The 288,358-nt window shown below is 39.3% G+C and overlaps 7 protein-coding genes across 16 annotated transcripts; 4 read left to right on the top strand and 3 right to left on the bottom strand.

Moving 5' to 3' along the window:
• Positions 1 to 3,145: 3,145 nt before the first annotated feature.
• On the bottom strand, positions 3,146 to 44,681 carry camk1a (calcium/calmodulin-dependent protein kinase Ia). Its single transcript, XM_036151690.1, has 12 exons — positions 44,462 to 44,681; positions 41,572 to 41,690; positions 31,014 to 31,145; positions 30,068 to 30,142; positions 14,359 to 14,497; positions 14,147 to 14,273; positions 13,806 to 13,881; positions 13,608 to 13,720; positions 13,441 to 13,519; positions 12,252 to 12,339; positions 8,136 to 8,307; positions 3,146 to 4,301 (listed from the first exon to the last, which is right to left on the bottom strand). The coding sequence occupies exons 2-12, from the start codon at positions 41,655 to 41,657 to the stop codon at positions 4,198 to 4,200; spliced, it is 1,191 nt and encodes a 396-aa protein (XP_036007583.1). The 5' UTR covers positions 41,658 to 41,690; positions 44,462 to 44,681; the 3' UTR covers positions 3,146 to 4,197.
• Positions 44,682 to 46,869: 2,188 nt separating this feature from the next.
• pbrm1l (polybromo 1, like) lies at positions 46,870 to 66,959 on the top strand. The gene is made up of 30 exons (XM_021321573.2): positions 46,870 to 46,994; positions 47,288 to 47,466; positions 47,581 to 47,678; positions 49,305 to 49,452; positions 50,469 to 50,618; positions 51,441 to 51,557; positions 51,738 to 51,806; positions 51,920 to 52,018; positions 52,099 to 52,184; positions 52,285 to 52,376; positions 52,458 to 52,674; positions 52,771 to 52,912; positions 53,003 to 53,088; positions 53,171 to 53,450; positions 53,557 to 53,662; positions 56,015 to 56,654; positions 57,994 to 58,208; positions 58,602 to 58,793; positions 58,933 to 59,090; positions 59,180 to 59,422; positions 59,855 to 60,000; positions 60,128 to 60,285; positions 61,648 to 61,831; positions 61,933 to 62,140; positions 62,253 to 62,451; positions 62,546 to 62,698; positions 64,508 to 64,669; positions 65,020 to 65,084; positions 65,394 to 65,598; positions 66,525 to 66,959. Exons 2-30 carry the CDS (start codon positions 47,323 to 47,325, stop codon positions 66,686 to 66,688), a joined length of 4,926 nt encoding a protein of 1,641 aa, XP_021177248.2. The 5' UTR covers positions 46,870 to 46,994; positions 47,288 to 47,322; the 3' UTR covers positions 66,689 to 66,959.
• Positions 66,960 to 67,074: 115 nt separating this feature from the next.
• On the top strand, positions 67,075 to 82,858 carry stau1 (staufen double-stranded RNA binding protein 1). 3 transcript variants are annotated; one of them, XM_021321575.2, is made up of 15 exons: positions 67,075 to 67,266; positions 71,480 to 71,762; positions 74,442 to 74,563; positions 74,662 to 74,818; positions 74,933 to 75,086; positions 75,497 to 75,668; positions 75,760 to 75,855; positions 76,447 to 76,659; positions 76,748 to 76,891; positions 77,536 to 77,682; positions 79,331 to 79,406; positions 79,491 to 79,810; positions 79,899 to 80,021; positions 81,543 to 81,622; positions 82,139 to 82,858. In XM_021321575.2, exons 2-15 carry the CDS (start codon positions 71,570 to 71,572, stop codon positions 82,224 to 82,226), a joined length of 2,085 nt encoding a protein of 694 aa, XP_021177250.2. In that variant the 5' UTR covers positions 67,075 to 67,266; positions 71,480 to 71,569; the 3' UTR covers positions 82,227 to 82,858. The 3 variants fall into 3 exon arrangements, with proteins under 3 accessions (XP_021177250.2, XP_021177249.2, XP_021177251.2); XM_021321574.2 differs by having other exon boundaries at positions 74,930 to 75,086; XM_021321576.2 differs by lacking the exon at positions 75,760 to 75,855 and having other exon boundaries at positions 74,930 to 75,086.
• Positions 82,859 to 102,288: 19,430 nt separating this feature from the next.
• Positions 102,289 to 156,000, bottom strand: kcnb1 (potassium voltage-gated channel, Shab-related subfamily, member 1). 5 transcript variants are annotated; one of them, XM_012872724.3, is made up of 3 exons: positions 155,872 to 156,000; positions 151,422 to 152,073; positions 102,289 to 110,970 (listed from the first exon to the last, which is right to left on the bottom strand). In XM_012872724.3, exons 2-3 carry the CDS (start codon positions 151,992 to 151,994, stop codon positions 109,057 to 109,059), a joined length of 2,487 nt encoding a protein of 828 aa, XP_012728178.2. In that variant the 5' UTR covers positions 151,995 to 152,073; positions 155,872 to 156,000; the 3' UTR covers positions 102,289 to 109,056. The 5 variants fall into 5 exon arrangements, with proteins under 5 accessions (XP_012728178.2, XP_036007880.1, XP_036007879.1 ...); XM_036151987.1 differs by lacking the exon at positions 155,872 to 156,000 and adding an exon at positions 155,537 to 155,865; XM_036151986.1 differs by lacking the exon at positions 155,872 to 156,000 and adding an exon at positions 155,583 to 155,865.
• A 3,393-nt stretch (positions 156,001 to 159,393) lies between these two features.
• ptgis (prostaglandin I2 (prostacyclin) synthase) lies at positions 159,394 to 169,147 on the bottom strand. The gene is made up of 10 exons (XM_012872665.3): positions 168,873 to 169,147; positions 168,287 to 168,410; positions 167,971 to 168,149; positions 167,723 to 167,869; positions 167,516 to 167,628; positions 165,499 to 165,680; positions 162,171 to 162,336; positions 161,736 to 161,917; positions 159,974 to 160,125; positions 159,394 to 159,714 (listed from the first exon to the last, which is right to left on the bottom strand). Exons 1-10 carry the CDS (start codon positions 168,941 to 168,943, stop codon positions 159,555 to 159,557), a joined length of 1,476 nt encoding a protein of 491 aa, XP_012728119.2. The 5' UTR covers positions 168,944 to 169,147; the 3' UTR covers positions 159,394 to 159,554.
• Positions 169,148 to 175,905: 6,758 nt separating this feature from the next.
• LOC105933279 (SLIT-ROBO Rho GTPase-activating protein 3) lies at positions 175,906 to 227,521 on the top strand. Of its 4 annotated transcripts, none has more exons than XM_021321565.2 (22): positions 175,906 to 176,398; positions 188,051 to 188,246; positions 195,319 to 195,481; positions 200,771 to 200,833; positions 207,148 to 207,339; positions 207,648 to 207,776; positions 207,881 to 208,102; positions 208,689 to 208,790; positions 210,824 to 211,021; positions 211,134 to 211,218; positions 212,086 to 212,113; positions 214,236 to 214,338; positions 216,097 to 216,157; positions 216,732 to 216,809; positions 217,134 to 217,268; positions 217,373 to 217,478; positions 217,554 to 217,781; positions 220,580 to 220,653; positions 220,759 to 220,939; positions 222,748 to 222,894; positions 223,541 to 223,886; positions 225,452 to 227,521. In XM_021321565.2, exons 1-22 carry the CDS (start codon positions 176,332 to 176,334, stop codon positions 225,914 to 225,916), a joined length of 3,369 nt encoding a protein of 1,122 aa, XP_021177240.2. In that variant the 5' UTR covers positions 175,906 to 176,331; the 3' UTR covers positions 225,917 to 227,521. The 4 variants fall into 4 exon arrangements, with proteins under 4 accessions (XP_021177240.2, XP_021177241.2, XP_012728202.2 ...); XM_021321566.2 differs by lacking the exon at positions 214,236 to 214,338 and adding an exon at positions 215,768 to 215,798 and having other exon boundaries at positions 175,907 to 176,398; XM_012872748.3 differs by having other exon boundaries at positions 175,907 to 176,398; positions 223,541 to 223,859.
• A 40,544-nt stretch (positions 227,522 to 268,065) lies between these two features.
• On the top strand, positions 268,066 to 287,867 carry LOC105933263 (isotocin receptor-like). The gene is made up of 3 exons (XM_012872718.3): positions 268,066 to 268,153; positions 268,275 to 269,367; positions 286,765 to 287,867. The coding sequence occupies exons 2-3, from the start codon at positions 268,443 to 268,445 to the stop codon at positions 287,025 to 287,027; spliced, it is 1,188 nt and encodes a 395-aa protein (XP_012728172.2). The 5' UTR covers positions 268,066 to 268,153; positions 268,275 to 268,442; the 3' UTR covers positions 287,028 to 287,867.
• Positions 287,868 to 288,358: the final 491 nt, after the last annotated feature.

The raw sequence follows: 288,358 nt of genomic DNA, 5'->3' as shown, positions 1-288,358 counted from the left end.
ACTCAACATGAGCCGGGTCTGGGCCAGGACCAGAGACCAACAGCCTCTGGGTTACTTGGTGTTTTTTTTTTTTTTTTTTGTTTGTTTTTTTTTACTGTCAAAAACAAAATGCTGAAAATAAGCATGGTGTTTTTATATCCGTCATGGCATAATAAGAGTGCATGGATATAAAGACCTAACCGGGATCTCAGTTTGAGCCTCTGATAACAAAACAACCATAAAACAAACAACGCCCCCAAAAAAGGGAAGAAAAAAAAGTCTCCTTTTGGATATTCATACATTTTTAATTGTTTTTTTTTTTCCCCCTCCGACAGGAAGCATGCAGACACTTCAGGTCAAAACCACCCAACACAAACCCAGTCTGAGCCAGAATATAGAGTCCAAAACCCCCAGGTTATATTGTTACTTTCAAGTATCTCCATAATAATTCCATAAAGTATCTAAACAAGGTGGCATTTACTCACAGGGGAAAAAAATAAAGTAATATTTAACAAAAATAAGATTTAATAACAGTAAAAAACACTCAGTTTGACCATGGGCAGCTACAATTGAATGTAATGTGAAATGATTCACCTGATCTGGACTCTTGACATTTACAAGGCTTTTTCTCCCTTCTGTTTTTAGTGTTTTGTATTTTATTTATGACAACAATATCCAGTCCCTTGTAGCCACTATCTATTTAATAAATGTAAACTTTATCCAATAAAGAAAAAAACATTTTTTATAATTGTTTTAACTAAAATGGGCTTGAATCAATTGAATCACAGTTAAAACAAACTGGGTTTATTACTTGATTATATTTAGCTGGATAGAACTGAAGCCAATTGAGTTAATTTTGAATTAAAGTGTATTCCATTCAGATGAAAGGGATTTTATTTCATTGCAATATATTTGGATAGATTGAGATTATTGTGGTGAACTGGGTTGCAATGGACCGACCTGGATCATGTTCAGTTGTAAGGAACTGGAAAAGGTTAATTAATGAGTTGGCTTGATTATAATTGGACTGAAATGGGTTGTATTTAACTGAGAATTATCAATTTGAACCTGGTGGCACTTGACCGAACTAACTGGGCAACAAGAAACAATTGCAAAAGATTTGATCCAAAAATATTGCAACCCCACTCAACTGGTCTGTACTAATTTAAAGGAATATGATTCAGAAAAAGGGAACTGGACTACATTGAAATATTTTACTGAATTGGAAAGAGCTTGAGCAATCCAGATTTATGATTGGACGGAACCTGGCCAAGGTTCAGTAAGGAGGAACTGGATCGAACTGAAGTCAGCTGAGTTCAATTTAGACTGAGGTATTAAACTAGTAGGAACAGAATAAATTTTAATCAACTGGACTATAATAGGACTAACTAAGATTCAGAGTCAGGTATAATTAAACTGAGTCGGCTGTATTCTGTGCTGGAGCTGAATGGAAAGAGTCATTTGGACTGTTATTAAAACAAAGTGTACTGCATCCAGTTGATAAAAATGGGGGGAAAAAATTGGATCAAACTATTTTATAAAATAACTACGCTCAGCTTTAACTGAATCGTCTTTATTCAGATTCCCGTTAACTTGCTTACTTCATCTAAAAGGTTCCCTGAGTTGAATTTAGTTCCGCAGAGGTTCCACACAAACTGAATTGCTAACCAGGCATTAAAACATAACTTGAGGCAGCAGTAATGTTCAGCTACTTGACTAGCGTCACTTCTTGGCTGGTGTCTTGGCATCGCATTAACGGGTAAAGAGTGGAAGGGCCCGCAGGACCCGTTTTAAGTGCTGCTTCCCTTTTAAATGGTATTTTCCTTGTAACATGTCTGGCCGGATATTTCAGGGATTGCAGAGCGCGTGGGCCAGATGGGTGCAGACACACAGAAACCACGATTAGAGGTAGATGTGGCATATAATGAGATAACAATTGTGATAAAGGACACAGCTCTTAGAACTCATCTTTGATTTAAACATCCTCCGAAGCTAACACGCTGAGCCATTTGTGAAAGGCCATGCTCCGCTACAGCTGCACAAAACCACTGATTATTTCATTAGCAGGGTGGGTTGCTGAGTTAGACCTTTCTGAAATGAAAGACCCTTTAGCCTTCTCAACGCAGCCTCGTGTCCCCTTCTGCAACCCACGGTGCTGTGAAATAGCGTTCACCTCCCTGCAGATTTCTTCGGTTTTTGCTTTTTTTTGCCCCCCAACATTTTATCAAATCTTTTCACAATATAACAAAATAGAAAGAAAGAAAAAAAACATGCCTTGACCAGACATGCTCCCCACGATTAGTTTATAATTTTCATTTCAGTTAATTTTTCTCTATTAAGCACTGCCGGTGGCTATTGTCTACGTGTCTCCGGGCACTCCCATCGTATATATATATATATATAACCTCTGTCTCTTTTATGTTGTAAATGAAGGCGTCTGAAATCTGCTGGAACTCATATTCTTGATGTTTTATTATGTCAGTAATTTTCTCTGAAGGAACAGTTGAAGATCGCTCTGAAACCCATCATCTTTTTTTGTCTTCCATATATTTCTATGAAAAGGTTAATACTCAAATAATATCCCTAAATCTATCAGTATTTTCTGTTGGTTCTTTTTTATCCATTTATTCTGGATTTTCTTAAATATTTTGAATGGATAGTTTCACTTCTTGTCAAATTTTTTTTTATTATTTTAATCAGTTTTTCCTCTTTTGTTTTTTGTTTCAGATCATCAAACTAATTTTGACGTGGGACAAAGATTACTTGAGTAAATACAAAATGCAGTTTTCAAATGATGCTTTCATTTATGAGGGGGTGAAAAGCTATCCGAACTAACCTATCTCTATGTGGAAAAGTGTTTGGTCGCTCAATATAACAATCCTAACCCTAACACAAATGCTACCACCAAGCTCTTGGGGTAACTTGCAATGAGCCTTTTTATATCTCTGTGGAAGAATGTTGTTTCATACTTCCATCCATCCTTCCATCTTCTAACACATCTATCCCTGGTGGGGTCGTGCTGGTGTCTATCTCCAGCTGTCAATGGGCGAGAGGCGGGGTACACCCAGCAGTGTTTCATACTTATTTAATGAATTTTAATTCAGTCAAATTGATTTAGATTTAGGTCCAGACTTTTTATCTGAGCCATTCCTGATTTGATTTTTGATTTTTTTTTAAAGTTATTCAAAGGTGGATTCTCCCATGTCGTTCTTTCTTTGTCCTGCTCTATAACCCAAGTGCACATGACCTTAAAGTCACAAACTGATGGCCAGAGATTTTCCTTCAGCATTTTCTGCTAAGGAGCTGAATCCATGCCCCCCTAAATTATGGCAGGTCATCCAGGTCCAGAAGCAGCAAAGTTGCCAATCAATCAAACCACCACCACCATGCTTGACTGTCATGATCTTCCTTTTCTTCTGCTTTTTCACATTAGATTTTTCCCATTGAGGTCATTTTTGTCCAGTTTCTTTCTTTTTGTTCAGTCAGGTACACTGAACCTCACTGAGACATGTGAGTCCTGCAGTGCTTCAGACATTGTTCTGGTTTCTTGTGTGAACTTCTGCGTGGGTCGCTATTGCAGTCCTGTGATAGTTTTTATTGGCCGGACAATCCTCTCTTTTTTTCTTTTTTTTTATTTGTGGATAAAGGCTCTCGATGTGATGCGCTGGAGTTGCAATGGCTTAAATGTAACTTTTCAGCCCTTCATAAAGTTACATATAATTGTCACTTTGGTTTCTCTAATGCTGTTGAATTCCTGTGAGATCTTTTAACCTACTTCATGTTGTCAGCCTGGCTCTGTTTAAGTGACTTCCTGAAATTCACAGGGGTGATTATCTTTCACGTAGAACCCGTTTTCTTTGGATAGTTTACATTTGAAAACTGCTTCTTGTATTTACCCTGGTTATTTTGATTGATATTAGAATCTACGTTTAACCGTGGCAAAGAAAAATAGAAAGGCAAAAACAAGAAATCTTGAGGATGGATATACTTTTTTTGTCCCCAGCACTGAAGTTATAACCTATTGATATACAAAAATAATATAACAAAAAAAAAACGTACAATATATTTCTTTAACCACAAAATAGAGGGGAACTCTTGTTTGGGTATGTGCTCTGGCGGACATTGACTAATATCTACTCTGCCTTACTGGCCAGACTGGGTGGGCGGGTTCTGGGTGCTCCAAAGACACTTCATCATCATGACACCAGGAGGCTGTGCTCAGATTCGACTGGTTGGCCTGCAGCAGTAGGTACAGCTTCTCAGGCTGTCCCGATCTGTGCTACCCTCGTTACTTCCACGACGACCATCCTCGTAGTGCGACACTGGGTGACGAAGAGCAAAGCAGCAACAGAATTAGAGGAGAACCCAAAGGTTAGTCATCAAGAGTACGGCCAACAACACTGTGACCAGAGAGCACGATCAAAGTCAACAGCCTGAGTTTTCAGGATATTTACCATGAGAGCCACCTGTTTATTTTTGACAGTGCTGCATAGCTCAATAAGTCGTCAAACTTGTCTTACTAAAAAAATACACAATGTATACAATTCAAACAGAGCTGAATTGATACAATACCAATCCAAGCCAAATGACAGCCCAGGGGTAATACAAGCTTTTTTCTATGTGGGGCAAAAGGACCTTTTTTAAAGTCATTACCTTTAGTTTAATGTTGTGCTCACTTCACATATTTCTGTGACACTAGAATGAGTTGTAAACACAAAACAACTACCCGTTATATGTTTAAATATCCACTTATCCTGTGTATCATCCCAAATTAGCATCATGCACAATCACACAATTTTAACAACACAGAAAGAAGCTCACGGCAGACTTAGACTCAGAGTCATCAAGCCTCATACAAATAAGAGCTGCAAACAAATTTGTGTAATAAATTACGCTAACATTAACACTAGATACTACCTGTAACCAATGTACCTGTGTGTGTTGTATACACACAGGGTACTTCGCAACTGCAAGTGTTAAAAGAGATGGCTGTCCACATAACTTGACAAGAGATTATTAATTAGACCCATGGTAACTCTGGAAGAGCTACAGAGAGCCACAGCTCAGGTGGGGGAATCTCTCAACAGTACAACTATTAGCTGGGCCTCCTAAAACCTGGCATTTACGGAAGAGTGATAGAAAAAAAATTACTGCAGGAAAAAAAGACATCAGATGTTCAATTTCCAGTATGCCACAACCCTTGTAAGGACACACTTGGAAGAAGGTCCTTTGGTCGAATGAGACCAAAATCCATGTTTCTGGTCTACATGTAAAACTCTATAAGGGTGAAATAATTTACACACCTTCCTTAGACCAAAACGTGGTGGTGGCATCATCATGGTGTATGGATGCTACTCTTGCAGGAACAGGGAAACTATTAGAGTTGATGAAAAGGCGAGTGGAACTAAATTCAACACAATCCTGGAAGATTGTCCAGCAGGACAGTCACTTGTCTTCAGTCTCGTAAAGACATATATTCCCTAAAAGTCTTGCAAACATAGGAAAGGTTTGTTCTGCAAGATATTGACTTAGAAGTGTTCCTTGAGCAGAACTTTATAAATTATGCATCATTTCCTTCTACTCCACAAATTGACCCTTCTTTGTGTTGGTCTGTTTAGTAAAATTCCATAAAACACATGAAAGATTGTGGTAGTAATTAAAAAAAAACAAGTAAAAGGTAAAAAAAATATATACTTTTTGAGCACACCACTATAATCTGTAGTGATTTTAATATAGGCTCTACGGGCAGTTGCTCGGTGTGGCATCACAAAGGGGAGTTGTGTCCTGAACTAGCCTTCTTTGCTTTAAACATGTGCAGTCAATGGAGAGTTTGTATCAACGTGTTTTGTGTAGACATCCTTTACTTATTATCATGTAAGTAATTTCATTGGGTGCACCGACACCTATGTATTTCTAAACAACTAATTAGTTTCTAAGTTATGAGAACACATACATTTTTGATGGTGATGTTATTAGACTTTCCAGAATACGTATTTATAAAAACAATACTTGATTTTTGCTTATTAAACACCAAATTAATTGCACACTGTCCCTTTAAGAATAGGAAGATTAGATTTCTTGCTTTGTGTAAGACTGCATTCTGCATTCCAAGAATCTCATGTCTAATTTTAATGGACTGTGCAACATTTATGTGAGAACTCCTGCCAACCACGATGGATTAAGGTTTGTCCTACCCGTGAAGGATAATATAGCTACCTATGACTGAATCACCTTCCTTACGAAAGAACAGTATATCGCAATATACTAGATTTTATACGGCAATAACGTTAGCAAATATGTTTGAATATATGAGAGATACATTTGAAAATATATATTAATATACGGATCAACAACTTCCTGCCATATATTGATTATTATATCTTAAAATTAATGTGCAAACAAAACTGGATTATATTATTGCATGTATGTTTATTACAACTAAGCCTTTTTATGAGTCAAGCTCCAAATCACATTTATTATGATTATATGGCCACGTGGATGGACCATATATGACTATGTATTAATTTATATATTGTAAAAAGTGCATGTAGCTGAGCATTATGAATTATATCATCATTAACTGCAGTGGGGGGTTTTCCCCTTATATTCCCATATAAATTTAATTATATTATACTGAACATTAAGGTATATTATAAGGTATACTATTCACAATGCTGCTTCCAGTATATGATCTCATATGATTTGGGCATATTTAAAATATATCTAATAATATATTAAATGATGAGAATATATTTAATATTATATCATTATATAGTATATTTTATTATATTAATATTTAAATTTCACAATATATGAATACATGTGAAATATACTTTCACATAATATATTGAAATACATTTTTGTAGCGTAAGGGTTTGTTTGAATCATTACTTCAAAAGTAGCAAAAAGTAAGGGTTAAACTGTGTATGTATAACACAGTAGCTTAGCTTACTAATTACATATATTCATCCACAAGGTCTAATCAATGTTTTCAGTTTCCTTTTCAGAGTCTTAACTGGATAAAAGGCCTATTTATTATGGAAAATACGGTACTTCTTAAGAGATACTGGGTATTGTGAAAGCAAACATACAAACTGTCCCATCTGCACTAAAATTTATATAATTGCTTTTGGTACTTTTTTGTCATGATTATTCACCAGGCTGGGCTGAGTCACAACCAGATTGTCTCTCAGAAGTACGGCAGACGGGGTGTCCTGGCAGCTAAAGGGGTTTTAAATGGAAAAGATGATTCCTTTATTTCTAAGTGTTACTTTGCCCTATTAGTTAGATGAGTTCTGTGAGCAACAACAATCCACAGATTTATCCATATTTATGGCCAACGTTGTAGAATTACAAGATGAAATGTATCTTCTTCTAAAGACACCATGCTGTTCAAATCTCCAAGACAATTGTTGGAGAATGCTTTGTGACTGCAATGACTTTTCCCAATAAACACCATTGCAGTCATGCGCTGGGGTTACTTGTTTGTAGCTGGAACTGAGGTTTTATTTCAAGGTGGAATTTGTGAGCCGTTCTAAATAGCGGTCAGTTTTGACCCAAAACACTCTGGTGTCTGTTAAAAAGCCAAATGTGAAGAGGAGTTTCCTTTTTCAGTTTCACACTAAGTCCAATCAGGCACCCAAATTATCAAAATAAATCAGAATAAAATTAAATCTCACAGATCTGAGAAACTTTGAAAAGTAGAGTCGGTAAATATTGCCAACTCAAGATGTGGGATTAAAATTGATTCACAGCCAAATTAACTAAACATGTTCAAATTAAATAAAAAGTATTTCAACAAAGTATAAGGCTGTGCAAACTTATGCAACCAGATTATTACACGTTTGTCATTTAATATAGTTTTCCTCAAAACATGTCTGTTTTTTTAATTAAATTACACAAAATATACGTTACTTTAAAAGTGGAAAAATATGGAAATAATTTAATTTAAATGTCAAACAAATGGAGTTCTAACAGGGGTTTGTACTCCACTGTGAAAAACCAATGAAATTAAATTCCAAGCGTGAAAATGCACTAAAATCTTCTTAAAGGTAACTAAACAGAGCACCTGTTTTGCAGGATTCGTCTATTAACCACCTACAGCACTGACAGGTTTGAAGTTGTATTCGTTCGTTCGCTGTGAGCTGCTGACTTACAGCTCTCCTCCTCCTCGTTCCCCAGTTCATCCTCCTCTTCCTCCACCTCCTCTTCTGGGAGCAGATGTCCATGGCAGGGACTGGTGGGAGTAATCTGACTCGGTCCCTCGAGACTGGTGCCCAGCTGCAGCCTCCGCATGTGTCGCACCACCGCGGTGGCATTGAACGCTTGCTGCAAGGATGCCAAAAATACAAAAGTATGTATATATATATATATATATATATATATATATATATATATATATATATATATATATATATATATTTTTTTTTATGTGTCAAGAATTAGTTGCATTTCCTTTTGTTGTCTGTTTTCTTGTCTTTCAGAGTTTTATGAAATCAATATTGTAGAAAAAAACATTTTGACTGTATGTTTTTACCACTAAAACATCACGCAAAATACACTACAGAGAGGGAATGTAAAAGAAAATTATGATTTTTAACTTGTGACAATATAGTTGGCCTACCTATCGGCGATAAGTGTTTGTGGAGAAGTAAAAATTTAAATGCATTATACATTTATACAAACATACATTAACAGAGTTATAAATAATATTTTTGACAGATTATATTGCACATATTGCACAAACCAGTTGCCTTATATTACTAAATGTACTTGTGGTACCATTGCTAACATGGTAGTACTGTTTTAAGTATTATTAATGATGTTTATATTTGTGTTCTTTTCTTTCTAAGCTGTAAATTAAACAATATCCAAACACATAAAAACTTTAACAATAAATATGAAAAGACTCTTTTGGCTGAAGAGTGGAGTGTAAATTGCAGATATCACAGATGGCGTAGCCCACTAGAGGCTACATTAAATTATTTATGTCAAACACCCACACAGGCACACTGTGGTGAAACACAGAAAGTTGCTTCCCAACAAATTTACAGAAAATCCAACATCAAGATGTTGTAATTCATACAGAGGGATGCTAGGCAAGCGTACCGGTGACTGCTGTAAAGTTGTCAAGGTTAAAGGTGCATTGCCACGTTATTTGACTTTTTCTTTATTTATACATTAGTAGCTCACTCTGGATGCATACAAAGTTTTAGTTTTAGTATTAGTTGTTATTTTGGTGTTTTATGCTTTGTTTTTGCTCAATTTGTTAGTAAAAAAAGCCCTTCGTTTTTATTTTTAATTACAACAGAAGTACATCACTGCGCATGCGCAGCAGGGGATAAAACAGCTAACGGCTATTAGCATCTCCTAGTAAAACAACGAAGAATGGTCCAAGATCCATGAAGAAAAAAAAAAAAGAAAGAAAAAAAAGCAAAAAAGTTTTATCCCAAGAGGGAAAAGACTGGAATGGCGCTGGGAATGTCGCAGTATGAATGTTGGTGTTCACTTAACCTGCAGAGGCTCAGATGGGACCGCATAGTTGATTGGCATGAGTAAATGTTCTGATGAGGCTCTTAAAGTTGCTGTAAATCAGTTTATTTAACTAATAGTTGTTGGTTTTTGATCATGCAGAGCTGCCGCTTTACTGCAAGGTATTTCAGAGGGTCTGGCTCGGTCTGGCATTATTTACAATTGATTTATTAATTAAGCAAACCGGCATTATGATACTTCTGCGATACTTTTGCTAGATGGCGCCACGTCTGTTTATATCTGTTCATCGCACCCCTTGTGGGGCTATATTTAACCTCAAAAAGGACCATCAAAACACTATTAGGATGGACGTTTGGTGTATTTAACCTTAATTTATTATGGTCAAACTATTTTTAAGCATATAACATGGTTATATACCTTTAAAATATTTGAATTCTCTCAAATTAAAATAAAATAGTTTTATAATGAGGCTCTTTTTATCTGCTCATCAATAGACCAGACATGTTTTAATGAAACAATCCAAATAGTCAGATTTTAAGGGATTTTCAAAAATGGGCGACTTTGTGAAAACTCTTGGTTTACTCAAAAGCTGAGTTGATGCATCCAGGTCAGCAGAAAGTGTGGATGTTTGTGAATCTATTCACAAATAAATTAAAGTGAAAGCAAAAACTATAGATTCACTAAAACAAAATAGTTTGTGTTGTATAAAACGTTTATATTTAAAAAATATTTTATTTGATTGCTGTTGTTTTTTTTTTGTTTTTTTTTAGCAAAAAAAATCTTGCCCTTTGAAAACTTCAAGAAGCATCTATCTCTGCATCAGCCCACAGCTAATTAAAACTGACTGAAGGAGCCTCTGCCACATATAATTATCTGGCGGTATTCTGGTTGGTGGGTATTTTAGATTAAAATGGTGACAGAATAATAAAAAAAAACATGCAAACATTAAGCATGCATTAAGCATTAGCATGTAGCAAAAGTTGGCATCTGTCTCTCAGTTATCTATTGATGATAAACTAGAGGGCTGTTTCACAGTTTTAAATTGGGTCTCTGGGCTGTATTTAATCACCTCTAGTTGAAAATTGCTGAGTATGATCAAATCTGAAGTGAAAAACTCTTCTCCCGACAGAGGTTCGATAAACAGGGGAACACGGGATTTTCAATGATTTTTTTGGCATTAGGAGCAACTCAGAATTTGTCCTGATTAGAAACTTCTTAGTCCGCTCTAGTGTCCAGTCCACTTAATTACACAGCCTTACGTCAGGTGATATATACCAGCCAAATAGATTCCCTAGGTGGCTTTTGTAGATGTTCATGGGACATATTTCTGGGCCCGCCAACAGGAACAACGATACTCTGGGTCAGAACTGGTCAAACACACCGCAGGAACACGGTACAATTTACCATTATTGTTCCACAATGGAGATATTTGGGCCTGACAATGGCAAAAAACAGTGGTTCAGATCATGAGCAGATGAAGAAAGACAATGACAATGCTTGTGTTTTTCAGAAATAAACCAGGACATTGGCATAAAAAAACTATATATATCTGGGTGGAACATGTAGGATAATTTGTAGGAAATTGTAGGAAAAGGGGCTTCTATACAAGAGGTGCGTATAATACACCTGCAGGACACAGATTAGGATATTTTTATTGTGAAACTGAAAATGTAGAAAAGGGATCGGTAAATGATTAAAGGGTCTCAGATTTAGGCCTTGTTAAGAGAAAGACATCTAATTCTTTTTCTTTTTTAATTGGTCTAAAAGAAATCTTCCATCTAAAAATAGGCCACTCATTCTTTGAAAAGTCGCAGCATGTTTGTGGTCCTATTTATTAGTAAATTACAATGTAAGCAAAACAAAACTTGGATAGCAAAGGTTGAATGCTTGGTGTTGTACAGAATGTTTTCCATTTTAAGAAAACCGATTAAAAATTGTTGTCCATCTGCATCCATCTCCATTGCTGACTGGCCCATTTTCTATCGCTTGCAAATTGCATTGTTTGCCACACAAAATCCTTCCCAGAGCTCCAAATGACCCTCAGGCCACACCTTGGACACACCTGGACTAGTCAAACCTGGACAGGATTATTCTAACATAAGATTTTTGAAACAGGATTCAAGCTTTAGTCATAAGTTTATAGATAATGCACTGACTGGCAGAAACATTTAACACCCAGATTCAGATCACTCTTTCTGGTTGCTTTACATTGTTTTGTCAGTGAGTGTATGTGAGCTCTGCTTTTAAATTGATTCTGAAACCAAAATAATTAAACTCAAATATTCAATAATTGCCCTACAGTTTATTCCTTACCCTAACAGTGCCAGTATGAGTCAGTGTGTGTTTAAGTATTTTCATTACGGCACCAGGGGAGGCGTAGATTTTATGCATGCCTGCTTCGCCTTCAGTAGAGCGAGCGAGAGAAAGAACGAGTTATTGCTGCTGCTGCTGCTTCTCATATGCTTGGCTGTGCTGATATATCTTAGTCTTTTTATCATGTTTTTAGCAATAAAAGTCTGATTTTACAAATTTGGGTGATTGTTAGGCCTCTCTAGTTGTAAAATCTGCCAGTTTGTGACATATGTCTATACGTACTTAAAGGAGTTTGTGCAATTATCTACAACAAAAACCCACTAAAAGCCCAAAGCCACAAGGACATTCATGCCCGCGATGAATGCAGGTCTTTGGAAGCATATATCTAAGTAAGGAAAAAAGGCAGAGAAGATAACATGCACTCCTGCTTGTCTAAAATCTGCTCCTCCCAAGGCTTGTTGACTGACCTTCCATTTACTTTTGGCAAAGTTCTTCTTGATCTGAGCACTGACAGATTCGTGGATGTTCTTGTCCAGAGCTGTGTCGCCACATATCCTGCAAAAATAAACATAAAAAGAGGGGGCATTAGAGACACCTCTGCAACATGGAAGCTTGGTGTTAGCTCATCAAAAAAAAAAATTAGTCTTTAACAAAACAGGGTTTGACATATGTAGCAATGATCACTGAATTGTTTCACTTTTGGAGATAAAAAGGCTTTACTAACTATTCTTGAGCCAATCTAAAGGCCACATGGAGTTTGGAGGAAGTTTGCAGAAAGTTGGCGATCTCTATGCATTGTATACCTGAGCATCATATGACCCCATTCTGATATTTTAAATGGCCTACCACATTGTAGCGGAGTTACTGTCATTTCTAATATGGTATAATACTACTAACCATTGTCTGGGGCATATATATTTAAATACAGAAATTCATGAGTGGATTTAACGCACTTGTGGGCACCCCTGCACAGTACCACACTGGAATTTACTGACTTCCTGAGACTCTCTTTCACAGATGTTTGTAAAAGCAGTCTGAATGCCTGGATGCTGGATTTTTTTTTTTCACACCCGTGGATACAAAAGAGTCAATATGGTGACACAGAGATTAACCTTGCAGCTTTCACTACATCAAATAAAAAAAAAAATACAATGACAAAATACTATATTAAGAAATGCTTCAATAATTTGGTCAAGGTATTTACAAATGTGTTTAGCTTGGTTGTTTTATCCCCCCTGCAGGAAGCTTTCTTTCTACTTCTTCACTGTGAATGGCTTTCTTACTTAACTCTGGCAGTTTTACCCAAACAAGCTCATTTCCAGGGTCAGTAATCTGGGATTGACCTACTGAGTTGATAACCAGTTTTTCAACCCCAGTTTGAGCAAGATGCTGTATTTTAAGGTTATTTGAATGGGATATTTCAAAGAAAACCTGTATATGTTTGTGCAAATCTACTCAGGTTAGCTTTCCCACATTGGTCCCCACAGAGACCATTGTGGGAACCCTGAACTGAACCTGAAGTTACCCCAATAGGCCACCATTGTGGTTTAGGCTCCATTAATCTAACTCTCTCCAAAAAGGCTTTTAATTTTACAGTGAAATTAAAAATACATTCCTGTACAGAAAAGTCACAGCATTACTCATAATGTTTCCTACCAAGGATGTTGGAGAGCCTGTTCACAGGTGTACCTCTTCCCAGGGTCCTTTTCCATCATGTGACAGATGAAGTCTTTGGCTGCCAACAGAATTTGGGTTCATGTTATGATAAAAAAAAAGAAAAGTCCTCATTATCATTGTATCTACTGAAGATGTTCTGTCGGTACCTGAATCTGAGATGTCGTCCCAGTATGGAGAGTCGAACTCATACTCAGCTTTCAAAATCTGCTCAAATAGCTTGGCATCATTTTCGTCATAAAACGGAGGATACCCACAGAGCCTGAAGGACCGATAATTAGAACCTGATCATTTTCAAAAAGGAGGCTGATTTTAATAGTTTTTAAAAATGGAGGAGGCCAACTCACAGAATGTAAGAAATAACTCCTATGGACCAACAATCCACAGCTTTGCTGTACGGCTTCTGAGCAAGAACTTCGGGAGCTGTGAAGAGAACACGATGCACGTTTACAGTGTGAAAAATATACAAGACGCAACTAATCCTGACATTTCAGCTAAACTACACGGTCTGGCAGGTATCTCTAAGCAGAAACAGAGCTCTTCTGAAACACTTGGGAATGGCTCAGAAGTGGATAAAGAGCCTCTTACAGTCCATTGAATAATGAGGGGAAGTCAGCAGTAACAGCTCTCATAGAAATGAGAGAGGGAGGTGAAAAGACTCTGAATGACCAGAGAAAGAGTTCCTCACCCACATAACCAGGAGTACCACATGCCGTGGACATGACACTGCCCGCTCCCTCGATCTTGGACAGACCAAAGTCGCTGATCATGATCTTGGAGTCCTCATCCATACTGTAATACAGTAAATTCTCCGGCTGCAAACAAAACACAAGGGAACCAAAGAGGATTGTTTGAAAAATGTGTGACGTTTTGCGTGTATCTTTTTCTGAAAGAAGGTACCTTCAAATCTCTGTGGACGATTCCCATATCGTGGAGATATTTAACAGCGTCCAAGATCTGGTGGATGAGCTGACTGGCATCCCTCTCTGTGTAAAAGCCTTTCTCCACAATTCGATCGAAAAGTTCGCCACCAGACACTCTGTCAAGAAGGAAAAAATGTATTTTAAAAAAAAGGTTAAGGCTTCTCTAAAATTTTCAAGGGAAGATTATGGTGATTATGTAAAATTAAGAGACACACTTATTAATGTTTTTTTTTTAGGGTTAGGGTTAGAAATTTACACATATCAATGTATAATATTTTCCTGTTTATCCCTGAAAAACAAAGTGATTTAGTTACAATCCTAGGGGTGGGCAATATGGACTTTAAATTGTATCACAATATATTGTGGTAATGTTGGGATAATGATAAAAGTGATGAAAAAAGACTATTTAAAGCTTCTTGCAGTCTTTTTTGGGTAACTGTGTGGCAGACTGCATGTCACTTATAGCCCAAAAACCACAAATGTTGTCCTTAAAAACATTTAAAAATATAACATATTGAAACAAAATTCTAAATATGTTTCATCTAGACTAGTTACATAAAAAAAAATAGTGTAATTTTTGTTACCAAACTGCACTCAGTAACTGCATTTAATTATAATTGAGAATGTATTAATATTCATTGACGCTCTAAATAAACCAACAGTGGAGAAAATAGCAAAAATAACAATCCTGATAATACTGACAGTTTTGGAGGTTTCAGACAGCACTAGTTGGAATTTATCGTCGCCAAGATGAATCTAAATTCTAATTGTTGTTATGATATATTTTTCTGGGATGAACCCGGACACAGCACGCACACACAGAGTCAGTTCTTATGAGTGAGTTTTTATTGAATAGTTTGGAAGATGGATGATTAGACCAGAGTCTTTCAACGGACGGAGGTGAAGGGTGTAGAAGCTGGCTGGCAGGAGGAGTGTGGAGAGACTGACCGGGAGGAACTCTGGAGCCGAGCACTGGAGAGCAGGACATCTGAGCAGAGCCGTGGAGCGCAGAACATCAGAGCCGAGCAGAGCATCAGAGCCGAGCAGTGGCGAGCAGAACGTCAGAGCCGAGCAGAGGCGAGCAGAGCATCAGAGCCGAGCAGAACATCAGAGCCGAGCAGTGGCGAGCAGAACGTCAGAGCCGAGCAGAGGCGAGCAGAGCATCAGAGCCGAGCAGAGGCGAGCAGAACGTCAGAGCCGAGCAGAGGCGAGCAGAGCATCAGAGCCGAGCAGAGGCGAGCAGAACGTCAGAGCCGAGCTGAGGCGAGCAGAGCATCAGAGCCGAGCAGAGGCGAGCAGAACGTCAGAGCCGAGCTGAGGCGAGCAGAGCATCAGAGCCGAGCAGAGGCGAGCAGAACGTCAGAGCCAAGCAGTGGCGAGCAGAGCATCAGAGCTGAGCAGAGGCGAGCAGAACCTCAGAGCCGAGTAGTGGAGCACAGGACGTCCGAGCCGTGCAGTGGAGGGCTGAACGTCCGAGCCGAGCGGTAGAGGTCTGAACGTCTGAGCCGAGCGGTGGAGGTCTGAACGTCTGAGCCGAACGGTGGAGGTCTGAGCGTCTGAGCCGAGCGGTGAAGGTCTGAACGTCTGAGCCGAGCGGTGGAGGTCTGAACGTCTGAGCTGAATACTGGAGAAAACAAACTGTCGGAAAGTCTTTGGGCTGACTGAAACAAGACCAGGAGAAAGGAGTCTTCAGGCTGACGGGTACAAACGGAGCTGACAAGAAAAACTGGCAGGGACTGAGCGGGAGTGAACGCTATGGACCGGCGACGGGAACAGAAAGAGGTGAGTCTGATAAAGCGGTGGGAACAGGTGGAAGCAGTTGTGGGTTAATTGCAGCCTGCCAGGTGAAACTGATCAGGCTGCGCAGGAACAAGAGAGAGGGAGAGAGGCTCAGCATGCAGCCAATAAGCTGCATCCTGACAGTACCCCCCCCCCCAAGGCCGGACACCGGACGGCCCAGAATCCCCACGCCGGGCGGGTGGAGGGGGCCCAGGAAGGCGGGCAAGAGTCGAAACCGAACACTGAGGGACCAAAGAGCCTGCAAACACAAAAGGGGCCAGAGAATACGGGGAACCAAAGGGGCCAGAGAACACGGGGAACCAAGGAGCAAGAGAACACTGATGTGCCAAAGCACAATCAGGGGGCGGCACATCAGGGAAAGGCACGAACGCTTGACTGCGCCGGGGGAAAAAGCGAGTGCTTGACAGCGCTGGGGAAAGAGCGAGCGCAACACAGCGCCAAAGGGAAGGAACGGGCGCAACACAGCGCCAAAGGGAAGGAACGGGCGCAACACAGCGCCAAAGGGAAGGAACGGGCGCAACACAGCGCCAAAAGGGAAAGAACGGGCGTACACAACGCCAAAAGGGAAGGATCGGGCGTATGGAAACGCCAAAAAGGGAAGGATCGGGCGTATGGAAACGCCAAGGGGAAGGAACGGGCGTATGGAAACGCCAAGGGCAAGGAACGGGCGTGTGGAAACGCCAAGGAGAAACAACGCCGAAGCGTGAGAGGAGCGCTGGGGCCCAAGGAGCGAGATCGCCGGGGCGTAAGGGAAACGCCGAGGCGAAACGGACGCATGACAGCGTCAAGGGGAAAATATAGGCGTACGAAAACGCCAAGAGGGAAGAACGGACGTACTTAACGCCAAAGGAAAAGAACGGGCGTACAAAACGCCAAGGGGAAAGAACGGGCGTACTTAACGCCAAAGGGAAGGAACGGGCGTACTTAACGCCAAAGGGAAGGAACGGGCGTACTTAACGCCAAAGGGAAGGAACAAGCGTACTTAACGCCAAAGGGAAGGAACGGGCGTACTTAACGCCAAAGGGAAGGAACGGGCGTACTTAACGCCAAAGGGAAGGAACGGGCGTACTTAACGCCAAAGGGAAGGAACGGGCGTACTTAACGCCAAAGGGAAGGAACGGGCGTACTTAACGCCAAAGGGAAGGAACGGGCGTACTTAACGCCAAAGGGAAGGAACGGGCGTACTTAACGCCAAGGGGAAGGAACGGGCGTACTTAACGCCTAAGGGAAGGAACGGGCGTACTTAACGCCTAAGGGAAGGAACGGGCGTACTTAACGCCAAAGGGAAGGAACGGGCGTACTTAACGCCAAAGGGAAGGAACGGGCGTACTTAACGCCAAGGGGAAGGAACGGGCGTACTTAACGCCAAAGGGAAGGAACGGGCGTACTTAACGCCAAAGGGAAGGAACAGGCGTACTTAACGCCAAAGGGAAGGATAAGCGTACGACAACGCCAGAGGGAAGAACAAGCGTACGACAACGCCAGAGGGAAGAACAGGCGTACGACAACGCCAGAGGGAAGAACAAGCGTACGACAACGCCAGAGGGAAGAGCAAGCGTACGACAACGCCAGAGGGAAGAGCAAGCGTACGACAACGCCAAAGGGAAGAGCAAGCGTACGACAACGCCAGAGGGAAGAACAAGCGTACGACAACGCCAGAGGGAAGAACAGGCGTACGAAAACACCAAGGCTCAACAACTCCTGCTGGAACACGACTGGTGTACAGAAACGCCAGGGGAAAACCCGCCGGGGCGTGAGGGAAACACCGGGGCTTGGGGAAGAGAACGCCGGGGCGTGGGGAGAACGCCGGGGCGCGAGGAAAGAAAACACCGGGACACGAGGAAAGAAAACACCGGGACGCAAGGAAGAAGAATGCCGGGGCGCAAAGGGAACGCCGGGGCACAAGGGAAACAGGAATATCTAAAACACCAGGGAACAAGAACGGAGGGCGTACTAACACGCCGAGGAACCGAGAAAAGAGGGCGTCCTAACACGCCGGGGAACCACGAATTAGAGGGCGTCCTAACACGCCGGGAAACCGAGAATCAGAGGGCGTCCTAACACGCTGGGGAACACTAAATCTAAACGCCAGGAAAACAAGACCTAAACACCAGGGAACTAGAGGGTGAGCTAGGCAGCAACAGGCCAAGCGCGCCAGAGGGCACAGACAGCGACTTAAGCACCGGAGGGCTCTGGCGGCGACCTGCGTGCGCTGGGCAGCGACAGGTTGGCGCACCAGAGGGCTCAGCCGGCGACATAGGGGCGCCGGAGGGCTCTGGCAGCGCCTAAACAAGGGAACAACAACAAGAGGGTGAGCTAGGCAGTAACAGGCCAGGCGCGCCAGAGGGCACAGACAGCGACTTAAGCACCGGAGGGCTCTGGCGGCGACCTGCGTGCACTGGGTAGCGACAGGCTGGCGCACCAGAGGGCTCAGCCGGCGACATAGGAGCGCCGGAGGGCTCTGGCGGCAACCTGCATGCGCAGGGCAGCGACAGTCTGGCCCACCAGAGGGCTCAGCCGGCGACATGGGTGCGCCGGAGGACTCTGGCAGCGACCTGCACGCGCCTAAACAGGGGAACAACACAGAGACACTAGGGCAAGACAGAACAAAACAACTACGGAAGGGAACTAAACTAACCTAAACAGGGCAAAACCTACAACGAAAACAGGAGAAGGGTGTAGGGACCTAGAAAGCGCAGGGACCTAGAGAACGCAGGGACCTTTAAGAGCGCTGGACTCCATCCAACGCAGGAACCCATACAGCGCAGGAACCCAGATGGCGCAGGAACCCTGACACCTAAATACTAAAGGGGGAAAAATAAAGACAAAACAAAACTAAAATAAAGAAAAAAAACAAGTACAGAACAAGACTAGAACTACAGGGCTAGGACAGAAACTACAGAGGCTAGACTGGATTTACAGGGGCTAGACTGAAACTACAGGGGCTAGACAGGGACTACAGAGCTAACGAAACTACAGGGCTGACGAAACTACAGGATCTCAAACTGAAAAATCAAAACAAGACTGGTAAACTAGGAAAGGAACCAAAAGCTAAGGCAAAACTATGAAACGAAACAGAACAGGGAGGTGAGGGCGAGTACGACTAACTAATGAAAAACTAGATAACTGGAGCTAGAAATCTGTACAGAAGCAAGCAAGAAGTCTAAAATAAAAACTGGAACTCAAAAACAAAACTCAGAAGACTAAGGCGAACCTAGAACACTAAATCAGGGCTATAGCTAAAACAAGAAGACGGAGAACAAAACCCGAACTAGCTGACTAAGAAAACCAAAAACTAGACTACTAAAAAAAACCCCGAACGACTAGAGTAAACCTGGGACACAAAAACCCGGACAAAACCAACAAAATAAATACTCAAAAGCAACATAAATCTCAAAAAATCCTAAGTAAAGCAAAAACTAAGGTCGAGCCAAAACAAAGAACAGAAGGCGGAAATAAATCTTCTAAAACAATAAAAAAATATACAAAAAGACTAGAAACTAAAGCAGATCTAGAACACAACACCAAAAAATAACTCTAAACAAAAACCAGAAGGCGCTGGGCAGCAAAGTCTGAATATGCTGGGCAGCAGCAAAAGTTAGCGCTGGGCAGCGACGACGAGGAGCGCCGTCCTTAGTGCTGAGCAGCGGGGAAGGCGGACCAGGAAAACAGAGTCAGAGGCGGGGCGTCGCAACTCTGCGACCCAGGCGAGACGAGACAGAAACGTGGCGTCGCAACACAGCGACCCAGGCAAGATGAATCCAGAAGCGTGGCGTCGCAACTCTGCGACCCAGGCGAGACGAACCGGAGGCGAGGCAGATCCTACCAGCTTCTACACCAGGCTCTGTGCGTGCTCGGGTTCATCCCTTGGCCGGTCCATAATGTTATGATATATTTTTCTGGGATGAACCCGGACACAGCACGCACACACAGAGTCAGTTCTTATGAGTGAGTTTTTATTGAATAGTTTGGAAGATGGATGATTAGACCAGAGTCTTTCAACGGACGGAGGTGAAGGGTGTAGAAGCTGGCTGGCAGGAGGAGTGTGGAGAGACTGACCGGGAGGAACTCTGGAGCCGAGCACTGGAGAGCAGGACATCTGAGCAGAGCCGTGGAGCGCAGAACATCAGAGCCGAGCAGAGCATCAGAGCCGAGCAGTGGCGAGCAGAACGTCAGAGCCGAGCAGAGGCGAGCAGAGCATCAGAGCCGAGCAGAACATCAGAGCCGAGCAGTGGCGAGCAGAACGTCAGAGCCGAGCAGAGGCGAGCAGAGCATCAGAGCCGAGCAGAGGCGAGCAGAACGTCAGAGCCGAGCAGAGGCGAGCAGAGCATCAGAGCCGAGCAGAGGCGAGCAGAACGTCAGAGCCGAGCTGAGGCGAGCAGAGCATCAGAGCCGAGCAGAGGCGAGCAGAACGTCAGAGCCGAGCTGAGGCGAGCAGAGCATCAGAGCCGAGCAGAGGCGAGCAGAACGTCAGAGCCAAGCAGTGGCGAGCAGAGCATCAGAGCTGAGCAGAGGCGAGCAGAACCTCAGAGCCGAGTAGTGGAGCACAGGACGTCCGAGCCGTGCAGTGGAGGGCTGAACGTCCGAGCCGAGCGGTAGAGGTCTGAACGTCTGAGCCGAGCGGTGGAGGTCTGAACGTCTGAGCCGAACGGTGGAGGTCTGAGCGTCTGAGCCGAGCGGTGAAGGTCTGAACGTCTGAGCCGAGCGGTGGAGGTCTGAACGTCTGAGCTGAATACTGGAGAAAACAAACTGTCGGAAAGTCTTTGGGCTGACTGAAACAAGACCAGGAGAAAGGAGTCTTCAGGCTGACGGGTACAAACGGAGCTGACAAGAAAAACTGGCAGGGACTGAGCGGGAGTGAACGCTATGGACCGGCGACGGGAACAGAAAGAGGTGAGTCTGATAAAGCGGTGGGAACAGGTGGAAGCAGTTGTGGGTTAATTGCAGCCTGCCAGGTGAAACTGATCAGGCTGCGCAGGAACAAGAGAGAGGGAGAGAGGCTCAGCATGCAGCCAATAAGCTGCATCCTGACAATTGTGATGAGAAATTTTTCAGGATAACGATAAAACGATACCATAAAGGCCCAACCCTACACAATCCTATCTTTATGGAGACCAAATATTGATCAAATGCATCCATTTCCAGTCTTTTTAATCTTACTAAATGATAAGGCAGCATCTCTGAGCAATCAAAAGTGAAAGCATACTGTATGGGGATTTGTGCCTCAACGACCTGTTCTGCATGTGCCCACAGAAAAGATTCCAGCTTGCAGAGGAAAACAAAGGAGCTTTTTTATACTGTGACTTTTCTCCTATGTCCATAATACTGGTGACTATAGCTAAATTAATGGGGCAGACGTCTTCAGATTATGTAAGTGAAGGATTAGTGAGCTGATCTGGTGCGTAAATGAAATCAGGGTTTTAAATCAGCTTGTAGGGCTTTGAGAGCGACTGCAATCAAAAATGTGATCTGAGTGGGGCACTCTTTAGTTTGAATTGCAGACTTTATTTGCAATCTGACAGCAGAAAAAATAAATAAAATAATGTATATATATATATATATATATATATGTTTGTGTGTGTGTGTGAATGAGAGCGGCTTTATTAGTAATATGGCCAAATGCACTATATGTGAACACAGATAATAACGAAGAATGGAGCAGTTGGAATAAGCTGAAACAGACCAGATGTGACATAATTGATATGCAAACTATCTAAATAATCCACAAACTATAAACTACTGAGCAAAAGTAATGTTTATTCATATACAGATTTCTTATGTATTTGCTTTTCTTGACACCTAAATGTCTTCGATCAGCAACATTTTTTTTATTTGAGACAAAGACAAACACAGTCGAACCAAAAACAAATCAAATGTGGAGTTAATTTATTAACCCCCCCCCCCCCCCCACAAAATAAAATAAAATAAATAAATAAATTTTTAAAACCAACATTGTCCTCATAGAAACATAAGAAACATAACTTGTGGCTGTTTAGCGAGCGCTGACTTCAGGGAGCATTATTGTCATTTTTCATGACTGGAAACTCGCAAACTCTTTTTTCTGAATAGAAAGGGAATGCACCATTAACCTGCTTCATGTTGTCAGTTCTCCATGATTTCTTGATTCTACACATCTGGCAGTAATCAGATCTGGATGTCGCTGGTGAAGCTGAACTTGGCTTTCCAGGACCTTTGGGCAATCACTGTTAATTACTAATTTAACAAAGGTCACTTTATCACATAGTCAGCATGGTTTGGAGAGACTTTAACCCCCTAATAAAATAATTCATCTAAATACAGCTTTTTCTATTTTATTTTTCAGGTGGTTATTTTTTTAATCTAATATATTTAAGTTTGGCAACAGAAAAAAGCCAAACCATAAGAAATCTGTAAGGGAGCAAATACTTTCCATAGGTCGGTACAACATTCAACATGTCTTTATTTAATTTTTTAGAATAATTCATCCCTTATGGACTTCTCCATGCAGATGACCTGGAGAGCCTTCAACATTGATTTTTTTTTTTTTTTCTTTTAAAGAGCCTCGGCAGAACATCTTTTAATCTCTGCCAGCTTTGAAATTTATAACTACCTTGTATTGTTTTGGACTCCTTGTTCTTGATATATTGTACAACCTGAGACATGGTATCTTCGACAACCTTAACTTAGCAAAGTTTAGCCGTTCTTAAGCCTTCCACAGTTCTCAGTTTAATTTTATAACAGTATGTCAATCTCCATGTGACAACTTAGATATTTCATTTTTTTAATTTTGCCATACCTCGGTTGTCAAAAACCCCGCTGGAATCCTTCACATTTCCCCGACTTAAACTATAAGAATTAATTCTGTTTAAAGGCAAAACAGGGTGAAACGGCAATAGTTTTGATAGTCTAGAATCCGCTCTGTCGCCTCTCAGCCACAGAAACCAACCAATTAGCTCAGTCCACTCCTCAGTCACCAATCATCAGCCCAGACCAGATCCACCTGCTGCCACTAATCAGTTCCTACTCTACTCACTTGTTCCCCAGCCTTCATATACCTGCCTCCTTCGCCCACTCACTGTCAGATCGTCTCGTCACCTCACTTGTGCTCTGCTGCCGGCAGGCTCTCAGTTCTTGTGTGCTCAGTCTGCATCTGGTCAAGTCTGGTTCTGCAAGCAACTCCTGGTCTTTCTGCATTGAACATTTCCAATAAACCCTCAATCTTAGCTAATTTTGGGCTCACAACCCCATATGTGACATTTGCTTGATTACATTTGTTTACTTTTTACACCTGCCCAGAACTTTTACACCGTAATGTCTTGTATAAACTTGTTAAATTGTCTCTGTTAGTTCAGCAACTAACTAAAGCTCTGCTAATGCTAAGACTGTAGCCACCATTAGCTCTGCTGTAGTTATTACAGAGCTCGCTGTATTCATGATGCGATCTGCCGTAGCACACCGCCATCTTGGTGGTCCATCCCTCCATTCAATCTGCCACCTGATAGCTAGTTAACGCAACAGTAAGAATCAAATTGTCTTTGTTGATTTCTAATTCAGCAAATAATTTTTTAAACTATTTCCAGAGTTTATTTTTATAAAATAGAATATGACCTGGTTGTTTGAATACCCAGGCACTTCTGTTCTTTGTTGGCTTTCAGACCTCAAAACAAACCTTGGTTTTTAAACATGCATGTTCAAACTGAACAGTGATATCACTGCGCCGTTTTATCCGTTATTGGTTTGTTTTATTCTCATTTGTTCCGTAGTAAGTAGTTTAGTTGAAAGTTACTAGTCTCTTTGAGGAGTTTATGGACTAAAGTATCTTCCCTGGAAGCTGAAGTGTTTTAATAAATTGTTATATTTTGGAAAGATATTGATTGGGTTTGCAAATTCACTCCATCTGTTTTCTCTATAACACCTCACCAGGCAGGTATACATAAAACAATAACTGACAGAGACTGAGAGCTGCTTGCTTTCATTCCCTGATATTCAGCTGGTTCCCCGACTTGATAATTTTGTTAATATTTGCCTTTGGCTCTTATTAGTAGTTAATCTTTGCCAAACCAAACCTATTGTTGAACAACAGTCTTCATACTGTTTTGGCTGCGTTTAGTTTCTATTTCTCACATGTGTGGGTGTTTCTATGATGGCTAAATGCCTGGGTTCTACCGTGTATGTTTTCTCACCGGGACAAGTTTTATCTATTTTTTCTGGCACTGGTGGCCTTAATTTGACAATGAGCTGACAGGAAATTGGAATTGAGAGTGAGGGGGAGGACACACGGCAAAGGACTTTCTCTCATCAGACAGAGAAGTAACTGTAGGCCGATCTTGGTCGTTGGGAACCTCTAGGTTCTGTTTTAGGCCCTATTCTGTTTCTACATAAAATGGTTCTCTTGGGATATCTTCAGAAAGCAGAACTTCTCTTTTCGCTGATGATTGATATTCTGTCTGTTCCAGATAATAGCTATACCATTATGGGCCTTACTGAACTCTTTCATAGCTGTGTAAATGCTGCTGAAGATGAGCATGCTCTACTTACAGAAAACAGACAATCAAGATAACACTTGATGGCCTACTAACCTCTTATTATCAGTAAATAACTAAGTAACTTAAGTTAAGGTCTTAATTCCAATCAATCAGTCTGAGAAAAGTTTTGCCTTTAATAATACATTTCATTTATAAGGGCATTTCATAAAACTCAAGGTCCCTGACCCAATAAAATCTAAGAAAAATGAAAATAAAACCAGATTTTTAAAAAAACATCAACTAAATTATATGTTGTACTGCAATCGCAAGGAGTAAGCATTCTTGAAGAGGAGGGTTTTAAGTCTGGTGCAGAGGCAAACAGAGAGAACAATGAGGTAGATAGAGGAGGACGATCTAAAGAAATGGGAGGATGTGGCGACATGAACGAGATCAGATAATTAAGGAGAGACGCAAGGTTTTGGGAGATCTTGAATTTAAAGAGAATGATTTTGACTTTGGTTCTGAATTTGACTGGAGGACATAGAGCAGCTGCAGAACTGGAGTGATGTGGTGGAATGAAGAATTTATGGTGATGATATAAGCAGCTGAGTTCTGGACTATTTGGAGCCTATGGAGGGATTTTTAAAGGAGACAAAACAGAAGATCGTGGCAACAGTCAATACTGGACATGACGAGGCTGTGAACAAGAACAGAGCGGGAGGCGGGGGGATAGGCAGGGGCTTACGAACAGAAACGATTAATGTGGCATAGATGATCATTTGCAGACCGGGTGAAGTTATTAATGTGAGAGGTGAAAGATGGGGATCTATCAAGGGAGACACTGAGCCTCTTAACCTGAGGCGAGGGGCTATGGAGCTGTCAGTAGAGAGAGAAAAACTGCCTATTTTGCATAATACTGATTTTTATTACAGTTGCACTGTTGGCTTGGAAGGTCCTGGGTTCAAATTGCAGGACTGCAACTTTGCAAGTTTTGTGCCTGTGTGGGTACTCTGTGAGAACTCAGGCTTCCTCCCACAGTCCAAAAAACATGACTTTTATGTTAATTAGTCTTTACAAATTGCTAATTGTGTGTGTGTGTGTGTGTGTGTGTGTGTGTGTGTGTGTGTGTGTGTGTGTGTGTGTGTGTGTGTGTGTGTGTGTGTGTGTGTGTGTGTGTTTCTGTGTTGCCCTGTGATGGACCGACGACCTGTCAGGGTGTACCCCACCTCCCACCCAATGACCGCTGAACAAAGGCACCAGCAACCCTGCTCGGATAAGCGGGTATAGACGATGAATGGATGATTTGTCTTACATCTTTATTGGACAACTGTAGCTGTTTGTATTTAGGCCTCGACCCCTTTCATTAGCACACCTCCACGATGACAGAGCAGACATTCAACCCCATTAGATCTTTCAGACAGGTTTTCAAATCAGTTTAAAATGTATTTGTCTAAATAGTATGACACCATCATATCATCACTGTCCACAAATCAGTAGCAATGAGTCATTCGAAGATCCACATTTGAACATGAGGTGGCAGATTTATTATTATAATTATTATTATTATTTATTTATTAGCTTGGGGGGAGGTTGGTTGTGGCTCCAACTTTATGACCCTTACAGTAAGAAAAAGATTGAGAACGTGCTGCTAAGACAATTTAGTATTTAAATAAAATGCGGAAAACTCGGGTGGGATACTTTGAAGACCTCCTTAATCCCACCAACACGTCTTCCATTGAGGAAGCAGAGCCTGAGAACTCCGGGTCGGGTTCTCCCATCTCTGGTGCTGAGGTCACCAAGGTGGTTAAAAAGCTCCTCGGTGGCAAGGCCCCGGGGGTGGATGAGATTTGCCCTGAGTACCTTAAGGCTCTGGATTTTGTGGGGCTGTGTTGGTTAACGTGGCTCTGCAGCGTTGCGTGGACATCGGGGGCAGTTCCCCTGGATTGGCAGACTGGGGTGGTGGTACCCCTATTTAAAAAGGGGGACCGGAGAGTGTGTTCCAACTACAGGGGAATCACACTCTTAAGCCTCCCTGGTAAGGTCTATTCAGGGGTTCTGGAAAGGAGGGTCCATCGGATAGTCGAATCTCCGATTCAGGAAGAGCAGTGTGTTTTTTTCTCCTGGCTGTGGAACACTGGATCAGCTCTACAGCAGGATCCTGGAGGGGGCATGGGAGTTTGCCCAACCAGTCTATATGTGCTTTGTGGATCTCGAGAAGGCATTCGACTGTGTTCATTGAGGAGTCCTGTGGTGGGTACCAGGCCCTCTAATAAGGGCTGTTAGGTCTCTGTATGACCGGTGTCAGAGCTTCGTCTGCATTGCCGACAGTAAGTCGGACTAGTTTCCGGTGAGAGTTGGACTCCGCCAAGGCTGCCCTTTGTCACCGATTCTGTTCATAACTTTAATGGAAAATAATTTCTAGGCACAGCCAAGGTGTTGAGGGGATCCGTTTTGGTGGCCTTAGGATTGCGTCTCTGCTATTCTTGGATGACGTGGTCCTATTGGCTTTATCAGGTCGTGATCTACAGCTCTCACTAGAGCGATTCGCAGCCGAGTGCGAAGCGGCCGGGATGAAAATCAGTGCCTCCAAATCCGAGACCATGGTCTTGAACCGGGAAAGGGTAGTGCCGGGTCACCGGGTCATTCTCGGTGAGCCGGGAAGTGTGTTCTCCGGGTTGGGGAGGATGTGCTGCCCCTAGTGGAGGAGTTCAAGTATCTTGGGGTCTTGTTCACGAATGAGGTGAGGATGGAGCGGGAGATCGACAGGCGGATTGGTGCAGCGTCTGCTGTGAGGCGGGTGCTGTACCAATCCGTTGTGGTGAAGAGAGAGCTGAGCCAAAAGGAAAAGCTCTCGATTTACCGGTCGATCTACGTTCCTACCTTCATCTATGGTCACGAGCTTTGGGTCGTGACCGAAAGAACGAGATCCCTGATACAAGCGGCTGAAATGAGTTTTCTCCGTAGTGTGTCTGGGCTCTCCCTTAGAGATAGGGTGAGGAGCTCAGTCATCCGGGGAGGACTCAGAGTAGAGCCTCTGCTCCTCCACGTCGAGAGGAGCCAGTTGAGGTGGCTCGGGCATCTGGTCAGGATGCCTCCTGGACGCCTCCCTGGAGAGGTGTTCCGGGCACGTCCCACCGGGAGGAGGCCCAGGGGAAGACCCAGGACACGCTGGAGGGACTATGTCTCCCAGCTGGCCTGGGAACGCCTTGGGATTCCCCCGGAGGAGCTGGAAGTAGTGGCTGGGGAGAGGAACGTCTGGGCCTCCCTACTGAAGCTGCTACCCCCGCGATTCAACCTCAGACAAGCGTAAGAAAATGGATGGATGGGTGGGCTGAAAACTCATTTATTTTCACTGGATTTTAGTTCCTGTTGAGCACAATATCTTGTTTTTACTGCACAAGCAAACTGGCTAAATTATTTGCTATTTTATTTATTTACTGGTCTTTTTTGTTGTTTTTGTTTCTTCAGTTTTTTAGCAGTTTTTACTGATCGTTTACCTTTTGTCTCTATGACATCAAAACATGGCTATCACTAAACTTTCTCCGTTTGAATGAGTCCAAAACAGAGTTTTATGTTATTTTCTCCTTCAAGTCAACCAAAGTTAGCTTTGAAGCTCACACCTCTGGACTCACACCTCAGCCTATCCATCAAAAATATTGGAGCAACCTTTGACAACAACTTAAAATTCAATAAACAAACGGATTTGGTAGTAAAGACACGCTTTTTTCAGCTTCACCCATTAGCTGAAATTAAATCTTTTCTCGCTTGTTGGGATCTTGAAAAAATAACATACCCTGCACGTTTATCATCTCATGTTTGGACTCTTGCAACGCCTTGTATGCTGGACTTAGCCAATCCTCTATACAATGTTTACAGCTTGTGCAGAATGCAGCTGCTCGGCTCCTCACCAACACCCCCAAGTATGACCACATCACTCCTGTCCTTCACTTTCTCTATAGACCAGTTCACGCGTGATGTCACAAGCTACATCCGCGCTACATCCGGGTCCCGTCTACTACCATGACAAAACGGGTGAATTAGAGCGTGCTTTTAGTTTTTTTTTTTTTTGGAATCTAAACAATGCCTATGACTTGTTGTGCTCCCAGTTGCACACAAAGGCATTCCAAATCATCGGATGTACGTTTCTTTCATTTAGCCAAGGACGATTTGTAGCCGTCCAGTGGTTTCATGGCTTTCATGCTCTCTCGTCTGCATTGGCCTGCCGTGTTTATAAGGCAGCTGTATATGTTGCCGTACGGAACACTTGGCCAGCATTTCACAGACTCGCTCCGTCCCTTCAGGCTTTTGCTGTGTGGATCTGGCAATCTGATACCATCAACCATCAACTTACTCTTAAAGCGATCTTGTGATACGTTATCTAAAGAAGAAAAATATGTCGAGAACTCGTTGTTTCCTTTGTTTGCGTCCTCCATTGTGTTCGCCTTTTGCCTACCAGTCCGGCGCGCATGCGCAAAAACCCCAGATCAAAACTATAACAATGAACTGGTCTATTGGCTTCTGGTTGGGTTCAGAATCTAGTACAAAATCCTGTTTTTCAGTCCAATCCATTGCCTTGCGCCGTCTTACCTCAGTGACATTCTGACTCTTCACCAGCCCAGTAGAGCCTTACGTTCTTCTGAACAGCATCTGCTGCTGGTCCCAGGGTCGAGGTACAAACAGTGGGGGGGATCGTGCCTTTGCAGTGGCAGAGCCCAAACTCTGGAACCCCCTGGAGTTACGCTCCATCACAACCCTGCCCCTGTTCAAGGCCAGGCTAAAAACCTATTTGTTTGCCCTTTAATACATGAGAGTTATGACTCCTTTTAAAATGTTAACTGAATTATAGTTATATGGACAGCTGATTGATATATTTTTACTATTTTTTTATTTGTGTTTTTAATTCTGTACAGCATTATGGTCAATCTGTGGTTGTTGTAAAGCAGTTTAGAAATTAAATTTGATTGATTGATTGATTGCTTGATCAGATTTATTGGTATAAAATATGCTAAAATAATAAAGTGTGACTTGACTTCAGTGTTTGCTAGGACACAGACATAAATAAGGCTTTATTAGTTCTGGATGCTCGGATTTATTGCCACAATGTGTTAATCTAGTTATCACAGCTGCCTACTTACAGATGGACAGGCAGCACTTGTAGTTCAAGCTGCTCGAGATTGACCAAGGCATGTTCAAAGTATTTTATGTATTAAATATCTGTAAATTCCCCCTGAAAAAAAAAACACATTTCCACAGTTTTCGCCTCTGTGTAAATGTTTCCTCTGTTACAGCATAAGCAGATACGAAAAAGGTTTTTCTGAGTAATTTTTAAGTAGCAGGATCAAATTTAGTTTACGTTGCTTAGGCAGTCATACATGTGCAGAGCAGCGTAGATGTTCTATGATTTAGTGCATAGCTGGATGGAATAAAGGAAGGGCTACTCACAGTTGCATGACAAGATATAGATGAGATGTACTCTCAAAGATGTCTTCCAGCGAAACAATGTTTGGGTGCTTGATTCTGGGGAAAACACATGACATTAAATCACTCTGAAACTATCCACATCTCTCAAGTTGGTCAACAAGTGGCACGTGTGAAGAACTGATCACATAAAGAAAAGTCTGCTCTCTCATTTTTATGGAAGAAAACTTTTGATTAAGTTACAGAGAAAACCAAACTCCTTCACTGAAACATGACCAAAGTTAAGAAGGGCTTCAGAATGACAGCCGGAAACACTATTGAAGAAATGAATGTAAATCTCATCTCACTCATGGAAGAAAATTGATCAGGACTAGGCGGCCAGCAGACGGATGAGCATCTTTCTTTGCTTTTGAGTCAAGTGGAGAGCACATGAGCCTCCACCAACAGCACAGCGGCAGAAAACGGCAAAACAAATAGGCCTTTTGGAAGACTGATTCAATCCCGTCTGCCTGTCTCACATATTTCGTCGGACACCCCGTCGCCTCCTTTTATCTTATTTTATTGCTTTAAATATGTCCCAAACTCCACTGTCCCTGCTCTCCCAAACAGATCTCCCTTCTTCCATCATTCCCTCCCCCCTATGCAACCCCCACCCCTCCCCACTCCCCCACCCTCCCTGCGTCTCCTTTTCTTTCTTCAGTACACTGCTGCGGGGAACTCCACACCATCTCCGCCTCTGTGTGCTGTTGCCCTAGAAACAGGGACACTAAAAATAGGCCTATCTTCCTTACTCCTGACATTTCCGGCGCACAATCCTACTGTTTCTTCTGACACCATACATTTAGTCATCTTTTTTGTTGTTGTTGTTGTTGCTGTTGACCCCTACGTTGCATCTGCACATGCACGTGTTGCGAGACGCCGCCCTGACTAATTCCTGAGCCTACGGCGGATGCATGGCGGCTAAGCTCACCTGTGCAGAACTGCGATCTCATTTTCGATGTTGTTCTCCTTCCCTTCCAGGGCTTTCTTCGGGATGCACTTGATGGCCACTAGCCTCTGAGTCCTCTTCTCCTCTGCGAGAACCACCTCGGAGAAAGCGCCCCTGCGACACGTGGGCACACATATGATGAATATTAGAAATTTAATAGAGAGCATGCCGAGATTGATTTTTGAGCAGGCTTCTAGTAAGACATTATTTTTCTAAAAAATGTCATGTCTGCTGATATTTCATGGAGCAATTTCATTTGTGTGCTTGCAAGTGTGCACTGTCAGATGAAAAATTCAAAACGGTGACAATGCTAAGTGGTTTGGAATGGGCTGGCGAAAAGCTCCAGAGGTGGAGCAACAGAGATGTTTGCTGGAACAAAAAAAAAAAACAGCTGCTCTTTAAAAAAAAAACTATTTTTAATCCATTCAATAATAGATAGTGTAAATGTAGTGGAGCTGCATCCGAGGGAGACCAGACTGCATTATGGATTAGGGTCTGGTAATGATGAGAGGGAGAATTGTGTGTATTTACACAGTCTGCCCACAGGAGCGTGGGAGGAGGCTCGGTGGGAGGCCTAAATGCCTGAACATTGTAAGTAACCACAGGGATCCGGTCCATGTGTGCGAAACAGCACCGACGATCCGGACGTAATAGATGATCAACGCTCAAGAACCTGTTTCCCTGAGTGTCAGGAAGAAGCGTCTAAATAGAGATGCTTCTTAATTCTCTGCCAATAATTTGCAGCCTACTTAAAATGAAAAGCCAACAAACAACAATTTTCATGTTAGCTTCCTTTATGTGCTCGTTTGTTTCCGGTGCGTCTCTCTTGATGTGAATTTCTCCTCCCATCTTCCCAACGCACAGAGCGAATGCGTGCCTTGCTCCGTTACTATCCTGCGCTCGTGGATCTAGCACGGCAGCAGTCTAAAGCTGCCAAGAAACAAACCACTTTTCACACCCGTCTCCGTTTTCATTTTTAAACCGTCCGAAAATAATCCTCTCAGCTCATAAGGCTCCTGTTCTCATCGACCCATAAAAGCATTTTAATGTGTTTATGTCTGCAGGACCTTTAGCCGTTGACTCAGAGACCAGAACTCTGAGCCTCAATTATCTGCCGATACAAAGTTTTGTGTTCAGGGAGGTAAAAAGAAAACCACAGGAAAGAAATATAAATGGGGCTGAAACCACATATTTGCATACACTTTTTTTTTCTTACTCACATTACATCAGACTTTTTACATTTAGGTCAGTTGGGATTACCAAAATTCTTTCTAGCTCTAAATCTCATAATAATGGGAGAGATTTGAACATTTTAATTAAAAAAAATTCAAATTCTTCTCAAAGTTTCTTTCCTTATTATATGGTAGAATTGATTTTTAAACTGTATCAATTTGGTTAAATATTTATAGTAGATTCCTGGAATTTTGGCCCATGAGACTGAGGTCAAGGCCTTGTGATGATCACTCCACTATGTTGACTTTGCTGTTGTCAAACCCCTTTTAAACTAATTTGGTGGTGTGCTTGGAGTAATTTAGCCTCGTGAGACCATCCTGATCTCGCGAGCTTTCAAGGTTTCACTCGCAAATCAGTCTGGCTACTTTCCGTTAAAGAAAATTTGGAGCAGTTCACCAAACGAACGTCCAATCAGCGTTGGCTTTGAGGCGGGTTGAGGTGTGACGCAACAAGAAGCGCGACAGTTCAGTCTAAAGAACATGGCGGCTTCAGCCGATGAAACTAGCGTTAGCGTGGCTATCGAGCAAGTTTTATCGGAATTACAGAGTATTTCTTCACTGAAAGAAGAGCAAAACACTGCTCTGGAGGCTTTTCTCAGAGGAAAAAATGTTTTTGCTCTTCTCCCGACTGGGGCAAGAGCTTGTGGTTGTGTTTTCGTCGTCGCTGTTAGTACGTCATATGCTTCGTTGATCTGATTGGTTTATTTGGCTTGTCTATCACCAACATAGGCCAATCAGCTAACCAGTATTTTCGCCCCTTCCCAAAATTACTTCAACGAAAGGTTTCCAGATGGATATGTGGAGCAAATCCATCTGGCGAAGTCAGGTTAGGAGCAATTTGCCATTTAGAAGACTCAGTTGTGGTCAATCTTCACCTTACTGGTTGATGTCATTTTGAGATGTTGCTTCAGTATGTCCACATAATGTTCCTCCCTCATGATGCATCTGTCCGTTCTGCAGCAAACACCCATCCAACAAGATGCTGCCACCATCGTACGTCACAGTTTGGATTATATTCTCAGGCTTGCAACATTCCTCTTTTTTTCTTCCAAATTCATGGTCATTTGGGACAGACTATTAAATTTCCCTTTTGTCAGACTCCAGAGCACGTCTCCGAATATATCTTTGAAAAGATATTTGAGTCTGAAGTCATTTGGAAAGTGAAGTCAATCTTTTTATGAAGCTTTTGGTGCAGTGGATTTATAAATATTAGTAGAATTGTTTGAACGTGGTACCTTCAGGCCTCCGGAAATCGTGCCCAAGGATGAATCAAACATTTGTAGGATCCACTATATCTTGGCTAATTACTTTTGATTATCCCATGATGTCACACAAGGAAACACTGTTTGAGGTGCTGCCTTAAAATATATGAACAGATGACCCCAGTTAAGGCCACAAGCCAAAATACGTTGCTCAATCAAGATTTTAGAAAACTGCTCGTGTTTTAGACGCTTACAAGAGAACTGTTATTGTTTCCGTATGAAATATTCTGAGATGGATGTAAAGCTTGAAAGCTTTAATCTGATTTCATCCAAGAACACCGCAGCACTGGTATGATCACAGTAACGCAAATCTCAATATACAAGGTGCCATAAACTTGTCAGATTTTCTTTTGAAATGCTATCACTGCTCATTTGTAGATTTTTATGATAGCAAAAAAAAAAAAAAAAAAAATAGACACATATACACATTTGTATCATTGTAAGACCGGGAGGGTTCATTGCCATGTTTAACTCCACCTACACAATAAAGTCTGGACTCAATTTAAAACATAAAACACTTTAAAATCTATTTTCTTTTATCTTTCTAACGAACAGTATATTTCTGGAAAAAAAAAAACATATCAAAGCTGTTCTGTGACATTTTTATTCATGGTCACATAAACAGTCGATCTGACAGATGCATCAACTATGAGTCTTGAGACCAGTGAGTCATGTAAAACATTTTTTTTTTTATGTAACAGGGAGTTATTAAAGTGAGGGCCAGAAATTGCCACTAGCTTTAAATTAGTTTCTGTTGTGCCATGGTGTAACTGCATTATTTAAATATTTAAATAATCGAGGCTTGACTGTAGCACAAACCTCCCCATTTATCTATTTTTATGTCTATCAGGCGTTACTGTACGAAGTGCACATTAAGTCTTCGCAAAATCTCATTAGTTGAGAGCAGCAGCTACAGTAGCTTCCTCTCCTCCTTCGCGTTTCTCTCTCCCAAATCCGCCGAGAGCCCACCCCTACTATGTCTCCAAGGAGAAATGAGCAAGTGGATGGTTAATTACACAGTGTCTAATGGCAACAGAAGAAACGTGTGTGTATGTGTGAACACATCCATGAACAACCGGCTTCCTGATTTAGTGTCAGGCTTTTTGACTCTCGCAAGGATTTCGGAGAATGATGCTGGTAAATATACCCAGTTTGGTTTACTCAGCAACACAAACAAAGTTACTATATTTATTATCCAATGTGTATTGTTTTTTTTTTTATTTATAATCTAGCTTGCAACTAAATATTAATTTACCTAGAAACAGTATAAATTTGTGCTCCGAGCAACCTTTCATTTCAAAGAAAGATTCATTTTCTTTCCAAAAGAAATGTTCACCTATGGATTTTGTTTTTAAATCTTGTTTAATTACCCCTGGAAATCAAAACTTAATCAAAATGTACCCAAGGAAAAAAGTTAAGAAACCCTAAACCCTAAAAGCTAGTCTTATCCCCTTTTGCTGAAATAACTTCAGAGAAATGCATGTTGTAACCATCTGTCAGGGTCTGCCGTCAGTCTGAGGAACGTTTTTTCCACTCCTCACTTGCCGCTCTGAGATGTCTCTTGTACGTACGTCCCGTTTAAAGTCACCTCGCAGCATCTCACTAAGAGCAAGATCTGGGCTTTGACTCAACCCTGGACTTTCCATTTCTTATATTTTCTTAACTACCAGCCAGTTTTTGTTGGATTTGCTGGTGTGTTTGGAGTCATTGTCATGCTGCCAGGTCCAGATCTGTTTTGCCTTTTTGACCAATGGTCTCACTTATTCCTCGTGTACTCCGCATGACGGACGGACGGACGGACAGACACCATCGGCCCCATGGCCATCGGCACACCATGAACACATGCAGCACAGCATGAGTCCCTGTCTGACACACACTCACACTCACACACACCCACAACCAGGCACACACAACTTGGTGAAGACGCTGTAATCCCAGCTGCCTATATGGGCAAATATTGATTCACACATTCTCAATTTGCTATGACTGTCACACAGTGTTCGAGGTACGATTGCAGAGCTGCTGAACTGTTTGTGTGTCTTCGAGAGTTCCCCGGTGGGTGCTTTACTTATATTAAATTGACACTAACACATAAGGTGACAATTACTGTGTCAATTGTTTTGGCTAAATGAGTATGCTTTTAACTTTGGTTCTATGGCCCGTCTTAAAGCATCAGAATGATCAGCAGGTACAACGTTATTTGTTTTCAATCCAATAGCTCATGAGATATTGGAGCCAAATCACTGAAATGGAGTCCAACCACAATTTGTCCACATCAAAACCCCTGACTGTGAGTAAAAGGTGGACACGCTCATTGATATTACCTTCTGTAAAATTCAGTATAAAGCATTTGTATTTGGGTCTTTAGCCAGCATATTCACAGGGTCCTTTGTTTTTCCTTCAATAGTTGATAAGGACATTTTTCATCAAAATATCTTCCTCAATGGCACCAAAAACCAGTTTTCTTCCTAAATGGCATGACTTGTAGACATTCCCATGTTGTTTATATTTGCGTATTGGTTTGAAATGATAAACGTGGCACTTCTGCGAGTTAGGGAGTTTGTCTTTCAAACCCAGGACCTTCTTGATTCAAAGCAACATTGCTGCCACTGTGCGACCCTCTGTTATTTGTCTGTGATGGAGCTGTGGTCTCTGTGATTTTGAATGAATTAGAAACTGAAATATGAAATTAAATTCCTTTAAAGATTTACCATTTTTATTTATTATAAGTAAAACCATGTCAGAACCTGGGGTATGTGGTTTTGCCATTACTAAATTTTAGAGCCTAGTTAAGACCAAATCATTTCTAGATTAAAACACTATAGCTACCAGGCGATTGACTTTCTTTTTAGCATCACTCAAACAGACAAAAATGGAAACGAGGTTTGAAAATAGCGAGAACTCCGCTTGAAATTAACATCTGCATGATTTAAACTTTGACATCAATGCCTGTTGGCGAGAGTCTGCTGTGGGTACCTGACGACAACGCATTGACGGTGATAAAACACACAGGTGACAGATATTTTGAGTCAAACCACAAGTAGAGGAAGGAAATAGTACAACAAAGTACAAAGACAAGTGCATGTGTAACTTGGCAAGGCTCTAACAGCTTATACAAAGGGGGATTGAAAAGCATAAAGTGGTCTTAAGTTAATAAAGTTTCCAGTCAATACTGACAATCATCTAGCACCTACTGAATTATTTATCCATCCATCAATTGTCTATACTCTATGCTTATCCTTGCAAGGTAGGAGGGGTGCCTATCTCCAGTGATCGGTGGAGTACACCCTGGACAGGTTGCCAGTCCATCAGAGTCTACTAAAAACTTTACATCTTATCTCCAACTCTTTTTGGAAATTTCCCTCTCCTAACAATTGTCCAATTTGTCCTCTAACTCCTCTTAAATCATGAATTGCCAAAGCCTCTTACCTCCGCAGACAAACCAACAAGCACAAGTGCTTTCCAGCAAGCGTTCAGAAGTACACAGGCACAGAGTTGAAGCTCTTACTGGTTATCCACCTGAAGAGTTCAGGTAGCTCTTAAAACCGACCCGTTCCGTAATTTACACCTCTGTACCTTTTTAAAAAAGGCTGTGAAATGAAACCCGGTGTCTGAAAACATGGTCCCTGCACTCGTACCACACTTTTACTCCGAATATTTACATCCAACAATAAACATCTAACGTTACAACCAAAAGGAAAAGTTAATTTAATTCAGAACACAGTCGTATTCCTTTGTTTCTCTAATTTACGAATATGTCTGTACGACATAAATGTTTTATTTTAAAAGGAAAAATAACATTTAAAGGATGAATCTAGATGAAAACACTTAACAGTCCCTCCAGGAAGTTGGAATGTTTTTTTTTGTGATTGTTGCGACCTAAAATCATTTTAAGCTTTATTTTTGCATTGCATGATCTTACAAGAAAGTTGAAATTGCAGTGCCTTCTTGAAATAGCATCTTAAAAAAAGTCACTGTGCCTGATGAAATGTGTGTATATATAAAAAGTTACTTTTATGTAGGGAAGAAGAAAGCGAGTGAGTTGTGCGAGTTTTTGGGGGAAGATGGAGGATAGTACTCCCCCACCACTCCGCCACCCATTTCTTGCGACTGGGATGGTATGAAGGAAATTTATTTTGTAGTTAATTCTTAAAGCTACAGTTGCACTTCATAAACATTAGCTGCAATGCTAATGCTAAGGTTGTGTTCATTCTACCTGCGAGCATCTCCACTCTACCCACCCCTCCACACAGTTTGCCACCGTTCGTGAATTAGTTTGGGCTTTGAACCAGTTGACAACTGATCGCAGTTCTAGTATTTTGGTGAGGTTTGTTCTGGCCTCGAGAAAGTTTTGGGGGGAGAAAAAAATCTGGGAACGACACCCATTGTTTTTTTTCCCATAATAATCATCACCGTAATAGTATGATGATGTTGTGGGCCCTACTGTAGCCCTTGATCCCAATCATTTTAAATGTAACTTTAACAAAAACAACAACAAAGTCGAGAGGCATGCTAAAGCAGATGCTACTGAACTTACTGGCACTAAAACTGCAAACCCCTTTGGACACCTTTACACGCTGTGTTACTGCAATAAACAATGAGTAATGCAAAAATATTTTAGCGCCACCACGGTGGGTGTTGTGTTAACATTTCTTTCAGATCATTCGCAGCTTGCAGGCTTTGATGCTCTAAACTTCTTTCTCTGTTTTTGATGTGTTATAGCGCCACATACAGGCCTTGGTTTGTTAGAGAGAGCATTATTTGGGTAGTTTTCTGGGTTTTTGAATGGATGATAAAAATGTTAGAAAATATGCTGATTCAACAAGAACTATTCCGAAAAGAAAATTAGAAAAGAAAAAGGACAAGGGCTTAAAAATATTTCTTTTCAATAGTTCAAAAACAGTCACAATTTTTATATAAATGGTTTTAAGATTTGTGATGTGCTAAAGAACTGCATACTATGAACATTTTTTTTTAAAGAATTTACAAAACATTTCTGTCTGCTGACAGGTCCAACCTTTAATTTTTGTCTTTGTGTTTATTCTGTTTAAATATGATAAATGCTCTGACATTATAGGGATATCATCCCTATACAGATGATAAAATTCCCCAGATTTATTTATCAAAAGTTATCTCTCTTTCTGAAACACAAATTGTACAACATTAACTGGTCCTGCATGAAATTTGATCAAGAATAAAGCACAGTGATTTTATTCATTGGTGAACAATTTACTGATCATATTTCCTGCAACAGGCCAAACCTTTGGAGAAAGAAGTCATCAAAGCAAGAAAAGCATTTAATTGCTTGACACCTTAAATGGTTACTTGGCTTCTTCTTGGGGTGATTCAATTCAATCTAACGCTAAAACAAATCGCTGATGTTTGAGTTATTGTATGAAGGCAGTAACTAAGCAATGGAAATATGTAACATACAGGTCCACCTTTTCACATCTACATCTCACAGACTAAGGCTGAATATTTGAGCAGGACAGATTATCTTCGTTGAATTGGAGCTTCCATCATTTCAGTTTGAACAAACCATAATGTTAACAACTGTTCACTAGGATAACAAAAGAAAAGTGGAAAAACTGCCTCTACACTGAGACGTAACTGAATAAAGTGGGTACCCCCCCCCCTCCCCATCTGCTAACCCTTCTATGAGGACAGTTTGTCCTAAACTGGATTTCAAACAGAGGTAGAACTGTGGGGATTAGCCGGATCTGAAAATAATATTTCAACATAAATCAATTAACTTTACACACTGAGTTCCTGGATAAAGCCCCTCTATAATCTTTTTTCTCTGAGCATAAGGAGCTTTCCATCAATGCATTTAATTCTGCCCTCTGCCAGGTCCAAACGCAGCGACAGGAGCGGAAAAAATATTTATGCAGCTTTTTCTAATCTTTTTTCCTATTTAAATAAGGAAACAGGGTATCCTGGCAATTCACTTATTCAACCCTTGTTATATAACCTCTGAATTCTAATTTAAATGACACTCATTACTTTAAAGTTTCCCTAAAAAAAAAATTTTTTTTGTTGAATCTTGGAACAAATGAACATAAATTATCCACTCTACAGCTTGTTAAAACGAATAGATAGATGACTGGAGTCTCGTTTGCTGTTCTCTTTCAGCATGGGAGACATCAGGCTCATTTGATCCACTGCTTTTTCCCTTTCCTGGACCTGGACCAGTGTTTTGCAGAAATTAATGTGTGATTCTGTCCAGCCTCTCCAGGGGAAGCAGGTGTGATTCCAAAATGAGATAAAAACGGTCTCACCACATATGGCGGCATCGTGTCATGACAGGTGGGCATGCGCTAGGGTCACCTGTACACAGATTGGGAGTGGGGAGTTGCTCCCTGGCCATCTGGACTCAGTCCCGTCCCTCTTGGGAAGCGAAAATCAAGAGTCTTTACTTTACTTTATGCCACTGATTTTTGATTAATACAGCAGTTCGTAAAAATTGGGAAGCTTAAATCGAGGCTTATTCTGAATTTCAGAAAAACTGACCAGGTGGCAAAAACATAATCTTGCCAGGGTCGGTGTAAGAGCAGTGGGAAGTAAAGTTCAGCAGCAGATTATGTGACTGAAATGTTGTTTTTTTTGCGGGTTAATTGCAGCAGTTTCATTAATGTCATCCATTGGTCTTTATTACTCTAAAGAGCTTCTGCGTCTATCTGTCACACTCAGCGAGGCCTTCTATACGAGATGGAGCACAAACACAAAATTACGGATTGCATCATGCAGCATGCTCCAAAATCTAACACGTTTACTTATTGTTTTATTTTATTATTTTTTTACTTCATAAATTGATACGCCACTGAAAACAGAGCCAAGTCTTATCGATGAATCTGAGCTTTGGCAGCAAGTCAGAATGCAAGAAAATTAAAAGCCGACTACTCTTTCCAAGGAACTAAAAATGTCTACATAGTGGAAAGATACAAAACGATTTTAAAAAGTAAATTGAGTTTTTGCAACAGCATGGCTAGGGCAGCAACAATCAACAAACACATGAACGAAGGTCCTTGGGCCAGGTGCAACCCAACGTGAAAAATACTCCGTATTTGGCCAAAAACTGACCCTGCACGTCACGCTGGACGTGGCGGGAACACATAGTGGCTCACATTGCGATGCATAGTCATGCTGAGGGGACGATTTTTTTCAGCAGGTACAGGAAAGCCGGTCAGAATTGATGGGGAGATGGAGGGAGCTAAATACAGGAGAATACTGGAAAAAAGCTTGTTAAAAGCTGCAAAAGACTAGGACTTTGAATCGTCTTGTTACTGAAAAGTGTTATATAAATAAACCTACCTCACCATACCTTACCAGCAGGACAGTGACCTTAAACATACAGCAGTGCAATGATTTAAATCAAAGTGTGTCTTTATGTGTTAAAGTCCAGGCATTAACCCAGATTCTTAGTTTAAACTACTTTCTTCACACTATTCAAACTATAAAAGTTAACCATTCATCGGGTAATAAAAACAGTTTTGTGTGAGGGGTGAGAGTGATGTGTGAGTTTATATGGGAAACAGCGGGGTCAGTTTTAGGCTGGAGCCTAGAGCAAGATGTTTGACCCGAAATCTCCAGAGTCCCGGCTCAAATCCTACAGCCCTGACAGCAAAGATTGACGGGATGAAAACATCCTCTTTGTCCCTTCATCTGTGTGTCTGTGTGCGAGTTGCATATACACTTATTTTGGTATCCAGCTATGAATATCATTTAGGATTAGTTTTGGAAATGCTTTGAGCGAATCTCTGCAGAGGCCTCTGCAGAAATGGTCCAATAAAGATAAATGATGCCAATGTCATATTTTCATAGCATTACTTTCTCCCTGGACAGCAGATACACTGGTTCACAGTCTGTTCATCTGCATCGTTGCGCCTTTCCATGCTGATGGATGGATGCATGTACGCTAGAACCGGTTCTTGAGCCCAATAAGCATATATTACACATTTAAACGGCTGAAATCAAAAGGTGCTTTTTTTGTCAGGGTGGTCATCCAGGTTAAGTATGAAAACTTAACTAAACAGTTATGTTACTTACGTTCCCAGCACTTCTTTGAAGTCATAATGTTCTTTGATGTCTGATGTCTTCTTCTTCCATCCATTTCCATCCTCTCCAAGAGGCATCCTACAACGCTGATCGGATTCGCCACACTAAAGCTAAAAGGGCAGAAAGAACAGGTTCGGATTGTTTACAGTGAGGTTTTAAATAGCCACGTGTACGAGCGGATCAATTTTACATCCAGAAGCTAGTGCTAAATGTAACCCGTAATCAACTCAAACTGAGTGGAGATTTCTCTCAAAGTTTTTATTTAAAGGTTTATTTGGAAAAAAAAAAGTGTATATTTTGTGCCCAATTATCGCAACTTCTTATGATTTTGCTTTTTCAAAGGACATAGTTTCGTATCTGTACACATTATTCCTCATGTTCAAGATCGTAACTCACTATACTTGTTTTAATTTCTATGTCTAAACATTAAAAATATGTTGGAAAAGTCTTTCAAGAAGAGAATAAAAATTATGGAGCATCGTATTTGTGCTCTGAAGTCGGATGTTGTGATTTCCCATTCAGAAACAGGGCAGGAACTCCCCCTGAAGCTTGAAATGGTAACTGGCAAAGTCTGCATCCAATGTGGCTGTGTCTTAACAGTGGCACACATGCGTCTTCTATTTATGGGCATGTTCCTTCAGTGCTTGCATGCTTCAAATGGGTCGAAAAATGTTGTTATTGGAGCATTGTATTAATAGTACTGTAGTTAGTACGACAACAGCTAGCAAATCCCCTTTCCCCAGAACGCGCTCAAATCAGGTGAGACGTCATTCTCTGAACCAGACTCTGACTTTAAAGACAAACTGAGTGCAACAAGAATTCTCCAATAACAATAGGAGCTCATACAATGAAGCTTTACACACTATTGCTATGTAATGCAAGAACAGGGATAGTTGTGTGCCACAGAGAAGTTAGACTATAAAAACAATTTTGTGACTTTTAGAAGGTTTCTTGGCAGAATGTTATGACAGAAACATATGCCTGTAAATCCTTTAACATTACCTTTTCACTCGTTTAACAGAACAACTTTCACAGCATCCTCTGACCTGACTCTTATCTGTGCTGTTTTTAGGTGTGGTAACCATATTTATATCTATTGCATACACCGATTTATATTTCCAAATCTACGAGACTCACGATTCTTGGATGAATGTTGCCAGGGTGGCCCTTCCTTATGGACCCTGCATATAAACTCATGCTTATCTTAATCTAAGGTTGACTTGATACCAAAAAAAAAAGCATTGCAACGCTTTTTGTGATTTAACAAATAAAGAGGCTTACATTCCGCCGCTACTTTTCTCAGATCCTCTGCTTCACTGGTCCGAAAGCTCATCTGATATCTTGTGCAAACCAAACAAATGAACACAGGTCCACTTCAAAACATCATTGGTTCACTTAAAAGTGATCCTTTTTGCGTGGTTTGCTTACAGTGAGAAACCAAACGGACTATCTAGCAAACCAGAGGGAGAAAGGGATTCCCTTGCCTGTGACGGGTGATACAATTAGCTTTGTCTGCTTTTTGAAAAGCGCAGAAAGAGAGTGAACCAAACGAACTGAAGGTGTGACATTATTCGCCCCTTCCCCAGCCAGACTAAATTATTTCTACAAATTTTATAAATCGCATTCTCTATAATAAAGAATGTACAGTTAGGGTGTGATTTTGTGTCAAAAGTGTCAAATACAGTCAAGATTTCTTATTAAAAAAAAGAAACAAGAAGCTACAAATGAGATTGCAACTTGCTGTTAGTCAACTGTAAGATATGGCTACATTTTCTTATGGTGTTTACACTGTGCACGACACAAGAGGGTCCTCACCCCCTACTGAAGGAATGTAAAAATAAATAATAGAAAACTTGGTGCAACTACAGTGTTTTTTTTAATGTGTTTTTTTTTTTTGTGCAGCTTGTGCAACTGTTTAACTGTGTATTTGGTTTAGGGCACATAATTTAAACATTTGGTTAATAACCATATAATGCTTTCTTTGAAGATGTATGTGTAAAACAAACACTGGCTCATTATCTGTCTTATTTTTTTATTTGACACTGTGCCTGTGGGAAAAACCCACTAAAGGTTAACAAACATGAAGACCAGCGCTAGTAAAAAAAAAAAAAAAAAAAAAAAAAAACGCGCACAGTGCTCAATTAGTGACGCCTCAAAGTGGCACACAATAACTGCAGATCTTTCTGCTGACAGCCCCGCTTTCATCAATAAATAGCAACTAATAATAGCTTCTAAAGTATAGGGCAATGGAGGAGCAGGCAGGCTCGCACGAAAGGGACCGTATACCGTCGCAAAAACAAACGCATGGTCAGTAGAGGCGGGCACAAGCTGGAGGACCTGTGCTATATTTAACATCTAAAGCTTCAAACAGTTCCCCTGGCCTGAGGGAGGAGAAAAAAAAACATTATATAAAAACATGAGGGAAAAATGAGATACGGGAGACTTGCATTCCAGGAGCTCTCATCAAGTGGAAACGGAATTCCTCTGAGTAACATTTACCAACCTGTTCTGCATTAGGGCTGCAGGGCGTGAATGACATGCAAGTAAAGGGAGTTTGCGTGCAATGAACTGAAGCCATTGGCTGGTGCCATACCCAATACTTAAATATGTCTGTTTTTCTTTCTTTCTTTTTTTTTAGGATGGTGATCATGAAATCCATTCTCGTTATGTGGAAAGAATAGGCGGCGTGGGAGTGCAGCCTGCATATACTGCAGCGCTCAAGGGTATGGCAGTCAAATGTAAGCATCTTTAGGTTAAATCGGGATGCTGCGGGCACGGAGGCGCACCAAATGATGCGCTTAAAAAAAAGAAGAAAGAAACAAAAAACAAAAGTATACACGATAGTGCATTTGATTAAAGCTGCAGCTGGAAAGGAACGTACCTAAATGGCGATCTGTGGCTGTGCGGTGCCCTGCTTTCCTCTGGGAGAGATGTGGTTGCTGAGCTTATGCGCAGCGCTGGATGCGCTCAGACTTTTCTCCTGACGTCAAGAAATCCAGACGTCTGCGGACGTAGTGTACCATGAAAATCACTAACTGTTCTCTCAACAACACGGATCTGCAAAATTTAGCTTCTGGTCGTCGAGCCACCCCTCTCTTAAAATGGGAGGTGCTTTTTTTTTTTTTTTTTTTTTTTCTTCGACAGCAAAGTGCTGGGTAGGTTCTACAGTTTTAGGGGCATTTCAAAAACAGGCACAGCGTGTCACTGATTCATCCATCAAACAGCAACGAGCACCAGCTGCTTCTCAGCAGAGAAAGTTTTATAGTCTTTCTTTTTGCAGAACAAAAATGTTCTAGAATAAATCCGGAAACAACATAATAATCCGTTATTAAACATAATTTAAACCCCAATCACAAGGTAACGCCTCTGCCTGTTTTTTAACAGCTTCTAATACTCCCACTCATTTGTCTGGGCACACGGTCAAAGATAACGTTGGTTAAAGGGTGTGGACAGCCAAAGCGTGTGTTTGAAGAAGCCAGTGAATGGATAAATAAAACGATGAATCATAAAAAATAATAATTAGTGGGTTAACAAATGTATTTTTATAAAGAGGACTAAAGTATAAAGAAGAAAAACCAAGAAAAAAAAAGGGGATTGATAAATTCTTCAATAAATGACTGGCCACTTTACTGCTACTATAGTTATTTTGAGTCGTGTTGTTTTATTATTGTCACGTTTTGTTGCAAATTTAGTTTTACACACATTTGTCAATGTGTGTTGGGGTCTTTTAACAGCTTGAAAGTAAAAGTCCTGGACAAATAAACAATCAAAAACAATCCAAAGCTCAGAAATTTTAATCGCAAAATCCTCAAAAAATACAAAAAGCTTTAGACTAGGTATAAGAGTGACTTGCACCACTGCTGGCTACTGTCTAGAATCCTTTTAGATAAATAGGATTATTATTGCAGCAACATAATATTACACTGTCTATTCAATGTGGGGGGACAAGAAGCAAAGAACAAATGTTTGCTTGTAAGGTAGGTTCAGAAGGACTCTTTAAAAAAAAGGTTATAGTCCCAGCCTGTTTTTGTGTGTGTGTGTGTGTGTGTGTGTGTGTGTGTGTGTGTGTGTGTGTGTGTGTGTGTGTGTGTGTGTGTGTGTGTGTGTGTGTGTGTGTGTGTGGAGGTTACTATTTCTCTTCTGGTTGCTGCTCCAGCTGTCTGTTAGGTTAATGGGTCTCTCTAAATTGGCCTTAAGGATGAGTGTGAGTTTGCATGGTTGTCCTCTGCTCTGTGCTGCCCTTTTCCCCTTCAAGGGGTGTGTGCTCTCCCCACTGCCCATCTCCCTTTGCACCAAGGATTGCATCTCAGGGGACCCATCTGTCAGAGTCCTGATGTTTGCTGATCACACAACGGTCATCGGCCTCATCTGGGATAGTGATGAGTCGGCCTTCAGATGGGAGGTGGAGCAGCTGACTTTCTGGTGCAGCCAGAACAACCTGGAGCTTAACACACTCAAAAATGTGGAGATAATCATGGACTTCCCGAAAGAGCTCCCTCAGTCTGCCCCCCAGCCAAGAAACATCACTGCAGATCCATTTCACCCTGGTCATGTTCCAACTTCTCTCCTCTGGTAGGCTCTACAGAAATCTGTACGCCAAAACCAACAGACTTGGGAACAGTTACTTCCCACAAGCCATTGGCCTAATGAACAGCTGACTTAGATAACATACGGTTCATATTGACACTGTATACAAAAATCCACCTACCTCATAACACTGTATATCGTTTTCAAATATTCCAGCATTTCCGTTCTCTGCACTCATCACATTGTGGACACGTATGTTTGCATGCAGAAGTGCACCTGTACATCACTTCCACCTCCAACATGTACATAATAACACCAACAATTGAAATAATATTTACTCCCGCATCCACTGCGCTCTGCTCATTGCACCGTTGCATTAACGTCATGCCTCAATTTTCCCGCTTATTTATTGCATGTTCATCTGTGTACAAACTGTGTTTGATTTTTACCATAACCTTATTATGTGACTGTATGATAAGTAAGCACATCGTGAGCACCGTGCAATCCATAATTAAAATTGTTGTATGTTTATATATACCTGGCATTAAAGCTTGTTTGTATATATATATATATATATATATATATATATATATATATATATATATATATATATATATATTATATAATTAAATTATATATATATATTATAATTATTATAATTATATAATTATATATATATATATATATATCGTACGGACATTAACAGGGAAATCCTAATCTTATGCGTGCAATACCACCTCTAGACTCGAGGGGGCAGCGCTTCCCACTGACAAATACGTTACATTTCCAACTTCCGGGCAGGAGTTTTCAAAGCTAGCAACCCAGCTAGCTTTGACTGTCTTATTTTTCTTTGCTCAGGGAACTAAAGTAAGATTTGCCGAAAGTCGGTAAGATATGTGTCTGAAACGTCACATTTTCTGCATGTCGTCCGTATCTCTTGATCTGTTGTGGAACTTTAACATTCATTTTTTTCACGAAAGGCGCAAGTCAACTAGAACGGGATGCTAGTAGCCGCTCGTCAGATCGCTTTGTTTCATTCTAGCCGTGGTAACCCGTTGAGTTGTAGCTTATTGTTGCGGGGGGGGGCGTTAACAACTGACGGTCTCCGTCTTGAACTGATTTCGCCAGCGTTAAACGGCTGTTTCCCCTGTTTATCCCTATTGGTGTTGTTGCCTTTTAGCTAGCGGGCTGGTTCTATTGTTAAAGCAGTCGGCGATGTCAGCGAACTCCAAGAGGAGACGAGCCACCTCTCCCTGCAGCAGTGTCAGCGGAGGGGCAGATCCCGAAGATGCCTCTTCCTCAACTCCTGGAAGCGGCAGGAAAAGAAGGAAGATCACCAATGTCCCCCCTGTTGATACGGTGAGTGCGTTTTTTTATTTTAATTTTATTTTTTTATAGATCCGACGGGTTTAGTTTCATCGTCAGGATCTGTAACGGTCCTAACGGCCTGATTTGCTTCCTCTTGTCCTCTAGATCGCTGTCTGCCACGAGCTGTTCAATGCTGTTAAAGACTACAAAGATAGCCAAGGGAGGCAACTTTGTGAAGTGTTCCTTAGGGTACCAAAGAGGAGGTAATGTTTTTGGAGTCATCGCAGACGAACAGAGCCTGTTACTGTGAACTTGCTCTGATCTGAGCTGCTCATGAAAATGTACCTTGATGAGCTGTGTAGCCCCTTTTTAGGTCATACTTACAAAATGACAGGGTTAAATAAAGTACCGTCCCGAGTCCTGACAAACAGAATATTAATGTATGTTAGTGGCATTTTTCAATGTGCCAAAACTAAATGATGTCGTCTGAAAGGCCATTTAAAATTTAAATGATACAAACTACGTCGTTTGGTATTTATGCTAAAAAATTAAGACATTTGCATTGTTTGAAAAGTTGGCATTCTGGAGTAATTGTAGGGCTGGGTGATAATTCAATAACAATATATGTGGATTGATAGACGTGTGGTTTGATATATATAAAAAAAGGGGTCAATAAAAAGTTCAGTAAAACAACTGTGCATTCCAGCCCATAATGTAGGTTAATATTACAGTCCTTACATCCTCCCAACCAATTACCAACGCAGACACAGAAAAGCTCCTTCCCCAAACTTCAGAGTTCAGAGAGCGCGGATTATTTTTTTCTTCTGTTTTTTAAGATTTACAGTTTTTGTAAAAAGTTGGTGGAGTAAAGGGTTGTGTTTGAATTCATTTGTTTAAAAATAGGTAATTAAGCAACAGCATAAAATGGCCAGGGCTGCACTTATATAATGTAGGTTCTGTATTTTTTGATAATTATCGCTATCGATCAATATGATTTCTGTGTCTGCTTATTTTCTATATCGTCCAACTCTAAGTAATTATGTAGCTGGATTTACCATAAAAAAGTTCTGACTAAAAACAAAAAAAAGAATAACTTGATTTTATGTGCTTATGTAGGACGTTTGTAGATATTTTTCAGTATGTAGACACTTAACAGAAATAAGTAGCAGACTTTTTGGTTGGTTGAAAATAAAATCTACCCACCTTTAAGTGGATTAGACACAATTTTTTCAAACCAAAACTTCTACATTGTGCCTTGGCTATGTTGCTTGCAGGAATGGAAAAAAACAACATGATAACTTGATATGTTTCCCTTAGGTTATCAACCAGGTTTCTTGAAACTTTGACCTGCATTAGCAAAAACAAACTGTTTTGGAGGGCATTGCACATCCAGTATTGTTAATACCAAATAAGTGATTAAGCCAAAAGCACCGGTCACAGTCTCATTAATAGCAACATATTTAGAACCATATATTCTAACACTGAAAGACTGTCCCCTCTCAATTAACGAGAGAAAAACAGTCTGAGGATTGGGAATATTTTAAATAGCATTTAAAACATTTAGAGAATAAAGCAATAAAACAGGATGTCCCAGTTCTGACTTTACTCAAAACAGGAATAATTCCAATACTTTCTGGTCCAACTGTCCTATTATAACATAAGAGAAAGCTTGAAATATAAGTAGACATACCTAATATTTATATAACATTTTTAATACGATTGTGAGTTCCTTATAGTCTCTTAAATGTAGTGAGAGACAATAAGGAACATTTTACGCCACTTACACAATGTGTGTTTTTTTATGTTGCAAGTCAATAGATAAGAAGGTATTAAACACAATGTAATGGAAAAAATATGCTAACAGCTGATTTTCTTTTTGTCTTTTCCAGGAATCAGCCTGATTATTATGAAGTAGTCTCCCAGCCAATTGATATGACAAAAATCCAGTACAAACTGAAGTCGGAGGAATACAGCGAAGTGGAGCAGCTCACTGCCGATTTTCAGCTCATGTTTAAAAATGCCAGAAATTTCTACAAGGTAGATTTGGCTTCTGGTTCTTGTTAGCAGTAAATCTGAACCAGGGACCCGTGCTGCTACATAGTCAGTAAACAGCATTTGCTGTGGATGGGAGCATTCATTTAGTTTTTAATTTTCGTTAAATGTTTAGAAGGAATTACATTTCAGACGAAGACTATGTCAAACTCCTCTGCTTTGCATCAACCCCAGCTTTACTGGTACATCCGAACTTAGACTGGCAACGTTCATTTTGTCAACAAAATGTGCTTTATCCTATAGAGGCAATTTAAATTCGATAGGCTTTTTGGGAAAAGAGGAAACAGCATTTTGGGTTGAGGGACGTAGCTATGGATAGGAATGTAAAAGGAAAGCTTAGTGTGGCCACAGACGTGGTTACATGCGGCATGAATTATCATCACCCGGCTCTGTGACCAATAGTTAATAGGAGGGAAATATCTGGTGTGTAGTCGAAAAGCATGAAGTAGAATAGCCTTAACTGTTAAATATAACAAATGTATAAAGAACTTAGCAGACAGGCTGTGGTGTACAGCTATTTTACCTTTATAAATAGACCATTCTATAAATAAAAGACATGAAATAAGATAAATTCTCATGTCAGCAGGCATTTATCTGTTCCTGGTGAAGCCTCTGGTCTTGTTATATATTTAGTAGAGCTGTACTACCTGGCAGAAGGAGGCAGGGAGGGAGGTTTAAGGGATACTGTCCAGGATAAGAGGAGTCAGAGGATATTTTCCTGAGTAACTGGGAGCTGGCAACATAATCCAAAAAAGGGAGAGGACTCTTTTACCATTTGTTGATGTGCTGGGCAGTTTTCATCAACCCTCTGCGGTGGCTTCTGGTCAGTGGCTGAGCAGCTACCGTGCCACACTCCCAGTATTGGCGTGCGTGGGAGCTCGCCAGTAAACGCAGCGTGTGAAAAACAATTTTGACAGTTGATCTCTGGTTAATCTCTCATTTTAAGCGTGACTAGTGTTGCCGCACATCTGATGTCCCGCCTTATGTTTGTGTTGAATCAGAGCGACAGCGAGGAGTATCAGGCGGCGTGCAAGCTGTGGGAAGTGTACTTGCAAACGAGGAATGAGTTTGTGCAGCCGGGCGACGGGGACGAGGAAGATGAAGAAGGTGACGACATGATGGCCAATCCAGGGATGTCAAATGAATACGAGGTAGGTGTTTGTGATACAAGTTGCTTATATTTATGTGATTGGGACACAGTGGCCTGTGTGAAAGACAAAGACGGGGATAGAAATGCATTATTTGCATTTTTAAACCTTGAACTAGGGCTGAACAATTAATCGCATTTTCAATATAATCGCGATTTAAAAAAATGCAATTTCCAAATCACAGAGTCTGCAATTTTTGCCTATGTAACAATTAGGGAATTAGACACGTCCTTTAGGTGTCGGTAAAATGTTTAAAGTGGGTTTGCCTCCACATGGAAGGGAAGACAGTTGCAGCAGTGAGATAATTTAATTTTATTACTTGTTTTAGAGTTTATATAATCATACATAGCATTAAGTACAGGTCAATCAGTTTAATACATTGACTTGCTTGTTGGTTGCACTTTATGTTCAACAAGGATTGATGTCCAAATCAACTAAAAGCTGTTCTCTTGAATAATATTCTGATTAATAGAAACATTAAAAGTTCTTGTTTTAAATAGTCCTTGTTTACAAATGTCTTTTTTTAGAGGCCATTTTTGTTGCTTGTGGTTAACGCAGAGAAAAGTCAAAATTGCAATTTTGGTTGAAATATATCGTAGGCAGAACGCAATCATTTCTGCTCTGTGTTTAGATGCTGCGGGTCTTTTAGCAACTAATCTGCACAGCGAGGAAACAAAATGATTTGTTGTTTGTATATGTTTAAAAAGACATGATAAATTAAACTGGAAAAAAATCGCATTAAATCGCAATATTAAGAAAAAAAATCGCAATTAGATTTTCCAAAATCGTTCAGCCCTACCTTGAACTTGCATATTTGTGTTTAAGGCATCAGGCAGCAATCTGAAAGAAGTGCTGGAGCAACTCTTGGAGGCTATAGTGTCACACACCGACCCCTCAGGCCACCTCGTCAGTGAACTGTTCCAAAAACTGCCTTCCAAAGTGGTGAGTCTTCAGTATGTCCAATAGCAGCATAACATGCATGGGCTGACACATTAAGCAGTTTTTATTCAGCTGAGTAGACTTGATTCTTAATTAAAGCCCCAAAGTATGGGCCCTTATTCCATTTGTTTCTGGTAATACTGACTTATTTCATTTGTTTTCATTTCACCTCGCCCTTTACAGCAATACCCAGACTACTATGCTATTATAAAAGAGCCAATCGATCTCAGAACGATTGCTCAGAGGATACAGGTAACCAGTTTGCTCCTTTTTATTTTCCTGTTGCGCAATGGTCTGCAGCCAAAAAAGTTATTTCCCAATTTTTGCAGCTTCGTAACTGGCACCGTTTTATTTTATGTCAACAGATTGGCTACTATAAAAGTGTCAATGCTATGGCCAAGGACGTTGACCTGATGACCAAAAATGCCAAAACCTACAATGAACCAGGATCTCAGGTTTTCAAGGTAGAGTGTTTTCTTTTCTGTTTTTAGATATTTTTTTTCTTGTGCGTCAAACAGCCTAATGCTGCTCTCCCATTTTCCAGGATGCCAACTCCATAAAAAAGGTCTTCATCCAACGCAAGACTGAACTCGAACACGCAGAGCCTACTAAATCTAGCATTCGCATTAGGTATTTAAAAAGTCGCGCGACTTTACCGTATTCTGGAAATCACCAAATTATTCCCAGCAAAATTTTCTTTTTTTAAATATATGTTTTTTTAATCCTGCAGAAACCGCAAATCAGGACAAACCGATCGTTTTTCCGGTGTCAGCGTTGCTCTTCAGTACGGTTCGGAGAGCGAAGACGACCCTGTGCTTTCAGGTAAATTTCACTGATTCATTTTGCTAAAGAGAAATAATAGCATGTTACAGAAATACCAGTTCAAGCCATAAATGCTCGCAGGCTCTGTGTGCTATGATGAGGGAGAATCGGAAGCGGAGAGCCAGAGTTCAAGCATGGAGATGAGCAACCCGATCTTCCAGCTGTACGAAGCCGTGAGGGGCGCCAGGAACAACCAGGGACAGGTCTTCTCCGAACCGTTCCAGCAGCTGCCGTCCCGCCGGGAGTATCCCGACTACTATCAGCAGATAAAACAGCCCATCTCGCTGCAACAAATAAGGTTTTTTCACGGCTCAAGATGGACCTTGTCCCCCCTAAACGATTGTCCCACGGGACGCTTCCATGTCAAAAGCAAAGTTCTCCGTTTGCTCTCCAGGGCAAAGATGAAGAACGGCGAGTACGAAAGCGTGGAGCAGATGGATGCCGAGCTCAATTTGATGTTTGAGAATGCGAAGCGCTACAACATGCCCAACTCCAGCATATACAAGCGGGCCTTCAGGCTACAGCAGATCATGCAGGTGATGGTTTGTCCTGAAACGGGTCGCCGGGCTGAAATAGACAAAAGGTGTTGATTGGATTAGCTTCACGTCGCGTTTCTGTGTGTTCAGGCGAAGAAGAGGGAGCTTCTAAGGAAAGACGAGGAAGACGGAGACAGCATTTTGTCGTCGGACGCAGGGAGCGTGAAGAGGAAAAGGTTGTAGGATCATAATCGTTATGCGAGTTGTGTGCGCATCCCTGCGGATTCTTACTCTTTTGTGTATTTTTTTTTTCCCCAGCCACAAGAAAAACGTCAAAAAGAACCGCATGAAGGCGTTGTACGCGGCAGTGAGCGACGCCAGGGAGGCCGCCACCAACAGACGCCTGTGCGATCTTTTCATGGTCAAACCGTCCAAGAAGGACTACCCCGACTACTACAACGTCATCCTGGAACCGATGGACCTGAAAACCATCGAGCACAAGATTAAAATCGAACGCTACGCCACCGAGGAGGAGCTGATGGAGGACATGAAGCTGATGTTTCGTAATGCTCGGCATTATAACGAGGAGGGGTCTCAGGTCTGCGGCGCTGCTCCTGTTCTAAAACATAAAGCTTTATTTTTTCTACATCTCCGCAGACTTTTATTTTTTTTTATCTGACGTACTACTCATTGGTTTTATGCAGGTGTATAACGATGCAGACGTTTTGGAGAAGATACTAAAAGATAAGCGGAAGGAGTTGGGCCCGCCACCGGAGGAGGAGGACGTGGGATCACCTAAATTAAAATTAAGTAGGTGCTGTCGGCGTTCGGCATGTTTTAGTTGACCCACTGGGGACTGGGTGTCCTTAAATCAAATGAACTACATGGATACCCCTCAATATATTTTACAGATACAAAATCAGCTTTAAAAACGTTTTCATTGAAAATATATTTTTTTTCTCTTTAGTCTTCTGCATCGAATTAGAGCTGTTAAGAGTTACTGTATTTGCTTGCAGCATTCACACATTCCGGGGGTAGAAGACATTGTTTAGTCTTCTGTTTAAAATGTGATTGGCTTTAGTCAATAAAATGACAAGTCTGAAAATGGAGGCCAGCTGGTTGACGCTTAGTCAGCAGTTTGGGCTGCTTACTTTAGTCAGTGAATCCGCCCAGATAATTCTCTACCTACTAGAACTTCCTAGACCAAGAGCTCTTGGTCTCCTTTTTTTTAATTTTCAGTTTGTCTTGTTTGACATTGTGCAGAGATTCTGAAAAAAATTGTTGGCTGTAAAGAACTGGTGAAATGTCTTTTTATAACGTTTAAAAAAAAAAAAGTCCAAGAACATTTGTTTTGTGGGAAAAAAACATTATCACTGAAATTATTTTGTTACCCTATTGAGTGTCCCAACAATCCCTTTAAATGTAACTTCTAATTAGTAATTCACTTGAACTGAAAGGGTGTTTGGTAGTCAGAAGTAGGTCTGGGTGATATGGCTTAAAAATAAAATCTGATTGTTGTTGGGGTTTCTTTTACCGAATTTGATTAATCGATTTTCTTCCCCTTTTCTTTCATAAAAACAAATTATGATGATGAAGGAATTTATTTCAGACAATTTACAAATTTACCACATTTAACAAATATTAAATAAATTTCAGAAATTAATAAATAATAATAATACAAAAAAATAATCAATTTAAGAAATTCTACCAAGTTCCACATAAAAAAGTAATTGATAAACATTAAATTAAAATTTCTGTTCCAATTCAGTTATATAATTTGAACATAAATAGAAATAAACAAAATTTTCCTCTAAATAAAATATATCAGGTATATTTACCCTGATATTTGACATTGATTAATGATTAAAGAAAGTTGTCTGAAAAGGGGTATGAAGAAGTAAAACTTATTTTCATACCCATTCTCCCTCTAATTGCACTTAAAGTACCTTCCTGTTAAACAACAATTTTATTATTACTGAAAACGTACATTTGTTTCAATAGTCTCATCTGGGAGTTGACCTGAATTCCAAGTGCAACCCTATTAGGAGCTTTAAAAGGTGCTCATAAAACAAGATGGCAGGCCCCGCCGTAGTAAATGATGAAAATATAACACAAAATGTTTGCTGTTAGTTGGATTACACATCTAAGAACAGGCCTTACTTCACTTATGTAACTTCACACCAACCTAAAAATAAGTAAATGAATAAATACAAGTGCCTCACAGAAAAAGTTTTCCTCTTTGGAGTATTTTGACAATATAATTTCCTAAACATATGTTCATGATCGCATGCTATTACCAAAACAATTTCCTCTTTCAGGACTGATTTAGTGCAAAGTTTCATGGAAGCCCAGGAGAGTGCATTGGCAAAAAAAAAAAAAAAATCTTGATTTTGCTAAATTAAGTCTTCAGGAGTAGCAATTTTAAATAATCAATAAAATCGATTTATTGCACAACCCCTAGTCAGAAGTAAACTCCAGGATGGTTTGCCGTGAAACAAAGTATAACTTCCCTCTTTTAAGCCTGGTGGAGAAACTCTCCTCTAAATCCTTGGGACCCTTGTTAGAGAACTTGATTCAATGAACTCTTTAAAATACCAGGACATTAATAACAATCTTGGGTTTTTGCCATTAAACTAAACATGAGTCGTCTTTAGGTCCTTTTAAACATGATAACGATTCAAAACATTTGGCCAAATAAATCCAGAATGGTTTACCAGACATCAAATCCGCCCTCTGCCACCGTCATCATAGCGTCCAGATCTAAACTGTTCAGGAAAACTGGGGTGAGGGGAAGAGAAGACAGGAATCTGCAGAATATATAGAGATATTTTAAGTAAAAACGGTCCCAGCTGTTTCTCTGTGAAAGCTCTAACATCTGTAAACCGTTCATGTTGGCACCAGCAATTAAAAAATATTTTTAAACATAGTTTTTCTCCACTGAATAAATATACTCAAATAAAAAAATATTTTTTTTTTTTTTTTTTACGGTGTGATAGTGCCGCTGCAACAAAGAGGAAGTTGTTTAAGGGCTTTTTACATATCTTGACTGGTCTGTTTGTGGGAGTTTTCATATCACTTTTCCTGACTTTTCTTAGTCTGTATGTGTTTTTATAATTCTTCATCACGATTCTAATACAGTTGAATTTATTTTTTTTGTCCTAGGAAAAAGTGGCGTTTCTCCAAAGAAGTCCAAATACCTCACCCCTCTCCAGCAGAAATTGAACGAGCTCTACGACGCCGTGCGTAACTTCACCGACCGCCGCGGCCGCCGCCTGAGCACGATCTTCCTCCGGCTGCCGTCTCGCTCCGAGTTGCCCGACTACTACGCGACGATCAAGAGGCCCATCGACATGGAGCGCATCCGGAGCCACATGGTGACAGGCCGCTACCAGGATGTGGAGGCTCTGTTCGAGGATTTTGCTCTCATGTTCAACAACGCCTGCATCTACAACGAGCCGGAGTCGCTGATCTACCGGGACGCCCTGGTGTTGCACCGGGTGCTGCTGGAGACGCGGAAGCAGCAGGAGCGGGGCGACGACTCCGGCCCCCCTGCCGTGGGGCCTCTGGTGCGAGAGCTGATCCGGAATCTGTTCGTGTCGCTGATGGGCCACCAGGACGAAGAGGGCCGGTGTTACAGCGACTCGCTGGCTGAGGTGTCCGCCGTAGATCCGAACGCCCCGGAGACGCCAGCGCTCAACTTCGACATCATCAGGATGAACGTGGAGCGGGGTCTTTATCGGAGACTGGACGTCTTCCAGGAGCACGTGTTCGAGGTGTTGGAGAAGGCAAGAAGGCTGAACAGGTATTTGAACTTGCCCCTCTGAAATCCATTTTATTGTTTTTTTTTTTTGTTGTTGTTGTTTTTTTACATCCAGTTTTATTCGCCCCATAGATCTTGTTTCTGTTTTTATTATTTGAGTTTAAGTTGAGAGAACAAAATGGAAAAACTCCAAAAATGTTTTACAAAATTTGAGACTTCAGGTTATTTGAATAAAATTGATTAATAGATACCGTATTTTTCGGACTATAAGGCGCACTTAAAACTCAAAAATTGATGGTGCATTTTAAAATCCGGTGGGCCTTATATATGATTACCGTTGTTCTTGCTGACCGATTTTTATGTGGTATGATGCGCTCAAAAATCTGTAAAAATGTGTAAGTACGATGGTTAGCAACGAAGCCGCTCCGCTCAGTGGATATTCAGAGTGTTACGGTACACTGTGTCACTGCCTGATCAGACCCCTGAGCTGTCTACAGACTGCCTGACTGTAATGTCTAAACTAGAAGTCGGTTCATGTCAGGCAGTTCACGCCCAGAGTATGTGCTAGCAGCAATAAACCAAGTAAGTTAATTCATTATAAATGTTACGTTTACTTTAACCTTATGTCAGAAACAGAGCAGTGTCGTCCAACTACTCTGTCCTCCGGGCAGAGACGGATCGCTCTCCCTCTCAGATATTATGTGTGTATGCGGAGGGGAGGAATGATATTACACACTTGGGAAGAATAGTTGATGCACTTTACAATCCGGTGCGGCTTATGTGTGGACAAAGACACACATAGACCCATTAATTCACGCTGCGCCTTGTGGTCCGAATAATCCGGTATTGTGTTTTTCTTTTTTCTTTTTCAAATAAATGTTTAGAGTTTTTACAAAAATACACGAATCAACTCTTTATAGTACTGCAACTACTACAAAGCGCACGTACAGCTGCTGTACGTGTGCTTTGTGGTTTAAGTAAAACATGTTTGGTGCAGACGTGCTTGTAATTGGGTCAAGCGTCGACATTTACTCTGATATGAACCACTTTAATTACAATTTAAAACATTTGTTCTGTTGTTGCTTTGATTGTTTTTGTAAACATCTTAGTAAAATGTTATTAATATCTTTATTTACTTTATTATAAGCATTTTAGTTGGAAATATAGATTCATTTTTACATTAAAATCACCACACTTCCTTGGATTTTTAAACCAAAGTTAGAAAACGCAGCTTTTACATTTTATTTTTTTTCAAATAGGTCAACATCTGATTATTTGTTTAATGTATCTTACTGCTGTGAGCTATAATTTTTTTTTCTTGCTTTGCAGTAATTCTGTAAACTGTATCCTGCTGTAAAAGCTGCTGTTTTTCACCTTACAGGACCGACTCTGAGGTGTTTGAGGATGCCGTTGAGCTTCAGCAGTTTTTTATTAAGATCAGGGACGAGCTATGCAAGAATGGAGAGATTTTACTCTCCACTGCTCTCAATTACACGTTAAAGCACCTGCACAACGACGTGGAGCAGGATAAGAGGGAGAAGATTCCTAAAGAGATTGAGGAGGATAAGCAGAAAATGGAGGAGGAGGAAAAACAAGGTTTGTAAACTGTTGTCTCAAAATAGTAGAGATGCTCAAATCAGGTTTTCTTTGAGGTCTGAACTGCAAATTCAGTCGTTTTTTTTCCCTTTTTGAAACGAACTGCAACACATTAAAGAGACAAAATGTCCTGCAGGTTCTTTGATAACGGTAGTGGTTTTCAATCCAACAGAAAATAGAGGAATTACAAGAATGTATCTAGTTTTAAGAAACTTTTAAAAAATGCAAACTTGTATCAAGGATACTGTTGGGTGTTGCCTTTGTAGAAAATTGTGTGAGTTCTTACATTTGATGGCTCTAATGAATAGAGGGGGGGAAATGCAGTTTTTCGTTTTTCGAAAATGTCCCATTCTGATGTTTCCAACAATAAAACCTTCTGTTGCTCATTTGCAGAGAAGAAGAAAGCAGAGGACTTGCAGAAAGAGGCATGGCAGTCGGAATCAGAGTCACAGCGCGTTTACAGTCAGAACTGCAGCTTTGAGAACAGAACGTACAACGTAGGCGAGTTTGTTTACGTGGAGCCATCAGAACCAAACCTGAAGCCTCACATTGTCTGCATCGAACGTTTGTGGGAGGATGAATCGGGTAAAACTTTTTTACTTTCTACCTTTTTTTTTCATTTACTGTCGTGAAGTAACACATTGAGATCTTCGTTTACATCCGCGTCTGTCCTTATTCTTTCTTTACGTGTGCATCAATTTTTTGTTTGCTTCTGTGTCTGAAGGTGGGAAGTGGCTCGACGGCTGCTGGTTTTACAGACCACCCGAAACTTTTCACGTGGCCACACGCAAGTTCCTGGAAAAAGAGGTCTTCAAGAGCGACTACTACAACAAAGTATCCATTAGTAATGTTCTTGGCAAATGTATGGTCATTTTTGTGAAGGTGAGATCTCCTTTGAAACGAAAATCAACAAAGTTTTTGATTCAAAAGCAGAAACTCTTTATATATCATCAACCCTCTGCTTTGTTTAGGATTATTTCAAGATGCAACCCGAGGGCTTTAGACCAGAGGACGTGTATGTGTGCGAATCACGCTACGCCGCCAGGTACAAGTCCTTCAAGAAGATCAAAGTTTGGGCCATGCCGGACTGTCCTGTGAAACTCGTCCCCCGAGAGGTTCCCCTGCCTGTCGTGCGTGTAGCATCCATGTTTGCCAAGCCTGACCTGGAGAAACTGGCCATGTCATATGCAGGCACTGGCAATTTCATAGAAAAGGTGGGCGGTGTTGTGTTTTCCTGAGTCAAACACTTTACATGGAAGTTTAATGTTTTTTTTAATTTTTTTTTTACAAACATATTAATTAGCAGCAGCAAGATTAGATTAGTTTTTTTAACAGGCTTAAAAAAACAGGATTTTACTGTATCTCAGCATTACAAAAGTGGAACACTAGCTCTGCAGTGAATCTTATTATAAAGTATAATCATGTAGTCCAAGTAATTACAAAAAGGAAAATTGGTTCCCTCGTGAATTGTTGCTGAGCAGAAACATTTATTATTTTCCATGTCCTACAGGGGATTAATTAACTCTTAAGGTGGTTGCACGGCTCCTGACATGGCGCAGGGCGACTTAACGAGTTGTCATTTCTGAGTACAAAACACTGCGAAAGTATAAACACCTTCTTCTGTGTGCGCTTGTGAATTTACTTAGGAGAGAGAAGATGTCCCCATGGAGATGAGTGCGACCGAGCCAGGCTGCCAGTACTATGAGCAGCTACGCTTCAACAAAATGTGGGTTAAAGTGGGAGACTTTGTTTACATCCAGTCACATGGTCTGTCCAAGCCTCGGGTTGCCAGGTTGGTCAAACTGCACCATACAGGAAATTAATGAGGAAATAAGGTCTAAAGTGATGATGGTCCTGTTTCCGGATTATGCGGTTATTGGTTGACCGTAATCTTATCGGCTCCTCTGGTTGCCCTGTAGGTTAGAGAAGCTGTGGGTACAGAATGGAACCGCCTTCTTCTTTGGACCCATCTTCATTCACCCTGAGGAGACGGAGCACGAACCTACAAAGATGTTCTACAAGAGGGAGGTGTTCCTGAGTCACAGAGAGGAAACCCTGCCCATGTCTTGTGTCATAGGTATTGCTTCTGGAATTTCTTTCCTCAACTTTTGTTCACACATGTATAGTCTTAGTTGACGCACACGGGTATAACCCTGTGCCGTGGAGAGTTTGGACAGTTTTAACAGCTGGGTAAACTGCCCAAACTTTCTTATAAAATTCAGAACTATCCGGACAATGCAGTTAACACAGCTGCTCGCTTGAGGCGCTATCACAAGAAGCTACCGTGGATGCTGGGTATGGCAAGTCGACGTATCATTTAATCAAGAAAGGCCTTAATTTCAAACAATAATAATTTTAGATATCTTAAATGAGTTTCTTCTTCTACGAATTCAATGATCATTCTAGTTATGGAGATGGTTTGATGGCTAAAATGTTTGTTTTGGATTTAAGTAGGCCATTCTGGATATCTGAAATCTTTTACTGATATTTTGTTCAAATATCCATCGCAGGTATCTAATGTTGTACTATTTGCCATAAGCTTACGTTCCCATTGTAAGCAAACCATACCAAGGTTCACTTTCCCGAAACCCACATGTTTAGGCGGTCCAGATCCCCCTTGTTTTGTCTGCACCAGAGTTCAAATAAGACTATCCAGGAGGCAAAGTCTGGTACATTGAAAATGAAGCAAACAACTCCAGTGTAAAAGAGCCCTTATAAAAGCAAAGAGGGTGGCTACTTTTTTTTTTTTGCTTAGCACAAAAATCTTAAACAAGAAAAAAGCAAGCTGTATGGCCAAGGTAAAAGGTGGCATTTAAAGAGTTCTTGCATAATCTTGAAAAGCCCGAACATTTTTGGAATTTCATTTGAGTATTTGACAGATCTTAAAAAGTCTGGAAAATGAAAATGATTCCCTGTCCAGTTGTCGCATACTTCCATCTGTCCATCCAGCCATGCAGTTGTCCATGAGTCTATCCATCCTGCAGTGGTCATCATATCTTACATTTATCTCTTCCTTCCTTACAGTCTGTTTTCTGTATGTTAAATAGATTTAAAGCTTGACCACATTACAAATATCAGCAAATTTTCCACTTTAAAAAGGACTGGAGACTGTGAAATCTTAGTTTTTTCCAAAACGTATAGGATTCTGAGAAAGAAACTGAAGGAACTCTGCACCTGCCTTTTCAACATACAGTAATAATTAGTTTACGATTAGTTTACTGACTCTTCAGCAGCTGCTTAGATTACAGAACTGCTCGACTTCTTACACACATTTTTACCGGCACTTGCTTTTTCTTTTCTTTTTTCAAAATAACCAGTTTTGTATTTATTTATTTTTTCACATTTTACTGTGCTAAAAATGCGATCCTCTCAAATAGTGGAGGTAAACTTCAAAGCCAGTTTTATTCAACTGTGTTATCTCTTCCTGTCTGTTCTCCAGGCAAATGCACAGTGTCCTCTTTTAAGGACTACCTGTCCAACAGACCCACCGAGTATCCAGAGGAAGATGTCCTGCTGTGCGAGTGCCGCTACATTGAGACGGAGAAGATAATGAAAAAATTCAAGGGTCTGAAACGCTTCTCGTACTCCTCCAAAGTGGTGGAGGATGAGGTCTATTACTTCAGGTTTGGGAACTAAATGGGACTATTTGATTTCCTAATGGAGCGTTTTGTTCCCTACGGTTTTATTCTTTTTTTTTTTTTTTTTTTTTTCATGTCGTTTGTAGGAAACTGATAGTGCCGCAAAAGGAAGCTTCACCCTTTTTGGACAAAAAGATAGACGAGCTCGAGGTGAAGCTGGCAGACATGGAGGACGGCGATGAAGACATGGAGGACATTGACGAAGATGAAGACACTCCGACGACGCCTTCGCTGCCCCAGATGCAATCCTCTCTTACCAGTGACATGGACATTATGGCCTACACACCTTCTCAGGTATTCCTACACGTCCAAAGACCCTAACCTAACAGAGCCACGCGTTGCCATCTGAAGTTTTTACTGCTGATGTTGTAATGCACTTGATGTTTTTCTTTTATTTATCAATCAGACAACGCCTAAGGTGAAAGGCTTGGCGAAGAAGGAAGGAGCCAAGAGAAAGATCAACATGAGCGGCTATATCCTGTTCAGCAGCGAAGTGCGAGCCATCATCAAAGCTCGACACCCGGATTATTCTTTCGGGGAGCTGAGTCGTCTTGTTGGCACGGAGTGGAGGAACCTTGAAGCTACTAAGAAAGCTGAATATGAAGGTGAGCCAGTAAGACCTGAAAGGACGACCAGGGTTTCTGTTTTAGCAGAAATCAACACAGAAACCATTTTTTTTTTTGTGTGTGTGTGTTTCAGAGCGCGCCGCTAGAATAGTGGAGCAACAGGAGCGTGACAGGCCCTTCAAGCAAGGTTCCCCTAGAGCAGGTACCCCTGTAGGGGCACTGATGGGGGTGGTGCCTTCACCTAGCACTATGGGAATGATAAACCAGTCCATGACACCTGTGTCAGGTAACCCCTCTCAGAGACAGCACGAGTGTTTGACAACAAGGCGGCAGGAAAATGAGGCTGGACTGTTTGAAAACCTTGAACGTCCTTTAACGTTTTTCGGCCCGTTTAACCTGATTCTGGGTGCATTTCATTTCTTCTTTTGCTGCTGTTACATGTTTGATATTTTCATCATCTCCAGCTTCATATGTGATTTATTTATTTATTTATTTTTTTTATTTTTTTTGCACGACAGCGACTGCATGATTTACTTTTTAACCATGAATGCCTTGTTAATACGTTTTTTGTTTCTTTTGTTTTTTTTTTCATTTAATATACATCTTATATACATTCATTCATTTTCAGATATTTGCATTGTCAGCCCCTTTCACACACCGAATCTTCAGCATCACCAGTTTTTGCTAATTGGATGCCATTTGACTCAGAAGTTTTTCTTTATTGCAAAATACCAGTTTCCTCATTCATGCATGTATGCATGTTTTAGTTTTTGGCTGTGTAGACCCAAGGAGACAGAACATTCTTCAGTCCGCTTGAAATAATCAATTTGGTTTAAATGTCAAGGGGAAGAGACGTGTGGAGCCACTAAGAAAGCTGAATGTTGTCGTTTTACAGCTTTTCTTTTTTTTTTTTTTTCGGGTCTGGCTGGTAGGTCACTGGTTGTGTTCATTCCCATGCCTAAATAAAGAAAGGATGTGAGCACAGGGTAGACAAAAGTTGCCAGAGAGTTATAACATTACATCTAGAATACAACAGCTTTAGCTTGGAGGAACCTTTTTAAGAAAACGGTTTTTGATTTAATACAATCGGCATGCATCAGCAGAAGTTACATTTCTAAAAAAAGAAAAGCCACAGTAAAAGAAGGCCTTTTCTTAACTGAGGTATTGCTTTCAAACAATACCCAAGGTCATCTTGATGTTAAATGGCTGTTTACTTCCTGCTTCAGCTACACTGACTGTCCAAAAAAAAAGGAAAATATAAAAGTCTCAGTCGTTTGGATTTGGATCTCTCGGGTTAAGGTCTGGACTCTGATGGCCAGGGCTTGTGTGAAAATTATATCTCCTGGTCCTTTAACTGCTCTCGTGCAATTTGAGCTTGATGAATCCTAGCGTTATCGTGCAGTGTGCCTGTACCATCAGCGAAGAAGAAATTCACTGGTGAAATTTGTTTTTTCCAGGTATTCAGACAACTTTGTTTTTTAATGTAGAAAAAATGGGCGAGTGGAAAGTTGCTTAGTTCTGGAAAAAAGAAAAAAAAACAGCACTCGTTGGTATTTCTAAGATGCAATATGGACAAAAACAGCCACGTTTCTGCTACATGGCATTAATTTTTGCCCATATTAAATCTTAGAAATATCACGGGGGGCTGATTTTCCATGTGTTCAAGTTTTTAAATAATTTCGTACCTTACAGTCACAATTCAAAGTATCTCATAATCATGTAGCTCTACTTGTTTGCAGAAAGAGGCTGTTTTTTTTTTTTTTAATCCTATCTTCCTATTGGCTTTAATGGAGCTGATCCATGTTTCTTGCATAGATGATCAAAAGCGCTCAGCAAATCTGTTTTTGTGTTCTTGGATCAAAAAGTGGCCACACTTCCGTTTGGTTGTCGTTCTTACATCGGGGACAAAGGTTTATTTCCTACTGTAGTTATGACCAAACAACTATTACTTACCTGAAACATGAACGGATGTTCTGAAGGTGCATGTGTGAAAAGGGCAAACGTGTGTGGTAGCGGTAGTGCATGTCGTTTTTAGAGTCAGCTGCATGTAACTTATGCATGAATGTGTTGTGCTCTCCTCGCCCTCTTCCCAAAGGCATGATGGGAGCTTACGGCCCACCTTACATGCCCATGCAGGGCCCCCACGAGGGTTTGCTGAGCGTGGCCCCAATGCCACCTCACCCTGCAGGGGGTCCTAACCTGCCTCCTCACCATCTCCTCCACGGCATGCCGGGGTATCCGGGCATGCCGCATCAGGGTAAGGGCTCTACTGTCCTAGCCACACCTGCTCAGTCACTTGCGGTCGTGTCTCTCCTGCTGGAGGGGTTTACCTGGTTTACAGGCAGCAGAGCCTGAGCGACACACAGAGCCGATGGAGCTCCTTTCTCTCAAACAACCACAAACGCACTCCCTTAACGCACCTAACACACAACATCCATACTCATAGACATATTGCATGCTAGAGCTTATACCAGACGACTAACATTTAATGTTAAAAGCTAACAATTTAAAAAATGTGTTGTAAATCTTGACATAAGGCAAAAAAAACGAAATAAGAACCTACTCACAGACCTTCTGGAATCTAATGTAAGTTATGTCTTAAATTAGGTGCGATGGGAGCCGGTATAAATGGTATGGCAGGAAGTTCTGGCCAGAGCAACTTCATTCAACAGGTGAGTGGTGTTTTTAGTAAATGTGTACATTAAATGTGGTGATATATATATATATATATATATATATATATATATATATATATATATATATATATATATATATATATATATATATATATATATATATAAAAAATATTACGGTATGTTGTAACTGCTCTATAACATGTAGAAATCAGGTCCCGTTTCCAGTTTTATTCTTTATCAATGATTCTAAAGTAGAGAAGCGAGTTAACTATTTAGCGATGCAACCATGTTGTAATTAAATTTTGTTTGAAAATATGTTTTTTTTTTTTTTCTATTTCCTTTAAGCCTGGTATGTTCAGTCCAGGCCAGCATGCTCCTCCACCGTACCCAGGACAGGGCCAGCCATCTCATTTGCAGCCCACCACTCCGATGTTTGTTGCGCCACCACCAAAAACCCAGCGGGTTCTCCACTCAGAGGCCTACCTGAAGTACATAGAGGGATTAAATTCTGAGTCGAACACTGTAAGCAAGTGGGACCAAATGCTGAAAGGTGCTTCTTCCTTCTGCTTTCTGTAGGGCTGTGCATATGTGTTTGTGTAAATACCACGGATTGTGTCTCGAGGCCCCGTGTTGGGTCTTCGTGGAGCCCCCTTTAACTCGGAACGCCAGCTGCAAGCGTTTTGGTGTCTGTAGAGAATAAAATGGCTCCAAGTTAAGAGTCATTGCCCTGCTGGAAAATAAACTTCTCCAGTCTCAAATACGTGGCAGCCTGAAAAAAATTGGCATGAATTTATCTCCATTTAATTTCCCATCAGCTCGAAGCAGCTTTTCTCTCCTTCGTGAAAAAAGCATCATTACACTGATATTTCTGAAATTATGTGAGGTTGTAGGGATGATGTGTTTAGGTTGATGTGCAATGTTAGTTTTCAACGACACATAGTAACTGCAAGTAAGCCAGAAAGTTAAAAAAAATAGTCTCGTCTGACCAGAGCATATTCTTCTAGCTGTTAGTCAGAAACCATGCTGTGGACACAAACTTTAAATTCTTTCCTACTTTATTGTAACAATGGCCTTTTTTTTTTTTTTTGCCATTTTCATAATGACCATATGTGTCAATTTAACAGCTTTAGCCATGCCAGCAAATCCTTCCACCCGAGCTTAAGGTCTCTTCAGCTCTTCTAGAGTTGGCCTTATAAGCTGATGTCCGATTAAGGCTTACCTGTCTGTGTTTAGGTGGGCAGACGTGTCTTAGTAGGTTTGCAATTGTGCCATTCTCTTTCTATTTACAGACGATGGGTTGAACAGGGCTCCATGAGAAGTCCAAAGCTCGGAATATGTGTTTGTTTGTGTTGATCTAGCAAAATCTGTGGGAAATACTCTGAGGACTGTGGTGACGACATAAAATGTGGAGAGGCTGTGACGGTTTGAATATGTTTTCAAAGCACTGTATAAAGCAGCGAATTCTTTCCCTAACAGCTCAAAGACGCGACGCTCACCTGACCAAAGAGCAGGAGAGTCGGCTTCCGGCGCACTGGCTGAAGAGCAAAGGAGCTCACACGACCATGGTGGATGCGTTGTGGCGTTTGCGTGACCTAATGCTGAGAGATTCTCTGAATATCTGCCAGGCCTACAACCTATAACCTCCCAGATAGAACCACTCACCTCAGTAACGACTCTTATCCTCAAGTTTTTAAACTGCTTAGACCATAGAAGCAATATTTTATAGTGAGTGATGACTACTTTTATATTTATCAGCCTAAATAACGAGCTTCATAGTGTGTGTGTGTGTGTGTGTGTTTTTTTTTTTTTTTATTCCATTTGGAGTTATAGCGACGCTAAACATGTGATTTTTATTTGACATTTATTTTTACGTACTTGTGCAACCAAAAATAAAATATTGAACACCTCATTTCTGCTTTGTCTTGTTTTTTTTATTATTATTATTTTTTTTTTTTTTTTACAAGCGTTGCAAAATTATTTTCGGAATTTCTTTGAACTGCTTCCGGTCTCGTGTCGTCACATCCGCGAGAGAATTAAGTCTGTGCCATTCTCTTTAGTGTTTGCCCTGTCCTCCCAATGCTCTCCTCCTCCTCGCCGCCCGCATTTTGACAATAAAACAACACTACAGGACTTTTGAAACTGGAAGCTAGGACCGCCGGTCTCTCTGAAGTCCCGGTTCTTATGGACTAGCTTAAAACCGAAGGGAAGGAGCGTCCAGGTGAGCTTTAGTTTATGCTCCGGAGTTGTCGGCATTAGCTTAGCTAGCGGCTTTAACTCGGCGCTGCATAAAAAGTGCCCGTTAAATCAACAAACGCATCAATAAACATTTACCAGACCTGATTGGTAGACAAGTGTCAAGCATTTTTTTTTTTTGATTGCGTGTTGAGAGTTCATCACCTTAGCTGCACCCTGTTGGAAGCGTTAGCTTTTGTTTCTATGAAGATTAATGCACTAAGGGCTCTGAGGCAGGAGCTGCTTTGCTAACATTGTGTTTTAGTAGCGCTACTAAAAAACTGCGACCTGCTCTATTTGTTTATTTTATTTTATTTTTTTTAGCTGACAGTAGTATCTTTATATGTACAGAGGCCATTGCCATTCAAAGTAATACAAGTCTTGTGTTCAGCGTGACCCTTTTTTTTTTTTTTTTTGGATGTCTGGAAGCATCGGCTAACCGGCTAGCATAGCGCTTAATCTCTCAGGAACACTGAGATTTACGGCGACGTTTCATCTGCAGGTCGGGCAGCTGCATGTGAGGTTCGGCGGACTGAGGTGTTTAAATTAGGGCCTAAAATGTGTCGTGAATCGGCAGCGTTATTGGTACCCAAACAGACATAGGACTCCTCCCGATCACGCATCCGGAGAAGAAGAAAAAAAAAAACAGCAAACAAACAAGAAGGCTTCCTCTTTTTTTCTGACTACAATATGCCAAGCAGTCAGATTCAGTATCTCTTTGTCCTCTGCTGGTCGGCGACTGATAAAGATGCCGATGCATGACAAAAGAAAATGAATGCGTGGAGAATAAACGGAGCAGACGGGTGCAGATAATGATGATGGAGTGCTTTGAAAACCTTATGAGTCCCCTCTTTAGGTTTTAGCATCATTAAGGCAGCAGGAAAGGTTTCCTCCTCTACAAAGGGGCCAATATGGAGAAAGATGGCACAAGACGTGCATTTACAGGTCATCTAGAAAACAAAGCATGTCTGGGTTGGGTAATTTAGGTTCTGTTATTGTAGGGCTATAATCCCTTAACCCCTCATCACAACAATATAGGCATTAATATACCCTGAGGTATAGGGTCAGCCTTACAAATCATTAAATTCAGTTGTTCAGATCACTTCCATGTCCACAAGTGTATAGAGTCCGTCGCCTAGAACAGGGGTGTCCAAACTTCTTGCCATGTGGGACAAAATTGTCAAGTCAAAAGTATTCAAGGGCCGAAACTAGGGTTGGACAATAATTCAATATCAATATATCGCGTGATAACTTGATTCCATAAAGGTGACATTTCCAATATTTCCATATGCATAAGTCTATTATTCCAGCATTTGTCACAGACTGACGTTCCAGGTTTTATGTAGTTTTAAGTTATGCGTTTTATTTCTCAGAGCAAGTATATCTAAAATATTGGGAGCTTTATAAACATGGCAAATTAATAGGCACATGGCATCTGTTATGGGCATTCTTGGCAGTCTTTCTGATGCTTTTATTTTGTTTATGTCAATAGTGTAATTATATTGTATTGACATGTCGTGATACCGTATCGCCTAGCCCTAGCCAAAACGTATAATAAGATACAAATATTACCAAAAATGTGTATATAGTTTTGTTTTACCCGCTCCACAAAACACGACGAAGAATGAAATATTCAAATTAAGAAAAGCAGCCAGATTTTCTGTAGGACGTGGATGTGTAGATTGTTGTGGCTCTAAAACTTAAAAATGGTTTTACACATTTCTGATAAGATAGTTGTCAGGTCTGCTAATCCTTTTGGGCTCCATTGAAAAGAAATGTCCGTTTTCAGCAATAAGAACAGGACTTGGATCTGTCTTTCTTTCAAAACACTTGCTAGCATAGAAAATACAATTTTTTTTTTTAAATTAAAAGCAGATTTTGTTGCACAAAGGCTTCATTTGATTAAGTCACTGGGCAAATCCCAATTACTATCAAACTACAGAGGATGGAAAAGTGTGGTTATTGAAAGAGGAATACTTTGTGTTGTTGTGTTGTACCCAACATTTTCAGTTGAACGATGAAAGATTTGAGCTCGCCTGCGATAATTTTGCCCTAAACAACAATAAAATGTTTCCGTCTGCTTCAACCAGCTGTGCTTGTGCGGCCAAATCATCCCTAAATTGCACGTGGGGGCCACACAAAATCAGTCCAGGGGCCAGAGATGTCCCCCCGGGGCAGAACCGTGCACAGCGAGCTTGGTGAGATGGGTTTCCATGGCTGAGCGGCTGCTTCCAGGACTTGCATCACCGAGTGCAATTTAAAGCGTCGGATGCAGCGATGCACTGGTGACGTGTGGAGAGCTCTGTGGCTGCTGAGGCACAGACACCGCTGGAGTCACTGTACTGTAGATACGAACCCAAAATACATTCTTATATTTACATTTTGACCTTAACTGAAAAATGTAGTTGTTTTAAAAGCTTCTAATTATCCTTTAATCAATAATACTACTGTTCAATAATACTATAGCAAGAAAAACAACATCAATATTTAGCATAAGGTCAAATGTAATCTTTTAAAATGAAAGTTTGTTGGTTGATTTTTGTTAGATAATTGTCTAGGATTTTGCCCTTTATTTGTTTGTCAAGTTTAGGAGCGTGTTCCCTCTGTGGATATCTCCGTCGCTCAGTTGTAAAAAAAAAAAAAAAAAATGACGTTTGTTTGCCTTCATTTTTAAAAGTCTGGCTGCTTCTATGGAAACAGTCACCAAGGAGGAGAGTCATCCTGGACCGGTCCTGATCCGGCTGGATGCTTTCAGTCATTTCAAAGCAGAGAAATCTGAAAATGGAAGGCGTGGAAAGCAGAAAAGGTGTACCCCTCTTCTCCCACTTGTTTGAGCTCCAGGGGTTGGCTGGCCTCTCTAAATAGATAGGATATTTGGGTTTCTTAAGCTGTAAGCCATAATCAGCGATATTAAAACAATAAAAGGCTTGCAATATTTCAGTTGATTTGTAATGAATCCAGAATGTATGACATTTCATGATTTTTAATTGCATTACAGAAAATAAAGAACTTTATCACAATATTCTAATTTTCTGAGACAGTCCTGTATTTTGGGGAAGAGAGGGTTATGGATTTTGTGCTTTTCAGGGTTCGTCTTGTCCTCTTAGTTTCAGTGAAATGAATGCTAAATGCAGAATTGTACAAAAGATTTTGGGCTTTTTTTTCCTTCTTCTTCTTCTCCTGACTCTGTGGAGTCAGTTTGAAGAGGGCCTCTGCAGGTCCAGTAGGTCTGTGCGTTAGTGTAGAAAACAAGGTCTGTAAAGACATGGAACCGTGAGATAGCTTCATTGTCGCGTTTCCTGATAGAAGACCTTCAGGATTGATGGGACATTCCTCAAATGACGTCACGTTTGCCGCGGAGATACCCCGGCTTCCCCTGCTGGTCGGACAAGTAGAGTACAAACTAGAATGGCAACAATCGCAGTATCAATAATTTTGGAAGATGACAACGACCCAGGAGCTTAATTTCTACCTGCTTTAATCGAGAAACCCAGAGCAGAACGGCTTAAGTGTTGGTTAACATGTTGAGGCCTCAAAACAAGCGGAAATAAAGCATTGTTTGTAGAAAGGTAAATGAAATACCCGCTGAATCCATGTAGAAAAATATGTATTATTACAAGCCTACGTTTTACATTATTATAGGGCTTTTTGGAAAAAGTAGACTTAAAACAGCTTCCTTTCTAAACTACACTTTAAGTCAGTACTTTTTTATTGTGCAACATTTGTATCAAACTGTATGTTTGCTGTATTTCGGCAGGGGTTTTGGCACGCTGCTGCGGTTTCTTTACTAAGAAGAGAGACTCATTTAGATTTTTGTTATAAGCGCTTCATAATTTAAACAGTTATCAAGGTTTGTATAATTTTATAGTTTTGTTGTGTAACTACTTTAGTGTGTGTTAACGTCTAGACAATAGTTTTCGCTAAGTGTGGCCTCTGTGTGTCTCGTTCACGTCTTTTCTCCTTTTAATCCCATTATTTTTCAAATAATGGCCTGAATAAATCCAGTTGGATCATCTGGACGTTACATTTTTTTGTTTTAATGAGTGGCGGTCCGCCAGAGTCAGACGTAGAGATGGCGACTCCACTGCTTTTGAAAATTATGGTTTTACTGGAAAATAATAATTTGATCTCAGATGTGCTCTCCATACATACTTGATTGATTATACATTTGTCTCTTTCTCTCTGACTCTCCCTGGCAGAGCTTTTTATCCAGACCTCTTCAGGCCGCAACATTTCCCACCCTGCAGATTTCCCATCGTGACTTCGAGCCTCCCACGTCAGCAGAAAGGATGTCTCAACTCCAGTTTCAGTGTCCACCTAGCTCCATCCCCGCTGCCTCTGCCCCGCTGCAGCTGGGGCAGCCGCAGCCTGGCTACAGCATCCCGTGTGCTGCGGGCGCCCTACCATCAGAGAGCGCCAGCCAGCCCATGAGGAGCTCTGCTCTCCCTGCGGGCTCAGCCACTCCCTATAATATCTCCACAGGTTTGTTTGCTTTTTATTCATTTATATATATTTTTTAGGCTTTTTCCATTTGACTAAAAAATATATTTGTTTGTTTTTATGTAAATTATTCAAATTCCGTCGAAAGGGGAATTTATTTCTCTAGTTCAATTCAAAAAAGTGAAACTCCTATAGATTTATTACACAGTATTTAAAGCTGCATAGCCACGTTATTTGACTTTTTTTTTTATTTATGCATCAGTAGCTCACTCTGGTTGCATACAAAGTTTTTATGAAAGATTTTCACGTTCTGCTGGCGTATTAGTTGTTATTTTGGTGTTTTTTGTTTTGTTTTTGTTCAGTTTGTTAGTAAACAAAACCTTTCCGTGTTTATTTACAATCTTAACGGAAGTACGTACAGCACATGCGCAGCAGGGGTTAAAACAAGGAAGCAGCTAATGGCTGTTAGCATCTACAGGCAAAATAATGAAGAATTGTCTAAGAGCCACTGGGGGGGAAAAGTGCAAAAAAAAAAAAAGAAAACAAGAGGGAAAAGACTGGAATGTCGCTGTATGAACGTTGGTGTTCACTGAAGCAGACGCTAAACCTGCCGAGGCTCAGATGTGACCTCAGAGTTGATTGACATGAGTAAATGTTCTGATACGAGGATCTTAAAGTTGCTGTTAGATCGGTGTATTTAATTAATAACGGCTGGTCTTTGATCACGCTGAGATGCTGCATTATTGTGAGGTATTGCAGAGGGTCAGGCTCGGTCCAGCATTATTTACAATTGATTTATAAATTAAGCAAACTGCCATTATGATAGTTCTGCAATACTTTCGCTACATGACGCCAAGCTGTTTATATTTGCTAATCACGCCTGAAAGCAAATTATCTTTTGGCTCAAAGGGACCATCAAAACGAGATCAAGATCGATGATTGGTGTATAGAACCTTATTTTTATCATGATCAAATTATTTTTGTCCTTTTACTAATAAGGATATTATGTCGCTATATACCTTTTTAAGAAATTTTTTATTTTTCTGTGAATAAAAAAAATCAGTTTCTCAGATGAGAATATTAAATAATAACAATAACACAAAATGACATTAAGTACAGCAATATAAGCCTTCTGAAAAAGTAAGTCCATGCACTGTATGGTAGATGCTTAGTCTGGGCTCCTTTTTGCATTTTAAGTCTGTTGTGCTGCTGAGGTGTTAATAAAGCTCAGGTTAGTCCAGAGATTCTCTATGGGGTTTAGGTCATTAAACCTGCTACTGCTACTCCTGGCAGTGTGTGCAGGTGACCTGTACTGCTGCAAAGTGAAATCAGCATCTATCTGTAGCTCGTTGGCCGAGTGAAGCACAAAGTGCTTTAAAGTTTCCCGTGGCTGTGCTGACTTGAGACGTAATTTGATTTGCAGGAACTGCACCCTGAAGCGGTTTAGCTTCTGTGCCTCTTCCTTCCTTCTCCAGACTCTGGGACAAAATTTACTTTTGCCTTTCAAACTTTTCCCTTCTGATCAGCAGTCCGGTTGTTTTTCTCCTGAGTCCAGATCAGATGCTTCAGACGTTGTCTCTGGTTCAGGAGGCGCTTCAAGCAAGGCATTTCTCAGTTGTACGCCATGTCCAGGGTACGTCCGTGTGTGGTCGCCCTGAAGCGCTGACTGCAGCCGCAGTTCATAGCTTGCAAATCTCCCCTAAGCTCCAGAATAAGCTTTGCTTCACAATCTTCTCAAGTCTGCGGTTATTTCTCCTCTTGTGCACCTTGTTTTTATTTCACTCTTACCATTATATTCCTATATTCACTCTCTAAAATGGCAGTTTCTTTACGTCAGGTTCGCACAGCGCGATTATCAGCTGTCAAGCAAAATCTTTTATTGTGAAAGAAATTCTCTGTTGAGGCAAAATCCATCTGATCTTTATTTCTTCTTCTCATCATCATCTCTCATCATGAGCGCTTCCATCGCTGCCTCCTTTTCCTCATCGTCCTCTTCCTTTGTTTTGGTCTTAGACTCCAATAATCAGGCAGTGATAACGAGCTATAGCGCCTGTGACTCGCTGTCCATATTTGGTTGGATCAGTACTTCTGATGGTCCACAGTCCTCCTGTAGCGACATATGATGCATCTTCCTTTGTGCAGTGTGGGTTGGGTTTCTATAAAGATTTGTTACCAACCACCTCGCACACTATGAAACGTTGAAATTCTGAAATCGCACTGCGTGCCGGGCTTTAGCACTGATTCCTGTGGCATACCGCCCCTGTGGGTGGCGGCAGTGACGGTCTTCCTTATTATTTCTCTCTTTTTTTGGATATTTTTCACGGCTCTAGTGGCTCGCTTTGTAACACAGTAGGCTGACAGGAAGGGGGGTGGAACAGGGGGAGAGACATGCGAAAAAAGGACCGCAGGTCGGAGTCGAACCCGGGTCGACCGTGCGTGTCGAGGACTAAGGCCTCCGTACGTACATGGGTCGCGCCAACAGCGCACCCAAAGTCTTCCTTATTATTTTGCCATAACAAAATAATATTCCTGTAATTAAATCTTTGTTTGTTTTTTTGTCAGCTATACGCCATTGTTAACAAAGTTAAATACGCCGTAACTTTATGTAATCAATCTATGAGATTCTTTTCTGAATTGAATTACTGAAATAAACAACCTTCTAAGTGTCCAGGAGCATCTTGGTGGTTTAGCTGTGGGTGATGACTGTGTTTCCCTTTTTAGTATCTAACATGGCAAACCCTAAAGAGAAGACCCCCATGTGTTTGGTGAATGAGTTAGCCCGTTTCAACAAGATCCAACCCGAGTACAAGCTGCTTTCTGAGCAAGGACCAGCTCACTCCAAGGTAGGGCGCGTGCGGCGTTATTCGGCTCCCTGGCTGGTTTAGTGAACCTTTTTTTTTTTTTTTTTTTTTTTTATTCTAACCAAGAGACTCCCTTTCAGATTTTCTCCGTCAGGCTCACGCTGGGAGATCAGCACTGGGAGGCCGAGGGAACCAGTATCAAGAAAGCCCAGCATTCCGCCGCTGCGTCAGCCCTCTCCGAGACGACGCTTCCCAAACCCACAGTGAGGACACCCCGCAACTTAGGCAGGAACCCAGGTGGGCTGCTCCCACTTACTCTGCCCCAATTCCAATAATAACTGTAATAGAGGTGAGAAAATGAGCACCAGGTTTCCGTTTTACAGGGATTTCCTTGTCTTTGTGTTACAGTAGATGGCAGCACACACAGCATGGAGCTGAACGCACTTTGTTTGAAGCTGGGTAAAAAGCCTGTGTTCAAACCCATCGACCCATACCCGGGTATGAGACCACCCAACTACAACTACAATGTCCGCGCTCCGGGACCTTACCAGCGCTCTATGCAACAGTGGGTTTAAATCACGTCAAAGCGTCATCACCGCAAAAATAGAACTAAAAATAAGACAAATCTTCTTGAAATGAGAGTATTTTTCCTTGAATTGAGCATGTAAATAAGATTATTTGCCAATGGAATAAGATTTTTGCACTTAAAATAGGGACAATTCATCTCTATCATCTTATTTCAAGTGCTGTATATCTAATTATCTTATTTTAGGGGTAAAAATACTCATTCCATTGGCAGATAATCTATATTTACCTGCTCAAATCAAGGGCAAATACATTCATTTCAAGAAAATTCTACTTATTTTTAGTTCTCTTTTTGCAGTGCACAACAAAATGTTTTTTTTTTTTTTTTTTTTTTTTTTTTTTTGCCGTTTTGTCATTTGCAATGAGAGAAAACGCCCTTAATGTTCCCAGGTACTACTATCCATTTCCTCCAGTGGGACCAATAATATACCACATGGAGCTTTCCATCGGGAACCAGCAGTTCATCGGCAAGGGGCGGACGCGGCAGCAGGCCAAACACGACGCTGCTGCCAAAGCCTTGAAAGTGCTGCAGAAGGAGCCGATGCTGCAGCAGTTGCCAGTGGTGAGAAAAGTAGAGCACGCTCAGCATGAAAAGGCTTTTATGTAATGTTAGAGACTCAAAACTTTTCTATTTTTAATGTTGTTTTTGACAGATGAATGGAGAGCCTGAGGAGGAGAACCTGAACAAATCAGAAATAAGTCAAGTGTTTGAAATAGCTCTAAAAAGAAACTTACCTGTCAACTTTGAGGTGCGAATGGGTTTGCTATTTTTATCAAACCATATAGGAACTGACTACATAGGAAGTGCCATCTCCTTCCTATATAACCAACTATACACACTGCAAAAACGGAGCTAAAAACAAAACAACTGAGGCAGCAGAAGTGGCCATTGTACACAGAAAATCGATTTAGTTTAGACTAAAAAGACTTTTATCTAAGAGGAATATGGTGATGAAAACATGTAACGGTTTACTGAGAACACAGGAAAGCATAGAGTCTGATATTTCTGCTGTTAAATGTCCTTGATTTGAGCAGATAAATAGGATTATCTGCCAATGGAATGAGTATTTTACCCCTAAAATAAGATAATTAGACATCCTGCACTTGAAATAAGGTGAAGGAGACAAGCTGTTCCTATTTTAATTGCAAAAAAATCTAATTCCATTGGCAGATCATCTTATTTACCTGCTCAAATCAATGACAAATACACTAACTTTAAGAACATTTCACTTGTTTTTAGTGACGTTTTTGCAGTGCAGGAATAAGATGGCATTGTGCATAGAGCATATATTGTGACACAGAGGACATGCCGCTGTTTGTTTTGTTTTTTTTCAACGCAGATTTTAAAGGAAGAAGGGCCTCCACACATGAAGAGTTTTGTAGTGCGCGTCATAGTCGGGGAGTTCGTGGGAGAGGGCGAGGGCAAGAGCAAAAAGATCGCAAAGAAGCTGGCAGCCGCCGCGGTCCTGGTAGAGTTAAGGAGGCTCCCGCACGTGCCCAGCATCGAGAAGAAGCTGCCGCGCATCAAAAAGAAAACGAAATCTATCATCAAGGTGACGCAACATTTAACTCGAGTTGGGGCTAATCAGAAGAGACCTAAAAGCCCTTCATAAGGTAACGATCTCCGCGTCATGCCAACAGCTGCAGACCAGCCCCGAGTATGGCCAGGGGATGAATCCCATCAGCCGTTTGGCTCAGATCCAGCAGGCAAAGAAGGAGAAGGAGCCCGAGTACAGCATGGTGACAGAAAGAGGTCTGCCGCGGCGCCGGGAGTTCGTCATGCAGGTGAGTCATGTGGAGTTGAGGCATGCCGGTGGGAATACTTATGTTTGCCCTGCCTTGCTTGTTCAGTCTGCTTTCAGTTCTTTTTTTTCTTTTTTGTTTAAGTTATTTTCATGTTTATCTAATTAAAACACTGGGCCACAATCCGTGCAATAATCCTTTTGTAGTGACTTCTGCTGCTATCAACACCTGAACATATGTCAGTACACATGTATGTATGTATGTACAAATGTATACAATGTATATGCACATATATACACGTAGGTACGTATGTATGTAGACGCATATATATATATATATATATATATATATATATATATATATATATATATATATATATATAGTTTTTATAGTATAGTTTTATAGTAAATAAGACACTATAGTTTTATAGTGTCTTATTTACATTCATAGTGGTATATATATATATATATATATATATATATATATATATATATGCCCACTCCCATTTCCTTTTTTGTATTTTTTTTTTTGGTATTCTTTTTTATCCATTGTATATATGAAGATTCACTGTATATAACTGAATGCACCTTCCCTACTCTGCACCTTCTTGTATGAGCCGATTTGACGAGTGAATTTCTCCATTGTGAGATCAATAAAGACTATCTTATCGTATTATCTTATCTTAGGTGACTGTGTGCGGGCAGACTACAGAGGGACTGGGTCCGAGTAAGAAGGTGGCCAAGAAGAACGCAGCCGAGAAAATGCTGGAACTGTTGGGATATAAAGTGCCTCAGCCTCAGCCTCCCAAACCAGCACTCAAATCTGATGAAAAAGTACTGCTCATTTGTCAAGAAAATCTGAATAATGTATCGATTTTAAATGATGACAGCTTTTCGTTTCGCATTTGCGTCCACTTCCCCGAGTAGAGAATTATGTTTAAAAAGAAGAGAGAGTCAAAACAAGACCAATGCAGCTCAGGACTTTGTCAAAACTTTCCAAAACTGACGGTATTACATACAAAAAAAAAAAAAAAACTTGTGCACAATGGCCACCTAAAGGCTCACACACTGTCCACTGCTACTATCCATTCCCCCGCTTCGTTCCACTGGCAAAACGTGTGGGAAATGTAGGAATTTGTCACAAGAGACTGTAAAGGGCAAAACACAGGTGCGGCTCACAGTGTGCGCCCATATATGTGGGAGCCTTAAGAAAGCAGTGGTAGTAAAGGCCCCAGCTTTAATCTGAGGTCATAAAGATGAAGATTTATGCTGATTTGTCCAATACGGAGGAAGAATCCAGGAGAAATGCCTGAAAGTTTTGTAATCCTGACATGTTGGCACTCTACAGTGGAAACAAATAAGATCCAAAATTAATCTAAAAAAATGTGTTTACATTGAGGTGAGAGTGATTTGTGCTTCAGTTATTAACGAGGTTGTTGCTCAGATGCAAACAACTATCAGCACTGCATTTGCTGAGCTGTGGAGTGGTTGTAAAACATGTTGGTGCTAAACAGAAGCAGCAGAAAGTCTCACTTTTCTCCACATAATCCCTTCAAGTGTTACTAACGAGGATTTAACCGCGCTACTGGAAGTGTAGCTGGCAGAACATTTTTAAAAGACTAGGAGACAATCTCATTCATTTGGCTCAGACACTGGGTAAAAAAAAGTTGTAGCAGCAGGTAGGTTTTATAGGTAAACATGCTGTGGAAACCTTTAGGAGAGTTTTTCTTTTTATTAAATTGAATTATGCAATCCTTGAATGTTTGCAGATATTTTGTAGCAATAGAGGGCACAAAAGAAATAAAAACCATAAAAATAACACATGTTCTTACCTGGAAAAACGTTGCCCTCACAAACAACACATGAAATTACCCCTGGTCTGGTTGCTGGTTCGACTCCACTGGAGGTGTCTGCCAAGCCATGTTATGAACTGTAGTGTTTCCTCGTCCCTCAGCCTTGGTTTCTTTCCTAGAAGCCAAGAATCTGATCGTTTCGTAACTGTGACGCGAAAAGGCTTCTGATTGGAGCAAATAATTTGGTAGGCAAGGATAAATCTGTCGTTTTCCCTCATTTTTGCTGTTAGACGTGGATGAGGTATGTGAATAAAAATATCAGACTCCATGATTTCCTGTCTTCTCAGTAAGCAGTCATGTTTTTTCAGCATATTCCTCTTAGATAAAAGTCTTTTTAGTCAAAACAATCGATTTTCTGTGTAAAATGGCCACTTCTGCTGCCTCAGGCACCTTGTCGTCTTCTATATATCGCACCCTTCTGTTGTCAAAGGGCATTCCTCCAAAGGCCTATTTTTGTCAGAAAAGTGTTGTAAAATCATCCATGTTATTTAATACTAAGTAGATGGACAGATTGAGGGTTATTTTTATGCTTTCGACATTTTTAGATTTTTTTTCCTCGCTCTAAAATCATATTTGCCCTTTAATTTCATGAATACTAATAATTATTATTAATTCTTTTTTATATTTAGGCGCCAGTGAAAAAGCCGTGTGAAGGGCGCAAAGTGACCTTCTTTGAACCAGGTTCTGCAGAGGAGGTGTCAGTGGGTGAGTCTCTGTTAGAACTGGCTAATGGGTTAATTAATAATAATTTATATTCCAACAATCTTCTGATGTGCGCTTGCGTGTCAGGTTCCAAGGAGGAGGATTTCCGCTTGCCTTACCTCAGCCACCAGCAGCTGCCTGCGGGCATCCTGCCCATGGTGCCTGAGGTGGCGCAAGCAGTCGGGGTCTGCCAAGTATCCCAGGTCAAAGACTACAGCCGAGCTGTGCCCAACCCAGGCAAGGCCACCATCACTGCCACCATCGCCAACGAGCTGCTGTATGCCGGCACATCCCTGACTGCTGTGACCATCCTAAAGAACAAAAACAACCTGACCCAGGTGCCCCATGGACCCCTCACCAGACCCTCAGAACAGCTTAGCTATCTTGCATCGGTTCAGGGTCTGCAGGTAAAACGGCCCTTCGCCCACATTGCAGCAATACTTTTTTATTTGTTTTGTCTCTTTTTTTTTTCTGAAGTATGTGATGTGCTTGCAGGTGGAATACAAGGATTTCCCCAAAAACAATAAGAACGAGTTTGTATCGTTGATTAACTGCTCCTCCCAGCCTCCACTCATCAGTCACGGCATTGGAAAAGATATAGAGTCCTGTCATGATATGGTAAGTAATTTAAAAATAACTTTTAAAAGTATTTATCTGATTTAAGACCAGGCAGATGTCCAGAATCCCCTCATAATAGCCAAGGAAGATCATGCAGGATTTCAGATGGTAAACCCGGTTAACTCGTAATTTTTAGCTGTTATGTGTTATTTAAAGAGCTGAAGCAAAAAACCTGTTGCTTCGCTGACTTAGCTGATGCAGCCAGGATTGTAGCTATTTGCCATGGATCAACATGAGTTCTGTTGGATTAAAGGGCACTCAAATTGGATTAATCCTTAAATATCCATGAGAGAAAAATAACTATGTAAAATAATACTATTGTTATAATGCTTAGGATATGAATTTGGAGCTGTTTGACAAAAATGTGCAGAAATATCTCTAGATTTGCAAAGCTGGTAGAGGCATGCATCCAGAAGGTTTGCAGTTTTTTTTTATTTGCAGATCTTGCAGCATTTTCTTCCTATTTCATGAGAATGCCCCTCTGTGTCTAGGTGTATCACAATAAATCAAAATAAAATGTTCAATAGTTTTTGGCTATATTGTCTAAAAATATGAGGAAATGCAAGGGATATTAATGTTTTGCAAGATAAGATGAAGATAAGATAATTTTGCAGATGCACACAGCTGCCTTTAGGTTTGATTAACTCAAATCAAAGGAACTTTGTAAAACAAGGGCTTTCTTCATTAGTTAATATTCATTAGTGGCTAAAAAATTTTTTACTTTTTTTTTTGCTGATGATGATTAAATCTTTTCAAAGGTTTTGGTTCTCTGAGTTGTAGTAATATAATGCAAAGGCATAGTTAAACCTTGTTTTTCTTTTCCCACAAATACCTGAGCACATTTTGACATTTAATTGAATTCAGTTTATTTATATAGCGGCAAATCACGACACATGTAGTCCTAAAGCACTTTACAAAAAAGCCAGTTCAATTAAATCATAATCAATAAGTCAAGTGCGTACATTCCAGTTGAACCTGGTTGTTAAACAATGAAGTTAAGGTCAGTTTATTATTCAAATGGGTTAAAAGGTTTCTATCTAAGGAGCCCCAGCAGATTGCACTAATCCAGGAGTACGTTCTATGCTAAAAAATGGTGAAAGGTTGACGGCAGTGCGAGCTCCTTTAGTTGCATCATCTGGGAGATAAACACAGCTATGCTCATAAGCTCTGAGCCAGTTTTCAAGTCTAAAGGATGAGAGAGAGAGCGCATCCAGTTAGGTGCAGCAAAAAGCTTAACCAGTAGCTGCGTCTACGAGAAAAACGGGGTTAAACACTGAAAGACAAGGCGGATCATCTATAGAAGGAGCACGTCACGTTTTTGGCAGCTCAGCTTGTTGGGATTGTGTCTACGTGCTGAACATTTTTTGATAACTCAGAAAGCTCAACAGGAATCAACGGTCCAAACAGAGATCAGGTTCTAAAGTTACCTCCAATGCTGCCTCACTTACACAAGATACTCTGCGATCGGTCTGCTGAAACGGCCTTAGAGAGTAAATAACCGCTTTTCCTCAACCTCTGCAGGCTGCACTGAATATATTGAAGTTGCTGTCCGAGTTAGACCAGCAGTCAAACGAAAGGACAGGGAACGGACCACCCTCAGGGTAAGATACGAGTAAATGCCAAGTTGACCTTCTTCATTTAGTTATTTCTACTAAACCATCATCACACCATCAGTTTGATTATAATCAAACTGTTTCTTCCACACATTTATTTTGGATGTGGGAAGATTTTTTTTTTCTTTTTTTAGGTTTGTGATTTCTGTTATTGATGTACATTGTATTGAAATGGAAATGCAGCATTTTTTCCCCCCCCCATAAAGTCTTTGGAGCTAAACAAGCTGGATGTTAACATTTGAATGCCGTTGACTGAACCATGTCTAATAAATCGCTGGCAGCTCAAACAGCGCGGCTTACATTTTAAAAGTACAAAGAAGAAATCAACCAGAGCTTGAGGGTCTCTTGTTTAAAATATTTCCAGCATCCGTTTTTTTAAAGAGCACAATCATCTTTAGGTTGTTTTTTTTACTAATCGTTTCTGGTTCAATGTTGTTTTTTCCCCCCCACCCCACTGATCGACCTGACAGCAAATCCAAATCTGTGCGTTTTGTCCTCCTGCAGGTGTGCCAAGCAGGAAATGGAGGGCGACCTGCACCTCAAACAGGCTAACTCAAGCACACTGGCACAGACTCTGGATAGCACGGCTTAGATCAGCTTTGGTTGTCTGTAAAAGCACTAGAGAAAACTCACCACACTGTGTTCTTAGTCTTGTTTTGGATCGCCGCGGATGGCTTCACCCGCTGTGGGGTTTTAAGATTACTGTTACAAAATGTTCACAGTTGAGCAAGATTGAAAAGGAAATATAAGCGTCTCCTCCTTTGATGTTGTTTTATTGTACGCGTCATTTTTTATTTTCAGTTTAGAAGCAGTAGCTGCATCCTAGTCGGTGATCTTTGAGTGCGTATGAGAGGGGGTGGGGGAACCTTACATGACAAACTGTGACTGTTTTTGTTTTGGATAGAAATTGTTTCTTTATATTTCTACATGTTTATGGTTTATTCCCTCTGAGCTTGTCGAGTAAGAAAATATATTAAGTTTGGGCCTCCTCTTTATCTAGGGTGTGGGCTGACGAACCTTTGTTGATTTTCCTAGAGTGCTTTCTATAAACAACCAAAACTAAATTACTAAATGTAGCGTGTGACGTAATGTGATTGTCGCTGCCGTGTGTGGCGGCGACATACCCCCCCCGACCCTCTTTTTCTCCATCATGTCATCTCCCCTTCTCTGTCCATAACCCATAATGGTAATTAAACTTCTGTGCTTACAAGCACAAAACAAAGACTCCTGCTGTCTCGTACTTATTCTTTCAATCTGCTGATGCCCGATTCTGTAATAAATCGTGTTTGTTGTTGTTTTCTATAAGTAGTTTTCAACTGGGCTTTTTGTCGATATATGGAATCACAATATTAATGTGTGCCAGATGACTGCTTGGATGCCCTTTGGATGGATGCTATATTTCAAGTGCAATATGTGTAAACGCTGCATGCTAGCAATGCATTTGGCCAAGTTGACACTTGACGCTGCGATGCTAAAGCTCGCACAGAGTCGTGGGGAAATTGTGAGGACATAAAAGGTGGAAAAAAATCAAGAAAATGCTTGATTATTATTATTATTATTATTATACATTCACTACAGTGTCTAAAGGTTTTATACAGTAATGTGTTGAAGATTTACATCCATAATGTATACGTTTTTGCATGTAGCCAGACCTTTTTGTATTGCTTAAACTGGTCCTAATCAGTAAGTTTTCTAAAAGTTTTCCAATTTTTTCTTTGACCTTGAGCTGCTTTTAAAAAAAAATATTTCCTTGTCTAGCTGTTGTGACTGATCAGGTGGAGAACAGCTGAACAATATCGGAGAGTTGGCATTTAAAAATGCGAGCAGGACTTTTTAAGAGATGTATGTCTTAATTTAGACCAAGGTTTCATCTAATACATCTTCAGTAATTATTTTGTTGGTTCTGAAGTTAGTATACCTTGGGCTGGTATTTTATGTATTTTTCATAAATGTAGCTAAGGAAACTGGAACAAATTGTCTTTGTATATAACTCCTTAAATAAAAAAAAAAACATCCAATTATTTTTATTATTTGCCAAGTTCAGGGTTTTTGTGGGTTCTTAGAATTGTCAGACATTTAGGCAAAAAAGTTTATTCATATCTAGAGATGTTTTTTTTGTGACCCAAGCCTTGAATTTTGGTCTTTAGATTTGGTTCCAGAGACAAAAAATATATTGTTAATATTAACAGCTGGGGGAAAAAAAATCCCTAATGCAAAAAAGTCCATACACACATAATGGCAAATGCTCACTGTGACTGGAGATTTTTATAATGCAGCATTGTGCTGTGGGAAATCTTCATTATTAGTCATACTTGCTCCTTTCCATGAAAACAATTTGTGCCGTGATTTTATTTCACTTCAACACTGCTGTGTTCTTAGATAGGCAGCAGTTGCAAGTCCTGTTCATCTCATTTGGATGCTCAGATGTGATGATTGGAGCTAATTTGGGACCTGATGCAGTCACTAGAGTTAAGTTGTAGAGTACCTTTAAAGTTGGATTTACATTGAGTCCTTGAAATCTGGCATCGTTTCACTTTTTGTCACATCCACAGTTTGCAGGACAATAGCTGAAACAAATTGAAAGTGTTTTATATTAATATCATAAGGCACAACAGACATTCCCACGTTTGATCCCATGGCAACAAACTGGGAACAAATATGACTGCTTTACTAAAATAAAAATGTTAGCAGGAAAGTTCAGCGGTTATTTGTGGTGATAATTTGTGGTGTGATTCTCACCCTCGAGACAGGAAAGGCAAGTAAGCGAGGCGGAGAAGTCAGTTCTTCTTCCTCCCTAACAGTAACCAACATTAACAGCATTCAGCAAATACACCAGCTACACACACTGAGATGGTCTCATGTTGCTTAATATTTAAGAGTGAGCTTTTGTAGGTGAGTATTTTTCCTAATGTGTATGCAAATTCAACAGAGTATTGGGTCAGTGTTGCATTAATCGACCATGTTCAGGTTTTGGTGCATTTTCTTAAAACAAACTTTCTAAAAAGACCAACAGAAGTCCTGTTTAGATGATTTGAACTGCTCTTTTTTCCCTCTTGGCAAAATTAAACTAAAAATGTAGTTATTGTGAATTACTTTTAATTTGCTTATGGTGAAATGAGAAATTCAGGCTCAGCTATATGCATACAGCCCCACCAAAATGTGGATGATTGTCCCTTAGCAACAGAGACGACTCACTTATAGCCATCTAAAAAGCTTCCAGCATCATTCTAATTTAATATGTCATCCCTTTTATATTAATTCATTCACAATAATTGGTTTCCTGGCATTCAAATAAAGTCCAAAACTTTTCAGTGGGGTTGTTGTCAGAGCTTTAGGTATGTCATTGCAGAGGCATTTAATGTAAAGCCTGCATAATTCATCCCAGGACGAGTTTGCATGTTTGTCTGGCACCAGTGTCCCGTTGAAACGCCTAATTGTGACAAAGCTTTAATCATCTAAGCCAAACTATGAAGTTTAAAAACAACTGGGAAATCAGCAACATCCCAGCCTATTATAAAGCAGAAGCTGCTGGAAGACCAACGTCTCTGTCCAGAGTGAAGTCATCGGCCATCACCACGGATTGAGAGGATGCTAACCAAGAAAGAAGTCCCTGCTCCAAAACTACCACCTTCAACTTTGACTGAAATTTGCAGCAGCTCACATGCCAAATACTTTCTGGAGAGAAATAAATTGTCAGATTAATCAATCCAATTCAGATTTAACACACTTTTTAAAACGCCACACAAGACTGAAATGTCGATTATATATGAAATGTTGGTGAGGGCAACTCTGCAATAAAAACATACAATAGCAAAGAAAAGAATGTTAGGAACTGATTTAAAAACAGGAAGGGAAGAAGACCAATTTGCAGAGGTAAGTCATTCCACGTCGTAGGAGCTGCAAAAGTACAATTAAACAAAGATGGAGCTATTTGGTCTCAAATAAAAGAATATATGCAGGGGTCTCGGTGAGGCTTTCAAACACGAGAACAAACTATCAATGTTTAAGCATGATGGCGGCAGCATCATGCCATATGGCTGCTCTGCTTCCCATTTGTACTGCTGCATTGCATAAGGTTGATGAAATAATGAAGGAGGAATACCTTCAATATTCATTACTTCAAATTAATAGCAAGAGGACAATGATCCCAAACAAACAAACAAACTGGTTTTGCAATGGCTCAGTACAGCTAACACTTCTGAAATGGTCCAAACCTCAATTTTATCGACATATTGAGTATAGTTATAAGCTGAGTTCTTGGCAGGTGACAAACATATATAAATGAAGTCTACCATTTCTGATGAGGTGTCAAATGTATCCCCAGATTGAAAATCCTTGTTTTTTGCTTTTAAGAATCATGTTATCATTCCACTATGGATTTTCCTCCCCCCTCAACATTCATGACATTGTATAAAAGAACTCAATTTTAGAACAACAAAATGCTTTGCTGAATCAGCCAATCTCGCAGCCATCAAATATGGCCGTATCCGCCTTGTATGGACTCATAAAAGTGGTCTTCTGCCCTTTGACCTCCTCAGCCCACGGCAGTAAACTCACTGTTGCAGCAATCCTGCCACATGCAACAGCCCCTCACTAGATGGAGGTTCTGGAAATGCATTATTTCATTTTTTGCATTTCTGTCCTGCCTTCGCAACGGATCGCCGTTAAATACTGTAACTATAAATCTGTGGGGTTGTGGCAGTAATGCTGAAGAGGCCGAGGACGGTGGGGACGGTCACGACTTTCCTGTGAATCTCAGCCTTCGTTTGAGGCCTGACAGCCTCCACTGTCTGAGGCCGACACAGCCATGCATTGTCACTGAGCTGAGAGGGAAACTGAGCGGCTTTCATAGGAGCTGAATGAGCCTGTGGTCTAAATCATTTTAAACTGTAGAGGAGACTTATGTTTCCTAAGCAGCTCTTTATTCAGAGGATTGATCTGAGAGATCCTAAGAGTCTGAGAGTGAGGCCGGATAACTCTGACAGTGCATTTAAACATGCTATTTCTCAAGCTACGTAGGCAAAAACATACTTTGTACACGACTTATTCAAAAGATGTAGTTTGATCTTTTTGGAGTTTATATATATATATATATATATATATATATATATATATATATATATATATATATATACTACCATCACATGAGTAGTTTGTTTCTTTAAACATAACATCAGATTAGCAAATACTTGCTTCCAAATGGATGACCTTGCAGCTCATTGACTTCTTGATAAATAACTCAGAAAACGACATAATTTTAAGTTCATAAAGTTGGGGCTAACTTAAAAACTGGGTGTGGCCGTTTAAATGTAATTATCAGTCTGGATCAGTTGGCTGTGGAGGTAAAAGATCCAAAGCAACACATAGATATGAGGCTGTGTCGCACAGACCTCGACACGTCTTGCCATTGATGACCGAAGGGCATCTGGACTTTTGGTCTGATCCGAAAGATAGTTAGGCTTCTCATCTAACCTTAATGTAACAACCATCAAACCATTATTCGATTTGTTTCAGTTGTTAGAAAAAATAGAAAGGAAATCACCCTGTCATTAAAGATGAACTGAAAATCAGGGAAAATTGCAGCTGCGCTTGTTTCTCCTGGCCTTTAATCGCTTTATTTTTAAAGAGACAAATATGAACACTTAACAGAATTATTTCAAAATTGAAAAAAAAAAAAACATCATATTAAATTCACACTCTTCCCCTTTGCAGTAGCTAATGTATGTTTTCATCACATTAATTTCCTGGAGATGTTTATGCTACTGCTTGATTTCCATATTTTTCAGCTTTGCGATATTATTTTGTAGTCGGTGGTGTCAAAGCCTTTTCAACAATTCATTAACACTTCTGTATTTCTCACTTTCTGTTGCAGCAGTAACATCTGTCAGTTTAAATAATTGCATTGCTTTTTCATTGGAAGCCACATTGGCATTCATTTCATAAAATGTAGTTTGCAAACAAACAAAAAGCTTCTCAATTTTTATTTTTTTTATACCCATGAAACAGGAGAATCTGGCCCTTAAATGAGGATTATTAAAAAAAAAAAGCCTACCGCTGCTTTTCTAGATGGGAACAACCATTTTAAAATCTCACCCGGAAAACGGCATGAACATTTGACATTCATGTTCCTCTGCACCAGTTCACCAGAGCAGTCCAGAATGAGATGCCCAGCGACCCCCTCCAGCGATGTCCTCCAGCATGGTGACATCCCTGCGTACCCTAGATCTCTTCTTACGAGGTCTGCGTGGTACACGTTGCCCCCCCCCCCCCCATGTCCTGCCCTAGCTTGGCTGTCTGCTCATTAGCGGCCCTGTTAATGTCCCACAGCACCGCCTTTGCCCCATGCTTGGTAAACTCCTGAGCAAAGAGACGACCCAGGCCGCCCCCCAACCCAGCGATCAGCACCAGCTCATCGTCAATTGGCTTTGTGCAAGGGCGCGAGGAAACCTGCACAAAATTATAAAGGATGAAGTAAATCACATCCAGGAGCATCACCTTTCGGTCAATTAGAAAAAAAAATATTCTGCCTGAGCTCTGTACAGCAGCCTATTATACCTTGTTCAGTTTTTTTAACCTACAAAATGTTTGCTATGGTCCAACTAAAGTGGAGACAGAAAAGCTGTTGTTTACACCCGCCTGACAGTCTCAGCTTCCACCGGTTTATTTAAAGTCCTTAGTCTCGGATCAGAGGAAATATCCCGAGCTTCTGAGAAAACTACTTCTGTTGTAAGCTGTCAGTGTTTTATCACTGCTGAGCCAAATAATGGACCAGACTGCATTATCCTTGACGTCCGTGGGCTTATGAAGTATGCTTGGTTAAAAATTGAAGGCTTACACATGTGACACCTTATCATGGGATGAGAAAAAAAAATCCATGCATATAAAGTGAGTTGTGAAAGTATTTTTGCCCATTAAAGATTTTTCCTTTTTTTTTTTCCATGCTGCAAACCCACCTTTATTGTGTGTTACTGGGATTTTAAGTGGTGGAGTCCATGATTGTGTAGTGGAAGGAAAATAATGCATTAAGAAAACTCTGAAATCTGTCGAACTCCGTTCGGGTGCAATTACTGCTGAAAGTCTTTTTGCATCCATCTTTCCATCACCTCTGACAATGCTGAGAAAAAAACATCCCATAGCACGACGGCACGATCACCGTATTTCCCCAGGGGGTGTGGTTCAGGGTAAGGTGGGGTGTACGATTTGTGCCGCACACTTTGCTTTTTGTAACCCAAAAATTACAGTTGTGCTGTTATTTGACCAGAACATCTGTTTTTGGATGACGAATCGGGACAAACTTCTAAGGTCTTTGAGTAATAGCTGTGTTTATAGTGAGATTAAAATTGAATTTATTTAACCTTTAGCTCCTTATTACTCGGGTAGCTGGGTTTTATCTAAGTGAATGTGACTAAAGGGGGCTGATTAAAATTACTTTTCAAGTTCACCACATACACATATGCATTCTCAGCACATCCAGAATGAGATGGATGATTGCAAGTTCTAATAATACGGATGATGAAAAAGCTTCAGCTCTTTATACTTTCATTGTGTCTGGGAAGATGGCTTGCAACCACAATGAATAACTAAAGGTTGTCTGTAATATTAATTAGCTGTGGTGGAAACATAGAAGTATAATGAAGCTCAGCCTGTTTCATTATCAGCTCAGCCAGAAAAAAAAAAAAAAAAAAAATGAGATGGGCTGTGTAGTTAGCATATCTGGAAGTAACACTGAATCATCAGGATGGATGCACACGATTCAAAGATGTAATCTGGCTCCACTTCAGCAGCTGCTCAGCTGAGCAGTGAAAATCATCTGAAACAAGGAGAATATTTCAGTCCACACATACTTACAGTCTACTTTATAAAGGCAGCCTTCTGAGAATCCTGGTTTTGTTTTCGAGGTGAGTGTTAATGGCGTGGTTCTTATGAAATTATAAATGCTTTGTCAGAGCAATTAAAAGCTCTTTTCAGTGCTTTCCCAACATCGGGTCTTTTTTTAGAATCACAATTATATGCAGTACGGGGACTTAAGAATGTCTCATCTCAATAAACCTTCAAGAGCAAATTAACTGAAGACCACTTAATTACCACACAACAACATTTATTCGGAAACAATAAGATTGCTACAGTGGCCCTCAATGGATTCCATTAGTTGGCAGATCACTGGAAAACTTAAAGTGAAACAAACAAGAATCTCTAATAAATGTGTTTCTACTATTCTGCTTCTCCTAATGTACCAAGTGCACTTTAAACAATTAAAGTCGTCTGTTTGGCAGCGGCAGCAGCAAAGAAAAGGACAAAATTATTAGTTTGAATCTTGTGCAGAACCTTGAATGTTATTACGCAGATGAAGAGACACCAGTGTGTAACTCAGTTCGATTTTCTGATTCCTTCTCATGCAGCACGAGTTCTAGACACAATTAAAAAAAAAAAAAAAAAAAACTTTGTACAGTGCCAGCCAGATTGATAGGAACACTTTATATGGATGCATACAAAACGAATTAAATAAATCCATCTGTTGTTGCAGTGTTCAGCCTTTTGTTTTAGCACATTCATTTAGTGTCAAAAAACTTCCACATTTAAAAATAATTGCAATCACATTGTACGACCTGCATTTTTTCCAAACAGGACAGTTTTTAGGGGGTGATTATGGTGAGGCGGGGCACCCCCTGGAAAGATTGCCTGTCCAATACAGGGCAGCACGGAAACAGACAACCAGGCTTGCACACACTCACACTGATACCTAAAGGCAGTATAGGGAGGCCAGTTCACCTAACAGTGAATTTGGCAATTTACCATTTAACATTTACCCTTTAACAGTCATGTTTGTCTGGCTGTGGGAGGAAACTGAAGCAACCGGAGGGAACACACGCTTGTGCAAGAAGAACAAGCAAACTCCATGCAGGGATTTTCTTGCTTCAAGGCAACAGTGCCAAAGTATAACCCCATCTGTCCCAATCCCAATCAATTCTGCACATACAAATGGTTTTAAAAATACTCACCTGTACACTGTGACTTCTCCTGCATTGTCTACACTTAAATAGTTTACTTTTAAATCACTGCTGGACCTTATACTGTAATTTAATTTTACTGCAATTTACAAGCTAGACCCCCATGAAATCTGATTGGATCCCCTGGCCGCCCCCCAGATGATTGACATGTCACAATATCAGGTCACTCCTGTACTGTAGATGGCGCTATGTTGCACAACTGGTTGCAATCCACCAAAGTAGAAGGAGAACTTTACAATACACATAAGTAAATTAGTCCGACTAGAGATAGTCGGACTCACCTCGACGCACCGCTCTGGCTCCGGAACCAGTCTCCTTGAGAGGGGCTGGACATTCTTCCACTCTGGAGTTGCCCATGGTGAGAGGCGCCGAGCTGGGGTTGGCATACTTGTTGCCCCCCATCTCGGTGCCTGCACGTTGGGGTTTTCCCCGGTGAACGAGAGGGTGGCCTCCCTCCGCATCCGTGTGGGGGGACGGGTTCTGACTGTTGTTTGCGCTTATGCGCCAAACAGCAGTTCAGATTACCCACCCTTTTTGGAGTCCTTGGAAGGGGTACTGGAGAGTGCCCCTCCTGGGGACTCCCTCGTTTTGCTGGGGGACTTCAACGCTCACGTGGGCAATGACAGTGGGACCTGGAGGGGCGTGGTTGGGAGGAATGGCCCACCTGATCTGAACTCGAGCGGTGTTTTGTTGTTGGACCTCTGTGCTCGTCATGGATTGTCCATCACAAACACCATGTTCAAGCATAAGGGTGTCCATATGTGCTCTTGGCACCAGGACACCCTAGGTCGCAGTTCAATGATCGACTTTGTTGTCGTTTCATCTGACCTGCGGCCGCATGTCTTGGACACTCGGGTGAAGAGAGGGGCGGAGCTCTCCACCGACCACTACCTGGTGGTGAGTTGGCTCCGATGGCGGGGGAGGAAGCCGGTCCGACCGGGCAGGCCCAAACGTACTGTGAGGGTTTGCTGGGAACGTCTGGCGGAGTCCCCTGTGAGGCGGAGCTTTAACTCCCACCTCCGGGAGAACTTTAAACACGTCCCGAGGGAGGCGGGGGACATTGAGTCTGAATGGACCATGTTCCACGCCTCTATTGCTGAGGCGGCTAGTCGGAGCTGTGGCCGCAAGGTTGTCGGTGCATGTCGTGGCGGCAACCCTCGAACCCGCTGGTGGACACCAGCGGTGAGGGAAGCCGTCAAGCTGAAGAAGGAGTCCTACCGGGCTTTTTTGGCCTGTGGGACTCCGGAAGCAGCTGATGTGTACCGGCAGTCGAAGCGGCAGGCGGCTCGGCTGGTCGCCGAGGCAAAAACTCGGGCGTGGGAAGAGTTCGGAGAGGCCATGGAGAAAGACTTCCGTACGGCTTCGAAGCGATTCTGGTCCACCATCCGGCGTCTCAGGAGGGGGAAGCAGTGCAGTACCAACACTGTTTACAGTGGGGGTGGTGTGCTGCTGACCTCGACTCGGGACGTCGTGCGTCGGTGGGCGGAATACTTCGAAGACCTCCTTAATCCCACCAACACGTCTTCCATTGAGGAAGCAGAGCCTGAGGACTCTGGGTTGGGTTCTCCCATCTCTGGTGCTGAGGTTGCCGAGGTTGGCAAGGAAGGAGCTCCTCGGTGGCAAGGCTCCGGGGGTGGATGAGATTCGCCCTGAGTACCTTAAGGCTCTGGATGTTGTGGGGCTGTGTTGGTTAACGCGGCTCTGCAACATTGCGTGGACATCGGGGGCAGTTCCCCTGGATTGGCAGACTGGGGTGGTGGTCCCCCTATTTAAAAAGGGGGACCGGAGGGTGTGTTCCAACTACAGAGGAATCACACTCTTAAGCCTCCCTGGTAAGGTCTATTCAGGGGTTCTGGAAAGGAGGGTCCGTCGGATAGTCGAATCTCGGATTCAGGAAGAGCAGTGTGGTTTTCGTCCTGGCCGTGGAACACTGGACCAGCTCTACACCCTCAGCAGGATTCTTGAGGGGGCATGGGAGTTTGCCCAACCAGTCTACATGTGCTTTGTGGATCTGGAGAAGGCATTCGACCGTGTCCCCCGGGGGATCCTGTGGGGGGTACTCCGGGAGTATGGAGTACCGGACCCTTTAATAAGGGCTGTCAGGTCTCTGTATGACCGGTGTCAGAGTCTGGTCCGCATTGCCGGCAGTAAGTCGGACTCGTTTCCGGTGAGAGTTGGACTCCGCCAAGGCTGCCCTTTGTCACCGATTCTGTTCATAACTTTTATGGACAGAATTTCTAGGCGCAGCCAAGGTGTTGAGGGGATCCGCTTTGGTGGCCTTAGGATTGCGTCTCTGCTATTCGCGGATGACGTGGTCCTATTGGCTTCATCAGGGCGTGATCTACAGCTCTCACTGGAACGGTTCGCAGCCGAGTGCGAAGCGGCCGGGATGAAAATCAGTGCCTCCAAATCCGAGACCATGGTCTTGAACCGGAAAAGGGTAGAGTGCCTTCTCCGGGTTGGGGAGGATGTCCTGCCCCTAGTGGAGGAGTTCAAGTATCTTGGGGTCTTGTTCACGAATGAGGGGAAGATGGAGCGGGAGATCGACAGGCGGATTGGTGCAGCGTCTGCTGTGAAGGGGGCGCTGTACCGATCCGTTGTGGTGAAGAGAGAGCTGAGCCAAAAGGCGAAGCTCTCGATTTACCGGTCGATCTACGTTCCTACCCTCATCTATGGTCACGAGCTTTGGGTCGTGACCGAAAGAACGAGATCCCGGATACAAGCGGCTGAAATGAGTTTTCTCCGTAGTGTGTCTGGGCTCTCCCTTAGAGATAGGGTGAGGAGCTCAGTCATCCGGGGAGGACTCAGAGTAGAGCCGCTGCTCCTCCACGTCGAGAGGAGCCAGTTGAGGTGGCTCGGGCATCTGGTCAGGATGCCTCCTGGACGCCTCCCTGGTGAGGTGTTCCGGGCACGTCCCACCGGGAGGAGACCCAGGGGAAGACCCAGGACACGCTGGAGAGACTATGTCTCCCGGCTGGCCTGGGAACGCCTTGGGATTCCTCCTGAGGAGCTGGCCCAAGTGGCTGGGGAGAGGGACGTCTGGGCCTCCCTACTGAAGCTGCTGCCCCCGCGACCCGACCCCGGATAAGCGGAAGACGACGATAAGTAAATTAGAGAATCAACAAAGTATCAATCAGAAGAAAGAATTTCTGAAAAGATGAGAAAACAGAAAGATGGCTTTATAGGATTAAAAAGGCAGGAAACATACCAGACCTGATTAAAACTATACTTTTTGGAAGACCACTAGGGGGCTCTACTCTCACTCAGTGGAGAGGTTGTAGTGATGGGAAAATATGTTTGTTCGGTGGTGTATGTATGTATATATATATATATATATATGTATATATATATATATATGTATATATATATATATATATATATATATATATATATATATGTATATATATATATGTATATGTGTGTGTGTGTGTGTGTGTGTTCTGTACGGTTGCTAACAGTTGTAGTAGAGTAAAGAAGTGTACCTCATTTGTGTCGTCATTTTCCACTCCTCCACATTGGTGACCCCTATAAGCCAAGTGGTTCCCCTGTCATCCATAACGTCAGCAGCGGTGGCCCGGGCCTTTCTGTCAACCTGGGCTGAACGTTTTAGCCCCCCCCCCCCCCCCCCCCCTGACATTACTTCTGACAGGGGCCCACAGTTCGTTTCAGAGCTTTGGTCCATCATGGCTGATGTTCTGGGGATCAAGATCCACGGCACCACTTCGTACAATCCGCAGGCTAATGGGTTGTGTGAGCGGTTTCACAGGCCATTGAAAGCTGCGCTCCGCGCTTCTTTGACTGATGGGTTGACCGCCTTCCATTGGTCATGCTTGGTTGGCATTCAGTCGTTAAAGAGGACCTTGGCGCTTCCACAGCTGGACTGGTTTTTGGTCAGTCCCTGCGTGTCCCTGGGGCATTTTTACCTGTTTGAACTTACCTCCTTTGTGTCGTCATTTTCCTCTCCTCCACAACTTCATTATACTTTGTAAAATCCAAAAGTATAATACAGGAAGTTGTAAAACACTGTGTAGAGGAGGAAACAGTAAACTTGTTATATTAGCATGAAAGAGGATTTAGGCTAGAATTTGAAAATATTTTGACATAATAGGCACATTGTAAATTACCTTGTAGAGCAAAAATAGACATTGATCTAAAAATGATTAATAGAATTAGCTTTTTCCAGTATGTGTACAAATATTTTGAGAGAAATTGTTTTTAATCACATATATCTATGTCTTTTGACAAAATATTGTTTTATTTTGTTTGTTTATTTTGATCACAAATATCTTTTTTTCATTTGAGCACATATTTTGATTGAAACTACTTTTTGTTTGATTGAATACTAAAAAGACAAATTTCCCTCCATAGTTACACACACTTGAGACGTGAAAACTATCAAGAACCACACTCCAAACAGATGCTTTTTTGTCAACCTCAAAGAACTAGGGGATGAAGAGGAGGAGACAGAAAGAACAAGTTAAAACGATCAATTGGATAAGCTATACAGAGGCAGTGAAAAGGTTGAAAACGTATCATAAACCAGCATAAGTTTGGACAGGTATTCACTGGTAGGCCTATTGACTTGGATAATATATAATAGTGGAAGTTAGGGCTGAAGATGGAAAGAATAAATTTTCTAAACAGACCTACAACTTTTTATTCCCCTTTTGTCCCCTCTTCGAGTTCTTGTGAGTATTAAACTTGACTATGTGGAAGTGTGTGCATGTTGGCTCACTGCAGTCTAAGCAGAGACTCATTTATTAAAGAATGTTAATTGGTTAGATCCAGATCCAATTAGTTTTCCTAATTGGATCTGGTTTGGCATCCCTCTGTTCTGGTCAACACCCTTCTGCTCACCTCACAGATTTTCTAAAGCATTTAGGCCATGGAAAAAAAGCATGATCCATTGTCTTCTATGGTTGCATGAAGGGAAATTAAACAATGTCTGAGTTTAATTAGTAATATGTATTGGATCATTATTCCATTGAAAGTCTAGGTGATGACCCTTTTATATATATATGTAGAAGAGGCCACCAGCTTTCTATTCAAAATGTTTAGGTATTTTAAAGAGTCCATGTATGACAATAAGGTTCCAAAGCCACCGGAAGGGAAACAGGCCCACAACGTCACAGATCCTTCACCTTATTTAACAGTGGATGCTTCCAAATTTTTCCTCCTTTGTTTTATGCCAAACCCACCTGGAGGGTGTGTTACTGCAAAGGTCAATCTTTCTCTCATTTGAACAAAACACAGAGCCTCAGCTGAAGTCCCATTTAGGCGTTTATTTGCTAAGAGTTTGTTTGTGCTGGCAGGACAGAAATTTTTTTTTTTTCTGGCATTTCTCCTGAACAACCACTTGGCATGTGAATAGAAAGTAATGGTTGTTGTAGAGATTGTGTTAACCCTGAGCTGCCAGTCTTTTCTGTAGGCTTTGGAGATGTTTTCCTTTACTTACCCTCCTCCAGACTGCGAGCGACAGCAAGATAAACACGGGTCCACGTGCAGCATGGTGACCATTTGCTAAAAGACACAGACCTCTGCTTCACATCATCATACTTCTAGCTCAATGAGTCAGAGTCATGGAGCGCAATTACAAAATAGACCAAATTTATAACGTGTAAATTTCCAACAATGCTCCAATTTGTTTTTCATTTTAAATAGGGTATCAACAATTCTGTTTGTGAAATTTTTGTTAAAACCAAATATTTTATAACCTGGCCAGCCAGATTGATAATGTGTAGCACTCTACTTTCTGCACATTATCAATCTGGGACTTCTCCACTTGAATCCGTTTGGGGAAAGAAAGGAATTTCAGGAGAACTGTCTGAGCTAATTGAGGGAACCAAGACCTGGTGCCGCCTACCAAAGGTTGGTTTTAGCCAATCACGGTATCAGATTAAAAACGTAAGCAGCAGACGTCATGAGAAACCACAAGAAGGTAAACTAGTCAAGACCCTACTTGCTGTTCTACTTTAAAAGAAGAAATTGTGAATTCTTAGAAAACAGCAATGATTGGCCTGAACCGTTTTTGGTTTGGGTACAAACGCTTGAAGCAGGAACGGTACAAGATAGATTCTTGCGTGTTTGTGAACGCACAAATACAGTGAGAATTCATCCAGCAGGCAAAGATAAATATTTTAGGTCTGATATTTATGTGAAAAGAGCCCTGCAAATTAACATTAGTCCTACATTTTGTGTTATATAAAAAAACTATTCATATGAATTTGAACAACACATTCAAAGTGCTGTATGCTACTGAGATTGTTACACCAGATTTCAAATTTCAAATTTTCATGTTAATTTAGACTTTTGTCTTTTGATTGTTTTAGACAATTTTAAAAGAAACAAGCTTTCATGAATCAAACTGGGCTGAATACAATTTTTAAAATAAACAATTGCATTAGATAATCATAAAAACAAACTCCACTAAATACTAATTTACAATTTCCTACGGTGACACCATCTGCCACCATATTTCTCTGTTTCTGTCATTCAGAGGAGCAGCGATGTTCTGTGTACGAGTTACAGAGCAGAGGCCATCTCTTTCCACGGTATTGATCTTTCTGCATGAATAACCTCAGGCACAGCAGTTTTCTTAATCCTCCCTTTTCACATGTTGAGGCCCAGATGAGCCAGAAAAGTCAACGCAGCTTCATAAACCCAACTGTAGAGAGACAAAGAAGGGGTGGAAGTTCACCATTCTGTTTCATTTTTATGTGTTTTGTTCCTTAGAGAAGAAAATGCTGGAGGTGTGGAACATAAAATGCCTTAGAAATACTTCTCAGGGCCACCATCTCTTTTTACCACTATCAGCTACACTTTCTTTACTTATGTGTGTAGATTTAAATAAAACACCTTGTTTTAATATCAGCTAAGATATTTCTATAACAAAATAAAAACAATGATGAAAATCAGTAAAATAAATAAATAGATAATGCTGTGAGCAGAGAATTTGACCAAATTGGCTTCAGTAGATTTATTGATGAAGTTTCAACTTTCATTTAAGTAAAGAATTTGTTTTATCTTTAACTGCATCAGGTTAGCTTGGTGATTATTATGTAATTTATGTAATACCTTTTCCAAGGACACAATTTATGCAGCACAATCCAGAGAAGATCCGGAGAACGGCCAGACGCATTGCCACACGTCCCACCCACCCGGCCAATGCACTGTTGGACCCACTTTCATCAGGAAAACACTTCAGAAAAATTAACTCAAAAACGAATAGACTCAAAACAGCTTCTTTCCCAATGCAGTTAGGGCTATTGCCCCCTGCCGAGAAGTCTGTGGTCTGTTAAGTGTCACAAACACACTACTGCACACTCTTATTTCTCAGGGAATGTCTGATTGCACAGTTCTGTAAATGAAAGCTTGAGATTAGTGCACAGTATTTACAGCGGGCATGAGTGCATCATCGAGGGAGTGTTGAGTGATTAATTCACGCAACAACACAGTAACTTGTTTTGTACGCAAAGGGGCTGATATCGGACCTTTTTTGACTCGGACACAGATCGTATCAGACACTAAAGGCTATTTGAGCTCTTTAAAATTCTCAGGAAGCGTGTTGGTTAGTGCAATCCACTGGTTTAATTAATATATACATACAAAGTGCAGAAATATTATGTGCCTATCTTATCTGGGTGCATCCTCAGCCAGTGTCAGTAAAATTTTCACTGTGGCAACACGTGGTGACAATAAAGATTCTTGATTTCCTCTTCCTGTTTTGGCTCAGTGAAGTGTTCCTTTAAAAGATGCAGAGATGGCTGATGAATAACTTCCAGCTCACCAACCGCCTTCCTGCCCCTGGGGATCACACAACTGGTTACAAAAGTAACCAAAAACAAATTAAGATCAGTTTGTCCGAAATAAAACACTGATTAAGGGAATTACAGAAAGCTATGAAAGCCAGTTGAGCTAGCTGTCAGTCCCAGCTGTGCCACATTCATTCTTGTAGCGATACCTTTATTTCCTGTCGCTTCGAGTCATTGTGGCTGTTGGGATGCCGCGTCTGTGTCTCCCTGGCCAGGACCCGTCATGCGTCATCAAAGGATGTAGATCTTATCAGTCATACGGTCTCTGTTTCTATGACCAAGCCTGTGCTCAGATAGGCAGATGAAGAAAATAATAACATCACCCATATCAAACACGCATATTTATTTTATTAGGCGTTAAAGCGTCAAGTTCCTGTGCTACCAACCATATAAATGTTTGATATGAGCTTGTCTTTGATCTCTACCTTTTTAAATTTAGTCTCTTATTTTTAAATGTTTGAACTTAAACATTTAAGACATCTGTGAATGGGCCAATTCTTTTTTTTTTATGCCACTGTTTGTGATAATAACACAAAAGTACGGATCAGAAGCTATTTCTTGAGCTTAATGTGTCAGAAGACATTGTTTTCTTTGCACTTTTCAGTTAAAACATTTTACCAGTCCCTACTCATTTCGAATGTGAATCAACCCAATATAACACGAAATGTTTCTACATAACATTATTTTCAGCTCAGCAGCGCCAGCACTCGTTACAACTGGTGGCCATGGCAACCATCAGAAAAACAAAGATATCCCTGACAGCAGTGATCTTATTGGGTGAAACATAATCAAGAGGAATTATTGAAAATTTGCTTTATTACTTTCTCAGACTGCGACATTCCTATTTATACATTTATTAGTTGTATATGAGGGTAGATTTCTATTTTATTGTGTTCCTATTGAGGACCTACTCATTTCTTTCCTCAACCTGGATTATTGAGCTACATCACGACGTATTGTGTTCAGTTTTTTTTTTTTTAACGTCTTCGACAAAATTATGCCATCAGATTGGGAAGCCAAAGAGTTGGGATGCAGCAACTGAGGGAGGGAGGCTGTGTGTGCCGAGCGCCAGCCGGCCGCTTTTGGTGCTGAGCATTATTACTGGTCTGGCCATGGAGAGAAAATCTACAAGGAGAGGTATGCATGGCATTAAAGTAAAAACACATTTATGTTGTTATAATTTACCATTCTAGACATTTTCTTTACATATTTGTAATGAATCAGAATGTGAAAAGGGAAGGTTTTATCTGTAGCCCCCAAAACTTTCTTCAGATGAATTTATATTTGATGTTACTTGGACCAACGTCATCAAAGTGGAGATGGCTGATTGTAATTCGCAGAAGCTTTCCTGACAAAAAAAGAAGCATTCCAACATACATTGCATCAACACAACCAACTCTTTCCGGCTGCCAAACACGGTGGTGGAAACCTGAGGTTTAGCCTTGCGTTGCACTCACACACACACACACACACACGCACACACACACACACACAAACAATTTGGGATATTTGTAGTGACTGAATCGATTAAAAATAACGATCAATATACCAAGTCAAATGTGGGAGCAATTGTCCAACTGCTAAGCTGCTAAAGAAAAATGTTCCAAAGAGCATTTAAGACATAAGGAGAAGTTATTGTTTTTAAAAACTGCAATTTTTTGAGACCAGTGTGGCAAGATTAGTTGCAATGTCGCAATCGATTCCTCTAAGTATCCAACAGAATCAGTCTGAGGGATCATTGCTTTACCTTTACAGAAGTTATCTCTATTACACATTTAAAGAAGGACCAAGATATTTTTTAGTACACTTCTCAGCATTAAAGTTTTAGTTAGAATCACTCAAAGATAATTATGGTTTACAAAAAGATTACAAAAAAAGATTCCACTACAGCTAGCAATCATTGGAGTCAATTTATTAATAATCAAATCTGCTTACTGTTCAACATCCGCTCACTAATGATTAACTGAGCTATAGAAAAACAATAACAAAGACAAAAAATAAAGATAATGCACTAATTGTACTCTACAACTGGAATGTTCAAAGCATTATCTAAATGGACTAAGATCCAGGAAATACTTTACACGGTTCTCACAGAAGCCTAAAGAAAGATGTTTTCCAGCATAATGTCTAGCTTTTTCCTAAAAAATGGAAGGTGAATGAACTTATTGCTACTCAAGCGCCTAAATATAAAGCTCCCGTCAAGATTTCACAGACAGCATCAACAGCTGGGCAACATGCCGATGCTAGTTAATTACATATTGTAAAATGTCATTTCCTTTTTTCCACTTTTTAAAGGATCTGCTTAGAACAAAATGAACGATATTCATCTGTATCCATCTTCATACACATTTCAACAGATAGAGAGTTTGCCTCATAATATTGTAAAGACACCTGATGCAGTTTTATTTTTCTGTGTCTGTCCTTTGATGTCATCCTAGCGACTGTTGTATCAAAAACAGAAGCCTTAACTAAATCTCTGTTGCTATGGTTACTTGCCTGAGTAGAAGGCAGGTCCTCGGGGCCGTCAGCGGTTGTACAATAATTTAAAATGGAAACTTTTGTAGTTTACCGATGGCTTTACTTGGTGGCCTTTGTGAGGAGTTTCAGCAAACCATCCTTAAAATAAAAAATTCAGCAACCGTGTTGCATCGCAACAATTGCATTGTCAACGTCAGAGATTGCTTTAAATCTGTTTGACGCCATCCTGGCTGTCCGAGAAGAGTCTCAGAATAATAAAGTGAAATTAATAAACTCAGCAACCAAGACTGAGATTCATCTAATTTGTTATTGGTATTCAATAAACCACAGTGTCAATATGATTTTTGTCTTTGTTAAATAAATGAAAGACATACCCAGAGTTAGCATGCATTTTTAAGTTCTTGCCGCATCCTAAACCCACTCATATAATAATAAATCACTTTACAATTAATTAGTACAATTAATAGTAAGTTAATTAAATTGTTAAATAATTATAAAAGAATTAAGATGTTATATTACAAAAGTGTGTTTTATATGTTTTGAATGGAGCTGATTAGAGGAAATGGATCCCTCCCTACACAGTAGATACTATCACTTAGGTGACCTGATTTCACATCCATCCTCTTTCATTTTTGTTTAAACTAGGCACAAAAAAAACCCAAAACACATTATTCTAAGGGGACAATCCTCTTAGCAAAGTGAATTATTAATAAACACAATTTAATCCAACACTCAAAAATGCCAGTCATCACTTTTTCACGGTCATTTTTCATTTTCTTTTTTTACTATCAGAATAAATTATGTGTATAATATTTACAAATACATATTTGTATTTCTGTCAGCAATTATTTGTCACATAATGTCTTCCTGTCATTCCACCCTGCAATATCTAAAACAGACCCTCTCTGGGTTGCACTTCCAGTTTTTCCTACCTTTCTTTTTTTTTTTTTTTTTTTTTTCCAGAAATCTGATCTGAACCTACTTTGTTGGATGCGGCCACAACCAAAACAGACTACCACTAGATGGCAACCTTGTTTCTCGCTTGATTTTGAGACAACGCTTGGTTCTCTTTCCTCCCTTCCCCCACCCTCCTGCAGAAGACCGTTTCTCCAGAGGCAGGCTGTGGGGAACCCTCCATGTAGGGGGGTGTGGAGACGTGCTGTAAGGCTGGATGCTTCTTCCTGCCCAACATCTTCCTCTTCATCTCCCTCTTCATTTAAAACCTTAAACAACCCCTATCTTAACTATATATATATATATATATATATATATATATATATATATATATATATATATATATATATATATATATATATATATGTGTACAGAAGTGTAATGAGAGTCAGTAAATCAGAAATCAAACTGGAAAGTGATTTATTTCATTTTGAGTCATTCAAGGGAAATGTTGCTTTTTCTTAAGAAATAGAAATATCTTAGGACATTCAGACACATTTTTTTTGTTTGTTTTTTTGTTTGTACATGACAGGTACTGGCTTTGTGTGAATCACAACCAGCCACAACGCCAAAGTTACAACATGCACTGAACAGTAAAACAGTTATACAGAAACAACAGCATAGAAAGTCAATGGGTAAAAATGTTATCTGTGGTTTTTCTTTTACAAAACAGACAGCCTCGAGACCTACAAACAACATAGTATAAGAGCTGGCTAAGGTCGTTCAAATATCTTTTTTTTAATCATTTAATTCCCTGGAAACAGTGTGTACTTTACAAAGACCGATGGCTTAGGCAAGGTTGGGGTCAATTCCACTAAGACCTTAAACCTTAAAAAAATAGATTTAAGATTTTGTGTACTCCTGTTGGTTTTAATTATTTTCTCTTGTTCCCTAATAATATTCATTTCTGTGGCATCGTGCGTGATGAGTGTATTACGTCAAGGAATACTCCTGAATCGACCCCAACCCTGTAATACAGTGTGCAGAATTAACCTGCTTGTAAAAGCAGTGATCCTCATTGGGTTTTTAAAACTATCACATGCTTTTTAAAGGACCTGTGGGTTTCCATCAAATAAGTGCAAATGACTTAAGCTTTTAAACTGTGAAATATAGCAGCTAATAACCTAAATACACTTTAGATTTTAACTTAAGGAATTTATCTGTACACTTGAGAGTCTTATAAGACAATAGAGGTTGTGGTTATAATAAAATAATCTGTGCTCTTCATCAAATGTTTTTTATTGAATTAAAAATAAAACAAATAACTGTAAGTTAGTCTTTTAATTTGAGTAACATATCTCTACGAGGAGGTTAGTAAATTAAAAAGGTGCTTTTTATGTTACTTTGATTGTTGGCTCCCTTTTATAAATGGAGCACATTGACATGACTTAAAAAGAAAGTTGGAATTTTAAAAGGGGTTCTGTGGACAATGAGAAGCAGTAAGTATCTTATCTGATTTCATCTTTTTTGAATTTGCCCCAAAGGCTTTGACAAAATGAATTTCTGTCCTCCTAAAACTACTCCAATCTCAGATGTCTACAGTGGTTTATACTAAAGACCATGTTGGCCCATGATCCAATATAGCTAATACTGTATAAACCTGGGTTCTAATAAACCAAACTCATATTAACTCATTTGACATTTGTTTCAGTGATTTTTAGCAAAAGCTCAGATTTCTAGATTCTTATTCTTTTCTGTTTAAAAAAAAAGCTTTAATTAGTAAAAAGCTTTAATATGAAATTAAAACTTAATCATGATTTCATATGGAACAAAACTGGTAAGAGATTATGGGCTGACATGGTCTTCAGTTTAAATATCCACAGACTTCTATGCAGAAAGCCGCTAGCATACTGAGCCAGTGGCATGTTTTTTTTACCTGCTGTAAGAAGGTTGTTCTTTTCCACTGTCACTAAATGCTCAAAATGAGAGAATGCTGTAAATTCAGTAATTTAATGCAGTCATATAGGCTTTATTAGGTAGATAACTTTTTACCACATGGGATTATAAAATCAACTGAATTTACTGCCTCATACCATAATCCTTATAAATTTGGACTATATGTATGACATTAAGTAATTTCATTATACATTTTGTATACAATAAGAGTTAAAATGTGTTTTTGTTTCTCATTAAATACTTTAAAATTATATTTGTTCTGAATTGGCTCTATATAATTAAACTGAAGTGAAATTAATAACGATATTATACAAACATGGTTTAAAGGGTTCCAAAACGATGATAGCCTGGACTATTAAAGCAAAGAAAATTTAGCTGGAGTTTTAAGATGACAGAAAGACATTCTGAAATTAAACAAAGCCTTAGTTTGACATTTCATTTTCAGAACTATCTGCTCCATAAGACACTAACTGCTGATAACTAACTCACATTACCCCACTTTAAAAATTCCTGATAATCTTGTTAGTAAATGAAAAAAGGATGAATTGCTGAAACAAACATTGTGACTTGTAGTAATATAATTATTTTGTGTCACAGTATCACAGTCTAAGAAACAATTTAAACATGTTGCTTAATGATTTCTTGCCTTAAAAGCTTAACAGTTTCAACACTTGTTGGGATTTGGGTGCTTATTTTTTAATTTTTTTAATTTATTTTTTTTGCAAGAGCATGTTTGTGCATGGCTGTAAATCTTTGTTTCCTATCTCCACGATAAATCTCAATCCTCTAAAGTAGTGCTGGCTGCCTTTTGATGAAATATTGATTGTCATCATTGTTTAGAGATATTTCAGCAATAATGGTCCCTGACTATACTGTGGTATAGAAAACCAAACCGTAAAGATCACAGGATGCTTCAGGAGGTGTTGTGTAAACTGGATGCCATTTATCTGAAAATGTGTTGGGTTTTTTTAGGTTACATTGCTAAATCTGAAGGACATCTCCGACTGTCGGGTGTTTTCTTTTTATGGGGAAAGATGGCAAACATTGGACTTCTGCTTATGAATGTTCAGCAGGTGCTTTTGCAGAAATTAACCTTTTGAAATCATCAGACGTGATGTTATGAAATACACAGAGCTAATGCGAAAAGCAGACATTTAGCTATAAATGTAAACAATGCCATTTTGTCCATCTGAGCAAATTTGCAAAAGTTCTTGTGCAACAGAGTTCAAGAGTTAGGCCAATGGCAATGTTTTAAAGTCATACTATTTAACTTTCAGGCATTAGAAGTATTTCTGCTATTGTTATAAATAGCAGTTTATTGACTTCCCCCTCTAAAAATATAAGATGCTGCGATACTAGTTGGATTGTGTAGTTATGTTTCTAATGATTATACATGTCATTTTCAATATGAAAAATGTCTCTTTGCCTCATGGGGGGAAAAAAAATCTCTTTCTTTCTCTTTATATTTCTCTGGGTATTGCAACTGCATTTTGTTGCAGTTAGAATAGCACATGTACTTGGGGACAAAACAAAAACAGGACTACAACAACAACACACACACACACACACATACAGATTCCCATCGAAAACAGTTCATTCGTTTCCATTAAGCAGCACCCTCGCTGCTTTAATGCTTCCCAGTGGTAACACACACACACAAACAAGCTCGCCTCCCCTCTGCTCCTCGCAGTCATTGCTATTCCTTTCACACCTCAGCTCCTCTCACTAAGGGAGAGCAATATGAAATGGTCCAACTCTGTGATTAAAACTGGAAACAGAATCTGGATTTGTGATTGCACTTTTCACCACAAGACAAAAATTAAATACAAAATAAACATCTACGTCAGTCATATTCCATTCACTGAATCAATTATTACTTTAAAAACTACATTCATTTGAGTTCAATGGCTTCTTTTCTTACTTTTTACCAGTTGGTTTGGGTCTGGAAATGACTTAGTTCCTTAGATACAAACATTTTAGTTGCCATTAACCTTGATGTGATACAAGAAGACATAAAAGCCTGAAAGAGTTTAAAGGAAAAATACAATAGTACACACCCCCAGAGGCATTGGGCTACTATGGTGGCATCAACTCTACGAGTCCCTGAAACTCTACTGAGATTAAATGTTTCCTTATTATGTGTTTTAATTGCGGTAGTGGAAATCGCCAGCATGTAATAGATGTCGGACTGGAGAAAAGGTTTTTCTGACTTTTTACTTCGACTAAAAATGTCTTTCTTTGGTGGAATTTAAAAACCTTATTCTATGTGTTATTTTATTTTATTTTTTTTTCTTCTGTTGCTGATGTTTTATTTCCCAGCCTAACGTTCCTACTGTATTGTGATTTTCTTATACTTTGTGAAATGGCCAAAGAATTCACGGGTTAAAGAGCTGTTAATTTATATCATGTTAGTTTTTGTATAACTACTGTATTTGCACCACCACACTTTCATTTTTTGTGTGTTTTGTGAGCTATAACTTTACCTTCTGGTAAATGTACAAACGTTTGACTTACAGTCTGATTATCTCCTACCGAAACCCTGCTTTATGTAGTTCTTCGTTCATTATGACTCTGGGCCTGATCCTTGAAATGACTGTGTGACTCAAAACAAAGGAAATAAGCTTGCTTAAAAAACAAAACAGACTTTAAGCATCTGACTAACATACAAAGCTTTACAGAGCAGCATTTGCTGCTCATACTGGTCTGCCAAACAAAAAGCATAATTCTATGCTGCGTAGTTTGGCTATATCGATGTCTGACGGATCATTCACTCATTTGTAGGAAAAGATAGTTAGCAATAGTAAAAAGCAGCTGCTTCTCGAAGACCAGTGCTGTTTGTGACACCTAGTCTGCAATAAATGTGCATGTCTCATGAAATCTGGTGATACTTATGACATAGAAAAGTATACAAAGTATGAGTACAAGTATGAGTAGCCTCATTCACTGCTGAATTCATACAAAGAATGCAGCAAGCTGTGAAAGGCGTATTTCCTTCTGTTCTCTATGTGTGTCTGGTATAGTTTAAAGGATTTCTGCAACCTATAACTACATTGTCAAAACTGCACAGCATTTGATTGTAGAACATCCAAGAGATTTAAAATGGTTTGTCCACATTGCATAATTTGGCTGGGGAGCACTGACTTGGGGATGACTGCAGGAAGAGAGCGCGATGCAACCGTGGGAATAAACTATGGAGCCTCTTCATTTTTAAAGTGAATATAAATGAATGACGTGATGGTCAAGAAAGCACAAGTGATTATGCTCATTTTGGTTTTAAACAACATTTCAGATTAAAGATGTGTCCTAAAATACTATTTTAAATCTTTTGGTGAATTACTTAAAATATGAATTAAGGCAGTATGCCCTGTAATCTGTAGCTGTGTTTTAAAACATGAGCATTCATCCATAATGCAGGAACAGTGTTCTGAACTGATTCCCTACTGACAAGAAGATGTTCTTATAGTGTGGAGAAGTTATTTTGTACTTCATCTAATAAAACCCAGAGTTAAGGAAATATGTTTCCTCTTCCTCCTCAGGTTTTCCCTAATACATTTGTATCAGAAGTGTTATAACTAGACTTAGCAATGATGAATACCCTGACCGGCATGTCTGTGCTTGCTTGCCATTAGTGTTATAAAAATACAAAAATGGTGGATATGGAGGTTGTTTTTTTTCTTAATTTTACAGATTTATATCATACGTTTGCAATGACACACGATTCATAAATATGCGCATGTGCGGAGTGACTCTTACATGCAACTATTGTAGATACCTGCCACATTATAGGTACGTGTCTTTTATCAGTGAGGATTTGTATATATGCCCAAGAGCACGTGTGACATGCAGACCTCCAGCGCTACTTAAAAAAGTCTTTGCTGTGCTCTTGAAAGCAATTTTGGTCAACTCCTGTCTCCATGGAAAATAATGGTATCTATGTAGCCTGTAGCTATCTTCAACAGGTGTGTGTGTGTGTGTGTGTGCATTCGTGTGTGAGGTGGATCCAGTCTGGCAAATGTTTGTAAATGGTGATAAAATCATCCTTGATTATAGTCAGTGCTAATAGAGTTAATTAAAAAAAAAAACATAGAAGAAACAAAGAAAAGCCCAATTTTATGTGCTCGTATCCTATTCAACTACTGAAAATGTCCTGTTAGTCAAATCACGGCTAACGCACTCTGAGAATCTGTCATTCAAATCCAAACTTCGTGTGAGTTAGTTGGAAAAAACTGAGATAAGCCTACTTTAAACATTTAAAAAAAATTTAAACATTCAACGTTAACTCACAATGTGTTTTTATGTTGACATTTTGGGTGCATGCATGTGCTATCAGTGTGCACTTTATGCAACAATTGAGACATTTCTCATTCCTCTCTTAAAACAAGGTCCATCTTTATCACAAAACATCATACAAAGATGCTAAAAACCTTCCAGTGGCAGATATTCTGTATTTATCCATTCTACACATAACTTGTTAACCTAAAGGATAGCAGGACAGATGGCTGAGAGAGAGTGGCCTGTGTAATGGAAAATTAATTGGAACTGCAGACGTTAAGCAAAGACACTAAACCTTACTGTTTTACATAGAAATCTGACATTGTACACTAGCAAATCACTTCCATATAAGGGACTTTCTCTTATCTATAAAAAAATAAATCAGGTTAGACTGTTTTAAGATTTTGTTTACATCTGTTTATCATAATTCACCCATTCATATTCAAATTGTCTCACACATGTATGCACACTCATTACAAATGTAAATGATTAAGGCCAGGTTTGGAAATGGAGGGCACAATATGTAGCTTATAGGCTTCTAGGTCCTCTGGTATATCCCCAAGAGTAAAAAACATGAACTGGCAGTCAATAGAAGAAGGTGGACTTTGTTTTTTTTTTACGAAACAAAGAGAAAACCCCCTTTGGCTGAAATCATTATTTTGTTGTGTTACTCCTGTTATAGCCATAACTCTATCTCTCTGCTGACTCTGCTTCTTTAAACAAACACAATGGCTACTTGGGGCGGTGTTCTTTAGTTTAGTGGGTGTAAAATACAACACACAGGAATGAACTGAAAGAAGGGGCAGTGACATTCTCCAACATAGGTGTTTTTCTTCCAAAGTATTCCCCACATGTATTGACCCAGAGCTTGTTGCCCTAGTGCCATGCTCAGGTTATCCGTGAAATACAAGAACCTTTTTCTCTATGCCTTTCTTGGTCTCTTTTGTCTTTGTTATCAACAGTTTGTTCACCTGCTTTCCACGTGTCTCTGATAACTTATGCTTCAAAGGTTTTTGTCTAAAGTAGTTTGTCGTCCCCTCTCAGCTTTTGGTCTACGTGCTGGGTCAGGTCCTATATGATTTTCATGAGCCTTCCCACGAATACCTTCAAGAGGAAAGTAACAGTTCTGGCCCAACATCTTTTGGGCTGTTTCTAAATGGTTAGTCCCCCTCTGGTAATTTATGTTAATACTGCGTTTTGGGCTGCCACCAGCCAGCAGACGATCTGAGGGACTAGCCTCAGTGATGTCCCGGAGATCATCATCATTATCTGTGTCAGCATCAATGTATTTGCTGATTGATGAGTCATGGAAAGTGAAGACTGTGGGGGCCATCGTGGTGCTTTCTGGTGACTTTGGTGGGGTCCTGCTGCTGGCAGTGGTGTACACAGAAGCTTCAGGACTCAAAAGAGACTGGTCTGAGACAACTGAGCTGTCTGAAAGTGGTGATGGACCCGAATCCCCGTCGCTACGATAGCCTCCTTTAAGGCTCTTTGAGGAGTTTCCAGAAAAGAAGAATCTTCTTGTGTTCTCTGTACCAGAGGACTTTGATGCCGGACTCAGTACAGACTCATGATGCCCTATGATTTGCTGGCCAGTGTTTTTACTAATGTGCTGGGACAAAACTGTAACTGGACCAAAAGTGAATCGGTTGCTTCCTTTAAGCCCAATGTCTGGTGCTGGACTATGGGAGTAGCGTGGGTTCTCCTGGAAGTCTGTAGCACAACTGATGTAGCTATCAATACTAGACAAGCTTTTCATGTCCCCCACTCCATCTTTGGCTCCTAGCACTGATGGTCCATGGTCATTAATGGCTCCAAGCTCTATCTCATCTTTCTGTTTGCTAGCTCTGGATCCTCTGTCTTTTGCATTGAGGTTGGGTTGCGACTGTGTCTTTGCCATCTGGCTGTACATCTCCTCCAGTTTCTCAACATTCAGTCTTTGGGGACTGGTGTCTCGAGCCTTGGAGGGGGAGCCTATCTCTTGGGCATTGAAAGAACGGTTTGAGCTGGTCTCTGATGCAGCTCTTTTGGACGGCCATTTCCAGTGACTTGGGGAGAGGTGGTTGTCATGAGGTCTCTCGCTCTTTTCTACCACTACATCCATAAGTTCTGCACTACGAGCAAAAGCCTCTTTTAAGTTCATAGAAACAATGCTACCATTTCTTTTTGCCCTCTCAAGAGCTTCCCTTCTTTTAAGAGCTTTTTCTTGCCTTTTCTGCTCCTTATAGAACTCAGAGAAGTTATTTACAATAATGGGAATAGGTAGGGCAATTACAAGTACTCCAGCGATGCAGCACAATCCCCCCACAATCTTTCCCAACAAAGTTTTGGGATAGATATCTCCATACCCTACTGTGGTCATAGTGATGGTGGCCCACCAGAAAGAAGCTGGAATGCTTTTGAACTTTGTATCCTCTTCATCTTTCTCTGCAAAAAACACAAGACTAGAAAAGATCATGATGCCCATGGCCAAGAAAAGAATAAGGAGGCCCAGCTCATTGTAGCTCCTCCTTAGTGTAAAGCCCAGAGACTGAAGACCGGTAGAGTGACGAGCCAACTTCAGAATACGAAGGATACGCATAATCCTGAAGATCTGGACCACACGCCGGACATTCTGAAACTGCAGCACGCTCTTGTTGGACTCTGTTAGAAAGATGGTGACGTAGTAAGGTAGAATTGCCAGCAGGTCAATGACATTGAGAGGACCCTTGAAGAACTTCCATTTGTTGGGTGAGGAGAGAAAACGGAGTAGGTATTCCATGGTAAACCAGGCAATGCAAACAGCTTCCACATGCGCTAGCTGTGGGTTGTCTGTTGATTGACCAAACTCGTCAGTGCCTTGCAGCTCCGGAAGGGTATTTAGAGACAGGGCAATGGTTGATAGCACAATGAAGAGAATTGAGATGATGGCCAAGATCTGAAAGACACAAAAAGAGAAGTAATATGAGAAAAGATTGCACCATTGGGAAATTAAATAAGGTAGAATAAGGCTTAAAATGAAAGCGGAGAAGCCTCTTAGGCTGCGTCTGAAATGTATACACCCTAGCTCCTGTTCCTTGAACTTTCATGAGATCAACTATAAGAACTCTATTGTGGGTAGGAATGAAGCTTTGGACTGCTGTGCTGATTTCAGACAGCCTTTAACACATATGTTATCATGTGATGGAAACGCACATGGAGGATGCTAGTCAAATCTGGGCCTACTGCCTCCGGAAAAAGAGTGCATGCTCTCTTCTCTCTAGACATTTTTGTTAATTTCCATGTGGTGGGCTGTGCTTATATGTCATGTCATGCAAATAATTGAGATGAAGAAGGCGGAGGAGCGAGCATACAGCAGCCCCAGATCAGCCTGCCTATATTGGCTCGAGTTGGAGGCAGTCATTTCAGAAGCTGTTGACCGTGAATATCCCATTTTCAACGTCAAACTAACCTCACCGCAGTTACTAAAAAGGGGAGCTGATATGTCCGAGGGGTCAGAAAGGAATGAAGTTTGCACTGACTCCCAAAGGACAATAGAATCACAGAAGAGTGGCTAAAGTTAATTTATGGGGACTTTACTGAAGACAGTTTCCTGTGTTCAAGTCATGGTTTTCGAACACACGGATAAAAAACAAACAAACAGTGTGTCTGTGTGTGTGTGTGTGTGTGTGTGTGTGTGTGTGTGTAGGGATGGTGAGGGTTTGGCCAGTTTTCCAAATATGGTAGTAGCTGCATATCATTACTGCAACCAACCCTTTTACTGGGGAGGGACATTTGGCCTGACAAAACAATAAGTTGACATTTTTTTAATGAAATTCCTTGGAGAATTTACATATGCAGCAATAAGCTTTAACTATATGATATGGTTTATACAGTGATGTCACGGCCCCTTTAAAAGTGGTGCCCAATTATGCCAAGTAGAAGTGAAGATGTATTTTTATTTATTTGTTTTTTTAAATATATATGCCATAATTTCCTTGCGATATAATAAGACATAACAGATTTCAACTTTTAAAATCAACCCCACTTTTAAACCTACTGGTATTACTTTAATTAGACTTAGATTTAAAGGCACCTTCAGTGTATTTATAAAAGGTCATGAAGGTGGTATGAAAGTGATGAAAAGTGTAAGAGAATGCCAATATTCTCACGGTGTAAATAAGCTTCCAGTAAATGTCCAGCAAAGTATGGGATTGGCTGAGAGCTAATGGACTGAACTGACTTGGACTACTTATTTATTTATGTATGACTTATCCAGTCTACTCACATCAGTAAGTGTGCTTGAGTGGATAATAATACTTAGCAATCTATAAAATCACCATCGCATCCGCATATCTGCTGTAGGTGATACACAGTGCCTTGCAAAAGTATTTGCCCCTCTTCACAATTCACATTTTTCATGTTTTATTGCCTCACAACCTGGAAATAAAATGAGCTCTTTGCACAATTTATTTTACAGAACATGCCTACAACTTTTAACATGTATTATATAATATATATATATATATATATATATATATATATATATATATATATATATATATATATATATATATATATATATATATATATATATTCTCCTTTCACTATTTTGTGCTAATCCATCAAATAGAATAAGATTTTAAAAAAACATAGAATGTAACATAATAGGTTAAAAACAATCCTGAGGGGGTTGAATACATTCTCTGTATATGATGGCAAATGCTTTAATTAACAAAACAAAATAAATAAATCTAAGATGTTTTTAATGATAAATATTTAAATAACTGGTCACATGTGAAATGTTCAGTATATATTAAAGGGTATTTTGTGGTGATTCAATTGTTGGTGATTTAACTTCCTAGTAAACAATACATATTTATTTATTTTTAACTCAACAAAAAAATTTTTATGTGTTAACTGGAAATGAAATATTAATATAAAATGGACTGTCCTGAAGCACGTTTTTGAGTGAAGTTAGATTAAAAACTATATCACTTCCATCATGTTAAATACCAGTATCTTTAAGGAGATCAGCCAACATGAAAGTGATGGTGTGGCAGAAAGTAGCTGTGACACATAAATCACAGTATCTTGAAACATCTCTCTGTGTCCACACTTCCAAAATTGTAATTCATGATACTTCCTTCAGTTATCACGCTCTTACACTTTTGCAGGAAAAGCAATCTGCCATTGTAAGCCTGGGCATAGAAATGTGGAAATCCTTTGATTGGTTATATTCCATAAATCTAACAAAAGACATGAAATCCTTAAAATTATAAACCATTTCCGCATTCTATTGATGACATGCTGTTTGTTTCTAAAGACCAGAAATACAGGGTACAGATCCAGCTGCTCAACTCCGGTCTTCATCCTTAGAAAACAAAACTTCCCTGCCTGCACAATGAACTATAAAGGTGACATTCAGCTATATTTACCACAAGCTAACACAGCTCTAATTAGATGTTTTTCAAACACTTATTTTGACCTCGACTTCCAATATTTTTGGGTCTTTTAATTTGTTATTTGAAACAATGTTTTTCCAGATTGGAATAATTATGCATGAAACTGCTTTAGTGAGTTTTCAAAAAAGGCATTAGGGGCTCAAGTTTGAATCCATTGTGGATTTTATTTAGCTAATATGGTCAAAATTAAAATTAATGTGCAAACATATACAGTCATGTAAAAAAGTTAGGACTTCCCATGAATCCTTCTGTGGTTTTCTAACATTTTCACACTTTATGGATATCCATCCATCCATCCATCCATCCATCCATCCATCCATCCATCCATCCATCCATCCATCCATCCATCCATCCATCCATCCATCCATCCATCCATCCATCCATCCATCCATTTTCTGACCCGCTTAGTTCCTCATGGGGTCGCGGGGGTTGCTGGTGCCTATCTCCAGCTTTCACTGGGCGAGAGGCAGGGTACACCCTGAACAAGTCGCCAGTCTACTTTATGGATATTTAATATCAAATTCATCAACACTTAGGACATTGAGTAATATAACAAACAAAACTATTTAAAAGACTTTAGAAAATGTGATAAAAATGCAATTTTTTTTTGAGGAATAAATTAGGACAACCCTACATTTATCACCTCTAAAAAAGGGTAAAATTATATACACGCATGCCACACCAGGTGCACATTAGTACAACATCACTACTCTGCATTTTAAGGGATGTTTCCTCTTTTTAAACATCAAACGTTTCCTTTGATGTTTGATGCTCCTGACTGTTAATCTGAACATGGTGAGATGGACAGAGCTGTTTAAAGGCATCCGAAAGCAGCTTATCAGTCTGGTGAGAGACTTTAAGAGGTCTTAAAAGAATTTGAGTCTACAAATGGAGGAGAAACAAGTTCACCCTGAGAGCAGATCGCAAGATGCTCAAAAAAGTCTCCAAAAACCCTAAAATTTCATCATGGAACCTAAAGTAGGAACCTTTTGCTACTGCTGAGGCCTGTACAATCAGAAAGCGACAAACAACTTTACATTTCATATGAGATGTAGAAGGAGGAAACGTCTCAGAAAACCATGAAGGCCAGTCTAAAGTGAGCCTGGTTTTAAATAATCTGAAGTTGTATCATGTGTCGTCTTCCACTCTTCAAATAAAAGCGGTTCAAATAAATCGCTAAAAGAACAACATAAATATGACATTTATGACCATGATAGGCATGTGCAATCTTTTAACAGGAAATTGTCCTTTATTTTCTAGTATGTTATATTCTTAATGTTTCAGGACAGGCCTTCTTTGAAAGTCCCTTAGCTAGTTTCACCATTTCTAATAAAATTATGCTCAGTTGTTTGTAAATGTTTTCACAAGCTTAACCAAATGCACCTCCTGCACAGAGAAATGCCAGCGGATGAGCGCTCATTGCCTTTAAAGAGGATGAGGAGCAGGATTACTTCATGAACTGCTTTCTGCGGTGGATATATTAACCCTAAATCTCCAAACAGCACAACTTAGTGAGATGAGTAGGAGGTTGTTGCTAGAACACGGAGCCTGTTTTGGCAGTAGCCCACACGCTAAAGGTTAGGGATGTTATATGATGATATAAATCAGAGGATCGTTAAAACATTTTCTGTAAGCGTGAGAGTCACTGTGCAGGGCAGTGTAGCATGGAGAGATATTCAAAGGAACGATTAAACATGCAGATTTCACTGCAATTCACTTTGATATGGATAGAGTCCAGCCACTCGATGGAACTTTCTGAAAACAAATCATTTCCAGCTGTTTAAGTCTTACCCAACACTTAGTCTAAATGAAGGAAAACTAATGGAAAGGGGAGAATGCTAAATAGTTAAAATGTTATTAAAAATAGTCTATAATTCAGATTCCCTAGAGTTTAAATGTGGTTAAAAGGCATCCTTATATATGGCCAATCAGAACATGAGGATTCTGTTGCCATAGCTTCACGGCAGGCATGAATAATAACCCTATCTGTTTATTTTCTTCCTCCTGTGTGTGTCTCTCCCCCCCCCCCCTCCCTCCCTTGTCCAGGAGCAAATCTATTTGAATCAAACACTTGAAGAGCAGAGAGGGTCTGGGACTGAAAGGTGAGGGTGAAGCTAACAGTGGCAGCATACAAGGGAAGGGAGTAGCGAGGCCGCAGTGGAAATGATGATGCTGTTCAACACAAAATTATTCCCCATAAAGCAAATAACAGGATGTGCTGCTTGTGTTATCTGCTACACCTTTGTAAACACTAGGTATTAAAGGTCATCCACTAGGTAGGAAACACATCAGCCTTGTAATAAGCCTCGAGGGAGATAGAGAGCGTTGCTGTTGACAGATTCCAAACTTACAGCTGGGAAAGATCGCAGCTAAGGAAGGGCAGGACCAAAAGGGGGTCAGGGGTAATGGGATTGAGAGGCTATAAAAAGATTGCTAATGATGATGCACTGATGCTGCTGTGTAATGTTTTGATGATGAGGTTAGGTTCCACCAGGAAACCCTGCACAATTCCCCCTGGATGCGCTGTGGTGGCCGCCGTCCTCTCTGAACACTCATCCACCCTGGGCATCTTTACATCTGTCTTCTCTGGGTGGTTTTAATGTCACGGGGCTCTAATTTCACAAATCTACCAAACTCCACACCTGAAACCAACCTTTCGGCACACAAATGTGAAAACAAGCAAGCACACGTATACGGTGAGAAAAGAAGGGATGGGGCTCAAGAAATGATTCTAATGGAATCAACGCAGTTACAGGCTTTTTATGAACTCTGTGTTGACTCAGAGTGAGAAATCACGAGGATTTTCAGCCTTGATCTGACCTGACTGGTGACAGGCCGGTTGGAAATTCAAAAGTCACTCTTGTTTTGTTCAGTGAAACCATGTTACTGTTGACAGCAACACTCTTCAGGGTGGATGTTCTTACTGAGGCAAGACGATTTAGCAAAACATAATGTAAAATATAATACATAGAAAAGACTTGTATAGCTTTATAGCCCCACCCTGGCTTGTACCTCTCAACAACTTTGTCCCTGACTTGTTTGGAGAACAAGTGGTTTTGCTTGCCTGCAAGCTTAATTCTTGCGGTATTTGTGCGTTCACAAACACTCGAGAATGCCTCTTTCCCACTCCCGTCTGAACCGTTCGGGCCCCAACCAAAATGGGTTAGGCCAATCACATTGCAGTATTATGGTTTAAGGCAGGACATAGCAACTGTGACGAAAGCAAGAGGTTCCCAGCCCATAGTGAACCAAATTAAGCATGGCATGGCAGGAGGACGCAAGCATAGCGGCTGGTATCACATCTGTTCTGTCAGAATCCCCAATTTGATATTGATCCAAATAAGCGTGCCTTGACCACCGTAACTGGTTGTGGTTTCTCATGGTGCCTGCTGATTTATTTGATCCCATGGTTGGCCTAAACAAATCTTTGGTAGGCGGGAACTAGGATTTCCTAGTTCCTAGTTCCCTGATTGCTGAGTTTTTATAAATATGTTTTGACATGCCATTTCTTTTTTAATAAAATGTATATGGAAAGAGAAAATCTTTTTTCCCTAAATCAATAGTTTTTTCATGTATATCTTTAAGAAACAATAAGCAACATTTCAGTTTTTAAATAGAAATAACTACAAATAAGTTGTCAGATAAGGAAAGAAACAAAACGAGGATTAACTCTGTCCTCGCGTTTCCAAGGTGGAGAGCATTTTGAGAGCAGAAGCAGCTCCAGTTTGACTTTGAGCTAGCTTTTCCCCTCCGGACAGCACAAGTCTTGTTAGACTTGTATTACTATGTTGATTCGATTCAATCTAATGCTGCAGATGCAGAACCCAAGTTAATTTCAGCTTGGAGTCACAAACAGAGGGCCGGATGTTCTCCTTCAGGATTAATTTTTTATGGTAGACAGCAGAATTTATGGTTCCATTATTAACAGCAATCATCCTGCAGCAGCAAAACAGCCCCATACCATCACACACCACCACATTTGACCGGTGATATTCTTTTTCTGAAATGTGGTATTACTTTTACACCAGATGTAATGGGACACACACCTTCTCAAAAGTTTCACTTTTGTCTCATCAGTCCGCATAATATTTTCCCAAAAGTCTTGTGTTCACCTGGTGCTGTCATCTGAGTGCTGGTTGTAAGAACGCTGGAGGTTGCTGGATGTTTTGCATTCTGTACGTCTCCCTATGTTGTAGACATGAATCATCTAAAATGGATGTCGATTGAGCTTGAAGTTTCACAGTAAAGGGAGATGAGAAAAGGCACTTTATGGGTGCATCAGTTTTAGAGCCCTTCACTGTAAATTCTAATTGCTGCCACGGCTACAATTGTGTCCTCTGTGTCTTTTAGCACTCTTGATCACAGTATATGTAAGGGTAAAAAAAAAAAATATCAACTGTTATTTTAACAGTGCATGCACCCTGGTGGCCAACTAAGAGGAAGAAAATATAAAATGAGTGAGGTAATTTAATTTGGAGGAGAGCAGAAGACAACATGTGCATGAGAGATAGATAAAGAGAGAGGACATACTGACAGGAAATCCCACTGTGACACTAAACAAAGCCAGATCACACTGGTTTGTGTCTCCCAAGGCATCTGGTATGGTAGTTCAGCAGACACAATATTCCACAGAGAGTTGCCGCATCTTTGGGACAAGGTGACACCAGAACCTCATTAGGCTGTTGAAAAAGATGTATTAAATCTTCTGGACCAAACCAAACATACAACATTTATCAGACCGAAGAGAGGGTTAACATAAACAATTCTGATTGCATAAAATGCACTGTATGGACATGGGCATTCACATTTAGAACTCTATATTTATGCAGTTATTTCTGGACATCCTGCCCAGCCTCAATGACAACCCTGTAAAACATACAGTGACCCAGTTTTAAACTGGATATGTCCCAGCAGCTGTGACTTTTGCTTTTGCTATAGCTTTCCTCGCATTCTCTGTTACTGTCAGGTATTTTATTGTTCATGTGTTAATTTACTACTCACCTGTCAATAAAATAACGCCAAACCCTTTCAGTCTATACTGAAATATAATGAGTTTAATAAAACGGGCAGTTTATTCAACATAAATTATATTGCATGTCTGAATCAAGACAAAGCTGATTTATAGCAGCTAAATTTGCTACCTTTGTCACCTGTTTAAAAATGTTTACATATTATAAATAGCATAATTGGAGTTACATCAGATACATAACATATCCCATTACCTGATGTTATAACTAAAACTCTACTTGTATCAGATTCATTTGATTTTATACAGCTTGCTGATGTTCAACCCAACCATCAGCTTGGGGAAGAAAAAGGGTTTAAGTTATTTTAAATGTGGCTGTTAAGACCAAACGAGTTGGTTTGATTATTTCAGAAACTTGTATGCCCCTGAATCTTTATGCAAACTATCTCTCAGTTTTACAGAGAAATACTACAAAACGATATAAATATAAATATCCAGACCTATCATGTGGGCAAAAATACCCTGTTGATTTTTAGAAGTCAGAAGAGAATGGACAAACTGATTAAAATAATAAAATAGCAACAGAAGCTCAAATATTTGCTCATTAATGCCAAGCTTTTCTGAATACCAACTCTGAACATGCAGCACATCGAAACCTTAAAGCAGATGAAGTAGAATACCACACCAGATGTCACACTTGTCAGACAAAAAGTGAAAATTGAGGCTGCATTTTCAGGCTCATGAAATTGGACAGAAACTGGTAGGAAACATGTTGCCTGGTCTGGTGAGTTTCTATTCTCTCGACTTCTCTCCCTCCAGACATCTACAGTTCCAACACCCTCTGCCAGTTCAAGTCTAAACTCAAAATCCATCTGTTCAAAAGTGCATACTCTCTGATTGCCGGTTCTCTGTAACTCTTATTGTTGGTTGTTTTATCTCTACTGTTCTGCTTGTTCTGTACAGTGTACTTGAGTGTTTTGAAAAATACTTTCTTAAATAAAATGTATGTATGTTCCAATGTCATTCTTCTCACTTCACTCAGTATTTACTTTCACTGTTGGCCGTTGTTCTCCACTGGGTCCTCCTGCTAAACTTCACATTACCATCCGTTTGCCTTTCTGTTCTTCTTCCTCTGCCCCTGCTCCACCTCTGGTCTTCCTTGTGTTGTTTTGTAAGCTTTTCAATTTCATTATTAAATCATTACCATGAGTGTTCCTGTCTGCACTTTGGTCCTTCTGCTAACCTATGAAACATGCCAGCTTTAGCGTTTCTCATTTTATTTTGTTGCACCCAAGCTACCACCACATTTTTACTGCCCAACACCAACAGTTTTAGTTATGAAGAAAGAAGAGTTATTTTTTCTGCCTGGGATTCACATAAATATAGCCAGGCTTTTGGATGGATACATGATTCCTAATTTAGATCTGGGCAAATTACAACAAAGAAGGAAGAAACAATTAAGATTTTTTGTTTCAGAATTAGATGTAAATTTACAAAGTCAGGTTTACAAATTATTAGCGCATGGTAATAACTTTGTACATCTATCCCTCTGAGTGTAGCTATATGTAGTATTTTTTTTTTACTGTTTTTGATAAACAATTTAGATTTTTATGTTTTTAACTGTCTTTATATTATATATTGTCTTCATAAACATGTCAATATGCATCACTCAGACTTTTTGCTACTGATGCCAATTTTCAGTTTCCTTTGAGGTCTGACCTGATTCTGATTTCAACCAGTTCCAATTATCTAAAGTATCTGCTGTAAGTTTTTGAATAGAGGAGGAATTCATAATTATATCAAACAATGACGGACATAAAGATTATCCCCATTTATGTATCAAAGGTTGCATATCTAACTAATACAACTTTTAACAGATTTTTATTGAAGTAAAGGGGAAAAAAAGTCAAATAACATGCAGAAGGTTGATGCATTTGTAGACCAAAATGGTGAGAGTTATTAGTTTTCATACATTTAATGAATGACAGGAAAAAAAAAATCTGATGTTTCAATACTTGACTTGCAAATCACAAATAAGATCTGACCAAGAAATAACAGGTTCTGATGTCTGGCCGAATGATTGATGCATCTCTCTAAGTTTTCTTTTTATTTAAACCGATCAAGTATTTCCCAGCATCCAGGTCTGTGCTGTTATTTTTATGTGACCTCTCTGAAAGGACATACAAGGAACCAGTTTTATCAAGACTGATTATTAACTAGGAAGTGAACATAGTCATATGCAATAAAGTGGTATATGTGTTCTGACCAGGCTTGTTTGTCAGATTAAAAGTTCCTTTTGAAAATAAGCCCATATTTCTGTATTGGAAATGTTTGTTTTTATTGGTCTGATATATTACTACATTCTTACATCTCACGTTTTCATTAGTTGTATGCAGAAAATCCTCATAATTAACAGAAATAAAGTCTTGGAAACATCAGTCTTGGGATGAGCTAATGCCGGCCTCTGAAGGCTATAATTCCAGAGTAAGAAACAGTAGTATGAATTTGATGGCAGAAATTCCTTTACTGAGACGAATATTTATAACTTTTATTTACAATGTAGCAAAACCATTTGTGTTTCTTTGACAGTACAGCTTGAATTGAAGTTGTAGTTGTAGTAGCTGTAGCTCTGGTTGTATTCATCCAGCACAATAGCCGTGGTGAGATGTCAGTAACAGGAACTCACAGCTTCCCAGTGCTCTGGGATTCTGCCACCTTTTCTGTGGCAGCAACTGGGACTAACCCCCACTCTGCTGGGAGTAACTTCCACGCTGCTGGGAGTAACATCCACTCTGCTGGGAGTAACATCCACTCCAGTATTGTGCTTCAGTGGCGGAACTTCCTGTTCCTGTGAGTCCCAGTGCCATTGTCGGCACGCCGCGGAAGTTCATCCGTAGAAACACCTTAACCCTTCATAATGCTGACAGGTAGTCCCTTTTAACATCCATGTAAGCCTTTAAACAGTTTGGGGCTGAAGAGGTGTCGGTGTCCGTTTTCGGTTGAGTGAATCCAGGTCTTGCTTGAGCTCCGCGATCCCCCGACAGCTGACTTGCTTTCTCATCATCCTTGGAGCCACATCGAGAGCCACAGGGACGCGATGCAACACACTCTCTCCAGCCTCAACTGCTCGCCACTGTCACCATGACAACCCCCTCAAAGCTTGACAGGAGGTGGCGACGTGGACCTGCTCGTGAAAAGCAAGTCTGACAGAGTCTCCTTCTTTGTCCCCCCCCCCCCCTTCCTTCTGTCCCAGTGTTTATACCTTACTGAAAGCTTAGTAAGCCTTGAACCATCTGTACTACTCTAGTCTTTTTTTTCTGTCTTTCTTCTGCTTGTGCTTTTTGTATTCCAGCACAGCTTATCAGTTGAAAAGGTTAATAAAGCAGCATTATTGGGATGAAAAGACTTGCTATACAAGTCTGCAACCATTTTTCATTCGCTGATGTTTGCTCCATACTCTTAATCTTTAACATTTTCAAGATATCAATGGGCGTCATCGTTACCGAACCACTGATCTTCATTTTCTACAAGATGTTATTGCCAGTGGTCAATACTATGCGAATAATAATGCAGAATAATTCACACCCCTGATTCCGAATGTAGAACGGCTCTGCCTCTCTGCCTGTGAAAAGAGACGGGGTTTCCATAGAGACGGGAGGAGACTGTGTCTTCCACAATTCCCCCAGCATGATAGCTTGAAATACACAGACACATTTGCAGTGGCTCAGCTGTAGGCTCCCCGCCCTGCATCACCTCTTAACTTTGAACAGCAGAGCCTTGCTTGGCTTAACCTCCAAACGTCTTGCCATGGTAAATCACTTGTATCTTTGCGGTTCCTCATGAGGGACTCTGCCAGAAGCTACACCATGACCTTGATTCTGTGACATTTAAGTAAAGCCTATTTGGTCTCCTTGTATGGATCACAGGAATGGATGGGAGATATACATATCCTTTTGTTTAAGGCTGATTTTGTTTCAAAATCTTATTAATAGGACTACTGTTTTTCTGATAACTGCTTGACACAAGATTTTTAGTGGCACAATTCTTTTTCAGCCTGGGTAGCGATCAAACCCAGCACTGATATTTGAAAATTTTATATCAGCAAAGCTAGAAGAAGTATGAAAAGCTGTTTTTAAATGAATATGTCACTTATCACAAGAATAAAAGCTATCCTAACCAAGACCACTGCTCCTCTCCCAAGACCCTGCCCTTGAAATATCATGAATAAATTGTGATCAACCACATTTTTTGTTTAAATTCAGCAGCCAAACCAGGCGTGATTTTTTTAAAAGTGTGAATAATTTAATGAAAACAAAACACTAAAAGAGTACCTCTCTGATAACACGAAGCAAGCAGAAAAATCTCAAAAGCATACATCATGTCCTGCTCTAAAGGACACCAAAAGGGGAGAAACAAAGTTACTGCCTATCAATATGAAAAGGTTATAAAGCTGTTTATGAAGCAGACTCTGTATGCCATTATAATGTTATTAAATAAAGCAATTTCTGCATTTGTTATTTAGAAAACTCAATGCGGAGTCCATGGAATGGCCGATAAAGTGTGAAACAAGCCCCATTTGGGTTATATATATCAAACCGCTCCCTAGTTTGTGCAGTAAAAGGGCACCACAGCCCTCCTTAAGCAAACTACTGATGTAGGTACGAAATCCATGCTTGCACCATCCATCTTCTGAATGAATCCCACCTCATCTCCTCTGCTCTTCAATTATTCATGCTTTTCAGATGAAGAAGAGAATCCAGACTTAGCATCTATATTTAAACTCCGACTGGTCCTTGGTGGTTATATAATTAGAAACAGTATAGGATCTGCCCTGCTATACTAACGCAGGCTGTTTTCTATTGGGGTACAATGCAATTGTAATCACTGGAAGAAGATTAAAGTAAGATCTATCAGTGCAATGTAAAAGTGTTTGTTTTTTTAATCTAGGAAAAAAGGTGCAACAATGCTGCTCCTGCCGTCCATTGAATTAGCTTGAAATTGTTTTTTTTTGTGTGTTGTTGTACAGTAAGAGGCAGCCAAAAATACAAAGGTGCAAGACTATGATATTGTTCAGGGATTCTGCTTTTACTTTAATGAATGTATGATGCGGTTCACACAGCCTTGCAGTCTATGATCATTTATTTATTACAGAAACCAGAGAACATCCTGGTACGCTCTGCAAACATCAGCATAGAGAAAAGAAAAAAAAAAGAAAAACGTAAATATGAGATGTGAAATGCAAAGACAGGATCAGACAGAAAAAGACACAAAACTCCTCTGCAAATAGAGTCAATCAACACCAGTGCCTGAATAGGAGGCAGCTGCAAGTCTCACAGTGATGACAGCTACCATGGTGATGGTGACAGTGAAGTTTTAAACATTTCAGAACTGAATCCGAAAAGAAAAGGAGAACTGAGGAGAAAGAGAGAGAGACAGAGCGTGGAAAAAAAATTCACAATCAGAGAAACAAAGACGGAGTCAAGCGAACTCCAATGATAGATGTGAACGTTTCTATTTACGGCGCACCCGTCAAGCAAAGAAAGACTACCCTTAATGCACCAAGTACTAAAACACATGCTTATGTTCAACACAGTAACACTGCAGCATTCCTTGCTCCATAGCTTGTAGGAGCTCAGGTAAGTGGCCGTTTCACGTCAGTGCTGTTAATCCCTTTGAAATGTACACACAAATTAGCATGCAAATCCGTACAGCTCTGGTGAATGAAAAGCTTGAAGCAAAGTGGATGCAATTTAAAGGTACACCGGCTAATTCAATTAAAATGGAAACCAGTCTGCATGAGAAGCCGTTAATGTAAACTAATCTGCATGAAAAGAACTGACTGCTAAGCTCCACCCTCCCTTAGTTACTGTTGGAGGCTTATTTTGGGGGGAAAAATGTCTGAAACTCACAGAGAAAAGCCCCATCTTGTTTGGCCACATTTCTTTTTTTTTTTGCTGCGTGCTGGAATTTTAACAGCCATTTTTTTTCTTTTTTTTTTTGCTTTGCTTTGTTAAGTTTTTTTTTTCACAAATGCAACCAGCTGGTAAGATAATTTAACTGAAGTCGCACCTAATTTATAGACTTGAACTGTGACTTTGTTAATAAGGAAGTCCTTAGCAGAAAAATGTCCTTTATTACTTAATTGAAAGTTGTTTTGTCATTTTCACAGACAGCTTTTGCAACATCTGAGTTTATTTTCAAATCCTAATTCTACCTACCCACTGATCATATTAAGTAATATCATTAGTACCCATTTTGACTTCAAAAGCGCCTAAATAATTAATGGTATTGATTCAAAAAGGTGTCATAAAGATGCCTCAGGCACTTTGATCTGCAACGAAATAACACCAAGCAACTGCTCCAGATTTGATGAATGTACATATATGATCTGAATCTCCCATTCTGCCATTTCCCAAAGGAGTTTATTTATTTTTTTTCCAATTAGCGATCGATAGAGGGTACCACAATGAAAATGTCTAGTCATTTTTATGGTTTTGAAAAACAGAGCATGCAAATCTTAATGGGCAGAATTTTAATTGTGCTTTTTCGAGTTATACTGACTACTCAGAGGACTTTAAAGTTGAGACAAATTCAACTTTGTACATTCACAAATATGCACGCACTTTTTCATCAGTATGAAGATAAGTAGGTAACGTGAGGTTAAGTAAGTAAGTGCCTTTCCTCAGGACACACAGAAATGTCGCTGGAATCAAACCCACAACTTTCAAATTGTAGAATGACTGCTTTACCCTCTTAGACACACATGCACAGCAGCCCCCATTTTGAAAAACTGGAAGGATTATTGTACTTCTATTGGTGACTTTGACAAATAGGAACATGTGCAGTCGAAGGGAGCAGGAAGACAAGCGTGTAAGCCAAGATGGACGAGTGAACATGCTGCTCGGCTCTAATGATAGTCTGCAAAAACACCTGGAAAGCTAAGTCCGGTCTATGGTAAGCAAAAGGCTGGACTCTATTAAATTAAGATCTGGTGACTGTGGAGGACACCAGAGTACAATGAACTCTTTAACATGAAGGGAAGGGCATGGAAACGAAAGTACTCCGGTCGGCTTTGGTGTTTAATTGATACTGGGTACAATGGGGCTTACAGTGTGATCAGAAATTATTGCCCACACCATAATACCACCACCAGTGGTAGCTTGTCAATAGGGGGCACTTGGGTGCCTCCCCCATCGAATTTGCAGGAAAATAGTGTAGACACAGTAAATGTAATTTATGAAATAAAAAAGTTATTACCACATCTATACTCTCATAAAATGTGACTGGCTGTATTTTTTCAGCATTCCCATTCCATATAGGATTTTTCTAAATCCTATAAGGAATAACAGAGCGTGTGGATGTGTCTTTGTAACCTTTTGTCTTCCATGTGACTTCATGTTGGTCTCCAAATAGTTATTTAAAGATTCTACTGGGTGCACAACTCTTCTCTTTACGCCCGTGGCCAATCAGCGTCTTTTGTGTCAATTCCTCATCCAATCATCTTCCAAATAATTCATCATACCTCTCAATCAAAATCACACCCCTGGCAGCTCAGATGTGCAGGCACGAATGTAACTTGAGTGTACAAATGCAAACGGAAGAGTCAGACAACAGCAAAAACAAAAAAAAAGGAAACAATGGCACCAAGAAAGAAAATATGGTCATTTATTTACAACCCACTAATTCCACGAGGCTTTTGCTAGCAGAAAAAATGGAATAAAGAAACTTGGACTGGAATGACCAGACTTAAAATTCCAGCAGCCACAAGCGACCGTGCACAGATTTATGTTCACTAAAGTTGACTGTGGTGGTAACCTTCCAAACTCTAGTGTGCTCCCTCCCGAAAAGATCAACAGCCACCACTAAACACCACCACCAGGCTAAATCCTTGACACAGGCCAAAATGGATGCATGTTTTCAAGTTTGTTGCACCAAATTCAGACGTGTTCTTCTGCTGTGGCAGCCCAGCTGCTTTGAGATGTGAGGTTCGAGGTGTGTGCAGAAGTTGTGTTTCACATACCTCATTTTTAACAAGTAGTTAAAGCCATCTGTAGGGGGAAAACAAACCCTTTCCTTCTTTCATTCAACTTAAAATAATATATATATATATATATATATATATATATATATAGTTTTTTTATTCAATTATTGTTATTTGGCTTTTAGCTGAGTTTCCTTGATCAAATTACATTATTCAATTGAGAGGCACAAACAATTTGTAATAATAAACTCTATTTACAGTTGGTAATAGAAACCCAAACTCATGATAAAAACTCACATTTCAGAATCGGAGTCAGCTTTTTTTGTGAAATGCTATTGTACTCAGAGTAACTGCATGGGAGCTACCATGAAGCGAGAGGTGAAGTAAACTCTGGACATATCGGCGTTGCAATCCAAGCACAGGGACACATAAGACCCAGCCATGCATGAACTCACTCCTAGGGTCAATATGGAATCACCCGTCAACGTATATATAAAAAAAAAAAACGACTGCACTAAAAATATGTTACCTGCACTGTCGCACAGAAAGCAGTAAAGCTCTTAGTTTTAAAGAACTAAAAAGTAGGTCAAGCTTGGCTATGCTTGCAGGCTTTCCATGACATTTGCTTTTAATTTTGATAAAAACCGATAGTTAAAAAGCTCTTAAATCTAAATAGTTCAAAGACTACCTGGATGACAGCCCAACATGCACACACACACAGTACTTTGGCAAATCTTGACAAGTCCTCTTTTCCTCCTTAAAGCGGCTAAGACAGGATAGAGTCTGTCTGAGGCAAGGTCTGAGTCACTGCTAATTCAGAAAAGGCATTTCTAATTCCAGGTGACGGAAAAAGCATTTTAAAAACTTGCGTCCTAATGTGATGCTGTGTTTGTTCCTCAGTGATGCTGCATGTGTAGTTTTTAAAGGCTTATGTATTGAAAACATAAATTAGTCCATGTGGGGATCGTTGTTCTCAGTCTGTGTGGGGCTTGTTTCTCCTTCATCTTGGTGAATCCGCTCTTGGCCAACAGCCTTCATACCTTCATCAAGGTCACCTATTTCCACTACCTTCACAGTGAAAATATGTCTTTTAATGGCTAAAGGGGCAATTGTGACACAATCTGGGGCATTGATCCCTTTGAATGTTGAGATCTCAGGGATTACCTGTTTTTAAGATTAAATGTGAAACCATATGAGCTTTCCCATAGGGCAACAAAAAAAAGCAAACCTACTTATTCCACATTCAGCACTCCACAGACATTGCACCTTTTGTTTGAAGATAATACTTGTTGACAGCCAAAACCACAACTCAATATGTTGCCAAAATGTCTATTTTTTTTATGCAGCAGACTTGTCACCTAGAGTTGTGTCGATGGCAGACAAGACACCGCATGTTCTAAACATCCTGTCTGAACCGTCCCCGAGAAAGCTGGGTAGACTACGCTGCTGCTGCTGCGCTGCTCATCTGCAACCTGCACCGTTCCGTTGAAGCAAGCCCTTCAGTGCTGCCGCTGCTGCTCGACCCGTCTCCATCTGCAGGGCGAATCTGAATAACTCTGGAGTATAGTCTATTATCAGCACTCTTCAATCATCACCGAGGCGAGCTGTGCTTGGCTGGTAAAGCAAGTACTATGAAATCACATGATATGAATCAATTTCACCAGGTTTTACAAACTGAACTTGTCATTAACCTGTACGACTGTGGGGACTGATTCAAATGAAGCTTGTTAGAGTTGCTTCTAGGCTGGTGTAGACGGCCAAAGAAGAAATGATCATTCAGAGTCACAATGGCCGCTGTAAGACACTTCCACACAGTTAACCTAGGCAAAGAAAAACCTGATTAAATAAATTGATTAATAAATAATCTGGAACAAATGCAATCACACATGCAATTTGCAGTAAAGAGCAAACTTTAGCTGTTGTACAAACTTTCCAGAGTTAGGAATCCCTTTACGTTTGCATATTACGGTCAGATTTAACATTATTTCTCAGAAAAGGGATATTATTGCTGAATATTAAAATTTCATGTTGCATAAATAGTACCTTCCTTTACTGTGTACAACAGGGGTTCCCAAGCTTTTCAGCGTGCAACCCCCAAAATAACAGTGCCACAAAATGCTGACCTCCTTTTGGCAAATAGGATTTTTTTTCTCTTTTTGGGGGAAATCATGACAATAAAGTCCTAATAATTTGAGAATAAAGTGTTAAATTACGAGAATAAAGTAGTATTTTTTTATAAGAACTGTTACTAAGAGTGCAGCCTTCCTCCTGCTTTAAAATGGGAAATGTTGAGTATTTTGTAAAGTTATACTTTGGTACCGCTTTCACAATAAAGAAATACAAAATCTTTTTACCACATCAGCATCAAATCCTCAGGCGACCCGCCTGGGGTCCCGAGCCCCACTTTGGGAACCCCAAAACCCCAGCACACCGCTGCCTTCAATCATCTGGCTAATAAAATAGACAAACTGCTGCTTATCAACTCTAAAAACTCGGACTTCCACTACACCTTAGACAGCGCACCACAGACGCCGGGCTTCCAGCTGTTTTAAAGGGACCTCATCTCGAAGCTCTCCAGGAAAAAGAGAGAAGGTGGAATCTGCTTTTCCATAGACAACAGTTGGTAGACTAATATCCACAGATTATAGAAGACAGACAGTCACCCCCTGGGGTCATACTCCAGGGGACAGCTATAGACATATACAGACAGAGAGGACTATAACACCCGGACCTTCTCATCATTGTTCTTGTGGATTTTAACAGAGCAAACCTCTCCAATGAACTTCCAAAATAAAGACGGCATATTAGGTGTCCCAATAAGGATAAAAGCAAAATAGACCGTTGTTACAAAGCTTTAAAAGATGCTAATCAAGTTGCCACCAGGGCTACTCCTTTGATGCTTTCCGATCACTGCCTGCTTTATCTCATTTCTATCTATAGGCAGGACGTAAAAACTTTTTAGCAGTCCAAGCAGATGCTACAGGCCCGTTTGGACTACACAGAGTGGAGCGCTTTTGAAGCTCCAGCCACTGACCTGAATGAGCTTGCTGAAGCTGTCACTTCTTACATCAGTTTTTGTGAGGATGTGTGCGTAGACCAAGACACTTTTGCACATACACAAAATAAATCATGGCTCACTTCACAGCCGAGGAAGCTGTGTCAGACCAGGAAGGAGGCTTACAGCAGCGGTATAAGCAGGCCAGGAACAACCTGACCAAGGAGATCCGGGCAGATGAGATAAACTACAGCAAGAAGCTAGCAAAACAGCTCCTCAGCTACTGACCCGGCACCAGTTTGGAATGGTTAGAAAAACACTGATGTCTACAATAGCACCCATTTATTGTCATACATAAAAACAGACTGCTCGGTCTGTGACTATCAATAGTTATCTAAAGGTTTAAAAAAAGTACTTGCATAAACTGCAATGATATTTCTGAAAATGCCGTAATTTCTACATTGCAGAAGTCTGTTTTTGTTTTAGCTGCAATCATTTAAATAGCCAGGAGAGTTATTTTCTGCTGGTAAAAGCTTTACTGTCTATAACCTGTCAACAGAATCTATCCATCTAAACAAAAAATAATTTTCCCCGATCCAACAAGTCGTGATGGTAATCTATGTCAGATATTGGATTTTTTTTTTGTTTTATAATATTGTCAGAATGTTGTTTAAAGATTATTCACATAAGCTTGAATGATGTTAAGGGTGTGTTCTTTTTCCAGAATTTGTGGTTTATGTATTTTAGATTAGCTGGTTGTTTGTCTCTTATATGCATTATTTATTGGACAATAAAAAAAAATAAATAAAAAAAAACAGTCATGTTTGTGTGATGGTCACAACCAAAGCGACTCTGGCTCAGTTACAATCTGGATGAAAACTGGTTTGGGTCTAAAATGTCTTCTCCCCCCTGCTTTCTATTGTTAAAACAAAATTCTTAATGTGTTTTCTTTACACAATAAATTATCACCCATGCTCTAGGTATTCCCACACAGTTGTGTGGGGAATTCATTAAGCGGAGTTCTCTCTGTTTTTGCTCAAGCTGTTTGCGTATCACATCAGGAGTCACATCAGTATGACGTTTCTAAATAATTAAAAGCTTCAATTGGAGAAAATTGTATCAGATTACAGAATAAATAAATGTAGTAAATACTATACTCTCTTGTAATTATGTGATATATAACATATTTTTATTAAATTAATGATAACAGTTGTTGGTTGCCATTGCTGGGTGCTACAAGATGCTGACTATGTGGGAAAGTGAACAGCCAGCAATCATAAGGTTTAATTTTTCTGAAAGAAACAGGATTTTATACACAGTTTAGACAAATGACTTGATTTCAAAAATTATTTGCAAAAATATCAGATAGTACTCAGTGGCAACTAGGATGAATTGTACTTTCTGTGACATCCATTACTAGAGATTGACCGTTACAGGTTTTTAAAGCTGATACCAATAATTCTGACATCAGTTGATTCTTGAGGCCGATGTTGTTTTTTGTTCCTCCATTTGCGTGATAAAAATCATACAACAATAACATGTTACACAAGTCTCAAAACTTGACTTTAAACCAGCTAATATTGACAATCGGCTTTACACCTCAGACGCAGAAAAAACATGGATCACGACACTTATGGCAGCACTTTGTTTTGTCACAACAAAAAAAGAGCTTCTTTAGTTCAATGGGGAGAAGGAGAAGAAAAAAACTGCAAATATCAGCCAAAAATATTGTCCGGCCGATATATCGGTCGACCTCTATCCATGACCCATGTTTTGTAAAGCTAGCACTTCAGAGCGTTACTTGTTTATTTTCTTCTGCTGGTGATTTTACTTCTCCTGCGCTAAAATTACCAGCTTTTAGTCTATGGTAATTTTTTTCACCCAATCAGTTTATCGCAAGCAGCTGTGGTTTTTGTGATATTTCGTCTGGCTGTACTTTGTATAAAATTGTTGTGCTTTCTCCTAATGGTGTGCGTATTATCTGAATCAAACGTCTGCACATTCCATCATTAGCACTATTTAACGAGCAGATCTGCCTTTGCACCCTGATTCGGAATTAGCATGTTAAAATTCAGGTTTGCGTATGTTTAGCTCATGAAATTGCATTTGTGACATCCCCTCTTCATTTCAGATCATAGTGTTCAAAAATATGGAAGTATAAGGATTTGGTTCACTGTACAGTGCAGCTCTGAATTTTTTTAAGCCTGGCAAAACAAATAAAATATACATGCTGTTGAAAAAAAGGAAGTTAAATGTAGCCTACTACCACCATGACCAAGCTTTTATCAGAGAGCTTTGGAGAAACCCCAGCTTCTTTTAACCCTGGCCGTGCAGACATACACGAATCAGCATCGTCAGGCATCAATGAGCTCTCCATTTTACTGCTGGCTCTGATTTGGAAACCCTACACACAGAGATGCAATAATAACCACTCACTGACAGTCTTCCAGGGCATATTTTTAAATTGTAAAGTGAGACAGCATTTTACCAGCAAACACGACCTCTACTTCACTTCCAAGTCAAGCTGAAAGCACCATCTCTTCAATAAAATATTTCATACACTTTGCCGTTGAAATCTTCTGTTTTCATGCCGGGAATACATATGTCTTCATATCAAAAGAGAGGAACGCCGATCAGAGTTTTTCTGCCAGCCAACTGTGTTAAATATTTTATTTTCTCCATGCACGTGTTTTCCCCAGAGCATCTGTGTCCCAGCATGGCTTTTTTGTCTTAAGAGACACGCAGGGCTGAGAGCTAATTGAAATGATTTGTATTGTACTTTTGTTGTCTGCGCTTATGGGAGAAATAAAATGTTTTTGTTCTTTTTGCCATAGTAACTGTGGATGATTGTCTTTCATGTGAGCCTAGTCAATTTAATTTGGTCTAAGGGCAACCCAAGACTCAGATAGCTAATTATGAACCCAACAAAATTTACAATCAAAGGCTTTTCTCACAAAGTAGAGAAGGACTATGCTTATTCATAGTCGTTAGACTCTGTGAACAGAATAAAATAAGAATCCTACTGAATCTAAAAATGCTTTGTGTGGTCCTACACATAAACATTGTCGGATCTGCAGATTCTTTGTATTGCTATTTTTAGTTTCACCATCGATGCCATATAAATAAAACACTAAACTCATCTAAGCATGGGTATAATCAATTAATCAATGTCTTTATTTATGGAGCATTTCTCATCCACAGCAAGGGCAACACAAAACGCTAAACACAAGATAAAAACATGAGGCAATAAAAACAAACTGATAAATAAAGAACTAATGAGACAAATATGGCTAAGTATGGAAAAATGAAAAAAAAAAAATGAAACAATGTAGCTAACAGAGTTGACATTGGTTTGAAGGACCGTATATATATATATATATATATATATATATATATATATATATATATATATATATATATATATATATATATATATATATATATATATCAATAATGTTAAATATTTTTGAGAATAAATTCTAAAATCCTGATAAAAGTGCTGAAAACTAGGATCACAAACTATAAAAAGTACATAAATACAAGCTAGATTTATTTCAAGCAACTCACTAATTCCTTTGTTCTTTTGTTGGGTTAACTCTAAATGGTTGCAAAAAAAGCAAAAAAAAAAACTGAACATGGTTAGAACCCCACACAGTTTATGGATAATTTCAAAAATGCAAACGCAAGTGAAGCAGGTCAATCTGGAATGGATAGATTTCAGTTTTTTGAGTACCACTACATATAATGTCTTGATTTGCGAAACAACCACAAGATCCGCTACTACTGCCAAGAATAACTGGCAACCAGAGACACAGAAGATGGATCAAGTCACGCCATGGCAAACCACAAATGAACTTGCTTCACTGGTATCATGCACTTTGTACCGTGTTTCATGTACATATGCCAGTACATTTGTAAATAAACTGTATGAATGCTGTCCTGACGTGGCACATAATTTAGACAACAGCAGCAGAATACAAATGTACATGTAGTGAACATGTGCAGATATTAATCAAGTAAAAACTTTGATAGATACAATATAAGCAGTGCGGTACCAATTTAATGCTGCTGCAGGGAGTTTTGAGAAAACCGTGGACCTAGTCTAAAAAATTTGAACAAGCAGACCTCACAGGTCCCTCCCCCTTGCTTTATGATACAGCCGTTTTCCTTTAATATAGAATAACCACTGAACTGTTTTATCTGAAGCTCTACATACATATTACTGAGGTGCACACCTAACACCACATATTTAAGAAACATTATTTTGCAGAATGCAACAATGCCATGCAATTACTGTCCATGAAGTTTAGCCATGCTTACTGAAGGCGGAACAAAACACATACAGATTCATTTAAATGACCCATTTTATTTGCCTTGCAGTCTGAAATATTCTTAAATTCATTCTTCATGCAGTATTTTTCTCTTTCATCTTGACTGTCTCAAATTCTCCAGATCTCTTGATCACAGCTGATTTTTTTTTCTGTCTTTACAGTCTTCACAGTTCACCCTACACCTCTCCAGGCCAAACTCCTCCCGGAGACAGTGACGTCTTTTGTGTCTTTCACTCGTTGCTCACATAACAGCTCGACTACAAATTGAATGAACAAAGGAGCTTGCCGAGCTTTGAAGCAGCAGTCCATGATTCTTGACCACCTCCAGAGACAATGCAGAGGTGCCAGAGAGTGCAGTTCCTTGCTTGTTTTCAAAGCAAATTAATCTCTACAGGTCATCATGCCAGAATACACACTTTCCAGCTTGAATATCCAAATTTACAGTCTTGGAAAATATTTAATTTCCAATCAAAACCCTTTTATACAAAACAGTACATAATTGTGTTTAATATTTAGTGACTAAAAATATGTTTAAGCCAATGGGTTTAAACATCTACTTAGTCATTAAATTAATTGTAGTAACGTAACAAAAGCTTGGTCCCAAATCTGTTTCCTTTAACTCTTACTTCACCTCCAAAGGAATGTTGGTAAAGATAATTCAAAAAGACTGAAAACACTTTTGACTAAGTTGTACCGTGGATCTCACTGAAGCTACAGATGTTTAAAAATAACAACATAAGCAGTGCTTTACTTTGCCAAGTGCAATTTCCTTGCATTTCTTTTATTTTAGTTAATAATAAATTAATTTCCAGTGATAGAACTTAAAAAAAATTATTGAAAAAGGATTTTTGTATCTTGATCTTTTTCATGCTTTGTCACTGTGTAACAAAAATCTTCAAAGTATTTCAATGGGAGTTTCTTATAGATAAACAAAAAGTAGAAGTGGATGGTGAATGGTACATTATTTATTTATTTTATTTTTAGCATGCTTTTATATTTACTGTACAGCCAGTTGATTTCAGAAGACACCTAATTAGATAATCAATGTCACGATCTCCAGATGTTTGGGTTTTGATTTCCTTTGGTCTTTATGTTTTCTGTATTTTCTTGCTTATTTTTGTTCATCTAACATGTTGTCACATTGGTTCGTTCCTTTATTCAGTTTCCTGTGTATTCTTGTTTATTCCCCTTAGGTTAGTTTTTTACTTCTTCCAATTGTTTCATTTCCTTGCATCTTCTCATGCTTCTCTAGCTTCTCATGTCAATCAGCCTCCCTTCCTCAGCACCCCTGTGCTCCATTTTGCCCCAGCTACTTTGTCTGATCTCTTGATTAACTTACATGTATTCAATGTCATCCTCCACTTGTCCCTCGGTATATCAGCTGTTTGTCGCTGTTTCTCATTGGAGCCTTCCTTTACCGCGTGTTACTGTTCTTTTTTTCCCCCATGTTACCAACTGTTCTTTATCTCCTTGCACTTTCTGTACTCTTCATGTCATTCTGTAGGTTTTTACCTTTTAATATATTAAACATTCCTTCATGCCACTTCCGGAATCCTGTGTGCTGTTTCCAGCATCCAAACCACAAACTCTGACAATAGAGCGAACCTTTGTCTAAATTAACCTCAATATAAATGCAACTGTTCTGTGAAGACCTCCGATGTTTTGTTAGACATTAGTTACATTAGTGACAGGATAGAGCACAACTCTAAACCTAACAAGACATGGCCATGGTACCTTTGGATGAGCTACAGAGATCTACGCACACCTTATATGGGACAATATACTTGACAGCTATTAGTGGTACACTTCACAAATCTCACCTTTTTTGAAGAGTGGCAGGAAGAAAGGCATTGTTAAAACACATTGCTAAAAGCTATAGTATTACTTACAGTTTGCCACAAAGCATGTAGGGGACAGAACAAAATTGTGGACTAAGGTATTTTGATCTGAAGACACCAAAATCAAAGTTTTTTGGCATCCATGCAAAGTACATATGGCAGAAAACTAACTACTCAGCACCCTCAACACACCATCCTAATAGTGAAAATCTGGGTGACAGCATAATGTTACAGGGATGCCTCTCAGCAGCATGAACAGGGAAGTCAGTACGAGTTGCTGGGAAGAAGGAGGGGGCTAACCAGGGCATATCCTAGAAGACATCTCAGTAAGATGATGAGACATCTCACTAAGAGATGTCTTCTAGATATCCTAGAAGACATCTCACTAAGGACACAGTTTCAGCTTTCAGTAGGACAACAACCTCAAAGATAGATCTAGAGCTGTAATGCAAGAGTTTAGGCATATTCATGAGGGGTGCAATTGTACACAAAAAATGTAGGTACCTTGGTTTTAAACCAGAATCGAAAATGGTAAATATTGTTTAGATATTTCTTTAGGATATAAAGATATTCTAGTGTATGAGTTGTACTTGAATGCACCGTTAAAGCATAGCTTTTTTTTCTCAGGGATTCCTCTCAATACCACTCTTGTGTGATGTTGTTGCATGATGTATTATGCTGTGCAACATTTTGGGCTGGTTATAAGGTGACAGGCACCTGATTTGGACTTTAGCTCTTTGTCCAGTACCAGTGCTGTTTAAATTTGGCTTGAGTAAGCTGTGTTGCTTATTGCTGTTGAAAATGTTGACATAATTACTGCTTTGGACCACCCTACTTCCTCGATTGTCACTGTGTCCGAACGGGAAACCTTGGTGTTCTCAAACAGCACATAGTGGTAGCTGAGTTGTTTACTGCATGTTTTGTTTTGTTTTGCTGTTGCTTTTTAAAGCAGTGCAATGGAACGTCACACTTAGTTCTGCACATAAACATTGTGCACACGTTCAGGTTCACAACAACTCAATGTTTGTTTTTAACCTGAAAGAGCTCTGGTGAAAATCTCTGGTACAAATTTACGTACCGTTACACACCTAATATTATTATTTTTTAAATTGTCTAAGTAGTAAGTGCAAACATAAATCCATTTGAGAATTTGTGGGGACTATAAAATGTACTGTTTACAGATTCCCACTTCATCCAATTAGATGGAGCTTGCAGATTATGCCTTTGGTCAAAAATATTGTAGTCTCTAGCTGTACAAAGCTGTTAGAGACATATCCTGAATGAAATGTAAGGTAGATTTTGTTAGGGGAGAAACATACATGTACATTTTACCATGGTAAAATAGTAGTTATGCAAATCACAGTACACAACATTGTATTTGTAAAAATCAATAAAAAAAACGTGGTTTTCCATGTCAATTTGCTTTACATTCACACATTTGTGCTATTTTGTGCTGGTCTGTGATACAAAAACTCTGATCGCAATAAACTAGAATGAATTTTATTAACATGGCAAAATATTAAAAAGTTCAAGCAGTATGAATACTTTTGCAAGGCACTATTTTTTCCAGTTAGGACTTCTGTTTCAAATTGATCGAATATTCAAGCTTTCAGATTGAATTTCAGCCAAAGGCCAAAAAGTGAAAATTCTCACCACTTAGAAAATTCAGACAGATGTTATCACAGCTGTCCTTCAGATACTGTTGAGATACATCACACAATTAAATGCCTTTCTAAGACAATTTGTCTAGACCTTGTAAGCCCCTTCTCAGATAAATTAAAACATTGCAAAATGAGCTAAGTGCAAGAAATTATACAGACTTGCTATCTCTATAATTACAGTGTTTTGACATTAGCTAGATGTAGAAACGACTATATTTTAATGTTGTGGGGATCTTATCTGCAGATGTAAGGACTACATTCATTTAGACTGATATACTCAAAAATACATGTTTTTTTCTGAGTTTTGGAAGTGTCCTGAATAAAAAAGACAATTTAGTGTTACTTGTTTTGGATATCATGACGGTTTAGATTTTTTTCTGGACATTATTAAAGTTTTTCTTTACATTTTCGTCTTTTGCTATTTTGTCTGTTTACACAGTAACATATTCTGCATATTTTCTTCAAAATGCAAAGACTGTTGGAAAAACTCCTCAACTATAGCATCAGACTTCCACAACATATGCAACATAATACTTAAAAACCTTCTACATATTCCCTGTCCATCTTGTTTTTTTTCATTACTATAAAATATGTGTAACTCTGTCCGTGTTTTTGCCACTGTCATGCTTAAATTTCCCCATTTTGGGACAACAAAGGGATTTCTTATCTTAAACATTTACCAGTTTAGACATGTGTGTGACCACTTGGCCTTGACACACTCAAACAAAATCCCTGCTGTCATGAGGGCTATATCATCACTTTTTTAAAACGTCAATCTGGAAGTCAGCATGAAATTTGAACTGAACGGTTATTTTGGATGCCTCAATTTTTTGATATGGTTTTGCCAATTTCTTGGCCACAAGTCAATTCTCTGTGTTACCCATACACCTGCCCCCAAAAAAGTAAACATTATTTCATGGAGAGGTACATCAGCGGCTGTTTTTTCTTATATTATCTATTTTAAGATTACTTAAATATCTTTTTCCTTGTCTTTTTTCTTGTAATGTTGGGGAGCCAGCATATCTATTCTATTCTATTCTATTCTATTCTATTTAAAATTACAAAGGCAAAGGTGAATAACCTATTTAAAAACATGTATTCCTTGGTCTTCTGTCAAAAGTGCATGATATGCACAAGGCTCTAAATAAGAGAAATCAGAGACAGTAACCAAGAACTCATCACAAAATCACACTGCAGAGTTTTTGTTAAAATAAAACTACCATCTCCAGGATATGTCCAGCTGAATGCTTCAGTATTACCTAATACTGTAACTTGTTGAGGTTAATATTATTCCCTCCACCCTTTCATGCCAGCAAATCCGTGTTGAGCATCCTTTCTGAACCCCAAACCTGAAAGAAATACTATTTTTCAGCCTTTCTCAACCTCAGCCTTCAAAAGCCATTGTAGAGGTTTTATTGCTGCTTGCGGATTTTGGATCCTGCGCTTTTTATTCAGGAGCAAAGCTGTTGAAGAGGAGATGTGGTGACAGGCACAGAGCAAGCAGTAATAACCCAAACAACGGCGCAGTCAGTTCTTCAGTTCTCACCCTCTGTTTTGCCGAGTCACCAAACAGCTTCCTGCAGGAGAGCTGTGTGCGGTAGCGTATACTGACCTAACTTCTCCAGGTCTCTGTGGTCTTTGAAAGTTTACAACTTGCACATATACACCAAAAAAGAGCATTCTGCCGCTGCTTCATCAATAGATAATTAACGTGTTTTATTCACAGTCAAACACGAGCTACTTCAAAGGAGATACTCAAGCACCATTTCCTCTAAGTTGGAGAGCAGCCATTTTGACAATCAGTTAAATTATTAAAGAGTTAGCCTTTTTGAAGAAGTTATATATTAAGAATGTACTGCTTTTTTATTTGTCAGATATTATTGATATATGTGAAATCAAGAGAAACAACAACATTAAAAATGATTGTCCCTTTCTTGAGTTATTTTGACACCTCGCTTACTTCAGACTCTAATTGTCAAGTTACACCACAGACCAGAAGTTTGGAAGCTTAAAATATGATAAAGTCATTGGTATAATTTGCAATTAAATAAACTGGATTTTTGATCATGCTATAGAATACTTTTTGCATTACACATCATATTTTATGTTTTCTCTTGGTCTTATCAACAGCATGGCATATATACAATATAAAAACTAATTAGCATTGAAGTTGTGACTTTTCTCAAACTTAAAATTAAGCCCTGTTTGCTTTTGTTAATATTCATTTAGCAATTGTCTGATAACATCAGTGTATAACTGTAGGTAAATTGAGGAAAACGATGCAAATAAATTGATGCACAGGAGTAAACATCCTGCTTCCAAAGCACTCACGCTGGTTTTTAAGAAATGCATTGTGAACAGGAACTAAGTTGCCTCCTGATGATTGCCCTGTTTAAGTGTTACATGTTGGGCATAGTCTGTTTGCATTATCTTTGTTCAAATATTTGTTGCGCATACACAGCTGGTAAGTTTGATGGGTACTTTACAGGAAGGTTCAGATGTTTAGAAGTGGGATTATTTTAAGAGGTCATAAATTGTCAGTATCTTCCCTGCTGTTTTAGTGGCTTAACGTTCCAGTTTCACTTTGATGAAAGTGACATTAAATTTGGAGTGAACAGATAGTTGAAGCAGGACTGGAATTAAAGGAGATTTCTGTAATCCTAAAAGTTAAAGTGTTGGAGGAGCATACAGTAGATACCTCAGTATTCACATGGACAACAGACTGGACAGGAGCCATCTACAAGAAGGGACAGAGATGTCTGTATTTTCTGAGTAAGCTTAGGTCCTTCAGTTTTTGGAGCAAGATGCAGCATATCTTCCATAAGTCTGTTGTGGAGAGTGTGATATTTTCTGCCATCTCCTCTTGGGGTAGCAGCATCAGAGCCAGTGACTGGAAATGGCTCAACAAACTAATAAAGATGACATGCTTTGTTTTGGAAGGATTCCAAACAAGGATTCTTCATAAAATGAAGAACATTACGAACAACCCTGAGCATCTTCTTCATCAGGCTGTCATTCAACTACAGAGCGTCTTCAGTCAGAGGCTTCCTCTGAGCCACTGTAAGACAGACCGCTACAGAAGATCCTCCTTGCCAACAGCCCTTGGCATCCACAACGCCTCTTTGATAAAACCTCTATATTATGAGTTACAACAACATTTAATTTCTCTTTTGGATTAATAAAGGCTGTTCGAATTTAATTGAATTGAAAACAACTCTAATTGTCTAATGCTTGTTCATGCCATCCCAAGCGTTAGTTTGAGTCTGAACCAAGGTTTTTCTAATTGATTGATATTGAAATCCATGAATAAACTTAACTCCAGAATCTTAGTATTGTTGTACTATTTTCATGCATAATCCTCCACATTTATTGGCTCCTGCCATAAACATATCGACGCCTGCCATAAACATGTGCAAAAAAACTAACATGACAAATCTAACATGACAGTGGAAGCTCAGCCTTCTATGTCACAGTTTCAGTTGTTTTATATTTTATTTTTATTTTTGTGTGTGTGTTCCTTGTCTTGGCAGCTTAGAGAAACAGCATGGTGAGAGTGATTGCTATGCAGTGTCTAATAAGATATTTCTGCTGCTGCACGGTCGTATTACTGAAACTGATGGTAAAACAGGTCATATCTGCTTCACAGAGCATATTGCAAAGGCCACAGCAATTATATCATCTTAAAAGAATAAATGCCAAAGACACAGAGAGAAAAAAATTACAACAACAACAGTAATAATTATTATTATCTCTCTGAGTATAGATTTGGGCAACTTTAGGAGAGTGCCTATTTCCTTGTAACCATTTCCTGAATGTTCCCTTGCCTTTCCCATTTTGAAGAGTGTCTAAGAGAAAAGGGTGGGTGTTACATTATATTTAAACCCCAATGAAACATAAATGTGTGGCTTACTAATTAGAAGTAGTGAGATCCTTTGATTCATTTTAAAAAAAAAAGTACAGAATAAATAATATAAAAATAAAATAAGCATAAAAATAAAAACAATAGGAATGAGATTATGGGAATGTGACAAAGAATTAAGTTATTTTAAGCATTTTTGAACCTCTTTATCAGGGATGCCTTTAAACATGACGAGCATTGTGTGCTTTTTCAATTTGTGCAAAACAATTGATCAGTTTTGGAAGCCTAGGTGGGGTAAAGAACCTGAGTCTGAACCTTGCATTCTTGTCTTGTTTTTTTACGGCTCCCCATAATACTTCATCTGACCTGAGGTGACTACACAGCTGTCAGAAACAGTGATAAATTCTCGTCTGCTGGCTTTGTGTCGGGGATTACACCGCAGACTGATTTATGAATACGGCCAAACCACATTTATATGTCATCTTCCATTTGACATGAGAGGAGCATAATTGGAATTTGTTGCCTGCCCTCTGAGACACATTACCCACTAAAAAGAATAAGAAATGGCTTTTTTTCAAGGGGCTGGCAAAATGGTGGCGATATTTAATGTTCAGGTTTGGTTTTGATTTGTGAACCGAAACTGAACTCAGTGATCCTATGAGTAAAATCTAGCAAAAGTATTATTTTCCCTTGAACCTTTTTTTAAATTTCACATCAAGTACCTTTATGTGATACACCAACACAAAAGCGCTGCATAAAAATGAAGTGCAAGAAAAAAGGATATACGGTTTTATAAAATGTATGAAATGCCAGTTACCCGGATACCGCTAAATAAAAGCCAGTGCAATCACTCAGAACTCACCTAATTAGTAGCCATCCTCCACCTGTGTGTAATATATAAACTCAGCATAGATACAGTTGTTCTGTGAATGCCTCACAAGGTTTTGTGAACAAACAATATCGTGGAGGCCAAGGAATTCGAACAGGTCAGAGATAAAGTTGTGGAGAAGCTTAGAGCAGATTAGGAAACAATATCCCAAACTTTGACCATCACATACAGTACTGCTCAAGCCGTCATCTGGATTTGAAGGTATGGTTCAACTGCTAACCTATCAAGACATGGCCATCCAAATAAATCGATAGCCAAAAAGATCAATATTCAGAAAGAAAAGAGCCAAGAGGCTCATAGTAACTCTGGAGGGGCTGCAGAGCTCCTGATCAGGGTGAAAAACGTTGTCTACGTTAAACCTATAAGTATTGACTATCATAAACATGTCCTTTATTTTATAGTGATAAAAAAGCTGTTCTTAAAAGTAAGCCATAAAGAAGTCCTGTTTGTGGTTAGCCAGGAACCACATTGGTCTCCTATGAGGCCTGTGGTGATTCAAATCTGAATTGAGCCAGTGAGGGACAAGGCAGCCTACAAACAATGTAAACAGAGAGGGTGGGGCGAGGGGGCATGCTTTAAATTGGACCCAGAGTCTCCTGGAGAATAATTAATGTGACATTTCCCTGACATTTAGTCAGAGGTATGGCAGAGGAGCCTGGAGAAGGAGCAAAGGAAGGGAAGACATGATCCGCTGAGGGAAACGAAACACAGAGCCGAGCGAAAATGGCAGCAATGCTAGTGTTGCTTCTGAAAATCCTGACAAATGTCTGAGCTTCTACTCACCCTCCTGTTAGTCATTAAAGTACAGGAACATAGCAGAAGTGTAATTACACACACAAACAGATAGAGCGAGAGAGAGAAAGAGAGAGAGAGAGAAACATAAATAGACTGATGTTCAATAGCCACTACTTCAGTGATGATAAAACTTTACTTTTGTTGCTTGGTGACCGTTTGTTCTGTGCACATCTCTTCTGTCCGCCATCTGTTTACGGGCTGCTGCGTTCCCATCTCTGGATCAGGATAATTGATGATCTAACACTGAATCTGTGGTTGCAGCTGGACCACTCAACAAGCCCACAGTTGCCTATTAAAACTACCTAAGGAAACACATCAACCCCTATCAATGCTTTTAGTAGCGTGGTCTGTGGTTTCATGTTGCCCTTTTAAGCTAATTAGGAATTGATAAACACGGCTTCTTGTTCAGTGGAGGTTGCTCTGTTTATGCGGCAGGATATCCTAAACTGTAGAGCGGCATCATTTGAACCCAAATCCGAGACATGAGTGGAATGAAAATGTCGTTTGGAATATTTTTGGCATCCCTGCAAAAGATGTGTGAAAAGCGTTAAAGCTTTAGTTGGTAATCCGGTTCAGAAACACTTTTTGTTATACTGGGTAAAAACGCCCTTTCATCCTGAAAGTGGTCAATACATTATGTATTCAGAAAAAGGAGGTTAAAAAATCGATCTCTATGGGAGCGGCGGGCCTGTAAAAACTACCAATTTGTCAGAGTTTTGGTCCTGCTCTCATCACCTTCTGTCCCTCAGGTTGCAGGGGTATCTCCTTATCTATTGGTTGTCCCACATGCCAATTATTCTGATGCTCTCACGTAACGCCAGTGTGCGCCCGTTCCTTGTTAGCTTCCTCTTGCTGACTGTGCATGCGCACTTCTAAGGTTTATGTATACGGTTAGCTTAGCGGTTATCTTCAGTGTTCATTGTAGCTCTGCTGCTCTCACCGTATACTTTGAACGAGGCGGACAGTCGCAAGACGCAAACCAGGTACAAGTTTATGAGAAGAAGAGGAAGGCCTGAGCAGAAAGCAATAAGACCAGAGTGAATTTGGGAGATTTTTGTTTCATGCAATCCCCGTGTGGAGCAGAAGAGCGGGTATGAAGGTCTTGCACATGCGCAGATATTCAAAAAGGGACTTGGGGTAACTTCTGGAAAAATCGGCAACTCTACCTTTAAAATGAATTCATCCTTTATTTTAAAGGCGGAATCTTAAACTGAAAAACATCAATTATTGAAGAGCAGATAAAGAGTTTCACATTAAGAATTAATATTTTTTTCACTGCACAAACAAGTGGGTATGGTCAGAGAATGGATGGTACTACAGGTGTTAATGCTTTGTACAACAACCTTTAGCTTGTCGGACAGCACTCAGTCTTCTCTTATAATATTTAACAAGGTTGGGAGCATCCAACAAGTCCTATGTTCTGTTCTGTACACCTCAAGAAGCTTGTATTCTACAGGATTTTGGTCTGGGGACCAAGATGGCCATGGAAGAAGGTTATGTTGGTTTGCCCATATTGATCATTATCTGGCTGATGACCCATTTCTAGCTTTCTAGAAAAGACCACCAGATTTTCATTTAAATTCTCCTGGCATTTCAGAACACCCCAACAAACGTCCTGAAGCCTTTACACCCCGCACAGGTTACCAGTCCATCACAGCGTTATGCTTCATTCTAAGTAAAACAAACAAAACTATGTTATTTTATTATTTTAATTGTGTTTGTGTTCTAACAATGTACATTGTAGGTTTATTATTTTTGCTTTCATTATCTGTCGCTAAGGAGGCCAGTTTCAGTGGAGTTGTTTCAAAGAGACATAATAATAGGAGTGAGGAGGAGAACGAGGAGCAGGAACCACCTAAAAAACAATGCCAGGAACAGGTGCAGGGCAGGGTTGGTAATAGGTGTTTGCATTGAATTATATAAAAAGGATTGCAGTCCAAATCAGGGCTTTTTTTTTTTTTTTACATCTTCTAGCAATAGGCTGAAAAGATTGACTAATTTTAGTTCTAGCTTGTATTGGAAGGTATACCTGTAAGTTAATATTTGCTTTGATATATATGTGCAGGTGAGCATGGGGCGCTCTGAGGGGTTTTCGCCCGGGAGTAATTCAATGTAGAACCACCACTGGCGAGGGCGTGTGGGGGTACATTTGACCAATTTCCCAAATGTTTGTAGCCAATCAGAGTGAAGTCAACTAGGTAGAGCCACATTTCGTCACCGTACCCAACTCTTTTTACTGAGGAAGGAAATCTGGCCTGCCAAAACAACCCCTTACAAAAAGGCAAAACAAAATTTATGAAATTCTTTGGAGAATTTACATATGCAGCAATTTAAACTACATTAAATAGTTTATACAGTAATGTCACAGTGAGCTATATCTCATTATAGTTGTAAAAACTTTTTTTCACCAATGTAGCTGCATGATAAATCACAATGTTCCCAGGTAGCAGTTTCGTGATAGTTGGGAGTCTTCTCTGTTTTGTTTTGGCAACACTTTTATTAGTTGCATTACAGAGCATTGCATGATGCTCACATAAGCCACTTCCCGTCTGCAGCTAGCCTTGTTAACAAAGCACAGGTCCCCCAATGACACTTTCCCCTATGCTCCATGTATGTAAATGTGCATTTGTACTATATATATATATATATATATATTCTAAGTAAAACAAACTTAGAATATAGGCTCTACCTAGGCTCTACCTAGTTGACTCTCTCTCTCTCTCTATACAGAGAGAGAGAGAAAGAGAGGGAGAAAGATTTGTAACATTATGTAACATTATGCAGTAGAAGAATATTATTTTTTTCAAAGCTTTTCACATATTTTTATTTGTGGGAACAGTTATAAACTAAATACCAATAGCAATATGGCTTAGTGGCCTAATGTGATCAGAGAGTGAATATATTCATCTATGAACAGATAATGAGATTAGGATTTGGAGAAAACAGTGTGCAAAAGCAAACTGGATCATTGTTCATATGAGAGAGCCTTACTCATTGTACTTAAGCACTACAAAGTGCTTTTCACTGATATTTTTGTTAAACTCAAGGCTTGAGGATGTGCGAACTGAGAAGGCGATGGATGGTCCACTCGAGGTGGTCATTTCCTTTTCTTTTTTTTTTAGACTACCACATTTCCTTCAGTGTAATGCGATAAACATTGATTTTGCATTTCTTTGATTCTTCTGAAGAAGATGTTCCCCTCACAGACATGCAGCACTTTTCTCAGTTTGTTTACAACTGAAAGCAGGCAGTCCTCCTGAATCTTTACTGCAAAACATTAGCCGGCTACAAATTGCAAATTGTTTAATTTCCATTTCCTGTGCAATGCAAGCTGTAGGGCAAAACAATGCACTGCATTTGCCTTGAAAAGAAAAAAGGAGCTGGAAACAATTTGCTCTTTGATTCCTCATAAATATCTGACCTTGAAGACATGATCAAAGGTTTTTTTTTCATGTTAACACAAAGGCTTGAATAACAGGTTTGTCGGGAATGGCCAGAAGAAAAAAAGAATCTTCTCTGGACTGAGGGCGAGCACAGCCAACAAAAAGATAAAGGCATAAAGTATAGTTGTGCGAAGAACAGAATTACTTTGTCATTAGCAGTAAAAAAACAACAAAAAAAACAATTGAGGCTTTTTCAACCAAGCTCTGCTTCATATCAAAACACAGCAACATGTGCTTCAGTTTAAAGCAGCTGCTTAGTGTTTTAAATGCATCACTTAGAAAGTGCTCGAGCAACATGGCCTGACTGCTTATCTCATATTAACTGAATGAATCATGAGCTAAGCACAACTACAGACTAACCTTTGTTTCTGCCCTGACTTTCCTCTTTATTAGAAAATGTAAGGTCAAAACTATTTCATTAATAAAAAATATGCTTCTGACATGAACTCATGTCATTATCTGTCTTTTCTAACTAATTCTGGTTATCACATTTTTTGCACAAGTACAGACATTATTTGTATATAATTCTATATATGTGTGAATTTTTATGTTTTCTTCTGTGTGCATAACAATTCTGCAATACGGAAGAAATAAACAGAGCTTTTTTTTTTTACATAGGAGCAGGCTGATGGAGATTTGATATGCCCATTACAGGAGATACGGATAATGATTTTCATATTATGTTTTGATGAGATGGTAATTAAGATGGCTAATCGCTGCACATTCACACAGTCAAGATATGTTCTTCAGGAATGATAGCAGAGAGTGAGAATTTCTAAATAATACATTTCAAATCCTCCACGATTCCTTTTACACCATGTGAACATTTAAATATGCTTGTAGACGTAGTAATAATAATAATAATAACAATAACAACATCTCATTAAGAAAAACAAATGTATTTTAAATTACTGTCCTTACTTTAGCTACATTAAACTAGTTGTGAATTGACAGTGAATTTCAAGATTACGCAACCCTCTCAATATGTAATGTTTTTATGATGTTTTAAAAATAATAATTTCCAGACTTTTCGCACATTTAATGTGACATGTATATTGAGAACCAAGAAACAAAGTTGTTCATTGGAGTAAAAGTATGAAAAACACTATACTAACCACCACCACATTTCACAATGGGTATGGCATTCTTAAGGTAAAGATTTCTAGTTTGGTACGTTTTTCCACAAGTCTTTGGGAGATTTTAGCCAGGCCTGAATGTTTACTTTGAAAAAAAAAAAAAACTTCTATCTTTCAACCCTACTCCTTAGTGTCATTCTGCACAGGTCTTTGTGTTTTGGTTCTCACTTGATATGGCGTATGGATTATTTTGCGTGTTTTATTTTTCATTTATTTTGGTCCATTCTTTGTATATATATATATATATATATATATATATATATATATATATATATATATATATATATATATATATATATATATATATATACAGGCCATTTACAATTTTACCATTTAAATGTAGAAAAAGTAAAAAAATCATTTATCTTGATCACATTTTTTATATTTCTTATACTGGGTTTTTAACTAGCCTTACCTCTTCCTATGTGCAGGTATATGCATGCATGCATATATATGTATGCATATATATGTTTATATTTGTGTCTTTATATATTTTTAAAAAGGCTGCAGACACATCCTCTTGTACATATTGCTCTTGTTCTTACTTTGTGCCTCTTGTCCTTACTTATCCCTGTGAAGTGTTTTGTTATATATATAGTAGTTTGCAGTTTTTGACTAAACTATGACTACTACACGAACGTTGGAAACTGAAGTCAAATTCCTTGTTTGCGCCCACAAACTTGGCGAACAAAGTTCTGATTCTCATTCTGATACTTTGATTCTCTGAGGTCCACGTTAGATAAAATGTTGGTATGGAACTCAAATGTTAACTTAATAGATAACTACCTGGCTAATTACCTCCTGACTAAAAAGTTCATAAAATTGCGCATACTAAGTATCTGCACGAAAGGAGTTGGGAAAATTTGTACCCTTACTGTTGAGCATCAACGTTTCTCACTACAAAGAGGTGGAATGTTATGTATGTGAAAAATAAGAATAAACAATGAGAAGTCTGGATGTTTGATTTAAGCATTCTCCACATCTTGACAAGTTTGGAAAAAAGAAGAATGTATGTATGAAAAATTATTGGGTTTCCAAACGTATCCATCTATCCATCCATCTTTGCATCCATCTGTGTATCCATCCAGTCATTGATCCATCCATCCATCCATCCATCTTTGCATCCATCTGTGTATCCATCCAGTCATTGATCTTTGCATCTTTGCATCCATCTGTGTATCCATCCATCCATCCATCCATCCATCCATCCATCCATCCATCCATCCATCCATCCATCCATCCATCCATCCATCCATCCATCCATCCATCCATCCATCCATGCATCTATCAGCACTGACTAATAAGCTTATTACCACATCTGCTAAATGAGGAAAAAAAAGAAATTATCAAGCAGCTCATTTAGAAAAACAATACTTCTGTTTTTCTCTGCATCTAACAGCAGCTATCTATCTTCACCTCTTTATTTCAGTCATATTAGATCCTCAACTGTGCACAGCCACATAAAAGACTGTTATTCTGAGCACAGGGATTTTATAGAATGACTCTTTGCTACGTTTTAATACTTAGCTTCATAAAAACAAGTTTAGAAATGCACATCAGCACTGATGCCTTTGAAGCACCATGTTTATGAAGCATTACAATTACATTTTAGGTCAGACATTTCCAACTCACACATTAAAAATTCAGAGCACACAACAGAACTCACATCAAATATAAAAAGTGGGAGAGTGCTTTTCTAAGGTAAAGAGGATGGATCTGTGAAAGTGGCAAAGCTTAGTTTTATATAGTAAAAGAAAAAGATAACATATAACTGCATAACTATCACAGGGCAATCTAACACCCTGATTTTGGTAAACACCATACTGAAAGTTATTGCATTTGATTTAGGTTCTTGGCAGAAGGATGGAACTAAAATTACACCCTGTCATCCCCACACATTAAAGTGCAAAGCCAGGATGGCTGCAAGTTGTTTTTTTTACTAGAACAAAAATATGTAGGGAGCCAAATATCAAACCCAGAATTATTCAAAAGTGTATTAATTAAAGGCCAACACTGACATTTCTGATCCGTTTTCAAACATTTTTTCACATTAAGTGTGATAATGGTGCATAACACTATGTTCAATCAAGGGTTGAGGGAAACAGTCTTAAAACAGTTACTGAGTAAGCAATCTAAGAGACACTTTGGAGACAGTCTGATGAGTCTGAGGGCAATGCCAACATTTTTCAGCTAGTCTGCTGTTGGATATCCAAAGATTAATTAAAAGATGCCAAGATATCCATCCAAAAGCCAAATGTGAACACAGATAAGGGTGGAAAAGCTGACAAATGGGTTTCATTACTGCTCCACAATGCCACTTTTGAGCACCTATATTCAGGTATATCTCACTTAAAAAGAATTTGGTGAAAAGTGAATTTACTTCTGTAATTCATTTCAGTAAATTATACTTATTCTGTTCGGACCGTTGTGTGTTTGGTTTTGGTTGTCATTTATATTTTTATGTTTGTTTTTGATCATCTCTGAGTTTTTTATTCTGTTGTTTATTATTGTCATTAGGGTTTTTCCAGACAGGTGAATTATTTGTGTTGAGTTTCTTGGTTGATTCTTGTGCTCTTTGTGCATTTAGATTTTTTTCTCTTAGATTTGTTAGTCTTTTCCCCTTGATTTGTAGTTAATAATTAACCTTCTTCAGTCTCTCTGTTTTGCTCTCATCCACAGCTGTTCCACATCACTCACATGAATCCAATGTCATTCTCCACCCTTACCTCAGTAAATGAGTTGATTGGTTTTCATCGTTCAGTACTGATTCCTGCCATTATGCTACCCATACTCCATATCCTGCTCTCCTTTTGATTCTCTAGTAAATTCTATTTATTTATTATTTAAAACTGCTAATTTCTATCACTCTCTGCCACTTTTGGGTATCATGACACATATAGATTTATGATTAAAGATTTTGATGGCTATGGCTTACAGCTAATGAAAACCCCAAATTCTTAAGATTTTAATCTTAGATAAGACCAATAAAAAAATATTTTAAACAAGGAAATGTTGGCCTGCTGAAGAGTGTGTCCATGTACTGTACAGTAAATGTGCTCAATATTTGGTTGGGGCTCATTTTGCATAAATTACTGCATCAGTGTGGTGTGGCATTAATATGATCCCTCTGAGGCACTCCTGAGGTGTTAAGAAAATCCAGGCTGCTTTAATAGCAGCCTTCAGGTTATCTGCATTGCTGGACCTGGTGTCTCTCATCTTCCTCTTGGCAACATTTGAATATACTCACTTCAAGGTTACACTTATCCCTGTTCCATGAGCACCTTTCTTCTACCATTGTTTCTCTTCCACTCCACCTTCTACAAACATACTGGGATGCAGACCTCTGTGGACAGCCAAGTTCTTTAGCAATTACTTTCCTTATTTTTGTATTGAAAATCATATTATTACTGTTATATTATATTCCACTCGTATTTTCTCACAAACTATTTTTTTGTTTTCATTAGCTGTAAGCCATAATCACTGGAATGAAGAAAAAATACATCACAATGTGTGTAATGAATCGCTACATATGTAGCGATATCTGAAATAAGTTAACTTTTCCACGAATTTCTAGTTTACTGACCTGCAAAACCTGCTTAAACTTGCTTTTTCAAGACTTCACTCAAAAAGCTTAAGAAAACATGCTCACATCCAAATATATGTTAATTAAAATTACCTATTAGCATTTCTAATGTGTCTATTGAATAAAGCAGTCCATCACATATTTACTACTGCCTTCTAACATGCCAAATATTATATGGCAAATGCAGCTAATTGCCATACATGTTTTACAGTAATGTCAACCAACACTTTTAAGGGGAACAGTAAATCCAGTAAAAATTGTGAAAGTAATCCCAGAATGCCATTTTATTGAGATGACCAAACTGGGTGAATGACTTATAAAAGAGTAATGATATATTATGTTTTCTTGTTTCTGTTTGTTCAATTTTGCCAGTTTATTGGCTTGTAGATCATTTAAAATAATGTCAGAAAAATTAAACCAGTTATATATATATGCTCAGCTCATGTTTAACATCCAGTTCAAAATTACCTTTGCTGCAACAGAAGAGCTCGGCTTTTCCAGAAGATCCCAAAGTTTCTTCCGCTTTTCCGCACAGCAAGTGTTGTCGAATTCTTCTCCATCTCTGTCCTTTAAATTGTCAGCCTCTCTCTTCAGCTCTTCGTTCATCTGCTCCTTTTTTTGGTGGTACCTAGCCTGACAGCAGGACTCCAGATAGATCTCATCGATGCCCCAGTAGTCGAGCTCTTGGCTGAAGGACAGTGCACACATCTCCTCCATCATGTGTAGCTTGCCCGTGCGGTAGAAGTTCAGAATGGACGTGAAGGCCCCTGGATGTCGGTCAAAGAAGTACTCATTCTCATCCAGGTTGTAGTCATCACAGACTTCCATCAGAGAATCGTGGGAGTTGCAGTCTCTCAGTTTTCCCAAACGAGTTCGTGGCAGCCTGTCCAATGTCCGCCACAGGACCTCATGGGGGAGACCTCCAACATTCAGCCGGACGCGGCGGTAACAGGACTTGCTGCGGATGATGTCCACCGGCTCAGGTGGCAGGGATGATGTTGACCGGGAGCCAGCTTTATTTAGATCCAAGGATTTTTCCATGATGACTTTAAGTTAAGGAAGCATGCAAGCATCCAGGACTATGGCCTACGGTCGATGTTCTTTTCTTTCATCGTGTTATCTAAAGAAATAATAAAAGCAAAAAAATAACAATTAGTTTTCAGTGTTTTGTGCAAGAGTTTGGTGTCATTTAATAAATTAATTAATTAATTGATGTGGTGGAGATAGTTCCTAATTTTGAGATCTTGTGAACGTCTCCAATCATCCCTTAGGTTAGGTAAATCCAACATTTGACTAATTGTCCAGTTTTATTCCAATCTTTTCGGTAAATGATGGCAAAACTAAGTACTCTTTAGACCTTACCACTAGACCCAAAGAGCACTTGCACTCTGTGAAGGTTGCAAGTACCCAGTATGATCCCCTGGGCAAGATTCTTAGCCCCAGATTGCTCCGTGGGCACTGTAAAAGGTGCCCACTGCTCCCTAAGGGATGGGTTAAATGCAGAAAACAAATTTAGTTGGAATGTACAATTGCAATGACAAATAAAGATATCCTTGTTCTTCTCTAAAACTGAATAGCTCAAACAACACCAACCAAGTACCGCATTTAAGCTGGACAGCTACATGATTTCCTGTGCAAACTCCTGATAAGACTGAAACAGGCAGAAAAAGTGCAGGGTTTTTAAGGCCAAATATATAATTCTGGCTTCTCTATATCATGCATGAGGCTTATTATTTTTTTATTATTATTTATTATTACTCATAAAAAGGTTTAACACAATTGAGTTTATTTATATAGTGCCAGTTCACAAGACATGTCATCTCAAGGTCCTTTACAATGAAACATTAGTTAATTCAACAAATTGCACAGACAGATTCCAAGTCCATTGCGTGGGTTCCAATTGATCCTAGTTATCAAACAATGCAGTCAAAACCTACATAGAATTCAAACTGGGTAAAAAGTTTTCTATCTAAGAAACCCAGCAGATTGCATCAAGTCAATGACGTACAGCGTTCTCACTTTCTAGACAAACATATGGTGACAGTGGACAGTTGCTTGCATTGTGTTGTTGACTTTGCAGCAATGCCAAATATGCATGTAGTGAAAGCCGAAGGGACAACTCCCCTCTAACAGCACAAAACCTCCAGCAGAACCAGTCTCGGCGTGATCGCCCTTCTGCCATGACCGACTGGAGGTTTGATAAGCAGAGCATATACAGTATATATACACACACAAAACGGAAGCACTGATTGAGGACTACTTTCTATGTTAAAGAAAAGTAAAATGGTAATGGCAGTAGTAGCTCCTTTAGTAGCTTCACCTAGGAGAGAAACACAGCTAAGCAGATAAGTTCTGAGTCAGTTCTCAAGTCTAGAGGATGAAAGAGAGCACACATTCAATTAGGTGCTCTAAAAGCTTAGCTAATAGCTATATGTAGGAGAGAGACGAAATTAAACACTGAAAGATAGAGCCAACGATATAATCTATAGAAGGAGAACGTGAAGTTGTTGGCATCAGTAGGTCAGCTGAAGCCCCCTTGAGGACACAGTTAAACAAAATGCTAGGTCAGATGTAGCTACTTTGAAGACAAAAAATATAGAAATAGCATCGAGTCCAAAGCTGAAATAACAGCAAAAATTGCAAATAAATAAATAAAATGCAAAAAAAAAAAAAAAAAATAATGTAGCAGAGTAAGTAAAAGTCATTATGTCCTCCAGCTAAGCCTAAAGCAGCATAACTACAGGGATAGGGCAGGATAAGCTAAGTGACTCTAACTATAAGCTTTTTCAAAAAGCAAAGTTTTAAATCTAGTCCTAAAAGTAGACAGGGTGTCTGTCTCATGGACTAAAGCTGGGAGTTGGATCCACAGAAGAGGACCCTGTTAATTAAAAGATCTGCCGCCTATTCTACCTTTAGAAGGTCTAGGAACCACCAGTAAACCTGCAATTTGAAAGCAAACTGCTCTGTTAGGAACATATGGAGCAATTAGATCGCTGATGAAGGATGGCGCGTGATTATTAAGAGCTTTATTTGTGAGGAGGAGAATTCACTGGCTTCAAGTGAAGTAAAAATAATGAACGGCATGTCTGTTCGTATGTTAAGCTGCTTGACCAAAGTTTTCTTCTGTAGGATCGAGCTGTACTCTGAATCAACTTAAAACAGCCCATCATGAATAAACTAAAAAGGCTTTTGTGAGCAGATGGGAATTACTGAGATGACTCACCCATATTAGCAATGCAAGAAACAGAGCCATGGCTTAGTTTTGTTGTCATAATCTCAACCAGTCACTAAAAAGAAATCTTATGCATTATAAATATCGATAAACATCACCAGCACCAGAATTGAAAGGTTAATATGACGGGACAGAAATCATACCACATAATGAGATTTAAGTCTTTTCTTTGGATTTTACTTGGTATCACATTATATAAAATCTAGCATTTGACTTTTTAAAGTATTTTTTTCCTGAAGCTGTAATAAACATGTGAACACATGGGATTATAGAGGTGATTCATGTCTTAACACCAACCTGCAGAGTCAATCGTCAAGCTTTTGGTGATTAAGAATGGGATATTTGGAAAGTAGAATGAAACACTTACCTGTGTTTCATAATGTGAACAACATGATAAAATCTAAGTTCATTTTGAGTAAGTTTGCAAAATCTGCTTTGGCTAACCTAATTATCGGAAACAAGTTTTGAGTCCAAAAAATGAAATAAAATAAAAATCCTGCGTACAGTGTATGGTTTGATATTTCTTGGCTCATTGTGTTTGTTGGCATGTTGCAGTTTTGCTCTTTGCTCCAATGACGCCCATGCAGTGCTGTGGGTGGGACGCAGAGATGCTACGGCGCAAAGTGAACGCTGTCCAGCCCAGGGGTGCTGAAACACCGGGGAAGCGCCGTTTTCTCCCTGGATTACACCGAGGAGCCCGCTTCCCCGGTCGGAGCAGAAGGGCTGACCCAAAAGGGAGCATGTTTTTTTCTGACTGAGCCTAACCTGTCCTGTTTGTTTTTATGACTGCAGACGTGGCACCTGCAAGCCCACTCCACGCCACTGTTTACAATGTTTGGGAGCCTCACAGCAGAACAGGCCTATAGGTGTGATCTTTAATCACCGTCACACAAAGTTTTTTTTTTTTTTTTTTTTTACTCTTCCGAAAGCCCGTAAAGAGAGACAACTGTGTCAAGATCAAAGTAAAAATATACTCACATATAAAATGAAAATTAAGACGGAAGCCGTTCATGTAGGGCGCATTGGGAACATGCTGTAACAGGCTGCGCTAAACATGAGAAAAACAATTATTTGAGTCCTCCTGTTCCATCAGAGTCAAGGCTTCAATAGAGCAGGTAAACATTGCACAAATACCACTCCCCTTGTGCAAACGCCGCTGTTCTGCGTAGCTACAAGGAAGATGTGAATAAGCGGGGATGCCAAACAGTGCAAAGTCTTTCTCCTATTTTTCAGAAGGTGCATGCTCCAGATTAGAGCGGCTGGGGTGCAGAGAGCTCACACGCTGAAAAGATGTCACAACTGACAGGTTGGAAAGTCCAAAGACGCAAAAAAAAAAAAAAAAGAAACCCACCATGATGCGTTGTAGTCATACTGCACTGAATCAAACCAGCACGTACCAGCTCTGTGATCAATCAATCCGCAGCCATAAGCGAAGATGAAGCAGGGGCGTTTTTTTTTTTTTTTTTTTTTTTTTTTTTTCAAAAAGGCAGGAGGCGTCGATATTGGTTCTCAATTGCCAGGGTTTAACCCATCTCCCCCGCCTCTGTCTCCGACATGGCAGAGACAGATCCTCAGCACGACCCGAACCGCCAACCCACCGGCTTCCCGCTCCGCATGTCGCACCGCGCCGTTTGCTCCCGGAGATCAACAAGTACGCCGACAGACAGCCCCCTTCGCACGGAATACCTGTGTTCCTAGTCAGCTGTGCGAGGAGGCGCCGCATCCCTGCGAAGGTGGATCCATGGCAGCTCCGAGCTCCCTTCCACATCTGGTTAACTCTTCCGGCACCGAGTCCGCAATCACTGTAAACACACTGCTGCGAAATCCGAGGCTCCAATGAGTTTTGCTTCTTTTTGTCAAACTAATGCTAATGTGAAAAAGGAGTACCCCCCCCCCCCCCAAAAAATAAGTGGTTGTCAAATCTACTTGGTCATATATATATATATATATATATATATATATATATATATATATATATATATATATATATATATATATATATATATATATATATATATATATATATATATATATACATGTGTATATGCATCTGTTAACTCTGGCCTTGTCAAAGCCTTGGGATGGGCTCAAAAATATATATTTTTGTCTTTTTGGCTAAGCCATTCAGGGACGGACTTGCTGTTTTGCTTTGGCTCATTGTCCCGCTGTGTACCCCATGTGCACTTGAACCCTGATGTACATCACACTTCCACCACGTTGTTTTTGTAAAATGTTGTGCTATACTGTTAGATGTAACATGGAACACAACTTCCAAACCATTCCAATGTTGCTTACTTGGGCCACAAAATATTTTTCTAAAGCTCAGGTCTGTAACCTGCTCTATAGCCACAAGTGGCTCTTTTAACCTCCCACAATGGCTCTTAATGACTTCCCCTCAAAATATAAACGAACAACACATGTTTTTCAACATATATATATATATATATATATATATATATATATATATATATATATATATATATATATATATATATATATATATATATATATATATATATATATATATATATATATATATATATATCAACAAATGCTGGGTTTTTCAGTCTTTTATGGAACAATAGCATTGGAGAATGATACTAAAAGTACCAGTAAAGGGGTCTTAGGTCAATTTTTCTTGTCATTATATCGGGAACTATTTCATATCTTTTTTTATTTTACATAATTTTCCACAAATATCAACCTCCCAAAGAACCAAATGTATTCATTCTCTTTTTGCAATTTGTTAATGTTTTTCTTTATTTTAAAGCCTTAAAATGGAAATAAAATGGTAGTTCTTAGAAAATGACAAGCATTTCCTTCCACAGTAAGTACAACACATCAAATGGATTAATTACCCACAGACTGATGTTTTCAAGCTAATTATGATCCTTTTATTCATACATGAACAGAATTGTATCTGTTCATGTACTGGCTCTATTGGTTTGATAACAATAGAGCCAGGTTTGTTTGGATAGCGGTCATCTCTTAATAAATGACCCCATCATTTGAAAAATCCATTTTGTGTTCATTCAGGTAATCTTTGATTGATTCACACATTTGTTTGAGGAGCTGAATAATTTGACAAAAATGAGTTGAATACAAATAAAAGTATGATTTTAATTTTATTTGCATATTACATGGATTTTAGTGATGGCTATGTTTACCGCATATCACTGAAGGGACTATCATAAACAGGTGAGGGACTTTATTTTTCTGAGGTGTCCAGTTTAGGAATATTCTTACAGAAAAAATATACTTGTCCGTAATACCTCTTTTATATTTGTCCTATAGTTTAATAGCTTTAAATTTCTCTCAAATAAACAGAGTAGAATAGAATAGAATAGAATAGCCTTTTATTCCCACCTGGATAATTTGTGGATTCCAGGAATAACACTTCAAAGCAGAGAGAACCCTTGAAAATATGGCTTACTCTATCTAGTGAACAGTAAACACAACCTGTGTGTATGAGTCATTGTTGAGTTAACTTTTATTATGGTGGATATTAATTAAAATTTTTACTGCACCTCATTACACAACCCGAAACTAAAAACTACTGTACACACTCACTGGATTAATTGTTGTTACGTGGCCTAAGCAATTAATAAACAAACCATAAACCATAACTGGTAAAACAACGGTTTATGTATGTTTTAAACTGGCCCTTTTGATCTTGTTGTAACAGTTAGCTCTACTACAGAGCTAACCTTAGCTTGCATGCACAAAAAAAGATCAAAAATCATCTGCATGCTTGTTGGAAGTTACTGTATTGAATTTAGGTGTGCACGCTTTTTGCACTGCGACCTCACAGTATGTAGCTCCGGGGGTTAAATCCTCCGTATGGTGTTCGCAGGTTCTGACCGATCGCCTGTAATGGACTGCAAACCTGTCCAGAATGTAGTGGGTTGCAGTGGTTTAATGGTGGCAATTTATTTGTATTTGAAAGTCAGGTTTTCCAACACGCCCAGGTGGGGTGTGACCTCATTCCCAGATCCAACTTCTGAGGCAAACAAACCAACCATAAGATGACGTCAACACAAATTGAATGAGCTATTTCTTTGACTAGCTGTATGTACTCTGCTTTTCATAACATAGATTTTACTATTGGCTCAGAGCTTATATATTTAGCTGGATCGCTCTCCTAGATGTAGGTACTAAAATACCTAATGTTGCTGTTAAGTATGTCTCTTTAACTCAGAAAGTACTACTAGAGCAGTGCTTCTTTCTTTTTTCAGTGCCTGCTCTGTGTTATAAAACCCCTGTTTGGCTGTCCAAGATTTCCCCTTACATGAAGACAGGTATTGCTGGATGCTTCTTCCTGTTAGAGGGTATTTTGTCATTCCGCTGTTGATATAGGCATCCTTGGATCCTTAGTACGAGGGATTGGTAGAAAGTTAAGGACTCGATGCAATCAACTTACTGCTGTTACAATATGTGTGTGTTTAGAAGGAGGAGGGATTGCTGCAAAGTCAGTCACTTGATGCAATCGGCTAGATTTTCCTGGATAGAAAACCTTTTATTAATTAAACCATAATAAACTGAACCGACTGCACAGTTTTGTAACTAGTTTGTCTTGTAAAGTGGGTTGAAACTGCGTTTCTTTGTAAATTAGAGCTATAAAGAAAACTGAGTTGGATTGAATAAACTGATCAGCATACAGTACTTACAAGAAAAACTCCAAATTCAGAGTTTCTCACAGCAGTGGAAGAGAGAGAGAGATCAGAGCTGCTGTTAACAAATGTAAGCGGTAACAATAAACAACAAATGCAACAATAGAAAGGTCCACTGACTGTGAAGACATTGATATGACAGTCAAAGGAGTTATTGATGCACTTGTTAAACCACTAACTCACATCTGTAACCTCTCATTCCAAACTGATACATTTCCAAACAAAAATTAAAACTGCTTACCTCAAAATGTACAACAGTGCATATAAAAACTACCGATTTCAAATTAATAATTTAAAAGAAGTAATATTTAAAATATAGTCCCTGGAAATCATTGCAGGTGTATTATGAATACAAATAAACATCAGATTTGGCTATTTCAAGACAGAAACTTCACTATTTTGCCACAATATGCTTTAGTTGTAATTTGATTACCTACAAGTAAAAAGTATTGACTCATATAGACATGCTGACGAACTGCAATTCAAGAATAATTTATGTCATAACTTTCTGTTTTGCTAAAGAAAATCAGAGGTTGAATTGGCTTTCCATCATTTATTCCAAACATTTTTTACACACCACACACTTAAATATAATTTATCGGCAAGCTGATTAGGTATAAAAAATAAATAAATAGTGCAAAACTACATTTAACCGAAACAAAGTTCATCAATCGAGATGTTGCAAAGCCTTTCAACATCTCACATTTCAGGCTGGCTCCCCTTGAGTCTGAATCTGACCCGCAAATCACCGTCTGGCTGGCGGATCCCGAAGCCAACGCGTCCGGGATTATCTGGTGGAAGTTCTGCGTTGGGGCTGCACAGCTCCACGTCAAAATGGGTCAAAAACATGAACACAAATCTGTAGGAAAAATTTAAAATATTTGTGTGAGCACGTGACTGCACAACAAACCTTCTGAAAACAACAAAATACAAAGCTTATATATTACATGACCTGACCTTCAACCTTTTTCTGTTATAGACATGATGTGTCTTTCAGTCATCTCAGCTCATTATTGAGTAAAAGCAATTACTAACATGAAAGCATGGCTGCAACTGTAACATTTAAATATAAGACGCATGAAGGATGACATTAAAAGGCTGCTGATCCGTACACTTACTGTTTAAGGGCTGTAACAGCAAACTCTTTCCCAACGCAGATGCTCTTCCCTGCGCCCCAGGGCATGGTGTAGTACTTCACCCGTTTCCCATCTTTGTAGAATTCATCCTTCACTGTTTTATCTTCATTTAGGAAGCGATCATACTTGAACATCTGTCAATGATGAGAATGAAACAGATGTGAGTGAATTATGAGATGCAAAAAGTCCTATTATGTGTTCCCTCCTCTCTGCCGTCTGTTAGAAATATGGTTGTTAACCATTGAAGACAAGCAGAATTAACAATGATGAATTTCTTGGTTTACTGCTTAATTCATGACCCAATAAATTTCTAATTAATGTCCTGAAGTCATACTTAGCGGTGCAAGAGTATTGATACCCTTTTCACAATTTGTCCCATGACAATCACAAACTTGTAGTATGTTAGGAATTAATTTGATCAACACTAAGTAGTCCATATGTGTGAAGTGGAAACAAAACGAAACACAAAATGTTTTGTACAAGTGACGATCAGAACGTTAGTTTTTCATAACTAGGTCGATTATGAAACCACCTTTTGATCAAGTTACAGCTGGAAGTCTATTGGGGTATGTCTCTGCTAGGTTTGAACAACTCAAGACTTAGATTTTTGCACGTTAAAAACAGCCCAGGTTTGATTGGATGGAGAGTGTCTGTGAGCATCAATTGTAAAAAGTTTTGTCATAGATTCTGAGTTGGATTTAGATCGAGACTTTGACTGGGCCATCTCACAAAGAAAATCTGTCATCTAACCCAATTTATTGTTACTCTAGCTGAATGGACAAACAATCATGCTCACACACATTCACATCTAAGGGCAATTTAGAGAGACCGATTAACCTGACAGCCAAGTTTTTGGACTGTGTGTAGGAAACCACTTTCTAAATATTAACCAGGTGCTTTGTATTTATATCTATCTCTGTGCCCATGAACTCTGACCAGCTTCTTTGTCCGAGCTGTAGAAAAACATCCCCACAGCACGATGTTTCCACCACCATGTTTAGGCGTGTTTAGGCTAAAATGCTATATTAGTTTGTCTCCACACATAATTTTGAATGTAGGATAAAAAGTGGAATTTTGGTAAAATCTGACCAGAGTGCTTTGTCCCACAGGTTTACCGTGTCTCCCACATGGCTTATTGCAAACTGCAAATGGGACCTCCAGTGTTTCTTTCAACAACAGTTTTTCTGCTCTTCCACTTTTTCATAAACGCCAGACTTGAGAAGTGCACAACCAATAGTTGTCTTTTGAACTTTCCCACCGTGGATCTCTGTGGTGGCCGCAGTTACGATGGACCTCTTTGCTGCTTTTTTCCTTAACACGCTCCTTGCCTGGCCTGTCGGCTTAGGTGAACAGCCATGCCTTGGTAGGTTTGCAGTAGAGTCATACGCTTTCCTTTTTCCACAACTTTACATCTAAAATATCTGCTCTAGTTCAGGTCTTTATGTTGCTATTTGTTCACAAATGTTGTGTAACCAAAATTCTGACGTCTTTTATGGAAGAGCTGCATTTTTATTGAGATCAAACACACAGGTTGAATCTGTTTACTAGCGACTGATTTCTGGAGGTAATTGGTTTCATGGAAGTTATTCAACTGTATCAGAATAAAGGCAGCTGAATACAAACACATGCTTTTAGATTGTTTTCCTTTAACTTTGTGTTGGTATAGAATTGGTATAGAAACATTTAACCATTGCATACCCATATGTAGCTTTTTATCTTTAAGGTCTGAATGTCTGGATCTTACCTCTGGATCTTCGTGAATCCATGGGTCCTTTTGAGGGCTGACGAAAGGAAACAGACACACTTTATCCCCCCGTCTGAGGTGGTACTCCTTTCCATCGGACATCCGAAGGATCTTGTCTTTGACAACTTCTCTTCTGATTGCTATGGCGGCGGTAAGCCGTAAGGTCTCACTCAGAACGCTATCTGCAAAGTGGAAAGGAGAGGGAAAGGGATGATGTCAGAGGGCTGTCATCACAGGTTTAATCAGTAAGCGCATTTAGGCAGTATCCGGAAAGGCACAAACGTTTACGACGATAAGAAGACAAGAAAAAGGCATTTAGGATTTAACTGATTTAAAGTCCAGATGCTTATTTCAAACAAGTCAAAAAACTGTGTCGATCCCAATTAGGTGATTAAAACCAGGGGGCGGAAGAGTGTAGTAGCAGCTGTTATATACCAAACACAGGTGTGCTCTGTCTTTGCAGCCAGTTCAAGGGGTTTCGCTGCAGGGAAGTTTCCTGGAGAAAGGGAAGGCCTCTGATCTCTGACTTAACAGCCTCCATGGCCTCAGGGTGTGTAAGCAGGAAGCCGAGGACCCAGAAGGCAGCCGGTCCAGGATTGCACTAAAAGGAAAAAACACAGACTTTAGCTTCAGCATCTAGTCTATAATACGCACAGGAGATCAAATTAAATAATAATTCGCTGTTTAGAAAAAATGCGCCTGTAAAATACCCTTAATGTTTTCTGCTGAGTTGCTGTCTGAGTCTGACTGATGTGAGAAGAAGCCTATAAATGAGTCCACACTTTGTAGAAACTGCTGTCAGATCCACTGAGACAGACACCTGAGCCTGTCAGACAGTAATTGCTGAGGGTTAAGGGAGCTGTTCTTTCTACCTCTGCAGGTTTCAGGTCAGCTCTCTTCTGATAGCAGGGCAATTGCTACAAAAATGACATGAGTTACAATACATTGTCTTTCTACCCGCTAAATGACTGAATAAAAAAAAAAACATTTACAGTCTCAGATAATGATGTGAGTCTAGGTACTGAAAGATCAGATTGTCTTTTTCAGGAATCCATAATAGATAACAGAATTGTATGGTACAATTCAGTTCTTTAGCCAGGGAAACATTAGTCCAAAGATTTTATAGGGCCCAAACCATGAATTAATTAGCGAAGCTATATTCAGGTAAGCCCATTACACACAAGCCACCACAGCACTGTTAATGATCAAGCTTGTTTGTTTTCGCGTTATGCATTTAATGTCCCTAAATGTCATAAACTACAAGTAAACCATCAAATTAACTTCACAGCTGTCACAAATTTACCTAAAACCACACAGTCTAGCTGGTATATGTATACCACCAATGCCCTTTGATGCAAATTCAATGCATACTAAGAAACATACAAAAGCACTTTCCTGTCGCCTGGTGGTCAGAGTTATGCTAATTCATCCATTGTCTATAGATGCTTATTCAACCAAAGGTCACGAGAGGCCAGTGCCTCTCTCCAGCGGTCATTGTGTCAGAGGTGGTGTACACCCTGGAAGGCTTGCCAGCCCATCACAGGACAAACAGCCACTCAGATAAACATTTAAACCTAAAGGCAATTTGGAAAGACCAATGAACCTAACAGTCTTGTGTTTGGACTCCTGACGCCTCTGGAAGCCAGAGTACCCGGAGAGAACCCACGCATGTGCAAGGAGAACATGCATGCTCCATGCAGAAAGACCCCAGGGCGGGGAGTTATGCCCAATTATGCCTAATTTAGCTAATTTGCAAACAAATATTTAAATGTCTTATCTATTGTAGTTGATTCTTTCAAATTAAGGTTGTGACTTCAAAAACACATTTTTATATAATTGTAAAAAACTCTGAAAAGAAGTCGCTAACAACATAATTAACCTGATACCATTCATTAATGAACCAATTAAATGGAAAATATATCTTCATATATAAAGACACCAACACTGGAGCTAAGCTTTAGATTTTGCAGCAGGCTGTCATTTGTGTGACATCACGGTCAGGCCTCTTGGTTGTTCGGAAAACACCTGGCTGGCTCCTAATCAGCTGATTGTGCTGACTGATACAGCGGGCAAGATGGGCGGTTTGGCTGAGAAAAAAGCAGCAAGCTTAACACCACTCTCCACCAAAAGTGCAGACCTTCAATATAAACTAACACAAAATTTGGGTTGCATGACTATAACTTTATAAGAATGAATTCATTTAAATACCCAAAATGTGCTAAAAGTGTGAGCCCACCCATCTATCCATTGTCTTATGTGTGTAGGGTTGCAGGGAGGGCTGATGCCTACCCTGGACAAGTCGTCAGTCCACCATCGGCCTAAAAGCGGGAGCCCGTTTACCTCGCTGCATTAAAAAAAACTTTTTTTTTCTAAACCTAAAAAGGTATAACATTAGTCTAATACAGGGAAGGCCAACATTAACTTTACAAAACCTAGCTTCAAATAGTTGAAGTCCTGCCAACATGAGTAAGTTAACTAGGATCTGGTCCCAACAACATGTTTCAAACTGATAACAGTTGTAAACCATCAAATATTATCACACAATGTGTGATTTAATCCACTAAGGATTAAACCACTCTGTTTCCCACAATAAATAAATAACTATTACATGTGTGTAGAGGTTATGTAGAGTAGGTTTAAGTCAATAAAATTGATTATTTGCGAATGGAAGGCTCATTCCAACCTACAGCTTGCGCAAGACTCACAGCGATGTAGGTGGGTAAAGTGAAATGCTGGCACTACACTTTGGCAAGAAAAAACAACAACAAAAAAAACAGAGGTATGTCTGTAACATATATAAAACCCGCTACACTTTGGCAACTCTCACCAGCCTAAAATCTAACCCCTCAATAGTTTGCAGTGCTACTCCAGTTTCAGTGTTGGACGGAGAATGTGTGATCCTATACAGCGACTTATATGAAAATGCACAAATATATATAAAAGTGCTAAATTCTCCCCAGAATTTCTCCGTTGCAGTTAAAACACCAGGTTAACAGACAAAATGTTGCTCTGATAAACAGCAAACACCATAAATAGCTCACTTTCTCCCCCACCTGGTAGCTCTGAGGAACAACACCATGTTGCCTTGGACTTGTCTGGGCTGGTGAGCAGCTATTTAGTAATCCCACCAGTATCAGTACTTCACACACCATATTCCTATGATATTGTGTAAATACTGTATCAACAATGCTTCATGGGGAAAGTCAGTGTGTATATTTGTCTTAAATAATCCTGTGCACCACATCCTTAATTTTACTAAGATACAGAGGCTTCTTGTATTTAAAGGGCCTTACTACCTTGCAAGTGGGTTAAATGGAACTCTGAAGAGCTGCACTAAAACCTGCAGAGGTCATGACTTACAGCTTTTCTTCAGAGTCTGGGAGCCTGAAACTACTGTAAGTGACATACGTGAAAGAGGAAGCAACTTCAGCGCTGACTAATGTTCTGCTTGCATAAACCGCTGTTTACATGCGTCATTACTGGACCTTAGGACAGATAACATGATGTGGTAACTGAGCCACATAATCAAAACTTTAAAAGACAAAGAAATGAGGTCCTCTCCAAGTAACAAGTCGAGGCAGGTCCTGGTCTGAGTAGCTTGACAGCGAGGAATCCAGCTTCTCTTAGTTAGCAGACAGTGTGTGTGTTTTTCAGTAACAGAGTATCACTGTTAAGCCTAAGGAGGGCGTGTATGTCCGTGTGTTTATGATTTTGTCAATTTTGCAGTAGAGCAAGAGAAAAAAAAAAAAAAAGGAGCACCCACCTGTGTGGTCCACAGCTGCAGCAGCTGAGCTTTTTTCTGCATGTCTGCATCCACCCCATGGTTCTGCAGGAATTGAACGTAGCTCTGTTGCCAGGAATCAGGCCCCGTCCCCTTGTTCAGACTGGGTGGGGACAGCAGGTCCCACAGTCGCTCCTGGGATGTAGTGACCACTTTCTTTTCCCCTGTTATTACGTAAATACAGAAAATAAGTAGATAAGTGGACAGGATAACCCACAGCTAGGTAAGTGTTACTGACAAAGTGCCGACGATGAGCAGGAAACAGTACTTAGCAAAAGCATTCACTGCAATCAATGTATTTAGAGGGAGGGTCATAACATATGATTTTAAAAAAAGATTTTAAAGTGTGGAGTACATTTATGTATTCAGCACCCTCAAGTCAATAATAGGCAGAGTCACCTTTTGCTGCAGTTAGAGCTGAAAATCATTCAGGGTAAGGCTGCACCATATCGTGCATACATCATCATCGGTTTATCAGTGGGAGTAAAAATAAAATCACAATGGACTGTTTGGAAGATAATTATTGTTGCTAATATATTCTAAGTTTCAGGAATAAGGGCAAGTACCTATGGATCTATCGCCGCATTTTGTCAGAACGTTGCGAAAACCACCGCTGCTCTAAAAATAAAGCTTTTCAATTAACAAATGTTGATGCTTCAATGAAACTTACATTTAGTAGCAAAACTGAACAGCACAGATGGAATCGCTTTTAGTTACGTTTTCAAATTAAGCGCAGCATCACTCTGATCAAAGCAAGAAGCAACTAGCAAAGGTTTAGAATTTACTGTTGTCTTTTCACAATTTTCTTTTCATGATAACGAAGGATGAGTTCTCTCTTTGCATGTCAATGCAACGCCCAGCCTTTTGTAATGAGTCTCTCTGAAGTACAGCCTCATACCTGACCCAGATGATAGCGCCCAAGATGCTAAAGATCACAAACGCTGTTGGAATTACAGATGGAAAACAGAGATGGGAGGGGAAAAATTGCTCCATACCGAATGATGTCATAATCACGAGTCATCAATAATATTTCCATTGCATGGTTTCCTAATGATGTCCAGCTATGTTTTAAGGCTTACAGATCTATAAATTTAACTGTTTGTACTTTTTTACCTAATAGATGGATACACTGCCTCTGTAAACAACAATTTTCAAGGCTGCCAATAGACTCCCAATTTACTTAGATATTTAAATCAGGTCTTTCTAGCACACATGTACGGAAGTGGATTAGGGCCATTTAAAAAAATAAAAAATAAAAGGTTGATACAATTCTGACTTTTTTCTCAGAATTCTGACTTTTTTCAGAATTCTGACTTTAATCTCAGAATTCTGAGATTAAAGTCAGAAAAAAGTAAAATAAAAAAAAAACTTTATTTTTATTTTTAATTTAAATAAAGGTTTATTCAATTCTGACTTTTTTCTCAGAATTCTGAGATTAAAGTCAGAATTCTGATTCGTTTCTCAGAATTCTGAGATTAAAATCAGAATTCTGAGATTAAAATCAGAATTCTGACTTTAATCTCAGAATTCTGAGAAAAAAGTTAGGGACATTTTTTTTTTTAATAGCCCTAATCCTCTTCCGTACACATGAGCATGGTTTGATCTAAAACATTTCTGGCTGTATGTTCAGCGTTTTTATCCCGCTGGAAGACGATCCTCCCGTCTAATGCAGCCTCTACTAGGGTTTCTTCTAGGACTGCATTTTATTTAGCTCCAGTTAATATCCCCATCAACTCTGGCCATCTTCCCAGTTTTTTTAGTTTGAAAAAAAAAGTTGAAAACCACGTACCATTTTCTACCTACTTAACGATGATGTACAGTTCTGTGCTAGTCTCTCTCACAAAATGTCAATAAAATAAACTGAAGCTTGCAGTTGTGACCGTCTTATAGACCGTCTTTGTCTGAAACCTAAACACCTGGAAGGAGTGTAATAATATTGGCATCAGGAAGAAAGAGCGAAGGTGAGGAATGTACTTTCATTTTCAGTGGAACAGTTTACCTCCTTTCAGTGAACCGCGAGCCAGTTTTGAGAGTAGACCGTCAAACTTGCGGAAGTCCTCGTAGACAGCAGCGACATCATCGCTCCTCTCATACAATGTAAGATATCCAGCCCTGTCAACAACCAATCAAGGTTAAACATACACTTCCGTCACCACGCTGCGGCATAACAATGGCATCGTGCAAGTCTTTTCATGCACTGTGTTACCTGAAAAGAAAACTGTAACAGAGCTCGAACAGTTCATCCTCTCTCCACTCCAACGGGCTGCAGGAGTCAGGACTCTTCAGCATCACGCTGCTAAGGTGAACATGCATGGAGGCATTGAGCTTCTGCAGGCTGAGACCTTGGAAGTGGCTGGGGGAAAAAAAGTCATCTAACAATTAGTTGTTGTTTTTTTTTAACTGGTTTCAAATGTTAGTTAATTTAAATGTTTTTAATTGTTAAGCAGTCATTACTCTTGCATCCATTTTCTTTCAGATTTAGGATTGTGGCCTGGGAGCTGCAGACTGAAGAGCTTTTTTAAGAGGTTGCTCCTGATTTGAGTGAAGTCAAAGCTATTCGTGTCGTCATTCAGCACACCATCGAAGGAGTTTGGGTCCAGCAGCACCGTCACATACGAGCCAGCAACACGGACCTACAAGGACACATGGAAAATCACTTGTTTTTCATTAAATTCTCAATGTTTTTTAGGGATTGTAACTTCAGGTTAAACATAAAAAACTGCTTTTTTGTGCTTATTGTGGTAGTATTTCCATCATTATCGAAACGTACTGTGAAGATGTCTCCATGTTTTTCTTTCATGCGTTTTAAAAACTTTTCAGCATCCTTTGAAAACTCAAGAGCGTGACCCAGCCACGGGAAGAAGCCCTTATCAAGAGGAGGCTCATTTTTCTTCCTGCCCAGGGACAAGGAAACTCTGTCAAATTAGTGCACCAAACTAGTTTACATATCTACATTTCACCCATTCATAAATCTCACCAAACAGGTTTCAAGTTTACATAAAATCTTGCAAAAGGAAATGATTGTGTGAGAGATAAAACAAAAACGCCATTTCAAGCAACTGAGTAAAAAAAATAAAAAATAAAAAAAAAAAAGAATTAGCAAACTGTTTTGTTTTCAAGCGCAAAGTTACACTGAAACTTAATTTGCTGGGAGTTTTTGTGATCTTAAAGCATTTATTTTACATACACCTATTCACAAACATATTAAAAAAATATATTAGATTTAAACAACTTTGGTATTGCAGCATTAGCATTTTACAGAGGCTATGAGAAGTTATATTTTGCTTTCAAAATAAAACTGATATTTGTTAGGTCTTCATAAAAATAAATATAAAAGTTAAGACAAAAAGCTTTACCTTGTGCGAGTGGTGTAAAGAAGTAGTAGTACAAGCAGTCCATTGAGAATTAAAAAGGCCGTTCCCAGCATGTTTTTCTGTACGGTTTAACTCTTGAGCTCCCCGGTAGAATATTATCCCCCAAACCTCTGTCAACCTGTTTATAACTGCGAGGTCGGCTTTGCTGTAACCACAACTTGTCGAAGGGGGCGTGGAAAGGTGCGGCCGGTGACACAAAGTCTTGCACAACTGTGTGTACAGAAGGCAATGTCTGACACCTAATAAAAATAAAATAAAAAAAAACATATATAAAAAAAATCTTTAGCTGCTCTAAATGTTGCAATTGTAATTAAAGCAGAATATCCGGTTTGAGAACTTCTTCAATAGGCCTATTTATGCTTCACCGCGTTCACACACAAGTCTCACACCACAAAGTTTTGCATTTGGCAGCAAAAAAGAGCCAAGAGACTCTCAGGCTTGGCGATTAAAAAAAGGATCAACTTCTCGTTTCTGTTGGGAAATTTCTATTTTTGCACCGCATAGTGACTAACTATATGACATGAAATTATCTCTCACACTGAAACCACACAACCATTTATGAAAAAAAAAAATCCAAAGATATGACGTCTTAGAGTTTTCAGTGTTGATACGTGAAACTGTGACTCAATGAAAATTGTTGCCTTGAGTATAACAGAAGTTCCGATGAATCCTACTGGGACAAATAGTCTAAACACCCTGAAGAATGCAGACTTGCATGACAGAATTGAGAAAGCTTCCTGGATAGGAAGCGAAACGTCTCCAAACGACGGAAAACAAGTCCAGTCGCTTTGTTTTTTACTTTTTGCAATAACCATGACCTGGATGACTGAGAATCTTCACCATGCAAGAATGCATGAAGTATTTGAGTCACGACTTCAACAGTTGTTTTTCTTACTGTCTACCGGCAGGTGGCAGTAATACACCTGTATTAACCAAATCTTTCTACGAGCTGCGGGGTTTATGGGTAGTGGCGATAAAGTGAAACTTGTGCTTTAAATATTTTTTTTTATATAACTTTACGCGCAGCAATTTATTTATTTTTTGCTCAGTCTAAAAGGAATTGGAACACTAATTACAAATATTTTAGTATTTAAGAACATACATATAATTCATAACAACACAAATAACTCTAATATTCGGTGGTTTCAAAGTAAATTTGTTTGAAACTGATATAAGCCCCAAATAAGGTAAGTAAAACTAAAATGTTTGAGACCAAAATATTTAAGCTTTGTTGCTTGGTATCAATGGGCATTTCTGTCTGTGGTCTCCTCAAATGAATCCGTGTAGCAACAACCACAGTAGACCCCCCCCCCCCCCCCCCCCCACCACGGCCAAAAAAAAATAAAAATAATAATAATATGTTCATAATAAAATTACAACAACAGCAGCATACTCAAATATATGGGGGCCTGTGGTCTTAGTGAGGACGCAGACATCAGCATTCTGGATCAACTGCAGGTGTCAAACTGACTTTTTTGGGGGACCTGTGAAGACACCGTTGCAGTGATCAATTCGACTAAAGATAAACACATGGATTATTTTTTAAGATCCTGCTGAGACACTAGTCCTTTAGCCTGGAAATGTTCTTCAGGTGATAGAAGACCCACTTTGTAATTCTTCAGATACTTTTGGAGGTTCAGGTCTGAGTCCATCACCACACCCGGATTTCGGGCCTGATCAGGGGATTCCTGGCTGAAGCAGCTAAAGCTGTGTGCTAACTCTTGATTACTCTTCCAGTGGTCCAAATACTATTAGTTCAATTTTGTTTTTATTCATCATTACAAAATTTTGGCACATCCATACATTGATTTCTTTTAATCATTTACTCAGCGCTTAAATGGGTTCATAGTCACCTGGTGACATGGTCATGTAGAGCTGTGTGTCGTCTGCATAGTTATGGTAGCTGATGTTGTTGTTTCTTATGATCTGAGCTAGGGGGAGCATATAGATACTGAATAGGAGGGGATCCAAGATGGACCCTTGGGGAACTCCACATGTGATTTTTGTCATCTCTGATGTAAAGTTACGTACAGAGGCAAAAAAAGCCCCTGTTCTTTAAGTAGGATATAAACCAGTACCAGAAATGCCGACCCAGTTTTCCAGACGCTTTACACCAGGGATCACCAACCTTTTTGAAACTGAGAGCTACTTCATCTGTACTGTATCATATGAAGGGCTACCTGTACTCACCTTTGAACTGCAAGAGTCCAAGCTCACATTAACTTTACATAATTTAAATATGTTTTTAATGCTTTTGTCATTTTTAAATCTATGTAAATACAAGTACGATTAAAAAGGAAGAGCAACTGAATAAAATAGCATTTTAAATGCAGCTCACTGGAGGGATGTACTATTTCTTTGAACAGGCTTGAGGGCACATTTACAAACAAGAAGGTCACCAGTTAAAATCTTTTTTAAGGCCTTTTTCTGTCCAAATTGCATGGTTTTGCTGTACAAGTAAAGGGTTAATAAAATGAAAACAGTTGTTGAAAATAACCCTTTTGCACGGTCCTAAATAACTGTGCTGAGAAGATGGTCGTCTGTGTTATTTGTAGAGTAAGAAGTCTTGTGTCCCTTTAAAGAAACCTGAGAATTTCTTGATACACAATGTCATAGTCTTTCAGCATAGCGCAATAGATGTGAAAGGTTCAGCTGCCTAGTTAGATGCAAATCTTTTGCTTTATTTCAAACCTACTTTACCTTGTGTAAAGTTCACAGTGAGGCGCATTTCCACATTTTTCTAGGAACGTTTGTGGTAGGATGGGAGTTCTTTGGGAGATTCTCTGCTTTATTTCTCCAGGGATCGCACAGTTTATCAAAGACTGACGTTTACCTACAGATTTCCTGGGGATTTGCTGCAAAGAGCATTTCTTCACTCGGATAAAATGCAATCTTCTCACTGAAGCAGCAGCTCTTTGTCCTGTGCACTATCTAGTTCTCCTGTGAGACAACAACATATTTTGGGAGATTGAAAAATTAAAAATAGCAAATAGCAACAAAGATTATACAGGAAGTAGTCATGTCAAATAGGTGATAGACCAACTGTGTTAGACTGTGGTATAGATAACATGAATAAAAAGAAAAGGTGAACAAGTGAGTCTCAAGTTTCTGGTAAAAGGTTTCATTATAGATTACAATAAGCTCACATTGCAGCCAATTATCATAATCAGAGTCCTGTTTATTCGGCAAACTGCTTCATACAACAAGTAATTGGACGTTGGTTCCACTTTTCTATTTAGAGCACAAAGTGCAAAAAAGTTAAATAGAAACATTTTTCTTGTAGATACAATATATGCATTTTCAACAAAAGAAGAAGACATGGTTGGTTATGTGCAAGTAAGGATATTAATCTGGGTTATTTGACAGTTAATTGTTGATCAGAGAGACAACTTGGGGGAAGTAACCGTCACAGTGGCAGCTTGTTTTTGTAATTAGTGCTCTGTAGTGCTGACCTGAGGGTAAAGGTCTGAACAGTTTGTTTCCAGGTTGCGTGGGGTCTACGGAGAGGTTAGCTGGCCTTTTCCTGACCTTAAACCTGTACAAGTCCTGAATGGATTGATGGTCAGCCATGATTTTCCTCTCTGCAGACCTAATTGTTTGTTGCTGTCTAGGCCCGTCCTATTTTGTGGATGAGCCAACCTACAGAGTAATGGAAGAAGATAGGACAGACTAATGAGTGGCCGTGTAGAAGATGACCAGCAGCTCCTGCAGGAAGTAGCCTCTGCTGGACCTTCTTCTGAACAGTGCTAAAGTGAGAAGGCCATCTCAGGTACAGAGAAAGGGTGGTTTCTAGGAACCAGAAGTGATCTACAGTAGACAGTAGTTGCGTTTCCATTACAAATGTGCGCAAAACATTGTCGATATTCTGGTAATTCCAATTAAATAAATTTTAGCAATTGCACTGTTTCAATTAAATTCATACGTTAATTCATTTTTTCACACAAGTATCTCATCCATGAGGGTAGTATTAGAAACAAATTTGATCTTTTCCACCTGCGCCACTTTTGCCGAGCTTTCTTTTCTCTGCCAGGTATTTCTGTTTCAGCGTTTTCCATTTTGAACGTAAGATTTGCCACGGCTTGTGGAACCCCACTTCCTTCATGGCCGCTTCAAGATCTTGGTAAATGCTAGCATTTCTTTGCTGTTTTGAATCGAGTATGGTGGTAATACCCCTGTCACGAACTAAATGTAAACGTGCGGCCTCCTCATGAATCCAAACATGCTGAGCTATCGTCCTGCTACTACTTCCTGTCGTCTTCTTCGTCCGTTTTACCAGTAGTAACATCTGGTTCTTGATCACCTGACTCGTGTGACGCAAAAAAATAAAACTGTTTCCAATGCAGTTCTGCGAGATTTACCAATTTCGATATGGCTGAAAAACGACCTAATCTAAGCGCAAAGACCTTTTATCGAAAAATAGGAGTATTTTTTTTAAATTCTGTGTTTCGATTAAACAAATTTATTTTCATAATTACAATCTGCGCAATTTGTTGGTCAATGGAAACACGACTATTGTTGCTGAGGAGGGTGTGAGGAGGCAGTATAGGGATGTTGTCTGGAAGTCCCCTATCATCTTCACTGTCTTGAGCGGGTTAAGCTACAGGTGGTTCTGACCGCACCAGTGGGCCAGCTGATCCACTTCTTGTGTGTGTGTGTGTGTGTGTGTGTGTGTGTGTGTGTGTGTGTGTGTGTGTGTGTGTGTTTGTGTGTGTACGCAGACTTTTCGCTGTCCTGGATCAGACCAATGACAATGGTGCCACTCGCAAGCTTCAGGAGTTTAAGATTTCAACCTCCCAATAATCCTCCCAGTTTTTTGTGACTAATATTAATTTTGATTCTCTCTTTAAAACATTAATCACAGGTGAGCTTCATCTACCTGAGCAGAACCACAAGAGAAATGTTTTCATTTGTCATTGTTCTAGAAAGTCAAGATGTATCTGAAAAAAACACAAAAACAGAAACAGACCATTGACCTTCTTTTACTGTGGTAGACTTTGACAATTGCACATGACGAACAGCTCTGCTTTTAAATATTTTGCAGGTAACACACCAAGCCGATATTTATAAAATAGAAACAGTAAAGATGACATTTCCATCTTAACAACGTGCAATTGCAGCTTAAACTCAAAAAGGCATAAAAAATAATGTGTTCCGCTGATGGGTGGTTGATAGGTGGTCTTGCTTAATTAAATAGGCTGATAGGGGCTTACCTTCAACATCTTTGTTTATGATATTGAACATGGCAAAGAGGGTAGAAGGTTTTTACCTAAATAAATTTAAGAAAAATAAATAGTTAAACAGGATTATGACCTCACACCAAACTCAACAATAACCAGTGCTGATTAATTAATTAAAAACATTGCCACAGTGTATTCTATTCTAAGATATCTTCTCTGTTCAGCCTTTATTTCAATATACAAAAGTAACAAACAAACAATTTATCTTATGCACTTTGCTAATACTGGCTTCGAGCCTTTGTCACACTCAGAACTGCCTTAATTCTTCCTGTATGGTTTAAACAAGGTACTGGAAACATTTGGAGCATAGCTACTTAGTAGCATTAGAGAAGTAGGCTGTGGTGTAGAAATGACAATTAGCTGGGACCTAGGAGTCCAAAGTATGCCAAGAAAATATCCATCACTCCATAACACAGTTACCATTATTCTGAACTTTTGACACAAAGCAGTATGCGTCTATTATTTCATGTCCATCTGAACCTCACAGTTGAAATCAGGATGTATTGAACCAGGAAACATTTCCAATTTGTTATAATGTATTTTCGGGGAGCTTTGTGGACTGTTGCATCATTTTCTGTTCTTAACTGAAAACAGCGGCACCCGGCCTTCTGCTGATGTAACCCATCTACTACATGCGTTCAAATATGACAAGTGACCATCTGAGCTACTGTTTCCTTTCCATGATCTTCACCCAGTCTGCCCCTTCTCCACTGACATCAAGGGTAAATTTTGCCTGCTGTGTATTGTTCTTTTTTTTTTTTTTTTTTTTTTGGACCATTCTCTTTCAGTAGAAGGCTTGGTTGTGGGTGAAAATCCCAGCAGATCAGCAGTTTCTGAACTACTCCAACCAGCCCATCTGGCCCGAGCTCCAGAAAGTCGTCTTCACCTCATTAAGTAACATAAATGTGCTGAATCGCTGCCATCAGAGTAGCCAAATCACTCTTTGAGCAGAGAAGCAACTTAACATGTTTTATGTTTTTTTTTTTAATACAACTGAAACAATCTGCAGCAACTGCATGATGCAATGATATCCATATGGAACAAAACCAACACCTCGTTGAAAGAGGTGTTGGTGAAAGAATTATGGCAGTTCTGAAGCTAAAATGGCAAAATGTACCTAAAAAAGTGACTGGGATGTGCATATATTTCTGTTCATAGACACGCACACTGCAGCAACAGCACAACCAAATGAATTATAAGCAAAGTAATCTTTAGGCTGTGCGGGAGGAAGCCAGAGTACCCAGATAAGAACAACATTGTCATGGAATTAGCAACCATTGTAGATTTAATTTGCTTCCCATAAGTCCTGTCCAAAGTACTTGGTGTCTCATCACCTGCAGTCAGGTCTTGGACCACACTTCGAGAACCAACGATTTAGTCAAAAGAAGAATGAAAAACCAAGAGCTTCACCCTGATTATAACATCTTGTTTGAACCATAAGGATTGGACCATAAGGATGCATTATGTCATTCTCTTGCTAAAACCATACATAGGCCTACTGTAATGCAAAAGTCCATGTTTGTGAAACTGTTAGCAGCAGCATCTGTGGCAATGGCAAGCCTGCAGATTCAATTCCCAAATGAATGAACACCCTGCGTTGGGCTGCGGACAACCTGTAATCTGTTACTGAGACAGATTTTTATTTCAGTGAACACAGAAAAATCTTAAATCATCCACGAAAGAAAAGACGGAGAGAGAAAAGGGGAGGGGGAGGAGTCTCCCGCTGACTTTCGCATCCATTCAGCCAAATCTGCAGCGGCACAGAAAGGGAGAGGCCAACAAAAGAAAAAAAAAAGAAAAACAAAAGGGACAAACTGAGGAAAGCTTTGCTGCAGGACCTCTTATCACTACGACTGACTTGGTTTAGCGTGAAACGCACAACAGACATGAACTGGCTTGAGGAGTGCTGGTGAAGAGGAGGAGGAGGAGGAGGAGGAGGAGGAGTGGTCAGGGTCGGAGATCATTAAGCACTTTGAGAGAAAGACGTCGCCCTGAACGCAGCGCAGCAACGCCGCAGCCAGGAGGAGCCGATCAAGTGCGTTTAACCTCCGAAAACCTGCGTCTGGATCCGGCTATGGTTCGGTTGTGATTCGCTGCTCAGCTGCTGCCCTTCGAGAGGACTGCGGAGGGGCTGAACGCCGCATTGTGGCAACCGACACCCTCGATTCCTGCCCGAGGACTCTGCACAAGTCGCTCAGCGCAAAATGTCATCTCAGGCCAAAGCCAAGAAGGACAAAGAGATTATTGCCGAATATGAGACCCAAGTGAAAGGTGGGTGGCCGTGCAGGCCCTGCTCCTATTGTTATGATTAACTTTACTACGAGCTCTATATGTGGCTCCAAGTGTACAGCGTTAGAGGGGGGTGGGACAGATTAGGCTTATACAAGTTATTTTCCCTCCGTGCCTGCCAGACATTGTCCCTGACATCATATTTGGCTGGATACTTATTTAGACTAGAGTCTTTTTTCTTTTTAATTTGAATAGAAAGATGCGAAAAAATGTGCAGCAGGCATCTATTCTTGAACTGCAGAGGACTCCCTGCTCCTGTCTCTCTGCTACTACATGCCTAGCCTTGCATGTGTGGCCATGTAAGCAAACTATGGCTTTGCAATTTCTTTTTCTCAGTGCAAGTTTCGACAATTATTCGAAATGCTCCTGCAAGCAAGATCAATTGACCTGGTATGATTTTCAATGAATAATAATATTTAAAGAAATCACAGCTCTTAGAATGTCTTGACCCCTCCTTCTTACCAAAGCTTCTTTGGCATGAAGAAGTCAAACACATGGTGATCATCTGTATTGTAGTGAGTGTTTTCCTGCCACTACAGGACACAGTGTGATTATGAGAACGAATAAGAGGGAATGCTTGAGAAGGTCACACAACCAACAGTTCAGAAAGTCCATGAATTATGTACGCCGTCGCTATGAATTATGAACCATGAAAGGATTTCACTGTCTGACACTAAATATGTGACTGGATGAACCAGCTGGAGAGAGTGAGAAGAAAGTCAGACATTTGCAGGATGTGAATAGAAAGGCTGGTATTCTCATCACGCTGCACCTCTTATTGTTGTGGTTTTAATGTAAGTCTTACATTTCCTGTTGCTGTAAGGTGTCACTTCATTCTATCTGAGACCCTGAAGACAGCTAGATTTTGTGTGTGTGTGTGTGTGTGTGTGTGTGTGTGTGTGTGTGTGTGTGTGTATTAACCGATCACTTTGTTTATAAAGCAAACCAACCGACAAGTGCAAATGAGATATTAGTTAACTAAATATTAGGTAGATAGGTTTCTAGAGTTTGATCTCTGAGATTGTTGCTCCGTAAAGCAAAATGTGATCAAAAGACAAATGGAAAAAGAAAAAAAAAAAAAAAAAGTTGTGAACTGATCATTTACTTATGTGGACTGGTTCTGCAGGAAGTGTGCACTAAAAGAGTGACCACAAAATGGAGTGCAGCCACTTCTTGCTTTTTTCACAGTCCTGCTTATTTACATCAAAGATGGTTAAAACAGGTCAATGTTGCACAATATTTTGCAATTTTGACCTCGTAGCACCGTTGTTCTTTTCTTATTTGACTTGCATGACAGCATTTGGAGAGTGTCGCAAGCTCTATTGAAAATGAAATGCACTTTATTTTTTATTTATTTATTTTTTTTACTGTTTTTTTTCTGGAATTACCCAGACATGACATGTGGGTAACAATCCTACCCACCCACTGAACTTTCTTCATTTCAGACAGGACCTTCGTAAATACTTTGTGTGGATGAAGTATTGAAAGTTAAAGGGACTATTTCTCACATTCATTGATCTTTTTCCACAGGGAAAAAGGTTACATGAGCCCAGTAAATTATATTTACCAGCAGGAAGTTAGTGAGTTATTATGATTTATTTTAGCCATAACTGCCATATTTTATAGGTATCAACTGGCACAAAGGTGGATAGAAAAAATAAAGTGGAAATACAATTTAGCATAAAGCTTTAAGATAATAACTGAAATGAATTATGTGCCAGATTTGAGCATTGTTATGTACATTTTTCTGTAACTCATGAAGCTTCTCAATTGTTTTCAAGAACACATTTGGGTATGATTGGTATGAAATGGACTGTTCATATGTCTGAAATAGGAGTAGGAAGGGATGAGCGCCACATGGGCAGAAATAATGGGGGTTTGAATTGGGCAAAATGACCTGGAGCCAACTCTTGAGTTACAATTATTTATTTATGATATTCTTATTACCCATTTGGGACTGCAGAGTGGAGTAGTAGTTGGCACTCTAGTCTTGCAATAGGAAGGTCTTGAGATCAAATTCTGGCCTGGGGTCATTCTGCATGGATTTTGCATGTCCTCCCCATGCAGGCGTAGGATCTCTCCATTAACTATTGGCTTTCTCCCACTGTCCAAAAATATGCACATTAGGTTAACTGGATTCCCTTTAGGAGTGGGTGGGTGCATGTTTGTCCTATATGTCTGTGTGTTGCCATGTGATAGACTGGTGATCCAATGATTGCTGGGTAGAGGCAGCGGCCCCCCTGTAGCTCAGCCATGACTAGGATTGTATGACCGTAGGGGGGAAAAAAGTGATATTGTATAATAGTGGTGAATGTCACAATTGATACAACCAGTAATGAAGGAAGCAAATCATCAACAACTGTTGATGTCTTTCTGTTTTGGCTTTACAGCAAACACTGAGCCCTGATAATGAGTAGCCTATTCCCTACTGGGAAAAAAATAAAAATAAAAAATAATTATTATTTCCATAATTTTTTTTTTAAGTTAAAAGTTTTTTATGAAGCATTTAACAACAAGTGAAGTTAAATATATTACAGGCACAGAGACTCAGAATGCATGTTTACATATTTGAACTGTAAGAATAAATGGATAAGGAGTTGGAATATATGAAAGTTTACACTTTCACCCACTCCGTTGAACATGTAAGATCTGACACTATGTTACATGCTATCAGTATTCTTGTACACATTAGAAAAATAAATGGATGCTAAATAATTGTGTAAAATTTATTGCAGTTTAGACAATTTATTATGAAATGCACCTTGCATACAATGATATTGTGATAATGATAAATGTATTAAATATTGCACATCAGTGGCAGCTTGCCAATAGGGGGTGCTCGGGTATGGAGGACTGAAACAGACAGAATTAAAAATGAAAGCAGAAAAATATAAATGGCCCGATAAATAAACCAGTACACTTAATATCTACCAGTTAATTTTGAAAACCCATTCCCACCATAACTTTACTTTGGCCTGTAAATGGAAGAACCACAAGCATGTATAATTGATCAAATGACAGTTGATGGATTTATGTTCAAGTAGAGTTTATTATTGTGGTAATATCGGACCTCATTAAAAGGATAAATAAAAATAACGTTGGTGAAACATGATGTGTAACTTAAACAACTTACCTTCGTATCCAACACTCATAATAGCGCAAAATTAGACATTGATTTCACTCAACCGAATACCGAATCAAAAGACACACTTCGCTTTGCTGAGAGATTTTTCTGTATTTCATTTTTTAGAAATGTTTTGCCCCAAGATCTCCTCACACTTGTTAACAATAAGCACCATTGTTGCTGTAGACCAACGTGAAAGGTGCCCACATGAATTGTGTCCAGTCACATGCGGTTATCATAACAGATGAGCATTGTTTTAATGTCCATCTGCTTGGCCTACTCACTAAGGCCTGTGATATCAATATAATGAGGCTGAGATGTGTCCATATTCTAGCTTGAAGTCAGAGAGACTCAACTGCTCACTCAAAGCACAGAACATATAGTTGGTATGAAGCTAGGCCTTGATGAGAGCTAACCACTCCACAGACAACACGTGTCAGGAATGAGGAACATGATGAGCATTTGTAGTCAGAGGTGTGGTGAAATTTCTCTTTGTCACTCTTTCATTCTCAGAGCGCCTCGTGCTCACACGCAGATCGGTCTGCACTCATCTCTGCGGCTATGAGAGAGCCATCACAGCCCAATCTCTGGTCTCAGTTTCAGGAAAAGCTTTTAAGCTGACATCTTAAGCTCATTTGCTAACGTGACTTGGATTGGTTTGATGCTACGAGGACTTTATTCACGCCCTGCCTCTGGCCCTCTAGTAAAACTCAGCTACTGATTCCACAGCATATCAATAAGACACAAACCTTGTGCACTTTGCCAGTTTTATTCCATTTTGTCTTTGTTTAAATAAATGGCAGATCTTTCTATTTAGTGCCATTTTTTAGTTTCAGCAATAACAAAATGAGAGAAAATACATCCCTCTGTCCTAGTTTTGTGATGGAGCATTAATAATTTACGGTAAATGGCAAAATGTGTGACTTTATTTTTGGACGATCATTCTATGTCATCTCTCTTGCTAGTATGGGATTCAGTTTTGTATTTCATGCCTCACACATCTTTTCCTTATTTACCACATCCTAACCACGACGTTAACGGGGGTTTGAAAAATGGAAAGACTTGTGATGTTGGTCACTCTTATCAGCAACTACTGAAATTAATGTGATTTTCTCCACAAATATTCATTCAGTGGAAAGCAAGCAGACAAATCCTTCTGCCAGAATTCACCATAATGGAAAAATTGCTTTGATAGATGCTGGCCTGAAGTGTCATGGTTGTATTCCCACAGTGACATAAATATATTTGTTGTTTGTGTCTTGGTAATGCTTGAGACTAATGTTTGTTGCTTTGGTGACAGACAAAGCCTCACAGCGGAGCATTACGAAATCCAAGGAGAAAGCCACTTGGAATTGGGCCTGTAAATGTTGGATTTTCATGTGTGATTGCACCAAGGAGGGATGCAGTTTGTTGTTAAAAGCCTTTTTCTGGAGTGAGAGAGCAAACTATGTGAACTCAACCAAACCGACTATAAATGCATACCATAGTCATTACTGCATTTAGAAGACAAGCGCTCACAACAGCCTTGATTTGCACCAAATTATGTCAACGTGTCATTCTGGGTTAGGTCCATTGTGACTAGCCACGCATGGCTAACAACAGTCTCAGTCACTGCTACTGGCCACACTTGCTAATAACTGTGCTTGGCTACTTTGAACTGGCAAGCGTGATGACAGTGGTTCGTCTCTGCATGATATCTTGTGCTCTGGCCCACGCCTAGCTGGCAGAGCTGGGATCAAACAGGAACCAGTGCTTTCCCTTATTTCATTTGACTATCTGCTACAGATTGGAGCCTAACCACCAAAAGCACTGCTGCTGCTAAACTTGTTGGGTGAACATGTCTTCATGAGTAAAGAACAGCGGGTCAAGGCCTTTTAACAGTTTATGAAGTGCAAACATTTTTAACATGTAACTCTTTAAAGCTGATTAAACAATGTAAATGGCGCTACATTTGTTTTAGCTTGACACAGAGGGGGTTTTACAATTACTGGATGTCTGTTTGTATACTTTATGCTACATAAACAGTTAAAGAGAGGGAAATGTTTCTCAGCAAAGTCTAAAGTTAAATTATTGAGGGCTTTGCTGTAATAATGCACTCACCTACCAACTTATTAGGCACACCTAGCTAGTACTGGATTGGCCTTTTACATCCAGAACTGCCCTATTCTTCTTGAGATAGATTCAACAAGGCGTCAGAAAACTTCTCTCACAATTTAGTCCATATTGACCTGATCGTTTCTGACAGTTCTTGCAGATTTGTCGACTGCACATCCATGAAAGGAGTCTCCTGTTCTACCACATCTCTAAGGTGCTCTGTTGGATTGAGATCGGGTGAAGCCTTAGGAGTATAACAAAAAAAAAAAAACAATACTCACTCTACAACATTTAAACAGCTTTCAACTGGTACTAAGAGGCCCAAAATGTGTCAAGGAGTTAACCTCTGCCATTACACCAGCCTGAGCCATTGACTCAAGGCAGAATGGATCCCTGCTTTCATGTTATGTCACCAAATTCAGACCCTACCATCTAAATGAACTGAAATCATAATTTAAAAGGCAAGGCAACATTTTTCAAATCTGCTCTTGTCCACTTTTGGTCAACTTGTGTGACTTGTAGGCCAGATCCACCCAGTTGGATCTTCTGTTGCTGTAGCCCAACAGCGATGGCATTTCTTCCATGTAATGAGTGTAATTTAGGCTATTGTTGCTTTTCCATCCTCTCAAACCAGTCTGGCTATTTAAATCTGACCTCTGACATCAACAATAAAACAGCCACTCACTGAATTTGTTTTATTTTCTTTCCTTAAAACAGATGGTCTTTGGAGAGATTATTTTGTGTGAAAGTCACAGTAGATCAGCAGTTTTCTGAAATACTCAGACCACACCTTGTACCAACAATCCTTTCATGAATAAACTCAATAAAATCCCCTTTATTCCCTATTTTGTTTTGGTTGAATGTCAGTAGTTTGTCTTTAAACTTTAAAGGAGCAATAAGCGAAATTTCATTATTTTAGACAGAACTAAAAACCAGTGAACTAAAGGTAATATTTCAGACGCGTCACACCGCATCGCTCTGTGTTGTGTTGTGCGTTTATCAAGTCCGACGACCCCAAAGCGCTTTACACTACAATCAGTCATTCACCCATTCACACACACATTCACACCCTGATTGTGGTGAGCTATGTTAGGAGCCACAGCTGCCCTGGGGCAGACTGACAGAGGCGAGGCTGCCATACCTTGGCGTCAGTGGGCTGTCTCACCACCGCCACCAAGCAATTCGGGTGAAGTGTCTTGCCCAAGGACCGGCATCCCGCCAATTCCTGGACAAACTCCCTAATTCCCACGCCATTGTCGCCCCAAATGTCGCCCTGATGTACTTAAGATTTCCCATCTGATAACTGAACGATCCAGAGTGAAATCTGTTCATGTGTGGTGCGTTGTAGTTGCCGTCTGACTGGACACCACACACCGTATGAGCAAACCTGTTAAATCTGTGATTTATTTCTTTATTTTCTAATTGTTATGTGTGGTGTCTCTCGGGCTTTGAAAAACAGCCGACTATTTTAAAACCTTGCTGTGTGAACCAGGCTTAATTTGCTCCCATGTGATTGGCAGATTCACTATTTGTGTTAACAAGACATCCGAAAAGTGTACCTAATAAAGTGGCTTGAGAGTGTGTTTTTAATTGACCGGCTTAAAACTATAAATATATCACAATTCATTTGCTTTACATGTGGTATAATCCAGAAATGTCATAATTTGGCCTATTGTCATACAGTGTGATTTGACTTGCCTTAGACATATTTACGTGACCCTTTACATACTTGTCAAGCTCTATCACTACTTACCAAATGTATTCTCCACATGAGACTCCATTTATATAGCCATTTTAAATTCAGTCTTAAGATTTATTACCATATTGTTACAGAGGAGCATTTAGCATTAAAGTATTTCGACAACTGCATAGAGGGAGATATTGCATCCAATGTCCAAAATACTGTTTGTGAATTTCCACCAGCCTTTGGGTGTGGAGGATACATACTGTTCCCAGGCAAAGAAACTGGTATGACACGCTGCTTGACATTTTATTACTCTCTACTTGGAGAGAGGAAAAAAAAAAATTCTGAGTCTTATATCCTGAATTCTTTGCAAGCTTCTGTGTAATTATGCATTACCCTGAAAAGGCTTGAATCATTCATTGAATGTAGTGCTCTATTGCTAGTAACACTTTAGGATCTAAAAATAACTATCACACAGGAGAGGAAATGCAAATATCACAAGTGCCCCTGGTTTTCCTGTTTGAATCAATGAAATTAAATCAGTTTTACTTTGCTCTTCATGCTGTTTGCTTGCTGCCACTGTGGGAATAATAATTACTTAAACCACAAAGGCCAACAAATTGTGTTGTTCAGCGGCCTATTTCAGTTCAAGAGTACATCACGGCATTTGAAGTTTTGGACTTGATCGCTGCCTCATTCATCATCAAAAGCTGTTTGTTGCATATTCTGAGGCAGAGTACGTTGCCCTTGTCCTTGGCCATTATGCTAAACAGACTGACTGCTGTGACTGTTGGAGCAGGGAACTGGCCCGCTCACACTGAAATGCCTCCAGAGGCATGTAACCAGGCAACTAGGCAACTGTGGGGACCAAAAGAGGTACATCTCCTCCTCTCTGCATATCGGGGGATTACATATTTACTTAGTTTGTCTCGGTCCTTGCTCAGTCATTCACAGTTTCCCCTCACAGACAGTGGGGGAGGAATTTTTGAGATCCTTTTCCTCCGCATTCAGAAAACGTCACGAAGAACCCATACTGAATGCGTCTCTTCTTCAGGGCTATCTTTCCATTTAACATTACCATAGATTTAATGTCAATGCAGCAATCAGATGCATGCTTGTTACAGCATGTCATAGTGGGATCTTTAGAAATATTGTTGATCAAATGGTCTCATTACAGTCTACACAAAAGGAACTTTGTTAAAAAGCCAAGCGTATGTCTGTGTGCAGAATCTGCCCATGTGAGCTCAGGGGTAGTTTAGCATAATTAATGCCAAATTAACCAAAGCGGCCGTGCGTCACCTCTGGTTGCATGGGGGGGAAATGAGCAGTAGTATGGAGTTAACTGGAACTGTAGCTACAAAATGAATTGCAATAGTCATCCCTATGTATGCCAATATACTCAATATGAAATAAATCACAATAGCCTAGCTGTACTGTGGTATTTGGTACATCTTGCTTTGAAGACAAGAATATATTGAATTCATAAGAACAAGATGTGGTTTGGTAATAGTTTGGGGAAAACTAAGAATCTTTTTTTAGTTTTCACTAATGTGTTCAAACATCACAACATGTACTTAAAGAATTGGTATTCAGTGCAGAATATCAGGTCAGGTTTGACCATATTAAACAGATTTGGTCCCAATGCTAAAATTAGAGCAGTGAAAATACTGATTTTGTGTTTTCAGACATATAAATGTTTATTAAAAAAAAAAGTTTTATAAATGATCTGTTCCTTTTGGATTAATCCAGTTCAGGTTGTGTGTTTTTATATTTTGAACTACATAATCAGTTGCAGATTTATAAAAAGTGAGTCCTTTTAGATTAGAGCAGTAACTCAAGCTTTGTTAGCAGCCAACAATTATGGTATTCTCGTGGTGCTAGAAAACTTTTAAGCTGCGTGTCACCATGTTTTTACACAGATTAATAAAACTGAAAATAAGAGACTTAAAATGGGATGGAACTGGGAGTGTCACACAACTTCATATCTGGGGCCCATATTAAATAGCTTACACCTCACTTCACTGTTGATCTGACAACTAAATAACAATTCACAAGACCAAACAGACTTGGAGAAAAACCTTGTTGCATTTTAATTGGACAATAATCACGTTTCTTTTCTGTCACTTCAACACCACGTTGCCTCATTTGTAGGCTTCAGCACAATAAAATGTGTATCTTGTTTTGGCATCAAGGACATGAAAATTTGACTGCTGATTAATAAACCTACCAAATATCGCACTAAGGCAGTACTTTAGAATATTAGTATTAAGAACATTAATATTGAGATAACAATTTCAACATGTGCTTCTGAACACACTAAAGGCACTCACTGAAATAATAATCTGCTAAAGTGATAGCCAGCTGGCAACTGAATCAATGATTGATAAATGCAATACCTGGAGGGAGTTTTAAACTGCTGCTTTTCTAACTTCCTGTAACAGCTAGCTGTTCTTCATTGCAATAGCTGTATTTAAACTTTAACAAACGGAACTTTAGTTTTAGCAGTGTGCCTTTTATTGTTTACAGATAATACTATAATTGTTGACAGCACAATTTGGCATTTGTTAGCACTATTGCCTTGTAGAATAACTTTCCAAAGTTGAATAGCAGTTTGGGATCTTTCTGCAGTGGATTTGCATGTTTTACTGGTGCATGTGTGGGTTCCCTCTGGGTACTTTAGCTTCCTCCCTGTCTAAAAACATGACCTTTACATTAATTGGTTATTCCAAGTTGTCCTTAAAGCCACAGTGTGTAAAACTTTCACACTGGTGTACCATCTAGTGGTGCGCTAAATGAATTACAAACAACCTCGCTGGTTGTTTTTTCTAAAGTCGCTTGTAAATTCCATGAGTCGCGTTTTTTGGGCTAATTTCTGAATACGCAGTCACTTATTTGGGCTCTAAAAATCAACGATAAACATGAGTGAAGAGACCCGATTTTACTGCTGCGCTACAGACAATGAACGGATGGTTGATATCCCTCCACCCCTACGCGTACGCACATACTAGAGAGAGCTGAACAAACGAGCTGTCTCTACTGGGAGTAGCTGCTGGACCACACTGCCCTGTTTCTAACATAAAGGCAAAAATACACGTCACTGTTATATTGATATAACTTACCTGCTTTCTAGCGGAAAGCCTGAAAGCTTCTCATCAGTTTTGAGTCTGTGCTCCTTCATGAATTATCTCCACCTGGTAATAATAGCTGCACAAATATAGACTCTAGTTTTCTCTGGTTATTACTTCTTTTTTCCTTTATTGGTTACTTTCTCTTCCCTCTCGCTAGAGTATGGATAGCCCTCCATTTCAACAGAAAACGGCAAGTAGAATGATCTACTGTGGTCTTTGCTTGTTTTCTACTGTTCCTCAAGCGACAGCACGTCTTCATGTAGGAGACAGATAGATAAAACGCGTATGGCTGACAAGTTTGTCTCCTTTCAGCTACTGAAATCAGAAATAGCGGCACAACGTGCCGCCTAGTGAGTGCATCAACACCTAAGTATTTATAAACAACTAATTCTAAGTTATGGGAACGCTTTCATTTTTGATGTGATATTATTAGACTTTGCCAGAATATATATTGATAAAATCAATAAAAGCCAAATTAGTTACACACTGTCAATTTAAAGGGAACATATAATGCAAAATCCCTGCTAGTGAATGACTCTTGTAATGCCTAAACTTCAATTTTTTTTAAATTATGTTGGGATATATACATTTTATGATGTTATTGCTTACCAAACTTTCTTATTTGGAGTAATTATAAGTAAGGTGTACTTAGAAATTTCACATACAATAACTGAAACATATAACAGCTCACAGTTGGCAGCTAATTGGTCTCTTTATTTATTAATCTTTCTATAAACGTTGCAGGTTGGTGTTGGAATAAGATTTTTTTTTTTTTTAGTGTCCAGTGTTTTTGTAGTGTCCACCAATGCTGCTAGTTGTATTTTTGCTTAATTGGAGACTTTATTTCATGGAATACCAGAGACGAATAGAAATACCAATACAGGCTATTCAGGATGGAGTCCGGAGGATTTTATTAGCCATTGTATTGATAAAACTGTAAACCTGTCCCTATCAGTAAAAAAACAAGGCCTGGTTGTCTGCTGGACATTGACAGACAATTAGATTTACAAAAATGTATACAATTTATTACTTTGGGAAACACTGCATTTTGTCGTTTTATGTCTTTAAACCACTTTTATTAGAAAAAAACACCCCAAGTGTGCTTCAAATGTTTGTCTAAAACTGCATTTTTCCCACTCCAAGACTGCAGAATTTAGTTTTTAAACCTCAAACACAGAAAAACCACTGTGATCATGCAATAGAACAGATGCATGCAGTTTCTGTATTTCAGCCAAAGTCATCTGAAGGCTCGCTCAGCACAATGCAGTTTGAGAAGCTGACCTATTTTGAATTTTCCGTGCTGTCTGCTGCAATCATCAGACATGCATCTCATACTGTATGCACGTGTGCAACCCCAGCAAGCAGACACTCTCTCCTTCCCACTACCCCCACAAACACTTGCATGGAAAACTGGCAGACAAATGACTTCTGACATGTTAGTTTTCTCCAGTTATGATGACTTTGTTCTGTTTTGTGGTGTTTTGGATTCAATGTGTCCTCACATGCCTCGTTGATCCTGTTCTGAGAGGGTTTAGTGCTCAAAGTGACAGACATATAGAGTGGATATGTTTATTTTGCTCATTTTCAATTGTTTTGTTATGCAGAAATTCGTAACCAGCTGGTGGAGCAGTTCCGATGTCTGGAGCAGCAGTCCGAGTCACGGCTGCAGCTGCTGCAGGACCTGCAAGACTTCTTCCGCCGAAAGGCCGAACTCCAGCTAGAGTATTCCCGAGGGCTGGATAAGCTGGCAGAGCGCTACTCCTCCAAGATTCGCAGCTCCAGAGAGCACCAGCATTTCAAGTTAGTATTTTAGACAGAGAAATGCCTGATAAACAAATGTTGCATATGTGCCACGCTGACCGCTGCCACAGCAGACACAGGAAAACAGAGGGGGGATAAAAAGCAAAGAGGGAGGAGGGGAAAAAAGCAAAGGAAATGACCTGAAATGAATCCAGGGCCAAGAAACCTTTGTGGCCCCAGGCTGCTACGCTCCTTCCAACTAGGTCAGACTCTTTATCTATCCCTCCACCCCCTTCTTTTATTCTCTTTGGCTATCATTTCATTTACATTTTCAAACATCTTCATAGTAAAATCTTAGTTAAACAAACATATTTTCATGTTGGAGTGATTAACTAGGACATATCTTTATTTAGAAATCTGATGAAGCTGACAAAAGTGATATATTACTCATTTTCCGTATTCAGTGTATTGGTGATCACTGGCCATGCAGCAAAGATGCCCTGCAGCATGCGGGACATGATGCTTAGACTAGCCTGCAGTACACTGGCTGTGTAAGTCCAGCTACTGACCATCTCAACTTTGGCATTCAGAATCCCTTAGCATAAAGATGACTATAAGAAGTAAATACGACTTAAAGGCATAACAAATGCTTATGAGCTTGGAAAGTGGATCAGTGATGGCTGCAACTTGCAGCCTGCAAGATGCATTATGTTTTGTTCAGCACTTTTTGCACAAATATGTTCAATTCAGAGCAGCTATCCATGGCTGACAAGGGAGTAGAAATATGCTAAATTAATTTAATTAGCAGAGAGATTGCTAAGTTATTGGGGGTGTAATGATGCATCCATCTCACAAGATGGGACGGTAGGCCTACTCGATATTGGGTTCTCAAGAATGAGACGACAAGATTTTAGCCATATTTCAACAAAACATTGTTAAAAAAAATCTGCTTTTGATTGTAGGATTATCCTGTTCACATTTGATTAGTCCATTTAAAAAAATATTTAAAATTTTTTATTTTTATTTTGTGGCACTAATGGCCTTTATTTGACTGCAGAGTGCAGGGTCCTCACCAGGACAGAACTCCAGCATTGAGCTGTTCGACAAGCTAATGATAGCTAGTGTTATCTGGGAGGTTCACAACTTCGCTGATGCACGGTCAAGAGCTTTGCTGACCTTTCCATGTTGTTCTCAAGCGTCCATGTCGTACTGTTAGCTTAGCACGTAGCACCGTGATGGAGCGGTCTAATTTCAGCGGGATTCTGACAACTTTCAATGCGCTGGCGAGAAGCCTGAAGTGACAGGAAATGGAGTTGAGAGAGAGGGAGAGAGAGAGAGAAAGGTGTGATTGGTGGGGGGAGGGGGGGTGGGGGGAATAAATGGAATAAAGTTTTATGTTTGAACATGAATCACTTAAAAAAATTTCCACATACGTGGACACTTGGCCTAAGTTTCCCCAGGACACAATTAAGACACCGTTCTTTAACAAGATGTGAATCTTTTATTTACAGCCCATACACTGTGTTGAATATTTTTTCATCGTCATTGTTGCATAACTAAACTTGGATGTGTCAAAAAACAGACATGTGCAAAAATACTTGCCACTTGGATATCTTTTATTTTTGCTTTGATGCCAACAGACGTATGCATCCCATCAATAATTTTGACGAAATTTTGGGTTTACATATGCAGCGTGGTCCAGCCTTTTATTTGTCCTTCCCAGTTACCTCCTCCAGCTTGCTCTGTGTTTCGTCTCTGCTGAATTGGGCAGCCCTCCAGTGCACTCTACATCCTGCAGAAATAGAATCAGAATAAAATAAAAAAAAGTATTCGCTGTAAAGCATTTGTAGTATGTAGTCATAACTGGGAATCACTGAGGTGTAATTTTAGAGGTATTGTATAAAGAATCTAATACGCATGAACTATGGGTTGTGGAACGGGGTTCTCATTTTCAAATGTCCTCCTCCTCATTTTTGCTTGGCTCCTGTGGTGGATGTCTTATGATCCTCCTCCAAAGGGTCATCGATGTCAGACAAGTCCGCTACCTATGAATTATTGCCAGCAATTGTCTCCCTATCCAGTGCCTTTGACAGAGGAATGGGCTCTGGAAATTATACATTGAGAAACATAAAATAAAGCTGAAAAAGAAAAATTACTCACCGAACACGCAATGGCATTTTATCCAGTTGTAAACTATAGCAAACTAATGTTTTCTATCAAAATCTTTTCAAAACAACATTTTCATAGTCACATTTAACCAAAAATTTGTGCGTCCTCCTGTCCACATCCGTGAACCTCAAGTTTAGCAGCAAAGCGGAGCTTTACTGTTTTAAAAATGTTGCCAAATTTGAATGCCACACTATACCTGCAACAATATGTGTAAGAGAACAGGAATGACTTCTAAAATTGAATTAGATTTGTGGTGGAAGCTTTTTTAAGCAAGTGTTGTCTGCCCGGTGACTATTAGCCAATGTTGTCAAAAAACTGGGGCAACTTAAAATAACTACGTCCTTTTATACTTCAAACCAAAGTGTCAAACAACAAGGTGTCACAGTTAAAGCACTCACCTGGGGCCCATAATAATAGTTTAGAATTCACTTAACTAACATCCTTAAAGCAAGCGGATTGCATTGTGCTTGATAGTCTTTTCTTTTTACTCCCCTGTAAATTTGTATCCTCTACCTTGGCAACTACATATGTTTTCTATATAAAGTACTATCAGGTTAGCAATATAGTAAATCAATTATTTACACTGAGCAGTTGGTGTAATTGATTCATAGGCAGTTGTACAGCTATTCATGGGACTTGGTTGGCTCTGTTCAGAGATTTATGCAGGGAAGCTCTTTCTATCTCCGTCATACAGTCTCTCCCTGGCCAATTGGACCCAAAGTGTAATGGCTGAGAGTTCCCATCACTAGGACATTGATTAATGGAGCATTCCCTCAGAGGGAGACTCCTGCAGAAACTTCCCACACCCCCACTGTCCCAGATTTCTCCGTCGCATTAAATGGTCATCATCATAAAGCCACTTTTATGCCTGTAGAGGAGATTGGAGGGGCTTTTTAATGTCATTGATAACCCGCCGTTTCACTTCTGCTTTGTAACCTAGCTCTTATTTTATTTATGACTTACGATGCTCTTTTTTTTTTTGCCCTGTGATTCCTTTATGTTTCAGTGTTGACACAATATAAATGGGTTACTATCTGCATACATAGCTTATAACAGACAGTGTTTTGCAAAAATAATTTATACCTATTGTACTTTTTCATGTTTTTTTTTTTTTTTGATGTAACATCCCAAAAAGTACAAATATTTGGTGCAAAGTTTTCCACCTGAGCAGTGGGTCTCTGCTAGCCTGGCCAGCCAGACTCAGTTTCGCTCCGCTTCAGCCGTATCGAAGTGAGGCAAAAGTTAGCCTGGCTGGCTATGCTAGCTCTCTGCAGCTCCTCCAGAGTTATGAGCCCCTTGGCTACTTCTTTGACTAATGCTGTTCTTTCCTAGTCTGCCATCCTAGCAAAGAATTTTAAAAATCTGAATAAAACAAAGAATACGAATGGGTTTGCAAGGCACACATAACCAACATATTCAGTGAACGGGGAAATAGATTGAGTCTGTGTTCTGCAGTCAGTAAAAGGTACTCGAACTACGTTTTGTGTTCTTCTGATGCAGTGGCCATGCTGTAAAACAGATATGGTATTTTTTACAGGCTGTCAAGTGGAAAACCTCTTTCTGTCATTTTCCTTAAACAGTTCAACGTCGTGCCACCGGAGCCCTGAATATGAAATGACATCCTGACTCTCGAGCAGCCGGCAGGCAAGCATTTTCAGTCATCTTGAAGGCATGTCCAGGATCAAACGCCAGCTCAGTTTGAAAGGAGAGCCTATAGGAATAGCTTGTTCATGCCTTGTGTTCCTAAAGAGCTCAAGGATTCAAAGCAAAAAAGGAGATGGAGACGCACAGTTCTTTTGGGTGTCTTTTAAAGAAACAAAAGTACAATTCTTTTAATGCGCTGCTCTGTATCAAGAGATTAGCAGACTGATCTTTTTTTCAGCATCATCTGTTAATACAAAAGAACAGCAACAAGATCAGAAACTATAGTATTAAGTGACGCTAAAGCCAAGCCTTAACCACACTGAGATCATGCATAAAAAGAAATCTTCAAAGTAGGCGATGACTCAGTGTGTTGTTAACTGTTTGTAATATCAAAGAAACCTTTGAGTTTTGTGAAGCAGATCAGATTTCAGTGGTGGCTATCCAGCATTACTCTAGGTGCCCTGTGTGAATTAGAATCAGGTTAATACTAGCTTTTTTTCCCCACATTATGGCAAAGAAACTAATACGGGAGGAAAGCTGGAATCAGTCTCATTTAAGATACCTGAAGATTAGAGATTAAAGTGAGCTTCATGATGGTGAAAGTACAGTCATTTTTCTCTTTCAAAACCAAAAGCATGAAGTAATTTCGTGAATCCTGAAATGTATCAAAGATTATTTGAGACTGTTGACAGAAGCAGCTAAAAATTGTCCTCTATAATCTTCAGTCTTCTTTAATGACATTTGAAAATATACAACTTTAGAAAGTAAAACTAAAATATAAATGCTGGTTTATGCATTGGATAGTGTTGCATATTTGATTTGACTTCTTAAACCACGTTGGCACAGAATTGTAGACATGGGCAACTGCTATGAAATATCCCAATGCAATAAAAATTTTACCCAGTGACAAAATAATAGTTACCTAATCCAATGCTAGGCCAGGCACTGTCTTCACTGATGTACATGTGCTTATCTTACATTGCTTGGATTTGCAACAGCGACAGTGAAGTATATTATGATTAGCTCAGCCAATAATTGTTTGATCACTTGAAGGCACTCAAAGAGGGTGTATAGAGTCGTTATATGCAGAGGTGTATTTTTGGTTTTCTTGTGGCTTTCTTCTCTGAATTCTCTTGGTGCCACACATCCTGCAGCTTCTGCAGAAGGGGCTCCTCTCACTTCATTTTGCTCATCTAAACCACAGCTGGTGGAGGTCTTTTAGAAGGAGGGTGTACTTTTGTTTCGGGTTTGTCTGGCCTCATTTTCTCTTGGGCTTTCTGTGTGTGTGTGTGTGTGTGTGTGTGTGTGTGTGTGTGTGTGTGTGTGTGTGTGTGTGTGTGTGTGTGTGTGTGTGTGTGTGTGTGTGTTTAAATCACTTTAGTGCTTTTTAGATTTTGATTTATGACTTGATTTAATAATGTAACTTTTATTTCTGTCTTTGTCCTTTGATTCCAGCATAAAGTTAAATGTTGTGTTGCTTTTTTACGTCATCATGGATGTAGCAATTTGGGGGCTGGTCCAGGATCTGAGAGTTATTTCTCTTTGTGGAGAGTATAGTCCTATGGTTAAATAGAGTAATTGCCAGATTTAAAGGTTCTACATAGATTGGTCTTTGTTGTCTTACTTTCCTTTTTTTCTTTTTATCAGTCTCAAAATCCCTTTTTATTGTCTTATTATAGCAGTGTTGGTGGTGATTTGGCCTTTTTTTGTAATTTTTTTTTTATTTCCTATTTTTTGACTTAAGAGACCCATAGCTGTGTCATTATAAACCCACCTAAAATGATTTTTTGTGCACTCCAACACACATGGATAGATTAGAAACAAACAATCTGATCATAGCTTTAGGAAGTTTATCGTTATAGTGTAGAGGAATACAATGAGTTCAGCAACAACTGCAAAAAAGTATAATAATTTGAAAGAAATTGTTGAAAATAACTGTACAGTATTCTGACTTTTTTAGGTTAATGCATTTTGTGCCAAGTCTTAGCAAATATCCATGACAACACTGTTTTATACAGGGTGCAAAGTGTAGAGTAATGACAATGATGGACCTAACAATAGACCTGACAGTTACATAATTCTTTAGTGGACCTATTATTATTAAAATTTTCAGATTGTATTTCTTTAGTAATTACTACCATAAAACTGTAATGCTGATATAGCTGCATCATATTTATATGCTTCTTAATTGCAACTAAATAAATAACAGTAAATTTAGTCTCCTCAGTCTTTGATGCGTGTTGGCATTAGTCAGGTTAATTTTGTCACATATGGTTGTTTCATTTTCTTGACCTTTCATCACTTGCTGTGCATTCAGATGATCTGCTGATTATATTTTATGGTGTAGTTTTGTGTGTTTTGACAGGATTTATATATGAAACTTTTTTTCTTTGAACATGAATCACTTAGCATTGATCACTTTGTGAGGAACCTCTTTCAAAATGGGATACTATCAACATTAGCCATAAATTCATAATTTACAAAAAGACCAGTACCAGAACTAGGTGGCAGTTGCTTTGTACAAACTACTTATTCTGTACCAACGTCATCTTTCATAGCATTTACAAGGCTCTTTTAGATTAATGCAGATGTTAACCTTGGCCCAAAGCCTGCCCCAGAAGTACTCTTCCTTATCTACAAAGCCCTGCAACGTGATACAGTCATTCATGGAAACTTTATCTCTCTTTTTTTTAATCCCTACAGGAACATTTTGATTTAATTTCAATCCTAGATTAAATTACCTATTGGGAGCAGAAGTTTTTATTCTTCATCTATCCTTGTATTTATTTTAATGTTACACTAAAAATAGTAATATGATTCTGGACTCATAGGCCTAATCTCAATCATCAGAGGGTAAATCACCAGCACATTCTCACAGGGAAGAAAAAAATTACAGTTTAACTATTTAGTGTGAGGATAATTTGACTCACATGCTTCTTTGAGAATCCAGACAACCAGCAGACCTCACGTGTGTGCTTGTGTGTGTATGTGGAGCTTCTCTGTTTTGTTGATTTCTCCCTGCATACCCTCTGACTTCTTCATCCATAATTGGTGAAAACTCTGCTTGCATCTAATGAGCGACTGGAGGGTTTATTCAGAAGGAGTCTTCATTAAGCCTCATGTTTTTAAGTGCACAGGACTTATATCTGCCAGTTCCTCAGTATCCAAGCGCTTTGATCAGAGTTCAATGAGACATGAAACATTTGGTACCTGTCGGCCTGTACATGTTGGGCTTTTTGGTGCTCTTTGTAGTTGTTTACTCCATGAAGACTAATTTTTGTACCTAAAATGTGTTTTTTTTCCCCTCTCAATGTTTCAGAAAAGACCAAAATCTCATCTCCACTGTAAACTGCTGGTATCTGGTGTTGGACCAGACCCGTCGAGAGAGCCGAGACCACGCCACGCTCAGCGACATCTACAACAACAACGTCATTGTCCGCTTGGCACACGTAGGCGAAGATGTCACCAGACTCTTCAAAAAGGTCAGCCTGGAACGCTGGCCCTTAGAGGATAGGCCCATTCACACAAGCAAATGGCTCAAATTACATTTCTAAAGTACCTTGTTGGGAGCTCAGTTTAAGCACAATCATACATAAAATAGTTCTAAAGTTTATTTGTGTAACACTTATGGCTGTTTGACATTCTCGTTTTATCTTGAGTAAAAATACAGAGTTCACAGCAAAATGTAAAAAAATCAAATGGAACCCATGATCTACTTGGTTTTTATTGAAATTGCAAAGAAAACAAATATTCCTGCTACTGCTAAAATCTTCTAACATTATCATAACAAATGGTTATAAACATCCATAACAAACATTTTAATTTTTATTCCTGCATGAGCAAAAATGGTGAATGAACATCCACTTAAAATTTAGTCATTTTGATGGGTCACACTCCTTTAACTCAAATACATTGAATGTTGATATATTTTGGAAATAAGTCCGAACAGACAAAAATGTCTTTCTTTTTAAGTAAGTAAAAGTGTGTCTATGTTATGAATAAGGCGGTTCTAAAGGCAAAAAAGGGTCTAAACAGATACTAGTGAGGTGTACCTAAGAGACATATGGAAACATATTCTCTTTATTTATTCTACAACAGAGGTAATCGTAGGCTTTTAATAAATAGAACCTGAAAAAAGTGTTTTATAACTGAATTCTTGCCTTTATTTCAACCATTTGGCCAATTCAATTAAAAGTTTGTTTACATAGCACATTAAAACAACCTCAGCGGACCAAAGTGATTTACAATGATTGCTGCTGTCAGTCAGTCACACAGACACCTTGAGGGATTTTTGTTGTGAATCATAGCAAACCAACAGGTTCCCGAATGACATCAGCGAATCAACTGGCTCAAAATATGAGGTTTTTCTGCTCGTACCTGTTTTATTCCACAGTGTTTGTTATCCAAATGGTGCTGTATGGCTGCTGCATTGAGCTCAGCTGTAGCTTAAGGCTGATCATTGTAATATAGTGAATATGCCTCCAATACTTTGATGACAAAGTCTGTCTCCCCTCACACTTTGTGGAAGAGACTACTTTTAATCTTTAAGACGCGTCAGGATGTTTCATAAAATAATTACAGAGTCAGCCATCGCGCATGGAGCCTGCTCCTATTTCGTTCCAGACACAACTAATCTAATGAGAATAATTCTAATTACGATGATAGTATAGTGAAATCCTGAGTTGTTCAGGATTATAGCAATATGAGTGCAGTCATAGCTCTGATTACATTTTGAAATCGGCTCCTAGTTGCAAATCAGAGCCACGGTTACGGGGAATTGTACGTACCTGAACAACATTGATGAGATCATCCCAGGGGGCAGGCTTGGGACGGCTCAGGGATGTTAACTACTCCAACTTGTCAGTCAGCTCCCTCTGAAAAGCTCCGGTTGCAGAGACTTGAAGCTGAACGATGCATGGTTCTTCCTAGTTTCCCTGTTTCCCAGTAACGTTGGGGCTAGTTAAAAAAATATTTCCCTGGGAAATCTGAACCAGTTAATAAGCCACTCATCATCATCTGCCAGCAGGTCAGCAGAATCTTTGAACACACTCCCTCTGCTTTCTTCCATGGGCGATTTCCTCTAGCAGGGCGAACGCTACCATCGTTCCACAATTACGCCCAACTTTAAGCAGCTATTTGTGGACACCTGTGAGTGTCTCTACCTTAGGAACCGAAACGCATGTTTTGTTAAGAATTACTCTGCTGGTCTAACCTCGTTTTGTTTTTCAATGAGAATGAAAAAGCTCGTTAGAGAATTCCCATGCGTCTGATGTGCATTTTCATTAACATTTGACAAAATAAGTGGAATATTCACAGTTTACATCTGATTGGGGTTGCTTTCATCATTTTGAGGTGTGTTGCGTTATTGTATAAGGCAAAATGTGATTCCATTTCTTTATGGCATTACGCACTGTTTTAAGTTACTTAATGTTTAATAAATAACTCTCAGTCTGTTAGGTATTGATGAATATCAGCCCAAACAGCTGATAACAGGACAATAGTTAAAAGGAATGATTCGAGTACTGGCATTCTTTTAACAGCAAACTCTGCACACGAATAGAATAAAGGAGTGACAACTTCTCTTCCAGTTCAAGAATTTATAAACAGAAATGAAACGGACATTCAGAGAACATCCCTATAGAATGCTGTTTATCTGAATTGGCACAATATTGCAATCAACAAATCCTCACTACTAGGCTAGTAAAGCTTAACTAAAACTACTGGGAAAAATTAAGATAAAAAGAAGCTAAGGAACTTTGTACACACAGAAGAAACAAATAGAGTGGTTGAAAACCACCATCAGAATGATTCAGTGAATCCTGGTTCACTGCAGATCTAAATTAAAGAACCGAAGTTCTTCTTAAAGAATGTGGAATGCGATCATATTAGCTTGACTAATTTAGAACAACATCCGGTATGTGTTTCAACCACTGAGCTATATAATACACTGGAGTGCTAATCACCGTCTGTTTGAACGAGTCACTTTGAAGCCACCAGCCGCCATATTGGTACTCCCTATTTCGCCCCAGTAACTAAGGAATATGTGCGCTACAGCATCGAATAACGAGGATTTTCTCATGTTCAGGGGGAGCTTAAAACTTTTAAAATGTCAAATGCCATATAGTTTTATGTTATGTTCAAAAAATATCAAGTACTGAGAAAGTCATGTGCTGAAATATTTTGCATTTTATTCATTTAAATATATATGTTTAACATTTATAAATATATAAATAACAATATACAAAAACATATATTTACATATGTGTATACATATATATACATATATACATATATACATATACACACATATATATATATATATATATATATATATATATATATATATATATATATATATATATATATATATATATATATAATATGAATAACATGTAAAATATTTCAGCACCTAATTTTCTAGTAGTTGATAGTGTTAGTACATCCACTGACTGTAGAATTACCTGTGAAACGTTTTCACTGAGCCAGAAAACTGCTTGTTGTTGCAACCAAATCCTATGGGATTCTGTGAGAGTAGGGAGGAGCAAGATGGCGGCCAGTGACTTCAGTTTTTCGGCAAAATCAGCACTCCAGTGTATTATATAGCTCAGTGGTTTCAACCCATTCACAATGCAAATCCTAAGTTAAAAAAAACATTATTTGATAAAATAACATTTTATAGAATGATTTGCTCAGTAAAATCAATGCATTTTGGACACTTGATTTTAATAATGAAATTATTCCTTCAGGAACCTAGGGGACGCTGTAGCGATTGGTCGCTTCATGGGTTAATCATAAAGTTATACAAAACACCATTAAATTGACATTAATCTTCCATATTAATGATGTGCTAACGCTCATAGCACTATTGAACGATGATGGAGTGAAACAAAAACAAGCATTATTTTTAAAACGAACCGAAGTTGTGTTGACTCTGTGGTAGCACTAATGTTATCCGGGAAGCTAGTAGCGCTATGCTAGCGGACATTCTGCGCTAATTTAAAAAGTCCTTATGTCCTATTTGGTCGTAATGAGCGGACCGGACAACATAAACATTAATATCCCATCAGTGCATAAAACCCTTATGGACATAAAGTTTGTTATAACCGTAAAAACACACTCAACATATCAGCAAAGCTTGGTTTCCAGAATGCGAGCAGAAACTAGCCTATAACTCGGTCAAGCTTTAAACATACAGTGAAAACACATTAATTAAACCATTTTAAACTTTCTCTGTTTATATATCTGCCAATCCTCTGCTGTTGTCTCCGGCTGTGGCGACGGGGGCCATCTCGACTCAGCTTTCCTGTAACAGCTGAGAAAAATCACAAGGCTGGTTTTTGCATAGACAGATTCTTTTACTCCGGCATCTGATTACGCAGAAGATAGGCTGCAGACTTGGCTTCGATCCAGTCTGCGGTTCTCCAAACTCCAGTCGGATCCTCGGCTTCTCAGAGGGAGATGAGTGTTATCCCCGATGCTGCTAGGGCAGAGGGCAAAAGAGGGTGATAAACTGGGGTAGAAAGTCTTCATCCAGTGAACCCCCCTGCTGTAAGAGAGAGTCCCTGGGTGCCTGTAAAAGTGTCAGGTTTCATGTTGTTTCCAACTCAGTCTGATTCTATTTCTCATGGCTTGATTGCACAGCAGAACCTGTACCATAAAAGCTCAAACTTGTGAAAAAAACATCACGTTCGACGCTTTTTGGGTTAAACAAAACTGAATGGAGTTACATATTCAGTAGATTTGGGTGAGTTTTAGTGCGTTGTGGCTTTTAATTGTCGATTTAAAGAAGAATGCGATGCATTTTCACAGCAAGTCAAAAATTTCCGTGGAATGGCGCACACTTTCACGCGTCGTTAATTTTTGTACATTCCAAATTGGCCATTAAACGTGGCGCCACAATTTTTTTGTGCATACGCATGCTTCGTACACAAGGCCCCAGAGCTGTCTAAAACCTTCATAGCAAACGTGTCCCTGTCTAGTAATATTTTTAAGTGCTTATGTGTTCTTATGCTCTATAATTCAAGTGCACAGATGCAAAGGTAAATATTGTGAGTGAGAGTCAGGTTATAGGGGGTCACTAATGACTGCCCGCTGGAAATCTGTCTTATAAAGTTTGCTAAGAGTTCCTTAAGACAATAATCCTGTTATGCTTGAGCATCCTGGTTCAGCTGCAGTGCAGACTTGATGGTAATGAATTACACATGTGGTGACAGGGTTGAATAACCTCTGGCAGTTGTTAAGACAAACTCTAAATGGATCAAATGTGCTGAAGTCTTATTCTCTAACCATGTGAAAATGCAAGGTTGCGGTTTTGAAGAGCTGTTCCTTAGAGGTGACAACAAATCCGGATAGATTGGCCAGAGTGCCGTTCTTTATCCACTCAACAGGATTTCCAGAGTCACACTCCACTGGATCTGGCACCATTCTCCCTCTCTCTTTTGGCTAAAAGCCCTATTGTGGGAAATGTCCAATTCATCATACGCTCCTATTCCCTGTAACTGAGCTGAAGTGGTGACTCTGTCATGAGAAATTTTCTGCAATGGCTGCACTGTTCTATTTTTGTCTGCCTTTTTCTCTTTGGGCATTGTATTAGATCCTCTCAGCTGCAGAGTAATGACAGCATTTCAGCACTTGCTGAGTCCTTCACATAGAAATAAAACTGTCAAAGGTTTCATGCAATGATTGCGACACTAGTTTTAATATGACTATGTATGCACACTGCATGTTATTTCTTCATTAAAGGTGCTATTGTTGTTTTCTCTCCTTTGTAGAGTAAAGACATCGGGGTACAGATGCATGAAGAGTTGGTTAAAGTCACCAATGAACTTTACACGGTAAGTAAAAAGATATCACTCCTCTAGTGGCGGCACCAGATAATTATGAGTGGGTAGGCAATGGGGTCCATTACTGGCCTGGCTGACTTAAATCACGCTGACCTCGGCTCGTCCGGTAAAGGACTGCAGGTCTCACAGTTAAAAAAACAGCGTTACAAAACTTAACTGGTTCCTTTTGAGCAGAGGCCGCATCCTGCAGACGTCTTCTCGACTCCGCTCATTTCTTTTCCAGCTTCTTTGCTACTTTAACTCGCTCCAGTTTCTTTCTTGCTTTTTTTTTTTTAATTACGATGGGCCGTTTGTATGTCACAAAATATCAGATTGACTCAGCCTGATGCTGCACTGTGTCACCTGCGGCCGCGGGGTGGTTTCGAGGCTGCGCAGGACCGCGTCTGCGTTTTATTGTTGGGTAGAAAGAAAAAAAAAAAACAGTTCTACCACCGACTGGTTTAGCCTGAACGACCGGCCGGTTGGGAATCCTCCCGAACCCCTCTGACCACCCCGCCCCTTGGTGTGACTTGAGTTTAGCCACTAATTCTGGTAGTCAGTTGCACTGTAGAGTAGAGAGGATTCCCCGTTGCCCGGTCCATTTGGGAGACCCAGAGCTGATCTGCTCCTCCCCAGGGCCTTTTCTGTTCTTGCCTCCAGCCTGTCAGCATCTGTGCAGTGTGCAAGGCTGCAGCATCTTCTCATAGCAAGCCGGGCACCTGCAGCTGGAAGGGGCGCCGATTCCTCACACAGTAATTTGACATATAATGGAAAACTGCTTTTGGGGTGCAGATTATATTACATTTTTCCTTTTTTTTTTATTTCTTTTTTTTTTACTGTTTATGCCGCCCCCTCTGTGTTATTGAAAAAAGTGCCGCCCCGGTCAGCTGCCCGGTTCGCCCATGCCAAAAAACACTACTGGGCCCAAGTAACACAATTTGTAATCTAACCAATCAGATTGCATGATAAAGGAGCCGGAGGTCCGTGGGAATGCTTTTTTTCTACCAAATGTGTGGCGCTGTCCAGAAGCTGCAGATAGGCCTTATCGACGAGGCACGCTTTCATCTGTGTCGCTTCTTCTTCTGCAGAGGTTGTGAAAATGAGGAATAAAAATAAATTTTTAGCTCTGTTGTCAATCCCTGCATCATTTCAAGAAAATTATTTTGTTGCTTCAACCAGAGTCAGCACTCTGCTGCAGAAAGGCTCACAGCAAACAGTTTTTATCACTATTGTTATACTGTGTGTGAAACCTCTTTCTTTGGTAAAATTGGTTCAGAATTTCTATATAATGTAACATTTGTGTGAGTGCAGACAGAGGACACTGGCTCAGTCAGGCTGCTGCTTTGTTTCAGTGGAGAAATGAATGTTTAGCAGTCATGCTGTCTAATCGAAAAGCCGACTCATTTTGCATGATTGATGTCAAGGTTTCACCGCAAAGTTAACTTAAGATCTTGATCAATTAAAAAGCCATTTAACAGCTACAGAACCCTGCAAAAGTCTTCATACATTTCCAACATTTACACATTTTATCACAACCACAAACCTTTCTGTTATAGCTTAAGATTGGTCAGATTGGACTGAACGTGATTTTCATGTCCTGCCACACATTCTAAATGAAGTTTAGGTCCAGACTTTGACCGAGTCTTTCTAAAACCTGAATATCTTTATATTTGAACCATTCTGTTGTAGCTCTAGCCATATGTTGTGTGTCATTGTCCTGCTGAAAACTGAACTTCTACCCAGATGTCAGGAATTCGGCAATTTCTAGCAGATTTTCTTACATGATAATATTATATGTCATGCAAAAATCAAATAACATTCCCCATGCATGGTGCTGCCACCACCAGTTGTAGAATAATGTTCTCAGGGTTGATGTACAGTGGTAGTTTTGCCACCACAAATACCTTTTGCATCAAGGTTAAAAGCATCGTTGGTCTCTTCATCCACACGGTTCCTGTCACCTCCACATGGATGGTGGCAAACTGCAAATGGCCTCTTGGCTGCTTATTTGATAAATGTTCTTCTCGCCCAGCCCGCCAGGTTAGGTGGTGGTAGGTTTCCAGTTGTGCCAGAGCATTAACCTGACTCCGCCAGATAGATTTGCTTCGCATATCCATCTGGAAACCTTCCGTTGAAGTAATTTTGGGAAGGGGCGAAAATACTGGTTAGCTGATTGGCCTATGTTGGTGATAGACGGGCCAAATAAACCAATCAGATCAACGAAGCATATGACGTCGCTCTGTTACGAGCGACGACGAAAACACAACCACAAGCCAAGCTACGCTTGCTGCTGCAGGTAAAGGCTCGTTAGCTCAGCAAATAAATACTCTGTAATTCCGATAAAACTTGCTCGATAGCCACGCTAACGCTAGTTTCATCGGCTGAAGCCGCCATGTTCTTTAGACTGAACTGACGCGCTTCCCGTTGCGTCACACCTCAACCCGCCTCAAAGCCAACGCTGATTGGACGTTCGTTTGGTGAACGGCTCCAAATTTTCTTTAACGGAGAGTAGCCAGACTGATCTGCGAGTGAAACCTTGAAAGCTCGCGAGATCAGGATGGTCTCACGAGGCTACCAGAGCATAGCTACTTTTTCAGACCATAGGTTGATCTCACCATTGCGCCGTAAGATGTTTAAAGTTTGTTATATTCCTTTATGACACAATTATGCAGCAAATTTCTTTACAACTTTACCTGTAATCTATCCGTTTCTTGCTCTTCATGATGCAAACCTCTGAGGTCTTCACAGAGCAGCTTGATTTATACATTAAATTAGCGCTCCACTAACTGATTAGGGGACTTCTGAAGGTTGCATTTGGTTTAGGGGTGTTAAGTTGAAAGGGGCTGACATATATTTGCATGCCACATTTTTTACCTTATGTAAAACCTTGACATTTTTTTCTTTCAGTTCAAAAGGAAAACTCCAGATCAATAATGCACTGTTTTTTTTTCTTTTTCTTTTTGCTCTGCCAAATAAAATCCCCCAAAATACATAGAATCAAAACATTCAATCCAAGTTGAATACTTTTCAGTAAGGGCTGTAACTAAAGCAAGAGCACAGCTATATTTAGACGATCAGTAAAACTTGAATATCAATACAAGTCATTAATTTATCATTGGATTTATGCCTTTTAGCTAGTTTCTACTGATGAAATAATTTGTCCTGAGCCCTTGATATTATTTAAACTTATGGGGCACGCCAGTGGCGCAGGGGTAGCACTTGCGGCCCTTGTATGGAGGCCATCCAGTCCGTGGAGTGGCTGACCCAGGTTCAACTCCAGCCTGTGGTCCTTTGCCGCTTGTCTTCCACCCTCTCTCAGCCCCCCTTTCCTTTCAGCTTACTTTCAATAAAAGAGTCACTAGTGTCACGAAAAATAATGGTGATGAAGTCAGTATGGGATCGAGAAAGCATAGTAAAAATATTCTTTAAGCAAACCTTATTCATCAGGAGCGTGCAATGTTGTTAATAACCTGAAGTGAAGTATTAAACGATCCGATTTAACCAGATGGGAGAAAAAGGCTGAAAGCTTTTTATTGCATGTCTGAATTTTGCAATGACTTCATTACTTACTTACATATTATTTAAAATGCAAAATTACTGAAAAGTATAGTATCTACCCTAGAAATCACACTGGTAAAATGTAGGGAAAAAAGGTCCAAATAGCAAAAATCAGCATGCATTAAACAGCATCGGAAATATTCTTACATGTAACTTCATACTGCGCAAATAACATTACTGCTCTGCTAATATTGATTTTTTTTCTTTTCCCCTTTTCTCATTCATGCATTATTAAAAGCCTGTCTGCGACTCCAGCCTGGTGGATAGTAAAAAGTCTTTTCAACTTTGCAGCAGCAAACGTAGCAGAGCTAAATCTGCACGTGTAAGTCTTTTACTCTGTTGTGACTTTTTAGAGGCTGATGCATTAAGGCAACCATCACCCACCAATTGTCTTTTGCTGCAGTCGGCTCGTTACTTGATTCATTCGCAGCACAGACGGTCGCTCGGTGTCACTTTGTTATGTCCTTCCTCCCCTACTGATCGATGTCACGTCCTCTCCTCATCCATTTTGGTCAGGGTTGCTAGGTAACCAGAACCTGAGAACTAGTGATGGAGAAGCAGATGTTGCTTAATTGGACCGTTGAACCTGGTATTACTACTTACAACGCCTTCATAGGTTTACAATCATAACAATCTTGTTTGTAAAATTTAGTCGCTGCTTTTATTTACCAAAATAGATTCTTCGTATTACTACAATCTAAAAAAAAAAAGCACCTTGTTGAACAAATGCACCCAGATCAGCTACAGAATGTCAATAGGAATATGACACTCCTGAGGATTGTGAATATGATACAATTTCCAATGCTTTCATCTGAGTCGCTGAGAATACTTGACAGCCACATAGCTCATCTGCAACATAGGAGCCTTGTCTTTACTCCACCATGTTATAATCATGTGTCTGTAAAATGATTAACTTGCTGGGAGTCTTTATTGAACCATAATGTGATACAGATGCATATATTAAGCCTCACACAAAGATTAGGGGATATGGAAGTTTTTTTTTTTTTTCTCACAAGGACAAGTGTTAAGACTAAAGGTGTAAACTCACCAATGCATTTTTTGTGAAGTGTTTCAATGAGCTTAATCAGAGCTAGTCATTAGCATAGAGGCAAATTATTTGAATACGGATAAGAAAAATACACTTACAAGGCATGAAATTTGCAGCCTTTCCCCCAAAACCTTGTAATAGTCTAGATGAAATACAATATGATGACTTTGAAAATGTTATTAACAAGAATATGACAAGGCTTATGTAATTCATTTCTTACTTTTTTTTCCTATGCATTTTTATATGTCTGTACATTTTTAAATTATGTTGTGGACTCCACATCCACTACTGGAAACAAGAATAAAACAATTTTAAATAAATTCATAATTTGTTTAAATGGCATGAAAAAACTTTACTTTATTTATGAGTACATTTATGCAGTTGAAGAAAATCATACATTAAGAAATTATTTTTGTTTTGAACAAAGTGCTTACAATGGAATACAAATCAGCCCTTTAAAAAAATGCAAAGCCACTGATTGATATGGTTTTAAAATTGTTTTCCTTTAGATTTCATTGGATTACCTGGACATCCAAAGGATCCATTTTAGTAAAACCTTCAGGACCAGTTATTTTTATTTGTTTATTTTTATTTACACCATATTATATATTCCTACTTGTTCTAGTTTCACTTCAGACTAGTTGACAACTGTCCTTATTCAATCAAAACTCTTTCTCAGAGGCAGATGAAGATCAGCTTTATATTTTGTTTCATTAAAAACATCCAGAATACAGATGATCATTGCTGGAGTTGCATGTTTTTTGCACATTAAAAATGTATAAATGTGTAGCTCATCGAGTAAAGACAATGTGTTTGTCATCGGTAGGTCCTGAGTTAAAGCCCAGCTTGTTCTGCTCTTTTTGTTTTGCCTGTCAGGCTTGGCTAAAACATGTCTATATTTAGACTTCTAATATGCTGAATCAGCCTTCACTTTTAGACCACTTTTTACTTTTGTACCAAATTTAGCCTAGACGTCTATGGTCCTTTCAGACACCGATTAGAAGAAAAAATTTAAAAAAAGGTCACCCTGTGGCTTGGTGGCATAACAGCGGCGGGTTGACTTCAAATGTTATCCGCCTTGGTACCTTCAGAAAACTCACAGCTGGCTGGGAAGAGTCTATATCTGCCATGTTGACAGGCTACTACAGGAGCTGGCGCCCAAATCTCCAAAATGCAGCAGACACATGCCACTGTGCCTGTTAAGATAAATGTTGAGTGGTAGTTTGAGATAAAGACATTTCAGAGGACTGTGTTAGTGCATAGAGATAGCCTCAGTTTTTTTTTTTTTTTTCTGCTGTTGCTATCGAAGCGTCCAAGGAGAACATGGGAATTTAACAAAGTTGACATTAACTGAGACAGTGTGTCCAAAACATTCATACATTTCTTTCATTATAATACAGCCTGTGTTACTCAGTTTCAGTAGCTCTTGGAGTGATTTGGACTATTTCTGTTTTTAAGAATGAAAAAGCAGTGCTGATTTTCAAGAGACTCCAATCAAGCATTTACTTCCTGCTGTTCTGAAAGATTTCTGATTGTACTCGGAGCCCTTTTTAGAGCTTTTAAAATATTATTTTTCCCAAATCTGAAGGATTCGCGAAACTATTCAGTCGTGTTGACTGACTACAAAAGAAAGATGGTGATAGATGTTTGAGAACCCTTTCCATATTTTAAACGTCACCTTTGTCCTAACTGTTCATTACATTCTGTTTTTTTTTTTTAGGTGATGAAGACCTACCACATGTACCACAGTGAGAGTCTCAGTGCTGAGAGCAAGCTCAAGGAGGCAGAGAAACAGGAAGAGAAGCATATCGGCAAGGTGAACGAGATCGGCGGCGGTCTGTTGCGTCACGGTCACGATGAACGTCCCCAGCGAAGAAGTTCAGTCAGGAAGATGGAGAAAATGAAGGAGAAGGTTTGTTTCTCTAGACATGAACACATGTGATAAGGATAAATGCGATCTAAATCAGAGGCAGAAAAGAAATTAGGCCATGAATGCATTTTGAATGAGATCCATGCATTTTATCAGCGTGTTTATGCAGGAATATTACAACTCTGCCAGCGTTCTCCTCCTGTCTTTGCATTGTGCCATGCACTCAAAGTATATATTGACAGATTACTGAGATACAATCAATGTAATGTGGTAATGCTTTCTTTGAGCTCATTAGGATGACACTTAACATCCTGCATTGATGGGACTCTTCCTTCCTCTTCCCTCCCCAGAGACAGGCCAAGTACTTTGAAAATAAACTGAAGTGCACAAAGGCCCGGAATGACTATCTCCTCAATCTGGTGGCTACCAACGCCCTGGTGGCCAAATATTACATCCACGATGTGTCGGACATGATAGATGTAAGAGAAACCAGCCCAGATCCAAAAACGCGTTTGCTTGATTTTGGGTTGTCGTTCAGGCCTTTAAGTCGTTTAAACTTACTGAATGTTTTCCTTGCTCTCAGTGTTGCGACTTAGGCTACCATGCAAGCTTGGCACGCACCATGAGGACCTACCTCTCCGCTGAATACAGCCTGGAGACCTCTCGCCACGAAGGTTTGGATCTACTGGAAGGAGCCGTAGATGCCATGGACATTAGAGGGGACAAGCTGAGGTTTATGGACACACACAGTGGTATCTTCTGCCCTCCAGCACGCTTTGACTATCAGCCCCATATGGGGGATGAGGTGAGTCTGGTGCTGGTCATTTCACCCCTTAGCCACATAGTTCCTTCGTAGTTTTTGGTCTACTTGTCTACCATGGACCGTTTAGTAGCAACCATACCCGCCATTGGCACTTTCCTTTGTTGTAAGAAAACGTGATACCATTAATCTAGCATCTAATCTTTTTGCTAATCTCTAATCTTCTTAAATCTAATCTTTCTTATGGTTGCTTTGGTTTGAGCAGGGGTCTTGATCTCTCACATTTTATAAGAGTCACTTGGTCCAATGGACATTCAGAACCAAAATAGTGGAAAATAGGATGTCATACAAAGTTTTGACTAAATAATGTGCAGGGAAATTAGATAATACACGAGCTTTAAACGTGTATTTCCATTTATTGACATGATGACAACTAGAGAGGATAGTCAGCTAAAACCCTATGATTTAACTACATGGGCGTGAAATGCCAGCAGGAAGGGACTAAATGGTAAAGTGTGCGAGAAGGGGCTAATTTTGCTTAATGCTGGTGAGTCATCAGAGGTGGATGTTTGCGGTTTTATTTAGCCCTTCCTCTTAAGTTAAATAAAAGATTCCCTCTTTTCTTTCCTAGGTGTGTCAGGTTAGTGCACAGCAGCCTGTCCAGACAGAGCTCCTGATGCGTTACCACCAGTTGCAGTCTCGCCTTGCCACGCTGAAGATAGAAAATGAAGAGGTGAGAGCTTCTTTGCACACAAATCCCAACTGTACATGCCATCTGGAGGATGGGGATAGAAATAAAAATGTACTCTTGCAGAATGGCGAAGAAAAATGTACATCTAAACATATTGTTTAGTCCTCAAAAGCTGTAGCGTTTGACTCAGATTTTATTGCTACTCATCAAATCCTCAATGATTCCCCAAGGGCCAATGATGAGTGCTTCGTGATGCTGAACGAGACCACTCCCTTAGTTTCCTTGTTTATTTACAGTAATCAGGCTGATTACTCAGAATAACTGTTAAACTTTAAATAAAGTGTTTTCTTTCCTTTTTTGTACTTGTCTATAATATTGATCATATTTTAAAGTAGCTGTTTGCTTTAGTCTTTGTTATCCTGTACTCCATTTAACTAAAAAAGTAAATATTTTATTGCAGCAACACAACCTCGTATGAAGAGATCTGCTGCATTTTATTGAATAAATATTATCCACAGATCATTTTTATCCTCCTTGTACTCCTCCTTGTTGTGGGGTGCTGCGGGATAAACCGGGGTCATAATCCTTTTAATTATTGCACTGACTGTACTGTAGGTATGGGCAAGTTTGGGCAAGTGTATATTTTGTGTAGCCATTTTCTGAAGTACATGAACTGCGAGTTATTTTGTCTTTCTCTCTTTGAAAAGCGGCTAAGTGAAATGGTCATTTGCGTTATGTGAGCTATTTAAAAAATGCTTTAGTTTGTATTATGATGTAGGAATTTTCTTTGGACTGCCACTGATTGTGAAAATGGGGATTTTGTAGAAAAATATTTAATTTTTTATAAAGAACAATTTTACATCTGAATTAATGCACTCAGTGGTATACTGGCAAACGTTTGTTTTCATTTATTACATTTCTATTGTTAAAATAGAAAGTGACTGTTTTAACCTGGTAAATTAAGAGATTTTTTTGAGATAAAAAGATAAAAATTGCAATGTGCTCACGAAGACGGTTGTAAAATGCTTTAGATTTTCTGATTCTTCTCAACTTAAGGACAGATAAACCTAGGCTAAATTTCTGCTGTTAGCTTTAACCCTGCTGTTTAGCTGTTATCTGTAGTCTTGGCCTTCCTAGCAAAATCTGTTTCCCAAAAAAATTTTCAGTCTTAATATTTGTCATTTAGATAGTGCCAATTTATAATAAACGTCTCTACACAATCTGAGTTGTTAAGACAGTTGAGTCTAGTTCATTATTGAAATTGGTAAAAGGTTTTCCATCCAAAGAAACCCACCTGATTGCATCCAGTTACTGATTTTGCATCCATCTCTCCATCTAATTGAGCACCTAGCGACAGTAGACAGCCGACTGCATTGTTTCGTTGACCCAATGCCATAAATCCTCATACTGAGCACGCAGTGGAAAGGAAAACTACCCTTTTAACAGGGTTAAACCTCCAGCAGAACCTGGCTTGGCCTGAGGGGCCATCTGCCACGACCGACTGGGGGTTTAAGAAGACAGAGCACACGCACAGAAACACAGAAGCACAGGTCCAGGAGTACTTTTTATGTTTATGAAAGCTTCTTCAGTGGTTTTAAATGGGAAAGAAACACAGCTAAACAGATTAGCTCTGAGCGAGTTGCAAAATTTCAATGCAAACAGTACACACACTTGATTACAGTAATAGCTCCCTTAGTTGCTTTTCCTATGGGGGAGACAGGATAAAACACAGAAAGACAGAGATAGGTTTTTCATGGACAGAAAGATGACATGAAGTTATAGTTCAGCCAATGCCTCTCGTCAGTGATGTGTTGCAGCTAAACAGAGTGACAATCCTGATGGCCTTCCCTTACCATAACAAGGCCAAAAGGACTACGCTGTGCAAATATATCAGGAATTTGGTCATGCTCATGTTCCTGTCTACCCCACATTCCTGTTAAAGTGTGTCGCGGGGCTTAGTTTACACCAAAACCTTTACGATTTTATCTACTCAAATGGCTTTCCCGCAAAAAATACGTATGAAAGGGTGAATAGATATGTTGGATATAATGAAATGCTTGGATGTCTTTTGTCAGGTAAAGAAGACTCTTGATGCCACCATGCAGACCCTTCAAGATATGCTCACTGTGGAGGACTTTGATGTATCAGAGGCCTTCCAGCACAGCCAGTCCACAGAGTCTGTCAAATCGGCCTCATCTGACTCCTACATGAGCAAGGCCAACATCGCTAAAAGGCGAGCCAATCAGCAAGAGACGGAGGGCTTCTACTTCACCGTAAGTCAGCGGGAAAAGGCAGAAAATACACATGCATGCATGCAAAAGCTTATTTAGAAAATATTAATTATCTGTGGTACTATGTCATTTTTGTTTCCTTTTTGAACTGCAGAAATACAAAGAGTATTTGAACGGCAGCAATCTTATTATCAAACTGCAAGCTAAGCACGACCTTCTGAAGCAGACACTGGGAGAAGGTGAGAAATGTAAAAATAAAATGGAAGAAAGCTCTGCTATGCTCTAAAACGGCCTGGTTAACAGTAAAATAGTGCAATCACCGAACATGATTTAGTCATCGTGTCTCGCACAGTAGCAAAAATGAATACAAATGACGCAACATACCAAATTGGATCATAAAGGCCTAGGCTGCGCCCCCTCATGTTTCCAGACAATATTAACACTCCTTTAATCGCTGCAGGTCTGTCTCTGAAAAAGACCATGCGGTATCCTCACTGTAGTTATCTTTTTTAGCATAAAACCATTATGCTGCAATGTTTACATCTGGGTTGCATTCCTCTTGCTACACTGCCCCCCATTGGCAACCTTAGGCGAGTGTATGGTTACGCTGTTGTTCCTGTCAAAACCACTGTATTCATCAAGAATATCCATTGTTATCATCGTCCTACTTAGTACAAAGACATGTGAATTTTTTTTTCCCATTCTAATAAATGTTTATGTTTTCCTAAAGTTCTTAAAGCCCAGTGTGCTGCGAATTCATGAAATCACCCAACTGTGCGAATCAGCTCCCTCAGCCTCCCTCTCCTGTTGCCCCTGGTTACATTTCCCACTTTGCGGATGGAGAGAGAGAGTAGACAGGCCGTCCCCTTCTGGGGGCAACCGCTGAATGACCGCTGTCTGGCAGCGAGTCAAATGCAGCTATGGCGCTCACCCCATTCAGTTCTGCTGAATAGATGCCCCCTTTTTTTTCTTTATAGAACCCCCTTTCTGTCTCCATCTGCCAGCCTTGTATAATCAGCCTGCACTCAACCATACCACTAACTGCTGTGACTGTGAACTAGCTGATTCTAATTTGGCCTCTTTTCCTCTGCTTCCTCTGCTTTTAGGGGAGAGGGCTGAATATGGAACAACAAGGTAAGATGTTCAGTGACAAGAAAGTGAATAAAGCAGGCGCTGATGTGTAAAATCCTGCCTGTGTTTCTAGCTGTGGCTGAAACGGGAACAGTGTGGGAATTGAGGCTTTATTGACATTTAATGTGTTTGAAAAAAAGCGTCCTATTTGTTTTAATTGTAAAATATTAAGCTCCTATTGGAATAAGCAAAGGGAGCTTTTTAATGAATAAGTTTAGTGTGGCAAAAATTAAGAAATATTAATGCTTTATTTCTTCTTCTTTTTTGCCAATTCCTTGCATCCATATACAGTGCCTTGCAAAAGTATTCATACCCTTTGAACTAGCTCACATTTTGTCATGTTAAAACATAAAAACTGTGTAATTTATTGTAATTGTATGTGACAGGCCAACACAATTTACTGATTAATTGTTGACAAATTGACATGAATTGGTACTACGTGTTTTTTTACCTTCTTTTACAAAATAATATATGTCAAGATGTGCATTTACGTTTAGCCCCCCTGATACCACTTATTAAAATTCACTAAGACCAATTGCTTTTAGAGGTAACCTAATTAGCAAATACGGTGTACCTGTGAGTGATTTAATCTCATAATAAATCCAGCTGTTCTGTGAAGTTCTCACAGAGTTTTTAGAGAACATACATGAGTGAACAAACGGCATCATGGAGACAGAGGAATATAGCAGACAGGTCTGGGAGAAGGTTGTGAGGTTTGAAGCGGGATAGGTTATTAAAGAGTATCCCACTCTTTGAACCCTTCACAGAACATCTCAGTGTCCATCAAAAGGGAGACTGGTGAAGGAGAGTGTTAATCAGATGCAGCCAAGAGGCCCATGGTAAATCTAGAGTATCTGCAGAGATCCACAGCTCAGGTTTGGAGAACCTGTGAACAGGGCAGCTGTTAGTTGTCTTCACACGAATGTGTTTTGTTATATAAAAGAAAATAATTGCTGATGAAAACCAAAAGGTCCCGTTTGTGCCGTAGAGGACACAGCAAACATGTGGAAGAAGGTTCTCTGGCCAGGTGAGCCCAAAAAAACGAAGAGGTGTAAAACCTTTGGAGAAAATAAACACTCCATATCAGCCTGAATCCATCATTCCTACAGTGAAATATGGTGGTGAAAACAATCGTATAGAATAGAGAATAGAATGGCATAGATCCAAGCATATTTACTTTGGAGAATGACCCAGTCAAAGTCCAGACCTAAGTAGGACTGAGACTCAATGGCAGGAGTTGAAAATTGACGTGCACAAACATTCACCAACCAGACAGACTGAGCTTGGGCTACTTCACAGAGAAGAATGAGCATATACACTAAACACATATAGATGTTTAGTGTCTAGTGTTAAATGCAGGGAACACCTTTCATATTTTTATCTTTCAATAAAATTGAACTCAACATATCATTTATGTTCTGTTTCAGAGTTATGCACTACTATAGTCTTTCACATAAAATCCCAATAAAATACACTGAAGCCTGTGGCTGTATAGTTTAACAATGGAAAAATGTTATTGTACAAAGAACGCTTTTGCAAGACACTGTGAATAGTCTATCTAAAAGAGCATTTGAGATTTTTGGACATGCACTTGTTTTTGATAATATACATTAAATGTTAAAATGAAAAAAAAAAGAAAAAGAAAAGAGTGTTACTGTCATGAGTGTGTGCTGCATTGTTAGGCCACTCTAAACATCCTGTTAGTTAATCTTATTTTTTGCATGAGACGGAAAGAAAAAGAAAAACCACAAGGCGCTTGTCAAACCACAATCTGTTTTCTGAAAAAGACACCATGTAAAACATAGTGATGCAACAGCGTGCAGTATCTGCCATTAGGTAACAGTTTTTGGACCATAAGGTGAACTGTGTATTAACGTGTCTGTGTTGAAACAGTTATTTTATCTTTATTGTGATGTAACTGTAAATGAGAACAAATGATTGTCAAACCAGTGCTTAAGTACAAACCCTGTCTGGGTTGGATGACATTTCAATGGGGTGGACATCTAACATAATTTTTTATTTTTTTTATTTTTTTGGAAACAAATGTCAATACTTTATCCTGATGCATCATCAACGCTGTTGTTGTTGTTATTATTCAAAACTATAACCCCCACCATCTCCCCAGGCCCCCCACTCTTCCCCCTAAACCCCAGAGAATGCGGAAGTGTAGACCTCGCTCCGTTTTTAACCGTAAGCTGTTTAACGGCAATATGGAGGCCTTCATCCAGGTATCAGCCCATCTGTGCCCTTTGTTTCTCACTGAGCTCAGCTGTCCCACTGGCTGCCCTGTGCTGGTGGTGGTGGTGGTAGCGGAAGGGAGGAGGGAATCTTTTTTTTTTCTTGTTCTCTCTTATTCAAAGGTTGTTTGGCTCATGCACTTTCCTCTTGCTCAACGCTTTTGTCCTTAGTTCTCCAGTTGGGCCGGGCGGCTAAAGCTGGTAAACTGTGATACGGAGAAGGGTTATTTTACATTCTTAGTCTTGTGAGCCTCCAGCTTGCAGACGCTGAATTAATTTGGCTTTATGTGGGCCAGTTGGCTATGCTAATAAACACATGGCCACATCTTGGCAGCTGCAGCACCATCCCACAACCATGGCATCAAGCCGAAATCACTGTTCAATCAGCTGCTTTTAGTAATAAACACATTTTTTGACCGCTGATGCGTCTCTTTTAGCAAAAATATTCAAAGTTCAAGCATAGCAGCATTAAAAAAAATAAAAATAACAGTAGTAATTAAATTGACTGTTTTTAAAATGAAAAATGAAAAGACAACATCAACTTCAGCATCTCTTTATAAATCTCTGCCTAATGCAGGGTTTCTTAGTCTAGGAAAGTATTGAATTTGACCTTAATTCTATCCTTTTGTATAAGAGATAAAAGACGATTTTCTTAAAAAAAACAAAAAAACAGGATATTGTGACATGGATTTATATTCAGATGATGACCTTTGACTTGGCACAGCCCAATCCTGAGTTCATTTCTCACTCGTTCCAAACAAACCTAGTTCAAAAATAAGCTAATGGAATATTTCACTGTTTTCAACTTTGAAGTCCTTTAACTTCTTGTTTTTTCATCTGGGCCCAAGTTTCTTGATTTGGGTTCAGCTGAGACGCCAAACAAAGCACGGAAATTCCCACTTTGTTAGTTTTGTGAAATTAATGCTCCTTAAATTGTGATTTCAAGAATATCTCTTTTCTAATCCAGATTTGTCTAATTACTACACATTTTAACTGCCCTGAATTGGTCAAGGTGTTAAAAAAAACCCAAAACAAAACAGAAGTCCGTTACCACGCTGATGAATTGGTCCGTGTTACCACTTTGCTTCTTCATTTGTGGAAAGAAAGAAACAGACTGTTTTGAACTCAGACAGCTTCAAACAATATCAGCAACTTAATTCTAGCAAATTAGGTCTGGAAAGGTATGAAAAATTTGAAATGAAAAGTTTGCAGGAACCCTGCCAATGCTCTTCGACAGCAGCCTCCCCTCCTCCCCCAGGCCCCGCCCTCCTGTCTCTCACCCTCACAAGCCGCTGAAGCTTCGGCTGCACTCTCAGGCCAGGCCTCTGTTACGATCTGCCTCTCTTTCTCCCTCTAATCTTTTGTGGTTGTTGTTCCATATCCTGCTCTTTCTCTCCATGCCTTACTGCTCTCTGCCCAGGGGAAGAAGGAATGTCCGTGCCAGGAGTCAGGTACTTTGTCTTTAAGCGGGGTGGGATGGTCACTGTGGGTTTCCTTTGCTGACTGACATTTCTCAGCTTCTGTTTCTGTTCCCATTAAAAAAATGCTGTTTAATATTATTTATACTGTATGATGATACATATACTTGTTACAATTCATTCTGGAATATGTATGTTTGATACACTTACCCTAATGATTACCAATATCCCCTTGATATCATGAATTATTATTACTTTTTAGAGATATAATTTATCACCTGCTGCTTTCTTTTGACATATTTCAGTCATTCTGATGTATTTCCTTGTGCAGGATTCAGGACAGCCGATACCAGTGGTGGTTGAGAGCTGCATTCGATATATCAATCTGTATGGTACGTTTATTCACACCAATCCTTTTAGTGCTCTCTATCAAAGTGATGGGAGATAAGGTGCAGTTTTTGCCTAAGCTTTAGTTTCGTTTCTTTCATCTTTTTGACATTTTATGAAAAAGACTTGCATTCACTTACAGTTTGTTCACTATGGCCTCGAAAAGAAACCCAAGAATAGTAGAAGTGGACCTTCTTCAAATATATTAAGATCGCAGAGATTCATTTGAATTTAAGCTAATCGGCTGAAGAAACCAATTATCTGACCAGGTTCTTTGACTTGGCTTAACAGAGTGATGAGAAATATTTTCATTTTATCATAAGATCGACTTAATGGCCACATAAAATAATATGAGGTAAAAATTGTTCAGGATAATAAGTCTTTTCCAGCTAATCTTTTTACAAAATTATCCATTTCAGTCTGTCTTTAAAATTAGATTATTTGGTTATATGGTGATTTTTATATTGCACATTTTATTAGCGTTTGTCCACGTGCAATTCATACCTGTGGTATCTTTTGCAGGCCATTGCTATTGATTTTCTTTTTCTCATTTCACCTGAACGGTTTATCCGTGTGCAGGTCTTCAGCAACAAGGTATATTCCGCGTTCCAGGATCTCAGGTCGAAGTCAATGACATTAAGAATGCATTTGAAAGAGGTTAGTCCCCGGGTTGCCTCCCTACCCTCCCTTGATTGATTTTAAATTACGTTTTGCCCACCTGAAAAGCCACTGTAACTCTCACAGGACTCTAAAGTGCAATTAAAGGGGCCGTGTGTCGCTTGTAGTGCCGTAATGGACATGTAAACCACCTAATGCATAAAACATAAGATTAGCATCGTGAAGTAATAATGAATGAGCGAGCATAACTGCATTATGGTGCTCTAATTCGAAGTACATAAAAGATTGCGTCTGAGCCCTGTGAGAGGAAAGTGGCTGCAATGAGTGAGTAATCGGAGGATTAAGAGTTTGGTCCATCTGCAGGAGAAGATCCACTGGTGGACGATCAGACGGATCACGACATCAACTCTGTGGCGGGCGTCCTGAAGCTCTACTTCCGGGGACTGGAAAACCCGCTGATCCCCAAAGAACGCTTTCTCGACTTCATGTCCACCACCAGTTAGTCACATTATGGGAAAAACAGTCTGGGATATCCTGAAATATTAACTCGCCCATTATAATTGTTCACCGTGGGATTTCTTTGTATGTTTTTTTTTTTCCAGAACTTGATTCTGGTGCAGAAAGAGCTCATCACCTCCAGCAGATAGTTGTGACTCTACAGCGGCCCGTGATCGTTGTCATGAGATACCTGTTTGCTTTTCTCAATCAGTAAGTCCTTTCACAAACAACAGCAAAAAGGAGCGTTACCGTCGCTGTATTACTTAGTGCCGCCACCTCTTCAAGTCTTTCCCAGTACAGTGATGAGAACATGATGGACCCTTACAACCTGGCTATCTGCTTCGGGCCCACGCTGATGCCCATCCCGGACGACCAGGACCCCGTGGCCTGCCAGGCACATGTTAATGAGGTTATTAAGACCATCATCATCCACCACGAGGCCATCTTTCCGAGCCAGCGGGAGTTGGAAGGACCGGTCTATGAAAAATGCATGGCTGGAGGGGAAGAGTACTGGTAGGAGCACAGAAAATGAGCTTTTCAAATCCCAAACATGTGCAACAGGTTCGACATTAGATTCCTCAACAATGCCAGATCCTTTTTCCTTAGACAATTCAGCCAGATAAACAAAGCCAGTTGCCAACCAAACAAAAGGACCTATAAGGATTTTTTTTTCTTCCTTTAGAAGGACTCACATTTAGAGTACCCTTTGTTGTTTGCTTACTCTGCTTATATTTGGACAGAAAAAATTGGTTTATCTCCCGATGGAGAACCACCACAACAAATAAAGATTACAGATATACAGATATACTTAATAGCTCACACTCGTATCAGGGTAACATAAAAAAACGTAAAAGCTGCACATTTGTAGTTGCTTCTTTTAGTTCTTAGCTTTATGCACGCTTTTTAACATCGAGTTTTACTCCCAACATCTGACTCGGGCTGTGGTTTATCTCATTTTATATTAATGCATAAAAGAAGCTTGTTTAAGAACGGAAAACTTTTTCTTTTTGACAGCTTTCAGATCGTAATGGTATTACCAATCTCATCTTATTTTAAAAAACAGACGTTCTGTTCTGATATTTCTAAAAGATCATGTCAGCTATTTGTGGCTGGAAATGTGCTTCCTGTCGACACCAGCAGCTGAGATTGTGATATACGCCTCAGTAATCACATCACTGCTCTTTTAACTATGCTTTCTGTACCGGGGGGGAGGTTTGTGCTTTAGAAAAGTATTCCTACTGTTGATGCTTTTCACAGTTTAACTCCTTTGATCTATGTATTTTGTTGTGAGTTTAGTTGATAGATCACCGCAAAGTAGAGCATAAATGTGACGTGGGGGGGGGAAAAACAAGGATAAATGGATTCAAAATATTTTACAAGTCAAAACCAGATAAGCTTGATGTCCTCCTGACTCAATACAACTACAGCAGCAAATGTTTTTTGTCTGGAGATGTGCCAGCTTTGCACATTTCCAGACAAAACATATTGGTCCAATTCTTCTTCTGTGCAAATCAGCGCAAGCTCAGTCATATTGAGCGGAAACTCTTGTAAACATGACCTTTCAGGTCTTGCCACATATTCCCAAATTTATAGTTAAGCTACAAATGGGCCATCCTAAAACATGAACATGCTTTGACTTGCACCATTCGGTTTTAGCTCTGGGGACATGTTTAACATTGCTGCCCTGCTAGAAAGTAAATCTCCCCCTAGGGCTGAGCAATAGATCAAGATTTTAAAAATATAAAGATTTTCTTTTAAATAGATATAAGATGAGACTATATTGTTAGATGGAGATTGTTGTGTTCGAATTATAGTTTTATGTGTTCCAGTAGGTTCTTTTTCAGCCGTTTCCCTTTTTATCAACAGCTGTTTGTTAAAAAAAAATACACCTTTGAGACATTTTGGATAAAGCTTTGATTCAGAGATGCCTTTTTATAATCATTTTATCAAAATAAAAACATACCAAGACAAATATTGTATATCGGCATTCAGCCTTAAAATATCAAGATATTATTTTTGTTCCATGAAGCCCAGCCCTAACTCCATCCTGTTTTGAAGACTTTTGCAGCCTGGTTTTCTTCTAGGGTTTCCCTGTATTGTGTTTAATCCGTCTTTCCTTCAACATTGACCATCTTCTGTATTACTGAAGAAGCAATACAGCGTCCCCACAGCATGATTCGGCCACTGCCATATTACGCCGTGGACAGGTGTTCAGGATGGTGTTCAGTGCTACTTTTCTTCACCGCATAGCGTTTTGTATGTAGGGCTCAAAATAGTTTTTTTGATCACATCTGATCAAACCTCCATCTTCCAAATGTTTGCTGTGTTTTAATTTCTCCGGTGTCTGTTTTTCTTAAGACCTAACCCTGTGTCTTGTTCACTAACATCGTCTCAAAAAGATATTTGGCCTTCAATGATCAGCTGTATTTATACTGAGTTTAAATGACGCATGGCAGGACTCTATTTAAAAATCATTTCACTTCTTTATTTAATTGGTTCTCTGGATTTTATAAAGAACTTTCAAGGAAAGGGGACTTTTATCTCTAAGAAAAATCTTTTTTTCTTAGTGTAACAGTAGTTTATTACTTTGAGCTGATCTCTTAGATAAAATCCAAATAAAATGCACTGTGGTTTGTTTAACTGTGGCAAATGTGAAAAACCTCAAAGGTTACAAACACTAATTCAAAACGCTGTATAAAAAGACCATACAATGGTAGAAAATAGTATTTTGATGTCCTGTTATAATCAATAGGACTCCTTTATTATTCTTCACCTTTGAACCTATGACTTAATTACCAAAACATCTTTAAGAAAAATAAAATTGCACCCGGGAAAAAAAAAGACAACATATCTAACTGATGTTGTGTCTGAAATAAAATACCCGTTCCACTGAACAATCCATGACACGTTGAAGACCGGGATACCGTATGAGGACACAGAAACCATGAGAAGTCTGTTGTACGCTGATTTAATTTAGTGCTATTGTCGCTCTTTTCGTGATGTCTTTATGTCTTGTAATGTGTGCGAAGGAAAATTTGATTGGTATCGAACACAGTGTCAAGTCTAGGACTCAAATAACGTTTCAGTCCACCTGCAAATCTAGTTTGGATCTGCAGATCAGATGTTACTGTAGGCCAGATCTTGGGAGCAAATTGGGTTGTGATCTAACCCCTAGAAGCTTAAAACATTTAAATGTTTACATGTAACTTTTTTTAATATATATACAAAGATTTTATATTTTTTACATATGTACTTATTTTTTTCTAATTCATCGCGTTCTTTCTTCTTTTTTTTCTTTTTTTTTGGTGCAGTGAAAGTCCTCACAGTGAGCCAGGAGCTCTCGATGAGATAGACAACGGGACCGGACCAAACACAAGTGATGAAGGTCAGATACAAGATCAGAGCTGTGCCGTTTTGAGCCTGCGGAGAAAATAATGAGATTTGTTTCATATAACATAAATTGGACTCTTTCATGTGGTGCCTGCTGCAGAGTTTGAGCCGATTGAGGCAATCGCCAAGTTTGACTACGTCGGCCGAAGTTCCAGGGAGCTGTCCTTCAAGAAGGGAGCGTCTCTGCTGCTGTACATGAGAGCGTCTGAGGACTGGTGGGAGGGCCGGCACAATGGCGTGGACGGGCTGATCCCCCATCAGTACATCGTAGTGCAGGACATGTAAGTCTGATTCATTAATTCTACGGTGTGAAGGATGAGCAGAAATATTGCAACAGCCAGAAAGGACGTCCCAGATTTTGTTTCTTAGAACATTTTAATGTTGCATAAGAACAATAACATGATATTTAACAAAAAACTTTGGGTCTACTAAAAAGTGTATTAATGCTTGATAGAATAAATATATATTGAATACATACATTGTGTTGTACATTGCCTGCTGTTTTTTGCATGGATTACTGCATCAAAGTAGTGTGAGTTGCAGGTGATCGGTCTGTAACTCTCCTGAAGTGTTAAGGAAGCCCATGTTGCTTTAATGGCCTTCAGCTCCTCTGCATTATTGGCACTGGTGTCTCTCATGTTCCTGTTGACCGTACCCCACAAAGGTTCATTTCAGTCAAGGACATTTTTTACCAAGCTCATTAAAGCACGTATTGGTACTTTTGGGAGTACGGACATGGACAAGTCCTGCTGGGGAAATAAAATTAACCTCTATATAGAGTGGAAGAGGAAAGCATGAAGTCCCTTTAATTTTCTTTCAGATTGCTATAATGCATTTGGTCTTCCCTCCCTATTTTGTGTCCTTCACCATCTCAAGCAGATGGAATTCTGTGTCTTTTCCCTCTTCCTCCAGAGTCGAGGACCTTGATTTTTTTAAGTGAAATGCTAAATTTACTTGCATATCTAAATCGGACGTTGAAGAACTGATAAACAGTCAACTCCTTTTCGTGCTTAGTCCATGTATTTGGCGAGGAGAAGCTTAACAAAGCAAATGCAGAAGTAGCTGTGTCCCGGATCCATCTTTGTTTGGTGGTTCTTGAAACACTGATTCTAGCCACACTCCATGCCTCGTAAATCTTCCTGATACCCTTTAATGGGCTTTGCTTTATAATCCTCTCAAAGTTATGGTTAACCCTGGTGTTTGTGCATCTTCTTCTGGCCTACTTCTTTCCTCCACTCAACTTCCTTTTTACATCGTTAGACACAGCAATCTGTGAACTTTCTGCTGTGTTAGCAATGACCTTTGGTGACTTCCCCTCCCTGTGGAGAGTGGCACTGACTGGCTGCTGGGCAACTGACAAATCAGCACTCTTTGCTAATTGTTTAGGCCATGACATTGCTGTATTAACATTGCCCTTTTGTTAGTTTTGTTTAATATTGATATTTTCTGAGAAACAGAATTTTGCGATTCCATTAGCTTTAAGTCATAATCCTCAATTAGTTTATAAAAATCACCATGTAATTTGTGAGCATAACCTTTTGAATCTGATTTACAAATACACTTTATGATGAGATTTTATCCATTTGAGATGCATCTATGGCAAATTAAATTTTAATTTCTTGGATTAATGGTTGGAAGCCTTTATGTTTGTTTAAAAAAAAATCTTGCATAAAAGCCATCTCTCTCTCTCTCTCTCTGACTTGCATTTCTCATTTTTAATCATGGCCGCAGAATAAAATTAATAAACGGGAGGAATCTGTAATTTGTGTTCGAATTGAGTTTTGTTTCTACTTCTAGCCTTTTTTTTCTGAAAGCCAAACCTTAATCTCACAGCATCTGACTTAATCTAAGATACATTATAGATCAAATCGAATTATGTTGTGTACATGAAGTATTCAGTCTCATGAATGAATTTGTATTGTGGTAATAACGACTCACTTTGGAGATTAAATGCTTATGTTGGTTTAATATGAGTTCTGCAGGTGTTTTAAGACCAAGAAGTCTTTCAAAATGAAACAAGCAATGTGAACGCTTTACTAAAACACAAGGTAATATTTGAAGATGGATCATTGATTTATGTCCGTTACAGGGATGATGCATTCTCAGACAGCATTCAGAGGACAGAAAGTGAGAGCAGCAGTGGACCTCACTACGATGAAAGGACTTCATCGAGAAATGAGCGCCGGTCTCCCTGCGAGCAGGTTGCTGAGAACCGTTTTGGACCTGCATTAGGAAGGTGAGGTTAATCAAACATTCTGTTATTTTCTGGCAAAGTTTGCAATTCGATTTCAGTATTTTCCAGGAATGGGTAAATATGGGAATATTATTTTCTCCCCTGTCTTAATGTTTTTACCTTTCTTCCGTAGTTCCTTTTTTGTGTCCTTTTCCTCATTGTGCCCTTCCATCCTCATATGCGTCTGTCCTTCTCTGTGGTGCTCTTTCCTTTCTCTCTCCCTCGTGTCTTTTGTTCCTTCTTTTCATCCTTGTGCCCTTACTTATTTTCCTTTTTTATTGTTTAATTCTTCTGCCTGTTTTTCCATCCTTTTCATATATCCCATCTTTCTCATTCCTTCCATCCTTGTGTCCTACTGTGCTTTCTTTCTTTGCTTTCTCGTGCCCTAACTCTGTTCCTTCCCTGTGTCCTTCTGCTTTCCCTAGCTTCCTTCCAGTTTTTTGTTAGGTTATTATATATTTAAAACCAGCCACATTAGACATCTCCACCATACCTTCATAGTGAACTTTAGTATTTTATTTGCTAAATGGAACAAAAAGGAAGGAGAACCCTGTAAAATGTATAGGAACCCTCAGTACAGTAGCATGCAGAATTAGTGTATGGTTTGAAGAAAATAAGTGAATTTCCCGTTAAAATCCCGTTGTGTCAGGGTAAGAGTGCGATCAGACGGAGCCGCAGTGCCCCGCCACAGGAACAATGGGGCAGACAGCCTGAGCCCAACGCGAGTTGCCGATCAGCCGCCCAGGGTTATGCCTCGCCCCTGCAGCCCGCATAAGATGAGCGTCAGCAGGTGCCACGCCGACAGCCCGGAGAAGCGACGCCTCACCACGTTTGGCAGCTCCGGCTCCATCAACCACCCCGACAGGAAGGCGTTTGTCGACAGCCACTCGCAGCGATCGTCGCCGAGCACAACTCGACACGCAAGTTTAGGAGACCACAAAGCTCTGGAGGCTGAGGCACTCGCGGAGGTGAGGGCTGCAGCAAGTGATCGTGCAGTTGAGTCGACTCCCTCTTTTTGTTGTCCTGTTTCATGTTATAGCTCAAAGCTACTGAGAAAAGTGGACATGTGTAATTATGCTAATTAATAGAAACCTCATTATTGAGCTTTATTAATTTTCCATTTTAAAGCTGCTCGTAACAGTTTTTGCATGTGGATTTAAAGGTGGAACCACTGAAAGATAATTTTTTATAAACATAGAACGATAAGGAATCAATCTTAAATATTGATTAAAATTATGGATTAGGGTTAAGGACAAAAAGTACAAGTTTAAACTCCTAGCCTAAAGCATTGCAGTCGTGTTGGCAGACTGAATGGCATGTGTTTGATGACTATTTATTTTAGTCATTTAAGAATTGAGATGGATGGATGGATGGATGGAAAGTTGGGTGCATAGGTTGGTGAATGGATGTATAGGATTAGGAAAATGGATGGATGCACAGGCGACTGGGTGGGTAGATGGATGCATTGGTGAATGGAAGGATACATATGTGGATAGGTGGACTGATGCATGGATGGGTGGACGCATAGGTGGATGGATGCATAGAAGAATGGACGGATGCACGGACAAGCAGGTGCATAGATGGATGCATCAGTGAGTGGACAGATACATAGGTGAATGGGTTGGTGAATGTGTGAATAGATGGATGCATATGTGGATGAATGGGTGGATGGATAAATTCTAATAACAATAGAACTGTATACAAGATAGTAAATGAAGTAAGTTGAGATTGTTATGTGCTGGAAGATTAGAACATCTCCCATTATTCATGATAAAACATGATCTGCAACACATGTTGTTTACATGCATGTTTACTGCAGTAGGCAGTATTTTATTTTTCAAAATTTCATCTTAAATTAAGTTATATTTTATTTATATAGCGCCAATTCACAACATGTCATCTCAAGGCACTTTAAAAAGGACAATTAAATCAAATCATCCAGACAGATTGGTCAAAAAGTTTCCCATGTAAGGAAACCCAGCAGGTTGCATCAAGTCTTGACAAGCAGCATTCACTCCTCCTGAAAGAGTGTAGAGTCTCAGTGGACAGTCGTCTGCATTGTTCATGGCTTTGCAGCAATCCCTCATACTGAGCAAGCATGAAGTGACGATGGAGAGGAAAACTCCCCTTTAACAGGAAGTAACCTCCAGCTGAACCAGGGTCAGTGTGAACGGCCATTCGCTGGGGCTTTGAGACAGAAAAAAAGTACAAAAGCACTGATCCAGGAGTACTTTTTATGTTATAGAGGGTAACTGCAGACAATCTGACCCCCAGGATGGCGTCGCAGCTAAACAAAGTGCCAGGCCAAATATGCATACGATGAAGGGAAAAAAGAGAGAGAACATGAAGTTAAAAGGTGAAATGACAATAAATAATGCAAAATTGGAGAACAGTAGGAGAACTCAGCCGAGTGGGAGAAATAGAATTTGCTTTGAGCTGGGTTCTATAAGACGCCACAATAAGGAATTTTTTAAAATATTGAAAAATAGTATTTTCATAATTGATTCATTGATTTTCTGAAACTAAACATTGTTTTTGTCTCTCTTTTTTTTGTTGTTAGGACATAGAGAAAACCATGAATACGGCCCTCCATGAATTGCGAGAGCTGGAGAGGCAGAATGTAGCTAAGCATGCCCCCGACGTTGTCCTCGACACCCTAGAGCCCCTCAAACACCCCGGTGCCGCCCAGGAAATGTCCGCCAGCCCCCTGCACACCATGGTGATCCGGGATCCAGACGCAGCCCAGCGACGCAGCAGCAGCAGCTCATCCTCTGAAACCTTGACCACTTTCAAACCGGCCCTATCAATGCGCAGACCGAACGCACCTTTAAGGCCCCCGCCCGTCAGGCCAGTGCGACCGGCTCCAGTGATCGGACTAGGCCAGGTGCCGCACCGCTCCAGCAGCTCCAGCTCCTCCGGTCTGGGCAGCCCGGGCATCACCCCGACTGAAAGGATCTTTCCTAAAGCGCCCTCCCCGTCACCTTCCACATCCTCCTCATCCTCAGACAAACAGGGTAACATGTAACCGGCCAGCTGTCGGGACCAATGTGGATAAGGACTGATCTTATCAGCGCACCCCTACGGGTCGTCTTTCCTTCAATAGCCAACAACGGCATCCAGTTTGTCTGAATATTTACCACTAATACTGTGTAAGATACGATTGGCTCCCCCTGGTTTCTGCCCGCACCTACTGGGAGCAAGTAACTGTTCTGTTTAACAGTAATTATATTACGCAGAAATAGGAATTAAAACTAGAGAAATTATTTAATAGACTTATATTGAGCTGGAATAGAGAGATGCACTGGAGAATATTTCTGTTTGCTGAGATATGAAACATCTCACTGAAACCATGATTAGATTACAAAGATGCTGTGAGCCAATGCTTTGTGTCTGGTTTCCTGCTCCATTATCATGAAACACTTACGGGAATACTTCACCACTTACCATGTAGACATCCAGACTGTGCTTGGGGGTCAGCACTGTGTTGTGTTCAAAATGTTTCTTTCAGAACCACTTATATTGATGGAGAGAGGTTAATGTTGAGGAAAAACCCCGCTTTGGAGCAAAATGGATGGACAACATGGCTGAAGGAGGATGTCTATTGCCTCGGGCGGCGGTTCCTCTAATGAACATTAAATGTCGGCTCAGTGTAAATTAGAACTGTATTATATTTGAATTGACAACAGCCTCAAAACCATGCGGCATTTGGACATGCTACACATTCAGACATGTTTGTTACGTTGTCGTGAAGTCTGGGAAATACCGCAGGTCCCGGGGAAAACTCACGGCAGCACAAGGATTTGGCTGGCACTGAAGGCCAACTGAAGCACAGATGTTACAAAACGGCTCCGATCACAGCTGTGATCCCAGCCTGTGCTGCCACTTTCCTGTACGGCCGGCATCCACAGCGTTAATTCATCTCATTGTGCCATTTCTTGATTTACTGATATTGTATGAATATAGTGGTCATACCCCTTTTGCTTCTTCACATTATTTCATGTCACAACCATATACATCATTGTATATTGTTGAGATTTTTATTTATTTATTTACTTTTATTTTTATTTGAGGTGGAAGGAATCTTTTTTTTTTTTTTTTCAAAATTTTGTACAAATAAACTATGTGTAAAGTGTTGCATACATTTGTAAAGGTTTATCAGCCAGTGCTTGGTCAAAGCACCTTTTGATACAGTTATAGCTGCAAGTCTTTTGCGATACGTCTCTGCCTGCTTTGCACATTTTTCTTTCCCAAGCTTAATCAGACTGATGGGACATAATCACTGAACGGTTATTTTTCAAGTCTTGCAACAGATTCTAAATCAGATTGAGATCTAGACTGTAGACTGTAGGGTTTCCATTCCAGGCTAAAGTCACTATTAGCCTCTAAGACAGTGGTTTTCAACCCTAGTCCTCAGGATCTAATATTCTTCTTGTTTTACATGTGTCTCTGCTCCAGCCCACATGATTGAATATTATTACACTACTGCCTCAGCATCAAGTCCTGCAGAAGTTTGTTAATCACCCGTTGATTTAAGTGGGATGTGTGGCAACAGGGAAAACACCTGAAACATGCAGGGCAAGGGGTCCTGAGGACCAGGGTTGAAAATTAATACTGTATAAAGGTATTTTTTTTTAAAAAAATGCCCTGTGTTTTGCTTCATCTGTCTTCCTATCATCTCAGACTGGCTTTCCTGTCCCTGCAGAGGGAAAAAAAAACAAAACAGCTTGAGTCAGTCGCAGCCATGCTACATCGTCCTAATTTTACTCCACTTAAAGCTGTTCGCATGTGGGTTAAACTCAGTTTTGCCCTAACATGACCAGAGCACCTTCCTCCTCATATTTCCTACATGGCTTGTGCTCCTTTATGCTTTTTCCTTGTACTCGACTGAGGCCAGATTAGTCAAGTGCAAGGCTAACCGATTATGTTGAATGATTGGATCTCACGGGCTTCTACAGAGTTAGCATGGGCCTATTGGCTCTTAGGGTTAATGCTCTACTTTCTTGGCATCCCAGGTTCCAGATGATGCATTGAATAGTGCTTTGTGAGCAGTTTGAAGCCTGGGATATTGTTTTCTAACCTAATCATGCTTTAAACGTCTTTACAACCTTCCCCATCCTGACCCATCTGCTGTGTTGCTTGATCTTGATGCGGTTTGTTTATTTGACAGCGGAGTTGAGCTTATACCAAGTTAAAATGACACACAGGTGAACCCTATTTTCTATGTTGGTGATTTTGAAGGCCCACTGATTGCACTGGATTTTATTTAGGGCTAAAAGGTACTGAATAATCATAGACTATTCAAACTAAATACAATAGTTTGTGATTGTAACGTGACAAAATGTGAAAAGGCTCAAGGGGTAATAATGCTAGTATAGTGCAATGGACGGTATAGTGTGTTTTTGTGTGCGTTTCCAAAGCTGCTGCTTCTTAAGTCTGTTTTTCTTTTAATATATATATTTTCTTTTTAAAGTATCAATCCGCTGCTTCATTCCATTTTCTTCATCCGTCAATTTCACACCAGGCCAGAGGGTGGCAGTATACATCAAGCTACAATACGCAAGACCTGCACACCTGGCATGACGTTCTAGCGTTCAGTATCATGTCTGTAACAAATAAAAAGAAGTAAATATTAGTTTTATTAAATAAAATGGCGTTGTCATCTCTCTTTACAACTTTTATTAAACGTGTTGCCTCTAAAAAGAAGAGACACTTGCACAATTCCTACTAAAGCACTAAAAAACACGACACGGAGCTGAGCTGTTTGTTGGTTCTGTCTCAGTCTGAAGCTCTACTGGATACACGCTTGTCTAGGTTGTATGTGGTTGTAAGGTACATGAATTGGAATTAATTGCAGCTACTGCTAAAGAATGCTTGTAAATATAACATTGTATCATAGGATCGGGATATATACAGTATATATATATGTATATAAATATATTGTTATGTGTAATGCATATAGATTTCTTTTTGTAATCCTTGCACAGATATTAGCTGAACAATAAACCGAAAAAGCCTCAAGAGACGTTGATCAAGGCTCCCGTCTGTCTTATAGCTTTGGTATTATTAATATCACGTTAAGTTTCTGTGTATTGTTATTAATAATCTTACTATTGTTCTTGATTTGAAAAAATATATATTTATCTTCTAATAGTACAGCGCAGTCTTCGTGCATTTAATTAAAATGGGTGTTTAGTGCCACCTGCCGGGCAATACAGATTTCACAAGCATTACTTTCTGACTTCACTGGAGGAAAATGATAAACAGGTTTATAATTGGTTGAGGTTTATTTCAGTACATTAAGTTACCCTCAGATGCCAGCGGGAGAGAGGAATGGCCATTGAGCAAAACTAGTGAATTAATTGCTGTCTTACAAAAGAAATCTAGAAACGTTTTGATTTTTTTCCCTTCTTTACCATTTCTGAAAAAGGACGGAAATAAGAAAATTTTATTTTAGTACAACAAAATAATGCTCACTAAATGCAGTGAGTTTTAGATTGATTTAAATGTATATTAGGGTCATTTATCCTTGCTTTGCCACATCTCAACTTGCTTTTATTATTATTTTACATTTTACCTATTAGTGTTTTGATTTTTGAAATACTGATTTAATGCACACTCATTCGAACATCATAAAGGGCATTTCAGAGCTTTTTGGACTATATGGACAAGTTTAGAATTCACATACATTTAGTCATTTAACTAGGTCTGATTATAAGGCCAAGCAACAAACAAAAAATGGAAATTTTCTCTCTTTTTGTATCGACAAAATAAAGATACCAGGATTCATAAATTCTATTTTAAAAGAATTAGTATGTATTCTATGATATGACAATCATTTGGCAAATACAAGAATTGCATATTTTAAAATGAAGATGGTATAATTTGATCCAGATGCCCACAAAAAAGTGCAATTGTGCAATACAATAGTCTGAAAATCAGAAGCCAACTACAGTTCTTTGTTGTATTCTTGCGTGTGGAGCCTAAGACTATTATTAAAGTAATTCAAGTTGAATGTAATAATTATATTTAATGTCTAGAATGGTATAAAAGCTGTGGGGGAAAAACTCTAAATCAGAATCTGGAAACATAGGACATTTTGACTATAAAATGTGTAGGACCCCTGGTCATTACTTACAGGGTTCTTTTGGCTCGCAATAAACCCGCTTATATTAAACCAAAACTGCGTCAATGCAGCTACTACAGTGTATTGTGTAGACACATGCACCTGCTTTCTTTTTTTTTTTTTTTGATCCTTTAAATAGGGCAGTAAACACCCAGAGGGTCACAAGATAAATTTTAAAAAGCTAGAAATAAGTGAGAAACAAAGTTATGTCACCTACTCTGCTTCACTGTTTTTTCCCCACCTCTGAGGACAAACAATATTTCAGTTTTTTAAAACATGACACAGAACCCATAATTTTCTCACAGTACGTGTAATGTAAAATCTTCATATTAAAGCGAAAGTTGCTAGTGTATCTGTTAGCATATCTAATATCTGGGCAAAAATGAAGTAAAAAGGAGGAAAAACAGAAGAAAAATCTTAGGTTTTATTGCACAAGTGTTTGACTTTGATTAGATTTTACACCAACAGTTTATCTTACCTGCTCATTCTGGTCGTTGTTTTGGAAATGAAAAGCAGAAAACCTTTCAGCAGCACGTCAGCCTCTGCACGGAGGCTGTGTGGCTATGTAAACATAACACAATGAATGCTTTATGTCTGGCTTCCTCTTCAAAACCTAAACCTGGCACGTATTTCACTTTACATAACCTTATCAAGATTAGTGAACAGCTCTTTTTTGTGTCTGTTTTTTTTTTTTTCTTCATGGCCGGCCACCAGGAAGCAGCATTAATTAAGTTAGGTTTGTTTATTGGGATTTAAGTGAGATTGTAATAAGATTAGTACCTGGAACCAGGCTTAAATGGCTTAGAAAAGAGGGGACAGCCTACTTGTTCATCAGCACCCGGCTCGCTGGTTCTGGCCTCTATGTTCAAAGGGCCTTTTCATTAGTGCTGTGATATGATTAGTAAGGCCAGCAGGTTTGAAGCTGATATAAGGTGAGCACCTTTGGTCAATATCACAAATCAGCATTAATGACAACTGGTTTAGAAGAGACATGTAAATGCACCTACAAGGTAGAATTTATTCTGGGAGCATATTACACTTCAACGTGCATGCAATACACAATGCTTTGCATAAGTATTCATTCCCATGAAATCTTTTCACATTTTGTCATGTTAGCACCACCATCCATAATGGGGTTTATTAATATTTGCTTTTTGGTTACAGACCACCAAGACAAAGTGTTGGACAGTTGTGAAGTGGTTGTCAAGGATGGCTGTTTTTCTTTAGAAATAAAAATCTTGGGAATGTGAGTTTCTTGCAGAATTACCTTTTGCGCAGTTACACAGGTAAGACGAGAATCTTTTTTCCCTTTTTGATTTTCAAAATGGCTCAAGCTTAGATTGAACGGATAACATATTAATTGGCATGTCTCAAAGTTTCAGTTGGATTTATATCTGAACCACTATTCCCACAAATATTTCCCTGGTCTTGCTGCGATGGTGTGTTAACGGTGAACAGTGCATCTCTGTGCAGCAAGTACAAATGGAGATGGTTTTGTTTCCTTTATAAACATTTTCACCTCTTAGAAAAAAAAAGATTACACAGCTTGTTTGATGTAAGATTAAACATTACTTTCTTTGTGGTTATTGATTGCAGAGTTATTTAATCACTTGGTTGTCAAAAAATAGAAAAAATATACACATGCTACTCAGGGGTGTAAATCGCCAGCTTTAGCAAGATACGATATCACATCAATTTGTTTGGATGACGATACGATATTTGCAGGTATCACAAAGTGTTTTATGATTTCCCATAAATATGATGGGATATCATTTGCCCATCTAACACTATTTACATTGATAGCAACTCAGACATTCAAAAAAAAAATGATTTGGCCATTTCGGTCATTTCTTGGTCACAAGCTCTTACATGTATCAGACATTTAAACCAAAAACTGTATTTTTCTAATTTTAAAATAATAGATCACCTGTTCACTATAGTCTCATGCCTGAATTTGAAAATAATGGTGTATCTTAAAAAATTATGATGTGGATCAATATCTAAATTTTGCATCAATTTTGGATTGTTAATCATTTAATCGATATATCGATGCTGATTGATGTATTGTAATATTACCCCATAAATCTCAGAACTGCAACCCTCTATTCAATGCTCTGTGTTTTCGAATTCCTTATTTGTCAAATAAGTGTTGGAAACAACATGTTTAATAAAACCGTAAACATTTTTTTGACAGAACCAATCAGCCAAATATGACACGTGAAATGCAATTATGAGCTAGCATCCGCAGGAGCACGGTTCTGGTGCAACAACCCCTCCTCTTGAGCCTGGTGCCCCTCAGTTTACAAGGAGAAAAAACTGAAACCAAAAATTTAAAGAGGAAAAGGAAGAAAAGGAAAAGAAATCACCCCATTCCCACCCCTTCCAATCCAGGCGCACACTTAATGATAGGATTTACGTACATTTTAATCGAGTTATGTTTTTGTTTGTAAAGTTGAAATTACAAATGTATTATTTGGGTAAAACAAGCCCAATACTTTCCTTATATAAAAAAAAATTAAACCCCAGGAGGTTGATTAAACGAGCAATGTGTCAACCAAAGTCAATCACAAACCTTTGCCTAAGAGAGGATTTTTGAATTTTTTTTTTTTTTTTACTTTTGTCAAACAAAAAACTGTCTGGTTTTAGGAGTAACAATAATATACAAAGCTAAAGTTTGTCAGTAACTTTGGCAGACTGATGCCATGTTTAATCTTCTGCTTGGTATTTCTTGAGATTTCCCAGGTGGCCAACCGGAAAGACTCCAGCAAGGCATGCCAGGTTAGGCAGAGTTTCCATCGATTGACCACTGTTTGTACAGAAATAACATTCTCTGAAGGAAAAAGCCTATTGCATGGAGGGGACCTGAAACACAACACTGAGGGGTAAGGAAGGACTGATTGAGGTTAAGGCCGCCTTCTTACCAGTGTTAAAATGATGTACTTCAGTAGTTGTACTTAGTTACAGTTTCAACTTATACTCTGTCTGAATGCCGCTCCACAAAACTTTCTCTATAAGCAGATGTCAAATTACGGGATAGATTGACTCAAACTTATTTATAAATCACAAATTACTGACAAGGACATATTGTGTTATATATCATGAAGAGAAGAGGAACATTTGAGGACAACTTGGAGCCAATAATTCTGCTCACTATCAGAAAAAACCTTGAGGACAATATCTGGCTGTCAGCTTCATGACTTCACTCCAGGGCAGGCTTCAGTTATGCAGCAGATCAATGATCTAAAGCAAACTAGTCCATCACTTAAAGACAAACAAAAAATAAATTAAAGTCTTTGAGTAGAATAGTAAAAGTCTGGATTTAAATACAATTCAGATGCTGTGGCATGACCGCTCAAAAACCCTCCAGTGTGGCTGAATTAAAACAATTCTGCATGAACAGTGGGTCAGATTACCTCCACAGTGAAGTAAAAGACTTGATGCCAGTTTTCCATCAACATTTGATGGCAATGAAAACACCCAAGGTGCCTGTCCAGAAACATTGATATGGTCAATGGCTTGTACTTGTATATTAGTGTTTTGGCTTTTGTATTATGTATTATGACAGCTCTGGGCCACCGTAGCCGTAGTAAAGCACTTTGACTAGTCCGACAACCCGAAAGTGCTCTACACTATAATCAGTCATTCACCCATTCACACCCTGACAGTGGTGAGCTGTTAGGTGTAACAGAGAAGCAAAATCAGAACAAACACATATCACCCAAATATCTTCTACTGAATAATTTATCCAAAATCAGACAGCGAGCATAAAAAAGTGGCAGCATTTGTAAAAAGAGGAAGCTAGACATCTAAAGTCATATGACCATGGGAGGTTACCAATTAGGTGCTGAAAAGATTAAAAAAAAAAGTAGGCTTATGAAGGAATAAACAGCAATATTTCTTCATTTAGATTGTATGTATCCTAAAAAGACTCATCTCTTATATCCATTAAAAATAGGCTTTAGTTCACAACAAATGTTGAGCTTGATGACGTCAAGATGTAATAAAGAAGACTTTGTTTACACAAACAATCTGTCACGGTCGCTTGTGATCTAATAGCTCCTATTATAAACTCAATCTTTCTCTGTTAGTGGGAAATTAGGTCTCCGTCAGTGTTAGTGAAAGGGAGCTTTTGTTTGTTGCTGATGCATGTACTTTGCACATTTTCCTGCTGCTCACTTGATTGATCGGAGTCCCTTGAAAGCATCAATTTACCTTACAATATGTCCATTTTCTGGCCATCCGTTTTATTGATAAGATCATTATCAGAGCTCAGCTAATGGCTATAAGACGTTTGAGTTTAACATCCCCTAATATGGCTCAGCCAATGATACTGGGCCCAAGACCACTATTTTTGAGACATTCTTTCTTTTTGTAATTTAAAAAAAAATCCTGAAATAATGACTCTCTGCCTTGGGTTGAATTCCTTGTAGCAACTAATGCAGCCAGGTACAACGCTAAATTTTAAAACATTTTCTTTTAAAAACATGTTTAATGTCCTGCATTAGACTGGATTGAGACGGTCCTATGCTCTCCAAGAATGTTTAAACATGCCTGAAATGCAGCAAGCATGGCCCGGCTGCTCTATTAACACAGTCCTTCTAACAATCTGCAAAATGTCTCTAAATCTGAGATTTCTGCACCTTCATCATCAGTTTCAGCCATATGTCTTTCTGTCCCCTCCTCCTCCTCCTTTACTTCATTGTTATAATTACCATTATAGTGGGTGCTTCTCTGTAACACCACAAATAGATGTAGCATTTAAAACAAACTGGAGCATGAAATACTCACAGCTCCAGCAATTCTTCCAGAATCTGACATATCTACGCAATTGGGAGGTGTGTGCATCCCCCCCCCCCTGCCAGGACCCCTACCACAGACAATGCTGCACATACTTAATTCTGTGAAAGGAGTTTGAGGATTTTCTTTTCTCTGATGATCGCTATTTAGTGGACAGAGGCAACATCTCATGGATTAGACACTACTACCACTACCACACTTCCTCCCTCACTCACTCACTGTGGGTATGAGAGGCAGGGTAAACTAGGTGATATTTAAATGGAAAGTTTAAAAGTTTTCAAAGATTTAAATACAACTCTTGCAAACGAAAAAAAAAAAGGGAAGAAGTACATTGTAATTCATACGCTTCATACGTGTATCTCTGATGTCTTTGACTAACTAGGGGGCAGAAGTGTAACACACCACTATACCACCTGCTGGCTTTCGTCTGAATTCATCATTATGGTAAGAGTTAAAATATGTCACACCAGGCCAATGCATCATGTTACACTAGGGGACATTTTGTCTGAAGAAACCCAGACAAATTACAAGAGACACACTGTGGGAAAAACACCAAGAAGCATCCCAAAAGAAAGAAGAGTTTAGATACTGAAACACGGAGAGTCAGTAAAACAGCATAAGATGAAACTGGTGGAATCAGTCCTGCCTCTGGTTTTTCTTGCCGCTTCAGTGGGAGAGGTGTCTGTTTTCAATCAGCAAACCGTGGCAGGATGATTCCTGCTTTTCTTTGGAGCATTCGGGTTTTTGCTCATTTGTTTTATCTGCCAGAGTTTCTGAGGTATCTGACCAACCCAGGAAGTTGTCCTGGTAAATAAATCTCTTTCTATTTCTTTTTTGTGCTGTACAAAAAACAAAAAAATTGTTGGATGGCTTGAGGCGTTGGTCAACCTGCCAAGGTAACCTTTGCATTTCAGAGTGATCAGTATTTCATTCAGTGAGTCTCTAAGTCTCAGGACACACCGGCAGTGGAACAAATGCGCTTACGGAAAAATGCAGCTCAATTCTCTCCTGTAAAGGAGGGATCGATTGGGATTCGAAGATAAAACAAAACCTTCCTACCCACTCTTAACCCAAAACTTTATTTTCAATCTGTTTCATGTCTGAAGACTTGGAAAAGTAAGGGTCACAGTGAGAAGCAGTGGTCACTGCTTGATACTGGACTGAGAAGTAGTCTAAAAACACACTCTTCTTTAGATTAATAAAGCTGTTGGGTTGTTGTTTTATTTTATATACTTACGCTCATCTATTTCCCTTTCCACACACCCTGACAACCTTCAACATGCAGCTGTTTTCCATAAACAAAACTCTGATGAAATCCCTTTACGCCACCTGAGCTGATGGAAAAACAGCAGACGGATGAAGAAAGCCACTCATGGTGAACAGAATGGAACATTTACTGTGGCTTTTAAAGAAAAATCCTTTGCAAGTGTTTATAAAAACAGATCAGAGAGAAATGGATGTTTGACTGAAGGTCCAACGATGCTGAGAACAATTGGAAACAGCAACTTTAACCAAAACAATGTGAGCATCCACACGGCTGAGCGTCACCTTTCCATAAACAGTGACAGAAAGCACTTGTTCCAGACTGCAGCTGTGCTCAAAATTTACTTTGACAAGAGTATTACAATAGGGGATGTCTGTTAAGGACACATTTCTCATTTTCTTTAACATAAGTATTATACTATAATGTCATTTGTCATGGTTGGTTAAGAAAAAAAAAAATCCGCTGCCCCATATGTAACATCTCAGTCATAAAACTGTAGCGAAGAACTCACGGTTCGCCGTTCTACAGTTGATAATGGTTCTTGTTGAAGTTGCTAACATACTCATGATTGCTCTCCTTTTATGGAACCACCTGACGTTACAGTCGCAAGGCTTTGGAGGTATGTCTCTGCCAGCTTAGCAAATCTAGAAACATAAATTTATGTCTTTGCAATACACTCTTGATTTTATCCACCACTATACATAAAAAAACAAACGGTATTAAATGAGATAACTAGAAGTTTAACTCCACCAAGCCAGTAGGTGGCATGTCCCTCACCTGTCGTTTCCACCTGTCGTACTGTTCGTCAGCCAGTTGCCAGATCCTTTGGTTAGCATTAGCAGACATTTGACTTACCTGTCCAGAAGGAAAGCAGCAACCTCTGTGTGGCAACTGAGCCCCTTTGCATCCTTAAAGCTATAGCTGGTGATCCATTTCAGAAACACTCTTCCTTATACTGGGTGAAATGGTCCTTCCACCCTGAGACAAGTCAATACATTATGTATTCAGGAAAGGGAACAAAAGACATTAGACCTCTGTGAGAGCTGCTATGTCCGGGATTGGTCAGGGGATTGGTCCTGTCAGAAGGTTGACCGATGCTCATCCTCGTTTTGCTTCTTTTTTGGTCCTCGTTAATCTGAGAAATGTAAAGCAGAGAAGAAGCTATTTCTCAGCGCTATCACAGAGCTGCTATGATCTAGCAACTCCTGAGCTCTGTTTCATGTGACATCAACGTAATATTCCTTTTGGTGCAGAATCCTTTCTTGTCCACGATGGCATCACAACCAGAAGTAAATACTTATATGCTTTGGATACTTTTAATCTGCACCATTCTAGACCTTCTGTGGATGCATTATTTAAAAAAAAAAAAATATCGTTTTGATTAAAAAGTTGTTGCCATGAACTTTAAGTCATAACAACAACTTGACTTAAAGGTCAAGGTATCGTATGTACCTCCGCTCATCTTTAAATCTGACAGACTGTCCTAACTCTGCATGTTTCACCATCAGGATGATGTTTTCAGGGTGATGTGCAGTGCTGGCTTTTCTCCATGTCATTTTAGGTTGGTCTATCAAATGCAATCAAATAAAACACATTTATAGCTGTAATGTGATTTATTCATGCTCTCATGTCAGATTTAACAACATACTCAGAGATTGTTATTAACAGGATGAACAGGTGTCCAAATGATTTATGAAGTAGCATTTTTATTCCTTAAACTTCATCCCACAGTTTAGTTGATGTTAACTGTGTTTGATGTCAAAGTGTGTACATTTGGATAAGCTGCATTTTAAATAGTCTCATCTTTGCTCTCTAGCTTTGTAAAATAAGGAAAAAAAGAACACCTTTAGGGGGAAAAACAGCAAAACTGCAAATTAAAGTGAGCTGCATTGTTAATCCTGGAAACTATCAAAAAAAAATGCAGCAGCAAGCAAAATGAGAAATTACTTCCTGACAGATAAGACAGGAACAACAGAAAAGAAAAAACAGCAACTATTACAATGCTCAGCACAAACCACGTTTCCAGTATCTGAGTTTATTAAGAGAGGCCTTGTCTGTAATTCACACTGTATATTAAGTGTACCTAATTTTTGAGTTCTAAGTATTTTTACTTCCAGTACCAGTTTTGTTCTGAAGAATTGCAGATTATTTACTCCTTTATATTATGGATACATTGGCCTGGGTCTAGACCAGAAAGAAGTTAAGTAAATTGAATGGTCTCGCTTTCATATCTCCATTGCTACACACAGGGATAAAACGAGAAATAAAATCTGAATAAAATAGTGCCACTACTGATTTACTGTGCAGCAAACAACTGTGACCCTTTTTTTTAATCAGATTTGCTTTTTTCCGACTGTAGCATCCAGTCAATATCAAGAAGGCCAGAACTGATGGTTAAATGACGATTTATTAAATCCATCCATTTCATCAACCTACGTAAGAGCTAAACAGGACCAAATAATAATTACAAACGTTTTACCATCCGTTGCTATGCACTTATGTTGATACATTTCTTTCCATTATTACAACCAGTAGTGTCTTTTCCCTTACATATTTCAAGTTACTCAAACACGCATTAATCACAGTTAAAAACCTTGTTTCCCTGTCAACTAAAGCTAAAGTTGAGTTGCTTTTAACTGTTCCAAGATCCTTTCTCCGTTTTTCTCTTAACCCTTTGCAGTATTATTATTCTTTTCCGTTGCATGTCTAGCTGAGTTCCGTTACTATTTTTCCACTCTCAGGGAAGTTACCAAAATAAAAGCATGTAACCTTAAACCACAGTTACAAGAAAAAGAGGTAACTTTACTAATTTTACACCAACAAACAAGAGTCTTCTGCTGAAGCGTGCAGTGAGGTCTGATATTCTTATTAGGGAGCATTAGAATTAACTCATCAGCATCATTTATCATGATATTACACGTTTTAATAAACATTTAAATTTTTTCATGTTTTCAGACTTATGTCTGCAACATTAGATTGTGTTTTAATATATGTTTGCTTTTATTTCTGGTGTTTCTTCACCAAACTAAATGATCATGTTTCATCCTTAATTTTTTTTCACCTTATCAATTTCATATTTTTTTATCTTTACTTAGTGTGATCATGTGGGCTGTCTGTATCTCTGTTTTTTAATCTCTATAAAGTGGTTTGTGTTACTTTTGTAAATCATTCTTAAATCACCTTTTTCTATTAAAGAAGTGGGACGCCACCGTGTATTTGAGCTGTAATAATATTTAGCAGATATTTATCATGATCATTACTCTTCTTCAGTAATATCTCCTGTTGGCATATAATTAGTACTTATTCTCGCGGTTCACAGGTTAGTTTATGTGGCCACCAAAGATTTTGATTTGATATAGAGTTTCATAAATCATATGTGTAGTTTGAGGCTTTGCTAAATTACATTGCTGAGCGTTTGTCTTGTATCAATTTCATGGATATCATGTTTCTACATTTCGATATGAGATACAGATGTTCCATTGCTTTCCCACATTTGAGATGCAATGCGTCACATATGAAACAGAGAATCTTGGGATTATTTATTTGCTTAGCCTCTGCTCTTCCTGTGGAACAGCGGTAGGCAGCCACAGAGGACGGTGCCATCAGGATGCAACAGTCTCACGGGTGAGAGAAGCCCAAGGATGGACGGATCGGACTTGTTTAGAGATCAGGAGACTCTGCATTCCTGACCTTATTAAAAGTTAAACTGTGAAAACAGCAGCCCGAATTAACCGCTTAGGGAGCTGAATCTTCAAATTAAAGAGCAATAAAACCAATCAGATAAAGCATCGACAGGTGAAGTGGCTGAAAGTGGTTCTTTATAATGGAAACCAACAACGGCGCCAGAACATGCAGGGAAGCAGATGAGTGGTCAGTGTCCGTTGTTAAGAGAGCATACAGGAAAGATCTGGGAGCATCTATAAAAGGTGGTTCAGAGGTCCAGGGGCAGGCATGGTAACAACAGGGGATGGCCAGAACTGAATTTAATACTGTGTGTTCTGGTTTCACTGTGATGGACTGCCGTCCTGTCCAGGGTGAACCCCACCTCTCGTCCAATGACCACTGGAGATGGACACTAGGCCAACCGCAACCCTGTGTGGATATATGGGTATAGATAATAGATGGATAGATGTATGGATGATGTTTCAGCCTCACAAAGAAGAATTGTAACATAAGGTAGCCTGGAAATCTGAATGCCAGCCACAACAGAAAGGTATCAAAACAGACATACATGTACCTATGACTTGGTCTCCAGCTCAGTTGAAAATTAAAAAAAAAATAATAATAATGCAATAAAATACACTTTTCAGGGAGATATTTAGTAAGATATTGTACTATAATCTTAACACTACAACACAGCTATTTAGCTTCGGCTGAAAAGTAGTAAAATAATCCTTTTGAAACTCCCATGAGTTTTTTTTCTCGAAAAGTAAAACAAAACAAATAGGAGAAGACTCACATCTGAGGAACATCTGTTTATGTATACTTTTTTCGTACTGGTTGTGAAGGTCCCAAATGCAGGCAGGAGGTAAGCAGGATGATGATTAATATTATTTATTTATTCATTTGTTTATTTATTTATTTATTCACTTATTTATTGATAAAAATGAATAAGTAAATCATGCAGACACTGAAACAATTACTAAACTGAATCCTAAGCATACAGATACTAAAACAAAAAAGGAATAAATGTGCAGAAATGATGTACAAGAGTCTCTTCAATACAATACAAATAAAAACAAACCAGATCATGACACAGTTATTGCACTTTGCATGTTTTTAATTTTTTAAATGTCTTTTAAAAAAATCTCTCTCTGGTTTTTAATACTTAGTGGGATGCTGTTTTTATGTCTATGCATTTTTCTTATTTTATTTAATTGATTATTTTGTTATTTTATGCATTTATTGCTGTCTATGTTTTTATCTGTACAGCACTTTGGCATCTGTGTTTGTGTTAGGTGCTGTATAAATGAAATCAGATTATTCTTAAACCCTGGGCTTTTCTGAAATCTTTCCATTAATTTTGGCAACGTATAGCCGGCATGACAGATATTCCTATGGACAGGAAATCTCTCCAAAGGTCAAATAGGGTGTGATGATGTCAATACATAATCCATTTGTTTGACTTACTGTATTTGGACGGTGCAGTGCACCTAATATTTGTAGAGCCAGAAAGATAAATTAAAAATCCATCTGTTGCCTTTAATCTGTTCAAAAACATGGTTACAATGACTTAATTTATTTCCATAAAATAACAACCTTACTTCAGATAGCTGTCTTAATGCTTTCTTAACACAAACTGTGCTGAGGCAACAGCACAGTTTGATACATTTAAGCCGACCATACAATTGTCTGGGCTAAGATGATGTGTTGCACGGTTGTTAGCACCAGGAGTTTCAAAGATGGTTTAAATCTTTGTTGGGCCTTTGTTTGGGAAGTCTGGATGACCTCCTCTTGAATCAGTGTGTTTTCTTGTATTGCTGCCTCCCACAAGCCAGAATCGTGCATGTTGTAATTTGTGGCTCTATATTGTGAGGATATGATTGCACATGAATGTTACCTTTTCAAAAATAATCGAGGCAGGAGGATACATGCTCCGTGGCGTTGCAACTTGCAACTTGCAACTTGCAAGTCAAAGCGAATGCACCCAGCAGATAAATACGCTGCAATAATTTACCACCATTAAAACGTTTTTTAATTATTTTTACGATTACTGTAATGCTATTTAGCAAACAAGGTACTAAAAAGATATGATGACATGTGATTATAGCATTTCTGTGCTATAAACATGGCCATTTTTTTTTCTATAAGCCTACATTCACTTTGGTACATTAAATCTCAATTGGATTTTTTTGTCTCTGCATCGGGAAAGTTTATATTTCCCTGGAGAGTGAGAGAATTTATGGTCCTTCTCGCATAAAGGTTCAAAGAAGCATAAAAGGCACAAATGTTTTCATGCATCCGCTACAATAACATACACCGAGTTATTTCCCAGAGTTGGCGTTTTGAAAAGTAAAAAAATTGTTTAGCTTCAATTTTCTTCGAGCTTTGGTGATCATAGCAGAAAATTCAGATCATGTTGGGTTGCTTCTAACAGGTCAACGAAGAAAACGAAACGCAAGGTTTTGGTCCAGTTTATGGGAAATCAAAAACAATAAAAACCCAAGTCATCAAAGCTAAATAAGTATACAGTGGTAATCCTTACAAACACGACCAACCCCTGTGTAAATATTTACAATCTGTTACCAGGATTTGGAGGCAGAAACTTTGCAGATTTTCTCTGTGTTACTCTTATCCACCATCAAACACGTCCTGCAATAAAGTAGACTATGCGTCAAAATCAGAGGGCGGGACCAAACTAATTTGAACTTGGTCGCTTTTGGAAATCAGAAAATGTCAAAAGTTTTTATGGCCTCTGAACTTTACTACATTTCGTCACCTAACAATTAGAAACTTCACTGTGTTCTATTGGACTTTTCCGCAGTTGTGAAGCGGAAGGTATTTAATTTGCGGCTTTCAATGTATTTTACAAATAGAACTCTTCAAATTGTCCTATGCATGTGTTTTCAGTTCTCTTGTGTTCTAAATGTTGTAAAACCACCTTTGACTGAAAGTATTTCAGGATATATTTCAACCAGATATCTGCCTCTTTTTTTCTGCAAAATGATCCAAGCTCAATCACATTGCAAGGTAAGAATCTTTGAACCACAACACTCCAGAAACAAAATCTTGGCCATGTTTATTTCTGAATATGTGTGGAGTCTTACTCGTGAATATACAATACATCAATCTGAACCATTCCATTGTAGCTCTGGTTATTGTGGGGCCGATGTCCTGCTGGAAGGTGAGTCCCCTGCAGACTCTCACAGGTTTCTCTCCCGTATTGTCCTATATTTTGTTCTGCTGAAGTAAAAAACATCTCCACTACAAAATGCTGCCATCACCATTTGTGGTGTGTACAGAGGTATGTGCAAAGTTAGGTATCTTCCAAAATGTTTTACATTTTAGCTAAAAAGTTTATTTTTGGTGTCATTATGGCCAGTACATTCCATGTTTTTGCCTTGTCTTATATTTTCCTTTTCAGTCAATATTTTTTTTTCTGACTTTCATGCTACCCTCACGTAAAGGCCAGACTTGTGGAGTTGTCCTGTCAATGGATTTTCCCACCTGACCTGTGGAGCTCTGCAGCTCCTCCAGAGTTACCAGAGCCCTCTCAGCTGCTGCTCTGATCACTTGGTCAAAAACCCCTTAAAAAAGAAGCCAAATTTGCAGTTGTGGAAGAGCAAATAGATTACAAAACAGTTGGTGTTGACAGTGGAGTGGTGGCCCAGGTGGTTAGAGAGTCCGAATCCCACCAACTGTCACTCTGGGTCCCTGAGCAGGACCCTTAGCCCCAGAATGCTCCCTAGGCGCCGCATAGGGACAGCCAACTGCTCCCTTAAGGGATGGGAGGACAAATTTCATTAGAATGTATGTTGCAATGTCAAATAAATATAATAAAAAAAATACTATTCTACTTACCCAACCTACAGTATCTGTTTAGCTGGACAGTCATGTCTTGGAAGGGTTGCAGTTGTCCCACACACTTTCTATTTTTGGATGATTGACTGAATAAGTGTCCTGTGAGATATTTAAAGCTCCGGGTACCGCTATACGAAGTCTCACCAACAGTTTATTATGGCTGCATAATGACAATAAAGACTCTTTAAATTTCTTCGCAACCTTATCCCTGACCTGTCTGCCGTCTTCCTTGGTCTTGCTTGTTCGTTGACTAATATTCTCTACCAAGCGTCTAAAACCTTCACCAAACAGCTGGAATTATGCTTAGATTAGATTATACACAGGTCATCCAGTTTAACTGATTGATTCCTTAAAATGGACAAGATGGTTTAATTTAGGGTTAAAATGTACTGAATACTATTGCACGTCACAATTTATGCATTTTTATTTCGAGAAATTAATTAAAACCGTATTTCCATTTGTCTTCCATGTGCTACTCCATGTTGGTCTATCACATTAAATCCCTTTACAGTTTCTGGTTGTTGTGGCAGTGAGGAAATGTAAAAAAGTCAGAGTGATGTGAATACATTTGCAAGCTGCTGTGTCATTGCGGCTTCAATTGTGGGGTTAAGGGGGTCATGGGGGATTGGAAAATGCCCCAGCTGTAGTCAGGACATTTTTCCATGTCAGTTTCACTCTGAAGACGAGATGGCAGCTTGTTTATATGTTGAATAATCAAATCTTTAATCCTCAGATTTAAACTTTGGTTCAGCATTTTAACTATGACGATAGTAAATCCTCTGGGGAGGAACAATCTCTCCCATTGCAGTGTGGTTCTGATTAGCTCAGAGACTTTGGGGTGCTGTTTAGTGTCCAGATTTGTTTGTGCAGGTCTATAGGGCATAACTGGAAAAATTGATTGCATTTGTTTAGTTTTGAAATGACCTCCCGCTGTGTGGGTAAGAGACTCAGCAAAAAAAAGAAAAAACGCAGCTCACCAGGAACTAAAAATATCTTGTGTATCTGTTTATGGTGGAAGGATCGCATGTTAATTGAAGGAGATTGCATAAATCAAAGTGGGCTTTTGCTTTGATCTGACTAACAATGTTAGCGCAGGCAGGGCAGGGCATCAAAACAGTTTGTTCATGACAAACATTAAGGACACTTTGTTATTTGTTTAACATCTATGAAAAATAAGTTTGAAAGGGTTTGATTTAAAGCAGTTAAAGAGTTTTTTATCATTTATTTTTATAAATCTTCCAGAAATGTTATCTCTTATAAAAGGTACGTAGAAACACAGCAGAACACTAGTTGGTACTTTTTTTAACTGCAACATCACTAACAAATCTACACTGGAACATTGTGGACTAAAAGTTTGCATGTCAAAAGTAAGAATTTAGTCAGGCTTTATTTAAAAAAATACTAAGTTGTGGTTTTTCACGTGGAAAACGTGGCTGAACGCGTTTTCATTGGGTGGGGAGACACAGGCAGTTGGGAAAAAATAAGTAGCAACCTGATTGAGTTTTCTATGACTTTTATACATGTTAAGTCAGTTGGTAGGATTCCATTGTAATGTATATGATGTAATACATTTTATAAATATTGACATATGGCAAACTAATGAGGCCGAAGTTGGTACAGCTTCCGAAAAGCTGAGATTTAAGAACCATTTATTTTATTTGTGAAAACACCCAAAAACCATAGTTTTAATGTTTTTGTTTATTTTTAGGACCATCATTATTCGAGACAATAGTAAAAAAAAAAAGAAAAACAAAACCACGTTATTCTAGACTGGTCAAACCTGGACTATATCAAAATATTCCTGTATTTGTGAAATCAAAACAGGGAAATTCTTAGTCAATAAAATTATTAATGAAGATTTTATTTTGTCACAATTTTGCTGTTGGTTTAGAAAGACAGAGTTGACCCAGGGTGTTACTAACACAAAAACAGGCACTTCACACAGGTCCAGTTATACAAAAAAGAACAATAACTTGAGATTCAAATCTGTCATGTTTTTGAAAAACACTCAGTCCTTATCAGCTTGCAGGAAGTAAGTGATGCACAAATATCTTGAGAGGTTTTGCCATCCCTCAGCATATTTTTCTGTGCGTCTTCCAGAGAAGCTCCACCCTACTTTTCTTTTAAAATGACCCAATTATTTCTTGTTGGATTCACCTCAAGCTACAAATCTGAAACAGCCTTTATCTCTTTTAGAAAGAAAAGTTTTACCTTGGCAAAGAGATTGTTCTTGTTATCGGGTTTCTGTACTCCTGTTCTGTTTGGCTTCTACAGATTTGGACTTGTCAATCACTGTCTTGTTAAATTCACTGCCATTCGTGGTGTTTTGTTTAAATGTCATCTCTCCATGCCTGCACTCATGCAGCCACAAATCATCCCACTACAGTCACTGTACTGATTTAGTATGGAACAACTGTGCTGGATCTCATTAAATCCTCATTAAATTAAAAGGCTTCTTTTGATGGTTTTGGGCAAAAAAATATATAAAAACCATACACTTTTGTTCTGGAGAACAAGGATGCCTTTGACCATTGATTTTTTTCATTTTGCAGGGACTGTCTCAGAAACCAAAGTCGGAAGTCCGCTCAGGAGGAAACAGTCTTGTCTGCTGAGACATAACACAATTGTTAAGAATTTAAATAATCTAGAAACATTTGACACTAACTTCCTCTTCCTTTTTATGCAAGTTTATTCACTATACGAAAGAATGGGGCTGTGAATTCATTTTTCCTTTGTCTTGTGTTTTTCTTTTCTTCAAATACTGGTTTAAAGTGGCTAGGACACGGGCCCTGCTAACCCTACTTGTTTTGCAATCTGTTTGCTCAACCATAAACTTGAAACTTGACTCTTTTTTAGGGGTTTTTCTAACCACTAACAGAATTTTACGTTGACAAATCTAGAAATATTTAATCCTTTAAATGTATTCAGAAGGGGTAAAATAAATAAATAAATAAATAAAAGTTACTGCAGAAGACAATAAGACAATAAATTGCTGTGTATATATATATATATATATATATATATATATATATATATATATATATATATATATATATATATAAGCATGATATGTCCAATGTACGCCAACTCCTCGAACACGCTGCTTTCTTTTTAAACATAATGTCAAAATCCAAAGAAACTAGTCAACAAATTAGGAAGAACATTTTGGACCTCCAGTTGGCTGGTTTATTTTTGGACATGATTTCCAGATGCCTGAGTGTTACACGTTCATCTGTTCAAATACGTATAAACAAGATCTAACAGCATGGGACTGTGAAGCCGTCACATCGTATAGGAAGGAGACAGGTTCTGTGTCCCAGAAATCAACATTCTTTGGTACACAATGCACACAAAAATCCAAGAACAAACGCGAAAGACCTTTTGTAGATGCTGTCTGAAAGTACTGACAGTATCATTATCTACAGCCAAACGAGTCCTATTCAGAAAAGAAAACAAAAAAGTGAAAGCGTTATGTCTTGTTGTGTCTGTATGTTATATGTTATCTATGCACATTCTGAGACCATCTGACCAAAATTTGATTATGCTAGCACACAATGACAGTAAAGTTTCTTAATTCCTGATACCAACAAGGACTAAAATGCCACTTAGAGAGGACGAAGCTAATTACTCCTAAAGCAACATATATAGTCAAATTTACAAATGCGCTCAGGAAGAAAGGCATTGCATGTGATCTAATGAAACTAAAAATCAAACGTTTGGACACAAGGACCATCACAAAATTTGTGGGGAAATATGGGAAACCATCTATGCTGTGAAATATGTGAGTCAAACATTAAAAAAACAACAACAACAAATTTTCTTGATTAGTATTTTCTCTATTTGATAAATCAAAAATGATTCGGAGAACCTTAACTGACCTAAGACAGAATATGTTTTATTTGACTGTTGTCTCTCTATACAGGTAAATGTATACAATAAAAGTTACTATAGTATGTCTATTTTTAGTTTATATATGTTACCCATATTTTTAGTTACAACTTTTAATTATTAATACGTGACTTCTTGGTTTCCTGGGCTTTAAAAATTATTTAACACACAGGCCCACAAGTTTTGGCTGCCAGTCGCTAAGGTCTTGCCACCATATACAGTGAGGATAATGGCGATGTAAAGATATTTTCAACACTGGTGCAACGAGCGGAGTCATGAGGTCACCAAGTCTCCCTTAGAAAGGGATGATTAAGGCCTTTCATCCTATAGCTAGAAGACTGTACTCGACATCTCTCTTGAGATGTGCTACTGGAACATTGATGTTTGCGGTGCAACAGCGATGAGAAACTGCTTTTCTGAACTTTTCCAGGTTCTACAAGCTTTTTGTCTCCACTTTCATAAACACTTTTCAAACTCATGTGCCTTAAGGCCTTTGGTGGGAATGTCTACCCCTGACCTGAATTATCTGCTGCATGAAATCTAGGGAAAACATGTACTTTTTTGGGGGAGCAAAAAAAATCTAATTTATCATAGCTATGAAGCCGTTCTCATCGAAACTAAGCTAAAAAATGGGTATGTTGTTTATCCAGGCATGCATGTTGACGTGACAGAAGGCTCGACTTGATAACAGCTGTTCACTGATTTTTTTTTGTTTAGTTTGTTTTATCATCAACTGTGCTTAAAAGCAAGTATGCCTGCAGCGCATAGCCAAAAACATTTTAGATAACTTTCTCTTTAAAGGTTGCAGGGATGTTGCTGTGATAAAGTTGAAAGGCATGAAAATAAATACAAGAAACATCCACAACTATGAAAAAATAAATACAAATTTAAGCCCTCAGATGAATCAAGACAACCAAGATGACAAAAGAGGAGGACAACACATGAGAAAGCATATAAATCATTGCAGGAGTGTTCCTGTTTTTTTTTTTTTTTTTTTTTTTTTATTCTTCAAACATAACCTGTGACTAACTCCGAAGTCTTTTGGGTTTTCAAGTGACGTTTTGATAGGTTACAGGCGGAAAATTAAAACAGGAATTTAAATGAAATCATGATGGCTTCTGTGCAGAACAGAACAGAAATGACAATGTTCCATATTAAAGCCTGGCAGGCATGCGAAAACAAGTTTACCTGGAATAAGCGGGACGGCATCGTATTTCAGTCTCCATTACGCCGCGTTTGGTACCATCTGTTTTCATCAATTTAAGACGGTATTGGCAACAGATGTGTGTAAAAGTGGACTGCACTGCCAGTTTAAAGGCAAAATAAGACTTACAGTCAGACAATAAATTGCAATTTGGGAATAGCTGGGGGAAGGATGTGGGCTACGTGTAAACCTTAAAACTTCCCTGAAGATGAACCTCTTGCTTCCAAAATATGAGTCGTAAATTAGATTTTTCAGTTAAAGTTTAATAGGCTCAGAATGTTGAAGAGGATGTCATACATCATGGTAGGTTTTATTTTTACCACATATTCTGAGAAGAAATATGCACTCTGTAATGAGGATGTGTTAAATCAAACTGACTCCATTACTGTCTGCTATGTCTCTGAGTCAGACTTTTGATGAGCCTAGTGACAAACTGATTTATCTGCACGACAAAGCTGTTTCAGGTTGTTTTACACCATTGGCCATGAGAATTCTCCTTAGTTTAATACTGAAAGTAGATGTGTTACGTGTTTTTTGGGCGGACATTTTGGTTTACAACTGGATGTATGCATAAAATACACAAATATGCAGGGCTGATTTTAAATTCTACATATCACAGGTAGATCTTAATGTTTTAGAGGGTGTTAAATACAAGTGGGATTTTTTTTTTAGGTAGAATATGGGGTTCGGGGGTTTAAACAAACATGTATCGTGGTAAGAAACACTTCCCTTTAATAAGAGACCTTATTAAATATAAGGTCTCTCCCACCAAAGACTTTGTTAGTTAACGAATTGATTTCTGATAAACGGATTGATTTGTTTTGTCTCACAGAAACCTGGCTACAAGAGGACTACGTTAGTATAAATGAGTCAACTCCCTCCAATTATTCAAATTTCCACATTCCCAGATCTGTGGGAAGAGGAGGAGGAGTGGCAACCATCTTTCAGTCTGATTTATTAATTAGTCCCAGGCCAATTAATAACTACAGTTCTTTTGAACATTTAACCCTCAGTTTCCCTCATCCAAACTGCAAAGCAATAAAACCTCTTCTGTTTGTTGTTTTGTATCGTCCACCAGGCCCTTACAGTTTTTAGATGAGTTGTCAGATTTCTTATCTGATTTGGTGTTAAATACTGATAAGGCTATTATAGTGGGTGATTTTAACATCCATGTTGACACAGAATGTGATAACCTTAGTGTAGCCTTTAAAACTATCCTAGATTCAATTGGTTTTGCTCAAAATGTGCATAAACCGACGCACTCTTGGCTCCATACTTTAGACCTTGTGCTAACATATGGCATTGATTGTGAAGAATTAACAGTATTTCCTCACAACCCTGTCCTATCTGATCATTTTTTAATAACATTTGAGTTTAATCTAACTGAGTTCTCCACCCCCAAAAGAGGGTTCCATTATAGTAGATCTTTATCGGATAATGCTGTATCAAAACTTAAAGAGTCTGTCCCCTTTTTAATATCCTCCGTATTGCAGAAATGCCCTGTAGATGGCAGCAATGTTGTTTCTTCCAATTCACAAATAGATGTCTTTGTAAACGGTGTGACTTCGTCATTGCATTCTGCATTAGACAATGTAGCTCCCTTGAAAAAGAAGGTGATTATTCACAGGAAGCTGGCTCCTTGGTTTAATTCAGAGCTGCGTTCCTTGAAGCACAATGTTAGGAAATTGGAGAGAAAATGGCGCTCTACACACCAACAGGAATCCTACTTAATCTGGAAGAACAGTCTATTGTTGTATAACAAGACCCTTCGCAGAGTTAGAGCAGCATATTTTTCATCATTAATTGAGGAGAATAAGAATAATCCTAGATTTCTCTTCAGTACAGTTGCCAAACTTACCCAGAGCCACAGCTCTGTTGATCCATCCATTCCCTTAGCTCTTAGCAGTAATGATTTTATGGGATTCTTCATAAATAAAATTGATTCCATTAAAAATAAAATAATTGGCATCCTCCCAAACATGATTACCTCATCCTCAGTAAGTGAGGCAGCATTGGAGGAATCCTTAGAACCTGCGCAGTGTCTGAACTGTTTAAAAGCAGTAGAGCTTTTTGAGCTATCTAAAATTTTAGCTTCATCTAAACCTTCTACCTGTATGTTAGACCCAATCCCAACCAAGTTGTTTAAGGAGGTATTCCCTCTGATCAGTGGTCCTATTTTAGACATGATTAATCTATCCTTGGTAAATGGATATGTACCACAGGCTTTTAAAGTAGCTGTTATTAAACCTTTACTTAAGAAACCATCTCTTGATCAAGATGAGTTAGTAAATTACAGACCTATATCTAATCTTCTTTTCTTATCTAAAATTCTTGAGAAAGTAGTTGCTAATCAACTATGTGAACATTTACAAAGTAATGACCTACTTGAGGAGTTTCAGTCAGGCTTCAGAGCTCATCATAGCACTGAAACAGCTCTGGTGAAGGTCACCAATGATATTCTCATGGCCTCAGATAATGGACTTGTGTCTATACTTGTCCTGTTAGATCTCAGTGCTGCATTTGATACAGTTGATCACAATATTCTCCTACAAAGACTGTAGGGACTGTAGGGAAAGCATACTGTAGGGATTAAGGGAAAAGCATTAGGCTGGTTTATATCTTATCTGTCGGACAGATTCCAGTTTGTTCATGTTAATAATAAATCTTTCTCAAACTCTAGGGTCACTTGTGGAGTACCACAGGGTTCAGTCCTTGGACCAATTCTATTTACTATATATATGCTTCCGATTGGCAAAATTATCAGACAGCATGGGATTAATTTCCACTGTTATGCTGATGACACTCAGCTATATTTATCCATAAATCCTGATGAATCCAATCAGTTACTTCGACTGCAGTCATGTCTTGATGACATCAAAAGCTGGATGACTTTAAATTTCCTGCATTTAAATTCTGACAAGACAGAAGTTGTAATCTTTGGGCCAGAGTCTTCAAAAAATAAAGTTCTTAATCAATCCCTTAATCTGGATGGCATTAACTTGGCCTCTGGTAATAAAGTTAAAAATCTTGGTGTTGTTTTCGACCAAGACATGTCATTTAAATCCCATATTAAACAGGTTTCCAGAGTTTCCTTTTTTCACCTCCGGAATATCGCCAAAATTAGAAACATTCTGTCCAGGAGTGATGCTGAAAAACTAGTCCATGCATTTGTTACTTCAAGGCTGGACTATTGTAATTCTTTACTATCAGGAAGTCCACAAAATGCAGTTCGAAGTCTTCAGCTGATTCAAAATACTGCGGCAAGAGTTCTGATGAAAATCAACAAGAGGGATCATATGTCTCCAATTTTAGCTTCCCTTCATTGGCTTCCTGTTAAATCAAGAATAGAATTTAAAATTCTCCTTCTAACGTATAAAGCCCTTAATAATCAAGCTCCATCATATATCAGAGCTCTGATTACCCCGTATGTTCAGACAGCAGGTCTGCTGGTGGTTCCTAGAGTCTCTAAAAGTAGAATGGGAGGCAGATCCTTTAGCTATCAGGCTCCTCTCCTGTGGAACCAACTCCCAGTTTTGGTCCGTGAGGCAGACACCCTATCTATTTTTAAGACTAATGTTAAAACTTTCCTTTTTGACAAAGCTTATAGTTAGAGTGGCTCATACCCTGAGCTATCTCTATAGTTGTGCTGTGATAGGCCTAGGCTGCTGGAGGACATCAGGGTGTAATTTTCTCACTCTACTGATTTCTACTGTTCTTCAGTCTACTGTTCTCCAGTTTTGCATTGTATTACATTGAAATGACTGTCGTCATTTCAGCTTTTAACTTTTTGCTCTCTCTCTTTTTCTTCATAGTAGGTACACCTGGTCTGGCGTTCTGTTAACTGTGACATCATCCAGAGAAGACGGCTCACCCGCTACTTCCATCTAATGTAGAACAGATTACTAGATCAATGTGTGCTTCTGTGCTTTTTTGTTTCTCTTGTTGTGTCTCTGTTCTGTCTTCTATAACCCCAGTCGGTCGAGGCAGATGACCGTTCATACTGAGCCCGGTTCTGCCGGAGGTTTTTCCTTCCCGTTAATGGGTGGTTTTTCTTCCCACTGTCGCTTCATGCTTGCTCAGTATGAGGGATTGCAGCAAAGCCATGTACAATGCAGATGACTCTTCCTGTGGCTCTACGCTTCCCCAGGAGTGAATGCTGCTTGTCGGGACTTTGATGCAATCAACTGGTTTCCTTATATAGGACATTTTTGACCAATCTGTATAATCTGACCCAATCTGTATAATATGATTGAACTTGACTTTGTAAAGTGCCTTGAGATGACATGTTTCATGATTTGGCGCTATATAAATAAAATAAATAAAAATTGAATTCCCTCACAAAGCTGTGTGTTCTGTTGCCGCCTTATATCATGAATAGCGGATCTAATCTGCTATGTTTTCATATACTGCTAGCCCGAGCCTCCTCATGCTCACTTTTCTTTGGATCAGGTCTGAGTCCTATTAAAACATCTCACAGCATTCAAGCAGGAAGGGGGGGAAAAAAGCAGCAAACAAGCCTCAAGATGACTTCATGTATTCAACGACAGGCGAGGAAAATTAGAAATGTAAACTAAAGGGGGTTTCTTTTAAACTGCATGGAGTCACAGCTAGTCCCCAGTTATTTTGGAAGATAATCTATTCTTTGTATATGTACAGATATACAAATATTTTTTCGACTCTCTTCCCCACCATAAACAGATGTGGTTCTACATTAAAATTATAGATATCTCCTGTTTTCTTAACAATTTACAAAATGTTCTTCATTAGACTGTTAAAGGCTTTGTTATTATAATAAACCCATCTACAGAATAACACATTCATGTTTTTACTTTATTTCTACTTGGGCTATGATGAGATGTGCTCTAAAAGATGAGGCTGAGGGGGAAATGGGGGCCTGCGAAATGACACAGGCCTTTTTTCCTATATCGGCGACCAATTGAGCCTTTGTCTTGTGCTCTGGACAGAAGATACATTGGAAAATTAAAACTCCAGCAAGCGTCCTTTTCTTGTCCTCGGGCCAGATAAACATCTCTAAATCTTCAGAAGCATAACACTATGTTCATTTAATTCTTTGTTCTTGTAAATTCAGTTGCTCTGGGGTTTCTGTACCATTGTATCTACAGAGCCCTGAAAAAGTATTAAGCCTGTTTTAACACATATACTACGCAACTGGGAAATGGGAAAAAGAATAGTTTTCTGCTGTTTTACAAACAGAAATGTGGGGGAAAAAGTGTGTTGTGCCTCGGTATTCAGCCCCCTGAGTGTGTACTAGAACCAACTTTTGAAGTATCTTCTTTTTTCAGTGAAACTGAGATTTAAGATCATTCATCTTCGCCAAATAGCTCAGATAGTCAAGTCTTGCAAAGTTAGATTCCTATCAATCTAATCAAATTATATGTAGGGTCGTTGTCTTGCTGGAAAGAAAGCCTCTGTCCCTTTCTCAATTATTTTGTTGCCTGGAACAGATTTTCTTCCAGGACTTTCCTGAATTCAGCTCCCATCGGTTCCCATAAATTTTGGTTTCCTTTACTTTTCTGAAGAAAACCGTAACCACAGCATAAAGCTGCCACCACCGTATTTCACCCTTGGGATGGTGTGTTCAGTGTGTTATTTTCCCACCACGCGGTGTTTTGCATGTTAACCATACTAAATGCTACATCTACGTCATCACTGTGTCTCCTTGCTCTTTGTGGCAAACTGCAGAGGAGACTTTTTAAGAGTTTCCACGATTTAACAATCGTGTCACCCTTCCATAAAGGTCAGATTTGTGCCCACCAATATCTAGCTGAGGATCCCCATATCTCCTCCAGAGTTCAAATGGGCCTCCGAGCTGCAGCTCTGATCAACTCTCTCCTTTTCAGGCCACTCAGTCTGGGTGAATGGTCATGCACAGGTAAGTTTCCAGCTGTGCCACACTTTTTAAATTTAAAGCAAATGGATTCAACAGTGTTTCATCAGACACTCAAACCATGGGATATTATAATTATTACATGCTGAGGTCTGTAAAGGACCCAGGCGCAAAAACGAATTGTGGCATAAATTGGTTATTTAAAGGGGAGATATCATTCAGAATCCACTTTTTTAGCCCTTAAATATATTTTGTTGTGCACTTGGAGTCTGTAGTAGTGCAGAAAAGTTTAATTTAGTCTCTTCAGGTAAAGCTAAGATATCTTTCTGTTCTATTTGGTTCAATCTGTTCACTTTTCTCTATCCCTATTTGCCATGTCCACAGATCTGTGTGCAGGGTGGTGTTGTTGCTGCTCTCTCTCACCTCCTCTGCAGGGTGAGAGTAGCAGGTCGCAGCTCCACAGGTGCTCCTCATAAAGCCTAACTAGGAGAGTTCAAACAGGAGCAGGAGTCAGATGGAAGATGTCATTAGCTACGTTTGCACGCACAGAATTTCACGATCAGGTTGAAATGTATTCGGATTAAAAAAAAGTTATAATAATCCATTGTACCATTTATATGGGCACACAATCAATTAATCTGATCATAATGTGCGTGTATATATGCACCTGGCTTTATTCAGAATAGAACCACTCTGACATGCACAGTTATCAAATTTCTTTTAGAAAAAACACAGAAGAAGAACCGGATCCGGTTTTCTTGTCACATGTCTGCCTCATCTGGTTTTCAGGAGTTTACGCCTTTTGCTCAGTCAGTCGTCAAAAATAGACTTGGGCTCCATCCGAATACTCTTAATAACAGCTCCCAGCTCATGTTCCTTGACTTTTCATGGAGTCAACAGTGAGACCTCTATCGTAGGTAGGAAAGGAGCAGTCCGATGCTCCTTTGAGCCGAATTCAGACAGCCTTCAACGCAGACATTATTACGTAACGGAAACGCACATGGATGATCCAAGACAAATCCGGACCTACAGCCTTCCAAGAATTAACTTTTCTCTGGACATTTTCATTGATTTCTGTGAGGTGGGCTGTGCTTATACGTCATGTCACGCAAAGGATTGTGGGATTCCTCATAGCTCCTTAACGCCGACCCTTGATCCGTATTTCTGACGGTCATCAGAGGTGGCCTCTCTGTCATGCTGCAGTGCCATTGAGCCGGTGGGAATTACCGCTTTGACTAGAATTACTATATGTGATGGAGAGAAAACGCATGGAGGATGGCATCCGTGTGAATGAAGGTAACACAAAGGGAACTGAATTAAGACACAAAATCAGTATCAATATTAATATAAAGGAGAAATGACAAACAGTGATTAGATCAGGACATAAACTAAGATTAAGCTACACTGGCAAAACCATAATGTCAAAATTAACTGAATGTGGCAAGACCTTAGAACAATGGTAAAAATACCAACACAAATGAAAAACTAACACCTGTGGATCAGGACAAATCCTTCTTGACACTTCTAGAGCAGCAATTTGCTAATTTGCTGTATTTTGAACAGAACTGGTTCAACTGGGTTTTATTAAGAGTCATCAGTAGGTTTGTGGCTGTAACATGACAAAACATGAACAAGTTGCAAATACTTGTGCAAGGTATTCTGAAATACACAATGCTGGATAGAGTATTATTAAAATCTTAGATTACATACAAGACATGCAACATTTAGAACATACTATGTGGACATACCTCTGGCTTTTGCTTATTGATTTAAATGTTTCTGCTGAGTGTCACTGATAAGACTCTAGATTTTGTTTGTCTCTTGTGCTATTCCCTGTTTATATTTTATGACCCTCCCACCCACAGCTATATTTACTTAATCTTGTCATGAGAGCACCCATCTCTGAGGGACACTGGTGATCATGATATAAGACACAGTGAAATACTTCCAAATCCCCCTAAATCAGAAACATTTCTACTTTTTCTCTGTATTCTGAGTTTGCTGTTGAGCAACAATCACACTCGGTTGCCAAACAGCAATTGTGTAACTCTAGCCCTCGTCAAACCACTGAACTTGATCACAAAATGATTTGCTTTGCTGTGTCGATGACGTTCAAACGATAATCTGAGAAATGGTGATTGTCCCATACTCAACTAGCTTACACTCGATTGTTAGGTATTTACTGCCAATGGGATCATCTTTGACTGTCTATGTTTCAGTTTTGATACATGTGACACATTTTCATGCTGCCCAATTGAGGTGTCTCGCAAGCCGCATCCCCTTCTCTGATTGCGCATGTATAGTCAGTCCTCAGCCAAGCCCAATGCAAAGACTTAAGGACAAAATCCACAAAAATCAAACCAAAGCTGCCCTCCAACATTTAATCAAGGATAATTTGATTTTTCCAGGCTTGTTTAAGTGAACTTCCCAAAATACCTTGTTAATCCCACTAATGGCATGGCTCAGGGGACGAAGAGTCGCTGGAGAGGCCACTCAGGTTCAGAATGAAGATTTCCAGCTGTTATGAAAGAGAAAAAGCACTTGTTTTTTTTATTCTAATAAACTAAACACTGATTGCAGAAAAACATACAAAATGATGGTTCAGAATGAATACCAGTGAGATAGCTTTAATATCCATTGCCTTTCTTTACTTTTTCCTCGTGAAGGAAAAAAAAAATGTGAGCAGACTAGAGATGTAACATCAGAAAACCCGGCTAATAAAAACCATCCATTACATCTCCACTTCAACCTTGTTCTGTTTAATGCGTGGATATGCTACATGACACGGTGACTCTTGCATTTCTTTGTCGTCACTGATCAAGGCCCTTCGTACTGTCCTTTAATGTTCATGTTTAAAAATGTTCCCACATTTCACTGTGAGAATCCAAAGATGCTTCATCATGCCTCGTTGTGCCTCCAACACATGCGATCCTGGCTCAAGCCCATCTGGAATAACTTTGTAAGCGCAAAGAAGATTTTTGTTTGATCTTCCAACTTATAAAGTAATATAAAGTCATTTTTCACGCTTTTATAAAACGGATGCCTGCAATTTATTTTTTATTTTTCTGTTGATGCCATCATTCTCTATAAGTATGGCTACTTTACCCCTTGATGTCTCTTTTGGTGAAACGGATTTTCTGAATTAATCGCAACCTAAAGCAACTCATTTTGATCCTGAATGCCGTGCCTTGAAAAATTATTCGACCTCAAACTTTTTCACGTCACATTACAACAACAAACTTCAATGTGTTTTACCTTGGTTTTATGTGATATGTTAACACAAACAGAGCACAATTGTTAAGCGGAAACAAAACGATTAATTTAAATTTATTTTTACAATTAAAAGACCTGAAAAGTGCGCTGCGCATTTGTATTTGGCACTCCGCACTTCTTTTCAAGTCTGGTCCTGTCACACCTACAATCATAACAAAACCATTCTGTTGTAGCTCTGGCTGTATATTTAGGGTCGTTATTCTGCTGGAACATAGGTGTCTACACCAGATTCAAATTTTTTGACAGATTTGTCCCATCACCTCTGATCAACTTTTTAACTGTCTCTAAAGAAAAGCATCCCCACAACATGCTACCAAACGCATGTTTCACCATGGTGAGTTCAGAGTGAGGCATGTGTTTGTTATCTTGTATATGTAGCAGAGATGGAACCAAGTCATTGTATTGCATGTCACAAGTAACCCTGAAGTCTTTCCACACGAATCTTGAGTCACGTCCCACGTAAAAGCATGAATGTCCCAAGTTGAGTACAAACAAGGCATGAAGTCGAGTCAAAAGCCCGAATCTTTAAATTTCGAGTTTTCAGCAAGTCATTTGCTCAGTTGTGTAATTCAAAGTAATGCTCATTTTAAGATTTATAAATTTCAGGATATTGATCCAACAGAACAACACACAGGATGAAATAAACATTAAAATTGTCTGAAAAATAGATTATAATTAAAGATTATTAATTTAAGTATAGCACATACATTTACATTTAGGTCTGCACTGTTAAATATTCATCAGTGTGTATCAGTGATATAGATAAACCATCCTGGCTGTGCTTGTGGCAAATTCCCATTAATAATACAATCTCTTCTGTTTCTGTGGGAAAACCACGCCCAAATTAGTTTTTTTTTTTTTTTTTTTTTTTTTCTTTTTGTTTTATGCAGCAGGAAATGCTGGCCAACCCAATGGTGTAGCCCTTTTTGTCAGAATAAATATATTGCCAATATTTTAAAGATGGCAGTAAGCTGACTAAAAGTAGACTTTATGTGGTTTTTCAAATTTCCATCTGAAAATTATACCAGTGCTTTTATATAATGTGTAGTGTTCAGCCATAATAGCTGCATTTTGATTTCTAACCTTGCCATCTTTGTGACCATAACCACATAATTCTGTCTTTTCAACCTACCCATGCAATGATATTATGGACATATTTAATGTCAATGATGAACTGAGGTCATGTGGAGACAAAGAACTATAAAGTTGTGTGTCATCAGCAGACATTTGACAAGTGATGTTATAAAGCTCTATAACGCGAGATAGGGGGACATAAATAACATATAAATTATTTTTAATAAAGGCGTACCGAGAATGAAGCCTTGAGGAACCTCACATTTAATGTTTTTTTACTCAGATTTGAAATTGGGAACTGAGACACAAAGCAGTCCGAGTCTGCCAAGTAAAAACGTTTATTACCGCCTACATTCAACTACTCGTGCGCCTGTGTTTTCTATTATCAGTTTGATCACAAACAATCATTTCATCAAATGCAATGTACTCAATTGGGCTTTTACATGTGCAATTTCATGCTATTTCCAACACTCTTGGGGTTATAAACATTTTTCTCTCAGTGAGTTCAGCTGCATGGCAAGGAGGCAGGAGGGAAAAGATAATGCAAAGTAATTTTTAAAGCATGACATTCTAAAATGCTTCCCATAAGCATCTTGTAGCTAAACTAAAATCCCAGATAAGGGGTTGAAATGTTACAAAATGTAATTATATTTATGCTGCTATAAGAAGTATGTATCAAGTTTCAAGAGGAAAAAGTTAGCGTGTCCAAAATGATCCCTAAATATGCGATAAACTCAGCAGCCACATTTTGCCATGGAAGAAGCTTATCTTCTGGAGAAAGCATTTGTTTTAGTTAGCTGCATTCACATCGAGCTCTTGTTAGTCACGCTTACGTGATTTAGTTCTGCATTTGGTTTCTGGACGCTCTCTACCAGCACACGTGCTTCAGGTTAGAAACAAGGATTGACTGCTGTGCCAGCTCACTGGTGTGCAATGCTGTGAGACCCTGGCACGCATTCTCTCAGCCACTTCCACATCAGGAGATCTCTTCACTTACTTCACCTCATTAAACAGTTTCCACTAAATTTTACCAATGAGCTACGGCTGCATTAGTATGCCACATAACTGAGGATTTATGTGCCTAGGAATGTAACACAGCATTCATTTTCTGTTAAGGACTCAGTGTCATGGTTGATTTTTAATTATTTCTCAAAATAAGAAGACATTTCCCCCCCAGGGATTTCAAAGCTCAGAGTCCCTAAGATTAACTGTCTCTGTGTTTCTAGGAGACTGATTAGAAGTTGAGTGTTGCTATTCAAGTAAACTTGTTAACAAGGGATGAAAATAATAATGAGGTAAAAAAAAACATACTCAAAATGAGAAAACAGTAGCAGCTTAACGAAAACAGCTATTGGGTAAAATGTTAAATAAATAAGCAACTATATAAATAAATGAAGAAATTAAGGTGCGCAGTAAAGAAAATGGTCTCACTCCCAACCCATCTGTCAGAAAAGATAGTGCTTATTGGAAAGGCTGTCATTTATTGATGATGCTGCAGTTTACCAACGCAATGGGATAAATGCAGGTAGATGGAAAACTTTATTATTTGCGCAGGGATTTTTTTTTTTCTGAAACTATTTACAAGAGCAATGTTTTAAAATTAAAGTGAGCATATCAATCTTTTCAAGGCAAAGTTTGGCTAATCTTAATAGACTGATTCAATCACATTTCAGACTAAATCCTAATGAAGTAGAGCAGTTGCAATAGGGATTTATCACCTTTTTTTTTAGATCTACTTTGATTGATTTGTTTTATTGTTTGGTTCATCTGGATCCCTAGTTAAAGCTTTTCTCCACAGTCCCCCAGTTGGCTTGAACGTACTGCAGCTCTAACTACTTATGAGGAGAAAAAGACACAAACAAACAGCACTAATAAAAGGACAGAAGACACCTGGCCTTCAAGATAAGCAGGTGTGAACAGTTTGCGCCCTTTTTGCATCAGATTGCAGCCGTCCTCGTGGTGCAATCTAATTACAGGCCTCAGTCACAAACACAGGAGACAGAGAAATGGCAGCGGAAGGGAAAAAAAAATAAGTTCTCGGAAAGCGAGGTTTAGATGCTAATGGAACAACACCTCACTGTATCAGAGGAATCACATTTGGGATGTCATTACTAAATCAGTAAGTGCTGCAGGTGTTTTTCAAAGCTCAGCTGAAAACTGTAAGTGGTTGTTATTTATTATTCTTTTCAATCTGATTCCTCAAACACCAGCACAGATTAAAAATGTTTGGAACTTTGTAATCACTGACCACATTGTAAAAAATTCATTTGAGGTGCATTTTAATCTTTTTATACATACCTTTTTTGTCATGCATTAAATTAAATGGCTGTTATTGTATTATGTTATTACTGAATAAATTATGGGAAACGGGGCTGTTTCTAACCCCAAATATAAATGGTAAATGGCCTGTACTTGTATTGCCCTTTACCAAGGCCAGAGGACCCCAGAGCACTTTACACCATATTCAGTCATTTACCCACTCATTCACACATACACTGGCAATGGTGGTGAGCTACATTGTAGCCACAGCTGCCCTGGGGCGGACTGGCGGAAGAGGGGCTGTCATACAATCAACACCACCAGGTCCTCTGAGCACTGCTAGCAGGCAAAGCGGTTTGAAGTATCTTGACCAACAGCAACGTTTGAGATGATTGGAGCAGGGGTTTTGAACCAGCAAATTCCTAGAGCCACTGATGCCCCAGTGGTCAACCCTAAAGGCTCTAGAAACTGAGATAATATTTATTATTAAGAGAAATATCCATTCACCTTTGAGCTTAAAGACCTGCATGCTGGAATCAAAACACAGCATAAAGTGTTAGGTTCTGAAAGTAAAACAAAAAAAGAAGTTGGTGTGCAATTCTTAGCTCAGCCTCCTCTCTGTTAATTGGTCTCCTTCCCTCAGCTGTCCTGCCTTCATTCTGCGTCAGCTGTTATACATTTCCTCTGATTAGCTCCTCTGATCCATTTTGTGTTTCTCCACCCCTGCCTCTGTATTTCAGCTCACTGGTTGTCAGTTCTTATCGCTGGATTTGTACATGGACTGCTAATTCTATGTTAGGATTCAAGATTTCTCTCTAGGGAGATTTAGTCTCCCTAGAGATAAATTATTTCTGGACAGGGAAAAGCTGCTATCACAACAAACCACAGAGTAACATGGTAAAATGCCCAATAAATAGCATAAATAGTATAGAGATAAAAGAAAACAAGTCACTAATAAAAATGTATTAATTTCTTTTCAGTGCTTCATGACCTGTTCTCCCAGTGCAAGATCTACATGTACATTTTTTTATTTTTTCATAACAAATAACTTTTTTTTTTTTTTTTTTTTTTACCACAGCCAATCTCTCCATTTGGGCCCTTCACTACTACAGATCATTGACTGTGATCTTTGAGAATTAGAAGCTTTTTGCTGCAGCAGTATTTGGCAAGACTATGGACTTCTTTTCCTCTCTCTAATGTCTTCCTAAAACAATATTTTAATGTGGACAAACTGTATAGGTTTGTCTGCAGTTTGACTTGATGCAAATGTTACGTAGCTATTTAAAAATGCAGTGCTTAATGTTATGTCACGTATATTGCATCTCTGTCAGGAAGATAGAAGTCTTACCTTTTTTATGGGAGTTCAACACAGCTGTACATTCATTGAAAAACCACATTGATATAATTACATATTTTCTTACCAAAATAACCTGCTGTGTAATTTGCCATTCAAGTCCCTCTGCATGTAAAGAGCTCAGCAGAGTTACAAGGACTCATGGGCAACATGAATGTCATTTTAATTTTGGGCTTTAATTCATGCATTTGAATGATTATTTTCATTGCACAGTACATCCTGTATTTTCAATGAATTTGAAATACAAGAAAAGGTTGGACAAGTTTTAGTTTATTATGGATCTTCTAGAATCCACATAAATTCATACTTAGAGGTTTTATACATATTAACATTTGGTGAAGTATCACTCAGCAAGTTGCAGATGAACCAAACGTTTAGTGGTCATCAACAAGATAGTAACTGTATTCATACTTAAAATTTTATATTTCTTCTTATCAGAAATGTGGCTTGAAATTGGTTGGGCTTGATTAAAAAAAGACAATCCAAAAATGTATTATACCTTAGTGGTTATGGTAATTCCATAAACTTAAAGTTAACCTATTTAATTAATTTAAAAAATCTGTTGATTTGTTTTAGCATCTGTGTTGAATTGGGTCATCCCACTAGGTTTTACTCATCCGTGTCATTGTTTTTTGACCCACGAGCAAATATTTCCCATGAAAACACTGAGAAAAGTTTAAAATATTTATTTACTAAATAATAAAAGCAATTGAATATGAGTAGGTTTTACGTGTGTTTCTTCTCCCAGGAGTGCTTCTGAAGGGAAGATGCAGAATGAGATTTCTGAGATTAAAAAAGTATTTATGGTGAATATGAACAAGATTTATTTTTTACTGGTTCAGATGTTGAGGTGGGATTCTCAAAGAATAAAGAGAAATCTAGGAAAGTGGTGAGTCTGTGTGGTGAGGATGGGAGAGGCGATGCAATCTGAGCCGGCTCATGGTGTTCTGGAGAAGATTGAAGGAAGGTGTGGATGCAGGTCCAGTCATGTAATAGGTTAGTCTCCAGGTAGGTATCTGCTGGGAGTGGTTGATTTAGCGCGGGGACTTCCCTCATCATGGGAGCTCAAGGAGGACTTAAAACTGACTGGAAACACTGAAAATAACTTGATGTAAGGAATGGGAACCGTGGAGAAAATGATGTCCTAACCAACGTTTAAAAGAGTCACAATGGGACTTTTAAACCTGAGAAAACTGCATAAATTATTTAAAATGATGGTGTTAGCATCATCCTAGAGGTACTATACAAAATTGGATTGTATAAAGAAAAAGGTTGAGGTGTTCCGGGCACGTCCCACTGGGAGGAGGCTCAGGGGAAGACCCAGGACACGCTGGAGGGACTATGTCTCCCGGCTGGCCTGGGACCGCCTTGGGATTCCTCCTGAGGAGCTGGCCCAAGTGGCTGGGGAGAGGGATGTCTGGGCCTCCCTACTGAAACTGCTACCCCCGTGACCCGACCCCGGATAAGCGGAAGAAGATGGATGGATGGATGGATGGATGGATGGATGGATGGATGGAAAAGGAGATAAACTCTAAATAGTCCAACTTCATCTTAAATAAATAGCTCACTGGTTTAAAGTTTAACACAGCGGGGTCTTCCAAAAGGACATTTATCCCAGAAAAATTGGATCTGGTTTTGGAATGGATAAAGCATGGTTCTGCAGTGGCTAAGCTTGCTGTGCTTAAAAGCTATGGGGAGTTTCCAAAGACCATTGCACCAGTCTTCTCTCAATGAAATTTTAAAGGGTCACAGCCATCAAAGCTTTTATGTCACCCAGACATGAAAAGAAAGAGTTAAAAAAAATTGGACTCCTTTTATTTTATGGGACATATTCCTGGGTATAATATCTGTAACAATGACAGGAGATGTCATATTTTCTAAAAATAAATAAATAAATAAATAGAGTCAAGACTGAGCAAATACAGTAGAAGAGAAGGGGGCCTAAAACTGAGCCCTGCGGGATACCACAAAAGAGGAGGACACATGGTTACCAAGGCAGACCCAGAAAGTTTGCTTGGCTAAGAAGATCTAAAACCAGTCTAGAGCTGCACCATGGCTGAACCCCCCCCCCCCCACCCCCCACCCCACCCACCAAAACAGAAAGTGAAAGCCACAGAGTAAAAAAGCATGGGAACAACACAGTCACCAGAATATTTTTTTTTTTATAAACTTGTGAAAGGCTGTACACATAGGTTTAAAGTCAGACCGTCAAACCGCTAAATATTTCTGTTCTTTCAATGATGCCTTTTTCTGGTTGTAGACTACCTTCTCAAGGATTTCTGAAGGAAACGAGAGTTTAGAGTTTGACCTATGATTAGCAAGAACAGAAAGGGTCAAGAGTAGGTTTCTCTATCAAATGCTAGACAGCCGAAGGTTAAAAGTTTTCAGGGACCACACCAGATGACAGATTAAACATCATGGGTTTAACATAGATAATAAATGTCATCACATACAATAGGATTCACATGGAAATCTATGTTTCATACATTATATCATCAAAATGTTCCAAAACCACCTTTCCCCTATGCAGAACATGTGTTTCACATTTATTACATTAGCTTAAAATGTTACACATGATTCCACACATGTTTTGTTTTTTGTTTCTTTGTTTTTTGTTTTTTTTTTTTGGGGGGGAGGGGGGGGGGTTACAATAATTCACTTTTTTCAATAGGGTTTGTCATGTATTGATATTAAAGGACTGTGAATTATAAAATGTCTTATTTGTGGTTGCTTATTATAGTGATTCTAAGCTAATCAAAACCAGTTGTTTCCTTCTGGTCTCTTTCCTTGTCTCAATAAAAGATGCTGAACTACAAATGTACGACTTTGAAAATGCATTTGATATATGGTTTTAAATAGAGGATATGTTCTGTGAAATAGGGAGTTTGCTCATCAACAATAAACATCCATAGTTATAAGATTTTTAAATGGTCTTATACACACAAACTAGTTTCAACCACAAATGCATCTATGATTTACTGAACCTCATCCAGTAACTCAGTACACAACATATATTGGTAATGTGTCTTCCAAGCATTTCTTTTACTTTTTAATTCATCTGCAAACACTGCTAGAAGTAATTGTATCCTATGAGGTTTCTTAGGAATAAATTCTTTACATGTTCATTATTTATTTAATTTCTAATTTTGCAAACATTTTTGAGTAACAGATATTTAACTTTGCTAATGTTTTTATCAAAACTCTTTCATAAATCTCAGAAGAAATCACTCGAAAACACACACATACACACACACACACACACACACCTCATGGGTGTTCAATGCAACACGGTGAGAGGTCGTGTGCAAAACTATATGGATCAATGAAAATTCCTCAAACAAGGCCTGACACCTACGACTGCATTATGTATTAAGCACTTAGTCGCAATCATGCCCTCAGATGTTTTTGGGTGAATAATAAAAACAGCCTTTTGGTCAACACTTGGGCCCAGCCTGCAGCGTAAACAAACTAAGTGGTTGCTCGGGGGCCATGAAGTCATTATGGATTAATATAACAACCCTTGTAATGACTTTTTTTCTGGGTCTGCCACCCAGTTGTTAATATTTTGCTTTCACACAGCGTCTTTACTTCCCAGGTTTGATCCTGTGGACAATGGAGAAATTGTGATTATTAAAAGGGCTTTTTTTGAAAGGGTTATAATAAAACATCAAGAAGGGCACATTTACACAAAACATCCAGCTTTTCTACACAAATACACAAGCGTTTTAATCCATATAAATAATTTAGATTTTACTTGAGAGATGTACTTGTTAAATGTAATTAGGAAATGGAATATGAATTTCCATGAGACTCATTTCTCATATTAAAAGTACCTTTTGGTACTTTTAATCTGAATATCAACCTCAAAGAAGGTATTAAACATACATTAGCACAGACAAACCTTCCTCAGACTGATTTCAAAGACTGCTAGGTGGCTTAAAGACAAACATGAGTTAACTAAAATAATAATGTTAAATATATTCTAAATGAATACTTAATGGGGTGTTGACTGTAAATGTGAAAAGTCTCATGTATGACAAATCTGACATGCTGGCTGTGATAAGGAAGAGAGACTTTTGGATATTTGAAATGTTTCGGGAGTGGAAGAAGATTATAATGGATATCTGCAATATGTACAAGAAAGTACACCCTTAGTTATTTTTAATGTAAAAGATCTGGTGTTCACCAGGTCCTAAAATTACATAACTCTAATCACACCACATACTCTGCAATGTAACTAAATATTATTAAACAAAAATAAATCCAAAATTAAAAAAAGGTTTGTGTAAAACACAAACAAAACGTTTGTACATCCCATAAACCATATTTATGAAAAATGCATAAAGCTTAACAATTTATTCAATTCAATGTTATTTATATATCGCCAATTCATGAAGCATGTCATCTCAAGGCAGTTTACAAAGTCAATTTAAAGGGTGTAGTTTCTTTAGTGTCTAGTATAACAATTAAATGTAAAAAAAAACACTTTTTACATTTTTTATTTATTAGATATCTTAAACATTGATTTTCCTAAAATGTTCGTTTTTTTAATCCTTTGAAGGAAATTTTCTTGTTTGTATTTTTTATTTTAACATGCTGTCCGTCATTTTAATTGTGAGTGCGGTTTGACTTGAAGGAAGACTTATATTAATATCTAAAACAGTAAACAGATACACAACTCTGGTTTTACAAAGTTATTGGAACCTGCTGGGAAATGTATTTAATGATTTGAAGCAATAAGCTTAAAGTGGTCTCAGATAAACGAGGATGCAGAAAAATAATGACATCGAGGGGAAGTGGAGGGCCCCATGCCTGCGTTCAATCTTAGGCCCCAATAAGATTAAATCCACCTTTGACAACGGATCTGTTTTATGCAACATTTAGATAATTGAAGCAAGAGACACATGATGACATTTAACTGGGATATTTCAGAAACACAAAAAGATAAATATGAGGACTGGAATGAATCAATCAATCTATTTATTTGTTTAATTCTTTTCTTATCTTTTGTTTATTTATTTAGCATCATGTAAGCAATGAAAGCAAAATAAAAAACTATAAAATCTATAATCAACTAATTATATGCAAACAAAAGAACTTCCATGTTAACATCAGCATCACATCAATAACAACAATGGAGATGTTCTTCAATTTATCATTTCGTCTTGTTTTTGGAGACTAGTTTCAGCTCTGTAATGTCAAAGTTTGGATCAAATACAACCATAATTTATCGTTAACGTTACAGAACAAAATTTATTTGAAATGTAAATGTAACATTTACAGTGAAACATATTAAATGTATGTAACCTCAACAGTTCAGGGGTCTTTTTTTTAAAGTATTCACCTATTTAATAATTGGGAGTTGGGGCTATATGTTTACACCCATAACGGTAAGGCTATGATATATCAATAGAAAAGGGATTTAGCCCACATATTTTGAAAATCAGGGTTCGTGGATAATAAGTAATACAACGTTTAGTAGTGTGAAATCTGTACATACACAGACCATGCAGTTTCCTTCCGGTGAAAATAAAAAGAGGGGGGTTGCTGCACAGACACTGGTGGGATGCACAGACCAAAGTAGATCAGAGATCCAGCTGGACGCAGAGTGAGGCAGACTGCAGATCCTAAGAAAAACGCAGCAGATTGTCTCCCAGGTGAGTTTATTATTTTTTTTTTAAATACATTGTTATTTTGATATATTTTATTTTATATTTATTTTTAGCTGTTGGTGGTGTTTTGAGAAATCTAATGTTTTAATAATTTTTGTTTCCGTAGACACTTCCCAGCTTCTGGAAGATTTGGCCATCAAACCAAGACACAAAACAAAAACAAGATTTCTTGGTGCAAACTGAACATCTAAAACCTACGCCGGCTGACGGCAGCCCCAAGTCCGTGTGTGTGATGTGACCGCTGACTGCGCAAAATCTGCTGCTTGTGCGCACGATGGAGGAACTTTTACGCGCACAGGATGCTTTGTCCCAGAACATTTCCTGGTACAACTCCAGCCACATGAACAACACGCGTTCAGGGACCAACTTGGTAAACCCTTTAAAGCGAAATGAAGAAGTAGCCAAAGTGGAAGTTACTGTCCTGGTTCTGGTGCTGCTGCTCGCACTGACCGGCAATCTGTGCGTCCTGTGGGCTATCCACACGACGAAGCACAGCCAGTCTCGGATGTATTACTTCATGAAGCACCTGAGCATCGCTGATCTTGTTGTGGCGGTGTTCCAGGTCCTGCCGCAGCTCATTTGGGACATAACCTTTCGCTTTTACGGACCCGATTTCCTTTGCAGGCTGGTGAAGTACCTGCAGGTCGTGGGCATGTTCGCTTCCACCTACATGCTGGTTCTGATGTCCATCGATAGATGTTTAGCGATCTGTCAGCCGCTTCGCTCTGTGCACAAGGGGAAAGATCGCGTCTGTGTGATCGCATCTTGGACCCTCAGTCTGGTTTTCAGCACCCCGCAAGCCTACATTTTTTCTCTCAGGGACGTCGGTAATGGTGTTTACGATTGCTGGGGGGACTTCGTGCAACCCTGGGGTGCCAAAGCCTACATCACGTGGATGAGTCTAAGCATTTACATTCTTCCAGTAGCGATATTAAGCATCTGCTACGGACTGATATGCTTTAAAATATGGCAGAATGTCAATATGAAAACTAGGAGGGACCACTGTTTGACTCTTACCCCGAGGCCGTCCAAGGGCGCACATCCACTGTCACGCGTGAGCAGCGTCAGGCTTATTTCAAAAGCCAAGATCCGCACGGTGAAAATGACATTCGTGGTGGTCATGGCTTACATTTTGTGTTGGACTCCTTTTTTCTTTGTCCAGATGTGGTCTGCGTGGGATCCTGCTGCACCAAGAGAAGGTAAGATTTCATTGTTCTGTTTTTTGCTGTTTTTTTTTTTCTTCAATTTTCTTTCCAAAAATGCAAATAGATAGAAGAAAATCACACCAGTCTTAAGGTAGGCTAGATTAATGACAGAATGTAAACGCTGACAGCTTTATCCCCCTGCTACTGTCTGAGTGAGTGCAGAGCATTGTCTATATTTATGATTCATGGCATTGTAAATGTTTTTTTTTTTCCATAAACTCTCAGCAGATAATATTTCAAAACTAAATGCCTCATGTATGTGCAGGTCACTGTCAAGAAAATCTCTTGGAACCCCTGAATGTTCCCTCTTTTTCTTGAGAACCGCACAAAGATGTTTAAATCCAGACTTCCCAGGAGTGAAACCAGATGAATGAGAATGTCAATTATAACCTTTATCAGTCCCCAAGGCCACTGGGATCCAGTACATCAAACAGTTCTGTTTCAAGTCATAGCTTATATAATATCCATTCAAAGGTTGTTGGGGGGTTTTTAGACTTTCTTCTCCTTTTCTGGTTAGTTTGCTGCAATAGAGGACATGAGCAGCAAAACAGATGTGCTCCATGACCTTTAAATACGAACCAGTTCAAAAAGTTGCACAAGTTCTCATTCAGTTACAGATTTCTATCTAAAACAGTTTCAAAGTTCCTCTGTTTTAGATCCCTTTTAGTGCAGCTGCACCAAAGTCAGACTGCTGTCAATGCAACTTTAAATACAGTATATTCGAATATCAGTCATGATTTGTTTGAACTTGGTAATTAGCAACACAGTGGGAGACATTTTTAAAAATGCTCTTCCTTGTAGGTCAGCTTTCTTTGCCTCTCTTTGCCAGTTGTCTATAAACTCAATGTTTCAGCAAAATGCCGGGGTGTTTCATCAAAATCCTGTTAAAGTCCATTGTTCCAACAAATCATGTTTCACATTAATAGTTTTTATGAAACATTTTTTCTCTTTTCCAATGTCGTTTCCCCTAGTTGTTCAAATAAATGTTGAAAGTAATTTGCTTGCAAATTTTCCAAAGAAATAATGCAAATGGACGAGGTCTACAAAATAATATTGTCGTAATGAAAAGAACATATAAAGACAAAAGATACAAAAAGAAATTGGGGACAAAAATCATCACCCTTTAGCAATATTTGGTGCGCAAACTTTTGTTTGTTCGATTTGACATGTGAACAAATGATGTGTGAGCTCCTTCCACCTGTGTTGTGAAAGTTTTTGGCTGCTCTTTTGTTGCTGCAATGTGTATGGCAACTAATTTAAAGTTGCCATAATACGTTTTGTCTCAACAAGACTTTTTGACTATCTTGAAAGATGTATGGACAGACAACTCACTGCTTGTAAGTTTGAAGTATTTCATCTTTTCCGGTTGGAGAATAACTCTCAGAAACACATCATATGCTGTGTATCCTCATGAGAAGCTGAATAGCTTAACTACAATCTGGTTTTCTCTACAGGATCCATTCTAAATAGACTCAGAACTCTTTATTTTTATGATTATGATTATGATTTATCATTACACTTAGAAGCAACAAAGCTTGCCCGCAACATGATGGAGACTGCTTTATTTTTTTGCTCCCAAACCACATCAATTACTGCATTACCCCAAAACAAGCGTATGTTAGTTTCCTCGATCTGCACGTTATCAAAACAATCCAGGGTTTCTCAAGGGACTACAGACGTAGTCTTACCTCTTTTTCCTTTTTCTTATTATGAACATTACAACCGTTGTGCCAAACACTACTTGGGTTGGCAGCAGCAGTGTAAAAATACATCAAGATCAAATTATGTGATGATATATGATGTTGGGTTTCCATTAACAAGATGAGGTTTTGATAATATTTTTGAGAAAACCAGTAATTTTTTTACGTCTTTCTTTCTTTCTTTCTTTCTTTCTTTCTTTCTTTCCCATTGCATGCTGGGAGTTGTGGGTGGAGCATGTGGAGCGTGTGGTGAGTGGACTGAGAGATTGAGAACCTCTAACTTTGCTTTTTTTCGCCTCTTTTGGTAAATGTATGGGTATTGTTCTTTAAATATTGTGGTTGTGGAGTGAAGTTGAGGGTATTTGAGTACTTTTTTGTGGGTTGTTCCGGCATTTTTTGGCCTTTTGGCTTGAAATGCCGGAGATGGATTTGACCAAATTAACAAGACAACATGGGTTGAAAATCATGCCCAGTAGTCCCACTATGACAGTGGAGGAATGTAGTTTAGCGGTGGGAGAAGTTGTAGGCTGTAGCAGCATTAAATCCGCTGCTCGGATGAATAGTGCTGTGGTTATTTTTGTTGATAGCGTGGAGAAAGCAAACAAAGTGATCGAAAAAGGCATTGTTGTCAATGACGTTTTTTTGTCTGTTTCTCCATTGAGTACTCCAGCTAAAAAAGTCTCGATTGCGAATATTCCTCCCTTCATTAGTGATGATTTGTTAGTGAGAGAGTTGTCGCGTCATGGGAAAATTGTTTCTGCAATCAGGAAATTACCATCGGGTTGCAAATCACCGCAGTTAAAACACGTGGTTTCACACAGGAGACAGGTTCTAATGATCTTGAATAAAAAGGATGAAGATCTGAATTTTGTTCTCAATGTGCGAGTAGATGGTTTTGATTATGCCATTTACGTAAACTCAGGTACTTTGGTGTGTTTCGGTTGTGGTGAAAGTGGTCACTTAGTTCGAGCGTGTCCGAGGAAAAACTCTTCCCCTGATGATTCTCAAAATCAGAATAAAGAAGGCGAAAATTTGACGAATCAAACTGAAGGTTCAGATTTGAGGAATGCTGAGCAAAAAAAACAGAAGGGCAAATATCTGAGAAAAATGTCCGCAGTGAAAGAGAAGTGCAGGAGATATATGTGTTAGAGGATGGAGAACAGACCTTGGAAAGTCAAACGGTAAATGATTCACAAGAAAAGCAAGAAAACAGCAGTGAGGAGGGACAGAGTCAGAGTTTGCTAAAGTCTTTTATTGAGAAAACAGACACTGAGGTTGAGGGTTTTAGTCAGACTATAGAGGAAGATGGTTGGGAAATTGCCAAAAAAAGGAAATTTTCTGAAGGCTCTATTGTTTCTCAAATTGAAAATGATGACAGAGATACAGAATTGGAATGTTCAGGAAAAATTCTGGAATCAGAAAGTAATTTGGATGAGGAAGAGGAGGGGGACGGTGAAGATGAAGGCTGGACAGAAGACAGTTTAGCCTCATCTAGCAGATCCCTAACACCAGCTCAACGAAAGAAAGGTTATGGTGTATTAGAGGTTAAGAAGTTTTTAAAAGTAACTAAGAATATGAAGAATGTGAAAGTAGAGGATTTTTTTCCTGACAAGAAACTTTTCTTCATGCATGTGGGATCTCAGTTGAAAAACAAGAGAAAAGGAGGATATAGTGATAAAGAAGTCTACCGGTTAAAAAAATTGATTGGAAAAATCAAGCAAGAATTCAACAACAATGATGAATTTGAGGTTTAAATGTCTGTGTTTTTTTTTAGTGTTTTTTCTTTCATCTCTGGCAGAAATGAGTCATTTCAGAGTTTCCACATTAAATTTAAATGGAGCCAGAGATGTCAAGAAGAGAATTAGTGTTTTTGAGTTAATGAATTTAAAACATATAAATGTGTTAATGGTACAAGAAACACATAGTGACTTTTTAAATGAAGTAGATTGGAGGAGGGAGTGGGGAGGAGAAATCATTTTGAGCCATTTAAACCAAGCCAGTGGGGGAGTTGCAATTTTGTTTTCGAAGAATTTTCTTCCAGTGTCTTATCATTTTGAGGAAGTAGTCAAGGGTAGATTAATGGTGGTGAAAGCAAAATATGAGTGTTTTAATATTGTTTTTGTAAATGTTTATGCCCCTAATACAAGAGTAGGGAGAATTCATTTGTTACATGAAATTGAAGATGTATTGTCTAAGTGCGATACGGGTGATTTTCTTTTTTTGGGTGGAGATTTTAACTGTACAGAGAACGATCAGTTGGACAGGAATCATTTTGAGCCGCATCCAGCCTCAACAATATATTTAAAGCATTTGGTTGATTTATTTTCATTGGTTGATATTTGGAGAGAAATGCATGGTCATGAAATACAGTATACATGGGCTAGAAATACAGACGCTTCTTTTTCTGCAGCTAGGTTAGACAGGATATATAGTTTCAGACATAATTTTGGAATTTTTCAAAATTGTAGTATCCATCCTGTAAGTTTTTCAGACCATGCTTTGGTTTCTTGCAGTGCATTTATTGCCAATATTAAACATAAATCAGCGTATTGGCATTTTAATACTGCTTTGTTGTTAGATGCAAATTTTAAAGATGTGTTTGTTTCTTTTTGGAAAATGCATAAAACTAGAAAAGATGATTTTGCGTCTTTAAGACAGTGGTGGGATCGGGGGAAAATTGAAATTAAAGAATTGTGTCAACAGTACACTGTCAATGTTTCGTCAGATTTAGCCAAGTCTATTAGAGATCTGGAGATTGAGATAGTGGAGTTGCAGGTTTCTGCACACTCCACAGGAAATCGAGGTGATTTGGAGAACCTCAATTTGAAAAAGGCCGCTTTGGCAGATTTGCTGGGCTCGAGAACCCAAGGAGCAATGGTTCGATGCAGATTTCAGAAAGTCGCCTTAATGGACGCACCGACAAAGTTTTTCTTCTCTTTGGAAAAAAAGCAAGGACAGTGTAAGTTTATGCATGGTCTGAAGTCGTCTGAGGATATTCTTCTGACTACGGATGGTGACATCAGGAAGAGAGCTGCAGAGTTCTATGCGGATCTCTACAGCTCTGAATACGTTGAAGACGACGATAATTTCAATGACTTTTGCAGCGATCTCCCAAGGGTCTCTGAAGATGTTGCTAAGGAGTTGGGAGGACCCATGACGCTGGAGGAGATTCATGCTGCCCTGCAGAGTATGGAAGGAGGGAAAGCACCAGGCATCGATGGACTTCCTAGTGAATTCTACAGAGCGTTCTGGTCTGTCCTCTGTATCGATCTTTTGGAGGTCTTTGAAGAAAGCTTTGCTGAAGGTTCTTTACCCCAGAGCTGCAGAAGAGCAGTTCTTACACTGCTACCAAAGAAAGGCGATCTTCAGGAAATTAAAAACTGGCGACCTGTTTCTCTGTTGTGTACGGACTATAAGTTATTGTCAAAGGTGCTGGCAAACAGATTGAAGAAGGTGATGGATGAGGTGGTTCATCAAACACAAACTTACTGTGTCCCTGGCAGATCAATGATTGATAATGTTTCCCTTGTTAGGGATATTTTGGACGTCTCCAGTTCTTTGGGACATAATGCTGGTTTAGTTTCTTTAGACCAGGAAAAGGCTTTTGACAGAGTCGAGCACCGATACCTATGGAAAGTGTTGGAAAGGTTCGGTCTCGACTTCGGCTTTATTGCCAAGACTATGGTTTTATACGAAAACATTGAGAGTGTACTGAAAATTAATGGTTGCTTATGTAAGCCGTTTAAAGTCACAAGAGGTGTTCGACAAGGTTGTTCCTTGTCTGGAATGTTATACGCTCTGTCTATTGAACCACTGTTAAGAAAAATTAGATTTAACATTGAGGGGCTGGTGTTTCCAAGTTGTAATGTGTCTTTTATTTTATCCGCGTATGCTGATGATGTCATTATCATGGTTAAAAATCAAGAAGAAGTGAATAGTTTAAGTAGAATTGTTAAATCATTTTGTAAGTTGTCCGCTGCTCGTGTCAACTGGGCTAAAAGTGAGGCTCTAGCAATAGGAAGCTGGCTTGGTGGGCTTCCTCGTCTTCCAGGTGGTTTAAAATGGAGAAGAGGGGGTCTGAAGTACCTTGGGGTACATTTGGGGGATGAAGATACAGAAAAAATGAACTGGGAGGGAGTGATGGAAAAAGTGGAAGAAAGGTTAGCAAAATGGAGATGGCTGCTACGGCAGATTTCTTATAGAGGAAGAGTGCTAATTTTAAATAATTTAATTGCTTCTTTATTGTGGCACAAGTTAGCATGTTTAGAACCGCCTGCTGGATTGCTGAACAAAATTCAGTCTTGTATGATTAAGTTCTTTTGGGATGATAAACATTGGGTGTCCCAAGCCGTGCTTTTTTTACCTAAGGAGGAGGGTGGACAAGGTTTAATTCACCTGGAAAGCAGAACTGCTGCGTTCAGGTTGCAGTTTATTCAAAAATATCTAATGGGAAGGGAGGAGGATGTTTTGTGGAAGCCAATAACAAGTATTATTCTGAGGAGAATTGGAAATTTTGGTTTAGATGCTTCTTTGTTTTTGTTAAATTGTAAGTCATTATTTTTGTATGAAATGCCAATGTTTTATAAAAGTTTGTTTAGAGCTTGGACAATTTTTGAATGGAAAAGACTTGAACCAACTGCATCCTTGTTTTGGCTTCTAGAGGAACCTTTAATTTTCGAAGCTCGTTTGGCGCTAGAAGATGGAGTCGGAGTGTCAAGTAGACTGCTTCAAAATAAAGTTGTAAAATTTGGACACATTGTGAAGACGGCTGGACCAGGACTTAAAAACACAGAAGCGACAGCTTATCTACTTGGTTTAAAATCGATCCGAGTTATGAGAACTATTTTGGACCAGTGGCTTGGAAAGCTGACGCTGGATGAAAAACAGTTACTGGAGGACTTGAGTAATGGAGAGGAATTCCCAAATTCTACAGATCCGTTTCCAGAAATGGGACTGAACATTGATTTCTCGGATTTAACGGGTCCTCTTTTGATCACTCAAAGAGACTTTAATTTCTGTATGTTGAATGGAAAATGTTTGTATAGATTAGTTGTTCAAGGGTTGAAAAAGAAACATTTAAGTGGAAGAACTGATACGGTTTGGAGAGTCAAGTTTAAAGTCGGAGATAGTCAGAAACCAATCTGGAGAGTTTTTTATAAGGCCCCCTTGAGTAAGAGGGTGGGAGACCTTCAGTGGAGGATTTTGCACGGTGCTGTAGGTGTAAACAGTTTTGTAGTTAAATTCAGGAAAGATATGAGTGAATTATGTCCTTTTTGTGAAGAGATAGAAACTGTTTTTCATATGTTTCTCGAGTGTAAAAGACTCTCACCATTGTTTATGTTATTAGAGGATGTTTTTAAAAAATGTGGTGTTTATTGGTCTGAAGTAGCTTTTATTTTTGGTGCTGGTTACACTAAAAAGGAGTCGAGTAAGTGGAATTTGTTAAATTTTCTCGTTGGACAAGCAAAATTATCCATCTATGTTAATAGGAAAAATAAAATCAATGGTGGTCAGGGGGAAAGAGTGGATAAGATATTTATTTTGTTGGTAAAAAGTAGAGTAAAAGCAGAATTTATGTTTTTTTCAATGATGAATAACTTAATTGATTTTGTGTCTTTGTGGTGTTTTAATAATGTTGTATGTTCTGTGGTTGATGAGGAGCTAGTTTTCAGTCCAATATTTGTGTGAAAGTTGAATTGAGCTATGCTAAAATGTATTGTTATTGAAAAATAAATGTGGTGTTAAAAATCAAATCTTTCTTTCTTTCTTTCTTTCTTTCTTTCTTTCTTTCTTTCTTTCTTTCTTTCTTTCTTTCTTTCTTTCTTTCTTTCAATATCAATGATCTATTTATCTAATTCTGGGGTTTATTCTAATGTCAAAAAGGCATCAAACTGAATAAATGTTGCATTAATCTCAAAATATTTTTTAAGAACCTGTGTTTAGTGTATAATTATCTCAAGTTTTTATTTTGGATTTTAATCCCCAGATGACCAAATGCAGTCCAGACTCATAAGAAAACTGAATCGTCCCTTCAGTTTAGCAGCAGTAGGTAGGAAGCAGTGAAACATCAGCTTGATGAGAAGCTAAACATGTCACCATCCCTCTTGTAAAAGCTGCCGCACCCTGTCAGCATATAAATGCCCAGGCATCCCTCCTCCGGCTTTTTTACCCCAGTAACGATCACGCTTTACATAAAACTTCCTTTAAAGGAATGACTCTCAAACGGAATTTATACTTTAAGACGTTTAATCTTAACAAGCCAGAGAAATGTTTACAGATCAGTGCAGAGGCTTTTGATGGGTATCAACGCGGGGAAATACCAATCAGCTGTCTGTGCAGCACAATAGTAGATTTTAAAAAATGCACAGTGGCACAGTTGGTAGTACTGTTGCCTTGCAGCAAGGAGGTCCTGGGGTCTTTCTGCATGAAATTTGCATGTTCTCCATGTGCATGCGTGGGTTCTCTCCAAGTACTCTAATGATATACCTAAATACAATTAGTGTTTAATTCTTCTTCATCTTGAAAGATATGCATGCATATTAGTCATCAGAAGTTCTAATTTTGAGCGAAAGTAGGTTGATTTTTCTCCCGCTGTGTTGCTGCTTTTTCTACTCTTTTTCTGAGTATCTACATTTTGACCGGCTTTTTAACTGGGTTCTTGTCTCTCCTGCAATTCTTCTTATTGTGCATCCAACTCAAAACAATCTGTGAAAAGAGTTTGACTGTTTGTTTTGTCAGGTTCAGCATATAAGGCCACTTCTACTGTCCCCCTAGCTGCAGCTAGTTGTTGGCCAATCTGTCCAGTCATCGACAATCTGGACAGAAATAAGTGGTTTGACTCTAGCTCTACTGGTCTCTGTTTATCGCTTTTCCAAGCCCAACAAGGATTTTCTTTTCTAAACTGCTCAGCCATCTCTGCTCAACATTGCTTGGCTAGGTGACATAAACATAACAATGGACAATATAAATTATTCTGCTATTCAAGATTTCACTTCATGCCTGGGAAGTTTTGGTCTCCAAGAGTACATCAACTTTCCAAACCACTGTAAAGTACATATTTAGGACTTAATCTGCTGTTTTGGTGTTTTTCTCTTTAACTGTTTTGCTACTGACCCCCCCCCCCCCCACATCTTTGACTATCTTATTCAATATCATGTTGTCACTACATAACATCTACGTGACATTTAATATCATATCAAAAACGTTAATCTAACATCCCGTACATCATGTACTGACAGTCTTCCTACCACCAACCTCTTAGCCCCAGATTACCTGTTTTCCCATTTTAACTCGTCTTCTACTTACTACTGGATACACTTGCACAATAAAACCCTGGACCTACTCCTTCAGCCATTCTGTCCCCCGGCTGTCTGCTCATCTGCCTCAGCTGAAATCCAAGGGATGCCAACTGGAACGCTATTCACAAAGAATTATACCATAACCATGTGCTATTACATAAGGACAATCTCTCTCTCTGCAAAACTCCAATATTATTAAGAGCCAGTGATGGAAACAACCCTTCTCTCTGGTCAACAGACCAAGTGAGACTTTCAGCTCTTCATCATTTATCTGTTTCACTGTACCTCCAGCTTGCATGTCCATCCTAGAGTACAGACCCTCGGTGGGCAGATACCAGATCTTTCAGGATTTCTTTTATTATTGGACGTTCATAGTTAACATTCAATCTACGTTATATATAATTGTGGGCTGCATGGTGGAGCAGTTGCTAGCAACATGAATGTCCAAGGTTCAAATCCTGTTCAATGGAGCTTTCTGTATAGATTTTATACTTTCTCCCTCTGCATGCATGGGTTCTCTCTGGATACTCAAGCTTCCTCCCACAGATCTAAAACACAACTGTTAGGTTAATTGCCCTCTTTAAATTGCCTTTAGTATAAGTATGTGCATGCATGATTGCATGTCTTGTGGATCTGTGCTATCCTGTGATGTACTGGCAGCCTGTCAAGGGTGTACCCTGCCTCTCACCTGGGATAAGCACCAGCCACCCTGTGACTGTGACCCTACAAAGACAAGTGGGTATTGACAATGGATGGGTGTATTAAATATAACTCACCCACTATGAATAAAGTTTATGAGATTTTTCCTTATGACATTTTAAAATGAGGTCTTTGTCCACATCTCAGTGTAGAAGTATGATTAACTGAGCCTGTACTTTCAGATTTACTGCAGATTCTTTGAAGTTTCACGGCTCTTTCCTGAGAAGCTGGACGTGGAACGTTTGTAGCTAAATAAATTTGATCCAATTCTGAAAAAAAAGTAACTTTCAATTTGAAGGCCTGGATGTCAGTAAAATCCTCACAATGTGAAACAAAATTTGTAGAGAGGGAAAAATAGAAATTTTTACTTACTTGAATGATTGTTTTAATTCTTCTTTTGTTAACTTAAACATATTCTCCTCTCTACTTTACCAAGTTGTTGTTAAAGGCATCAAGATGAGAAAGAAAAAAGGAGCCAATAAAAATGTTTTTTGTTTTGTTACTCAAATCACAGAAGTTAAAATAAGAAGAAAAAGGTTTGCGCTTAACTGCAAAAATAACTGCATTCCATATTTTTGTGACATTCTGCACCAAGGTCTCTCAGCTCTGGACAGGCTGATTTATTCCTTAAACAAACACATCTCATAGTTTAGGGTCATTTTTTAAACACTGCACTAAGCACAGCTCTGAGCAGAAAACCCATTCCTGCAGGGAGTCAGTCTAGCAGGGAAAAAGCTGCTCAGCACTTGAGGAGTCAAGAAGACAATAAGTACTAAATCTTCCACACTCATTAACGATTTAGAGAAGGAGGAAAAATGCTTGGAAGTCTTCCACTTCCCACTGTTTGAGCTACTTTCTGCCTCAATCTGCTTTGCGGCTATAAATGTAATCGGTTGAGTGGATGGGAAAATAAGGTGCATTTTTTACCCTACAGGGCAGCCTCTTGTAAAAACCCATTTCTCATCTCTGTGTCAGCTTGACGAGCTTCTATTCGGCGTCTATTAACCTGTCATGTTTTTATTAATCCCGAATGTTTTGGGGGATGTCTATTTCGGGAGCTCATGCATTTGTAAATTAAAAGCAATTGCAGTCCCTATAAGAGGGGAAATATATCAAATGGACCTAAAAACTACCTGGTTTTACTGAGAGCCCCCTCATTGTACACATGTCCGTCCCATCAAATCTTACCTTACAGGCTAACATATTTACATATATTTCATCTAGCTAAAAGCTAAAAAAAAAATCATATATATATATATATATATATATATATATATATATATATATATATATATATATATATATATATATATATATATATATATATATATTATTTTTACTGTTGTTACTGTCTTTTAACTTTTTTTGTTGCTGTTTTTTGTTTTATCAAAACAGGTCTCCTATAAATATGTGGCATCTCAATGACACAACCTGTATGAATAAAAGTCAAACAAGACTAAAAATACCAACAAAAGAATCTCAGCCCTGCAGTGCTTTGCAATAGTATCTGCACCCTTTCAGCCCTTTGTTAAGTAACAACCAGTGCTTTAAGTGAGCTGATGTGAACCGGTACGCCTCTTCCGTACCAGGACTTTTTTCTAGCATGCGCCGCATACCAGGACTTCTACCTGCATCCCGCCCCCCGCTGACATCTTCACAGTTTACAGCTTGTAGCCTATTCATTTGTTGTTATTTTTTAAATCACTTCATAAGTGATTCCTTGGCGCACAAAGCTTGCCATATGTTCAAGTGGATGTAGGTGCTTTGCATGAGAGAGGAGAAGCGGAGGAAAATGTTCTGGGCTGTGATGTTTACCTGGTTCCAAGAGGGCTCAAAAAGGACCTGAACTAGAGCAGAGTTGAATGATAACTCTGAATAGCACAAGAAAACGAAGGTCGGACTCAGCTGGCATTAACGCATCCAGCAAGGAACCTGCTGCTGCACAAACAGCTCGGTAAGATGAAGATGCTAGCCATTTGGGAGCCACGAGCACAAATACTTTGTGCTGCCCCCCCATGTGGAAATTAACAATAATACAGAATTTGTCAGTGTGTTTCTCTTTATTTTCAAGATAAATTATCAATATTAATGTTTTGAAAACAGTTGCATTACATAAGAGGAGAACTAATTTTGTATCAACAACGGTACATTTACTTCCACACAAGATAATTCTGTTTTACCTATCAAGGAGGAGAATTAATGAAGACAATAGATTTTAAGTGGGGTTAAAGTGAGAAAACAAATAAAGCACAATGACTAAAATGCAACAAAGGGGAGTGTAATATGAAACATCCTATAAATTGCTCTTAGAATAAGACTTATTTTTTGTTCTGTTTTCACATATATTTGTTTAAAGGCATACTATGCAACATTTTTCAGTTAATTAATATGTTCCATACCGTTTTGGATGATTAAATGAGTCATTTCAGGTTGAACAAAGGTTTTCTCGGCCGCCCTGGTGGTCTGTAGGGGAAATACCGCACTTGCAATTGCAGGAGCAGTCGGCCCGCACTCACAGGCTCAGTAGTCTCGTATGCATCGCGAGAGTCGGTCTTGCTTTACGGCGAGAACTGCTACATGCCCGCAGTGAAAGGTGTGCTCGTTGGTAGCGCAGTGGCGATATTTGTGCAGTTATCATGGCGGAACCAGCGAGAAAACTGCGAAAGCCCATGTTGGAGCAGGCAAGAAAGAGGAAAAGGGCTCTGGACAGAGAGAGGAGTCGTACACGGGTGAACATAGAAGGCTGCAAGGCTGACGCGGACCTCACGTTTCTGTTGATGCGATTGTAAGTAACATTGTAGGGTTTCCCTCACGCTACCGCCTCGCCGACATTCCAAAAAAATAATAATAAAAAAATAAAACTAACTCGATATGCGCGCCGCTCCGCTCCGCCGGTCAGCGGTGCAAAGTTTGTCTCCCCCCCCCCCCCCCCCCGGCTCCGCTCCGCTCAGCCCCTCAGCGGCGTTGTGTTCGCCTGTCTGCTAAGCTCAAAACAACCGCGCCTGGCTTGACGGACAAACCAGGAGAACAGCTGAGCATATTTACGACAGTGCACTTTTACTTTCGCCCTCTGGGGGGAGCCTAGTTGCATAGTATACCTTTAATGAAAACCCCTAAAACATCATAAATGTCTGACTTTCCAGAGGAAACGACAATGTGATCATGACAAGTTTTGTTTTCCTGAGGAAGATTCATTAGAAGGAGCTAATTAAAAGCAGAGATCCTCAAGGTCTGCTGAACCTCTGCAAATTATTTTAGATTAACAGAGTTTAATGTTTCTGTTCAGAGTAAATCATTTTTGAATTAGGACAGATGTAACAGGCTGAGCGTGGGATCCATTTGTCATGTTTTTCATTTGTTCAAAGACATGTACTGTTGCTTTAATGAAAAACTGCATGTGAAATGATCCCTTGCTACTTTTGTTGTTTACAACAGTAAAAAAAAAAAAAAAAGTTATTTTTGCAAGGTTTTTTTTTAACATTCTCGTTGCCAACTTTTTTTTCCCATTCATCAACTCACGACTTTGTTAAAGTATCACCTGTAGCCTAGGTACCTTTTTTTTCACTACTCAAGAGATGTCTATCTTTTTCTTGAGCAACTATTCTTGTAATTTTTGCATATGATAACAGGCTCTAAACCGTTTTATTTTCAATATGTAGTTATTATGATTACTATAACCACAACATGTGAATTTTTACTGCCATTCCCCACCCCCTACACTGTCCTACCTTGCAAACACCCTGACAAATTCCTTGTCTCTGCTGAAGAAAAGCATCCATGTTTCAACCTGGTATTGGTATGTTTGTATTATGAGGTAACTGCAGTAACTGCACGATACAGCCCAGTTCCCATAGTTATCTTGTAAGTAGGGATAATTGTTAATAGCCAATACTAAGATTTTTGACATGCGGAACATCAATTTCCCAATAGGCTCCAGAGTCTCTCTGTGCAAGTGGAATATTCGCCTTTAATTATTTTTAATCTAAGTGAGCCATGAGATTTGACCAGCAGCCGGTCTCAAAACAAGTGATTCTAATGTCACAATTTCCACTGCGGTATTTCTCTTCTCGAGGCTAGAGCAGATCTGTTCACACTTTGCACATGAATCACCTGAAATGTCTCCAACACCAGATCTCCAGAGGCAAACACAGAGGAAGAGCTTACTTCTTTAGCCAACACATTTCCACCTGCTTGTGCATAGATCGTATCAGTCACACAAGGCGTCCCCTATGTTGGGAAAGTTCTCCTGCTTGCTATTTGATAAATGAAAAAGAAAAAAAGTAAATTTTTACAGCTCCTTCCAAAAAAAAAAAAAAAATACGTTTATGAAGCTTTAAATCTGTTTCTATATTATTACATAAGCCTGGATCATATTTTGCCGATTTTCTTTAAAAAAGCATATTAAAAAAATCTGCAAGGTGTTAAGCTTGTTATTTATTACAACTGTGGGACAGCACTGATTGCTCTCATCAGCGTCATTCCCACTATTTCCTGTAATGATGTTAATGATGATGGTGGTGCACAGAAGGAGATGGTAATCCAGGGAACATTTGATGCAGGAACCACCCGTTCTACAAAAAATAAGACCACATGAAACGCTGTTTTTTATAAAATAATTGAACATTTAGATTTTTTTTATATCAGTTTGCACAATACTGGAGCCTGTCTGGCCAGCCAGACTGACTTATGATGTATAAACCGTGTGTCAGTCTGGAAAGGAGCTGGTAGAACCCGCAACTCCAAATGGCGTGTTCGTTTTTTGTCATTGTAGTCCGCGAAGCACGTCATGTCATCGAACAAACTCTCCGGTGAATGATTTTTTGCTGCTTTTGTCTAAAACAAATCTGAGGATACGTTGAGTACTCGTGTATTTTTCTTAATTTTCCAAGGCTCCAAGCAACAAAAATGTCCTTATGTACCGTGACTGTTATGGTCGCAGAAATGCACTGCTGCATTGTGGGTAATTCTCACGCTGAGAGTAACGCATTTTAAAGTCCCGCCTCCTGCACTGTGATTGGTTCGGTCTGTTTGGAGCCTTACCAGACTGACTTACGTGTCATATAAGTCCATCTGGCTGGCCAGGTTAGTTTCCTCCCACAGTCCAAAAACAGGACTGTTAGGTTAATTGGTCTCTAAATTGCCCTTAGGTGTGAGTGTGTGGCTCCATGATTGTCTGTCCTGTGTGTCTCTGTGTTACCCTGAGATGGGCTAGTGACCTGTCCAGGGTTGTACCAATAACAAATAACCACTGATAGGCAACAGCCCCCTACGACCTTGCACGGATAAGTGGGTATAAATAATGGATGGATTTAAAAACAGTAAAGTTTAACAAAAGCACTTAACAGTAAAACAGATAAGATCCTAAAATGCAGTAAACACAGTCTGGCATAATATAACATACGTAAATCAAATAAAACCTAATTAAAGTACAGCATGATGCATAAACTCTCTTGAGATTCCATGCTCTACTTAAGGTAAAAGCCAAAAAAGATAGCTCTTAAGAAGAGACTTAAGAGTCTGTGCAGTGTGTATAATGATATGAGCCATTGAACAGATTTTTGGCAGCTTACAAGAAAACCCTTGCCACATTTAGGTTTTGTTTGGATCATTAGAATAGAATGGAATAGAATAGAAATGTCCTATATTTAGCTAAAAGAGCTGCATTAGCACTTGTGTGGGTTACAAAATGAGTAACTAGATATATGATTAACTTAACCTGTCAGTGTAGAGTAGACTGTTCCATATAAACAATGTTTTGTGACCTTTGTTCTGTCAGAAAGTGTGTCCATGGTTGGTTGCACTGTGTGTCTCTGTGTTGCCCTGTGACAGAATGGCAATCTCTCCAGGGTTTACCCTGGAGAGATTGCACACAGGTCATTGGGCAGGGTTTGCCCAATGACCTGTGTGCTCCGGACAGCTGAAATGAGAGTGAAGACCATTCCGATAATACCAAGAGCTGTCTGAGGTCATATTTCCTCCACACAACCCCTATATCACAGCCCCGTGCCCTAAACCAGCCAAAGTCAGCCTTCTATCACCTGAAGAACGTTTTTAGGACATTCTAACATTCTAGTTGTCTGCATTGTCCATGGCTTGCAGCAATCCCTCACACTGAGCATGCATGAAGCAACAATGGAGATGACACAAAAAAGCACAGAAGCTTGAAAATATTTTGTTGGTTTATAAATCATTAAATGGGTCAGCACAAAAATAAAAAAGTTTGATCAACCTTCCAGACCACTCAGGTCTACTGGTCTATCCGTCATCCCCATAACTAGAACTAAACATGAGAAAGCAGCATTCTTTTTTTCTCCACTAAGGAAACAATGCTGAATCCCTGGGTTCTTCTGAAACAATGTTATAAACACATATGTTTAGAGTTGCTGTGACTGTTCTATTCAAACCATTAACTGAAACATCATTAATTTCAGTCGGTAGTTCAGCTCTCCTTTGCCAATCTTTATTAAGCCACTGTAATGTACTTTCTAATGCGTTTTCTTTTTTTTTAGGTTTCCATCATATAGAGCACTTTAAGTTGTCATGTTGCCAAAATATGCCAAATAAATAATCTTGCCTTGCCTTCAGATTGAAGGCTGTGGCAGCGTAGAGTTTGGAAAAGAAGTCTCAAAATAAATTTAAATCAGCCAATTCATTATTTGGAGAGTAGTCTACAACTGAGAGGTGTTCAAAACAAATGGCTGCATGCCCAGGTCTGGCTATCCACACAAGATTCAAAAGGAAGTCTCAGAGAACTCTAAAATGTCCTCAGGGACCTACAGCAGGCCATAGGTGCTGTTGATATCAAAAAGCAGAGTACACAAGTTGAACTTCCACTGGAGGTGGAGGCAAAGAGAAGGTTGTTGCTCTTTAAGAAAATATGTTTTTCTTAAAGAGAGAGGTTTTGCCACAGTCGGACCTGGCCAGCTCATCCACCATGAGTTTTGCTACATTTAAGACCACCATAAGAATCATAAGAAACCAGAACAGGAACCTGCAGCATGACAACGATTCTAAACACATCAGTAAATAACCTCACTAGCATGCAGACCAGCTCTGCAGAGCTCTGCTCATGAGCTCCTATTGGAGTCAGGTGTGTTGAAGCAGAGACACAGCTAAAAGTTGCAGGACACCGGCCCCCCGAGGACGGACGTTTGAGACCACTGCTTTAAAGCGACTTGAACCTGGTTGTACATGCATGAAACCATCTCACAGCTTTCATCAAACCAATGGGTGGGAGCAGCTCACAAGAAGCATCTCACCAAAGGGTTTTTAGCTAAAGGTACAAGGCTGGATCAAATCGATTTCAATTTAGGCACAGTTTCATGATTCTCTTTTTCACAGATAAAAAGATAATCAGATTAGACATCAATGGGAACATCCCTTAAGAGGACCTGAATATTTAATGAGGTGTCCCAAATTTTTAATCTGTCGAGTTACTGGCTGAAACGCATACTTTTGTAAGTATCCCCCACAGGTACCCTGTTAGTTCCACGTTAATACCCTTTAAATGCCGCATGGTTTCCAGACTGTTATTTATTGCCTTTAATACATTGTACATTGGCCACGCATGTATCGGTGTTGTTGATTCTGTTTTATTTTAGATTATTTTCAAAATGTTTAGGTCTATTCTTTCAGATGCTTTCATTTTTGATTAACAATGATATTTTTGTCTCTCTCTCTCTCGCTCTCCACAGACATGGCCTTCATCATCTCCATGTTGCTCGCCAGCCTCAACAGCTGCTGCAACCCCTGGATCTACATGTTCTTTGCCGGTCACCTGTTTCACGACCTGATGCAGAGCTTCTTCTGCTGCTGCGGACACTACCTGGCGGACACTTCCTGCCGCTGCGATCGGCAGTGCAGGCACAAGAGCGGCTCCTCCACTTATGTCATCAAGAACGGCAGCAGTATGAGGAGCCTGTCGCACACGTCCAGCACAGGGGGGCCCGCGCACTGAGCGGGCCGAGAGTCGTCTAAAGCTTCCCGCGGTTGCCTTGGTCCGGCAATCATGCGAGGCCTTGGTTCAGGCATTTAATCAGCTACAGCGGAGCTGAGCTTGCCATGGTACAATGCTTGTTGTCAACTCTATTTAATTCAGCCAAACAGAGGACATAAACCTCCTGTCTGGAAACAGCCCTGCACCCTGTGATAACAGAGAGTAGAACAAAACACCATTGTATCCAATATGTGAACTAAATGGGCTGCAAAGTGAAGTTTCAACCAGAGCACGGTGCAATCTGGTGCACATTTGAATTCAGCAAAATGGGTTCAAAATGTTCACTCGCAGCTGCGGTCAACTCTGACAGGACCGGACGGGATGGAGCAGATTATCGTCGGAGAAGCTAAAAAACTTTGTCTCCTGTTGTGGCTCTGGACAAACTGACTCTCATTTGCATCCTGGTTCACATAACGAGGAGGAGGAAATTCATTAACGTATACGGTGGTTTAATGTAGCATGTTCGAATATGTGTATGTGTGAGAAGACTTAAAATAGGACAAAATACTACATATATACTGAATGTTTAGTTAGCTAGACGTGTCTGCTATCTCTAAGTTTAAGCAACTATAAACATTCTTTAGATTTTTTTTGCACTGTTTTTGCCCTTCAGATTTATATTTCATACACATTTAGAGCATATGCTTCTCCAGGTAATTTATGTGCTGTAGAGCGTTTCTTGGTTCCTTTTGAGCATTTCTGAGAACAGAATTGAAACTGATCAAACGTCTTAGTTTAGTTTCCACAGCGTCTAGTAGTCGTTCAGAAAAGGTACATCAATATCATGTATTCCTTGTTTAATTTGTTATTCTGCAACTGGTCACATGGGCTCATAGCAGGGCCTTATTTACAACTGGTAACTATCAGAAATTTTCTCATTTCATGATGATAAAAGGTCATCTTGCTTAAGTGATTGCATTTAACAGCATTGAATTACTAACTGTAAACCATGAAGTGTGTTTCAAACATTTCTTCTAAAACTTACTTGTTGAATTTATTCAGAATAATTGCCATTCCTTCCACTTTTAATTGCTCTCAGGCTAAACCTGACTAGGGGAATATGTAGTAATATGTAATATAAATGACAATGCTCATTTATATTCTAGTGCACATAACTAGTTTAAATCAATCACAAGCTGTTTTATAAACATTTGCTGGCATGCTTAACAACCTTTTTATGCTCACTGTCTGACATTGTAAACCTTTCACATTTCAGGCTAGTTAGATTTAGCAAATTATTTCTATTTGGTAACAATATAGAAATGCCCAGATGATGATGATCTGATGAAATT

The sequence above is a fragment of the Fundulus heteroclitus genome, chromosome 20 (genome assembly GCF_011125445.2).
Source record: "Fundulus heteroclitus isolate FHET01 chromosome 20, MU-UCD_Fhet_4.1, whole genome shotgun sequence".
NCBI lineage: Eukaryota > Metazoa > Chordata > Actinopteri > Cyprinodontiformes > Fundulidae > Fundulus > Fundulus heteroclitus.
This window is presented reverse-complemented; position numbering and strand designations above follow the sequence as displayed.

Excerpts from the sequence above, each read along its gene's own strand:
- camk1a (XM_036151690.1), bottom strand. The coding sequence starts at position 41,657 with ATGCCTCTTGGAGAGGATGGAAATGGATGGAAGAAGAAGACATCAGAC. Across the intron at positions 14,274-14,358 it reads TCGTCCACAGAGATTTGAAG|CCGGAGAATTTACTGTATTA; the intron begins GTACCTTCTTTC and ends TTTTGTTTGCAG. Across the intron at positions 4,302-8,135 it reads GAACGAGGAGGAGGAGAGCT|TGTCGCACTACGAGGATGGT; the intron begins GTAAGTCAGCAG and ends TTCGTCACCCAG.
- pbrm1l (XM_021321573.2), top strand. The coding sequence starts at position 47,323 with ATGTCAGCGAACTCCAAGAGGAGACGAGCCACCTCTCCCTGCAGCAGT. Across the intron at positions 59,423-59,854 it reads CTGGCAATTTCATAGAAAAG|GAGAGAGAAGATGTCCCCAT; the intron begins GTGGGCGGTGTT and ends GAATTTACTTAG. Across the intron at positions 62,699-64,507 it reads GTCCATGACACCTGTGTCAG|GCATGATGGGAGCTTACGGC; the intron begins GTAACCCCTCTC and ends CTCTTCCCAAAG.
- stau1 (XM_021321574.2), top strand. The coding sequence starts at position 71,570 with ATGTCTCAACTCCAGTTTCAGTGTCCACCTAGCTCCATCCCCGCTGCC. Across the intron at positions 76,660-76,747 it reads AAACGAAATCTATCATCAAG|CTGCAGACCAGCCCCGAGTA; the intron begins GTGACGCAACAT and ends TCATGCCAACAG. Across the intron at positions 81,623-82,138 it reads GGGAACGGACCACCCTCAGG|GTGTGCCAAGCAGGAAATGG; the intron begins GTAAGATACGAG and ends GTCCTCCTGCAG.
- kcnb1 (XM_012872724.3), bottom strand. The coding sequence starts at position 151,994 with ATGGAAAAATCCTTGGATCTAAATAAAGCTGGCTCCCGGTCAACATCA. Across the intron at positions 110,971-151,421 it reads GCTCTTCTGTTGCAGCAAAG|ATCTTGGCCATCATCTCAAT; the intron begins GTAATTTTGAAC and ends TGTGTCTTTCAG.
- ptgis (XM_012872665.3), bottom strand. The coding sequence starts at position 168,943 with ATGCTGGGAACGGCCTTTTTAATTCTCAATGGACTGCTTGTACTACTA. Across the intron at positions 168,150-168,286 it reads AACATGGAGACATCTTCACA|GTCCGTGTTGCTGGCTCGTA; the intron begins GTACGTTTCGAT and ends GTGTCCTTGTAG. Across the intron at positions 161,918-162,170 it reads ACAGAGCACACCTGTGTTTG|ATAGCGTTCTGAGTGAGACC; the intron begins GTATATAACAGC and ends TCCACTTTGCAG.
- LOC105933279 (XM_021321565.2), top strand. The coding sequence starts at position 176,332 with ATGTCATCTCAGGCCAAAGCCAAGAAGGACAAAGAGATTATTGCCGAA. Across the intron at positions 207,777-207,880 it reads ATGTGTCGGACATGATAGAT|TGTTGCGACTTAGGCTACCA; the intron begins GTAAGAGAAACC and ends CCTTGCTCTCAG. Across the intron at positions 220,654-220,758 it reads ACCAAACACAAGTGATGAAG|AGTTTGAGCCGATTGAGGCA; the intron begins GTCAGATACAAG and ends TGCCTGCTGCAG.
- LOC105933263 (XM_012872718.3), top strand. The coding sequence starts at position 268,443 with ATGGAGGAACTTTTACGCGCACAGGATGCTTTGTCCCAGAACATTTCC. Across the intron at positions 269,368-286,764 it reads TCCTGCTGCACCAAGAGAAG|ACATGGCCTTCATCATCTCC; the intron begins GTAAGATTTCAT and ends CGCTCTCCACAG.